This window comes from Bufo gargarizans, chromosome 11 (assembly GCF_014858855.1).
Source record: "Bufo gargarizans isolate SCDJY-AF-19 chromosome 11, ASM1485885v1, whole genome shotgun sequence".
NCBI classification, from domain to species: domain Eukaryota; kingdom Metazoa; phylum Chordata; class Amphibia; order Anura; family Bufonidae; genus Bufo; species Bufo gargarizans.
This window is the reverse complement of record NC_058090.1, coordinates 80,704,363-80,992,720: the sequence shown is the minus strand read 5'-3', so window position 1 is coordinate 80,992,720 and position 288,358 is coordinate 80,704,363. Positions and strand designations below refer to the sequence as shown.

General features: G+C 44.8%; 2 protein-coding genes and 1 pseudogene across 2 annotated transcripts; all 3 read right to left on the bottom strand.

Annotated features, from left to right (window-relative positions):
- Nucleotides 1-9,718, bottom strand: part of LOC122921353 — a 10,790-nt pseudogene extending 1,072 nt beyond the window's left edge.
- A 39,948-nt stretch (nt 9,719-49,666) lies between these two features.
- On the bottom strand, nt 49,667-182,612 carry LOC122921352 (scavenger receptor cysteine-rich type 1 protein M130-like). Its single transcript, XM_044271329.1, has 18 exons — nt 182,343-182,612; nt 181,953-182,267; nt 159,347-159,655; nt 112,224-112,532; nt 109,219-109,533; nt 99,463-99,783; nt 99,073-99,387; nt 97,173-97,484; nt 92,657-92,710; nt 90,632-90,946; nt 88,728-88,778; nt 88,256-88,393; nt 67,475-67,573; nt 66,409-66,471; nt 65,527-65,595; nt 61,757-61,861; nt 51,545-51,658; nt 49,667-49,990 (listed from the first exon to the last, which is right to left on the bottom strand). The coding sequence occupies exons 1-18, from the start codon at nt 182,554-182,556 to the stop codon at nt 49,914-49,916; spliced, it is 3,495 nt and encodes a 1,164-aa protein (XP_044127264.1). The 5' UTR covers nt 182,557-182,612; the 3' UTR covers nt 49,667-49,913.
- Nucleotides 182,613-279,130: 96,518 nt separating this feature from the next.
- On the bottom strand, nt 279,131-280,078 carry LOC122921351 (olfactory receptor 12D2-like). The gene has a single exon (XM_044271328.1). It carries the CDS (start codon nt 280,076-280,078, stop codon nt 279,131-279,133), a length of 948 nt encoding a protein of 315 aa, XP_044127263.1.
- Between the last annotated feature and the right edge of the window lie 8,280 nt (nt 280,079-288,358).

The window sequence follows — 288,358 nt, the reverse complement described above, 5'->3', positions numbered from 1 at the left end:
GTTAGAAATACAGTATAAGGGACTTTTTCCCCACATGTTGCCCTTTTCATTAGGCTTTGTACAATATTTGCATTGTATGACAGTAATTGTAAAGCTTTCCATGGTGGTATGACAGCATTTGAGGATCAGTCATTTTGGCCAAGACTGCATATCAGTGTTGTTTAACATGGTCTTCTAGCCATTTGGAGCCTCTAAAACCCTGGTAGATTAGTGGTTCCCTAGTCCTTAACAAAAAAAACGCCCTTGCCCACTTGGTCACTGTTCATTAAAGCAAGCATGCTCACTTGCATTTTACGATAACTTTTATTCTCTTTGATAGGGAGTGACCACATATGTGTAAATACTTTTACAACAGAGACGAGAATGGGTTGGTCCAAGGCTTTTATGGCATATTTACTTCTATAAATATCTATTTACATTTTTAATAAAAGTCTATGGTGGGATTACTCTTGTGGTGGAGAGAGATTGAGCCCCAGGATTTGTTAAAGTAGCTAGCTATGCCCCTAGAAACCCAGGCTTCTGTACATACCTGCACCACTTGTTATCTCCCCATCATTACACTGTACACAGTCAAAGCAGCATGCCAGATTACCAGTTTTAAGAGACTTTCTATATCCCAGAGAACAAGGATAACTGCACAAAGATTGTGGAGTCTAGAGGAAAAAAAGACAAGGAAAATGGTTCAATGCTTCATGGATGGTTTGTGTGATGTTAACAAGTAGTCCTAGGAAGGTGGACTTCTCATTGTATTTCAATACCTTGGATAGTGATGAGTAAAGTTCTAAAAAATTTGATTTGGCTCCTTTGTGGAATTTTACAAAAACATTTGTTTTGTGACTAATTAATTTGTCACAAAGCAAATTTCTTTGTAAGTAGAGATGGCCTTGCGGTTCGCCCGGCAGTCGTTTCTCGGCAAACTTTGCTCGTTCGCGGTTCGCCGAATGGGCGAACTTATGACGATGTCCGCCGGCGCCATATTCTTTTACATTGTGAAGAACTTTGACCCATGACACATCCATAAGGTGGTAAAGGACAGCCAATTGAGATGTTTCAGCACATGGACATACCCCCTACCTTATAAATAAACCTGATCTAGCCGGCATTTTACATTCAGTCTTTTGCCAGTGTAGGGAGAGGTTGCTGTGTGGAATAGGGACAGACTGTTAGGGACACCAAACGCTAGCTAATAGGGCCACAAAACTCCTTTTAAGGACTGGTATAGGTGTGCTATCGATAGGTGTGACTTACTGAGTGGTGTAATATACTTATAGTATACTTTCTAACATAGAACGTATATTATAGTGCATTTGTATTGTGCAGCAGTTGTGTGCGGTTCTGCTGCGATACTGCAGCTACACAGAGGGACAAACGCTATTGGAACAAATAATTTCTACTGAAATACCAGTTGCCTCCCAAAAAACTGATTGAAGCAGAAGTGTTATATACCAATAATATACTTTCTATATAGTGCATTTGGTTAGTGCAGCATTTGTTTGCGGTTTTACTGCGTTATCTCAGCTCACAGAGTGACAAACGCTATTGGAACAAATAATTTCAACTGGTGTGATATACCAGTTGCCCCTCAAAAAAACTGATTGAAGCCGGGTGTTATATACCAATTATATACTTTCTATATAGTGCATTTGGGTTGTGCAGCATTTGTTTGCGGTTTTGCTGCTGTAAAATTGATATCCAATGACCGTGTAATCTACCTCCAGCCACTTACTTGTTCTTTTCTGTACAGTGAATGCCTAATAGTTGGGTCCTCAGAGGAATTCAACACCAGTGACGACCACATGTTATTGTTAGGGTTTTTTATCCAATTTTAGATTTTTTAGTTCTTTGAAAAAAAAAGTATTTGACCTGTATTTGTACTGGTCTGCAGTAAAATTGATATCTATTGACCGTGTAATATATCTACGGCCACATAATCACTTGATCTTTTCTGTCTGGTGAAGGCCTAATGTTTGGGGCCTGTAGTCCAGTGGTCTACAATAACATTTTTATCCATTGACCGCATAATGTACCTCCAGCTACATAATCAGAATTATTATTTTTTTGTCAGGTGAATGCCTAATTTTTAAGGCCTGTACTCCTGTGGCCTAAAATAAAAAATTTCTAGGCTCCAACAGGGCACATTTCAGATAATTTCCCTTTTAAGACGCATAAAAATGTCCCTTGATTAAGACACATATTTTTAGTTGGAATTTGTGTCATTGATCCCCCTCTAGTATGTCACTGTCCATGTTGTGGGACTATTTGTTCACTTCTACTAAGTATTTGGTGGCTGCAAATGTGAGCTGAAGGTTTTTCAGGTACGCCTGCCATGAAAGTGAATGGGGCCCTCCGCGAACTTGCGGTTCGCAAACATTTGATCGCGTTTGCGAACTGTCCCGGCCGATGTTCGTCCATCACTATTTGTAAGTAACGGGTGCAATGATGGGGAACGGCGATTGTGTCGCCCTCCGTCATTGAACCTCTCAGATGCGGCATCTGAGATTAATATTAAAGCATTTCAGGGGTTGATCATTTTAAAAAAAACTATACTTAGGCTACTTTCACACTTGCGTTCAGAGCGGATCCGTCTGGGGTCTGCACAGACGGATCCGCTCCTATAATGCAGACGATGGAATCCGTTCAGAACGGATCCGTCTGCATTATATTTTAGAAAAAATTCTAAGTGTGAAAGTAGCTTCAGACGGATCCGTCCAGACTTTACATTGAAAGTCAACGGGGGACGGATCCATTTGAAAATTGAGCCATATTGTGTCAACTTCAAACGGATCTGTCCCCATTGACTTACATTGTAAGTCTGGACGGATCCGTTTGCCTCCGCACGGCCAGGCAGACAAACGGTGCCAGACTGATGCATTCTGAGCGGATCCGCATCCACTCAGAATGCATTAGGGCAGTACGGATGCGTTCGGGGCCGCTTGTGAGAGCCTTCAAACGGAAATCACAAGCGGAGCCCCGAACGCTAATGTGAAAGTAGCCTTACCTTATCAATTTGAGCACAGAGGCCACCACATCCATCCTGCTTAAAGATCCAGCTCAAAATCTTGCGTGGTGTGTGATGATGTCATCTTGCTGGCTGGTGTTGTGATATCATACATTACTGTGCACAAGATTATGTGCTGGATCTTCAAGCAAGATGGCCACAGCGGCCTCTTCACGATCAAATGCAGATAAGTATGATTTTTTTTTTTTTTTTTACCGCCATTTCAGGAAAAATCTATTTGTTACCACGAAGCATGAGGAAATTTGGCATTGCGGCAGATCAAATTTTTCTTGAAATTTGGATAGAAGTCCTATTCGGACGCCTTGATTTATTTAGCACTAACCTTGGACATTTCCAATTCGATAATGTTATTGCTTTATACATTTTGCTTCTGATATAGTCTTAAAGATGTCATCCCACAAAACCCTGTTTTTACAGTTATGAACTTATTAATAGATGGTATTTTGGGGATGAAAACTGCACCATTACCAAGAACAATGGGCTTATGTCTTATTGTCATGCTGTATATGCAGCCATTCTACATGGAAATTAATCGGAGCCACGGAAATAGCTGAACATGAGCCTTCTGCTTGTTCCTACCCACTTTCAGAGGAAAACGTTTCTAAGCTAGACATAGATTTGAGATACATATTAGTTGAAGTAACAACTTCAACGGTTTCTCCCAAATACCACACACAAACATCAAGAGACAAAAGACAAAAAGAGGGTCATACATATATGGCTCAGAACTAGACAGGCTATGCAGAACCAAACAAGAGACGGAGAATGGTCAGAAGACAAACCGAGATCAGAACCAGAAGGACCACACAGTACCAAACGAGAGACAGAGAGTGGTCAGAAGACAAGCCAAGATCAGAATCAGACAGACCACAAAGTGCTAAACAAGAGACAGAGATTGGTCAGAAGTATGAGCAATCTAAAAAGCACAGGAACCAGAAACACAGCTCGTGATTCGGAGACTATCACTGGCTCTGGTGTATGACCAGGAAGGAATTTAAATTGATCACAGAGTCCCAGGATCAGAACCTAATAGGTCATGACTCGGCACTCCATTAGTTATAACACAGCACATAGGAATAGAGCAGCTGAGCAATCAGTTTGCTGCTTATCTCCTCCAACACACTCCCGCTGCAGGGTGAAACAGAGCATTGCATCCTGTTGCTAAGGATGCTGTCGCATCACCAGGGAATGTGGCTTAGCAGAGTGTCTCTCCCAGAAGGGAGATCTCACCACTGGAGCCCAGACAGGTAAGTTTGTGACATTTTTTTTTGCGCACATGACAATTTGTTAAAAATGTTGCTACTTTTGGCTTCCAATGCCAAGAGTGAGAATTTGGTTTGTTTAGAAAATAAAGGTGCACTTATGATGTGTGACACTGGTAAATGTCCTGAACTGACCCATTGCTGATCATGGCATCTGAGATGACCATTGAGGGTTGTCAGGGGTAAATCTGTTAAAAAAATAAATAAATAAAAATACTCACCTCATCCATTTGATTGCGAAGAGACCGCAGTGGCCATCTTGATTGAAAATCCAGCATAAAATCTTCCGTGGTGCACGTCATCAAGCTGGCCGGCATGGTGACGTCAAACGCCACTGGGCACACAATTTTGTGCAAGATATTCAATCAAGATGGCCGCAGTGGACTCTTCAGCACAAATGGATGAGGTGAGTATGTTCAGGGAAAATTGATTTGCTACTATGAAGCATGAGGAAATTCGGCTTTGCAGCGAATGGAATTTTTCCTGAAATTCGGATAGAAGTCTACTAAATTAACTTTGATTTGCTCAACACTAATAGGGAACATCAATCAGGCTGAAGGAGTTCAGAGAAGAGCTACTAAACTGGTCCATGGATTGCAGGATAAAACTTACCAGGAAAGGTTAAAAGACCTTAATATGTATAGCTTGGAAGAAAGAAGAGACCGAGGGGATATGATAGAAACTTTTAAATACATAAAGGGAATCAACTCGGTAAAGGAGGAGAGCATATTTAAAAGAAGAAAAACTACCACAAGAGGACACAGTTTTAAATTAGAGGGGCAAAGGTTTAAAAGTAATATAAGGAAGTATTACTTTACTGAGAGAGTAGTGGATGCATGGAATAGCCTTCCTGCAGAAGTGGCAGCGGCAAATACAGTGAAGGAGTTTAAGCATGCATGGGATAGGCATAAGGCTATCCTTCATATAAGATAGGGCCAGGGACTATTCATAGGATTCAGATATATTGGGCAGACTAGATGGGCCAAATGGTTCTTATCTGCCGACACATTCTATGTTTCTATGTTTCTATGTTTCTATGTGGGAGAGCTTGACTTCGAGGAGGAAAGCTTCAGTCTCCTTGACATGTAACAAATACATTTTATTGGTTGGGAGAATGTATTGTAGATGATTTTCTGCATATTGACAAGTTAGAAGGAATACACAAGAGGCCCTTCTGGAGCAACATGACCAGATTATTATTGTACTATATGCAGACTGTGTCCCGAAATCGAGCTGGCAATTTCCCTTTAAATAAGAGCATAAAATACACATTGAATGCTTACTACCTCATTGAAGAATGTATTCCAGACTATGGCACTCTTGTTTATTTCAACTTGGTTAGAAGAAGATGACCAGATACCAACAATGGGTTTTGATATATTGCTATTTGAGTGTTCAACAAAGTTCAAAATCTCAAAATTCCCCTCAACAAATCCTTCCTCGTTGATAAAAATGTCTGCACCCGATGAAGCCTTTAGCCTTACATGTTTTAAGTAATAGTTAAGCTGAAGGAAATAAAAAAACTTATATTAGTAGAGGTAAAACACAAAGGGATCAGTGGCATACAATGTGCTAGATTTACTCATGAGTCGACCTAAAAAATCTGTCTGTAAAAATTATTCGCCGAATTATGACAAAGTAATCCACTTTTTTAGACAGATTTTTGATGGACACATTAGTAAATTTGGGCCAGTATATTTTTTTCTTTCTGTGGATCAATGGGGAAAAGAATTTTCGAGACTTACACTCCTTTTCTTTATCTGTTATCCAAGTTACATAGTTGCATAGTTATTAAAGTTCGGAAAAGACAAAAGTCCATCAAGTCCAACCTGTAATCCTGTTATATTGATCGACTGTCATGAGGGTGTCAAGAACCATGCCTGACTCCGTTATACCCGGGGTCAGGAAGTCGCAGCAGTTGGCTGCGCGCTCTATGTAAGATAGGGCTGTTTCTTAATGGTAGTTTTCTGGGTTTGCTTTGCAACCCTTTTTGGCTCACTCAGGGATCCGTAGCGCCTTCTCCTCAGCTGTTCCTTGTCCAGCACTCCCAACCTCCTTATATTCCCCTCTCACACTTCTCTGGTTGCCAGATATAGAGCTTCCTGCCTGGACTTCTATACTGACCCACTGGAGCTGTGTTGCTGCGTTCTCTGGTTGTTGGTCCAGAACATTTCCCTCCGGATCCCTGTTGGACCTTTGTGGTCTGCTGTGGTCGCCCACCTGGGTTTATGTGTTTGTCTGTATTGTCTGTCCTCTCCCTGGTGTTTCCCTCTTAGTGTCAGTGGTGCGGACTAGCGATCCCACCGGCCCGTTGACTATCTAGGGCTCATTTTAGGGAAAGCCAGGGTTTAGGCACGTGATCGCCGCACGGGTGAGGAACCTGTCTAGTGACGTCAGGGCAGTCAGGTGCCAGCCGCAAGGTGAGTCAGGGGTCACCACCTTTCCCTCTCCCTTGGGCAGGGCTTTCCCTTTTCCCTCCCTGTGCGTGACGCCGTTCATTACATCTACAAGTCAAATCCCTGGATGTCAATGTCCATCTTCCTTTTTAAAAGGGGTTGGGTCAAAGGGAAAGGGTGTGCAGGCCAAGAAAAAAATAAGTACAATAGTATAATAAAAAATAAAAATAAAAATACAGAAATAAAAAAAAATAGGATTTCTACCCAAATTCTTCTGCACTTGGACCCTCTTATGTGTCATGGAAACATTGCATCCACAGAATGTTACATAACATGGCTGATGAATCCTCTCCCATCTACTTTTATGCCTACAATAGAACTTTCTGTACATGGTTGCTTTTGTGCCGGTTTACAGAGCTTGGATAAAGATGTGTTTTACTTTACCTTTCCTCTTGGCCCAAGATATCCTAAAATGAGTGGCATTTTAGGATGCCACTCATGTGAGAAGGTTTGAAAAAACCTTCTCACATTCTCTAATGTGAGAAGGTTTGAAAAAATAGAAAATACCATTATGTTATTTGCAATGCCCTACTGAGAAATGCTAAAATTTTTGGGTCACTCATCGCAGGATGTCTTGATGGAAATACAGTGTGTATTTTTAACTGTACTAATTATGCAACTATTAGTGATGAGTGAATTTTTTTTAATGCAATTTGGATTTAAAATGGCCAAATCAATTAGGGATTAGATTTGTTTCAGAATATTTGCTCCGCATTCAATCCGCATTTTTTTGCGGATTGGGTGCAGACCCATTGACTTCAATAAAGCCGCGTAAAATACAGACAACACACAGTGCTGTTCTCATCATTATGTCCATTCTGCAGCCTCGTAAAAAGATAAAACATGTATAATGTAGAACACTATAATTTAGAACATGTAGAATATACAGAATAGTCATTGTTACAATGGGTCATCCAAAAAACAAAACAAAACAAAAAAAAATAAAATGATGCAACACAGATGTCACACGGCCCTTATCTACATTGTTTGAAGATCATGTGAATGCACAATAAATTTACCCCAAATTGAAAATTGCTCAAAAATTGCCCTTAAACGTTGTTGATGACATTCTGGGCTCTCCTTGGACAGTATGTACCGTAACTAATTTCAAGCTCTTTCACTCCAAGACATTAGTAATCTTAAAGCAACAGTGATACTGTATATATAACTCTGTGTAAGTGTATGGCTGCAGTACACCTTTGATTTTTTTTATGTTTAAAAAATTGATCTGAAAAAGTCTTGTTTTTCGGCTGCAGAGGCCTGCCAGTATGTATACCCCCACACCAACTAGGATTATGTGATCCTCCTTCATCTTTCCTGTCTTCTGATCTGAAAAGTGGCTAATGCCAATTTGAGAAATTTACCTGAATTAAAATCGCCAAATATTCAGATTTAGATTTGCCCCAAATTATTTTAAAATTCATGTTGAATTCTATTACCTTAGAATTCTATTTTAGTAACCATATATTTAGTATATTCATACACAGAAGACTGTGAGGAAAAGCAACCTGTCAACACTTCTATTCAGTCAAGATCAATGTTAGGCCCCCTGTGTGCTTCCCGTTGCCGTATTGCGGACCGCATTTGTAGATCCGCAATGCACAGGTGCCGTTCCGTGGGCATTCCTCATCACGGATGCGGACCCATTCACTTGAATGGGTCCGCAAATCCGGAGATGCGGAATGGTACAGAACGGAAGCACGAAACGGATCCCTACGGAAGCACTACGGAGTGCTTCCATGGGGTTTCGTCCCGTACTTCCGTTCCGCAAAAAGATAGAACATGTCCTATCTTTTTGCGGAACGGCCGGATCGCGGACCCATTCAAGTGAATGGGTCAGCGATCTGGTGTGGCTGTCCCACGGAACTGTGTTCGTGCATTGCGGCCCGCATTTTATGGGCCGCAGCACGACCACGGGGTGCACACGTTCATGTGGTAAGTGAATCAAAGTAAAAAAATTAACTTCAATACGAATTTCAGATTTTTTTTTTTATTTGCTGCAAAGCCAAATTTTCTCTTGGCTCGTGGTAAAGGAATCAAATTTCCCGTAAATGGCGGTAAAAACAAAAAATACATACTCGCCTCATGCTTTGCGCGCAAAGAGGCCATTGTGCCATTTTGATTGAAGATACTGCATGAAATCTATGACGCGGTTATGTACGACGTCACTAGGCTGGCATTGGCTTCAATCAAGATGGCCGCAATGACCTTTACGTGATCAAATGGATAAGGTATTTATTTTTTTACCCTGATGGATCGTGGCAGTGTTACACAGGCAGATCATCGGTTACGAGCATTCTTACGAACACTTGTTAGCGATTATCTGCGCGTCTAATATAATATATATTGGGGAGTGAATAGCCACAGACAGCTCGGAAGGAGTTTTGGGGAGTGAATAGCCACAGATGGCTAGGAAGGTGTATTGGAAATAGAACAGCTACAACTGGATAGGAAGGTGTATTGAATGGGGAGCTGAAACCAACAGCTCCATTATAGTATTCATGCCAGCAAACACTATCCTCCCGTTTTATCCTATTACTATGTGCACCTATGTGACATAAAATAAATCTATTTCTGCATATTAGAGTAAGTGTTGGTCTTCTCTTACACTGTGAAGTTCAGCTTCTAAAATAAATTAGAATTAGCTAATAACATTAAATTACAAGCAATAATACTTTTTCTCCTATTTCCAATTTTTGGGAACATAAAGCTTCAAGAGGTTTTCCCATCTCTTTCCATATCAACAGTACCTGATATACAGTAAATGCCTTGTAGACTCAGGTCCCTAGCGCACACATGGGGCCCCCATCCCATGGACACTAGGAATTAAGGCTCATGCATACTACCTTTGGATGATTTGTGGTCTGCAAAACACGGATCCTGGTACATTCCGCACTTTGGGGAACGGAACGGCCGGACAATAATAGGACGTGTTCTATTTTTGGCGGAAGGGCCATGTGGCTGCCCATAAGTCATTTTTTTTTACCCTAAAACATAAAATTACAGTCATAATTTATATTTTCATTGTGTTCAGAATAGTTGTACTAACCCTGTGTTTCAATGAAGGAACTAAGTTTTCAGCTTTTGGTTTTTTAAGATTTTTCTGTAGTTTCATGTGATTTAACGCCTCTGAGATTAAATTAACTGCGTTATAAATTGTGTATGGAAAGCGATAGACATTTTCCTTATCTTGTGACACAAGATTTCTCCACATTGTATTGCCTGCACATATTTTCTGAATATTTAGGTTGCCATAAATATCTGTACAACCAAAACTGAAATGCCAAAAATGAGTGACAAAACTATTATTGGGCATATTTCGTATATGTAGCCTGAAACAGGAAATTCTGAAATCCCGGAATTTCTCCTTTTTCGATTGTGACGACTAAGGATCCATGAAACTTGTTAGTAAAGTCAGAATGTTTATTCTCTGCAAAGCTATCCATTTCTACTGGTGCTATCCAGACTTTATCTGTAACCCCCAGTGACCTCTTTCCGAGAAAGCTAATAATGAAAACCTCCATACAGTATAAAATAATAACATTAACAGAGGACTTTTTGATTATTTGTGTAACCTTTAGGAGACTATCTGTAAGACCTTCTGGATCCACAGAAATAAATGTTAAGAAGTCAACACAAATTCCATGTTTCTCCATTTTTTTTTGAAGTCCCACACTTGCTGTTTGATTGCAGTCATCATCTGTTGTAATAATCCCGACCCATGTCCAACCAAAGTGAAGCAGGAGTTGAATAATGGCTTGAAACTGAGATAATTGAATCGGAACAGTTCGATGAAGTAATGGAAACTTTTCTCTGTCATTAAGGGCTAAATTAGAAGCTCCATAACTTATCTGCAAGATAGAAATATTCAAAATATTCATACATCTTGCTTCTACTTTACAGTACTTGATAAGATAAGATGTTGTCTTATTTGTCTCTGCACAGATTCCATAGGCTGATCAGCTCTATGTGGTCAGTGCTCAATTTCTTATCATGGCTACAGGACTTTATCCTGGAGAGATGAGTAAACCATTATACACCAGATTGGACATACTAAATCCTTCATTGTCCTGAATCACAGTCAGTCCTAGGAGCAACAACCCCAATGGACAGAACCTGTGTCTGTAGCACCACCATCCTCTCACTGTTGCCTAATTCCTGTATGTTTCCAGTTCTTACCGGACTAAAACTAGCTTGGTCCTGTGACCACTGAAGCCAATTACTGGCCACTAACTTTCTGGAGGGGACTGAAAGTGGCCTGGATTGAGGAAGTGTCCCAGGGATGGTGGAGATAAGGATAGGTGGGTGTTTTTTTTTTTACTTGGGCACTGGTTCTGTCCATTTGGGTTGTTGGCTCCTAGGCAATACAAATTCTCTAGCTTCTTATAAACTTTAACTCTCAGGGAACAAAACATTTATGTCTACTTTACCCTTGACCCAATGGTAAAGCATTAAATGCTTTACTATCCTAATCCATTAGGAAACAATACATTAAGTTCCTCATTACCCTTGACACCTAGACCACCCTAGAGGCTGACATGCACCCTTTGATCCTACCACACTTTCAGGGATTGTTCTATAAATCCTTCACTACCCTACACCACCAGGAAACCAGGCATTACATTCTTCCTTACCATTAGCCTTCAAACATATTGACTCTAACTCCAAATCACAAGCACTCTAAGTCCAAGTCACTCTAACTACTTTACTTTCCTAGAAAAAAAAAAAAAAAGATGTAATTTACCCTCCCAATACCCCACACCACAAGTTATGACAAATTAGATGGTGGATATGGCAGCTATCCTAACTGACAGTACCTAACAAGCATGCAGTGTCAGACTGGGGTGCCTAGGGCCCACCAGTAAAATTTATTTTGGGGGCCCACTGTACGTATAAATCCAAATATTACCTGCTCACACAGCAGCAAGATGCTACCAAATAATTGAATATGGGGGTCTCTGCAGAAACTTTGACAAGGTCGGTCCTGGGGAGAAGAGGATGATGGCTAGCTTTCATCTATACCTAGAAGTCATCTCAGCTCTGATTGTGTCCATAATAATAAACTGGGGAGTGTCTTTAATAATATATCACATTTTTTATATGAGCATAGGCTGGTTGAGGTGCTGTACATTGACTATATGTACAGTACAGACCAAAAGTTTGGACACACCTCATTCAAAGAGTTTTCTTTATTTTCATGACTATGAAAATTGTAGATTCACACTGAAGGCATCAAAACTATGAATTAACACATGTGGAATTATATACATAACAAAAAAGTGTGAAACAACTGAAAATATGTCATATTCTAGGTTCTTCAAAGTAGCCACCTTTTGCTTTGATTACTGCTTCGCACACTCTTGGCATTCTCTTGTTGAGCTTCAAGAGGTAGTCACCTAAAATGGTTTTCACTTCATAGGTGTGCCCTGTCAGGTTTAATAAGTGGGATTTCTTGCCTTATAAATGGGGTTGGGACCATCAGTTGCCTTGTGGAGAAGTCAGGTGGATACACAGCTGATAGTCCTACTGAATAGACTGTTAGAATTCGTATAATGGCAAGAAAAAAGCAGCTAAGTATAGAAAAACGAGTGGCCATCATTACTTTAAGAAATGAAGGTCAGTCAGTCCAAAAAATCTGGAAAACTTTGAAAGTGTCCCCAAGTGCTGTCACAAAAACCATCAAGCGCTACAAAGAAACTGGCTCACATGCGGAACGCCCCAGGAGAGGAAGACCAAGAGTCACCTCTGCTGTGGAGGATAAGTTCATCCGAGTCACCAGCCTCAGAAATCGCAGGTTAACAGCAGCTCAGATTAGAGACCAGGTCAATGCCACACAGAGTTCTAGCAGCAGACACATCTCTAGAACAACTGTTAAGAGGAGACTGTGTGAATCAGGGCTTCATGGTAGAATATCTGCTAGGAAACCACTGCTAAGGACAGGCAACAAGCAGAAGAGACTTGTTTGGGCTAAAGAACACAAGGAATGGACATTAGACCAGTGGAAATCTGTGTGTCTGATGAGTCCAAATTTTAGATCTTTGGTTCCAACCACCGTGTCTTTGTGCGACGCAGAAAAGGTGAACGGATAGACTCTACATGCCTGGTTCCCACCGTGAAGCATGGAGGAGGAGGTGTGATGATGTGGGGGTGCTTTGCTGGTGACACTGTTGGGGATTTATTAAAAATTTAAGGCATACTGAACCAGGATGGCTACCACAGCATCTTGCAGCGGCATGCTATTCCATCCGGTTTGCGTTTAGTTGGACCATCATTTGTTTTTCAACAGGACAATGACCCCAAACACACCTCCAGGCTGTTTGAGGGCTATTTGACCATGAAGGAGAGTGATGGGGTTCTGCGCCAGATGATATGGCCTCCACAGTCACCGGACCTGAACCCAATCGAGATGGTTTGGGGCGAGCTGGACCTCAGAGTGAAGGCAAAAGGGCCAACAAGTGCTAAGCATCTCTGGGAACTCCTTCAAGACTGTTGGAAGACCATTTCAGGTGACTACCTCTTGAAGCTCATCAAGAGAATGCCAAGAGTGTGCGAAGCAGTAATCAAAGCAAAAGGTGGCTACTTTGAAGAACCTAGAATATGACATATTTTCAGTTGTTTCACACTTTTTTGTTATGTATATAATTCCACATGTGTTAATTCATAGTTTTGATGCCTTCAGTCTGAATCTACAATTTTCATAGTCATGAAAATAAAGAAAACTCTTTGAATGAGAAGGTGTGTCCAAACTTTTGGTCTGTACTGTATGTAGTGCAGTAAGTCTACTGTGTTATGTGTCACTTGTGCAGGGGGTAGGAGACTAGGGGCCAAACCGCGGGGATTCACCTGTACCTCTGTGGGCCAGTCGAGCCTGCAAGCATGTATTGTATTTAAGTTAGATCTCCATTTATTTATTTGTTTTTAATTTTAAGACACACACACATTATCCTATCTAATTGAAAAGGTGCAGTTACTGGGGTCCAGGGTTTCAATCTGAGTTTGTATCTCCTCTCTGTGCTTGCAAGGGTTACCTCTGGATATTATGATTTCCTTCCACAATTGAAAACGGCTGTAAGGTCAATTTGGAATTTAGATCTAGGTAATTGATGACAATCTATGTACAGGGCTTTGGAATATGTTAGTACCATATAAAAAAGAAAAATACATAGATTCCTTCATGACAATCCTTCTGCTGTATTTAAGTATTTCAGCAATGTGTTGGTGACATAAAGCATTGCATATCTTATAATCTACATATTTTTAACTACTTACATTTTCTATATTTCAATTGATGTGTGTTAAAAAAAAAAAAGACCTACCTGTGGATATCCATAAAGATTAGTGAGCTTTGCTATGGTATAGGTAGAAGATGATAACAAGTGTCCAACCACAGCTATCGTCTTTTGACTCTTCTGACAGATATAGTTTGGAATTGGTTCCCGGGTCTCTGAAATAACATTCATAGCACTTTTTACGGCCAGATTTTCACTGGTACAAGAGTCATAGACCTGAAATCCTAATGTAATGTTAGGAAGAGTATCGGTGCTCTTGTTAATTTCCTCGATGGCGAAAATAAAGGCCAAGAAATGCTTCAGGTATTGGTATGATGTCCTGGAAGATATAGCTTAGGTTATGTTAATAAAAATTTTAACGTATACCTAAAACTTCAGGACACATTGCATTAATTAAAAGTATAGCATATGTACACAAGGAATAACACTATTTCTGGCCATTATATGACTGGCGATTTTAGCAATATTATCATCTGTGTGCTAGATCTTTAGTTTGCAGTTTTCCTAGACATGGTTGGATGAACACTAGCTCCCATCTCACTGCACACAGAAAGTAGAGGAAAATCTGCTTCCTAACTTTGCCTTACTTAGAAAAAGACCCAGGATTATGGAGGACATTACTGAGAAGTATTGACTCGTATTGATATAAATAAAACAATTGGGCTCGCCTAGAAACTGTCTATTTAGCTGCAGTAGTCTCTTTGGAGTCTCTTCTAGAGTCCTATATTACTCAGCTTTTGCTCACTCCTTCCCCTCTCCCTAGACTTGTACGGTATGTTGAAATTTGATCATTCAGTGAGCAGAAAGCTGTCCTGGTTTTATCAAGACAGATTTCTCGTGAATTTCAAGAAATAAAGTAATTTTAGAAAAACGGTGAGTAGAAGAAACAGCTGCTAATTTTCGAACAAAGCATTTTTTTCTGATAAGTTATAGTACAAAGTTACTTACAGCTACTTCTATTCATTTATGCAAAATTAAGGGGGAAAAAATCAGCAACCATTGAAGTTGCAATACCAAGCATTTAATTATAACAACATAAAACGAAATAATAAAAAGTCACCTTGATATGTTCACTAATTATGTAATGTCAAAGCTAAAAATGAGATAGTTGACTGTTAAATAGTGTTGAGCAAACTTGTGTTTTAAGTTCGAAGTCTAAAGTTCGGGTTCGGGTTATCAAAGAATCGTGTTATGGATTCCGCTACCACGGACCATAAGTTATGGTCCGTGGTAGCAGAATCCATAACGCGATTCTTCGATAACCCGAACCCGAACTTTAGACGCCGAACTTAAAACACAAGTTCACTCAACACTACTGTTAAACATACCAACATAATAGCTAATTTTTTTAAAATAAAATTATAAGCCCAAAAAACTAAATTTATACCATATTAGCTAGCTTTATAATCAATAAAACCACTATTTGAAATACAATACAACAAAGTGTGATTTCTATTTGTCTATAGAAAAGTTCTAGTAAAATGAAACCACCAGATGGTATGCTGAAATTGCTCAGTAAGTTCTCAGACACAACAATATAATATAATACAGTGCATATAGCAATCAATGGGGCCTTAATGGACTTTTAGGGTCCATTCACACGTCCGTTGTTTCTTTCCTGATCTGTTCCGTTTTTTGCGGAACAGATCTGGACCAGTTCTGTATCCATTCATTTTCAATGGGTCCTGAAAAAAAGTCAGACATTGAGCTGTCCGATTTTTTTCAGCACCCATTGAAAATGAATGGGTACAGAACTGGTCCAGATCTGTTCCGCAAAAAACGGAACAGATCAGGAAAGAAACAACGGACGTGTAATTGGACCCTTATGTATCAACTCAGATCCAAACTAAGGAATACAAAAAACATAAATTATGACATGCTCAATTTGACACCATATTATTGAAGAATTATTACCTAAAAGGTTTGTTTCTAGAAGGGAATGTTAATGTGTTGAATGGATACACCTTATGGAACCTACTAAGACATTGAAAGATATGCTATATGCATTACACTTAACACCTACAATCAAACAAATTGAAACTGGCTATATATTAAACCCCTTTTTGCATATACATGCCGACAGATGGGACTTTAAAGATGGTGTCCGCTTGCGAGTGCAGCAGGAGAAATAGCCGCCGGTTGCCTCCTGGAGCTACTGTATGCAATCGAGTATAAGATCGATCACACACATTTAACCCCTTAAATGTGACCATGGCGTCTGTACCGGCTCCCCCGAACGAAGATTGGGGGAGCCAGATGGTGTGTGCGGCAGCCTCGGTCCTCCTGAATGATCCAAATAAAGACTGTAAAATTCTCATAGACTCCAAGGGTAATGCATTGGAGTCTCTGAGAGAAGCAATCTAATGATTGCTTGTTCAAGTTCCCTTGGTGAACTATTAAAAAGTGTAAAAAAAAGAAAAAAGTATTTAAGAATATTTTTAAAAATTTAAATAAAAATACCTAAATAATTAAAAAATAAACATGATGGGCATTGCTGTTTGCAAAAATACCCATACTATTCAAAAAAATAAAAACATTTATCCCACATGGCAAACGTCGCTACGGAATAAAGTCAAAATGGCCAATTTGCCATTTTTGGTTGCTTCACCTCCAACCAAAAATGTTAGAAAATGTGATCAAAAGTCATACACACTCAAAAATCTATAAAACATACAGATCGTCCCGCAAATAATGAGCTCTAATATAGCTCTGTACACCTAAAAGTAAAAAAGTTATGGGAGACAGAATATGGCAATGCAAAGAATTTTTTATTTTTTTTTAATCTATAAAACACTAATAAAAAAAACTATACATCACATATGTGGCATTGTTGTAATCGTAGTGACCCACAGAATGAAAGTAACAGGTCAGTTTTACCACAGAAAACTCTGTAACAACATAACCGATAAAAAAAATGGAATTGTGAAGGTGGTTTCTCCCGGCTTCCCACTACATTGTATGCAACTGTAAGGCCGCTTTCACACGAGCTTGATGGATTAGGTCAGGGTGTGTTCAGGGAAACTCGCACCATTTTTCAAGCAAGTTCACTCAGTTTTGTCTGCAATTGCGTTCAGTTGTTCAGTTTGCTCCACGCAGGTGCAATGCTTTTTTATGCGTTTTTCACATGCGTGATAAAAAACTAAAGGTTCACAAACATCTCTTAGCAACCACCAGAGAAAAACGCACTGCATCCGCACTAGCTTGTGGATGCAGTGCATTTTTCACTGAAACCTCATTCACTTCTATGGGGCCAGGGCTGCGTGAAAAACGCAGAATGTAGAACATGCTGCGTTTTTCACGCAACGCAAAACTGATGTGTGTACACAGACCATATGAAAATAATGGGTCAGGATTCAGTGCATGTGCTGTGCGTTCACGTCACGCATTGCACCCGTGCGGAAAACTCGCTCGTGTGAAAAGGGGCCTAAATGGTGCCATTAGAAAGTACAACTTGTTCCCCAAAAATAGGTACTCATATGGCTATGTGAATGGAAAAATAAAAAAGTTATGGCTTCGGGAAGGCTAGAAATAAAAAATTTAAATGATTAAATGGAAAATCTCCTGGTCATTAAGAGGTTAAAGGTAATGTACCTTCAAAATATAATTTATTGTTTAAATCACATTTTTATGTTAAAGTTTTTTTTTTTACATTTTTGGTGAATTTTGTTTTAATTTTCCATGCACTATCCATATTTTAAAGAATCCTAAAACTGCACAGTTTTCACACTAGTCACCAAGCCTAAAACATGTTAAGACTTTTTGTCTTTCGAGAGGACAACATTGATATTGATGACCATCTCTGGTTATTTTGAGGACAACATTACATGGATAGGAGAGGACAACATTGACTTCGATATGGGTGTTTTCTGATGAGCAATTATATCATCTATTGTGAATGGTGTATCCTGTGTTATCTATATGAAGGTGTTACTTGTCATTGCAATTCTGCCTGTGGTGATAATGAGAACAGCTACTGAAAAGTTACATATACAGAGTGCAGGAGTACATATTTTTTTAATATAGATAGCAACATGGAAAATTAAAACAAAAGTAAATCTCACCAAAAATTCATTAAAAATATGTTTAACATAAAGACATAATGTTTACAACTGTTTCTCCGAAGTACTTACCCTATACAGTAGTTAGGAGAGGGCCTCTCTGAAAAGTCTGCCATATCTTTTGCATGTATAACAAGGATTTGAAAAATGCCAGCTATGATGACGTCACCATTTCTTGAATAACCCAGAGGTGATTCATTGTCAACGTTAAGGAGAGCACAACCAGAGTCATTCTTAGAGCATAATGAGGTTGAAAGGCAAAGATGAAGAATTACAGTGAGAGGCTTTAGAAGCCTGAGGAGAACAAAGAAAGGAATCGCTTTAGAATCGGTCGTTTCCATCTCAGGTTTCTTCCTGTCTTCTCTGTAGCCATCTATTGAATGGTTGGCATGGATTGTGATTTGGACGGCAAGTAGCTCGCCCTGAGATATGCAGAGCTGTGTGCAGTTTATCCTCAGTTTATAAACCTTTGATATTCCCTTGATGTTTTGCACGAGTGGAGCTTGAGTCACTATTTCTAGGTTTTCTGTTCATATCATATTTAGTATTTCCCTCTGCGCACCCAGATACACTTTTATGAGTTTCTTTGATCGCTCCCGTTATAATGCTGATTGTTTTGACTCCTAGAAATGAGTTTTTCTTGAGTTGGCTGTAGCACAGATGCATTTTAGAGTACATATTACTAACATAATCCATAGATCAATCTTATTAAACTAAACTTAGAACACATGAGAACTTGTGGTGATCTAAAGGAGCATTTACATATGAACCATTCCTTCCCAATAATTGCCTGCTAGTCAGTGGAAGTAATGGCTTCATTTACATGCAGCGATCACCTCAACATTCCTTCCTATAATATCTTCGGATGGAAAGGCACGCTTTGCCGCAACACCGCTAACCTCTGGTTGCTAGTGAGACAGCCAGGTCTCCCCGTGAAAGAGCGCTGGACAATCAAAGCCGGTGTTCTCACGTTAGGCAACCTGACGTGGCATGTTGTGTGACCAGGAGCATGGTCACAGGTTCCATGTGAATGGTTTTCTATAGTTAGATTATAGTTAGTTCCTAACTAGCCCTACCATATATTGCCTCATGGATTTCTGACCTTAGATTTGTACCCTGACTCTGCCTCCTGACTGACTCTTTGGATTTGACGAGATTTCCTGGTTTTGATCCCTGACTACTCTTGGTTTTTTAGATTCGGTTTGGACTCTCCTGGTATTGACCTCAGCTTGGTATGTTTCTGGTGATTTCTGTGCTATTCTGTCACTAGTCTTTTGTTATTTTTTCCATTCCTGATTTGGACCCTGCACTTATTTAGGAAGGGACTTCCGTCCAGTTGTGGGTCACCGTTAAGGGCTTATTGTACATGTGAAGAGCTGGCTTTGGACAAAAAATTACTGGACCAATGGACTTAGAGCAGACATCACGGCCCTAAGCAATTACAACTTTTTAAAGCACGAAACACCAGTTATATTGATTTTTATTGTTGTGTTTTATCAGATATTCCTTTTCTGGTGTTTTAGGGTGCATAATAAACTTTGAGAGTGAGTTGGGAGGGGCGCCGTGGGAGCCACAGTCCACACGTACCCACACTCCCCCAGAGCCATGAGATGAGTGCTATCTCGGCTCTCTGTGATGGTGCTCCTCCTTTCTCATCCTGGCACGGGCACTGGGCTTCTCACTCTCTGCTGTGCTAAGCCCCTTGCCCGTCTTCCTGCCCTCGGGCCAGCACGGGTGTTCTGCTCTGTCTTCTGGTTCCTACCAGATTGGTAATTAGAGTAAATCACCTATTCCATTAGCATCATTAGGATCTCTGGGGCCTTGATTAAGCCAAATTTATTCCAGCTACTACTCCCATCATGTGGATAGTGAGAAGTAGACCCAGTGGTGCTGTACCCACAGGGTGTCTCACATGTAGTCTAGGTAGGAGTGTTGTCAGGGAGACATGCTCAGACCTGGGTGTGGCGTTGGGGTACTTAGGATACTGACTAGGGTATGGGGGGGTTTCTGATTGGAGTTGGATCCATGTTATTCAGTCAAGGTGGATAAGCATTGGCTGTAACTACAAAATATACTGGTGCGTGATACTAAAGCTGTGGGCCAACCTAAAATGTTGGCAGATAGAGGGTAAAACATGATATGGAGCTGTAGAACTACAGGTTCCAGCTTGGGATATCGTGGACTGGGTCTCAGAGGGTGTCTGCCCAAGTGTCCAGGGGTGCAGGTTGTCCGGGCCATCTATCTCTATTTGCTGTATAACGGGATGAAATAATAAAGACAGTTTCATTGGTATCTTGCCTAGCTGATTTATACAACCCACAACCTCAGACCTTCCCAAGTGGTGGCAGCAGTGGAAACAACTATCTCCGGACCGCATAATGGTGAACGTTACCAAGTGGTGACTTGGCAGAAAGGTTGGCAGAGACCCACTATATGAGGCTCAAAAACAAGGAAAGGAGAGCCCATTGCTTCAGGAGAATGCTGGAGTAGTTGCAGGAGGAAAACCGGACGACCCTAATACAACGCTTGGTCGAGTGGGAACGGGAACATCCACAGGAAGAGGTCAGGTCGGACGAGATGGAGGGCATCTCCGTGGAGGAACCACAGCATAAGAATGCTACCCAGATGGCAGAGGATTGACTGACTGAGATGTTGGCTACACTAGGAGAGCATGCCATGGAGATCGAGCAGGCAGCAGTGGTAAGCAAACATCTTGGTGTGCATGTCGCAGTACCCCCGCCTGCCCCAGTACAGATGCCAATGGATAACAGGAGAGAAGAACCTGCACCCTTAAGTTACCAGGACATACCACAATTTAATGAAGGCACCTCTGATATTGATGACCATCTCTGGTTATTTGAAAAAATGTGCTTGCTCCATGAGGTGTTGGTGGGTGACTGGCTGAGATTCTTGAGTGTTAGCCTGGCCGGGAAAACAAGGGAAGCATTTAATAACTTCCAGGGATCAGAGATGTTACTGTAACATTGGCAGTGCATTATTAGAAAGGTATGCAGTCACACCTGAAACCTATCCAAGGAAGTTTCGGGAAACTGGCAAGCTCGGGGCACACACACTGAGAGTTTCCCAATACATGACAAACAGCATGCACTCGGTGGATAGAAGGCCTGGGAGTGCAGGAAATAGAACATATCTTGGATGTATTCATGCCGGAACAATTTATGTCCAAGCTCCCAGTTGACCTACAAGAGTGGGTGGTGGATAGAAAGCCACTCAGTCTGGATGAAGCTGCAAGACTGTCTGATTATTGTTCTACCAATCAACCAGGTCAACGGAGAAGTAAAGTTCTATCTAATCGGGAACAGGTGCTAGCATGGAGGCCAGTGAGACTCATAGACCAAAGAGAGTAGGCACTTCAGGGATTTTGGTGGCAGGTCTCAAGGCTCCCAAATATGACCCACAATAAGATTAAGGGAGTTAGCCTGCCATAATTGTGGACACATGGGACATTTTGCCAAGGAATACCGGGTACATTTGGGCTCAAGCCATCCTCGTCCACAACCTGTGAACACTGTGTTGCAATGAGGCTGTAATGTAAAGAGAGAGAGGATTCCAGTACATTGGCCGGAAGAGGATGAGGCATATGTGGTACAAGCACAACCTATAACACTATGTGCATACCCAGATCACCAAAGAAAAAGCGACCACATGTAAGCAAAAAATACAATAAAACACATATAATGAAGTCTTATATCATTGGATGGAGTAAAACAGGTATAAAAGAGGGAAACAGGGGGAAGGGGACCAATAAATGTGAATACCTATAGGGGAAGCAGCAAATGTAATTAAATTAATAAATACATAAGTGTAAACGCTAGGGATGAGCGAACCCGAACTGTATAGTTCGGGTTCGTACCGAATTTTGGGGTGTCCGTGACACGGACCCGAACCCGGACATTTTCGTAAAAGTCCGGGTTCGGGTTCGGTGTTCGTCGCTTTCTTGGCGCTTTTTGAAAGGCTGCAAAGCAGCCAATCAACAAGCGTCATACTACTTGCCCCAAGAGGCCGTCACAGCCATGCCTACTATTGGCATGGCTGTGATTGGCCAGTGCAGCATGTGACCCAGCCTCTATTTAAGCTGGAGTCACATAGCTCCGCCCGTCACTCTGCTCTGATCAGCATAGGGAGAGGTTGCAGCTGCGACGTTAGGGCGAGATTAGGCAGTGATTAACTCCTCCAAAAGACTTCATTCAGAGATCGATCTGCAGCTGTGGATGATTGAACTGCTGCTATTGAATTGCTCACTGTTTTTAGGCTGCCCAGAGTGTTTTTCAGTCACTTTTTTCTGGGGTGATCGGCGGCCATTTTGCGTCTTGTGGTGCGCCAGCACAAGCTGCCACCAAGTGCATTCAACCCTCAATGGTGTGGTTGTTTTTTGGCTAAATCCTACATCAGGGTCAAGCTGTCACACCAAGTGCATTTAACCAGCAATAGTGTGGTTATTTTTTGGCCATATACTACATCAGGGGCAAGCTGAGCCTGTCACCAAGTGCATTTAACCCTCAATGGTGTGGTTGTTTTTTGGCTATATCCTACATCAGGGTGAAGCTGTCACACCAAGTGCATTTAACCATCAATAGTGTGGTTATTTTTTGGCCATATACTACATCAGGGGCAAGCTGTCACCAAGTGCATTTAACCCTCAATAGTGTTGTTGTTTTTTGGCTATATCCTACATCAGGGTCAAGATGTCACACCAAGTGCATTTAACCATCAATAGTGTGGTTATTTTTTGGCCATATACTACATCAGGGGCAAGCTGCGCCCGTCACCAAGTGCATTTAACCCTCAATAGTGTGGTTGTTTTTTGGCTTTATCCTACATCAGGGTCAAGCTGTCACACCAAGTGCATTTAACCATCAATAGTGTGGTTATTTTTTGGCCATATCCCAGTCTAATTCTGACTGTAAACGTATACCTGTCACCCAGCGCCTAAATAATAGGCCTCAAATTTATAGTCAGCTAAATCTGTGGTTATTGCTGTGGCTGGGCAAGTTATTTAGTGTCCGTCAAAGCACAGTTTTTGTTCTGGGTTGAAATACAATTCCCAATTTTGCAATTTCCTAATTTAGTGGTTTCTGCTGTATCAGGCCTACTTTAAATACATCCCTAAAAGGGTATATCAGAATCAAGGTGCTGATAGGGTCATTCTCAATAACTTGACACACACACGCTACTGTGCATATCCAGTCTAATTCTGTCTGTAAACGTATACCTGTCACCCAGCGCCTAAATAAAAGGCCTCAAATTTATATTCATCCAAATCTGTCATTATTGCTGTAGCTTGTCAAGTTATTTAGTGTCCGTCAAAGCACAGTTTTTGTTCTGGGTTGAAATACAATTCCCAATTTTGCAATTTCCTAATTTAGTGGTTTCTGCTGTATCAGACCTACTTTAAATCTATCCCTAAAAGGGTATATAAGATTCAAGGTGCACATAGGGTCATTCTCAATAACTTCACACACACGCTACTGTGCATATCCCAGTCTAATTCTGTCTGTAAACGCATACCTGTCACCCAGCGCCTAAATACTAGGCCTCAAATTTATAGTCAGCTAAATCTGTCGTTACTGCTGTGCCTGTATTAGTGTAATACGGTACCTAAATAGATAGCCAGATAGTGTTAGGTGTCTGTAAAAAAAGGCCTGAATTTGAATTCAATACATTGGGCCAAATTATATTTTTGTTGTTGTGGTGAACGATAACAATGAGGAAAACATCTAGTAAAGGACGCGGACATGGTCGTGGTGGTGTTAGTGGACCCTCTGGTGCTGGGAGAGGACGTGGCCGTTCTGCCACAGCCACACGTCCTAGTGTACCAACTACCTCAGGTCCCAGTAGCCGCCATAATTTACAGCAATATTTGGTGGGGCCCAATGCCGTTCTAAGGATGGTAAGGCCTGAGCAGGTACAGGCATTAGTCAATTGGGTGGCCGACAGTGGATCCAGCACGTTCACATTATCTCCCACCCAGTCTTCTGCAGAAAGCGCACAGATGGCGCCTGAAAACCAACCCCATCAGTCTGTCACATCACCCCCATGCATATCAGGGAAACTGTCTGAGCCTCAAGTTATGCAGCAGTCTCTTATGCTGTTTGAAGACTCTGCTGGCAGGGTTTCCCAAGGGCATCCACCCAGCCCTTCCCCAGCGGTGGAAGACATAGAATGCACTGACGCACAACCACTTATGTTTCCTGATGATGAGGACATAGAAATACCACCTCAGCATGTCTCTGATGATGACGAAACACAGGTGCCAACTGCTGCGTCTTTCTGCAGTGTGCAGACTGAACAGGAGGTCAGGGATCAAGACTGGGTGGAAGACGATGCAGGGGACGATGAGGTCCTAGACCCCACATGGAATGAAGGTCGTGCCACTGAATTTCACAGTTCGGAGGAAGAGGCAGTGGTGAGACCGAGCCAACAGCGTAGCAAAAGAGGGAGCAGTGGGCAAAAGCCGCCGCCAAGAGACTCCGCCTGCTACTGACCGCCGCCATCTGGGACCGAGCACCCCAAAGGCAGCTTCAAGGAGTTCCCTGGCATGGCACTTCTTCAAACAATGTGCTGACGACAAGACCCGAGTGGTTTGCATGCTGTGCCATCAGAGCCTGAAGCGAGGCATTAACGTTCTGAACCTTAGCACAACCTGCATGACCAGACACCTGCATGAACTGAACTGCAGTGGAGTAAACACCTTAAAAACAAGGAAGTCACTCAGGCTCCCCCTGCTACCTCTTCTGCTGCTGCGCCTCGGCCTCTTCTGCTGCTGCCGCCGCCTCGGCCTCTTCCTCCGCCTCTGGAGGAATGTTGGCACCTGCTGCCCAGCAAACAGGGGATGTACCACCAACACCACCACCTCCGTCACCAAGCATCTCAACCATGTCACACGGCAGCGTTCAGCTCTCCATCTCACAAACATTTGAGAGAAAGCGTAAATTCCCACCTAGCCACCCTTGATCCCTGGCCCTGAATGCGAGCATTTCTAAACTACTGGCCTATGAAATGCTGTCATTTAGGCTGGTGGACACAGACAGCTTCAAACAGCTCATGTCGCTTGCTGTCCCACAGTATGTTGTTCCCAGCCGCCACTACTTCTCCAAGAGAGCCGTGCCTTCCCTGCACAACCAAGTATCCGATAAAATTAAGTGTGCACTGCACAACGCCATCTGTGGCAAGGTCCACCTAACCACAGATACGTGGACCAGTATGCACGGCCAGGGACGCTATATCTCCCTAACTGCACACTGGGTAAATGTAGTGGCAGCTGGGCCCCAGGCGGAGAGCTGTTTGGCGCACGTCCTTCCGCCGCCAAGGATCGCAGGGCAACATTCTTTGCCTCCTGTTGCCACCTCCTCCTACTCAGCTTCCTCCTCCTCTTCTTCCACCTGCTTATCCAGTCAGCCACACACCTTCACCACCAACTTCAGCACAGCCCAGGGTAAACGTCAGCAGGCCATTCTGAAACTCATATGTTTGGGGGACAGGCCCCACACCGCACAGAAGTTGTGGCGTGGTATAGAACAACAGACCGACGAGTGGTTGCTGCCGGTGAGCCTCAAGCCCGGCCTGGTGGTGTGCGATAATGGGCGAAATCTCGTTGCAGCTCTGGGACTAGCCGGTTTGACGCACATCCCTTGCTTGGCGCATGTGCTAAATTTGGTGGTGCAGAAGTTCATTCACAACTACCCCGACATGTCAGAGCTGCTGCATAAAGTGCGGGCCATCTGTTCGCGCTTCCTGCGTTCACATCCTGCCGCTGCTCGCCTGTCTGCACTACAGCGTAACTTCGGCCTTCCCGCTCACCGCCTCATATGCGACGTGCCCACCAGGTGGAACTCCACCTTGCACATGCTGGACAGACTGTGCGAGCAGCAGCAGGCCATAGTGGAGTTTCAGCTGCAGCACGCACGGGTCAGTCGCACTGCGGAACAGCACCACTTCACCACCAATGACTGGGCCTCCATGCGAGACCTGTGTGCCCTGTTGCGCTGTTTTGAGTACTCCACCAACATGGCCAGTGGCGATGACGCCGTTATCAGCGTTACAATACCACTTCTATGTCTCCTTGAGAAAACACTTAGGGCGATGATGGAAGAGGAGGTGGCCCAGGAGGAGGAGGAGGAGGAGGAGGAAGAGGGGTCATTTTTAGCACTTTCAGGCCAGTCTCTTAGAAGTGACTCATAGGGAGTTTTTTTGCAACAGCAGAGGCCAGGTACAAATGTGGCCAGCCAGGGCCCACTACTGGAGGACGAGGAGGACGAGGATGAGGATGAAGCATGGTCACAGCGGGGTGGCACCCAACGCAGCTCGGGCCCATCACTGGTGCGTGGCTGGGGGGAAACGCAGGACGATGACGATACGCCTCCCACAGAGGACAGCTTGTCCTTACCCCTGGGCAGCCTGGCACACATGAGCGACTACATGCTGCAGTGCCTGCGCAACGACAGCAGAGTTGCCCACATTTTTACGTGTGCGGACTACTGGGTTGCCACCCTGCTGGATCCACGGTACAAAGACAATGTGCCCACCGTACTTCCTGCACTGGAGCGTGATAGGAAGATGCGCGAGTACAAGCGCACGTTGGTAGACGCGCTACTGAGAGCATTCCCAAATGTCACAGGGAAACAAGTGGAAGCCCAAGGCCAAGGCAGAGGAGGAGCAAGAGGTCGCCAAGGCAGCTGTGTCACGGCCAGCTCCTCTGAGGGCAGGGTTAGCATGGCAGAGATGTGTAAAAGTTTTGTCAACACGCCACAGCTAACTGCACCACCACCTGATATGCAGCGTGTTAGCAGGAGGCAACATTTCACTAACATCGTGATACAGTACGTGTGCACACCCCTCCACGTACTGACTGATGGTTCGGCCCCATTCAACTTCTGGGTCTCTAAATTGTCCACGTGGCCAGAGCTAGCCTTTTATGCCTTGGAGGTGCTGGCCTGCCGGCGGCCAGCGTTTTGTCTAAACGTGTATTCAGCACGGCAGGGGGCGTCATTACAGACAAACGCAGCCGCCTGTCTACAGCCAATGTGGACAAGCTGACGTTCATAAAAATGAACCAGGCATGGATCCCACAGGACCTGTCCATCCCTTGTGCAGATTAGACATTAACTACCTCCCGTTAACCATATATTATTGTACTCCAGGGCACTTCCTCATTCAATCCTATATTTATTTTCATTTTACCATTATATTGCGAGGCAACCCAAAGTTCAATGAACTTCTCCTCTGTCTGGGTGCCGGGGCCTAAATATTGGCCAATGGACTGTTCCAATGTTGGGTGACGTGAAGCCTGATTCTCTGCTATGACATGCAGACTGATTCTCTGCTGACATGAAGCCAGATTCTCGGTTACGGGACCTCTCTCCTCTGCCTGGGTGCCTGGGCCTAAATATATGACAATGGACTGCTTTGCAGCAAGGAAAATATTATTGAGGACAGTCAGCAGCTACTACCCAGCGCAGATTTGAAGGAGAGTTCCACTTCTTCCTCCTTCCACTACTTGCCTGGTAGAAGGAGCAGCAAAGGAAATGGCACAGGATCAGAACAGCTCAGGACACAGAACTTGTTCATGGCCCATGCCAACTAAGTGTTGTCTTGGCTGTGGGTGTCTGATGTCAGTTGAAATGATGCAGAAGACCAAGTTAAACATTTAAGGACAGCGGGATTGGTCGTCAAAACATGACCGCTGGATGATAATGGCAGCTCTGGCCTGTTTCTGTGGCTGCTGCTGCCACCCCACCTTCTTCAGCTGCTACAGCAACAGTTTTGCCACTGCCCGTTCCTTTGGTGGGCCCTGGCAACTGTCTGCTAGACATACAGTACTGTAAAACTAACTGTATGTGTAAAATAAGTTATTCAATGTCTATGTGAACACCCCACTAATAGTAGAACAAGACAGGTTATTAACCCCAATCTGAGATTCAAGGCGTAATAGAATTGTTTGTCTTCTAAACAAGGTGGACACATCCCTATCTCCCACATCGAAATTTCTCTCTGCGGAGGAGAGTTTCTTCGAGAAAAAGGCACACGGTCGCTATTTGGCAGGAGAGGGACGCTGAGACAAGACCGCACCCACACCCACCTCAGAAGCATCAACCTCAACTATGAAGGGTAGAGAAATATCAGGTTGTACCAAGATGGGAGCGGAAGCAAAACTCTCCTTGATATTAGAAAAGGCCTAACGCGCCTCTACCGACCAGGAGGAAAAATCTACCCCCTTTCTAGTCATATCAGTGAGTGGTTTAACAACAGAGGAATAATTCAAAATAAGCTTCCTGTTGGCAAAACCCAAAAAAACGCATCAGCGCCTTTTGATTCTCAGGAAGCTCCCACTCAAGCACAGCGCGAACCTTCTCGGGGTCCATGCGAAAACCAGAAGCGGAGAGAAGAAACGCCAGAAATTGTATTTCTGGAACCGCAAACACACATTTTTCCAGTTTAGCGTACAATTTATTCTCCCGCAGGATGAGCAAGACCTGACGTAAGTGTTCCTTATGAGTTTTGAAATCAGGAGAAAAAATCTAAATGTCATCTAGATACACTAATACAAATTTCCCCATTAAATGATAAAAAATGCTGTTCACAAAATGCTGAAAGACGGCTGGAGCATTCATCAAACCAAAAGGCATAACCAAATTCTCAAAATGGCCCTCAGGGGTATTGAAGGCCGTCTTCCATTCGTCTCCTTCTCTAACCCTGACCAGGTTGTATGCCCCTCTTAGATCCAACTTGGAAAAAACTTTAGCCCCAACTGTGACAGACGCATCCGTATGGACTACAAAATGGTACCCAGATAGCTAATTTTATTGTATTCGTTTACTCTGAGTGCAATTCACCTAATGATATGCACTCAGACTTGAGCTATCTGGGGATATGTTAAATGTCTGTGTTGGCTGGGAGGGTGTGCCATTGTGTGTTTGGGTGGTGATTCCTGTCCTGTTGTTCCCACATGTGTATTGGTGATCTCCCTTTGTCCTGAAAGAAAATTGAATTACTCTTCGGGTGTCTCTGGGGCAGAGAGGAGGAAACCATGATGCATTGTGGGGATGTGTTGTGTCTGTGTATCCTGAGTGCTACGTATATGTCCTGTGTCACAGTCTGCCTTCTGGGCCCCTAGGGGCGTGTACACCAGATGGGGACCTGTATAAATACGGGCGGGTAGCCCTCAATAAAGTGTTCGTGTTTTACCCTCAAGGTGGAGCTTGGTCTCGTTAATGGGGGGTGTGCAGGTACCGTAACAACTGGTGGCAAGCGACGGGATGATCCTCAGCGCCCAAAGAGACCACTCCAACCAGGATCAAATGGAATTACAATACCAAAACCTGAGAAGAGCTACCCTAAAAGATTTATTAGAGCAAAGAGGCGGACAGGCCAGTAACCTCAGGAAGAGGGACATTATTGCGTTATTGCTGGAAATGGATGGAGTACCAGCGGCAGAGGGAACCAATGGACCCAGCACAGCTGACAGAACCCCAGAGGAGGCAAGCTTTGACCGGGCAGTAAGAATTAGGCTGGCCCATTATGGTCCCAACCCATCTGCAGAGATCATCACCCAGGTCATGGCCGCTGTGGAAGCCAACCTGCTACGCCAAAACGGGGCTACAGCAGCCCCAGTCACAGCACACCCGGGGGAAAGAAAGAAAGTGCCGTTTACCGCATTTAAAGCCTTCAGTGAGACAGAAGGAGAGATTGATGGGTACCTTGCTGATTTTGAGCGGCAATGTGCCCTACACAAGGTACCCCTGGAAGACTGGGTTACTATATTGTCTGGCAAGTTATCCGGCCGGGCCAGCGAGGCTTTTCGGGCCATCCCTGATGAGGAGATCGGGGATTATGTGGCCGTCAGGGAAGCTTTAGGGCCGCTTCACACGAGCGGATGCCGTGCGTGGCATCCGCTCCGTGAAAGAGTGCCAAGACCCGCTGCAGACTGCAGAGGCACGGAGCAGTAACATGACTGTTAATGCTCCGTGCCTCTCTGTGATCTCTTTACTACGAAATCACAGTTGTCACTGTGATTTCGTAGTAAAGAGATCACAGAGAGGCACGGAGCATTAACAGTCATGTTACTGCTCCGTGCCTCTGCAGTCTGCATCGGGTCTTGGCACTCTTTCACGGAGCGGATGCCACGCACGGCATCCGCTCGTGTGAAGCGGCCCTTACTCTCCCGGTATGCCGTTACACCCGAAGCATATCGGAGGAGGTTCCGTGACACTGTTAAAACAGCTGGGGACTCTTTCGTTGAATGGGCCTGTAAGGTGCACCGCACAGCCGCCCACTGGATGGCGGGGTGCCAGGCTGGGTCCGGAGAAGAGGTGCTACAGATGTTTCTATTGGAACATTGTTTTGAAAAATTACCAGCAGGGGTCAGAGAGTGGGTAAGGGACCGTAAACCCTCCACTCTACATGAAGCAGCTCGCCTGGCGGATGAGTATACAGATGCCCGCAAAATGGACAGTTCCATCAGCAAGGCTCCCGCCAGAGTGGAATACAGGCCAGCAGCTACCATCTATCAGCCTCCAATGAATCGGCCATCAGCACCCCCTCCGTCTGCCCAGTATCAACAGCCACCCCGGTTTAACTCACGGGAGTACTCCCAACCCATTCGGTGCTACCTATGCAAGCAGCTAGGGCACAAGCGACCAGAGTGCCCGATGAACAGTGCCAACCAGAACCAGTCCTGGAGGAGACCCGCAGGGGGCAATCCACGACCACCTCTCCCAGCAGCTCACTGTGTAGAGGAAGAGGAGTGCTGGGGCATCCTGCATGAGGCAGACCCCGTTCAGGCTGCCCACCGGGATAACAGACAGCACCACCGGCAATGTGTAAAGGTCAACGGGAAGGAGGTCAGTGGTCTACGGGATACCGGTGCAACCATGACTTTGCTCCAGAAGCACCTGGTATCCGAAGCCCAACATACCGGGGACAAGGTCGCAGTGCGAGTTGCCGGGGGTGCCGTGTTTCGTCTACCCGTTGCCCGGGTACATTTGGATTGGGGAGTGGGCGCTGGACATGTAAATGTGGGGGTCATGAAGGATTTACCCGCAGATGTCCTCCTTGGCAATGACTTGGCGCCCCTCATTTCAGCCTTCGCTCCCATGGGTCCCGCTGAAGTGGACGCGGTCACGACCCGTGCAGCCGAGGCCGGCCCACCTGCTGCTGAGACCCAGGTAAGACTCTCTACCCCGACTTGTACCTTAGATCAGGCCTCTTTAGGCTGGGATACCCCAGAGATGTACGGGAAGGAAACTAGGGAAGACCCGACGTTAGCGAAGTACAGGGCCAGGGCCGACTCTGGGGGAGAAGGAGTAGATGGGGAGCACTACGAGTGGGTGGGGGATAGGCTGTACAGGATCCCGAAACCGTCCCAGAAACCGAGTACCCCTCCGCAGAATCGACAGCTAGTGGTACCTGCAAAGTACCGGCAGGAGATTCTGCGGATTGGGCATGATGTGCCGTTAGCGGGCCATCCAGGTTCCCGCCGCACAGCTCATAGAATCACCCAAAACTTTTTCTGGCCCAATTTTAACCGAGATGTGCGGGTTTATTGTAGCACGTGTGACACCTGTCAACGGGTAGGTAAGCGGGGGGACCACCCAAAGGCTAGGCTTCAGTCGATGCCTATCATTGGAGAACCCTTTTCCCGCATAGCCGTTGACATTGTGGGTCCACTGGCCAAGGCTAGCCCATCAGGTAAGAAATACATTCTTACCATGGTGGACTATGCCACACGTTATCCAGAGGCAGTAGCGCTGTCTAATATAGAGGCAGAGATGGTTGCTGATGCCCTGGTTAAAATTTTCACTAGGGTCGGGTTCCCTCAGGAGATCCTCTCTGATCAGGGAACTCAGTTCACCGCTGTGCTTACCCAGCAGCTGTGGAAGGTGTGCGGCATTAAACCGCTGCTGAGCTCACCTTACCACCCACAGACGAACGGTCTCTGCGAACGATTTAACGGCACCCTCAAACAGATGCTGAGGACCTTTACTGACACTTGCAGAGACTGGGAGCGATTCCTGCCTCATCTGCTATTTGCATACAGAGAGGTGCCCCAGGAATCTACTGGGTTCTCCCCCTTTGAGTTACTCTATGGGAGAAGGGTCCGTGGACCCCTAGATCTCATTAGAGGACACTGGGAGGGGGAGACAGAGCAAGAAGGGACCCCCATAGTGCCATATGTCCTGGAACTCCGGAGAGACTATCCTTGATGGTAAGGGAGAATTTCCAGGCGGCCCAGGGGAGACAGAAGCGGTGGTACGATCGGGGTGCCCGACAGCGGGTCTTCCAGGTTGGGCAGAAGGTTCTAGTGCTCAAGCCTGTGAAGACAAACAAGATGCAAGCATCTTGGCAGGGCCCGTATAAAGTGTTAGCTCAGGTATGTGATACTACCTATCTTATAGCCAGCTGTGCAGATGAGAGGATTCAGCGATCCTTTCATGTGAACATGCTGAAGGAGTATCAGGAGAGACCAGAGGATGTTGCGGCAGTATGTGCCCCAGCTACTGACGACCCCGAGAACTTACCTTTACCTGACTTGTTAGAGAAGGATCCCCAGACTGACCTTACTAGTCTTGTGCAGCTAGGGGACCGGCTAAACCCGGCAGAGAAGGTACAGGCAAGACAGCTTCTGTGGGAGAAGCAGGCGACGTTCTCCCAAGAACCAGGGTACACCACCCTAGCTGTGCACAAGGTCGAGACACCCGGACAGAACCCCCTACGACAACCCCCGTACCGTATCCCTGAAGCAGTCCGAGAAGGAATGCGGAAGGAGATACAAGAGATGACCAGGCTGGGGGTTATCGAGCACTCAGACAGCCCTTGGGCCTCACCTGTAGTCCTGGTGCCTAAGAAAGATGGGACCACCCGGTTCTGTGTGGATTACAGGCGGCTCAACAAGCGGACCACCACTGACGCCTACCCGATGCCCCGGGTAGACGAGTTATTAGACCGCATTGCCAGGGGGCGCTATCTGACCACCATTGACCTGTGCAAAGGTTATTGGCAGATCCCCCTGGCCGAGGATGCTATCCCTAAGTCGGCATTCGTCACCCCATTTGGCCTGTACCAGTTTAAGGTTATGCCATTTGGGATGAAGAATGCTCCGGCTACCTTCCAGCGTATGGTGGATAGGCTCCTCGATGGCTTCCAGGAATTTGCATGTGCATACCTGGATGACATTGCGGTCTACAGTGAGTCCTGGGAAGACCATTTAGTACACGTGGGGGTGGTGCTGGACAAGATTCGGGCCGCGGGCCTGACCTTGAAGCCAGACAAGTGCCATTTAGGCATGGCAGAAGTGCAGTACTTGGGTCACAGGGTAGGATGTGGGAGCCAGCGACCAGAGCCAGCCAAGGTAGAGGCTGTAGCTAACTGGCCCACACCTATCACCAAGACCCAAGTGCTGGCCTTCCTGGGGACGGCAGGGTATTACAGACGTTTTGTCCCCGACTATAGTACGGTTGCCAAGCCCTTGACTGACCTGACTAAGAAGAATTTACCTAAGCAGGTCCTGTGGTCTCCAGCTTGTGAAGCCGCGTTTCAGGCCCTGAAGCAAGCTCTTGTGAATGCGCCTGTCCTGGCTGCCCCAGTCCCTAACAAACGTTTTCTTGTGCATACAGATGCTTCCATGTATGGACTGGGGGCTGTGCTGAGCCAGGTCGGGGAAGATGGAGGAGAGCACCCTGTCGCATATCTCAGCAGAAAGTTACTACCTCGGGAAGTGAGTTATGCGGCAGTGGAGAAAGAGTGGTTAGCCCTGGTCTGGGCACTGAAGAAGTTGAGCCCTTATTTATACGGACAAGAATTTTCCCTCATCACAGACCACAATCCCCTTGTCTGGCTTAACCGGGTCTCTGGAGACAATGGCAGACTGCTGAGATGGAGTCTGGCACTGCAGCCTTACAACTTCACTATCAGCTACCGACCCGGTAAGCAGAATGGGAATGCGGATGGGTTATCCCGGCAAACAGACGTCCCTACTCCGTCCCAGTCCGGTCATCCCCAAGTTGACCCGCCAAAGGGTCAAGCCGGGTCTGCCGGAGTGTTCCACAAGGGGGGAGCCGTGTGACAGACCCATCCGTATGGACTACAAAATGGTACCCAGATAGCTAATTTTATTGTATTTATTTACTCTGAGTGCAATTCACCTAATGATATGCACTCAGACTTGAGCTATCTGGGGATATGTTAAATGTCTGTGTTTGCTGTGGGGGTGTGCCATTGTGTGTTTGGGTGGTGATTCCTGTCCTGTTGTCCCCACATGTGTATTGGTGATCTCCCTTTGTCCTGAGAGATAATTGGATTACTCTTCGGGTGTCTCTGGGGCAGAGAGGAGGAAACCATGATGCATTGTGGGGATGTGTTGTGTCTGTGTATCCTGAGTGCTACGTATCTGCCCTGTGTCACAGTCTCCCTTCTGGGCCCCTAGGGGCGTGTACACCAGATAGGGACCTGTATAAATACGGGCGGGTAGCCCTCAATAAAGTGTTCGTGTTTTACCCTCAAGGTGGAGCTTGGTCTCGTTATTGGGGGGTGTGCAGGTACCGTAACACCAACAATCTGGTTAAACAGGTCCGGTATCAGAGGAAGCGGATAAGGGTCACAAATTGTGATACTGTTCAGCTCCCTGAAATCCAGACATGGTCTTAAAGAACCATCTTTTTTCTTAACAAAGAAAAAACCAGCGGCAACAAGTGACTTCGAGGGTCGTATGTGTCCCTTTCTCAGACTCTCAGAGATATAAGCACGCATAGCGACCCTTTCAGGTTGGGAGAGATTGTATAAACGAGATTTAGGCAGCTTGGCGCCTGGGGTGAGATTAATAGGGCAATCGTACTCCCTGTGAGGGGGCAAGTCCTGAACACCACTCTCAGAAAACACATCCGAAAATTCAGAGAGAAAAGATGGTACAGTCTTAGTAGAAACCTCAGAAACAGATGTCGTGAGGCAATTCTCTCTGCAAAAGTCACTCCAACCATTTATTTGCCTCGCTTGCCAATCAATGGTGGGGTTATGTTTAGTGAGCCAGGGTAGCCCCAACACTAGAGGAGTAGGCAACCCGCTTAGGACGAAACATGACACATCCTCAACATGAGTATCACTCACAATCAAACGGATATTGTGAACTATGCCCTTTAACGATTTCTGAGAAAGTGGAACGGAATCAATAGCAAAAACAGGTATATCGTTTCCCAAAGTGCATACCTGGAAACCATGAGTTATAGCAAATTGAATATCAATGAGATTGACAGCTGCTCCACTATCTACAAAAATCTCACCAAAAATGTTCTTGCTCTCTAGCGCCACCCTGGCAGGAAGGACAAAACGGGAACTACAAGCAAACGGAAAACCTTCAATTTCCGCATCAACCTTGCCAATAGTAACAGATGGAACGTTTTTAAAGGATTTTTTTCTTTTTGTTTCTTTATTACTCACAAAAAACTGCCTGAATCTCCTAGAGGGACAAACATTTGCCAAATGATTTATCCCTCCACAACAGAAACAAACCTTCCTATGAGAGCTGAATCCTCTATTGTCAGAGGCAAGCAAACCCAGCTGCATGGGCCCCTGCTCAGAAGGGATTGAGAGCAACTGAGACCCCTGTGCACTGAATGAGACCGCCACACTGTCCTTGGACTGAGTATGACAGGAAGGAGAGATCTCTCCTCTCTCTCTAAGACGCCTGTCAATGCGAATGGCCCGAGACATGGCAGAGTCCAAGGAGGTAGGTCTCTCATGAAAGGCAAATGCATCTTTCAATCCCTCTGAAAGACCATGGCAAAATTGGCTTCGGAGTGCAGCATCATTCCAACCAGTATCAGCTGCCCATCTCCGAAATTCTGAACAGTATATCTCTGCGGACTGTTTACCCTGGCATAAAAGACGTAGTCTAGACTCAGCCAGAGCAATACGATCCGGATCATCATATATCTGACCCAGGGCAAAAAAAAATTCATCCACTGAACAGAGGGGCCGTGCCCCCACCGGCAGCGGAAAGGCCCAGGACTGAACGTTATCCCTGAGCAGCGAGATGATGATCCCCAGCCTCTGCCCCTCATCACCAGAGGAATGGGGAAGTAGGCGAAAATTGAGTTTGCAGGCCTCTCTAAAACAAACATAATTCTCACTACCCCCGGAGAACGTATCCGGGGGCGAGATCTTAGGCTCAGAACAAACTCCATGAACGCAAGCTGAACCGGTCACCTCAAACTGAGAAACAGTTTTACGGAGATCTGCTACCTCCAATGAAAGACCCTGCATGTGTTAAGTCAAAAGTGAAACCGGATCCATGCTTGAGACGGTTTTGGGCAGTTTATAATGTCACGGAAGGTGTACAGAAAACTAGAAGGCACAAAATGAAGATCCGACTGACTGGATCCAAAAGTAAGGAACCAAAGGGAGAGCCCTGCAACAGACCTGGCTCACTCCCTAACTGCTCAGCCTATGCAAAAATCTCAATGGTAGATGATCGCATATCCTCGTACCTCGACTGTATAACACCCGAACACCCTATAATAGTGAGGGGACACGACCACCGGCTCCCTACACTTGATACGAAGGGAGTCAGGGTCACCTGGGATCCAGCAAACAGGAAAACACAAATGAATGAACAAAACTTATCTGTAGAAGACTCAGTAGTAGCATCCAGCATGCACACACTCCAGGAAGTTGTATAAACCACAAAGTGATGCAGTATGGGAAGGAATTCAAAGGGATGCAATCAGTGCAACTAAATGACAGCTGAGAGAGGCTAACGAGATGAGAAAACAAAAGCAAAACAAAAGGAACCTCAAGGAGGAGGTTCTGAAGAACGTCTGTCAGAGCTTCTCAGATGTCTGGTGGTGACAATAGCTGTTACTAGGTGGACATCTCCTTAGGAGAATATAAGGCAAGTACACCCAGCAGGTAAGTGCATCGATACATACACTAGGATGGAGGAGGCATCGCCTGTACCCATAGCTGTTACTAAGTGGCCGTCTCCTGAGAATATAAGGTAAGTACACAAAGCAGGTTAGTGCAGGGATAGGTACACTAGGATGGAGGAGGCATCGCCTGTACCCATAGCTGTTACTAAGTGGACATTTCCTGAGGAGAATATAAGGTAAGTACACCCAGCAGGTAAGTGCAGGGATACATACACTAGGATGGGGGAGGCATCACCTGTACCCATAGCTGTTACTAGGTAGACATCTCTTGAGGAGACTATAAGGTAAGTACACCCAGCAGGTAAGTGCAGGGATAGGTACACTAGGATGGAGGAGGCATCACCTGTGCCCATAGCTGTTACTAGGTGGACATCTCCTGAGGAGAATATAAGGTAAGTACACCCAGCAGGTTAGTGCAGGGATACATACACTAGGATGGAGGAGGTATCGCCTGTACCCATAGCTGTTACTAGGTGGACATCTCCTGAGGAGAATATAAGGTAAGTACACCCAGCAGGTTAGTGCAGGGATACATACACTAGGATAGGGGAGGCATCACCTGTACCCATAGCTGTTACTAGGTGGACATCTCCTGAGGAGACTATAAGGTAAGTACACCCAGCAGGTAAGTGCAGGGATAGGTACACTAGGATGGAGGAGGCATCACCTGTGCCCATAGCTGTTACTAGGTGGACATCTCCTGAGGAGAATATAAGGTAAGTACACCCAGCAGGTTAGTGCAGGGATACATACACTAGGATGGAGGAGGCATCGCCTGTACCCATAGCTGTTACTAGGTGGACATATCCTGAGGAGAATATAAGGTAAGTACACCCATCAGGTTAGTGCAGGGATACATACACTAGGATGGAGGAGGCATTGCCTGTACCCATAGCTGTTACTAGGTGGACATCTCCTGAGGAGAATATAAGGTAAGTACACCCAGCAGGTTAGTGTAGGGATACATACACTAGGATGGAAGAGGCATCGCCTGTACCCATAGCTGTTACTAGGTGGACATCTCCTGAGGAGAAAATAAGGTAAGTACACCCAGCAGGTTAGTGCAGGGATACATACACTAGGATGGGGGAGGCATCACCTGTACCCATAGCTGTTACTAGGTGGACATCTCCTGAGGAGACTATAAGGTAAGTACACCCAGCAGGTAAGTGCAGGGGTACATACACTAGGATGCAGGAGGCATCACCTGTACCCATAGCTGTTACTAAGTGGCCATCTCCTGAGGAGAATATAAGGTAAGTACACCCAGCAGGTAAGTGCAGGGATACATACACTAGGATGGAGGAGGCATCACCTGTGCCCATTGCTGTTACTAGGTGGACATCTCCTGAGGAGAATATAAGGTAAGTACACCCAGCAGATAGTTGCAGGGATACATACACTAGGATGGAGGAGGCATCACCTGTACCCATTGCTGTTACTTAGTGTCCGTCTCCTGAGGAGAATATAAGGTAAGTACACCCAGCAGGTAAGTGCAGGGATACATACACTAGGATGGAGGAGGCATCGCCTGTACCCATAGCTGTTACTAAGTGGCCGTCTCCTGAGGAGAATATAAGGTAAGTACACCCAGCAGGTAAGTGCAGGGATACATACACTAGGATGGAGGAGGCATCACCTGTACCCATAGCTGTTACTAGGTGGACATCTCCTGAGGAGACTATAAGGTAAGTACACCCAGCAGGTAAGTGCAGGGATACATACACTAGGATGGAGGAGGCATCACCTGTGCCCATTGCTGTTACTAGGTGGACATCTCCTGAGGAGAATATAAGGTAAGTACACCCAGCAGGTAAGTGCAGGGATACATACACTAGGATGGAGGAGGCATCACCTGTACCCATAGCTGTTACTAGTGTCCGTCTCCTGAGGAGAATATAAGGTAAGTACACCCAGCAGGTAAGTGCAGGGATACATACACTAGGATGGAGGAGGCATCACCTGTACCCATAGCTGTTACTAAGTGGCCGTCTCCTGAGGAGAATATAAGGTAAGTACACCCAGCAGGTAAGTGCAGGGATACATACACTAGGATGGAGGAGGCATCACCTGTGCCCATAGCTGTTACTAAGTGGCCGTCTCCTGAGGAGAATATAAGGTAAGTACACCCAGCAGGTAAGTGCAGGGATACATACACTAGGATGGAGGAGGCATTGCCTGTGCCCATAGCTGTTACTAAGTGGCCATCTCCTGAGGAGAATATTAGGTAAGTACACCCAGCAGCTAAGTGCAGGGATACATACACTAGGATGGAGGAGGCATCGCCTGTACCCATAGCTGTTACTAGTGGCCATCTCCTGAGGAGAATATAAGGTAAGTACACCCAGCAGGTAAGTGCAGGGATACATACACTAGGATGGAGGAGGCATCGCCTGTACCCATAGCTGTTACTAGGTGGACATCTCCTGAGGAGAATATAAGGTAAGTACACCCAGCAGCTAATTGCAGGGATACATACACTAGGATGGAGGAGGCATTGCCTGTGCCCATAGCTGTTACTAAGTGGCCATCTCCTGAGGAGAATATTAGGTAAGTACACCCAGCAGGTAAGTGCAGGGATACATACACTAGGATGGAGGAGGCATCGCCTGTACCTATAGCTGTTACTAAGTGGCCAGCTCCTGAGGAGAATATTAGGTAAGTACACCCAGCAGGTAAGTGCAGGGATAGGTACACTAGGATGCAGGAGGCATCACCTGTACCCATAGCTGTTACTAAGTGGCCAGCTCCTGAGGAGAATATAAGGTAAGTACACCCAGCAGGTAAGTGCAGGGATACATACACTAGGATGGAGGAGGCATCACCTGTACCCATAGCTGTTACTAGGTGGCCATCTCCTGAGGAGAATATAAGGTAAGTACACCCAGCAGGTAAGTGCAGGGATACATACACTAGGATGGAGGAGGCATCGCCTGTACCCATAGCTGTTACTAGGTGGACATCTCCTGAGGAGAATATAAGGTAAGTACACCCAGCAGCTAAGTGCAGGGATACATACACTAGGATGGAGGAGGCATTGCCTGTGCCCATAGCTGTTACTAAGTGGCCATCTCCTGAGGAGAATATTAGGTAAGTACACCCAGCAGGTAAGTGCAGGGATACATACACTAGGATGGAGGAGGCATCGCCTGTACCTATAGCTGTTACTAAGTGGCCAGCTCCTGAGGAGAATATTAGGTAAGTACACCCAGCAGGTAAGTGCAGGGATAGGTACACTAGGATGCAGGAGGCATCACCTGTACCCATAGCTGTTACTAAGTGGCCAGCTCCTGAGGAGAATATAAGGTAAGTACACCCAGCAGGTAAGTGCAGGGATACATACACTAGGATGGAGGAGGCATCACCTGTACCCATAGCTGTTACTAGGTGGCCATCTCCTGAGGAGAATATAAGGTAAGTACACCCAGCAGGTAAGTGCAGGGATACATACACTAGGATGGGGGAGGCATCGCCTGTACCCATAGCTGTTACTAGGTGGCCATCTCCTGAGGAGAATATAAGGTAAGTACACCCAGCAGGTAAGTGCAGGGATACATACACTAGCAGACATCCCAACCTGCAAAAACTCATTTCAGGGAGGTGCACTTCTCATTTCAGGGAGGTTTTTGTTTTGGTTTTTTTCACGAACTTTTTATTACATTTTCCAAACATATGAAGTATCTGCACACTTTTCTCTATGGTGTGGAGGACCGGGATCATTACCCTGCCCCAAATTATCATATTTATATATATGATTAAAGCATCCAGGGGGTGTGAATTTAACACTGGGGTAAATAATATAATTAAAATGGAGGGTTAAATGTGTAAATGTATTAAAAAAAAAAAATACATCTCTTTCAATAGTTATATAGCTACTGAATGAGACAGAAGGGATGCCTTTAACATATATATCTCCTTGAGAAGCCAATTTGACCCTAAAGGGTTAATTCAACCTGTAATCTAAACTCTGTCCTGTCACTTCTCTTATCTCTCTGCTCTGCTATCTGACTGAGATAAACCTTTCCGGGAGATATTGTTTCGCTATCTAATAGCGGGAGACTCCCTGAACCTCCGGGAGAGTTGAGATCCCTGCACTAGGATGGATGAGGCATCGCCTGTGCCCATAGCTGTTACTAGGTGGACATCTCCTGAGGAGAAAATAAGGTAAGTACACCCAGCAGGTAAGTGCAGGGATACATACACTAGGATGGGGGAGGCATCACCTGTACCCATAGCTGTTACTAGGTGGACATCTCCTGTGAAGACTATAAGGTAAGTACACCCAGCAGGTAAGTGCAGGGATACATACACTAGGATGGAGGAGGCATCACCTGTGCCCATAGCTGTTACTAAGTGGCCGTCTCCTGAGGAGAATATAAGGTAAGTACACCCAGCAGGTAAGTGCAGGGATACATACACTAGGATGGGGGAGGCATCGCCTGTGCCCATAGCTGTTACTAAGTGGCCGTCTCCTGAGGAGAATATAAGGTAAGTACACCCAGCAGGTTAGTGCAGGGATACATACACTAGGATGGAGGAGGCATCACCTGTGCCCATAGCTGTTACTAAGTGGTCGTCTCCTGAGGAGAATATAAGGTCACTAAGTGATATTGTCACGTTGTTAATAAAGTTTAGTCTAAATAAAAAAACAGCCCTCACAGAGATGAGCTTCTCCACAGACAGTGACAGACATGAGGCAGGTCGTGATACTGTATTCACATGTTCTGCGCTTCGGTGCACTGCTGTCACCTGTTATATACCCGCAGCCGGGTCACATGACTGACGCCATGTTTAGTCCAGCTCTCCTATGGATGCATTTTACAGACTAACATGGACGGCACCTTTTCTTTTGGGAAAGAAGGCACGGATATAAGAAAGGTCTGTGAGTAGAATTATAACTAGATGTAAATTAGAGAATTGTTCCACATCCTGTGCTTTATATAAATGTAGTCATTAAAACCGGAATCCCTCTTTAAAGAGACCCTGTCACCGCGGAGTATACCAGGTTATATTACAGTAGGGAGGAGGTACACAAAAGTTTCCTTTGGAAGCATAACAACAGTAAATTCAGTCTTTATGTTATGAGAGAAAACAGCTCATGGGGACGGCCATCTTGTGACTGGCAGCTCAGCCTGCAATGTGCATACAAGCCCCGCCCCCACACTCCAGGCCCGTGTGCTGTGTGCATACAATCCCCGCCCCCACACTCCAGGCCTATGTGCATACAAGCCCTGCCCCCACACGCCAGGCCTATGTGCATACAAGCCCCGCCCCCACACTCCAGGCCCATGTGCTGTGAGCATACAAGCCCCGCCCCCACACTCCAGGCCCATGTGCTGTGAGCATACAAGCCCCGTCCCCACACTCCAGGCCTGTGTGCTGTGGGCATACAATCCCCGCCCCCACACTCCAGGCCTGTGTGCTGTGTGCATACAAGCCCCGCCCCCACACTCCAGGCCCGTGTACTGTGTGCATACAATCCCCGCCCCCACACTCCAGGCCCATGTGCTGTGAGCATACAATCCCCGCCCCCACACTCCAGGCCCGTGTGCTGTGTGCATACAATCCCTGCCCCCACACTCCAGGCCTGTGTGCTGTGTGCATACAATCCCTACCCCCACACTCCAAGCCTGTGTGCTGTGAGCATACAATCCCTGCCCCCACACTCCAAGCCTGTGTGCTGTGTGCATACAATCCCTACCCCCACACTCCAAGCCTGTGTGCTGTGTGCATACAATCCCTGCCCTCACACTCCAGGCCTGTGTGCTGTGTGCATACAATCCCCGCCCCCACACTCCAGGCCCGTGTGCTGTGTGCATACAATCGCTGCACCCACACTCCAGGCCCGTGTGCTGTGTGCATACAATCCCTGCCCCCACACTCCAGGCCCATGTGCTGTGTGCATACAATCCCTGCCCCCACACCCCAGGCCCGTGTGCTGTGTGCATACAATCCCTGCCCCCACACTCCAGGCCTGTGTGCATACAAGCCCCGCCCCCACACCCCAGGCCTGTGTGCTGTGTGCATACAATCCCTGCCCCCACACTCCAGGCCCGTGTGCTGTGTGCATACAATCCCTGCCCCCACACTCCAGGCCCGTGTGCTGTGTGCATACAAGCCCCGCCCCCACACTCCAGGCCTGTGGGCATACAAGCCCTGCCCCCACACTCCAGGCCTGTGTGCTGTGTGCATACAATCCCTGCCCCCACACTCCAGGCCTGTGTGCATACAATCCCTGCCCCCACACTCCAGGCCTGTGTGCATACAAGCCCCGCCCCCACACTCCAGGCTCGTGTGCTGTGAGCATACAAGCCCTGCCCCCACACTCCAGGCCTGTGTGCTGTGTGCATACAATCCCTGCACCCACACTCCAGGCCTGTGTGCTGTGTGCATACAAGCCCCGCCCCCACACTCCAGGCCCGTGTGCTGTGTGCATACAAGCCCCGCCCCCACACTCCAGGCCTGTGTGCATACAAGCCCCGCCCCCACACTCCAGGCCCGTGTGCTGTGTGCATACAATCCCTGCCCCCACACTCCAGGCCCGTGTGCTGTGTGCATACAATCCTTGTGTGCATACAAGCCCCGCCCCCACACTCCAGGCCCGTGTGCTGTGTGCATACAATCCCTGCCCCCCACACTCCAGGCCTATGTACATACAAGCCCCGCCCCACACCCCAGGCCCGTGTGCTGTGAGCATACAATCCCCGCCCCCACACTCCAGGCTCGTGTGCTGTGAGCATACAAGCCCCGTCCCCACACTCCAGGCCTGTGTGCTGTGTGCTGTGTGCATACAATCCCCGCCCCCACACTCTAGGCCTGTGTGCTGTGTGCATACAATCCCTGCACCCACACTCCAGGCCTGTGTGCTGTGTGCATACAAGCCCCGCCCCCACACTCCAGGCCTGTGTGCATACAAGTTCCGCCCCCACACTCCAGGCCCGTGTGCTGTGTGCATACAATCCCCGCCCCCACACTCTAGGCCTGTGTGCTGTGTGCATACAAGCCCCGCCCCCACACTCCAGGCCTGTGTGCTGTGTGCATACAAGCCCCGCCCCCACACTCCAGGCCTGTGTGCATACAAGTTCCGCCCCCACACTCCAGGCCCGTGTGCTGTGTGCATACAATCCCTGCCCCCACACTCCAGGCCCGTGTGCTGTGTGCATACAATCCCTGTGTGCATACAAGCCCCGCCCCCACACTCCAGGCTCGTGTGCTGTGAGCATACAAGCCCCGTCCCCACACTCCAGGCCTGTGTGCTGTGTGCATACAATCCCCGCCCCCACACTCCAGGCCTGTGTGCTGTGTGCATACAATCCCCACCCCCACACTCCAGGCCCATGTGCTGTGTGCATACAAGCCCCACCCCCACACTCCAGGCCTGTGTGCATACAAGCCCCGTCCCCACACTCCAGACCCGTGTGCTGTGAGCATACAAGCCCCATCCCCACACTTCAGGCTCTTGTGCTGTGAGCATACAATCCCCGCCCCCACACCCCAGGCCCGTGTGCTGTGAGCATACAAGCCCCGTCCCCACACTTCAGGCTCATGTGCTGTGAGCATACAAGCCCCGTCCCCACACTTCAGGCTCATGTGCTGTGAGCATACAATCCCCGCCCCCACACCCCAGGCCCGTGTGCTGTGAGCATACAAGCCCCATCCCCACACTTCAGGCTCTTGTGCTGTGAGCATACAATCCCCGCCCCCACACCCCAGGCCCGTGTGCTGTGAGCATACAAGCCCCGTCCCCACACTTCAGGCTCATGTGCTGTGAGCATACAAGCCCCGTCCCCACACCCCAGGCTCATGTGCTGTGAGCATACAAGCCCCTTCCCCACAACCCAGGCCCGTGTGCTGTGTGCATACAAGCCCCGCCCCCACACTCCAGGCCTGTGTGCTGTGAGCATACAAGCCCCGTCCCCCACACTCCAGGCCTGTGTGCTGTGTGCATACAAGCCCCGCCCCCACACTCCAGGCCTGTGTGCTGTGTGCATACAATCCCCGCCCCCCACACTCCAGGCCTGTGTGCATACAATCCCCGCCCCCCACACTCCAGGCCCGTGTGCTATGTGCATACAAGCCCCACCCCCACACTTCAGGCCTGTGTGCTGTGAGCATACAAGCCCCGTCCCCACACTCCAGGCTCATGTGCTGTGAGCATACAAGCCCCGTCCCCACACCCCAGGCCTGTATGCATACAAGCCCCGCCCCCACACTCCAGGCCTGTGTGCTGTGAGCATACAAGCCCCGCCCCCACACTCCAGGCCTGTATGCTGTGTGCATGATAAGGTGGATAGTCTTAGATACACCGGATAAGTGGTTTTATCATGTGTGATACTGCGCTGTTAGACTCATGGATTTGAGGCAGTGCTATTTATTCGCTGTATCTAATCCTATAATGTATAATGCTATGCTGCCAAGGCAATGTATCTGCTACAGTATCGCTGTAGACAGGCTATTTTCCCATAACAGTTGAAAGAACAGACTGTAAACCCGAGTCCAGAGAGGTTATGGCAAGACACATACACTGGCCAAATAGATAAACAAAGGGAGAAGGTAAGTCTTGATCAGGTTCACTCTTTCACTTCGGGTCAAAGACCAACACTTCCACTGGTCAACCTTCTGAGCAGTAATTTGGAGCCTGCTGTCCCAATTTTGGGTGGTATAATCCCCATGGCCGAATTAAACGCCTAGGACTTTGGCTGACGACTGGGGCTCTGGGGCTCTGAGAGGGTGTCCGGGAGACCGAAAGATGGATCACCCCCTCCCAGCCAGAGACTCTCACACTTATCCCGGTTGATCACGGACCCGGAGACTTCCGAGTAGCGTTCTACCTCCAACATCACGTATTCCGCCTCCCCTCCCGAGGACACGAAAGCAGTGACATCATTGGCATACGCCACCACCCTCAGAGTGGCTTCTGGCTCCTCCAGACTCATCCTGACTCCCGCTAACGGTCCTCGATCAATCCTCCTAATAAAAGGATCAATCGCAAACACATATAAGAGCGGGCTCAATGGACAACCCTGGCGGACTCCAGACTCGTCCTAAAAAGGGCTGCCAGACCAACTGTTCACCAGCGGGAAACTCTCTGCCCCTGCAAAAAAGATCTTTAACCAATCGACAAACCCCCCTGGCAGGCCATATTTCAGAAGGACCGCCCAGAGGTTCTCGTGGTTAACCCGATCAAAAGCCTTTGCCTGATCTAAGGCCAGCATGTACCCCTTCCAGTTACCCGCCCTACTCTGTTCCTTTGCCTCTCGGACACCGAACACAGCACTAAACGTGCTTCGGCCTGGAACTGAGCCATGTTGGGTCTCCGAAAGGAGCCGGGGCGCAAACTTCACCAACCGATTAAACAGTATCTTGGCCAGGATCTTTCTGTCCGTATTGAGAAGTGCTATGGGACGCCAATTCTCAATACGGCTCGGATCTTTACCCTTTGATATAAGGATCAGAGCTGACCTCCTCATTGACTTTGGCAGAGCACCCGAGGATAGGCACTCATTAAATTCCTTAGTCAAGAGGGGAACCAAGGAGTCCCTAAAGGTCTTATAAAACTCGGATGTTAAGCCATCCGGTCCTGGTGACTTCTTTAGGGCAAGCCCTTCGATCGCCAGGCTGACTTCCTCTTCTCTGATTTCTTCTATCAAAACGCCAAGAGAATGGTCTACTCTTGACTCAGGGATGGTTTCAGCCAGGAAAGCTGAAATCCTGTCCCGATTCAGATCCTTCTTTCTCAAGAGGCATGAGTAGAAGTACTTGAAGATTTCCAAGATCCCTGATCTGGACCTATCCAGAGATCCCGTACCATGGACCAGTCCCGTCACCAACTTACTTTTCACTGACATCTTACAGTTTCTGTAAGGGTCAGGCGAGCGGTACTTCCTGAAATCCCTCTAAAAACCAAAGATGTGTGCCTATCGTACTGGCACCTCTTAAGCAAATATTTCACCCTGGAGATATCCTCTCGGCTACCTCCAGTCGAGACCAGTTGTTCGAGTTTCCTTCTCAGACACTGATACAAGCGGTACCTGTCCAGGGACCTAAGGCTCGAGAGCTGGCGGAAGAATTTTGCCATCCGATCTTTGAATATCTCCCACCACTCCGACTTAGTGTCACAAAGATCCAGCAACTCTACCTGACTCTGAAGGAAGTCCTCAAAGGATTGTCTCACCTCTGCTTCCTCCAGGAGGGCCGAATTTAGCTTCCAACAGCCTCTTCCCATTTGGGGGGATTCTGCAACATTCAAAGAGAACATAATCAGACAGTGATCAGAGAATTCCACCTCTACCACCTCTAAAGGTGCAGTGCACATTACACTCCCATCAGGACCGCCCCCTCCCTCTCTTCCTACAGACACACTGCTTTGAGCTCCTTTCTGAATATCCTAAGCCCCACCCCCTCCACCCTCGGCCACTCCCACTGCGCCTTCACTCCCCGCCGCCACAGTAACACCAGCAGAAGGGACTAAAGAGCGTATCGGCACAGGAGAGCAGACCGGGGCAGAGGAGACTGGAACCCAGGCAAGGACTTGGGCATACAAATTGGGAGGGGTGGAGGCAGCCACCTCGCACCCTCCCCCTGCAACTCCGGATCGGGACACCGCTGTACCCACGGCCCCACCCCCTCCACTCACAGCCACCCTCACCACCCCCGCCGCCATGCCAAACCCGGCAGGGGGGACTGCAGGGCGCACGGGAGCGGCGAAGCAGACCGGGGCAGAGGATGCAGACCCCAGGACAGGGATCCCGGCAACATCTGCAAGGGGGGCAGTGGCAGCCACACCGCCCCGCCGCACCTCCACCCGGCACTTGTCCAGTGCCCCAGCAGAGGCGGGCAGAGCCATCCGATCACCAACCATGTCCCCCTCGCTGCCCGCCCCGGGAGCCTTCCTGTCTGGCCCCTCCTGCTTCTCCTCACCGCCCCTGTTACCGCAAACAGGGACGGCGTCCTGCGCCATCTTTGCCATGTGTTTCTCCCCACTCCTACGCACCTGTCCCACAGTAGAGACTGGGCCAGGAAGGATGGTGGGGTTCGTGCCCTGAGCTGGCTTTTCAGCTGGCCCAGGGCACGCAGGGTGGGTCACATAGACATACCTCACCTCTGTCTTTAATGTATTTTCCTTTCTCCTCTTTCCTATTGGCTCATTTTCAGGTAATTCATTACCAAAACAGATGTCCTCACGAATTTTGGGGGACTCCAGGTGGCGTATTTCGGCCATAAGCTGCCCCCCAACTCCGCTGCTCTCACTGTAGTCTATTTCCTCATCAGAACTAGTGGAGGGCAGGCATACCTGCTCTGCAGGGATACCAGTTTCCGCAGGTTGCCCCCCCATGTCCGACTCTTCCTCCTCACTAGAGGAGTCATCTTCTTGCTGTTTTTGGTTTCCAGCCATTTCATTGAACCTTTCATCATTCATGAGCTTTTCCTTAAAGGGACCACTGTTTTCCAGAACGGCCGCCCTTCTTTCTTGCAGCTCTTTGATTATTTATTTTAAGCCTTTTATTTATTTTTTTATATTTCTGGCCTGTTTGTTCTTGCCGCTTTATCCACCTTCCCCCTCTCAAGCTTTAAGTTCTCCCTCAGCTTCTTGAGGGTCCGATTCACTTCCTCATACTCCCGGAGGTAGGCCATGATCCGAGAGCTGTAAACGACGATTAGTTCCTGGGGCTTCATGCTGCCCCAGTCAGCCTCAACCGAGCCCGGCCCACCCCCAGGAGCACTCTGCGTACCTCTTGGAGGGCTACTGTCTGCCCTCCTGGAACTGCCGGTAATGGACACGGCTTCACCTCCGGGGGCTCCAGGGGCCGCTGCACCACGACTCCTGGATCTTCTGACCCCTGGGCGGAAGATGGAACTGAGGCCGGTAGCTCACCTCCCCTACCTCCCGCCGGCCTACCCCGGGAAGTAGGATCCTGGGTCTTCAGTCGCTTCATGGCCCAGGACCCCACCACCTCCCTGGGGAGAGGCAGGGCCTGGGCTAGGAGAGATGGAAAAATCCTTGGAAGTCTGATTGCAATCAGCAGGAGCTCCTTCACACACAACCACACCCCTCCACTGGCTCCTGCACACTGAGGATTACACCCAGTATACAGGAGAAGTGGTACTGTGCAGTGTCCGTATATACAGAATAAAACACTTTGGCTAGTTTCACAAAAGCATTTGAGAGCTCTGGCAGGATGCTCAGGCAGGGAACAGCCTGTCCAAGCTCTTTGGATCTGGCATTGCCCAAAAAATCCTGAACTAACGCCAGCCCCATTAACTATAATGGTGACCAGTGGAGATCATGAACTAAAACCGGCGGGCATTTGGGCATCTTCCAGCCATGCCGTATCCAGAGTGCTCCAGCAGGCTGTTCCCTGCCAGAATAGCATGCTGGGGCAATCAAACGCTAGTGTGAAACTAGCTTTATGTATTTTTGTAGTTTTCAGGTTTTCCACTTATGTTCAGTTAAATCCTCTCCCATCGCTTAATTGACTGTGATGGACATATGTTTTTGTTCGCTATGCTACGTAAATATGTAACACGCATATATGGTACAAAAGTGCAAAAACACAGATTCTCATTGAAGAAATGATTTATTAGGGCACATTATGACTGAATTCAAAGGGTTAATAAGCAAAGCAATTGAATAGGTCTTTAGCCTGTGACCATACATGATGGAAGCATTGGAGAAATTCCGGACACAATAAGTCCTTTTCTGCATAGAATATGACCGCGCTGTTAGCAGTTCCACAAAGTAAAGCTGCGAGCATGGTCTCCTCACGGTGTTTAGAAGGAGTCTTAAGAGCGTCATGTATTCAGGTATAAGATGGGCTCTGTTGTCTACTATACGTCTAATATTACTTCAGTGATACATCTTCACCATGTAGACGTAGATTCATCATAATCTTAGTCAACAGGGAGAGGAACTTTGTCTTGATTGTCGGATATAAAAGCCTTTTGATCATCATGTTTGTCAGTGAAGTCTAGTGCAAAAAATACATGAATAACTTCCATTATACGCATGACAAAATCATTTCCATGTTTTCTCACTTTATGCAGTAGGTCCACCCTTAAAGGGGTTGTCTCACTTCAGCAAGTGGCATGTATCATGTAGAGAAAGTTAATACCAGGCACTTACTAATGTATGGTGATTGTCCATATTGCCTCCTTTGCTGGCTGGATTCATTTTTCCATCACATTTTACACTGCTTGTTTCCATGGTTATGACCACCCAGCAATTCATCAGCGGTGGCCGTGCTTGCCCACTATAAGAACAGTCATTGGCCTCTCTGGTGGCCAGGACCATGGGAGCTCACATAGACTGGTGTTTTTCAATACTGTACAAGCACGGCCATCGCTGATGGATTGCAAGGTGGTCGTAATCATGGGAACGCGCCGCGTATAATGTGATGGAGGAATGAATCCAGCCAGCAATGGAGGCAATATGGACAATCACAATACATTAGTAAGTGCCTTGTATTAACTTCCTCTACATGATAAATACCACTTACTGAAGTGACACAACCCCTTTAACCTTATTTATCATATTTTGTTAAAGGGGTTATCCCATGACTAATGTAAAAAATGAAAATCAGACATCATATAGTCCATGACCATCTCTTTCTAAGCTAGAACCAGCCGTGTACCTCACATGGATCCAGAGATCTCCCCATTCATTGCTCTACTAGATTTATACCAAGCTGACAGCTCGAGGGGAGCGTCTTTTCTGCCGCAGCTCCCGCAGCTCAGGAGGCATGTGCGGCCTTCTCAGTGAGCAGGACAAACAGCAGGTGGCGCTATACAGATATATTTTATTCAATAACTTTGTAACTATGCTAATTTTTAATTACAACCAATTACAAAAAAATAAAATCTGGCCTGGGTGCTGGTTTGAATTTTATTGGGTGGGTGAACCCCTTTAAGGACATTTTACCATAAATCAAGTTCGATACAATAGCATGACGATGTAGGAAAACACTTCAACAGATATATCATATACACCATCAAAAGAATTCTGTTTATTCTCACAGCTGGCATGGGCATGTTTCTCTCTAATTATTGAGCTTCCATCATAATTTTAGATTTCTGTACTGTATTTATCAGAAGACATTTAACGTAGCAGGGCCATTCATTCTATAGCTCTGCTCACCAAAATGTAAGTTTGAAAAGTGCTCTGTACACTATACAGTAGGTTCCTAACATCACCGGTGATAAAACATGCTGCATATTACTGAACTTGTGCAGTAAATGTAACAAAATAACATCCGCTGACATCACTTCCTGCTCTGTGGCCATTGGCTGAAGCTGCAACTCCTAGACTTCCTGTTCTGTCCACCCTCTGTATACAGTGAGACCAGCCTTCTTGGTAATAGGTACTATCCTTATGATGGAGGCCCCGAGTGGACCTTCCAACAAACATGTGAACAAGTGCTTACCAGTATTATATGTCGAGTGCACACCAGTGTTTGTGTGTTAAATATCCTACTGTGACTATTTCACTAATAGAACATCTTCACCATAAGTGTACAAGTACAAACCTTCCCAAGATGGTCCCAACTCGTCTTTGCTATCATGTGCTCCGAGTGTTTCTTCAGGGTTCAAAGGATGAGTCAAATCATTAAGATCCACATCGTCATATCCATGTTCTTCTCCTGGTTACAAAGTCACAGGAAGATGATATTATTCAAAGTGTTTGTGTTCCCCAAAAATAGTCTAGCCTCTGTCCAAAAGTACACATGCATGGAAAAAGTTGCGATATCAGACACAGCCCATGGAGGGAAGTGACCAGTGGCGTAGGGATCGCCATAGCAACTATAGCAGTGGCTATGGGGCCCTACGCCACTGGGGGCCCGTCTGGACCGCATTCATTTTATTTATTTTTTTAATATTTTTTTTTTATTAACGCACAGGCAGCCAGGCCCGACCAGTGTAGTGGGCGGGGCGCGGGCGGTCCGCGGTTCGGGCCTGGCTGGGGGGAAGCCAAGGAGTAGTCAGGACAGGACTGGAGCAGGCGGGCCCGGGGCGCACTGTCACACGAGAAGAAGATGAGGTAGGCGGTGGAGGGGGCCGGAACGGGGGTGTACCTGTGGGTTGGCCACTCTGTGAGGTCTGCTGTAGTGTGAAGGACCTGCGAGGATGTCACAGTCATGTGATCAATTACAAGAGGGGCAGAGTTTAGTGTGGAGGGGATACTGTCGGTCCCGGTCAGTTCAAGTGGCTGAGGGGAGGGCTGGCTGGGGAGTGGGACTGAGTCTGTCACTGTTGCGGTGTGTGTCCAACCGAGGCGGCACGCGGCAGCATCAGTCAGTGGAGACGTGGAGCAGTACTGTAAATGGAGACTAGTGTGATGTAGTGGACAAGTGGAGACTGTGGAGTTATTTCATCTGTGTGTGTGGTACAGCCGGATCTCAGTCAGCATCTTCCCTAATCCCTATTCACAGACACATAGACCTGCTCAAGCCTGGCAGGCGCAGCTGCATTATTTAATACTGTGGTGTAGTGTCCCACTAGGTAAAGGTGGGCACTACACAAGGGTTAATGTGTTTATTGCATTAATGTGATGTTTAATGTGCATTTCCCTGTATTATCTGGGTTTCAGGATGTAGTTTAGCCTCCCAGACGTTAGAGGGAGCTAGAGAGCCCTAAGTGTATATATATATATATATATATATATAGGTAGGCCCAGACAGGGGACTAGAAGTGCCACCTAGTCAGCCTGAAGCTCCTGAGGCTAAGCTTAGCTCAGTAGAGACACCCCAGTAGAAGGACAGCACCTCCTGGGAAAAGCCTGCAGCCACCTTCCAACCCAGCAGAGAAGTAAGCCAAGAGGCAGAGGTACTGTGATATATAGAGCAAGGGTCAATACTGGAGGAGGATTTTATACACCAAGGATTCAAGCCAGCAATTAGGCATCCAGGCCTTGGGATCCAGCCAGCTAGAATAGCTGAGGGGATAGAGCAGCATTGTACTGCAAAGCATTAACTGTTTACCCTCCAAGTATCTTGCAAGATTTAAACCTGCTGTATTGTAAAGTGAACCTGCTGTGCATTTGTGCTTTATGGGACTGCATCATCATCTGCTGTAACTGTCTGTACAAATTTGGACTGTTTTCCAAAGTAAAGCAACGTTTGGTTTACCATCTGTGTACTCCATTAATCCTCCTACAAATCAGTGTGCCACCGTCACAGGCACTGGCATCACGATCCTTAAAGGGACCTTACCTCAGGCACCTGCAACATCCAGGGCACCTCACACACCATCAGGCCTGGTCCCTATCTACAGAGTGTGCCCCAGAGGAACTAGTGTCCACCTCTCCTTCACTGTCGCATGCCTGCCCAGGGTTCCCCTCTAAAAAGTGAGTAACCCTCGATTGCCCATAACCGTGACCTCACTATCGCTATACCCTGCAGGTCTGGCGTGCTGCAGTGGTAATGGTTAATGGCATTGGTGAAGACACAGCCACCTAATCCTATCTGAGGGGTAGGATTAGGCTACTTTCACACTAGCGTTTTTCTTTTCCGGTATTGAGTTCCGTCACAGGGGCTCAAATCCGGAAAAGAACTGATCAGTTTTATCCCCATGCATTCTGAATGGAGGTCAATCCGTTCAGGATGCATCAGGATGTCTTCAGTTCAGTCATTTTGACTGATCAGGCAAAAGAGAAAACCGTAGCACGCTACGGTTTTATCTCCGGCGAAAAAAACTGAAGACTTACCTGAAGGACGGATCTGTCATTTTTCCCCATAGGAATGTATAAGTGCCGGATCCGGCATTCAAAATACCGGAATGCCATATCCGTCCTTCCGGCCTACGCATGCGCAGACCGGTAAAAATGTGAAAAAAAAAATACAAGACGGGTCCGCATGACAAGCGGAGAGACGGATACGTTCTTGCAATGCATTTGTGAGACGGATCCGCATCCGGATCCGTCTCACAAATGCTTTCAGTCACATCAAAATCGGCTGGTCCGGCGGGCAGTTCCGGCGACGGAACTGCCCGCCGGATCACACTGCCGCAAGTGTGAAAGTAGCCTAGGTGGCTGTTTCTTCGCCAAAATGGCATTAACCATTAGCACACCACACTATTAAATAATGCAGCTGCGCCTGCCAGGCTTGAGCATATATGTGTGAATAGGGAAGATGCTGAGACCCAGCGGTACCTCACAGTGAGGTACAGCCGGATCTCAGCATCTTCCCTAATCCATATTCACACATATACCTGCTCAAGCCTGGCAGGCGCAGCTGCATTCATTTAACCACCTCCCGACCGCCTAACGCACCGATGCGTCCGGGAGGTGGTTGATTTATTCCTCCTGGACGCATCGGCGCGTCATCTCGCGAGACGTGAGATTTCCTGTGAACGCGCGCACACAGGCGCGCGTGCTCACAGGAACGGAAGGTAAGCGAGTGGATCTCCAGCCTGCCAGCGGCGATCGTTCGCTGGCAGGCTGGAGATGTGATTTTTTTTAACCCCTAACAGGTATATTAGACGCTGTTTTGATAACAGCGTCTAATATACCTGCTACCTGGTCCTCTGGTGGTCCCTTTTGTTTGGATCGACCACCAGAGGACACAGCTCAGTAAAGTCGCACCAAACACCACACTACACTACACCCCCCCCCCCGTCACTTATTAACCCCTTATGAACCCCTGATCACCCATGATCACCCCATATAAACTCCCTGATCACCCCCCTGTCATTGATCACCCCCCTGTCATTGATCACCCCCCTGTCAGGCTCCGTTCAGACGTCCGTATGATTTTTACGGATCCACGGATACATGGATCGGATCCGCAATTACATGCGGACGTCTGAATGGAGCCTTACAGGGGGGTGATCAATGACAGGCGGGTGATCACCCATATACACTCCCTGATCACCCCCTGTCATTGATCACCCCCCTGTCATTGATCACCCCCCTGTAAGGCTCCATTCAGACGTCCGTATGATTTTTACGGATCCATGGATACATAGATCGGATCCGCAAAACACATGCGGACGTCTGAATGGAGCCTTACAGGGGGGTGATCAATGACAGGCGGGTGATCACCCATATACACTCCCTGATCACCCCCTGTCATTGATCACCCCCCTGTCATTGATCACCCCCTGTAGGGCTCCATTCAGACGTCCGCATGTGTTTTGGTATCCATGGATCCGTAAAAATCATGCGGACGTCTGAATGGAGCCTTACAGGGGGGTGATCAATGACAGAGGGGTGATCACCCATATACACTCCCTGATCACCCCCTGTCATTGATCACCCCCCTGTAAGGCTCTATTCAGACATCCGCATGTGTTTTGCGGATTCGATCCATGTATCCATGGATCCGTAAAAATCATGCGGACGTCTGAATGGAGCCTTACAGGGGGTGATCAATGACAGAGGGGTGATCACCCATACACACTCCCTGATCACCCCCTGTCATTGATCACCCCCCTGTAAGGCTCCATTCAGAAGTCCGCATGTGTTTTGCGGATCCGATCCATGTATCCATGGATCCGTAAAAATCATACGGACGTCTGAATGGAGCCTTACAGGGGGGTGATCAATGACAGGGGGGTGATCAGGGAGTCTATATGGGTGATCACCCCCCTGTCATTGATCACCCCCCTGTCATTGATCACCCCCCTGTCATTGATCACCCCCCTGTAAGGCTCCATTCAGACATTTTATTGGCCCAAGTTAGCGGAAATTTTTTGTTTGTTTTTTCTTACAGTGTCTCATATTCCACTAACTTGTGTCAAAAAATAAAATCTCACATGAACTCGCCATACCCCTCACGGAATCCAAATGCGTAAACATTTTTAGACATTTATATTCCAGACTTCTTCTCACGCTTTAGGGCCCCTAAAAAGCCAGGGCAGTATAAATACCCCACATGTGACCCCATTTCGGAAATAAGACACCCCAAGGTATTCCGTGAGGGGCATATTGAGTCCATGAAAGATTGAAATTTTTGTCCTAAGTTAGCGGAAAGTGAGACTTTGTGAGAAAAAAACAAATAAAATCAATTTCCGCTAACTTATGCAAAAAAAATAAAAATTCTATGAACTCGCCAGGCCCCTCATTGAATACCTTGGGGTGTCTTCTTTCCAAAGTGGGGTCACATGTGGGGTATTTATACTGCCCTGGCATTTTAGGGGCCCGAAAGTGTGAGAAGAAGTCTATGATCCAAATGTCTAAAAATGCCCTCCTAAAAGGAATTTGGGCCCCTTTGCGCATCTAGGCTGCAAAAAAGTGTCACACATGTGGTATCGCCGTACTCAGGAGAAGTTGGGGAATGTGTTTTGGGGTGTCATTTTACATATACCCATGCTGGGTGAGAAAAATATCTTGGTCAAATGCCAACTTTGTATAAAAAAATGGGAAAAGTTATCTTTTGCCAAGATATTTCTCTCACCCAGCATGGGTATATGTAAAATGACACCCCAAAACACATTCCCCAACTTCTCCTGAGTACGGCGATACCAGATGTGTCACACTTTTTTGCTGCCAAGGTGGGCAAAGGGGCACATATTCCAAAGAGCACCTTTCGGATTTCACAGGCCATTTTTTACAGATTTTGATTGCAAACTACTTCTCACACATTTGGGCCCCTAAATTGCCAGGGCAGTATAACTACGCCACAAGTGACCCCATTTTGGAAAGAAGACACCCCAAGGTATTCCGTGAGGGGCACGGCGAGTTCCTAGAATTTTTTCTTTTTTGTCACAAGTTAGCGGAAAATGATGATTTTTCTTTTTTTTTCTTTTTTCCTTACAAAGTCTCATATTCCACTAACTTGCGACAAAAAAAAAAATATTCTAGGAACTCGCCATGCCCCTCACGGAATACCTTGGGGTGTCTTCTTTCCAAAATGGGGTCACTTGTGGCGTAGTTATACTGCCCTGGCAATTTAGGGGCCAAAATGTGTGAGAAGAACTTTGCAATCAAAATGTGTAAAAAATGGCCTGCGAAATCCGAAAGGTGCACTTTGGAATATGTGCCCCTTTGCCCACCTTGGCTGCAAAAAAGTGTCACACATCTGGTATCGCCGTACTCAGGAGAAGTTGGGGAATGTGTTTTGGGGTGTCATTTTACATATACCCATGCTGGGTGAGAGAAATATCTTGGCAAAAAACAACTTTGTATAAAAAAATGGGAAAAGTTGTCTTTTGCCAAGATATTTCTCTCACCCAGCATGGGTATATGTAAAATGACACCCCAAAACACATTCCCCAACTTCTCCTGAGTACGGCGATACCAGATGTGTCACACTTTTTTGCAGCCTAGGTGGGCAAAGGGGCACATATTCCAAAGTGCACCTTTCGGATTTCGCAGACCATTTTTCACACATTTTGATTGCAAAGTTCTTCTCACACATTTGGGCCCCTAAATTGCCAGGGCAGTATAACTACCCCACAAGTGACCCCATTTTGGAAAGAAGACACCCCAAGGTATTCTGTGAGGGGCATGGCGAGTTCCTAGAATTTTTTATTTTTTGTCGCAAGTTAGTGGAATATGAGACTTTGTAAGAAAAAAATAAAAATAAAAAATCATCATCATTTTCCGCTAACTTGTAACAAAAAATAAAAAGTTCTATGAACTCACTATGCCCATCAGCGAATACCTTAGGGTGTCTACTTTCCGAAATGGGGTCATTTGTGGGGGTTTTCTATTGTTTGGGCATTGTAGAACCTCAGGAATCATGACAGGTGCTCAGAAAATCAGAGCTGTTTCAAAAAGCGGAAATTCACATTTTTGTACCATAGTTTGTAAACGCTATAACTTTTACCCAAACCATTTTTTTTTTGCCCAAACATTTTTTTTTATCAAAGACATGTATAACAATAAATTTAGCGAAAAATTTATATATGGATGTCGTTTTTTTTGCAAAATTTTACAGCTGAAAGTGAAAAATTTCATTTTTTTGCAAAAAAATCGTTACATTTCGATTAATAACAAAAAAAGTAAAAATTTCAGCAGCAATAGAATACCACCAAATGAAAGCTCTATTAGTGAGAAGAAAAGGAGGTAAAATTCATTTGGGTGGTAAGTTGCATGACCGAGCGATAAACGGTGAAAGTAGTGTAGTGCCGAAGTGTAAAAAGTGCTCTGGTCATGAAGGGGGTTTCAGCTAGCGGGGCTGAAGTGGTTAAAGGGGGGGCCCATAAATTTTTTTTTGCTATGGGGCCCAGTCATTTCTAGCTACGCCCCTGGAAGTGACATTGATTCTGGTGGGAAATCAAAGCTTTTTAAGCCATTAACCCCAGGTATTTTTCGTTTCTTCCTCCCCGCCTTCTAAGATACACAACATTTTACATTCTCAGTTCAAATATGTTTGCAGGACAAGTTGTATTTTTTGTGGTACCATTTAATTTACCATATCTTGCATTGGAAACCGGCAAAGTTTTTTTTTGTCAGGTGAAATTGGTAAAAAATAAAATAAAACAACACGATTCCACCAAGACATTTTAGATTTTGTTATTATGACTAGAGATGAGCGAAATTTTCTAAAATTTGATTTGGACGCTTTGCCAAATTTCCCCTCCAAATTTTTTATTTGATCCGAATTAATTTGTGATGGAGCGCGTTATAAATCAGCCATTTCCTGGCTGCAGAAAGCCTTTATAGTGGTGTAGAACACTGTGCCTTGCAGTAACACACATAGGGAGTCTACTGTGGGAGTGAAACTGCCAAATAACTCAAGTGTGAACTCAGCCTTAGGCCTCTTTCACACAACCGTTTTTTTTTCTGTTTACGGGCCGTTTTTTGCTTTCCGTATACGGTTCATATACGGAAAAATTCATTTTTTATGGTTCCGCAAAATGAACTTAATGTACTCTGTATGCATCCCGTTTCCGTATTTCCGTTTTTCCGTTCTGTTGAAAGATAGAACATGTCCTATTACCCGAAAATCACGTTCCGTAGCTCCATTTAAGTCAATGTGTACGCAAAACAATTGAACACATACGGAAAGGCATCCTATATCTTCCGTATCCGTTCAGTTTTTTGCGGAACCATCTATTGAAAATGTTATGCCCAGCCCAATTTTTTCTATGTAATTACTGTATACTGTATATGCCATATGGAAAAACGGAATGGAAAAACAGAACCGAAACGGAAACACGTGGAAACAAAAAACAAAACAATGGATCCGGAAAAAACAGCCCGCAAAACACTGAAAAAGGCATACGGTCTTGTGAACTCAGCCTTACTGGTGGATGTTAGCGCCAAGTATGGAGAACCGTGCAGAGGCCCAAGATCCTACTATAGAAACTGTTCACCCAAAATCAGTAGTATCAGGCCGCAATTTCACCCCAATTGCAGAATCAAGGATTAACATTTATTTATGTATAAAATAACGTGAACACCCCAAAATCAGTAGTATTAGAACACAATTTTACCCCAATTACAGAATCGTGGTTTACTGGAATTATGTATAAAAGACTGCAAACAACCTAAAATCAGTAGTATTAGAACACTTTGTAATCCCAATTCGCGCAGCAAGGTGTAATAGAATAGCTCCTCTATTATTATACACTCTTCTATTGGCCCCTGCATTCTCCCTATACTGTGGACACAGTCTCCCTATTATCTCTCTACATTATCTCACTGCTGTCTCTGAACTGCTGAAAACACATATTTGTCTAATAAAGTCCTATTCACTTTCCCTAGCACCGGGCAAGAGACTGTGCGGGATTCCACTTCATCAACTTTGATTCGCTCAACGCTAATTGAACTAAAAGTTACACAACATCCTTGCTCTATGGGTCCGTTTGATTATGGCGATACCAAACTTGTGTAGTTTTTATGGTTTTACTAACCTTTGAAAAAACAATGGGCCAGATTTATCATTCCTCTGACAGCTCACTCCACTTTCACATACGGCTAAGGTCAGTTTTAGCCAAGTCAGATTTATGATCGGCCCTTTAAGACTGTAATAAATGTGGTTTGACGGTAGCAGTTTATCCGTCAGTAAGCAGCTCTACAAAAGTCGCACGTTTTTATGAAAAAGTCGCATGTTCTAATAAAAAGTCTCATAAGATAAGCATGGTCCTCACTGGAGTGAAATTGCGACTTTTTTGCAACTTTTTTGCAACTTTTTAAATAGTCCCAATAGTAAATCTGTCTAGAGATTCATTTACATAAGAAAACACGCCCACTTTCAGAAAACTGGCGAGCATAGTGCAGAGCAGAAAAAAGTCGCAAATTTGTGCGCAGATTTAGCGTTTGGGACTTTTTGGGGGACTTTTTCACTCCATTATTCTGACCTGAGCTAATGATAAATCTGGCCCATTTACTTTACTTAACACTTCCCTTCCCTGCCCTATTTCCCTCGCTACTGTACTGAATTTGAAATGTCAAATGCCGGCTGCCATTTTGTGAGATTCCTCCAAAACTGAAAAAATTTGTATGCAAGTAGAATTTTTGGGGAAATTCATAATGAATCTGTATCATTTAGAATCAATTTGCTCATCTCTAGTAAAAGCCTCTCAAAGATGTCTTCTCTTTATCCAGTCCACTGAATTCTCCATCCGGTTTCAAAGACAGAGACAAGTCAACCACTATCCACATCATCATATCCATGTTCTTCTCCTGGGTACAAAACCACAGTAAAGTTTTTTTCTCCAGTATAAAAAAAAAGGTTTTCTTGTGCTTCCCTAAAAACCGTGCAGCATCTGTCCATGAATGGTGTTTGATATCGCTGTTTGGTCTTATTCATTTGAATGAGAAGGAGCCCGATACCAGACACAGTCCATGAAGTGATGTGAAGCCGTTTCTGTGGGGACAATTTTAGACATTACAAAGTTATTAAAAGGCCAGGTTCCCCTTTATGGGGTTTGGGGAGGGGACTACATGATATTTTTGTAATACAGTATATAGTAAATTGCACAGGCTTTGTACAAGATACCAGTTTATACCCCACTCAGTGCAGACAATGTGGTAGCGTTTAGTGGTTTGGTTGTTCAGAACACATTTTTTTCCACTTGATACCATTGTATATGCCTATGGAATGTGCCAGGTCTAACTGGCCGTTTTAGGTGGGACATGTCTATTTGGTGCCCTGGATGCCAACTAACATTTTGGGAACTTCTTGTAGATGCTGTAATGAAATGTGTTCTGTTAAAGATCAGCTCATTTCTTGCTTGTAGTATTACAATACGTTTCCAGTATTCTAAGTTCCTCCTTGTAAGTGTAGACTACTATAGCGCCTTTAACATTTTAATCTATTTTATTGTGATGAATCATTGAAAATAAAGAAAATTAAGCAATTTTACATCTTATAATAAAAATGTATTATTTTTTAAAATTTTCTTTCTTTCAACAGCTCCCATGCAGGTCTATGTCTATCTATAGTAACAGACTACAAACTAATCCAGTATAGTCTCTTCCTGAAGTAAAATATGGATAGGTAATATGATGGCAGGATCCGACTACACAGGGTTTGATTGTGGTCTGTTACCATGGAAACATATGTCTGCATAAGAGCTGTTGAAACTAACTAAAAGGGCAATTTTTAGCAAGGCCTGTAAAGTTGCTTCAGTTTTCATGTAGATGCACTGACACAATTAAAAGAAAATTGGTTCCAAGTTGAACTTACACTAAGTAGTACTAATCTTATTATACCCAGAATTTAACTTTTCTGCTTCTTATACAAATTGTCCCAATATACTTTTAAATCCATTCAAAGGGAAAAGGGTAAGAAAAGTAGGTTAAAGTGAATGAAATACAATGAAACTGAATGATTTTGGTAACTCTTTACCATGTCTCTCAGTTACAGTTGTTGGGTTGTCCTTGTCGAGGTTCTCATAGGATAATCCAGTGTCATCATAACCATATTCTGAAGTATTTTCCTCCAGAGGGAAACCTAAAATAATACACCGGTGATAGTACTCACTTGTTTTATTAATATTACTCTATTGGTATAAGCCGATGTGATTTTATTGGATTATCATTAAGATACAGTCGGCCATCAATATCAAAATCCTGGACAAACTGAAAACATAATTAAATATAACCTAACTGATTGCTGGGGTTTTTACTGCTGGGCCCCCACAGATCCTGATAATAGGGGTCTTATTCTCCCGATCTGATGGAGTGGTAGGTCGAGCATATGCTGTGATGTTCCATTGGTATATGTTACATCAGCATTACCAAAACTAGTATAAAGCTACTAATACATATATATATATATGATATGGATTTCTGCACAAATTGGTCATAAAATGTGATCTGATCTTCATCTAAGTCACAACAATAGACAATCACAGTCTGCTTAAACTAATAACACACACAGAATTAAATGTTACCATGTTTTTATTGAACACACCATGTAAACATTCACAGTGCAGGTGGAAAAAGTATGTGAACCCTTGGATTTAATAACTGGTTGAATCTCCTTTGGCAGCAATAACTTCAACCAAACGTTTCCTGTAATTGCAGATCAGACGTGCACAACTGTCAGGAGTAATTCTTGACCATTCCTCTTTACAGAACTGTTTCAGTTCAGCAATATTCTTGGGATTTCTGGTGTGAATCGCTTTCTTGAGGTCATTCCACAGCATCTCAATCAGGGTTGAGGTCAGGACTCTGACTGGGCCACTCCAGAAGGCGTATTTTCTTCTGTTTAAGCCATTCTGTTGTTGATTTACTTCTATGCTTTGGGTCGTTGTCCTGTTGCAACACCCATCTTCTGTTAAGCTTCAGCTGGTAGACAGATGGCCTTAAAGGGATTCTGTCACCTCGTTTTCGGTTATAGAGATGCGGACATGCACGGCTAGATCGCCGCTAGCATGTCAGCAATATACCGGTCCTATAGGGCTGTGTCCTTTAATTTTGTTAAAAAAAGGATTTTAGAGATATGTAAATGAGCCTTGTAAGGTTCCCAAGGGGCTGTACGAACCTTCCTGGAGCCCATCCATGCCCCCCTGTGAAGGAGCCCAGCACCGCCCATGTCCTCCGAATCTCCTCCTTTCGTCAAAGTTAGATTGCCGTAGTCTCGTGATGCGCAAGCTCGCGCATGCGCAGTGCCGGTATAGTGTTCCTTCCTTGTGCTGGCATTAGCCTCAGGGAAGGAACTGCGCTTTTGCGAGCTCGGCAATATAACTGTGATGAAAGGAGGAGGTTCGGAGGACATAGGCGGTGCTGGGCTCCTTCACAGAAGGGCATGGCTGGGCTCCAGGAAGGTTCGTACAGCCCCTTGGGCACCTTACAAGGCTTATTTACATATCTCTAAAATCATTTTTTTAACAAAATACAAGTACACAGCCCTATAGGACCGGAATATTGCGGACATGCTAGCGGCGATCTAGCCGTGAATGTCCGCATCTCTATAACCGAAAACGAGGTGACAGAATCCATTTAAGTTCTCCTACGAAATGTCTTGAAAACTTGGGAATTCATTTTTCCTTCGATTATAGCAATCCGTCCAGGCCCTGACACAGCAAAGCAGCCCCAAACCATGATGCCCCCACCACCATACTTCACAGTTGGGATGAGGTTTTGATGTTGGTGTGCTGTGCCTCTTTTTCTCCACAAATAGTGTTGTGTGTTTCTTCCAAACAACTCAACTTTGTTTTCATCTGTCCACAGAATATTTTGCCAGTACTGCTGTGGAACATCCAGGTGCTCTTGTGCAAACTGTAAACGTGCAGCAATGTTTTTTTTGGACAGCAGTGGCTTCCTCTGTGGTATCCTCCCATGAAATTCATTCTTGTTTAATGTTTTACTTTTCTTAGATTCGCTAACAGAGATTTTAGCATATGCCAGATACTTTTGTAAGTCTTTAGCTGACACTCTAGGATTCTTCTTCACCTCATTGAGCAGTCTGCGCTGTGCTCTTGCAGTCATCTTTACAGGACGGCCACTCCTAGGGAGAGTAGCAGAAGTGCTGAACTTTCTCCATTTATAGACCAGACAATTTATCTTACCGTGGACTGATGAACAGCAAGGCTTTTAATACTTTTATAACCCTTTCCAGCTTTATGCAAGTCAACAATTCTTTATTGTAGGTCTTCTGAGAGCTCTTTTGTGCAAGGCATCATTCACATCAGGCAATGCTTCTTGTGAAAAGCAAACCCAGAACTGGTGTGTGTTTTTTATAGTGCAGGGCAGCTGTAACCAACACCTTCAGTCTCATCTCATTGATTGGACTCCAGTTGGCTGACACCTCATTCCAATTAGCTTTTGGAGATGTCATTAGTCTAGGGGTTCACATACTTTTTCCACCTGCACTGTGAATGTTTACATGGTGTGTTCAATAAAAACATGGTAACATGTAATTCTTTGTGTGTTATTAGGTTAAGCAGACTGCGATTGTCTATTGTTGTGACTTAGATGAAGATCAGATCACATTTTATGACCAATTTGTGCAGAAATCCATATCATTCCAAAGGGTTCACATACTTTTTCTTGCAACTTTATATATTTTGTAGGAAGGCGCAAGAGTCCATCGTTGACGGTAAGTATGTGTAACCGAGATTCCAGGCCTCGGTGAGGTAAGAGACGTTAATTTTAAGTGTCAGCAGCAGTTAGTGCTGACTTAAAGGTAGAGCACCACACACCCTAGTTGCCAGTGCCAGCAAGGACTTGTCAGTCGTAGCAAGTCAAATAGAAAATTGCGGCACACGGCTCTTCATTTGCAATTTAAGGCATTTTATTCATATTGCATCACATAGAATTCATGATCCTGTAAAATTTCAGAAGCCCAATTAATACTGGGTACTAGATTATGTGACTGGACGTTTCGGCCTTTCAAGGCCTTCCTCAGCGGTCTATTATCTTTCTGTGCTTCAATGCGGTCTCTACGCTGGATCACAGTTAGTGCTGACTGACACTATTTTTTATTTAGTATGGATGTAGAGCCGATCCGGGCCGGCTCTTACTGGGCGCAGCTAAAGTGCAGGGTGGGTGGCTGCTCCCCACGCTCCAGGCCGGGTTTTGGCTGGGATATAAAAACCCATCCAGCAGTCTCAGCTGTGTGGATTATCCTCCATTTCACTGTGACGCTGTGGAAACTCTGTAGTTTTGGGATCTACATGTGGTGTGCCATGCTAAAGGGGTGAGAGCCGCATTGCTGGAAAACAGGCCCCCTAAAGCCTGCTGTGGATGGCTGATGAAAAACTGCTAACCAGGTGAACGTTTGCGTTCTGCGGACTTTCCATCGTGTGAACATACACCAATACTGCGAACTGTTATTTTGTTTTTTCTTTTGTGTGAATAAACACTGAACTATTTTAGTAAAAGACTTTGTGATTGCCTCTATACTGCGTCTGCTAAGCTGCCTACCAGAGAAAATCCCCACTATATATATATTAGTATAGAAGGTGTCTCTACACCATAGAAATCGCCACAAAACACAAATCTTATGGAACTATGTCAACCTAAAATTGCTAAATTTCTGACTGACAGAATACCAAGAGGAAATTCAAATATAAATTGACCTTAAGGCAAAATAACAAAGTCTTCATTGGGTGAACCTTGTAGATACAGGAATATGGAAGACACTTTGATTAATGTGATGACCAGACTTACCTGGTAAATGTTCTCCATCATGTATGACATCTACATCATCATATGAAGGAATCCTGTCACCGTCATCTCCTAGAAATGAAAGGTTCAGCACAAGAATCAGACTGATAAGCAGAAGAGACACGTGATGTTCTGTAGTCACAGAAAGTCTGGTAGTTATAGAAATGGGTCACAGAACATAGTTACTGTATGACTGCCATTATTCAGAGACTTTTCATTAGTATTACATACAAGACTATAAATGAGCCACCACTGAGGAAGGATCTGGTGTGGACAGTCCTCGCTTTTAGAATTTACATGGTGGATCTCTACTGACAGTGTTTGTAAAAATAGTTCTTATTCTAGAAAAGTAAAGCTTTACTATTAATGACCTATCCTTTGAATAATAGGACATTAATATCAGATCACTAGGGGGTTGAACTCCCCCTACTGATCATCACCACCAGTGATGTTATTCAGGAGCTTCTGGAAACAAGCACTGGATCTATGTAGCTCTTTAGACTTTGTAATGGCCGGGCCCATTTACTCTGGAGCTGCTCCCACTCACTGGCATAGAAGCTCCTGAAAGACTGACCAGCTGGTTAATAAAGTTACAGAAAGTAACTTTAAAGGGGTTGTCTCATGAAGATAACCCTTTTCTGAAATTTCAATATGACTTGATGATCATCTGGTTACCATAAGGTATATTTATTTCATGCTCTTTGTTCTACCTCACATTTTGAAAAATGATTTTAACATCATTACATAATCAGCTTCCTGCCTTGGGATGGAGTCTACATTCCTGTGAGGTAATTAGTGTATTATCATTACAGAATCTCCATCGTAAGTCATTACTGAAAATCTTCTAAGAAGATCATGTGATAGTGGCAAGCTTTGGTCTCTTACCTTGATGAAGCCTTTCTTCAGATGTATAGTATTCCAGCTTCTCTCCAAGATCACTGAGGTCAACTGCAGAAGACAAGGTACAAGCTCTTCATGTATAAGACTTCAGACCACAATGTAAGAGATAAATAACATAAATGTTTATTAGAGTACACATCACATTAAAAATATATCTGCGAAAAAGGTAAGGCAAGATGGAAAAAGCCCAGTATTACTGCTACGTACATGGAAACACCACCGAGTAAATGGAAAACTGGACCATAATTACTAGGTAAGACTGCTGGCCTGGGCTACTACAGATATTCCCCCCCAAACAGCTATAAACAATAACAAAATAATACAAAAACTATATAACAGGGCAAAAATGTATATATTTTTAATGTGATGTGTACTCTAAGAAACATTTTATATTATTATTTACCAGAGGTGGTTCTTCATTTGTGAGTTATCGGCATTATTGTATAGGTTTTTGAGTTCTCTCCAAATTGTATTGGTAACCTAAAATGTAAGAGATGACTTCTCCTGTCTTGTATGGATTGATGATGCTGCTGTAAATTCTACAATACCGCACATATCCCATCAACTAGAGTTGTGGTTTTATAACTTCAGTGCGATTTAGAGGTTGTAAAGACAAGAAAAACATGGCTGACATCTTCCAAAAACAGCAATGCACCTGCCCATAGGTTGTGAGGCATTGTAGCTTAGCCTCATTCACTTCAACGTATCGGAGCTACAAAAATAGGCACAACGTAAATCCTCCTGTGTCATGGTTTATGGAAGACAGTAGCCATGTTTTTCTAATTCTATAGGATACATTAAATGATTTTGTCCAGACATCTCATGTTACACTGATGAACCTGTGGAGAACAGTCATGTCTATTGGAAGGTACAATATGCTCCATGTTATAATAGTAATGTTCTCATCACACAGGAAGCCTCACTTTGTGTCATTCCGTCTAATAATAATTATTACTCTAAACCTCTAGTGGTAGATTTACTAACCAACACGGATGGCTAGCTTCTATCTTATTATAGATATTTCTAATTGTTTAGAATTCTTATAATTTACCTGATTTTTGGGACAAGTTCTGGTTTGTCTCCATTAACCTAAAATCAATTTCTTCATACACCGGATCATGGAAAGAACCCGAACTGATGTTTCTAAGAACTGAGAAAAAAATTGTTTTATATGAAGAGATAATAATACATTGGATCCACAGAGCTCCACATAGAATATAATACAACCAACATAGAATCATAAACTCCATCCTTGTGTATTTATACGCCATCATGGTGTCTACATACATGTCACCGCTAACAGTCAATTAGTGGCCTCAGTGGTGATATCTGCAGTAATGGATTGTCACAGCTGAGCCTCTGGAGAGCAGAAGCAATGGGGACAGGAGCAGAGACACTGGAACCAGAACACCCTGACCAGGTGAGTGGTGTTTTTTATTGATTGATAGATTTTTTTATTTTGTGATCATGTCCAACCTCTTCTAATCTCAGACAGTGCCTTTAATGTGAGGAGTATAATACTGGCACAATCTTTAAGGGGTTGTCCAAGTTATTTGTAACGATTACCTATTCTCGGGATACAGTAGGTCATCAATATCAGATTGTATAAATACCACGGCACTCCAGAAAGTACTGTATATTACTATTAGACATTAATTTTTTCCATTCAAGTAAATAAACAGACTTTGGCCAATGTTAAGGTCCAACCTGGACCTTGTTCACGGCCTCTCTCCCAGGTTGCAAGTTCAGGACAAGGATCCTCTTTGCAGGTTCCATTCACAGTGGTGACTTTAGGCACAGACCTAAGTTGGTCTATTTCATTAGCCCAACACATAGACACAGGTCTCTGCCTGACGGTGTGTTTTTCATTAGAGACTGCCAGGGAGAGAAGGAGGAGAGACCTGTGTCTATGTGTTGGGCTAAAGAAATAGACCAATTTAGGTCTGTGCCTAAAGTCACCTCTGTGAATGTAATCTGCAAAGTGAATCCTTGTACTGAACTTGTAACCTGGGAGAGAGGTTGTGAACCAGGTCCAGGTCGGACCGAAACATTGGCCAAAGTTCGCTTATTTACGTGGATGGATTAAATACATTTCTAATAGCAATATCTTTTCTGGAGTACTGTGGTATTTATACAATTTTGTATTGAGATGTTTTTTTACCACTGATCACCACCTTACTTACCTGGAATGCCAACCAGTCTTCACTTTATATCAATATCATGTTGGCAGGGGTCTGACACCCGGCATCCCCTCTGATTAGCTGGTTGAAGAGAAGGCGCACTTCTCTTTATTGTTTACCGTCTCAACCACAGCTGTGTTAAAAATACAGTCCTTTGTGATGTTCAGTCTGGGGTGCTCTGTACAGAAGTCATTATTGCCCGACAGTCTTAAAGAGAACCTTTAGCGGTTAACATGATGTCTGAGTTAAAGGCAGCATGTTATAGAGTAGGAGGAGCTGATCAGATTGAAATATGAGATATGTTTTATTTGAAAAGATTCAGTATAACATATAATTTATTCATTTATATCTGTGCTCATTCTGAGCTTTGAAGTAATAGAGGTGGTCCTATCAGTGATTGACAGCCTTACCTCTATGAGGAGGAGGTCCTATCAGTGACTGACACCCTTTATTCTATGAGGAGAAGGTCCTATCGGTGATTGACAGCCTATCTTCTAGGAGGAGGTTGAATAAATGACTGTCAGACTTACGTCTATGAGGAGGAGGTCCTATCAGTGATCGACAGCCTTACCTCTATGAGGAGGAGGTCCTATCAGTGACTGACACCCTTTATTCTATGAGGAGAAGGTCCTATCGGTGATTGACAGCCTATCTTCTAGGAGGAGGTTGAATAAATGACTGTCAGACTTACGTCTATGAGGAGGAGGTCCTATCAGTGATCGACAGCCTTACCTCTATGAGGAGGAGGTCCTATCAGTGACTGACACCCTTTATTCTATGAGGAGAAGGTCCTATCGGTGATTGACAGCCTATCTTCTAGGAGGAGGTTGAATAAATGACTGTCAGACTTACGTCTATGAGGAGGAGGTCCTATCAGTCATTAACAGCTTTACCTCTATTTGGAGGAAATCCTATCAGTGACTGACAGCCTTTATTCTATGAGGAGGCAGTCCTATCAGTGATTGATAGCCATCTCTTTATAAGGAGATGGTCTTATCTGATTGACAACCTTCCCCCTATGAGTGTGTACACAGAGAGATAGCTGTCAATCACTGATAGGACTGCCAACATGGCTACTGAGCTCAGAATGAGCAGCAGTTTTCCCATAAAACTATATATTAATCTGTAGCTCATCCTGCTTTATAACCTGTGAAAGAGTATTTCCTTCTCAATGCACCTTGATTCCTCCCTCTGTCCCCGAAGACAGGCCTGGAGAACGTGTCAGTGACAAATGCAGTATGATGTCAGTAACAGTTCTATTTATTCCATGTCATACAGGGCCTTATATACATTCATGCATACATAAGAGAATAGCTGGAGCTCTCATTACAATAATGCTGACTCAACCTGCTCTGTTTTTCACTAAGATGGTAGAGAGCTCCACCATCTTCATTTAATGATCTGTAGGTACCCCACTCATGTACTGTCAGAAGTAAGTGTATCTCACTACTGTCTGGAGCATATCCACATAAAAGTAAATAAAACTCCATAAAAGTTGGATTAAAAGGAGTTGTGCAGCAGTAAATATTGATAAACTATCCTCAGGTCTGACTCCTTGGACCACCACCAATCAGATATTGATTACCTATCCTGAAAGTAGGCCATCAATATGTACCCACTAGAGATGAGCGAATCAAAGCTGATGAAGTGGAATTCGATCCGAATTTCATGAAAAATTTGATCCGCCCCGAAGCCGAATTTCCTTAAGCTTCGTGGTAACGAATCACATTTTTTCCAAAAATGACTGCTACACATGTGAGGACATGGAGTAAGAAACTCCGGGAAGGCGGGATCACCCATAATGCTATGCATGCAGTCAATCAGCAGCCAGCCCTGTGATGTTACAGCCCTATAGATAGCCTCAGCCATCTTGGATTCTGCCATTTACCAGCGTACTTAGTGCAGGGAGAGACGTCAGCAGGCGCTAGGGACAGTGATAGGAAAGACTTGATTGTCGTAAAAAAAGGATTTATAAGTAGAGTTGAGCGAACACCTGGATGTTCGGGTTCGAGAAGTTCGGCCGAACATCCCGGAAATGTTCGGGTTCGGGATCCGAACCCGATCCGAACTTCGTCCCGAACCCGAACCCCATTGAAGTCAATGGGGACCCGAACTTTTCGGCACTAAAAAGGCTGTAAAACAGCCCAGGAAAGAGCTAGAGGGCTGCAAAAGGCAGCAACATGTAGGTAAATCCCCTGCAAACAAATGTGGATAGGGAAATGAATTAAAATAAAAATTAAATAAATAAAAATTAACCAAAATCAATTGGAGAGAGGTTCCATAGCAGAGAATCTGGCTTCCCGTCACCCACCACTGGAACAGTCCATTCTCAGATATTTAGGCCCCGGCACCCAGGCAGAGGAGAGAGGTCCCGTAACAGAGAATCTGTCTTCATGTCAGCAGAGAATTAGTCTGCATGTCATAGCAGAGAATGAGGCTTCACGTCAGCCACCACTGCAACAGTCCATTGGCATATATTTAGGCCCAGCACACACACAGGCAGAGGAGAGAGGTCCCGTAACAGAGAATCTGGCTTCATGTCAGCAGAGAATCAGTCTGCATGTCATAGCAGAGAATCAGGCTTCACGTCAGCCACCACTGCAACAGTCCATTGTCATAAATTTAGGCCCAGCACCCAGGCAGAGGAGAGAGGTCCCGTAACAGAGAATCTGGCTTCATGTCAGCAGAGAATCAGTCTTCATATCATAGCAGAGAATCAGGCTTCACGTCACCCACCACTGTAAGAGTCAATTTTCATAAATTTAGGCCCAGAACCCAGGCAGAGGAGAAAGGTCCCGTAACAGACAATCTGGCTTCATGTCAGCAGAGAATCAGTCTTCATATCATAGCAGAGAATCAGGCTTCACGTCACCCACCACTGTAAGAGTCAATTTTCATAAATTTAGGCCCAGAACCCAGGCAGAGGAGAAAGGTCCAGTAACAGACAATCTGGCTTCATGTCAGCAGAGAATCAGTCTTCATATCATAGCAGAGAATCAGGCTTCACGTCACCCACCACTGTAAGAGTCAATTTTCATAAATTTAGGCCCAGAACCCAGGCAGAGGAGAAAGGTCCCGTAACAGACAATCTGGCTTCATGTCAGCAGAGAATCAGTCTTCATATCATAGCAGAGAATCAGGCTTCACGTCACCCACCACTGTAAGAGTCAATTTTCATAAATTTAGGCCCAGAACCCAGGCAGAGGAGAAAGGTCCCGTAACAGACAATCTGGCTTCATGTCAGCAGAGAATCAGTCTTCATATCATAGCAGAGAATCAGGCTTCACGTCACCCACCACTGTAAGAGTCAATTTTCATAAATTTAGGCCCAGAACCCAGGTAGAGGAGAAAGGTCCCGTAACAGACAATCTGGCTTCATGACAGCAGAGAATCAGTCTGCATGTCATAGCAGAGAATCAGGCTTCACGTCAGCCACCACTGCAACAGTCCATTGTCATAAATTTAGGCCCAGCACCCAGGCAGAGGAGAGAGGTCCCGTAACAGAGGATCTGGCTTCATGTCAGCAGAGAATCAGTCTGCATGTCATAGCAGAGAATGAGGCTTCACGTCAGCCACCACTGCAACAGTCCATTGGCATATATTTAGGCCCAGCACACACACAGGCAGAGGAGAGAGGTCCCGTAACAGACAATCTGGCTTCATGTCAGCAGAGAATTAGTCTGCATGTCATAGCAGAGAATGAGGCTTCACGTCACCCACCACTGCAACAGTCCATTGGCATATATTCAGGCCCAGCACCCAGGCAGAGGAGAGAGGTCCCGTAACAGAGGATCTGGCTTCATGTCAGCAGAGAATCAGTCTGCATGTCATAGCAGAGAATCAGGCTTCACGTCAGCCACCACTGCAACAGTCCATTGTCATAAATTTAGGCCCAGCACCCAGGCAGAGGAGAGAGGTCCCGTAACAGAGGATCTGGCTTCATGTCAGCAGAGAATCAGTCTGCATGTCATAGCAGAGAATGAGGCTTCACGTCACCCACCACTGCAACAGTCCATTGGCATATATTCAGGCCCAGCACCCAGGCAGAGGAGAGAGGTCCCGTAACAGAGGATCTGGCTTCATGTCAGCAGAGAATCAGTCTGCATGTCATAGCAGAGAATCAGGCTTCACGTCAGCCACCACTGCAACAGTCCATTGTCATAAATTTAGGCCCAGCACCCAGGCAGAGGAGAGAGGTCCCGTAACAGAGGATCTGGCTTCATGTCAGCAGAGAATCAGTCTGCATGTCATAGCAGAGAATCAGGCTTCACGTCAGCCACCACTGCAACAGTCCATTGTCATAAATTTAGGCCCAGCACCCAGGCAGAGGAGAGAGGTCCCGTAACAGACAATCTGGCTTCATGTCAGCAGAGAATTAGTCTGCATGTCATAGCAGAGAATCAGGCTTCATGTCAGCCACCACTGCAACAGTCCATTGGCATATATTTAGGCCTAGCACACAGGCAGAGGAGAGGTTCATTCAACTTTGGGTAGCATCGCAATATAATGGTAAAATGAAAATAAAAATAGGATTGAATGAGGAAGTGCCCTGGAGTCCAATAATATATGGTTATGGGGAGGTAGTTAATGTCTAATCTGGACAAGGGACGGACAGGTCCTGTGGGATCCATGCCTGGTTCATTTTTATGAACGTCAGCTTGTCCACATTGGCTGTAGACAGGCGGCTGCGTTTGTCTGTAATGACGCCCCCTGCCGTGCTGAATACACGTTCAGACAAAACGCTGGCTGCCGGGCAGGCCAGCACCTCCAAGGCATAAAAGGCTAGCTCTGGCCACGTGGACAATTTAGAGACCCAGAAGTTGAATGGGGCCGAACCATCAGTCAGTACGTGGAGGGGTGTGCACACGTACTGTTCCACCATGTTAGTGAAATGTTGCCTCCTGCTAACACGTTGCGTATCAGGTGGTGGTGCAGTTAGCTGTGGCGTGTTGACAAAAGTTTTCCACATCTCTGCCATGCTAACCCTGCCCTCAGAGGAGCTGGCCGTGACACAGCTGCCTTGGCGACCTCTTGCTCCTCCTCTGCCTTGGCCTTGGGCTTCCACTTGTTCCCCTGTGACATTTGGGAATGCTCTCAGTAGCGCGTCTACCAACGTGCGCTTGTACTCGCGCATCTTCCTATCACGCTCCAGTGCAGGAAGTAAGGTGGGCACATTGTCTTTGTAGCGTGGATCCAGCAGGGTGGCAACCCAGTAGTCCGCACAGGTTAAAATGTGGGCAACTCTGCTGTCGTTGCGCAGGCACTGCAGCATGTAGTCGCTCATGTGTGCCAGGCTGCCCAGGGGTAAGGACAAGCTGTCCTCTGTGGGAGGCGTATCGTCATCGTCCTGCCTTTCCCCCCAGCCACGCACCAGTGATGGACCCGAGCTGCGTTGGGTGCCACCCCGCTGTGACCATGCTTCATCCTCATCCTCCTCCACCTCCTCCTCATCCTCGTCCTCCTCGTCCTCCAGTAGTGGGCCCTGGCTGGCCACATTTGTACCTGGCCTCTGCTGTTGCAAAAAACCTCCCTCTGAGTCACTTCGAAGAGACTGGCCTGAAAGTGCTAAAAATGACCCCTCTTCCTCATCCTCCTCCTCCTCCTCCTGGGCCACCTCCTGTTCCATCATCGCCCTAAGTGTTTTCTCAAGGAGACATAGAAGTGGTATTGTAACGCTGATAACGGTGTCATCGCCACTGGCCATGTTGGTGGAGTACTCGAAACAGCGCAACAGGGCACACAGGTCTCGCATGGAGGCCCAGTCATTGGTGGTGAAGTGGTGCTGTTCTGTAGTGCGACTGACCCGTGCGTGCTGCAGCTGAAACTCCACTATGGCCTGCTGCTGCTCGCACAGTCTGTCCAGCATGTGCAAGGTGGAGTTCCACCTGGTGGGCACGTCGCATATGAGGCGGTGAGCGGGAAGGCCGAAGTTACGCTGTAGCGCAGACAGGCGAGCAGCGGCAGGATGTGAACGCCGGAAGCGCGAACAGACGGCCCGCACTTTATGCAGCAGCTCTGACATGTCGGGGTAGTTGTGAATGAACTTCTGCACCACCAAATTCAGCACATGCGCCAAGCAAGGGATGTGCGTCAAATTGGCTAGTCCCAGAGCTGCAACGAGATTTCGCCCATTATCACACACCACCAGGCCGGGCTTGAGGCTCACCGGCAGCAACCACTCGTCGGTCTGTTGTTCAATACCCCGCCACAACTCCTGTGCGGTGTGGGGCCTGTCCCCCAAACATATGAGTTTCAGAATGGCCTGCTGACGTTTACCCCGGGCTGTGCTGAAGTTGGTGGTGAAGGTGTGTGGCTGACTGGATGAGCAGGTGGAAGAAGAGGAGGAGGAAGCCGAGAAGGAGGAGGTGGCAACAGGAGGCAAAGAATGTTGCCCTGCGATCCTTGGCGGCGGCAGGACGTGCGCCAAACAGCTCTCCGCCTGGGGCCCAGCTGCCACTACATTTACCCAGTGTGCAGTTAGGGAGATATAGCGTCCCTGGCCGTGCTTACTGGTCCACGTATCTGTGGTTAGGTGGACCTTGCTACAGATGGCGTTGCGCAGTGCACACTTGATTTTATCGGATACTTGGTTGTGCAGGGAAGGCACGGCTCTCTTGGAGAAGTAGTGCCGGCTGGGAACAACATACTGTGGGACAGCAAGCGACATGAGCTGTTTGAAGCTGTCTGTGTCCACCAGCCTAAATGACAGCATTTCATAGGCCAGTAGTTTAGAAATGCTGGCATTCAGGGCCAGGGATCGAGGGTGGCTAGGTGGGAATTTACGCTTTCTATCAAATGTTTGTGAGATGGAGAGCTGAACGCTGGCGTGTGACATGGTTGAGACGCTTGGTGACGGAGGTGGTGGTGGTGGTGTTGGTGGTACATCCCCTGTTTGCTGGGCGGCAGGTGCCAACGTTCCTCCAGAGGCGGAGGAAGAGGCCGAGGCGGCAGCAGCAGAATAGGCCGAGGCGGCAGCAGCAGAAGAGGTAGCAGGGGGAGCCTGAGTGACTTCCTTGGTTTTAAGGTGTTTACTCCACTGCAGTTCATGCTTTGCATGCAGGTGCCTGGTCATGCAGGTTGTGCTCAGGTTCAGAACGTTAATGCCTCGCTTCAGGCTCTGATGGCACAGCGTGCAAACCACTCGGGTCTTGTCGTCAGCACATTGTTTGAAGAAGTGCCATGCCAGGGAACTCCTTGAAGCTGCCTTTGGGGTGCTCGGTCCCAGATGGCGGCGGTCAGTAGCAGGCGGAGTCTCTTGGCGGCGGGTGTTCTGCTTTTGCCCACTGCTCCCTCTTTTGCTACGCTGTTGGCTCGGTCTCACCACTGCCTCTTCCTCCGAACTGTGAAAGTCAGTGGCACGACCTTCATTCCATGTGGGGTCTAGGACCTCATCGTCCCCTGCATCGTCTTCCACCCAGTCTTGATCCCTGACCTCCTGTTCGGTCTGCACACTGCAGAAAGACGCAGCAGTTGGCACCTGTGTTTCGTCATCATCAGAGACATGCTGAGGTGGTATTCCCATGTCCTCATCATCAGGAAACATAAGTGGTTGTGCGTCAGTGCATTCTATGTCTTTCACCGCTGGGGAAGGGCTAGGTGGATGCCCTTGGGAAACCCTGCCAGCGGAGTCTTCAAACAGCATAAGAGACTGCTGCATAACTTGAGGCTGAGACAGTTTCCCTGGTATGCATGGGGGTGATGTGACAGACTGATGGGGTTGGTTTTCAGGCGCCATCTGTGCGCTTTCTGCAGAAGACTGGGTGGGAGATAATGTGAACGTGCTGGATCCACTGTCGGCCACCCAATTGACTAATGCCTGTACCTGCTCAGGCCTTACCATCCTTAGAACGGCATTGGGCCCCACCATATATCGCTGTAAATTCTGGCGGCTACTGGGACCTGAGGTAGTTGGTACACTAGGACGTGTGGATGTGGCAGAACGGCCACGTCCTCTCCCAGCACCAGAGGGTCCACTAACACCACCACGACCATGTCCACGTCCGCGTCCCTTACTAGATGTTTTTCTCATTGTTATGGTTCACCACAACAACAAATATATTATTTGGCCCAATGTATTGTATTCAAATTCAGCGGGATATAAATTTGAGGCCTAGTATTTAGGCGCTGGGTGACCGGTATGGATTTAGTGACAGAATTAGACTTGGAAATGCACAGAAGCGTGTGTGTGAAGTTATTCTGAATGACCCAATGTGCACCTTGAATATTATATACCCTTTTTGGGATAGATTTCAAATAGCTCTGATATAGCAGGAACCACTAAATTATGAAATTGCTAAATTGGGAATTGTACTTCAACCCAGAACAAAAAATGTGCTTTGACGGGCACTAAATAACTTTCCCAGCTACAACAGGACAGCGGTAACGAGAGATTTAGAGGGATTTAAATTTGAGGCCTAGTATTTAGGCGCTGGGTGACAGGTATGGGTTTAGTGACAGAATTAGACTTGGAAATACACAGTAGCGGGTGTGTGTGAAGTTATTCTGAATGACCCTATGTGCACCTTCAATATTATATACCCTTTTAGGGATAGATTTCAAATAGCTCTGATATAGCAGAAACCACTAAATTATGAAATTGCTAAATTGGGAATTGTACTTCAACCCAGAACAAAAAATGTGCTTTGACGGACACTAAATATCTTGCCCAGCAACAACAGTACAGCGGTGGGTAACGAGAGATTTAGAGGGATTTAAATTTGAGGCCTAGTATTTAGGCGCTGGGTCACCGGTATGGATTTAGTGACAGAATTAGACTTGGAAATGCACAGAAGCGTGTGTGTGAAGTTATTCTGAATGACCCTATGTGCACCTTCAATATTATATACCCTTTTAGGGATAGATTTCAAATAGCTCTGATATAGCAGAAACCACTAAATTATGAAATTGCTAAATTGGGAATTGTACTTCAACCCAGAACAAAAAATGTGCTTTGACGGACACTAAATATCTTGCCCAGCAACAACAGTACAGCGGTGGGTAACGAGAGATTTAGAGGGATTTAAATTTGAGGCCTAGTATTTAGGCGCTGGGTCACCGGTATGGATTTAGTGACAGAATTAGACTTGGAAATGCACAGAAGCGTGTGTGTGAAGTTATTCTGAATGACCCTATGTGCACCTTCAATATTATATACCCTTTTAGGGATAGATTTCAAATAGCTCTGATATAGCAGAAACCACTAAATTATGAAATTGCTAAATTGGGAATTGTACTTCAACCCAGAACAAAAAATGTGCTTTGACGGACACTAAATATCTTGCCCAGCAACAACAGTACAGCGGTGGGTAACGAGAGATTTAGAGGGATTTAAATTTGAGGCCTAGTATTTAGGCGCTGGGTCACCGGTATGGATTTAGTGACAGAATTAGACTTGGAAATGCACAGAAGCGTGTGTGTGAAGTTATTCTGAATGACCCTATGTGCACCTTCAATATTATATACCCTTTTAGGGATAGATTTCAAATAGCTCTGATATAGCAGAAACCACTAAATTATGAAATTGCTAAATTGGGAATTGTACTTCAACCCAGAACAAAAAATGTGCTTTGACGGACACTAAATATCTTGCCCAGCAACAACAGTACAGCGGTGGGTAACGAGAGATTTAGAGGGATTTAAATTTGAGGCCTAGTATTTAGGCGCTGGGTCACCGGTATGGATTTAGTGACAGAATTAGACTTGGAAATGCACAGAAGCGTGTGTGTGAAGTTATTCTGAATGACCCTATGTGCACCTTCAATATTATATACCCTTTTAGGGATAGATTTCAAATAGCTCTGATATAGCAGAAACCACTAAATTATGAAATTGCTAAATTGGGAATTGTACTTCAACCCAGAACAAAAAATGTGCTTTGACGGACACTAAATATCTTGCCCAGCAACAACAGTACAGCGGTGGGTAACGAGAGATTTAGAGGGATTTAAATTTGAGGCCTAGTATTTAGGCGCTGGGTGACAGGTATGGGTTTAGTGACAGAATTAGACTTGGAAATACACAGTAGCGGGTGTGTGTGAAGTTATTCTGAATGACCCTATGTGCACCTTCAATATTATATACCCTTTTAGGGATAGATTTCAAATAGCTCTGATATAGCAGAAACCACTAAATTATGAAATTGCTAAATTGGGAATTGTACTTCAACCCAGAACAAAACATGTGCTTTGACGGACACTAAATATCTTGCCCAGCAACAACAGTACAGCGGTGGGTAACGAGAGATTTAGAGGGATTTAAATTTGAGGCCTAGTATTTAGGCGCTGGGTCACCGGTATGGATTTAGTGACAGAATTAGACTTGGAAATACACAGTAGCGGGTGTGTGTGAAGTTATTCTGAATGACCCAATGTGCACCTTCAATATTATATACCCTTTTTGGGATAGATTTCAAATAGCTCTGATATAGCAGGAACCACTAAATTATGAAATTGCTAAATTGGGAATTGTATTTCAACCCAGAACAAGAAATGTGCTTGAACGGACACTAAATAACTCGCCCAGCTACAGCACTAGGGACAGATTTAGCTGGATATAAATTTGAGGCCTAGTATTTAGGCGCTGGGTGACCGGTATGGATTTAGTGACAGAATTAGACTGGGATATGGCCAAAAAATAAACAGACTATTGCTGGTTAAATGCACTTGGTGTGACAGCTTCACCCTGATGTAGGCTTTAGCCAAAAAACAACCACACCATTGAGGGTTAAATGCACTTGGTGACAGGCGCAGCTTGCCCCTGATTTTGTATATGGCCAAAAAATGAACAGACTATTGCTGGTTAAATGCACTTGGTGTGACAGCTTCACCCTGATGTAGGCTTTAGCCAAAAAACAACCACACCATTGAGGGTTAAATGCACTTGGTGACAGGCGCAGCTTGCCCCTGATTTTGTATATGGCCAAAAAATGAACAGACTATTGCTGGTTAAATGCACTTGGTGTGACAGCTTCACCCTGATGTAGGCTTTAGCCAAAAAACAACCACACCATTGAGGGTTAAATGCACTTGGTCGCAGCTTGTGCTGGCGCACCACAAGACACAAAATGGCCGCCGATCACCCCAGAAAAATGAGACTGACAAACGGTCTGTGCAGCCTAAAAACAGTGAGCAATTGAGGATCAGCAGCTCAATGATCCACAGCTGCAGATCGATCAGTTAATCAAGTCCTTTGGAGGAGTTAATCTGCCTAATCTCGCCCTACTGTCGCAGCCGCAACCTCTCCCTACGCTAATCAGAGCAGAGTGACGGGCGGCGCTATGTGACTCCAGCTTAAATAGAGGCTGGGTCACATGGTGCTCTGGCCAATCACAGCCATGCCAATAGTAGGCATGGCTGTGATGGCCTCTTGGGGCAAGTAGTATGACGCTTGTTGATTGGCTGCTTTGCAGCCTTTCAAAAAGCGCCAAGAAAGCGTCACAAAAGCGCGAAGAAAGCGACGAACACCGAACCCGAACCCGGACTTTTACGAAAATGTCCGGGTTCGGGTCCGTGTCACGGACACCCCAAAATTCGGTACGAACCCGAACTATACAGTTCGAGTTCGCTCATCCCTATTTATAAGTGCAGGGAAGGGAAAGGATAGGGAGGAATCATTCCACAGCATTTATGTTGAACAGGGCTCAGTAGGGAAGGTTACAGCCTGGGTAATAGGAACAATCCTATTACACCTTGCTGCACTGACTGGGGATCCAAATTGCCATTATACAGTTGTGTCATTCCAGCAAAATGTCCTTGTTATTGGGGTGCAAGTGCTGTTTTTTACAGCCATTAACAGGGTTTATTACAAGGAAATATTTCTACAGTACGTCTTATTTGCCCTTGTGCGGTGCAGTTATATGTTAAAAATATTTTTTTTTGCCGTGTATTAGTGGCAAAAAAACAAACAAACCTTGTTCGGTGCAGTTATACATTCTAAAGCTCTGTTTGCCGTGTACTAGTGGCAAAATAAACATATATTTGCTGTTCAGCGTTGCACTTATGTTAAAAAAGCCTTTTGTGTAGTGTAAGAGCTCTTTCACACAAGTGGATGCCGTACATGAAATCAGCTGCGTAAAAGAGAGCCAAGCCCCGTTCTGCACAGCAGAGACACGGAGCATTAACATGATTGATAATGCTCCATGCCGCTCTGTGATCTTTTTATTACTAAATTACAGTGAGATAATATTGTCACTGTGATTTTGTAGAAAAAGGTCACAGAGAGGCAAATAGCATTATCAATCATGCTAATGCTCCGTGTCTCTGCTGTCCGAAATCGGGGCTTGGCTCTCTTTCACGCAACGGATTCCATGCACAGCATCCGCCCTTGTGAAAGAGCCCTAAAAGTGGAATAATATTAGGGCCTAATTGCCGTTCAGCGGTGCAGTTAAATATTCTATAGCCCTGTCGTCCTTGTATTATTGGCAAAAGAAAAATATATTCGCCGTCCAGCGTTGCACTTATAGGTTGAAAAGCCTATTGTGTAGTGGAAAAGTGGAAAAAAAATGAGGGCCTAATTGCCCTTCTGCGGTGCAGTTATATATTCTAAAGCCCTGTCTGCCATGTATTAGTGGCAAAAGAAAAATATATTCGCCATTCAGCATTGCACTTATATGTTGAAAAGTCTTGTGTAGTGTAAAAGTTGAGGGCCTATTTGCCATTCACCGATGAAGTTATATGTGGTAAAGCCCTTTTTGTGGTATGGACCGATTTACGTATTGGTGAATTTTTTTAATGTGAAACAGGCTTTTTTGGGGAAAATTGATAGGTGATTGTAGACTTTGTTCTGAACCATAGGAGCTGCATTCAGATAATAGACTGCCAGGGAAGGCCTTGACAGGCCGAAACGTCCGGTCACCAAATCTAATAGATGTGATCAATTTTTGCTTCTGAGATATAACTGGATCATGAATCCCATGTGATGTAACACACACAAAATGCCATAAACTGTAGACAAAAAAAAGCTGTGTGCCGTAATTTTCAATTAAATTATCCTTTTATTGGTGAATTTTTTTATGTGAAACAGGCTTTTTTGGGGAAAATTTGATGGGTGATTGTAGACTTTGTTCTGAACCATAGGAGTTGTATTCAGATAATAGACTGCCAGGGAAGGCCTTGACATAATATATGTGATCAATTTTTTCTTCTGAGATATAACTGGATCATGAATCCCATGTGATGTAACACAAATAAAATGCCATAAACTGCAGACAAAAAAAAGCTGTGTGCCGTAATTTTCGATTAAATTTCATTGGTGAAATTTTTTATGTGAAACAGGCTTTTTTGGGGAAAATTGATGGGTGATTGTACACTTTGTTCTGTGTGAACCGAATTCCACTATCCTTTCATTGGTGAAATTTGGATCAGGAATAGGAAACCAGACTAAGGACACCTGACTTTATTAAAAGTACAGACTAGAGCAGCGGATGTGACCCACTGTACCACTGACTAGCAATACTCCACAGGGGCGTGACTAAGAGACTACCCAGATTTCACTAGAGCCTCTGGTGGTGAGGATAGGCTTGACCGTCGGTAGTTGCCAGGGTCTACTCTGGAGCGTAAACTAGTCAGTGACAACTGATCCAGGCAGACCAGACGATACCTAGAAGGTACCAGAAGTACATGATACAGGACAGAATCACAAGAAGCAGTTACCTATGTCGAAGGCAGTAGAAGCGCAGCGACCCCAGGCAGAGCTGCACAGAAGCATGAACAGATGGGCATAGAGATACCAACAATGGTACCAGCAGTACCTAGACATTGGCATTCCCCCTCCGGGGAACACAGGGACCCCTTCCAGAGGTGGACAAGACAGACATGAACAGAAGCAGAGTAAACTGCCACAAACAAGAACAGAAACAGATAACAGAAGCAGTTACATACTCCTAGGCGTTCAGATGCAGTTACGACAGAACATGGCATACAAACAGGACAGATACAACACAGAAACAACAAAGCAAAACCAGGCGACACCACAAAAAGGGTAAATAGTAATACCCCCTGGTCAGCAGTAGGGCAGACACCTGGAAGACACAGGACAGAGACAGACAGAACCCCCTGGGTGAGCAAAGGTGCAACAGCCAGCAAGGCACAAGCAAAACTGACCCCAAGCACAGAAGCAAACAGACATAAATAACAGGCTAAAGAGGGCACCTGAGAAGCCACTCCCAGGTCCAGAACCAAAGGCATGGAACAGGGGAGTTAACCCCAACAGAACCAGACAGGAGTGGTTAATACTAAAAGCATGATGCAGGTCGTTGCCCCAGGCAACCAGCCAACAAAGGAACTAGAACACAGGAACAGAAATACAGATACAGTCAAAGGGGTACACACGTACACGGGCAGAGTTTACACTAGAATACCGCAGCAAGTACGCAGCCAATAGCAGCCAGCCTACGCGGAATCACCCGCAGCCCGTACACAAAAAGGCGTGCAGCCAGCCAGCCTGCACGTCAACACACATCACGGTGAACCGCACCGTGACAGTACACTTTGTTCTGTATGAACCGAATTCCATTATCCTTTCATTGGTGAAATTTTTTATATGAAAGTCTTCTTTTGGGGAAAATTGATGGGTGATTGTACACCTCCTTTTGCTGTATGGACTGAATTACGTAGTGTTGACATTTTTTATGTGAAACAGGCTTTTTTTTTTTAAATTGATGGCCGATTGTAGACCTCCTTTTTCTGTATGGACCGAATTACGTCGTCGTGGGTCCTGCAGTAAACATAATGAAGACGTTGATGACAACACACCAGCAGACTTTGCCTTTACCATCTATTCACAATTAAATCAAGCAGCTTCAGTAAGTTGAAAATAGTCATGTGTTTTTATCTGCTCTGTCTGCATTTGATCTTCACAGCACACAAGACATGACAGGAGAGGCTCCACTTTGGAGTCCAAGTGCAGTTTCTTAGGATCAGGAGTTCCATCAGAATTGTGCGTAACATTCTTGCTCCCTGTGCAAAGCCATAACAAAAGGACTCAGTAGGCATACATATCAGAGGAAGCTGAAGCTGGTTGCCCTAATTTTAATTCAGGAGAAGTAAACAGCGGGAAGCAAATAGAGGTGGCTGAACTCCGCTGTTCTGCATCTCTTGTGAAGTCAATGTCTCCAACTATGCCCTTTTCGCGATTTACAGCTAATACATTATTTTCATATAGAGATCCAAGAATTATGTTGGAGGCATTTAGTGTATGCAAGCCATGTGCGACCCCTCTCATCACTCTCACGCTGTTCTGCACCTGGTTTCCCTGGGCAAATGGAGTCACACAGGTGAGGAACTGCTCCATGTTCTTCAGCAAGAAATTGAATCCTGGATTTCTCTGTGACAACTCAAAATCAGAACCATGGTGACCGAGAATGGGAAGAACATGGTGTCGGTGCTGCGTCAAGGAGGGCTGAGCCATGAGCACTGCATAGCACACGTGTTCAATCCCCCAGAAGTTGGTCATCGGCACGGAGGAGCACTTATTTTCACTGCTCGAGGTATCCTTCCGGACAGGGGCGTAGCTAAATGCTTATGGGCCCTGGTGCAGGAGTTTAGCTTGGCCCCCCCTTTAATCAGCGCTGGTGCACCTAGCTTTTCTGCTGCCCGAGGACCCCCCCATGCCAAATTCTCAATCTAACCCCTTCCCTCCAGTCCTACTGTTAAAGGGGTTATCCTCTTTAATACTGATGACCTCATTATAGGTCATCAATATCGGATTGTCTGGGGTCCTCCGGCACCCCTGACGATCAGCTGTTTGAAGAGAGGGCAGCGGTCATATAAAAGCTACTTTCTCTGCTATTCACCTGCTCGCCATAGCATTTGCAGTGATGAGCAGGTGAACAGAGCAGAGAAAGCAGCGCTTGTACGAAAAAACAAAACAAAACGGACAAACCCTTTAAAGACATACTTGGAAAACATTACATACAGCGCTACAGAACATACAGGGTCATACAGAGCCACATATACCTCTTACATCCAGTGACTTCTCTTCTCTGATGTAGATATTCTCTTTCCTCTTCTTCTCCTGTCAGACCAGACCGCCATGGTGACTTTTTTCAGCCGCGCCTCGTCTCTGCAGAGTTTAACAAACAAACAAACTTTCCTATCATCCTCCCACCTTCTCAACACCTCATCCTGCCACCCCCAATACGGTGTCCACTGTGCTCCCCAATACTTTCCTGCAGAAACAGTCCCCCTGAAAATACTGGTACCACACAGATAGTGCGTCAGTACAAAACACCCCTTTATATTGTGTACTAGTACAAAAAAATACCCCCTTCTTTTCAGATCAGATCCCCATATAAAACCCTAAATGAGATCCCCCCCCCATCTCAGACCAAACCCTCTTTAGACCTCTATGTCAGACCCCATATAGGACCCCAGTTTTAGACCTCAGATCAGACCCCCATTAGACCTCCATGTAAGACCCCAACCCAATATCAGACCTCAGATAAGACCCCCATTAGACCTCCAGACGCCCATATCAGCTCAGATCAGACCTCAGACCAGACCCCCATTAGACCTCAAGACCCCCATATCTGACAGCCAGTCAGACCTAGAGACTCCCCAGTCAGATCTCCAGACCCCCCATTAGACCACCCCAAACCCCCCAGTAGACCACTTCAGACTCCCAGTCAGACCACTCCAGACCCCCCAGTCAGACCTCCAGACCCCCTAGTCAGTCCTTCAGACCCCCTAGTCAGTCCTCCAGACCTGCAGTGAGACCTCCAGACCCCCAGTGAGACCTCTCCATACCCCTAGTCAGATCACTCCATACCCCACAGTACGACCTCCAGACCGCTCATTAGACCTCCATATCAGACTGTAAAAAAATAAAGTAACTTACCTCTCCTGCCATCACTCTCCCTGTTCTGGCTGTCTCTTCTCAGGGTCCGCACTGCAGTCACCTGACCTCCTGCAGCGTCAGGTCAGAGTGCGCTCTGTACGTCCTGACGCTGCAGGAAGCCAGGACACAGCAGCGCAGGCCCTGAGAAGATCAATCAGGAGGAGTGGTAAGCTCACAGCGCTTCTCTCCCCCTCCTCCTGCAGACTATTAAGCGCTTCCATTATGGAAGCGGTCACTAGTATTCCCTTTATAAGATGCACTGCATCTTATAAAGGGAAAAGTACAGTACCACTGGCAAGTGGGGCCCTCTGGGCCTCCCTGGCTTAGGGGCCCGGTCGCAACTGCTACCGCCGCGACCCCTATAGTTACTCCAGTGCTTACGGAAGCTTGACCTCTGCACGTTGACGGTCTACATTGTGAAGCTTGTCTAAAAAAAAAAAATCCCGCAGTGCACCCCCTTGGAGGAAACTCTTGATCCGGCACAGGCTGCTTTGCTCCTTCAAAAACAATGGACTCTGTACAGCGTGACATCGATGTAAAATTTCTCATACACCAGACTGAAAGAGTATTCCAAGCACCTGTCTGACCACATAGCTGCCGAGAAGCAGAAGGGTCTTTCCATTGAAGTGGGCTCAGAGCTGAACCTAAAAGCCAAATTTTCTTGTTTACCTGGACTCAAAGGAAAGGACAGAGATCCACTGGCTGTGCTCATACAGATTTCATCCAAGCTTCCACTCACCAAGGCAAGCGCAAAGGACCGGATTGTGTGGACAGGTTAGTTCTGCGGGACGTACACAGAGGACGATCTATTGGAGGTGTTACCAGAGAAGTTTGCATCACTCCCACTCTTCCTGTATAACGGTTACGAGGCGTTCGCTGCTATCATAGGGACGTGGTTCCAAGAAACTTTGACTGTTGTTTCGGTAAGCTGGTGATCAGTTCTCAGGACCTTACGTGGCTAGCAGCGATGTTGACCGGGTATGACGTGTCTGGATCAGTGTCGGCCACAGAGCTTGTTTTTATCTCTGTGCCCGTCGAACCTTGCATGGACATTTCTTATGCCATCCACGCAGAGGACTTCAAGACTTTATGGAATGCTATTCATAAATCAGTGTGGACAATTAAGTGGAAGTGGACAATTTATTCCAATGTCTTTACTCGCATTTCTTCAGACACTTTAAAATACACTTATCAGCAACCCAGCTCATCAAGGTGACGGCATCTGTGGCATCAGCGCATTGTGAAGGAAAAGTGAAGTTCCTCAGTAACGACTACCTAATCAGAGTGCTGGGATTCATCACGGAGCTGGCCATCAATAACATCCAGTATTGAATACATGGACGACTCATCTCGGACTTGTCCACAATGTTCGGGACCCCCCAGGCGTCTAACATGTCTTAGACATGATCCCTGCAGTGCTTACTACATGTTATACTACTTCTTACCGTTCTGTTACAACAGCTGTGAGACCTGCACATACTAAGGCCGAATGCACACGGCCGTGAGCGGTCCGTGGTATGCCGGGCTGGATTACTGCTGAGAGCAGGAGCGCACGGCGTCATTGGTTGCTATGACGCCGTGCGCTTCCTGCTGCCGCCACAGTACAGTAATACACTGGTATAGATCATACCAGTGTATTACTGTATTGCGGCGGCGGCAGGAAGCGCACGCCGTCATAGTAAACAATGACGCCGTGCACTCCTGCTCTCAGCAGGAATCCAGCCCGTGGTTCCACGGACCGTGTGCATTTGGCCTTAGGCTTATTTTTAATAAGTGGGTACAAAACACAGAAGACCTGCAAATATTCCATTCACGTGTCATCTCTGTTTTGGATCCACTCCTGTTATTTTTGGCATTAGCAATACTGATGGATTACTGACCAAATGCTGACCGAGGGAAGGCGGATGCTCCACAGACAGGATCCGTTGGGGGTCATTGTTCTGCTGGATCAGAGAAAGGGCAAAATATTCAGGGACGTCAACACAAACTTACTGCTGACACCCTCTCCATTCTGTCGGGGGGCTCTACTTGTATAAGTGTTTAATAGAATAGGTTCTGTAGACATCTATGTGGAATCAGCTGACGACGGTGTAAAAGGACTGCGCTTCTTCTTGGAGCTAACATCGACAATTTGGCCCCATGACTGCCCAAATAAGTGAAGTGTGCAGTGATTCTAAGAGTGACGCCTGTCATCTGCATGTCATACGGACTCACAGTATTAATTCACTCCCACAGCAGACTCCCTATGCGTGTTACTGCAAGGCACAGTGTTCTACACCACTATAAAGGCTCTCTGCAGCCAGGAAATAGCTGTTTTTAACACGATTTGCAGCAAATAAATTCGGATCAAACCAAATTTTTTTCGAAACATTTGGCGAACCGGCCGAATCGAATATTTAAAAAATTTGCTCATCTCTAGTATCCACCTAACAACCCCTTTAAGGTAAAGTTTGGTGCTGGTGTTATCTTGTTAAACAGGGTGGTCCACGAAAAAGTAGCCTGCCTTCAATATCTCCAAATCAAACTGCCTACAAGTAAATCTGTCTTAGTTTTCCATAGCAGCCAATCAAACCTCAACTTTCAGTTCCTACAGGGCTCTGGAAAACAAAGCTGAGCTCTGATTGGTTCCTATGGACAACTAAGATTTACTATTGGGCATCTTGATTTGGAGATTTTGGAGGCGGGCTACTTGTTTGTGGGTCACTCTGTAATATTGATATTTATTTATATTGATTTAAGTCACGGCTCTGTCCATATAATTTACAATGTTTGTCATGGGTATGTTTGGATATGAATGTGTATTACAGTACTATACTCACCCTTCTTATACCACTTGGATTGTCTTAACAAGTATACTATTGTAATGACGGCAATACCGAGAAGGAGCAGAAAAATAATGGAGATGATAAGGAACACATTGGAGATAGGAGAGGTAGGTTGTGGTGTGGTAAGTTGGGCTGCAAGAAAATAGAAATAAAACATGTAATAAAATGACATCAATTATATACAGCAATCTAATAACTAATGGCAGAAGATCTATCCACGTATCCTGTGTATTATTCCAGTTCCAGTTAATCACTTCTAATTATCTGATTTCCGGTATCAGGTAATTGCATTTGTCGATAAGTATAAAATATCTATTACAGTCAATATAATATATGAATGAGGAAGGTTAATATCAGAAGTATTATACATGTAAAGAGTCATTAGTATATTATATGGAGGCATTTCTACGCTATAACATTTCTGTGTCACTTCTTATTGTATCTTAGTCTTATTCTAATATTTTACCTCTCTTTCTGGTCGGTACAGTCGGAGTAATACTCTTCAGGTCTTCATGACCTATGAATGACAAAATCATATGAATGACAAAATCAAAAGCCACTTTATTAAATGAAAGTGTCCCTGCACTTTGAAAAAAATACTTTTGCCATGTTGTAGAGATGAAGTGCCCTGGAGCCAGTACCCAGGGTACTTTGGACTACGGACGTTTGCCCTTATTGCTACTATGCAAAGTAATCAACTCCGTACTTTATTGCATTTTGAAGGGTTAACGTGCACTTTGATTTATGCTGTTGTCTGCACTTATATTGTTTTTTTGTTGTTGGACATGTATATATATTTTTTTATATATTCTGTTCATTTCAAATCATTTGTAATGTTATTGCACTATATCTGCATTGCGCTGTGGAAAGGGTTACTGCAGAGTCAGCTATTACTGAGAGACATTATGACTTTCTCCCTTTGCAAAGTTTTGGAGGGAAAATACACACACTCACCTTGACCCACTGGAATTTAGCTCATTTTATGTCTGAAGACTTGTTTATCTCTAAATAAACTGCTTAGGCATTTCAACTCTATACTAAAGTCTAATGGCAGGCTAAAATTGTAACATTATTTCTGTTCAGGCTGTGTTTCTCCGTTCCACCCTTCCCACTAGAAGGTTCTAGAATAGCTAGGAACAGTAAATAAGGAGAGCAGTTAAAGCCCTTAGTTGTCTGCATTAAGGGACCAGTGCTTACTAGGAGGGACTCTGCTAGGCTACATGAGTGATCAGAAGTGGATGCTGAGATGGGGATGCTGAGCCAAAGACCCCAGGTTATCAGCTCGTTCAGGGCTCCAGCTAGACAACTGAGCCACAGACCCTGGTCCACCAGTCTTTGGATATGATGCCACCATTCTGAGAGAGAGGTACAGCTAGCTCATGCCTTTCAGCATGAAAACAACTTCAAAACTTCAACCAGGGAGGATATTGGAGAAGCTAGCTCAGTGCTTTGCCTGTATTGTTAGAACATTAACCCCATGATCTGCATTATAGTCCCCATATTTGAATGCTACTTAACGTATAGCTGTCCGTCGCTTATTTTCGCTAAAAAACACTTTTATTCAATATGTAAATTAGGTTCTGAAGGTGCCCAGGGGCGGCATACAAGCGGCCAGTGCCCAGGCCCCTCGTCACTTTTGATATGAAACCCCTCCCCTTTCACCCCTCTGGCCCGCCCTTGTTTCTTCAGAAATCCAGCGCCATTCACAATATTAATCGCGCCTGCGCACTTCATTCCCCATTATGGGCAGAGGCACAAGGCCAGCTAGATGTACGGGCCGGCACATGCGCATTAAACGCTCTTGCGCCTCTGCCCATAATGGCAAATGAAGTGCGCAGCCGCAGCGAATCTTGTGAACGGTGCTGTATTTCTGAAGAACCTAGGGCGGGCCAGAGGGGTGAAAGGGGAGGGGTTTCATATGAAAAGCAACAAGGGGCCTGGGCCCCAGTCGCTTGCACGCTGCCCCTGGGCACCTTCAGAAACTAATTTACATATTGAATAAAAGTGTTTTTTAGCTAAAATAAGTGATGGACAGCTATATGGTAAGTAGTATTCAAATATGGGGACTATAATGCAGATTATGGGGTTAGTGTTCTATAATGGTCATTTTAGGTGAAAGACTCCCTTTAAACTTGAGTTCCTCCAGTAAAGAAGTGAGTGAATGAGCAATGATCACAATAACAGGCAAAAATATTTGTATGATGGAACATGTTTTGGATGTAAATGATTTACCAAGTCGTTGCTAGCCACTCAAAAAAATTAAAAAAAGACTACCCGTCCAATAAGATCCATATTCTCTGAAGAATAAAGCCAGGATTGTAAGACAACTACTTGATAAATTAGTAATGGGATAAATAAAAGCGCCCATACCATGACATATGACTCCAGCATCTTCCTTGTGGAGACAATCGCTTTTATTCCAGCGTTTAGACCAGCAATCCTCTAGATCTCGCTCATATCCTTTACATTGCACCTCACTTAGCCATATGGGACCGGTTCCTTTTCCAAACATGGCCTCTGTAGTAGCGTTAATAGCTGAGCCGCATCCTATCTGTCTACAGACGACTTCTGCATCCTTCATATCCCACCCATCATCACAGATTGTTCCCCACTGTTCCTGGAAACGCACTTCCACTCGTCCTGAGCAGTTGTTCTCTCCTCCGATGAGACAAATCATGGTATTATCTTGTATTACAAAGTAAGGACAATGATATAAAGGTAAACATGCTTTCTATACAAATATCCATATCACTATAATATACAATATGACTCTCAAGCCATGTATCAGCACTTGTCCAACATGAAGCACCTTGTAGACCTCACCGGCTCATAATTGCTCTAATTCTAAAGTATTTATGCTAAATAAAAATAAAAAAATGACTTCCTGGTCTTTGGCAAATAATTGATCAAATTCAGCCGACCATGTCATACATGTGTGTAAAAATTTGATTCGCCATGAAGGCAGATTTCCTTGTGCTTCATGTGAACAAATCACAAATAAAAAAAATTGTACTCATTGCTCATTCACTTGATTGCGGAGAGGTTGCCTGTTCCATCTTCATTGAAGAAAACCTACCAAAGGTCCTTTGGAGGATTTTCTTCAATCAAGACGGGAGTGGACATATAATTTATAATTTTTTTTAACACTGGATTAGTCCCTGAGGAGATAAATGTGAGTCTCTCATGCCGCGATCAGCGTTAAATGCGGAACCTTAAATGACAGAGGGGTGGCACGATCGCCGTTCCCAGTCATTGCATCTGCTCAATACAATGAAAAACGCTTTGCGACAAAGTCATTCGTAACGAGTCAAATTTCTAGCTGAAGTTAGGCAAAGCTGGCAAATTGAATTTTTTAAAACTTCACTCAACTCTAATGACCACTCAAATGAACAGAGGGTGGACATCGTCTAAAGTATATCTGTCATCGATCAGACTATGCTGCCTTATTGAAGAGTAACATTACTTTAGGACAGGTCTGTTCTCCTATCAGCCAAAACAGAACAAGACATTGGCCTTTTTGGTTCATAAGAGCAATCAAAAAATTCCATACTACAAATAGTTACGAGATTGGTGTATTCATAATGGGAGCCATCCTTACACCTACCCTTTCCCTCCTCACAGTAATGCAGATACATACCATCCAGCCATCAATTAGGGGTATAGACAGTGAATGGAAGGCTCCCTTTATAAATACTCTGGGCTCGTAACTGTCTAAGGTATTCTTTGAGTGCTCTTAAGGCACAACTTTATGTTTTGTTTTGGCCAATACTAGAGCATATTATTCTGTACTACCCTTATATTTGGATGCCTAGGCTGGTGACAGATACGATTTAAAGAAATACCATTCCCACACCAGACGCTTATCCACCTCCTCCACGTCCTCATCAATAGACATTCTCCTAACAGAAGCAGGGCAGAGCATTGCTTCCACTGCCCTCCCTCCTTTCATGTGTGTAACCTGAAGTGTTGCCATGTTGTCTTAGAACTGATGAGTCTGGGCCAGAAAAGCCACACAGCTGATTGGTCGCCGATGTGCAACAAGAAGCAAACATCTCACTGGCCGTCTCTCTGCCTACTACAACTGGGCAAAGTGGTCAAAGAAGGAACATTGTTGATGTGCTTCATTTGGGGGGTATAATACATGCTCCCTGCATGGCATAAGTGATAAATCTAGTCACACTTTTTGAAAAAGCACACTGGCCTGAAGAAGGTTCTGGCAATGTCCAGGAGACTGTCCTCACATTTCAACCATTTATTTTTAGGACTAAGAACACCCCCTGACTGATTTTATCTTCAAAAAGTTTCAGGCAGAAAAATGATCCGTAATAAATATTTTCTGCTCTGAAATATGACTGTATCCTGTGAATGATCAGTCGGTAAAGTACTGGTACTGACCTGGGCACGGCTGATATGTTGGGCTCCTCTGAGCTGGTTTTCTGATTTCCTCACCTAAATATCAGACAGAAGACATAATAGAAAGATCATATTTGTAGTCTTGAAATATCCAGAAATGTCAAGCACTTTCCATGTGCCTTCACATCTACATTGTAGCCTCTGTAGTAGATTCTGTCTAAAGGCAGAACAGTTGGAGCAGCATGTTGTGCTATATTATATAGAAGAGCCCTCACCGTGAGGGACAGTGCAATCTGTAGTCATAGAGCAGGAGAAGCTAACGTGTCATTTATTCATGAAATCTGTGCTGTGGGCTCATTTCTGTCAGTAGGTGGTTCTAAACAGCCTTCCCTGTATAAGTGTATACATAGATAGCTGTCCATCCCTGATAAGACCACCTACCTGGGCAACTGAGCTCAGAAACAGCAGAGGTTTAAAGGAATGAGCTACAAGTTTTACTGAATAATTTTCCACACAAAACTTGCTATCAATCTGCTCAGCTCCTGCTCTATAACATGTTGTCTGGAAATTGTATTATATTTCATGGTGAATTTGAAACTATGAAAGCCTTCAAGAATCAAGGACATCACTCCGGTCACATGATGACCAAGAGAGGGAGTGGGAGTTGTCATTCTGTGCTGGAACCATACGGCCAGTGCAGCAGAACCACAGTTCAGAGACCTCAGGGCAGCTATGGAGAAAAAAGTGTATTAATAAGTGCAATCAATTTTAATATCAAGCTCATTAAAACAACTTTTTTCTGGACAACCCCTTAAAATTTTGCCTTTCACAGATCAATTCATAATACATTCAAATAAATTCACTTATACATTGTGCACCTTTATTCACATAATACCTGCACAGCTCACTATGTAATAGTCCAATCCTCCTATTCAAGTTCATCCCCTCACTTCAGGATAAGGGTAACACTATGCACTATTAAGACATCGCTAAGAAATGTACATTAATGCCTTTCTTACATGAGTAAAGTCTAACATCTTCTATAAAGATGAGCAAATGGAAGTTAACTAAGTGGAATTCGATCCAAATTTCAGGAAAAATTTGATTTGCACCAAATCCAAATTTCCTCACGCTTCGTGGTAACGAATCACATTTTTTCCTAAAATGGCTGCTGCACATATTAGGACATGAAGCAAAAAACTCTGGGAACGAGGGATCACCCACAATGCCATGCATGCAGCCAATCAGCAGCCAGCCAGCCCTGTGATGTCACAGCCCTATAAATAGTTTCAGCCATCTTGGATTCTGCCATTTTCCAGTGCACTTAGTGCAGGGAGAGATGTCAGCAGGCGCTAAGGACAGTGCTAGGAAAGACTTGAAAACTTTTATTTTGCTGTATAGAAGTTCAGAGAAAGGATGGGGAGGAATCATTCCACAGCATTTATGTTGAACAGGGCTCAGTAGAGGAGGTCACAGCCTGGGTAATAGGAACAATCCTATTACACCTTGCTGCACTGACTGCGGATCCAAATTGCCATTATACAGCTCTGTAATTCCAGCAAACCGTTCTTGTTATTGGGGTGCAAGTGCTGTGTGATACAGCCATTAACAGGGTTTATTACAAGGACATATTTCTACGTCTTATTAGCCCTTGTGCAGTGCAGTTATATGTTCTAAAGCTTTTTTTGTGGTGTGTTACTGGGGGAAAAAAAGGTTTATTAGCTGTTGTGCGGTGAAGTGACAAAATTGCAGCCATTTTTTGGGTCTATTTATTTCCTTTTTATTTATTTATTTGATCTAACAGTATGTCAGACAGTATGTCAGCATTTCTTTGCTAAAGGGGCAGTACCTGCCCTGCACACGTACAGTACAGACCAAAAGTTTGGACACACCTTCTCATTCAAGGAGTTTTCTTTATTTTCATGACTATGAAAATGGTAGATTCACACTGAAGGCATGAAAACTATGAATTAACACATGTGGAATTATATACATAACATAAAAGTGTGAAACAACTGAAAATATGTCATATTCTAGGTTCTTCAAAGTAGCCACCTTTTGCTTATATTACTGCTTTGCACACTCTTGGCATCATCTTGATGAGCTTCAAGAGGTAGTCACCTGAAATGGTCTTCCAACAGTCTTGAAGGAGTTCCCAGAGATGCTTAGCACTTGTTGGCCCTTTTGCCTTCACTCTGCGGTCCAGCTCACTCCAAACCATCTCGATTGGGTTCAGGTCCGGTGACTGTGGAGGCCAGGTCATCTGGCGCAGCACCCCATCACTCTCCTTCATGATCAAATAGCCCTTACACAGCCTGGAGGTGTGTTTGGGGTCATTATCCTGTTGAAAAATAAATGATGGTCCAACTAAACGCAAACCGGATGGAATAGCATGCCGCTGCAAGATGCTGTGGTAGCCATGCTGGTTCAGTATGCCTTCAATTTTGAATAAATCCCCAACAGTGTCACCAGCAAAGCACCCCCACACCATCACACCTCCTCCTCCATGCTTCACGGTGGGAACCAGGCATGTAGAGTCCATCTGTTCCCCTTTTCTGCGTCGCACAAAGACATGGTGGTTGGAACAAAAGATCTCAAATTTGGACCAAAGCACAGATTTCCACTGGTCTAATGTCCATTCCTCGTGTTCTTTAGCCCAAACAAGTCTCTTCTGCTTGTTGCCTGTCCTTAGCAGTGGTTTCCTAGCAGATATTCTACCATGAAGGCCCGATTCAACAGTTGTTCTAGAGATGTGTCTGCTGCTAGAGCTCTGTGTGGCATTGACCTGGTCTCTAATCTGAGCTGCTGTTAACCTGCGATTTCTGAGGCTGGTGACTCGGATGAACTTATCCTCCGCAGCAGAGGTGACTCTTGGTCTTCCTTTCCTGGGGCGGTCCGCCTGTGAGCCAGTTTCTTTGTTCTTTGTAGCACTTGATGGTTTTTGTGACTGCACTTGGGGACACTTTCAAAGTTTTCCCAATTTTTCGGACTGACTGACCTTCATTTCTTAAAGTAATGATGGCCACTCGTTTTTTTTCTTTACTTAGCTGCTTTTTTCTTGCAATAATACAAATACTAACAGTCTATCCAGTAGGACTATCAGCTGTGTATCCATCTGACTTCTCCACAACCCAACTGATGGTCCCAACCCCATTTATAAGGCAAGAAATCCCACTTATTAAACCTGACAGGGCACACCTGTGAAGTGAAAACCATTTCAAGTGACTACCTCTTGAAGCTCATCAAGAGAATGCCAAGAGTGTGCAAAGCAGTAATCAAAGCAAAAGGTGGCTACTTTGAAGAACCTAGATTTTGACATATTTTCAGTTGTTTCACACTTTTTTGTTATGTATATAATTCCACATGTGTTAATTCATAGTTTTGATGCCTTCAGTGTGAATCTACAATTTTCATAGTCATAAAAATAAAGAAAACTCTTTGAATGAGAAGGTGTGTCCAAACGTTTGGTCTGTACTGTATATGTGATTGCTACATCAATATTAACATTTTTATACTCCTCCAGCTGATTCCGATGAATAGACCTCACCTTGCTCACAGTTCCCCATCTTGCCACTGTTACTGTCTGTCTGCCTACCACTACGTTCTGTACAGCTGTTGCTGCGCCCTGCATCATGCCACTAATGCCACTTTCTGTATGGCTGCTGCCTCTACCTCCATCATACCATCAATACCATCATGCCACTGCTGCGGCCTGCCGACCATCATCTTCCATATGGCTTCTACTGTTTCCATCATAATGCTGCCTTTCTGCCAACATGTACTATGTGGCTGCTGCTAAACACAAAGCATCTGTCACCACTATCACTACTACAACCCATAGACAGCCTTGTATGTTCCATGCTATACTGGTCCTGCTACTGCCACTATTGTGGCCTCATGCCACTATGTCTGTACTGTACCCTTTCCACATGCACCCTGCACTGCTACTGCTCCCAGTTAAAAGGGATATTATTTTTTTAGGCTCGTTCACAAGCCATTTTGATTCTGACAGTCAACACTTATGCATGTCATATGAGCAGACATTCTTAAAAGGCATAATTTTGGTTGCTTGGTCCCCCAAGCCACTTTTGTTTATCCAATAACACCTTGTGTGTTTACACATCATCTTCCCCGATAAGGGACAATTTTTGGAAGCTTTGGAATATGAAAAAGCATGACACGTGTCGGCACGGTGTATTTTTAAACATGTATGTTAACACCATGAAATGTTTTATCCCAGCTTTGTATGTCAGTGTGACTCAGACATAATTTACTATTGCTGTCATTGAGTTCCAGAGCTTGGGAAGGAGGGGGGAAATCATCCAAAAAAAATAAATTAAAAAAAGTTTTCCAAAAAATTATGTGTCCTAGGAGGCTAAATGGGGTTAAAGAGCCAACTTTCAGGGCAATTGGAGCAAGTTCTATTCGGCCCAAACCAATTCAGGTCCAAACTGAACTTTTTCTAAATTTTGGTTTACCGGAACCTAAATGAAACTTGACTGGTTCACTCATCTCAAATACACATGATAAAGTATAATAACATAATACAGATACTCACATATTATATAAGCAAGGTCTACATCACGGCAGGATCCTATATTCCATGGAGATGATGGACATTCCCATAACAGTTTACTATGCTTGGTGCAGTTAATATGATCCACCCAGAAGGGTCTTCTTCTAATACTTCTAATACCATATCTTGCATCCACTTGTCCTTTTGATCCACAGTTCAGATGTTTGCAGATAACAGAGACTGACAAAACTGGCATAACATTATTACACACTGAGGTCCAACTTCCATTGTAATAAACTTCCAGCCACCCTTCACATTCATGTTTTCCTTTAAGCAAGCGGATATCCAAGAATTCTGCAAGACATATACAGTATGTTTGCTTATACGAGAGAACACGGTATGTTCATTTTTTTTTATTCTGAACCCCTAGACATTCGTGCAAAGTAAGAGGTTTAAAAAATTCCCAACTTTTCTCCATAATATAGGCTCTGAACTGAGTACTACTGTGTATTATTATTGCATCAGCATTGTTGTCTAGTATGTCCCCTGGGCCAATCGGGTCCAAGTGTTCAGTAATGCCAAGTGGTGATGTAGCCTGAATTGTTTGTGTGCCACAGTGCTCCTACCTAGATACCATCGCTCCCCAGGGTTAGGCTCCATAGCATTCAAAGAAGAGAGTTGTAGTTGGTGGATAATAGGCCGAGTCCAGACTTGGTAAATTTCAACAGTTTTACTTGAATAAACCTGCATCCAAAAAACATTTGATCTGTCTCTGGCTCCAGCAGGTTTTGTGGTAGACTGGAAGGTAAACCTGAATACTTGGCTTTATATCTCTGCTGTGCTAATCTCTGGCTTCAGTCTAGTTACAGGACTTTACGAAAGTTCTGGTACCTTTTGAGTGGGGTGCCTTTTACTGTTGACCCCCTCGCATTAATCAGTCCTAGAACTGCACATTGCTGCTCCTGCCTGTTTACTAACTCCTGGCATAACACATGGGTACTCTGTACCCATGTGCTATGCTAGGATTAGCGGAGTGAGCACCTGTCTGTGCCTGCTCCGCTAAGCTAAGAGCTGACATGTAGTTCTCTTAGCTTAGTGGAGCAGGCACAGGCAGGAGCCCGCTCCGCTCAGCTAATCCTGGCATAGTACATGGTTACAGGAAACCCATGTACTATGCCAGGAAGTTGTAAACCTCCGTGGCGCATATTGCTGCTCGTGCCCGTAGGCATTGCTACTGCGACTCCATTCATAAAGTGTCCACAGCCCGTACTCCTTACACCGCTGAGAAGTCAGCGGTGTACAGAAATGTCAATTTTAAGCGCACAGGGTATGGTGCACTTTAATGGGTGGAAACTGTAATAAAAATACAAAATCCATTAGAAAAACTATTAATAGGGCATTAGGAACATCTTATTAAAATTTTACTTAAAAGTTTAGTTACTCTTTAAAGCAGGATCCTTTCTTGGGTTGATGATTAGTGTCATTACAAATTGCTGGCTTGGAAGTTCTATACATTTTGGCATCCCTTTCCGACTACTGCATGCTTATCTAGGCCTACTAGGAGGACAATAGATCTGTCATTCTGTCAGTCATTCCAATATTTCACCTCCAGTAGGTTTAGTCACTTCAGGTCACTACTACAGAAGGACAATATTTTGTATGTATATTTTTTTAATGGCAAAGTAATGATGAAATTTAATAGCAAAACAAATCTTAAAATATATTTTCTATACATATTTATTTTAAAAATGAATTCTTTCTGGTTGAAATGTTACATTAACCACACCATTTTACTAGCCTTTACTCACCGATTATAACTACACTTATTATTCTAAATCATAAACAGTCTCTTGAGCTGGGAATCCCCTTCTATGATGTCCATATGTCTTAATATGGGAAATGGAAGGAGTTGACATTACAACCCTTATAAAAATGTTCCTACCTGAACACATTACACCAGCGTCTTCTTTATGACCACAGTCATGGTCACCAAATGTCTTTGAAGGACACTTCCAGATGTGTGTTTCATTTCCTTCACATTCTACATCATCCAGCCAGATGTCCCCAGTTCCTCTCCCATAATAGGCTTCTCTTGTAGCTCTGACAGCAGAACCACAACCCAGTTGCTTACAAACCACATCTGCATCTGCTTCATCCCAGGAGTCATCACAGATCGTCCCCCATCTTCCATTATGATAAATCTCCACTCTACCAGCACATCGACCAGAGCCATTTACCAGTCTCAGCTGCTTACTTTCTGTATTAGAAGAACATATATGCATATATTTATTATAAAATAATCTGTATACATACTACATACAGTCTACTATACCTGAGCAGACAACTTCTATCTCCTTTTCTTGGCCAGTCCATGTCCTTATGTCAGAAGATCCAGTATCAGGACAATCCATCAGTTGGGTCTCATTTCCTTGACACTTTCCACTGACATACACATGACCATTGGTTGCTGTTAGGGCTGTGATATTAAATGTACCGACTGCATCCCCACAATGTAATTCTCTGCACACAACCTGAGCCTCATTCATGCCCCATTGGTCAGTGAACGCTCTGCTCCATATATTATTAGTGAGGATCTCCAGTCTTCCTGCACAGTGGTCCTCTCCACCCATCAGCCTGATCATCTCCTTTTCTCCTGTGGTTATATAATTACATAACAGACTTTATTTTCAATGTTTTATACAAACAGTTGCAGAAACAAGTGACGATACAGAGAATGACTGTATTGATGGTCTCTGTGACCCCCCCCCCCTCAGCCATATAATGGTTCATTGTACATTTCCTGAGTATTAAAAGGAACCAGGAAGCAGAAACTAGTGACCAGGGGGTAGTAGAAAGAGATATTGAAAATTAAAATAAAGCCCTCAAAAGAGGAAAGTTCCATCCACATTCAAACACAAGTTGTGAGGAACTTATAGCTATTAAGACTCTAAAATCATCCGACAAGGGCGGTGCCATTGTGATTATGACTACCTCCTATTACATTAAAGAGACTCAATGCCAGTTATCAGATAATACTACGTATGAACAGATCAATTCAAATCCAGCCTATACGACTCAACAAGAAATCAATAAGTCCTGGACCAAAATCTATCCATCGGTACTATTGATAAAGTCGCATATGATTCTCTTCATAAACAAGATCTGATAATTCCAGTATTTTACCTTTTACCCAAGATTCACAAAAATTTTGAAGAACCACCAGGTAGGCCTATAGTGGCTTCTACTGAATCCATACTGTCTCCATTATAAATATATCTAGAAAAATCCTTACCCCATTAACATGTAGAACTAAATCATATTTGCTTGACACATCAGCCTTCCTACAGCTAATATCAGAACTACACACACTTCCTCCAGAAAGTATACTTATTACACAATATGTGAACAGTTTACACACATCAATAGGACACTAGAAAGGGATATTACCTGTAAGTACCTTACTCACCAACTTATCTCCAGTACAGCAAGCCTTCTGTATACAACTATTAAAATTAGTGTTACAATTTATTTTCATGTTTGGTGATTTTTTCTTATGCAAAAACGGGGTTCCGCGATGGAATCTAACATGGCCCCACCCAACCAAAATAGTTTCATGGCCAACTTTGAGGACCAATGGGTCTATACTAATCTTCTTTATCAAACACATGCCTTAATATGGTGTTGTTATAGCAACAATATTTTTGGTACTTGGTATAGCGATATAGAATCTTTTCATATATTTCACCACCAGCTTAACAATATAGATCAAGACTTACAATTTACAGCTCATAGAGACTGTCAACACATCAATCTTTGGGGCATGGTAGTAATCAAAGACAATGAAGGGATGCTATCATCAGATCTATACACAAAACTACTGATCACAATACTTTACTGCACTATATGAGTAACCATCCACGGAACACAAAAAACTCATTGCCAAGATTCAAAAGAATCTCACATATCGTAACTAATCCTATAATCCGCGAAAAATGGAAATGTCAAATTAATTTGAAGATTGAGGCTATCCGAAACCATTATTGGCCAAAGAAAAAATAAGAACACAACATGAACCTACACCAAAACTAGAACCATCTAAGAGATTGCCATTAGTAGTCACATAACATCAATTTATACCAAAGCTTAAACAAACCATACAGAGACACTGGCCCATGCTGCTTAAATCATATCCTCAAGTAGCATAATTTAACAACCCTCTTATGATGTGTTATAAACATCCTCAAAATTTGAAGGATCACGTGATTAAAGCTGATATGAGTCATCAAAACAACCCATAAGGGTTGAGACCTCCCAATGCTTGCGAGACCTCCCAATGTGTGCGAGACTGCATCTCAAAACATAAATCTACGATCCACCTCAATAAGACAGAACTCCAATTTGTTATCATTTTGACCACATCAAACACGACGTTAATCAATTAAAATATCAAGTATTGGAACACATTTCTGTTTACCAAAGGGGAGGAAATTGGGTACGATTAATTAAAAAACAAGAATCCTTTTGGGTTCATGAACTCAAAACTCTTCACCCTTTATGGTCTCAATCAAGAATTTGATGTTTGCTCTTAAAAAATCATGTGTCATTTTCCTAATCTGTGTAATTTTTTTGCAGACCAGATAGAGACTAAATAAGGTATAGTCCTGTATACATACTTTTAATAATCTTGATACTAACAGTTATACCGTATGATAGATATAAGATAGCCCTTTCAGAGGTCCTCGTAGACGGACAAAAAAAATGTATATCATCAATACATCACATTAAGTTACTAACTCAAATTAAAAATCTGTGATTTATGTGCACTATGATCTAACATGGAGCTGGATATATATTTTCTATACTATTTTATTCTGTGCACATTTGAGGCTATAACTCAAGTTTTCTTTATGTCCGTTAAACCTTGCCTGATTATTAGTGTGTCCATCATCCCGACTACCTTTGTAGATACCCTTGTCCAAGCTCTAAAATATCCCATACCCTTACTCACACCACTATTTGGTTGTGTTCCGGGTCATATGACCGCTCAGCATGTAGCACGCAGCGACTGGTAAACCAAAGAAGGGGCGGTTATAAGTCCCTTACTATCACGCCTACTTCAACATGACATGCACTCTTACTACCATGCCTATTTAAACAAGACATGTGCGCTTAACAGATTGGAATGCCGCCATCCTTTACCGATACTCTGCTGTTTCTGGTTCAAAATATATCTGGTACTCAGTTTGTCATCAAACTACAATTGAAGTGACTATACTTAATATGCTAACACTCGGCATTTTGAGACACAGTATCAAGGGGTCTTTGACTCTAATAACAAGTTATAGATAGGGTTGAGCGAACTGTAAAGTTTGGGTTCATACCGAACTTTAGTTTTTTTGTACCCGGACCCGAACATTTTTCGTAAAAGTTTGGGTTCGAGTTCGGTGTTCAGCGATTTAATGGCGCTTGTTGAAAGGCTGCAGGGCAGCCAATCAACAAGCGTTTAACTTGTTTGCCCTTAGAAGCCATGCCTACTAATGGCATGGCTGCGATTGGCCAAGTGCAGCATGTGACCCAGCCTCTATATAAGCTGGAGTCACGTAGCTCCGCACGTCACTCTGCTCTTACTAGTTGTAGAGATAAGATGCTGCTGCTGTGAGGGAGAGAATAGGAAAGACTCTGATATCTGCACTTGGTGTGAAGTCTGCGATCTACAGCATTTTTTGTTTGGGGGTGCAATGCAACATTTTTGTACCCTGCCAAAAAAAGTTTTAATCCGTCTGTTAGATGGGCATCAGCAGACATTTTGTGCAACAGCAGTGCACCAGCATTTCATATGTGCCAGGGACAATCATTTAATCCGGTTCTTGTAGTTCAGTGGCCGACATATACCCATTTTTATATTGCACCTGCACTGCAAATTTGCCAGGGGAAGGGAAAATAATACCGTCTGAGTTCAAGGACCCAGGGGGTGACATATACCCTTTTTTTTTTTCTGTAAAGTACCCCTGTGCTGCATTTCTGAGAGCAAAATATAATCAGTTAAATCCATCTGTTCTATTGTGGGGTGACATATTTACATTTTTTGTTGTAAAGTACCTCTGAGGCCTGCACTGCATATGTGACAGGCAGGTACATAAATTCAGCAAATCCATATGTTCCATTGTAGGGGTGACATAGCCACCATTTTTTATGTAAAAAAAAAACCCTGTGCTTCATTTGTGAGAGTGAAATATTATCTCAGTTAAATCCATCTGTTCCATTTAGGGTTAAAAATTCCCTTTTTTTTATAGGCAATAAAATACCCTTTTGCCCTGTGCTGCATTTCTGACAGTCCAATAAAACTGCCAAATACTGCAGTTAAATTTTTGGGCAAAATTGTGGACATTTCACACAATTTTTTATAAAAAAAACCCTGTGCTTCATTTGTGAGAGTGGAATATAATCTCAGTTAAACCTATCTGTTTCATTTATGGTTAAAATACCCTTTTTGGGCAATAAAGAACCTTTTTTTTCCCTGCGTTGCATTTCTGGTAGTTAAAGAAATACAGTTAAATCCATCTGTTCCATTGTAGGGGTGACATATCCACAATTTTTCATAAAAAAAAACCCTGTGCTTTATTTGTGAGAGTGCAATATAATCTGCCCAAAAAAATACCCTTTTTTGGGCAATAAAGTACCTTTTTGCCCTGTGTTGCATTTCTGGTAGTTATAGAAATACAGTTAAATCCATCCGTTTCATTGTGTGTGAGAAAAAAAACTTTTTTTTTGCAATAAAGTACCTTTGCTGCCTGCACTGCATAGCATACCGGGGAATAAGTTAAAAAAAAATTGTCTGTTCCATTGTTGGGTGACATTAACCCATTTTGGCAGTCAAAAAAACCCTGCTCTGCATTGTTCATAAGGAACTTAATTTAGTAAAAACGTCTGTTACTTCAGTGGGTGACTGCAAAAAATTAGGAAAGCGTCAAACAAGGAATGTGGCCCTGGTCGTGGTGCTGCTGGTGTTGGTGGAGCTCTTGTTGCAGGGAGAGGACGTGGTCGATCTGTGCCAGCTACACGGCCAGGTAAAATACCTTCCTCAGGTGGGAGTAGGTGTGGCAAAACCAACCTCGCCACTGGGTTTTGGAGGGGGCTGTTTAAAAGCCTCTTGCCTCAGGATTATGGCCCTGTGGCAAACCCATCCACTATATACGGTAATTCCTGTACGTATGATGTTAGGGCATATGGGTATACCACTTTAAAGAACCAAGCGTATATATGTTTGTGTAACTTGTCAGCTTGGGAGACAGTTGGGTGGATAGACAGAGGGGAGGAAAATGCTGGGTGTGTTCCATTGTGCCATTGTCCCATTGTGTGTTTAAATGGTGATGTCTGTCCTGTTGTCTCCACATGTGTATTGGCGATTTCCCTTTGTCCTGAGAGATAATTGGATTGCTCTTCGGTTGTCTCCAGGACAGAGAGGAGGAAACCATGATGCATTGTGGGGATGTGTTGTATCTGTCCTGTGTCGCAGTCTCCCTTCTGGTCCTCTGGGGGGCGTGAACGATTGGTTACTGTACTTACATTGTATGTGTTGTAAGATATTGATTGGTTGGATTTCAAAACCCTGTGGGCGGACCTGTATTTGTTTTTTATGAATAAAAGAGGCTGTACTTGAAGTACAGTCAGACCACTGCTTGACCCTCAACACGGAGCCTTGTCTCGTTATTGGGGGGATTCCCTATATGCTGTTAGAGACTGATTGCCAGGAGTGTAAGCTGATTGTATGCTTTTCCTGTTCGTCTGCTAGCAGCTATTTGTGAGGTTCCAGTTTGGAGTGCTATTTTGTATCCAGTTCGGGAGTTCTGGAGTGTTCTGCAGTAGCTGTGCCTGTCTCTCAGAAAGGGGCATATCGCCTAAACCCCTTGTCTGCTGAAACGGTCCGTTACAGTAGGCGACAGAACCTTCAGCATTATTTGGTAGGGCCGGATGCGGCTCTACGAATGGTGAGGCCAGAACAAGTACAGGCGATAGTAGATTGGGTGGCCGACAGTGCCTCCAGTTCCTTCATATTGTCTCCCACACAGTCCCCTGCTGAAAGATCAGAGTTGGCACCTGCAGCCCATGGCCGTCTTTCACCTCACCCCCTTGCAAATCAGCCAAGCAGTCTGAGCCCCAAGTCATGCAGCAGTCTTTTATGCTTTTTTATGACTCTGCTGGCAGGGTTTCCCAGGGCCATCCACATAGCCCTGCCCCAGAAGTGGAAGAGATTGAGTGCACCGATGCCCAACCACTTATGTTTCAGGATGAGTACATGGGAGGGCCATCGCAGCACGTCTATGATGATGATGAAACACAGGTGCCAACTGCTGTGGCTTTCTGCAGACCGAAAAAGAGGGCAGGAGTGAAGACTGGGTGGAAGATGATGTGGAGGGCGATAAGGTCCTGGACCCCACATGGAATCAAGGTCATGCGAGTGACCTGTGTAGTTCAGAGGAAGAGGCGTTGCACAGATCCACCAGCACAGCAAAAGAGGGAGCAGGGTGTAAAAGCGGAGCAGCCATCCCCTAGACAGTATGCCTGCTACTGCCCACCGCACCAAGGGACCGAGCACACCAAAGCCAGCTCCAAGGAGTTCCCTGGCGTGGCAGTTCATCTGTGCAATCAAAGTCTGAAGCGAGGCATAAACGTTTCTAACCTGAGCACAAACTGCATGACCAGGCATCTACTGTAAGTGCAAAGCACGAGCTGCAGTGGAGTAGACACCTCAAAAACCTCCCGCTTTCTCTTCTGCTGCAGTCTCGGCCTCTTCATCCCCCTCTGGAGTGACAGTGGCACCTGCTACCCCGCAAACAGAGGATGTGGCAGCAACGCCACCACCTCTGTCACCAAGCATCTCCACAATGTCCCATGGAAGCGTTCAGCTGTCTATATCCCAAACACTGGAGCGAAAGAGGAAGTACCCTCCTCCTAGATCAAGATTATATTTTTTTTTTTGTATTTTATGTTATTTGAAGTCATTTATCTATCCACACTTGTTTGCAGAGCGCTTGCCATGCTCTTAACCACATTTTGCTGCCTTTTGCAGCCCTCTAGCCCTTTTCATGACTTTTTTAGAGCCATTTTAGTGCTCCAAAGTTCGGGTCCCCATTGACTTCAATGGGGTTCGGCGTCAAGTTCGGGTCCTGAACTCGAACTTTTTTGCGAAGTTCGGCCGAACCCGTCGAACCCGAACTTCCAGGTGTCCGCTCAACTCTAGTTATAGAACAACGCCATTTCTCAGTGAAGGGGAACTATTAGTCCCCAAAACGTGTTGTTTACATGGCTATGCACTTTCTTTAAATAAAAAAAGGAATATACAGATCGAAGTTTCATGTCCGTTTCCACCAGTGGATTTGCACCATCTTTTCTTCTCGACAAGCACTCTCTGGAGGATTCGACCCCCTTTCCAGGAGAGATATTACCTGCGGTTGCAGCCCTGTGGAATTGGATTTTACTCCATTCATATCTACAATAGAGTTGTGCCTATTGGTAGCACAACTCAATAAGGTGAGCCTTGCTCTTTCTTTTCAATAATATAATTTATTTGAACGTACTATCCTATTGTCCACCCCTTTCTCTCTCTCTCCCACCACCCCACTTGTGGTTCGAGTGGAGGTTAGAGACGTCCCCTTCTACAACTACCAATTTCTCAGTGAGTGATACACCTCTAGCCTTAGACTTTACATGTATATGTTGGTCTGCATTTAATTATGTGAACTGTAATGTACTTACCAGTCGACAACTTCGTATTGGATGATATTATTCTATCTTGTATCCTCACGTTAGACATTACATATATTCTCGACATATATATATATATATATTAATTTTGATGGTGACAATATTTTGTTATTAACCTATTTTTATGATGTGGAGATCACATATTTTCTTTTTTACTTTAGACTTATACTTACCACCATTTAGTACATATAGTTAATTAACAACAGCTAATCACTGTCTTTGTACTTACTGTCATTAGGCCGTGAACAAGGTTCCGGGAAGGAACCAAAACTTTGGCCATATGTTGTCTATGCTAATTTGGATGAAAATAATAAATTAACTAATTGCAACTAACCCCACGCTTGAGTGCCGTAGTTCCTTGATTATAAGTATATTTGGAAGATTTCCCTACCACTCAGCACCAACAACACTATTCTCAAAGTGCCCACCGTTTTCTAAATAATCGTTATTTTGACCCTGTCTGACCTGAGAGCTCACGAAAAAGCTCTAAGCGACTTGTATATTTTGGACAAATCTACCTATATAAACTAAACACTACTAAATCTCAAGCTATGCCTTTGTTCATCCCTCAAGTGCCCTTACACTTGTTTTGTACTAAATATCTTCTAGACTGGAAGACTGACAGAATAGGATACCTGGGTACTGTCATCACACCCTTATTCAGCCAACTATTGGATTGAATTCCATAGAAAATCACCACATGTGTCTAAATATTCCTAGTCCTCTGTCCCAATACAGCATGTATCTGCTTGCATTCTAAACTATGTCAATATGGATGGCTAGAGGTATTCATTCTCTGTCTCGGCTATATAATTGGGAATGTTTTTGCTCTTTCAGGTACCTGTCTGATATCTATGCTTTATTGAAAACTGTATTTTACAAATACCTCCAAGTTAGGTGTAGAAATCTCCTCCGGGAGAAAAACAATATAAAGCGGCCATAAAAACATTCCTTAGATGGTATTTTACTCCAGAAAAACTACATAGGATATATCCGACATCTTTTCCGTATTGTTGGAGAAATTGCGGCCTGAACAGAACACTGCTACATACTCTTTGGGCAGCCCTACAATTCATTCTTATTGGGGCAAGGTATTTAACTTACTTTCCATTATTTTAAAAATCTTGGTCCCAAAATCCCCTCAGATGGCTGTGTTATTTCTAGACACAAGTTTCCTTCTTCCTAGCAGCAGGATACTTTGCTGTGAGATACTAATCATAGCTAGGGATGAGCAAAACTTGTGATGTCTTTATGAGAATGCTTTGGTGTCCTCCACTAGCTCCTTCAAGTCTTTCAACAAGATGTGAAATCTATGGAATAACAGCAAATATGGTTCTACCAGAGACACTTCTGAACCTGATCTCTTCTGATTATTTAGGTACAAATGATAGATATTTCTCACAATGTCTGTTGTAGGATACGACTCAAACCTGAGCTCAATCTGAACTTCTAGCTGCCTTCTGTTTTATTTTGTTTCAATTTTGTTTTTGCTATGTTTGTTGCTTGTTTTTTGCTTTTAGCTATAATACAATGAAATTATATATCTGAAAGATATGATACATTGAAATGATACATACAGTGGGATGCGAAAGTTTGGGCAACCTTGTTAATCGTCATGATTTTCCTGTATAAATCGTTGGTTGTTACGATAACAAATGTCAGTTAAATATATCATTATCCCACCAATTATGAGAAATACTCTTTCTCATAATTGGATTCACCTGTGTCTGTAGGTCAGGGATCACTGAGCTTACCAAGCCAATGTGAGCTCCAATAATTAGTTCTAAAGGTTTGGGAATCAATAAAATGACAACAACAGCGCCCAAATTTATGCACCTGCCTAATTTTGTTTAAACAATTATAGCACACTTTCTGCAAATCCAATAAACTTCATTTCACTTCTCAAATATCACTGTGTGTGTCTCCTATATGATATATTTAACTGACATTTTTTATCGTAACAACCAACGATTTATACAGGAAAATCATGACTATTAACAAGGTTGCCCAAACTTTCGCATCCCACTGTATTGTAATGGTTTACAAAAAACTATAAAAATTTAATGAAAAAAAAAATAATCATCATCAAGTAGTACAAACAGTTGCTCATTTTTATTTTACATGCATTGGAGCAGTAAAAATGTTTTTGTGAAGGCTGATATTTTAAGGATATCAACGACTCAAACCATGTAGAGCCTGAAATGAAACAATTCAAAAGCAGACTGTAATGTACCTCTTGTGTACTTCTGGACCTTTGTATTCTTTTTAAATCCTAGTAAGGGTATGGTTACACGGTTAAAGGTCGATATTCAGTGACTCTTACCTGTGCATGTAACTCCAGCAGTATCCCAGGATGGACATTTACTATTTCCAAGTGCAGTTATATCACAGTCCTCCAGGTGGTATTCTATACCAGTACAATGGAATCTATATGTGGTAGTAACATTATATTCCCCAAAATATCCTCCACCTGGAATAGAGACAGCAGTTCCACATTTCATTTGCCTGCAGAGAACATTAGCCTCTCGTAGACTCCAGTGAGAGCTGCACACCGCCATCCATTGTCCTTCATATATCACCTCCACTCTCCCAGAACAGTTGTCACCACTGTCCACAAGTCTGTAGCTGGTAAATAAGCCTAAAACCATCAAAAGAATGAAGACGTGATGTGAAATAGTCTGCAAAGTGTGATAAATGTGTCTGTTAGAGATGGGAAAATTGATTCTAAACAATTCAAATTAAGAAAAAAAAAATTCAGTTAAAATCAGAAGACAGGAAAGATGAAGAAGGACCATATGATCCCAGCCGATTGTTTTTACCCATAGCCACCATTGTCACTGTTACTTTGACATTACTAATGCTGGCTTAGCTTTAAAGAGCTTATTATGAGTTACATACAGTCATAGAAGACCCCACAATGCCATTCACAGATTTTCAGGGAAAAGGCTGAATTGTATCACTTTTGAATTTCAAGAAATTTGCTCATCATTAATTTCTGTAATGTATTCATGAACACTGCAGCGTCTTAAGGCTGTCAAATACACCACTGGTCAATAAGACCAAAGAAAGTCCCTGTAGGGGTCTACTGATTTGGAAAATTTAAGACGAATACTTTATTAAGTTCATTTAAAAAGGGAGTTTATAGATGCCCAAAAATACCACACATTTTAAAACTGTCAGACGGCGATGCAAATTTGTGTAAAGACTTGCTTTTCTCTCATTTGATAAGAGAGATATATTTGTGCAGGTGGGTGGTTGGTAACAGTTAACCACAAATTGGGTATATCCCTATTAATTGGTGTCCTGGGACCTGGGCCCAAGTTCCGGCCACCAATCCGTTGGGTTCCTTTGCACTGTCGGAGCATGAACTATTCCGATGCTCTTGTCGGGGGGCTGCCTGGGTGAAAATGCCTCATCATTGCTTCCTGCACTACTGCTACACTGCAGAGTGTTGACATCAAGGTATAACGGTATACTAGGACCCCACCTTGCATCTCAAAACTACGCAAACCAAAAGCACCCCAACCATCATTAGGCAAGAGAACCCCAGAACTGGAGTGTGCCTTGGAGGGAAGAAAACCATGACAACTACTACTACACCCATCCACTACACTCCCGCACGCCCCTGCAGCCTACTTGCTGGAAATGCAGCAGAAAACTGGCATAAGTAATGCTAAATGTGTTGGCTCACGTAGGTCATATCCTCTCCAGCCTACAGTCTGCCCTCTTGTTATGAAAGTTCTAAGCGTGGAAGAAAGGGACAAATATTTTTGCACAAAGCAGGGCGTACGCAAAGATGTGTAACTATTTGGCGCCATATTTCTGGGATGCAATGCTTTCTAAATCTCCTCTGTTACAGGAAAATATGATTCCCACCAAGCCCCTCAGTCCGATGACCACACAAATATGGCTAATAATTGGATAAAGTATATACTGATATTCACCTATTAAATTATCAGTATGCTCAGAAGCCATTTGGTCATTGTGTCCCTTGGAAATTCGGGGGCTCTGGCTCTTTTTTCCTGCAACCCCTGGACGAACAGTGGTGTATGTATATAAATATAATATCCTTGTAGACTTTATATGTGTACATATAGATATTTGTAGTCTGTAGTTCCATGTAAATGGGGGACTGTGGATCCTGTGGCCTGTACATGTTTATGGATGTGGAGATACATATGTTGTTTATGCAGGAGTCTCAATATGTACATGTACTAATGGTCAAGTACTGCATGTGAGTTGGTTAGAAATGTAGATCCAGTAGACAGTATATGTTGGGATCTGGATATACTGTATGTACATACGTGTTACTGGCCACATTTGCTTAGTATCCAGGGAGAGCAGGACATGAAGCAGCTGTGTGTGGTGGTCTCTACGTAATGTCTAGTATTTGTATCTTCATGTAATGTCTATTGCTTTGTCACCACTAGCGTATCAGTAAAGTATTTATATATATACAGATGCCGCCGAGCTAAACTTGATGGTTAATGCGTTATGTAAAGCATGGCAAGAAAAAGTTAACTAAGTTTTCAATGTATTTAAATGGCTTTTGTCACAAGATAACATTGTGACAAATTATCAGAGTCAAGTTTAGCTTGGCTACATCTGTAAGTATTTGTGAGTGTTGTATGTTACTCCTGGGGTGTATGAAGGACTGCAGGGTGTGTATGTAATACACAGAATAAGTGGGTTATATATGAAACAAAGACGAAAAGTCTTGGAACTTAATAAAAGGGACGGAATACGAAGAAAGAGAGAAATCTCTAAGTCCCAAGAGACAAACAATCCCCTTCTTCATCCTCCAATTTTTTAATGTTGGGACTATTAATTGTAATAACTTTCCATGAGAAATTCCATGACAGTGGTCCCCAAGGCTTACTGTCTAGTGAACAATGTTGTGCTTACATATGGCAGATATGGAGTCTGTACAAACAGTGTATCAGGGTGTGTGCAGTTACAGCTACAATAATTAGTCGTCAATTGGCAGCTCGCTCTAGTGGTCAACTAAAGACTGAAGAATTTTGAAAGATAACACTTTAATTAAGTTTTTATTCAAAGCATTATTTTCTGACTCTATATTTTCTTTAATATAATTCCTGTATATATATATTTTAGTATAAATCTTTATTGTATTTTTTACAAACATCTTACAACAAATCTTCAACAATCTTTAATTACATGACATTGTATCAATTCCCCACCCAACCTCCCTTTATCCACTGCCTACTTACTCCCTCTCGGGAGAAGGGGGAAAAAAACAAAAACAAAAAAAAACAATATTAAACAACATGATTACCATCCCACCATAACATGACATGTGTTACTTACCTTTGCAGTCGATAGAGGGAGGACTTGGTTTGGTGCAGTTTCCTTCTACCCCAGGTTCTCTTAAACAGTCATACAGTCTGGACTCATTACCAACACAATGGATTTGTTCTGTCCATATCGGTCCAGGTCTTCTTGTATAGGTGACTAATGATGGCACTGCTTCTCCACATCCAAGTTCTTTACAAAGTACATTGGCCGATTTAAGGTCCTGGTCAATCTCACAAACAGATCCCCAAGTATCAACATGGAGGGCTTCTAAATGTCCTGAGCAATGACTGGGACCATCGGTTAGTCTGTATTTTCTCTGACCTGATGATAAGAAATCATTGTAGACATTACTGTACAGACCTCTTTACATATTACACATGATGAATATGAACCCAATGAACACTTGTCCCTTCCCCATCTCGGTGTCATTATAAAACGCGAAGGTGGTGGCCCGCCACTGAAACGCGTAGCTAGCCTTTTATAGTATTTTATGTTTGTTGTTAATAAATCATTTTATAGATAGCAGAGCCAGCGCGCTTTTGTTTTTCTTTTTCTGCTCCATGTTGAGCGAACGTGTTCCTAATATAAAACATATAGAACAACACATAGTGCAACAGCAACTAATTAAAATCAGCCTGTGAGGCAAAACAGGCTGATTTTAATTAGGAGGCTGGTATCTGTAGTCCATGGATTCAATGGAGGCCATTTTGGCACCATAGAGATATAAACCAAAAGGGGCCCAGCATGCATGTGGGACCTACACTTCCTGAATTTCATGGTCGCTGTCATGGCACATAACAGGTGAGTTTAGTGTTAGGACACGTCTTATAGAGATCGCCTTGACGTGCGGCAGACAGGCTCAAATAATTTTGTACAAAATGTATTTGCCAAGCATCTCTTATTTATTAGCATAGCATTTGCAATATAATATACCTTTGTACTATATTTGGTTTGTAGAGTGTTGTTGCACCATGTGTTTTTAGCCATAGCGACGTGCACCTACGCATTGGGATGCACTGACTGACCCCCCTTTTTCCTAAATATAAAACATGACACATCAGTCCTACATAGTGCGGCAGTGATAGAAGTGATCTAGTATCGAGATCTATTAGTAACCCAGTAACAACATCTGCAGGACATGAACAGCAGAGGTTGGCACTTTAAACATGACACCCACTCGGGAGCTGATTGTTCACATGAGTTACTGTGGCAGTTGGAAGTCTTGTGAAGTTTCATAGTAGACATTTTCAAAAATTCGATTTCCACGGTTCACCAAAATTCCCCCCCAATTTTTTTTTTCGTGACAAATGGTGTTAAAAAACAGCTATTTCCTGGCTGCAGAGAGCCTGTATAGTGGTGTAGAACACTGTGCATTGCATAAACATGCATAGGGAGTCTACTGTGGCAGTGAAACAGTTACTTTGCATCTGAATGACAGGCAGTTGGCAGCCATCATTCTTAGAATCACTGTTACACGCGGATACAAGTAGCATCCCCCTGACAGAGTGGAGAGGGTGTCAGCAGTAAGTTTGTGTTGACATCACAGATTATTTTTTTGCTTATTTTGATCCATCGCAGGACGAACCCCCAAAAATGGATCCTGTCTTTGGAGCATCCACCTTCACACAGTCAGCATTTGGTCAGTAATCCATCAGTATTGTAAGGCCAAAAAAACAGGAGAAGATACAACACTGGGATGACACATTATTGGAATAGTTGCTTGTCTTTTGTGTTTTGTACCCACCCCTGCTTTAGGCTTCCAAATAATGAGTATATCCCGATACAAAATAGGGACTGTGTGATAAAGGTCTTACGGATGCTCCAAGGACAGGATCTCTTGTGTTTTTCATTTTTCCATTCTTCTGACAGATCACTAAAAGGTTAAAATAAATGGTGATGTAAACAAGGTCAAACAGAACATATAACTGCACCGCACAAGGGCTGATAAGACGTGGAAATATTTCCTTGTAATAAACCCTGTTAATGGCTGCATCACACAGCACTTGTACCCCAATAACAATTGCTGTGGAATGATTCCTCCCTATTAGAGTTGAGCGAACACCTGGATGTTCGGGTTCGAGAAGTTCGGCCGAACATCCCGGAAATGTTCGGGTTCGGGATCCGAACCCGATCCGAACTTCGTCCCGAACCCGAACCCCATTGAAGTCAATGGGGACCCGAACTTTTCGGCACTAAAAAGGCTGTAAAACAGCCCAGGAAAGAGCTAGAGGGCTGCAAAAGGCAGCAACATGTAGGTAAATCCCCTGCAAACAAATGTGGATAGGGAAATGAATTAAAATAAAAATTAAATAAATAAAAATTAACCAAAATCAATTGGAGAGAGGTCCCATAGCAGAGAATCTGGCTTCACGTCACACACCACTGTAAGAGTCCATTTTCATAAATTTAGGCCCAGCACCCAGGCAGAGGACAGAGGTCCTGTAACAGAGAATCTGGCTTTATGTCAGCAGAGAATTAGTCTGCATGTCATAGCAGAGAATGAGGCTTCACGTCAGCCACCACTGCAACAGTCCATTGGCATATATTTAGGCCCAGCACCCAGGCAGAGGAGGGAGGTCCCGTAACAGAGAATCTGTCTTCATGTCAGCAGAGAATCAGTCTGCATGTCATAGCAGAGAATGTGCCTTCACATCAGCCACCACTGCAACAGTCCATTGGCATATATTTAGGCCCAGCACACACACAGGCAGAGGAGAGAGGTCCCGTAACAGAGAATCTGTCTTCATGTCAGCAGAGAATTAGTCTGCATGTCATAGCAGAGAATGAGGCTTCACGTCAGCCACCACTGCAACAGTCCATTGGCATATATTTAGGCCCAGCACCCAGGCAGAGGAGGGAGGTCCCGTAACAGAGAATCTGGCTTCATGTCAGCAGAGAATCAGTCTGCATGTCATAGCAGAGAATGAGGCTTCACGTCAGCCACCACTGCAACAGTCCATTGGCATATATTTAGGCCCAGCACACAGGCAGAGGAGAGAGGTCCCGTAACAGAGAATCTGTCTTCATGTCAGCAGAGAATTAGTCTGCATGTCATAGCAGAGAATGAGGCTTCACGTCAGCCACCACTGCAACAGTCCATTGGCATATATTTAGGCCCAGCACACACACAGGCAGAGGAGAGAGGTCCCGTAACAGAGAATCTGTCTTCATGTCAGCAGAGAATTAGTCTGCATGTCATAGCAGAGAATGAGGCTTCACGTCAGCCACCACTGCAACAGTCCATTGGCATATATTTAGGCCCAGCACACAGGCAGAGGAGAGAGGTCCTGTAACAGAGAATCTGTCTTCATGTCAGCAGAGAATCAGTCTGCATGTCATAGCAGAGAATGAGGCTTCACGTCAGCCACCACTGCAACAGTCCATTGGCATATATTTAGGCCCAGCACCCAGGCAGAGGAGGGAGGTCCCGTAACAGAGAATCTGTCTTCATGTCAGCAGAGAATCAGTCTGCATGTCATAGCAGAGAATGTGCCTTCACATCAGCCACCACTGCAACAGTCCATTGGCATATATTTAGGCCCAGCACACACACAGGCAGAGGAGAGAGGTCCCGTAACAGAGAATCTGTCTTCATGTCAGCAGAGAATTAGTCTGCATGTCATAGCAGAGAATGAGGCTTCACGTCAGCCACCACTGCAACAGTCCATTGGCATATATTTAGGCCCAGCACCCAGGCAGAGGAGGGAGGTCCCGTAACAGAGAATCTGGCTTCATGTCAGCAGAGAATCAGTCTGCATGTCATAGCAGAGAATGAGGCTTCACGTCAGCCACCACTGCAACAGTCCATTGGCATATATTTAGGCCCAGCACACAGGCAGAGGAGAGAGGTCCCGTAACAGAGAATCTGTCTTCATGTCAGCAGAGAATTAGTCTGCATGTCATAGCAGAGAATGAGGCTTCACGTCAGCCACCACTGCAACAGTCCATTGGCATATATTTAGGCCCAGCACACACACAGGCAGAGGAGAGAGGTCCCGTAACAGAGAATCTGTCTTCATGTCAGCAGAGAATTAGTCTGCATGTCATAGCAGAGAATGAGGCTTCACGTCAGCCACCACTGCAACAGTCCATTGGCATATATTTAGGCCCAGCACACAGGCAGAGGAGAGAGGTCCCGTAACAGAGAATCTGTCTTCATGTCAGCAGAGAATCAGTCTGCATGTCATAGCAGAGAATGAGGCTTCACGTCAGCCACCACTGCAACAGTCCATTGGCATATATTTAGGCCCAGCACCCAGGCAGAGGAGGGAGGTCCCGTAACAGAGAATCTGGCTTCATGTCAGCAGAGAATCAGTCTGCATGTCATAGCAGAGAATGAGGCTTCACGTCAGCCACCACTGCAACAGTCCATTGGCATATATTTAGACCCAGCACACACACAGGCAGAGGAGAGAGGTCCCGTAACAGAGAATCTGGCTTCCTGTCAGCAGAGAATCAGTCTGCATGTCATAGCAGAGAATGAGGCTTCACGTCAGCCACCACTGCAACAGTCCATTGGCATATATTTAGGCCCAGCACACACACAGGCAGAGGAGAGAGGTCCCGTAACAGAGAATCTGTCTTCATGTCAGCAGAGAATTAGTCTGCATGTCATAGCAGAGAATGAGGCTTCACGTCAGCCACCACTGCAACAGTCCATTGGCATATATTTAGGCCCAGCACACACACAGGCAGAGGAGAGAGGTCCCGTAACAGAGAATCTGTCTTCATGTCAGCAGAGAATTAGTCTGCATGTCATAGCAGAGAATGAGGCTTCACGTCAGCCACCACTGCAACAGTCCATTGGCATATATTTAGGCCCAGCACACACACTGGCAGAGGAGAGAGGTCCCGTAACAGAGAATCTGGCTTCATGTCAGCAGAGAATTAGTCTGCATGTCATAGCAGAGAATGAGGCTTCAGCGTCAGCCACCACTGCAACAGTCCATTGGCATATATTTAGGCCCAGCACACACACAGGCAGAGGAGAGAGGTCCCGTAACAGAGAATCTGGCTTCATGTCAGCAGAGAATCAGTCTGCATGTCATAGCAGAGAATGAGGCTTCACGTCAGCCACCACTGCAACAGTCCATTGGCATATATTTAGGCCCAGCACACACACAGGCAGAGGAGAGAGGTCCCGTAACAGAGAATCTGTCTTCATGTCAGCAGAGAATTAGTCTGCATGTCATAGCAGAGAATAAGGCTTCACGTCAGCCACCACAGCAACAGTCCATTGGCATATATTTAGGCCCAGCACCCAGGCAGAGGAGGGAGGTCCCGTAACAGAGAATCTGGCTTCATGTCAGCAGAGAATCAGTCTGCATGTCATAGCAGAGAATAAGGCTTCACGTCAGCCACCACTGCAACAGTCCATTGGCATATATTTAGGCCCAGCACACACACAGGCAGAGGAGAGAGGTCCCGTAACAGAGAATCTGTCTTCATGTCAGCAGAGAATTAGTCTGCATGTCATAGCAGAGAATGAGGCTTCACGTCAGCCACCACTGCAACAGTCCATTGGCATATATTTAGGCCCAGCACCCAGGCAGAGGAGGGAGGTCCCGTAACAGAGAATCTGGCTTCATGTCAGCAGAGAATCAGTCTGCATGTCATAGCAGAGAATGAGGCTTCACGTCAGCCACCACTGCAACAGTCCATTGGCATATATTTAGGCCCAGCACACACACAGGCAGAGGAGAGAGGTCCCGTAACAGAGAATCTGTCTTCATGTCAGCAGAGAATTAGTCTGCATGTCATAGCAGAGAATGAGGCTTCACGTCAGCCACCACTGCAACAGTCCATTGGCATATATTTAGGCCCAGCACACACACAGGCAGAGGAGAGAGGTCCCGTAACAGAGAATCTGTCTTCATGTCAGCAGAGAATCAGTCTGCATGTCATAGCAGAGAATCAGGCTTCACGTCAGCCACCACTGCAACAGTCCATTGGCATATATTTAGGCCCAGCACACACACAGGCAGAGGAGAGAGGTCCCGTAACAGAGAATCTGGCTTCATGTCAGCAGAGAATCAGTCTGCATGTCATAGCAGAGAATGAGGCTTCACGTCAGCCACCACTGCAACAGTCCATTGGCATATATTTAGGCCCAGCACACAGGCAGAGGAGAGAGGTCCCGTAACAGACAATCTGGCTTCATGTCAGCAGAGAATTAGTCTGCATGTCATAGCAGAGAATGAGGCTTCACGTCAGCCACCACTGCAACAGTCCATTGGCATATATTTAGGCCCAGCACACAGGCAGAGGAGAGAGGTCCCGTAACAGACAATCTGGCTTCATGTCAGCAGAGAATCATTCTGCATGTCATAGCAGAGAATCAGGCTTCACGTCACCCAACATTGGAACAGTCCATTGGCATATATTTAGGCCCCGGCACCCAGACACAGGAGAGGTTCATTCAACTTTGGGTAGCCTCGCAATATAATGGTAAAATGAAAATAAAAATAGGATTGAATGAGGAAGTGCCCTGGAGTCCAATAATATATGGTTAAGGGGAGGTAGTTAATGTCTAATCTGGACAAGGGACGGACAGATCCTGTGGGATCCATGCCTGGTTCATTTTTATGAACGTCAGCTTGTCCACATTGGCTGTAGACAGGCGGCTGCGTTTGTCTGTAATGACGCCCCCTGCCGTGCTGAATACACGTTCAGACAAAACGCTGGCCGCCGGGCAGGCCAGCACCTCCAAGGCATAAAAGGCTAGCTCTGGCCACGTGGACAATTTAGAGACCCAGAAGTTGAATGGGGCCGAACCATCAGTCAGTACGTGGAGGGGTGTGCACACGTACTGTTCCACCATGTTAGTGAAATGTTGCCTCCTGCTAACACGTTGCGTATCAGGTGGTGGTGCAGTTAGCTGTGGCGTGTTGACAAAAGTTTTCCACATCTCTGCCATGCTAACCCTGCCCTCAAAGGAGCTGGCATTGACACAGCTGCCTTGGCGACCTCTTGCTCCTCCTCTGCCTTGGCCTTGGGCTTCCACTTGTTCCCCTGTGACATTTGGGAATGCTCTCAGTAGCGCGTCTACCAACGTGCGCTTGTACTCGCGCATCTTCCTATCACGCTCCAGTGCAGGAAGTAAGGTGGGCACATTGTCTTTGTAGCGTGGATCCAGCAGGGTGGCAACCCAGTAGTCCGCACAGGTTAAAATGTGGGCAACTCTGCTGTCGTTGCGCAGGCACTGCAGCATGTAGTCGCTCATGTGTGCCAGGCTGCCCAGGGGTAAGGACAAGCTGTCCTCTGTGGGAGGCGTATCGTCATCGTCCTGCCTTTCCCCCCAGCCACGCACCAGTGATGGACCCGAGCTGCGTTGGGTGCCACCCCGCTGTGACCATGCTTCATCCTCATCCTCCTCCACCTCCTCCTCATCCTCGTCCTCCTCGTCCTCCAGTAGTGGGCCCTGTCTGGCCACATTTGTACCTGGCCTCTGCTGTTGCCAAAAACCTCCCTCTGAGTCACTTCGAAGAGACTGGCCTGAAAGTGCTAAAAATGACCCCTCTTCCTCCTCCTCCTCCTCCTCCTCCTGGGCCACCTCCTCTTGCATCATCGCCCTAAGTGTTTTCTCAAGGAGACATAGAAGTGGTATTGTAACGCTGATAACGGCGTCATCGCCACTGGCCATGTTGGTGGAGTACTCGAAACAGCGCAACAGGGCACACAGGTCTCGCATGGAGGCCCAGTCATTGGTGGTGAAGTGGTGCTGTTCTGTAGTGCGACTGACCCGTGCGTGCTGCAGCTGAAACTCCACTATGGCCTGCTGCTGCTCGCACAGTCTGTCCAGCATGTGCAAGGTGGAGTTCCACCTGGTGGGCACGTCGCATATGAGGCGGTGAGCGGGAAGGCCGAAGTTACGCTGTAGCGCAGACAGGCGAGCAGCAGCAGGATGTGAACGCCGGAAGCGCGAACAGACGGCCCGCACTTTATGCAGCAGCTCTGACATGTCGGGGTAGTTGTGAATGAACTTCTGCACCACCAAATTCAGCACATGCGCCAAGCAAGGGATGTGCGTCAAATTGGCTAGTCCCAGAGCTGCAACGAGATTTCGCCCATTATCGCACACCACCAGGCCGGGCTTGAGGCTCACCGGCAGCAACCACTCGTCGGTCTGTTGTTCTATACCCCGCCACAACTCCTGTGCGGTGTGGGGCCTGTCCCCCAAACATATGAGTTTCAGAATGGCCTGCTGACGTTTACCCCGGGCTGTGCTGAAGTTGGTGGTGAAGGTGTGTGGCTGACTGGATGAGCAGGTGGAAGAAGAGGAGGAGGAAGCCGAGAAGGAGGAGGTGGCAACAGGAGGCAAAGAATGTTGCCCTGCGATCCTTGGCGGCGGAAGGACGTGCGCCAAACAGCTCTCCGCCTGGGGCCCAGCTGCCACTACATTTACCCAGTGTGCAGTTAGGGAGATATAGCGTCCCTGGCCGTGCTTACTGGTCCACGTATCTGTGGTTAGGTGGACCTTGCCACAGATGGCGTTGCGCAGTGCACACTTGATTTTATCGGATACTTGGTTGTGCAGGGAAGGCACGGCTCTCTTGGAGAAGTAGTGGCGGCTGGGAACAACATACTGTGGGACAGCAAGCGACATGAGCTGTTTGAAGCTGTCTGTGTCCACCAGCCTAAATGACAGCATTTCATAGGCCAGTAGTTTAGAAATGCTGGCATTCAGGGCCAGGGATCGAGGGTGGCTAGGTGGGAATTTACGCTTTCTCTCAAATGTTTGTGAGATGGAGAGCTGAACGCTGCCGTGTGACATGGTTGAGACGCTTGGTGACGGAGGTGGTGGTGGTGGTGTTGGTGGTACATCCCCTGTTTGCTGGGCGGCAGGTGCCAACGTTCCTCCAGAGGCGGAGGAAGAGGCCGAGGCGGCAGCAGCAGAAGAGGCCGAGGCGGCAGCAGCAGAAGAGGTAGCAGGGGGAGCCTGAGTGACTTCCTTGGTTTTAAGGTGTTTACTCCACTGCAGTTCATGCTTTGCATGCAGGTGCCTGGTCATGCAGGTTGTGCTCAGGTTCAGAACGTTAATGCCTCGCTTAAGGCTCTGATGGCACAGCGTGCAAACCACTCGGGTCTTGTCGTCAGCACATTGTTTGAAGAAGTGCCATGCCAGGGAACTCCTTGAAGCTGCCTTTGGGGTGCTCGGTCCCAGATGGCGGCGGGCAGTAGCAGGCGGAGTCTCTTGGCGGCGGGTGTTCTGCTTTTGCCCACTGCTCCCTCTTTTGCTACGCTGTTGGCTCGGTCTCACCACTGCCTCTTCCTCCGAACTGTGAAAGTCAGTGGCACGACCTTCATTCCATGTGGGGTCTAGGACCTCATCATCCCCTGCATCGTCTTCCACCCAGTCTTGATCCCTGACCTCCTGTTCAGTCTGCACACTGCAGAAAGACGCAGCAGTTGGCACCTGTGTTTCGTCATCATCAGAGACATGCTGAGGTGGTATTCCCATGTCCTCATCATCAGGAAACATAAGTGGTTGTGCGTCAGTGCATTCTATATCTTTCACCGCTGGGGAAGGGCTAGGTGGATGCCCTTGGGAAACCCTGCCAGCGGAGTCTTCAAACAGCATAAGAGACTGCTGCATAACTTGAGGCTGAGACAGTTTCCCTGGTATGCATGGGGGTGATGTGACAGACTGATGGGGTTGGTTTTCAGGCGCCATCTGTGCGCTTTCTGCAGAAGACTGGGTGGGAGATAATGTGAACGTGCTGGATCCACTGTCGGCCACCCAATTGACTAATGCCTGTACCTGCTCAGGCCTTACCATCCTTAGAACGGCATTGGGCCCCACCATATATCGCTGTAAATTCTGGCGGCTACTGGGACCTGAGGTAGTTGGTACACTAGGACGTGTGGATGTGGCAGAACGGCCACGTCCTCTCCCAGCACCAGAGGGTCCACTAACACCACCACGACCATGTCCACGTCCGCGTCCCTTACTAGATGTTTTTCCTCATTGTTATGGTTCACCACAACAACAAAAATATTATTTGGCCCAATGTATTGTATTCAAATTCAGCGGGATATAAATTTGAGGCCTAGTATTTAGGCGCTGGGTGACCGGTATGGATTTAGTGACAGAATTAGACTTGGAAATGCACAGTAGCGTGTGTGTGAAGTTATTCTGAATGACCCTATGTGCACCTTGAATATTATATACCCTTTTAGGGATAGATTTCAAATAGCTCTGATATAGCAGAAACCACTAAATTATTAAATTGCTAAATTGGGAATTGTATTTCAACCCAGAACAAAAAATGTGCTTTGACGGACACTAAATAACTTTCCCAGCCACAACAGGACAGCGGTAACGAGAGATTTAGCGGGATATAAATTTGAGGCCTAGTATTTAGGCGCTGGGTGACAGGTATGGGTTTAGTGACAGAATTAGACTTGGAAATGCACAGTAGCGGGTGTGTGTGAAGTTATTCTGAATGACCCTATGTGCACCTTGAATATTATATACCCTTTTAGGGATAGATTTCAAATAGCTCTGATATAGCAGAAACCACTAAATTATGAAATTGCTAAATTGGGAATTGTATTTCAACCCAGAACAAAAAATGTGCTTTGACGGACACTAAATAACTTTCCCAGCCACAACAGGACAGCGGTAACGAGAGATTTAGCGGGATATAAATTTGAGGCCTAGTATTTAGGCGCTGGGTGACCGGTATGGATTTAGTGACAGAATTAGACTGGGATATGGCCAAAAAATAACCACACTATTGCTGGTTAAATGCACTTGGTGACGGGCGCAGCTTGCCCCTGATGTAGTATATGGCCAAAAAATGAACAGACTATTGCTGGTTAAATGCACTTGGTGTCACAGCTTGACGAACCACACTACTGAGGGTTAAATGCACTTGGTGACGGGCGCAGCTTGCCCCTGATGTAGTATATGGCCAAAAAATGAACAGACTATTGCTGGTTAAATGCACTTGGTGACGGGCGCAGCTTGCCCCTGATTTAGTATATGGCCAAAAAATGAACAGACTATTGCTGGTTAAATGCACTTGGTGTGATAGCTTGACCAACCACACTACTGAGGGTTAAATGCACTTGGTGACGGGCGCAGCTTGCCCCTGATGTAGTATATGGCCAAAAAATGAACAGACTATTGCTGGTTAAATGCACTTTGTGTCACAGCTTGACCAACCACACTACTGAGGGTTAAATGCACTTGGTGACGGGCGCAGCTTGCCCCTGATGTAGTATATGGCCAAAAAATAAACAGACTATTGCTGGTTAAATGCACTTGGTGTGACAGCTTCACCCTGATGTAGGCTTTAGCCAAAAAACAACCACACCATTGAGGGTTAAATGCACTTGGTGACAGGCGCAGCTTGCCCCTGATTTAGTATATGGCCAAAAAATGAACAGACTATTGCTGGTTAAATGCACTTGGTGTGACAGCTTCACCCTGATGTAGGCTTTAGCCAAAAAACAACCACACCATTGAGGGTTAAATGCACTTGGTCGCAGCTTGGATGCACTTGGTCGCAGCACCGCACAAGACACAAAATGGCCGCCGATCACCCCAGAAAAAAGTGACTGACAAACGGTCTGGGCAGCCTAAAAACAGTGAGTGAGCATTTGAATTTCAGCAGCTCAATGATGCACAGCTGCAGATCGATCGATTAATGAAGTGAAGTCCTTTGGAGGAGTTAATCTGCCTAATCTCGCCCTACTGTCGCAGCCGCAACCTCTCCCTACGCTAATCAGAGCAGAGTGACGGGCGGCGCTATGTGACTCCAGCTTAAATAGAGGCTGGGTCACATGGTGCTCTGGCCAATCACAGCCATGCCAATAGTAGGCATGGCTGTGACGGCCTCTTGGGGCAAGTAGTATGACGCTTGTTGATTGGCTGCTTTGCAGCCTTTCAAAAAGCGCCAAGAAAGCGTCACAAAAGCGCCAAGAAAGCGACGAACACCGAACCCGAACCCGGACTTTTACGAAAATGTCCGGGTTCGGGTCCGTGTCACGGACACCCCAAAATTCGGTACGAACCCGAACTATACAGTTCGAGTTCGCTCATCCCTAGACATCTACTCTGTTAATTTAGTTGGTACAATGGTAGCCAAGTAGTGTGTATTTGTACATCTTGTACATTGCTGATTGATGTGTCAATACTTGTACTACTGTTTTATTATCCAATAAAATGTTGAAAAAAAAAAAGATATTCTGGAAGGCAGGGACGTCAACCTGGCTTCCCTGTTCATTGCTACTCGGGATTTCTCTGACAGCAAAGTCATCGCGTGCGGCGATGTCTCAGTAGTACTCAGGGGCCGCGATCTCAGGCTAAACAGGAAGCTTACCATCCCGGAGTTCCTTTTAGCTTTCAGCCTGTATAGAGACGTAATTTGTTCCGTACGGCCTGATCGCAGGGAAGAGCAAGATCTTTATTTGTTTAGAGTGACCGAATTGGGGTACAAATATGCTGGTAGCTCATTTTACGATTATCACTGCTCCTTTTCAGCTAAAGCCGCGGCGGCCCTCAGTCAATTTCAGTTTCTCACAAACTGGGCTAATATCGACACTAAGATATTTTGCAGACACTTTGCTGGTCTTAGGGCTCCTGCTTGTTCTCTGTGTCAATCCATCTACCACACAGCAGAATGGTGTCACAAAGCCGCCTCTAGTGCCGATATTAGCCCTCCCGCACAGCCGTCTAGGCACCCTGATCCTCTGCATGCCCCTGGTTTAGTCGACAAGTTGGGAAGGCCCATTCAATATCTCGGCAGGTCACAGATCTGCAATAATTTTAACTTTTCCTCCTGCAATTATAGCCAGTGTAGGCTGTTACATGTGTGTGTGAATTGTTTTAGAGCCCATCCCAAGTTAGTCTGTACATTAAAAGCGGATAAGTCGTACCTCAGTGTCCGTAACGTTGATTGTCTGCTGCACTTCCTACGCAACCACCACGACCCTAGCTTCGTTCAGTTCCTCATTTCAGGGTTTAGATCAGGTTTCCAAACTGGCCTAGTCGCCTTGCCTGAATCGTCTTATGAGTGCAGGAATTTATTGTCGGCCCCCTAAAAAGGTGGAAGGCCCGTCCCCAGTTATTACTTTCTTAGGTATCGTTCTGGACACAGTAAACATGGTCGCTAAATTACCGGAAAACAAACTGGACAGGATTAGGTTCACCCTCCACAATGTCACACAGACCAGAACCGTTAAAAAAAAAATAATAAAAAAAAATTGTAATTACAGTCTCTTTTAGGCATGTTAAATTTTGCCATGCGAGTCATACCCCAAGGTAGGCCGTTCGTGTCACGACTGCTTGCTCTCCTTCCTTCAGCTCCCTTCCAAGACAGCCTCGTATGCCTTGACGACCAAATAGTTGCCGACTTAGCCATGTGGGATTGTTTTCTTATAACTGGAATGGTATTTCTTTCCTTATCTCGGTGGTGTCCAATAGTTCCCCTATAGTCTTTTCTTATGCAGCTCCCAGTTCTGGATTCGCAGCCACTTTTGGCACACATTGGCTAGCGGACGTATGGCCTGACGAAGTCAAGATACTGCCAGGGTTTCTTCAGTCTTCAGCTTCCTGTGAGATTTACCCCTTAGTCGCAGCCGCTCATGTGTGGGCTCGCGAGTGGACCGGTCACACAGTGTTGTTCATTTCCGACAATGCAGCAGTTGTGGATATCCTAAATAACGGATTATCTAAATCCCCGCAGGTGTTGCCATTCCTCAGACGGCTAGTGCTTCTTTCATTTCAATACCAGTTTCGTTACACATGCTCACATATATCAGGACAGGAAAATGTCGCAGCTGATGTGCTGTCTAGAGCTAATTTTGGCCTTTTCTCGCAGGTATTTCCCGACGCAGACGCCAGCGGAGCCACAGTCCCTCCGTTCCCTTCACTGGTTTGGACATAAACTCTCACTTGGCCAGTAGCGAACGAGCTGTAGCTAAGTCCCTGTCACCCAACACGGCCAGGGCTTATCAAACAGGATGGAGGGCATTTCTTAAATTTCAAGACAAATTTCCCCAAGGCGTCCTCGATTTTACCAACTACATCCTGGCCTTCATTGGTTATTGTCACTCTGAGTTGAATTTGTCGTACTGCACAGTCAAGTCTTACTTAGCCGGTGTACAGCATTTCCGAGCCTCTAGTCAACCGCAAGCTCCCTCACTGTTCTCCATTCACGTAGTCAAGGCTACACTTAGGGGACTTGAGAAATGTAATCCTAACACGCGGCCGGGCCGCCAGGCCATCACCGGGCAAATATTTTGTCAGCTGTCCGACATGTTAGACCATAGCCCTTTCGGAGCCCAGCAAAGTCTAGTGATAAAAGCAGCCATATACCTGGCTTTCTACGGCTTCGTGAGACCAGGAGAGTTTACATCAGCCCGTAGCAGCCGCAGGTATCTGACTGTCGGACAACTGAAGACTGACACAGATAATTTCATTCTCTCGCTCATGTACACCAAAACTTCACAGACAGGCCCTCCTACCCAGGTCACGTACTACCCAACCACTCACCGCTGGTGCCCCGTTCAAGTATTTCATCAGTTGTTAAGTAGTATTGACAGTTCGTCACCTCAGAGGCCACTGTTGCCTTTCAATGCCGCACACCTCACAAGCTCCCAATTTGATTCACATGTTCGCTCCCTGATGGCCAACCTAGGCTTAGACCCGGCATCTGTCTCCGGCCACTCCTTCCGGATTGGCGCCGCTTCTGCAGCTTCCAAGAACAGAGTTCCTGCTCACGTCATCAGGAAATTAGGGCGCTGGCACTCCTCCTGTTATTCACGATACATACCTCACCCGAACATTGAAATGTCTCACGCCTGTCAGAATCTTGTACTATAAATGCGGTTCGTAAATAAAGTTTCTGGTGGCTTGCTCTTTTGGCCTCCTTCAGTCATCCCTACGACGTTGCAGTTACGGCACAAATCAAACCGTTTAGTTAACTACTGGTTAGGGTCCCAGTTCAGGGGTAGCCCCGACCACAATTTTAAATGAATTTTTTCTTCAGAGTGCGCGTTTCTCCAAAACCTAATTTTAAAATAAATAATTTATAAAGAAATCATTTTAACATTAGTTAGGGGCTCCTACAGGGATTCTAGGTCTCAATAGACCAACGTTGCATTAATATTAATATCCCGAGGATCCCTAAAAGGGATTTTGATCAATTATATATATATATATATATATATATGTATATAGGACCTGTTTCACATGCAAAAAAGTTCTCCACATATATCACAGATATTCACAATTTATGCTGATGTATACACCTGTATCTCCACTGCCAGTGCATCAAATTAGGACATACATGTGTATAGTGCACAGACCCAGACCCACATGGGAAAAGGGGAGTAGTGCCTTCAACTCAGCAAAACAGCGCATGTGTGCATGTTATCATCTATTATAAAAAGTAGAAACAGAGTCCTATAAGGATGCATGAACGTGCATGTTGCCTCAGGGGCAGATGAAAATATCTACTGGTGCCCAAGTGGAGCAATGCAAAGACACGCACATACCAATAAATGCACCCTAGAAATCAAACAATTGAGTGACCATGTCTAAATAGATACAATCAAGATCAGTTTATCCTTTGTTCGTGTATGCTTCTGTATACTGAGTGGGTATCTCACTATATAGGGTACTTCCCATCACATAGGATCACTAAATAGTGAACGCAAATCTATGTGTTTTCTGTGACTGTTGTTTTCTAATTATCCTGATACTAAGTGGAATCCATGTGTCTCTCAACTTTGACAAGATTCCCAGTCCCTGCACTGGCCACACAGCCCCACAGAATGATGGAACCACCATCATATTTTACTGTAGGTAGCAGGTGTTTTTCCTTGAATGCTGTGTTCTTTTTCCTCCATGCATAATGCTCCTTGTTATGGCCAAATAACTAAATTTTAGTTTCATCAGTCCACAGCACCTTATTTGAAAATGAAGCTGGCTTGTCCAAATGTGCTTTAGCCCACCTCAAGCGGCACTTTTTGTGCTGTGGGTGGAGAAAAGGCTTCCTCTGCATCACTCTTGCATACAGCATCTCCTTGTGTAACGTGCGCCGAATGTTTGAACGATGCACAGTGACTCCATCTGCAGCAAGATGATGTTGTAGGTCTTTGGTGCTGGTCTGTGGGTTGACTCTGAATGTTCTCACCATTCGTCGCTTCTGTCTATCCGAGATTTTTCTTGGTCTGCCACTTCGAGTCTTAACTTGAACTGAGCCTGTGGTCTTCCATTTCCTCAATATGTTTCTAACTGTGGAAACAGCGGAAATCTCTGAGACAGCTTTCTGTATCCTTCCCCTAAACCATGATGGTGAACAATCTTTGTCTTCAGGTCATTTGAGAGTTGTTTTGAGACCCCCATGTTGCTACTCTTCAGAGAAAATTAAAAGAGGAGGGAAACTTACAATTGACCCCCTTAAATACTCTTTCTCATCATTGGATTCACCTGTGTATGTAGGTCAGGGGTCACTGAGCTTACCAAGCCAATTTGAGTTCCAATAATTAGTTCTAAAGGTTTTGGAATCAATAAAATGACAACAGTGCCCAAATTTATGCACCTGCCTAATTTTGTTTAAACAATTATAGCACACTTTCTGTAAATCCAATAAACTTCATTTCACTTCTCAAATATCACTGTGTGTGTCTCCTATATGATAGATTTAACTGACATTTTTTATCGTAACAACCAACGATTTATACAGGAAATCATGACGATTAATAAGTGTGGCGAAACCAACCTCGCCACGGTGTTTTGGAGGGGGCTGTTTGCCAGCCTCCTGCCCTGGGATTATGGTCCCTTAAGTTATTGGGTCTTAAGGCACTTGGGACTGAGCCCTCTGTCCCTGGATTGCATCATTTGCCTTACTTGCTTGGATTTTACTATTCCCATGGTGAGAACAATGGATGAAGCACATGGTGAGAACAATAGATACCGGCCATTTTAACTCACAGACCACTGCTTGACCCTCAACACGGAGCCTTGTCTCGTTATTGGGAGGATTCCCTGTATGCTGTTAGAGACTGATTGCCAGGAGTGTAAGCTGATTGTATGCTTTTCCTGTTCATCTGCTAGCAGCTATTCGCGAGGTTCCAGTTTGGAATGCCATTTTTTATCCAGTTCGGGAGTTTGGTGTTCTGCAGTAGCTGTGCCTGTCTCTCAGAAAGGGGCATATCGCCTAAAAGGATTTTAACCCCTTGTCTGCTGAAACGGTCCGTTACAATAAGGTTGCCCAAACTTTCGCATCCCACTGTATACTCAGGAATTGGCTACTTCAGGCAGTCCCCTTAATTGGGGAAATCATCATCCAAGTAAAATGGTACCTAAACAGGGATATCTTTGCAGTGTACGGAAAAAGCACTACAAAAGGTTATTGAACAGGTGGAGAGGGTTTATCAGTAACGTACTAGAACAATTAGAGATAAAAACACTTATGGAGCCTTTGAAGCAAACGTCCTGGTATCTACTAGAGCAGATAAAGGGCACATTAGGTAAACTGGAACAGCAAGGTCCCGAATAACAAGAACACTAATAATGAACCGTTGATTAGGGAGGATTAGGGGATAATGATAATGATAAAGAGAGCACTGGCGTGAGAAACTTTTTGGTCTACTTTAAGCTACGGGGGAAGGGTGGGAGGGCATGTTTGTGGTTATGGTTGTTTACCATGAAAAGTGTGTAACATTTTGGTTTGTCTCTATGATGTGATGAGCTCTGATACATTATTGTAACATCTATCAATGTATTTATGATATTGTGAAAATTGGATGAATGTATCTTGTAATCATGTCAGATGAAGGAGGAACTAAATAAATAAAATTTGGTTAAAAAAAAAAAAAGAAGTAAGAAGAGATTGGCAACTACGCGATCAAGAGGAGGAGGTGAGTTACAGATGTACCAGGGTTAGCACTCCCGCTGTTAACTTAATTTATTTCATTATCTTGAGACAAAAGCCATTGAAAAGCAATTGAAGGGTTTTGCTTAGATTAGATAACCAAACTCAGAAATCTCAGAAAAAAGGAGAGCTAACCATGTTACATCGGTAATTGTTTTTTTTATTTTTTTTAACCCTCAATTGACCTTCTACTAAGCATTCTGTATTAAAGAATGCTAATATTTTCCCTTATAACCAACCATGTTATAAGGGAAAATAATACAGTGAATAGACTGTCATCTTAGCAACCATGCGTGAAAATCGCACCGCTTCAGCACTTGCTTGCGGATACAATGCGATTTTTCACGCAACCCCATTCACTTCTATGGGGCCTGCGTAGCATGATAAACGCACAACATAGAGCATGCTGCGATTTTCACACAACGCACAAGTGATGCGTGAAAATCACCGCTCATGTGCACAGCCCCATAGAAGTGAAGGGGTCCAGGCTCAGTGCGGATGCAATGCGTTCATCTCACCCGTGTGAACCCAGCCTAACAGTTCAGGCACTTTCATCCTATAGGAACTTCTGCTGCCTGTACAAATTAAGCTTCACCAATCCGACGGTGATCAGCCTCCCTATACCGTGGGTGATGCTAGGGAGGCTGGTCAATGGCGCAGCCTGCTATTGGCTGCTCCTGTCATCGGCAGATATTTTGCTCTGTGCTAAAGGGAGATGCAGCGACGACCATGCAGGGAGTAGGTAAGTATGTTCTAGAGGAGGGGCCCGGGCATTCTGGGGGTCATTATAGGAATTTGATAACCCCTTTAAGGAGAAGTTGTGTGTCTCAGGCTCTGTTTAGGTAAGACCTTTAGGAAGACTTCACACTGTGTTTTCACCCTCTCCTGGACTTTTCATAGAGTGGTATATGTCTGTATACCTGAAATCAGGATTTAAACATATGGTGAGAATAATACATTCATCTTTGGACCCTGTTTCACATGCTTTCTATTGATGTCACTCTTTTATTCAGCGCGAAAGACACAAATAAATGTCATGAAAGACCCTTTAGACTCCATTTGCTTCACTGAAAAGAATGGATCCATGTGGTGTCATTCTGTCAGTAGCTGGAGGTGCAGACATTGTACGTGGTGTCAGGTATAATGCTGGGTCCAGTCCAGTGTGTGATGTGTGGAGAGGAAGAAGAGAAGACATTCCTCTTACCTGAACATCTCACTCCTATCATATATACAGGATTATATACATCATTGTGGTGTCATCCTGTCAGTAGCTGGAGGTGCAGGTATTGTACGTGGTGTCAGGTATAATGCTGGGTTCAGTCCAGTGTGTGATGTGTGGAGAGGAAGAAGAGAAGACATTCCTCTTACCTGAACATCTCACTCCCATCATATATACAGTACAGGATTATATACATCATTGTGGTGTCATCCTGTCAGTAGCTGGAGGTGCAGGTATTGTACGTGGTGTCAGGTATAATGCTGGGTCCAGTGTGTGATGTGTGGAGAGGAAGAAGAGAGGACATTCCTCTTACCTGAACATCTCACTCCTATCATATATACATGCTTATATACATCATTGTGGTGTCATCCTGTCAGTAGCTGGAGGTGCAGGCATTGTACGTGGTGTCAGGTATAATACTGAGTCCAGTCCAGTGTGTAATGTGTGGAGAGGAAGAAGAGAGGACATTCCTCTTACCTGAACATCTCTCTCCTATCATATATACATGATTATATACATCATTGTGGTGTCATTCTGTCAGTATCTGGAGATGCAGGTATTGTACATGGTGTCAGGTATAATCCTGGGTCCAGTCCAGTGTGTGAAGTGTGGAGAGGAAGAAGAGAAGACATTCCTCTTACCTGAACATCTCACTCCCATCATATATACAGGATTATATACTTCATTGTGGTGTCATCCTGTCAGTAGCTGGAGGTGCAGGTATTGTACGTGGTGTCAGGTATAATGGAGGGTCCAGTCCAGTGTGTGCTGTGTGGTGAGGAAGAAGAGAAGACATTCCTCTTACCTGAACATCTCACTCCCATCATATATACAGGATTATATACTTCATTGTGGTGTCATCCTGTCAGTAGCTGGAGGTGCAGGTATTGTATGTGGTGTCAGGTATAATGGAGGGTCCAGTCCAGTGTGTGATGTGTGGTGAGGAAGAAGAGAAGACATTCCTCTTACCTGAACATCTCACTCCTATCATATATACAGGATTATATACATCATTGTGGTGTCATCCTGTCAGTAGCTGGAGGTGCAGGCATTGTACGTGGTGTCAGGTATAATACTGAGTCCAGTCCAGTGTGTAATGTGTGGAGAGGAAGAAGAGAGGACATTCCTCTTACCTGAACATCTCACTCCTATCATATATACATGATTATATACATCATTGTGGTGTCATCCTGTCAGTAGCTGGAGGTGCAGGCATTGTACGTGGTGTCAGGTATAATACTGAGTCCAGTCCAGTGTGTAATGTGTGGAGAGGAAGAAGAGAGGACATTCCTCTTACCTGAACATCTCTCTCCTATCATATATACATGATTATATACATCATTGTGGTGTCATTCTGTCAGTATCTGGAGATGCAGGTATTGTACATGGTGTCAGGTATAATCCTGGGTCCAGTCCAGTGTGTGAAGTGTGGTGAGGAAGAAGAGAAGACATTCCTCTTACCTGAACATCTCACTCCCATCATATATACAGGAATTTATACTTCATTGTGGTGTCATCCTGTCAGTAGCTGGAGGTGCGGGTATTGTATGTGGTGTCAGGTATAATGCTGGGTCCAGTCCAGTGTGTGATGTGTGGTGAGGAAGAAGAGAAGACGTTCCTCTTACCTGAACATCTCACTCCTATCATATATACAGGATTATATACATCATTGTGGTGTCATCCTGTCAGTAGCTGGAGGTGCAGGTACTGTACATGGTGTCAGGTATAATGCTGGGTCCAGTCCAGTGTGTGATGTGTGGAGAGGAAGAAGAGAGGACATTCCTCTTACCTGAACATCTCACTCCCATCATATATACAGGATTATATACATCATTGTGGTGTCATCCTGTCAGTAGCTGGAGGTGCAGGTATTGTACGTGGTGTCAGGTATAATGCTGGGTCCGGTCCAGTGTGTGATGTGTGGTGAGGAAGAAGAGAAGACATTCCTCTTACCTGAACATCTCACTCCCATCATATATACAGGATTATATAAACCATCGTGTGGATATTCTGTACATTGTGACACAGATGTTTCTTCTCCTGTACATTGTAGAATCACCATCCTCTTGACATCATTCACAAATATATTTCCTCGGGTCACATAATGTGGTACATTTGGGGTGACACATCGCAGCTCTCTACAAACCACAGCGGTAATGTCTTTGTTGTAGATAGATATATAAAACACTCCTCTCCATTCTCCTTGATGTAACACTTCTATTAACCCTTCACATTCAGTGTCTCCACCAGAAAGTCTCACTGGAGCTGAGAAAAGAGACATAAAGACAGAAATACATAAATATAAGACAAGTTATATTCAATGACCCACAGATACCGGTAAGTCAATATATGAGGTCTCATTATTATTTTTTTTTGCAGGACAAGATGTTTTTTTAATGACATTTTAGGGTACATAGAATATCAAATAAACACTATTACCTTTTTTGGGTGTGGGGACAGGGGCGCACTCCAAAACTTGCTATAGACACCCCAGTCCCATCCAGCTTATAAGTGTGCATTGAACAATCTCTCGCAGGCAACTCAAAGCACAAAGCCCTAGATTTATGGGAAATTCACATTCTTTTAACCAAGTGGAAAAGTTTTAATGTAAAATAATTTAAAATAATAAAAAAAAGGTTGCTTTCCATCTCACCCACTTCTGACTGGTGCCACGTGAATATGGCAATCATTGCATAAAGCTCCCCCTAGTGGCGTCTACATTAAAGTAAAGTGTCAGGAAAAGAAGAAAGGATTTAGCGCTGCCCCGCTCCACCTCCCCCGAACTCCATAGCAGTCACATGACCTGCCTCCATTGAAGGTATACCGCTAGGTGCGGAACAGATCCCATCGCTGATTTCTGGGTTCCTTTTTTATGGCGTTCATCGAGTGGATAATAGTATAATGTGAGGTATTACTGTTATAGCAATGCCTGGGTTTTTCAGAATAGAAATTCCACTTGTATAAATCCACATGTAGCGGATTCTCATTTGTAGAAAATCAGCAGCAATTTACAGACCAGAAAAATACAGTAGGTTGCTGAAAGAAAGTCCACAGCGCCAATTGTGTTTGTGGATCCTGGGTGGAAATACTACAGAACCTCCCACAGAGTTACACAGGGGCCCGAAATTCTGCAGAAAAGATTGTTGTAAATTTCACCGCAGATCCGCACATTGTCCACATTAACATCTGCCGCTAATCCACCGGTTCAAGCGGAAATAACGTTTTCATCAATTAAAGGTCAAAGAGCCGACAGGAAGAAGAAGTTACTGAGGTAAGGGAGGGCGACATGCGCTATGTCGGGGGGTGAATCACTGGTGCAGTCCATCTATAGAGACGTCGCACGGTGATTCTATAGAACTGACCCCCCTATGCAGTCTCCAGCAGCATAGATTAGGTGTGTGCGGTACACTACCTTTACTTTATGATAAGTTATCTGTGAAGGTTCTCATTTATCCAGGTCATGGTATATCTGTAAAGAATAAATCAAGGCAACTGGACGTACTGTAGATTTCTTGAAAACTTTTCACTCGTTCTTCCAACGAGCTTTCTCAATTCTGAGTGACTGTACAAAAATTCTGGGAATAAATATGGAACTGAATCCACATCTGGTAATTATACCCAGCATTGGGTCAAAGGTGTTGATTCCATTATCCTAATTGGAGTCAGTAGGTGATAAAGACTTCCCAGAAAAAGGTGTCAAGACAGCATTGTATGTGGCAGATAATAGATGTCTAACCCCCCCACCTCTATTCAAGAGGTGGGGGGCTCTCTTCTCTTTGTCTGCCACATACAATGCTGTCTTGACACCTTTTTCTGGGAAATCTTTATCACCTACTGACTCCAATTAGGATAATGGAATCAACACCTTTGACCCAATGCTGGGTATAATTACCAGATGTGGATTCAGTTCCATATTTATTCCCAGAATTTTTGTACAGTCACTCAGAATTGAGAAAGCTCGTTGGAAGAACGAGTGAAACGGTTTCAAGAAATCTACAGTACGTCCAGTTGCCTTGATTTATTTTTTACAGATATTTATGATAAGTTCCACTGATTGACAATGTTGTATGTACAAATAATGATATCTTATATATAATATTGTATGAATATGGATGGCACATGTTGCACTACAGAGAGGTGGGACTGTTGTGCATTTTCATAAATGTACAATGTATCTGATGATACTATATTCAATATGGTAGATCATTGCCTTTAACAGCATGTGATCAGCATGAACCTGAAAAAAACCAAGATGGGTTCATGGCAAGTTTAATGTGTTGAAAGTGAATATATAGAGAACATTGTACTTTTAATTATTGTTTAGAGACATGGATTTATCTATAGGGAATGTACTGGTTTCTCTAAACAAGTATGTCTGAGGAACAATGGGTGTTTCATGGCTGAGCGATGATCTGATAAGAAGAGATGTCCATAAAACACATCTGGTGTGGAATAGATATCTATTCATATATTCACATATATATATATATATATATATATATATATATATATATATATATTCCATGTATGCATTTATTTAACATTTGAACTTGTTAATGATTCATATATATACTATGCAATATTGATATATTATAACCAAATATTGTTAATGTATATTTTATACCGTGTGTATCTCACTAAGTGAATATATAATCTTAGGAGATGTAGAAGAGCATATTAGTTGAATTTTCCTAGTAGGATCCATTCAGAGGAGCTGATGTTATTTCAAACATCATTACTCAATAGCTGAGACAGTTAGGGTACACAAACCAGGGAAAAAGTTAAAAGATTATTCTTCTCTTTTCTGACCATATATAAGATGGTATGTTAACTGTCAAGCTGGATCCGTGATGTCTGGGAAAGTGATTCTAAAGTGTCATAGAAGGATCCCTCCTAATTGATATAAGGTGGGAGAGGTTAAAGTTTAAGTTGTATAATGAAGCCATTTATGTGCGTTAATTCTTAAAATGTCTGAAATTGTTATGTGGTGTCAACAGTGCCATCTGGAGGTAGATGGATAATAGTATGTCATTTTCACCAGTGTTTCAAGGGTTAAAATGACATAATTGCTATCTGCATACGAATACGCCCACCTTGTCCGATTGGAAATCCCTAATCTAGAAGGGGATGAGTTCTTAGATAACATGGGGTATAAAGTATGCATGTAAGAAGTACTCAGAACTTCAACAACTAAGATACAACTACAACACAAGAAAATCTTGCTACAAAGATACATTGGCACAGGGGGGCGGAGCCAGCGCTTGATCCGGATGGACGTGTAGAGCGCGGCTCTCCTGCCTGCATATCCCTCACAGCACCTTATCATAAGCCTGCCAAAGCCAGAAATGGTTAAAATCGGGGGCCAAAAGCCCACTGACCAGCCAGGAGGCAATCGCTCGCAAAATCAAGCGGGAGAAATCGAGAGATTTATGAAGAAAGCTGCCGCTGCGGCTGGAAGCCGTGAATCTAAGATGGCGCCCGGCACCCCACGCTCCGGTCATAAACAACAAGCCGCCTGCAGTGGTGACCAGGTAGGAGACGACCCTGGTGAAGCGGAATGCCTTCCAATCTCTAGAGCCTTTCTGAAGGAGGCGCTAGCAGAAGCCCTGGGCCCCATAAGTGTGGACATTTCTTCGATTAAAGAAGACGTCAGGCACATAGGTAGGAGAGTGGAGGCCCTAGAAGAAACGCAGGCCTCAATCCTCCAACACCATGGGGAAGTGTCATCTAGCTTGTCGCTAGCGCAGAGCCACTTGAACGCCCTATATACAGCCATGGAAGACCAAGAGAACCGAAGCAGGCGTAACAACCTGCGTTTCAGGGGGATACCTGAGACTGTTACGACAGTAGATATTCCAGAAATGATTAATCATATATAGGGATGAGCGAACTCGAACTGTATAGTTCGGGTTCGTACCGAATTTTGGGGTGTCCGTGACACAGACCCGAACCCGGACATTTTCGTAAAAGTCCGGGTTCGGGTTCGGTGTTCGTCGCTTTCTTGGCGCTTTTGTGACGCTTTCTTGGCGCTTTTTGAAAGGCTGCAAAGCAGCCAATCAACAAGCGTCATACTACTTGCCCCAAGAGGCCGTCACAGCCATGCCTACTATTGGCATGGCTGTGATTGGCCAGAGCACCATGTGACCCAGCCTCTATTTAAGCTGGAGTCACATAGCGCCGCCCGTCACTCTGCTCTGATTAGCGTAGGGAGAGGTTGCGGCTGCGACAGTAGGGCGAGATTAGGCAGATTAACTCCTCCAAAGGACTTGATTATTGATCGATCTGCAGCTGTGGATCATTGAGCTGCTGATCCTCAATTGCTCACTGTTTTTAGGCTGCCCAGACCGTTTGTCAGTCACATTTTTCTGGGGTGATCGGCGGCCATTTTGTGTCTTGTGGTGCGCCAGCACAAGCTGCGACCAAGTGCATTTAACCCTCAATGGTGTGGTTGTTTTTTGGCTAAAGCCTACATCAGGGTGAAGCTGTCACAACAAGTGCATTTAACCAGCAATAGTCTGTTTATTTTTTGGCCATATACTACATCAGGGGCAAGCTGCGCCTGTCACCAAGTGCATTTAACCCTCAATGGTGTGGTTGTTTTTTGGCTAAAGCCTACATCAGGGTGAAGCTGTCACACCAAGTGCATTTAACCAGCAATAGTCTGTTCATTTTTTGGCCATATACTACATCAGGGGCAAGCTGCGCCCGTCACCAAGTGCATTTAACCCTCAGTAGTGTGGTTGGTCAAGCTGTCACACCAAGTGCATTTAACCAGCAATAGTCTGTTCATTTTTTGGCCATATACTAAATCAGGGGCAAGCTGCGCCCGTCACCAAGTGCATTTAACCAGCAATAGTCTGTTCATTTTTTGGCCATATACTACATCAGGGGCAAGCTGCGCCCGTCACCAAGTGCATTTAACCCTCAGTAGTGTAGTTGGTCAAGCTATCACACCAAGTGCATTTAACCAGCAATAGTCTGTTCATTTTTTGGCCATATACTAAATCAGGGGCAAGCTGCACCCGTCACCAAGTGCATTTAACCAGCAATAGTCTGTTCATTTTTTGGCCATATACTACATCAGGGGCAAGCTGCGCCCGTCACCAAGTGCATTTAACCCTCAGTAGTGTGGTTGGTCAAGCTGTGACACCAAGTGCATTTAACCAGCAATAGTCTGTTCATTTTTTGGCCATATACTACATCAGGGGCAAGCTGCGCCCGTCACCAAGTGCATTTAACCAGCAATAGTGTGGTTATTTTTTGGCCATATCCCAGTCTAATTCTGTCACTAAATCCATACCGGTCACCCAGCACCTAAATACTAGGCCTCAAATTTATATCCCGCTAAATCTCTCGTTACCGCTGTGCTGTTGTGGATGGGCAAGTTATTTAGTGTCCGTTAAAGCACATTTTTTGTTCTGGGTTGAAATACAATTCCCAATTTCGCAATTTCATAATTTAGTGGTTTCTGCTATATCAGAGCTATTTGAAATCTATCCCTAAAAGGGTATATAATATTCAAGGTGCACATAGGGTCATTCAGAATAACTTCACACACACGCTACTGTGCATTTCCAAGTCTAATTCTGTTAGTAAATCCATACCGGTCACCCAGCGCCTAAATACTAGGCCTCAAATTTATATCCCGCTGAATTTGAATACAATACATTGGGCCAAATAATATTTTTGTTGTTGTGGTGAACCATAACAATAAGGAAAACATCTAGTAAGGGACGCGGACGTGGACATGGTCGTGGTGGTGTTAGTGGACCCTCTGGTGCTGGGAGAGGACGTGGCCGTTCTGCCACATCCACACGTCCTAGTGTACCAACTACCTCAGGTCCCAGTACCCGCCAGAATTTACAGCGATATATGGTGGGGCCCAATGCCGTTCTAAGGATGGTAAGGCCTGAGCAGGTACAGGCATTAGTCAATTGGGTGGCCGACAGTGGATCCAGCACGTTCACATTATCTCCCACCCAGTCTTCTGCAGAAAGCGCACAGATGGCGCCTGAAAACCAACCCCATCAGTCTGTCACATCACCCCCATGCATACCAGGGAAACTGTCTCAGCCTCAAGTTATGCAGCAGTCTCTTATGCTGTTTGAAGACTCCGCTGGCAGGGTTTCCCAAGGGCATCCACCTAGCCCTTCCCCAGCGGTGAAAGACATAGAATGCACTGACGCACAACCACTTATGTTTCCTGATGATGAGGACATGGGAATACCACCTCAGCATGTCTCTGATGATGACGAAACACAGGTGCCAACTGCTGCGTCTTTCTGCAGTGTGCAGACTGAACAGGAGGTCAGGGATCAAGACTGGGTGGAAGACGATGCAGGGGACGATGAGGTCCTAGACCCCACATGGAATGAAGGTCGTGCCACTGACTTTCACAGTTCGGAGGAAGAGGCAGTGGTGAGACCGAGCCAACAGCGTAGCAAAAGAGGGAGCAGTGGGCAAAAGCAGAACACCCGCCGCCAAGAGACTCCGCCTGCTACTGACCGCCGCCATCTGGGACCGAGCACCCCAAAGGCAGCTTCAAGGAGTTCCCTGGCATGGCACTTCTTCAAACAATGTGCTGACGACAAGACCCGAGTGGTTTGCACGCTGTGCCATCAGAGCCTGAAGCGAGGCATTAACGTTCTGAACCTGAGCACAACCTGCATGACCAGGCACCTGCATGCAAAGCATGAACTGCAGTGGAGTAAACACCTTAAAACCAAGGAAGTCACTCAGGCTCCCCCTGCTACCTCTTCTGCTGCTGCCGCCTCGGCCTCTTCTGCTGCTGCCGCCTCGGCCTCTTCCTCTGCCTCTGGAGGAACGTTGGCACCTGCCGCCCAGCAAACAGGGGATGTACCACCAACACCACCACCACCACCTCCGTCACCAAGCGTCTCAACCATGTCACACGGCAGCGTTCAGCTCTCCATCTCACAAACATTTGAGAGAAAGCGTAAATTTCCACCTAGCCACCCTCGATCCCTGGCCCTGAATGCCAGCATTTCTAAACTACTGGCCTATGAAATGCTGTCATTTAGGCTGTTGGACACAGACAGCTTCAAACAGCTCATGTCGCTTGCTGTCCCACAGTATGTTGTTCCCAGCCGCCACTACTTCTCCAAGAGAGCCGTGCCTTCCCTGCACAACCAAGTATCCGATAAAATCAAGTGTGCACTGCGCAACGCCATCTGTAGCAAGGTCCACCTAACCACAGATACGTGGACCAGTAAGCACGGCCAGGGACGCTATATCTCCCTAACTGCACACTGGGTAAATGTAGTGGCAGCTGGGCCCCAGGCGGAGAGCTGTTTGGCGCACGTCCTTCCGCCGCCAAGGATCGCAGGGCAACATTCTTTGCCTCCTGTTGCCACCTCCTCCTTCTCGGCTTCCTCCTCCTCTTCTTCCACCTGCTCATCCAGTCAGCCACACACCTTCACCACCAACTTCAGCACAGCCCGGGGTAAACGTCAGCAGGCCATTCTGAAACTCATATGTTTGGGGGACACAGGAGGCCCTACACCGGACAGGAGTTGTGGCGGGGTATAGAACAACAGACCGACGAGTGGTTGCTGCCGGTGAGCCTCAAGCCCGGCCTGGTGGTGTGTGATAATGGGCGAAATCTCGTTGCAGCTCTGGGACTAGCCAATTTTACGCACATCCCTTGCTTGGCGCATGTGCTGAATTTGGTGGTGCAGAAGTTTATACACAACTACCCTGACATGTCAGAGCTGCTGCATAAAGTGCGGGCCGTCTGTTCGCGCTTCCGGCGTTCACATCCTGCTGCTGCTCGCCTGTCTGCGCTACAGCGTAACTTCGGCCTTCCCGCTCACCGCCTCATATGCGACGTGCCCACCAGGTGGAACTCCACCTTGCACATGCTGGACAGACTGTGCGAGCAGCAGCAGGCCATAGTGGAGTTTCAGCTGCAGCACGCACGGGTCAGTCGCACTACAGAACAGCACCACTTCACCACCAATGACTGGGCCTCCATGCGAGACCTGTGTGCCCTGTTGCGCTGTTTCGAGTACTCCACCAACATGGCCAGTGGCGATGACGCCGTTATCAGCGTTACAATACCACTTCTATGTCTCCTTGAGAAAACACTTAGGGCGATGATGCAAGAGGAGGTGGCCCAGGAGGAGGAGGAAGAGGGGTCATTTTTAGCACTTTCAGGCCAGTCTCTTCGAAGTGACTCAGAGGGAGGTTTTTGGCAACAGCAGAGGCCAGGTACAAATGTGGCCAGCCAGGGCCCACTACTGGAGGACGAGGAGGACGAGGATGAGGAGGAGGTGGAGGAGGATGAGGATGAAGCATGGTCACAGCGGGGTAACACCCAACGCAGCTCGGGTCCATCACTGGTGCGTGGCTGGGGGGAAAGGCAGGACGATGACGATACGCCTCCCACAGAGGACAGCTTGTCCTTACCCCTGGGCAGCCTGACACACATGAGCGACTACATGCTGCAGTGCCTGCGCAACGACAGCAGAGTTGCCCACATTTTAACCTGTGCGGACTACTGGGTTGCCACCCTGCTGGATCCACGCTACAAAGACAATGTGCCCACCTTACTTCCTGCACTGGAGCGTGATAGGAAGATGCGCGAGTACAAGCGCACGTTGGTAGACGCGCTACTGAGAGCATTCCCAAATGTCACAGGGGAACAAGTGGAAGCCCAAGGCAAAGGCAGAGGAGGAGCAAGAGGTCGCCAAGGCAGCTGTGTCAATGCCAGCTCCTTTGAGGGCAGGGTTAGCATGGCAGAGATGTGGAAAACTTTTGTCAACACGCCACAGCTAACTGCACCACCACCTGATACGCAACGTGTTAGCAGGAGGCAACATTTCACTAACATGGTGGAACAGTACATGTGCACACCCCTCCACGTACTGACTGATGGTTCGGCCCCATTCAACTTCTGGGTCTCTAAATTGTCCACGTGGCCAGAGCTAGCCTTTTATGCCTTGGAGGTGCTGGCCTGCCCGGCGGCCAGCGTTTTGTCTGAACGTGTATTCAGCACGGCAGGGGGCGTCATTACAGACAAACGCAGCCGCCTGTCTACAGCCAATGTGGACAAGTTGACGTTCATAAAAATGAACCAGGCATGGATCCCACAGGATCTGTCCGTCCCTTGTCCAGATTAGACATTAACTACCTCCCCTTAACTATATATTATTGGACTCCAGGGCACTTCCTCATTCAATCCTATTTTTATTTTCATTTTACCATTATATTGCGAGGCTACCCAAAGTTGAATGAACCTCTCCTCTGTCTGGGTGCCGGGGCCTAAATATATGCCAATGGACTTTTCCAATGTTGGGTGACGTGAAGCCTGATTCTCTGCTATGACATGCAGAATGATTCTCTGCTGACATGAAGCCAGATCCTCTGTTACGGGACCTCTCTCCTCTGCCTGGGTGCTGGGCCTAAATTTATGAAAATGGACTCTTACAGTGGTGGGTGACGTGAAGCCTGATTCTCTGCTATGATATGAAGACTGATTCTCTGCTGACATGAAGCCAGATTGTCTGTTACGGGACCTCTCTCCTCTGCCTGGGTGCTGGGCCTAAATATATGCCAATGGACTGTTGCAGTGGTGGCTGATGTGAAGCCTCATTCTCTGCTATGACATGCAGACTAATTCTCTGCTGACATGAAGTCAGATCCTCTGTTACGGGACCTCTCTCCTCTGCCTGGGTGCTGGGCCTAAACTTATGAAAATGGACTCTTACAGTGGTGGGTGACGTGAAGCCTCATTCTCTGCTATGACATGCAGACTAATTCTCTGCTGACATGAAGCCAGATTGTCTGTTACGGGACCTCTCTCCTCTGCCTGGGTGCTGGGCCTAAATTTATGACAATGGACTGTTGCAGTGGTGGGTGACGTGAAGCCTGATTCTCTGCTATGACGTGCAGACTGATTCTCTACTGACATGAAGCCAGATTGTCTGTTACGGGACCTCTCTCCTCTGCCTGTGTGCTGGGCCTAAATATATGCCAATGGACTGTTGCAGTGGTGGCTGACGTGAAGCCTCATTCTCTGCTATGACATGCAGACTAATTCTCTGCTGACATGAAGCCAGATTGTCTGTTACGGGACCTCTCTCCTCTGCCTGGGTGCTGGGCCTAAACTTATGAAAATGGACTCTTACAGTGGTGGCTGACGTGAAGCCTGATTCTCTGCTATGACATGAAGACTGATTCTCTGCTGACATGAAGCCAGATCTTCTGTTACGGGACCTCTCTCCTCTGCCTGGGTGCTGGGCCTAAACTTATGAAAATGGACTCTTACAGTGGTGGGTGACGTGAAGCCTCATTCTCTGCTATGACATGCAGACTAATTCTCTGCTGACATGAAGCCAGATTGTCTGTTACGGGACCTCTCTGCTCTGCCTGGGTGCTGGGCCTAAACTTATGAAAATGGACTCTTACAGTGGTGGCTGACGTGAAGCCTGATTCTCTGCTATGACATGAAGACTGATTCTCTGCTGACATGAAGCCAGATCTTCTGTTACGGGACCTCTCTCCTCTGCCTGGGTGCTGGGCCTAAACTTATGAAAATGGACTCTTACAGTGGTGGGTGACGTGAAGCCTCATTCTCTGCTATGACATGCAGACTAATTCTCTGCTGACATGAAGCCAGATTGTCTGTTACGGGACCTCTCTCCTCTGCCTGGGTGCTGGGCCTAAATTTATGACAATGGACTGTTGCAGTGGTGGGTGACGTGAAGCCTGATTCTCTGCTATGACATGCAGACTGATTCTCTGCTGACATGAAGCCAGATTGTCTGTTACGGGACCTCTCTCCTCTGCCTGTGTGCTGGGCCTAAATATATGCCAATGGACTGTTGCAGTGGTGGCTGACGTGAAGCCTCATTCTCTGCTATGACATGCAGACTGATTCTCTGCTGACATGAAGCCAGATTGTCTGTTACGGGACCTCTCTCCTCTGCCTGGGTGCTGGGCCTAAATATATGCCAATGGACTGTTGCAGTGGTGGCTGACGTGAAGCCTGATTCTCTGCTATGACATGCAGACTAATTCTCTGCTGACATGAAGCCAGATTCTTTGTTACGGGACCTCTCTCCTCTGCCTGGGTTCCAGGGCCTAAATATCTGAGAATGGACTTTTCCAGTGGTGGGTGACGGGAAGCCAGATTCTCTGCTATGGGACCTCTCTCCAATTGATTTTGGTTAATTTTTATTTATTTAATTTTTATTTTAATTCATTTCCCTATCCACATTTGTTTGCAGGGGATTTACCTACATGTTGCTGCCTTTTGCAGCCCTCTAGCCCTTTCCTGGGCTGTTTTACAGCCTTTTTAGTGCCGAAAAGTTCGGGTCCCCATTGACTTCAATGGGGTTCGGGACGAAGTTCGGATCGGGTTCGGATCCCGAACCCGAACATTTTCGGGAAGTTCGGCCGAACTTCTCGAACCCGAACATCCAGGTGTTCGCTCAACTCTACTCATATATGCCTCAAGATACTGGGCCCTGACTCGGCACATGAGGTCCTGCTTGAACGGGCGCACAGAGCCCTTAGACCAAAGCCGAGGGAAAACGAGCCACCCAGAGATATCATATGCAGATTTTTACACTTTCCGGTGAAGGAAGCCATTCTGGCCGGCGCGAGGAACTCTAACTCCATAGAATGGGAGAATAACAACATCTCCATTTACCAGGACCTGTCGCAATCAACCCTCAGAAAGCGCAAAGCTCTGAAACCTCTTACAGATTGGCTGAGACAGAAAAGAATTATCTATAGATGGACATTTCCTTTTGGCTTATCCTTCCTCCATGACGGTCGTCGCATCCATGTCTCCTCATTTGCAGATCTGGACAAGACTTACGATCTCCTCCAGCTGCCTCCATTGCCTATTGCTAACTGGGACATGGTACAGAGTCTGGACTCTCTTCCGGAATTACCCAGGACCATCCCCTGGGAGCCCCAACGCACCCCAAGACCACAAAGGAGCAGCAGAAGAAGAGGTTCCCTCTCCACCCCGAGGCGTCTCTCTATGGCGGACAGCTAATTAACCCTCTTTTCCTCCTCTCTTTCTCTTTTTGCACTTTAGGTGACCGAGGCAAGCGCCAACTGGGACTTAACGTAGCTGAGTCTTTTATTTTATTTTAATTTTGATTTCTTGACTGCACGCTGTACGCTTGGTGTGGAGCTGGGCCTGCTCTATTTTCGGGCCCTGCTCTCCACTGAGTAGTAGACGTAGAGACAGTGGGGATTTCTCTTTTGAGTTCTCCCATCTGTTTGAACGCCAGGCTAGTCATGCTATAATTTATTTTACTCTGTTTTTTCTGCACTAATGATTTTCGGTTTACACAAGTTCACCTGCATGGAGAGGATCGAATGTGCTGTCTTACCCGCATATTTTCCGTTTCTCTCCCCCCTTTACATACTCTAGGCTGCCTTCCTCTTGGTCGCTTCCCTGTAGTTACAACCCGAGAGTTGTAGCAACTTCAAAAAAGGTTCTCCAGCCTCCCCCCATTATTAATACCTAATATTGCATAAGCTCATTCAGTTTTGGTCTTCTTACTACTTTAGAGGGATAGGGCTTCTGGGTATACTGCCCTTCCCCCCCTTTACTGGTTCTGTTTTCTCTGAACAAACAGAGTATGTACACACCTTTTCCTGTCTGGAGGATACTCATCCTCCCATTGTTTTTATTTAAGTTTTTTGGTTCTAGTTCTATTTGTTCTCACCCTGACAGGTTCTTAAGACACAATTCTACATCCTTTTCAGTATGGGAACAGAGACACCCACCGGGAGGGAGGGATTGTGGAGAGAAAAATCTTTGGAGGTGGATGCTTTGCGGGTCCTCTCGTGGCTGTACTCCCCGCCTCACGATATATCTGATTGGTCATTTACTCAATTATTTGTCACCTGCAGCTTACAGTCGACCCACCCCACTGTACGTGTATGGCGGACTTTAAACTAGCCTCCTATAATGTAAAAGGGCTGAGATCCCTCTCAAAGAGGTGCCAGATCCTATCCCTCCTACACAAAGAAAAATGCTCAGTGATATTTCTCCAAGAGACACATTTCAAGCATATAAACTATCCTAACCTTTCTTTTTCCAGATTCCCCAGCTGGTATCATTGTGGGGCTGGGGGTGCAGCTTCGAGGGGAGTCAGCATAGGTTTCCGCAGAGGCCTTCCATTTCAATACAAGTCCCACATCCAGGACCCAGAAGGTCGATATTTAATCCTTAAAGGTCTGGTAGGACAGTCTATGTTCACATTTGTAAATATTTACGCCCCCAATACTGACCAATTTGATTGGCTTAAAAACACTTTTTCCTTAGTAGAGCAACATAGAGAGGGATTCCTGCTGGTCGCCGGCGATTTTAACATTGCTTTTAACCCTTTATTAGACACATCATCTAAAAAATCCCCTATCTCCGCAAAAACTCTCAGGCAGCTACATACTGCGCTACATAAACTGGGAATTATAGATGTATGGCGTTGCCACAACCCAGATTTAATAGCTTACTCCTTCTACTCGTCCCCTAATAACTCCTATAGCAGGATTGATTACATCCTAGTCCCACAGGAGAAACTGCAATATTGTACTATGCCCAAGATAGGAGACATCACGCTATCGGACCACTTCCCAATTTTCTGTACTATATCCCCGGATATAAGAAGTGCTAGACAACCTAATTGGAGGTTCAATGAGTCCCTCTTGAGTAACGCGAAGCATACTGCCCAAATCTCCTCCTACCTAGAAGAATACTTTCTTATTAATAGCACCCCTGAGGTAGCCCCTCAAGTTGTCTGGGACGCTCATAAAGCATACATATGGGGGAGATTGATCAGCCTTTGCTCCTTCTTAAAGAAAGAGTCTGAGAAGAAACTTAACACCCTGCTTTTACAAATCCATCAGGTAGAAAAAGCTCACAAACAAAGTTTGATGGCACAGAAACTTGCAGAACTCTCTTCTCTTAGATCCCAGCTGAAAAACCTTCTGAATGAGCGTTCAGCCAAATTTTTTCTGTCCGCTCAGCAGAAGATTTATGCTCATGGAAATAAGGCTTCAAAATATGTTATGAGCCGTATCAAGCAGAGGAGAGACTCCCGTTACGTTCAGTCCATTAAATCTCCCCAGGGTGCTCAATTGTTTAAAGCTGAAGAAATAGCTGAACAATTTAGACTTTTCTACAAATCTCTATATAACCTCCCGCCCTCTAATCTCCCTAACCCCTCCTTGAGCAGAGAGAACAATGTTAACTTGTTTTTGGAGACCCTTAACCTCCCAACATTAACTCCGGCACAACAAAACTCCCTGACTAAACCATTCACTATCCCAGAACTCATCATTGCAATTAAAGCTACCCCTAGGGGCAAATGCCCTGGCCCCGATGGACTCCCCATAACTTATTATTCCTCCTTCCAAAATATTCTACTACCCCACTTGCTTCATATATGTAACCTCTCCTTGGCCAATAAACCGCTCTCCCCTGATATGACCAAAGCAGTCATTACGATAATCCCCAAAGAAGGTAAGGACCCCTCGAGCTGCTCCAATTACCGCCCTATCTCCTTACTTAACGTGGATCTTAAACTCTTAGCTAAAATGCTGGCCACTAGGCTCCAAAGCTTACTCCCTGACCTTATTCGGCCTGATCAGGTGGGATTTGTTAAGGGTAGGGAAGGCAAAGATAACACCACAAAAATTTTAGATGCCCTGTTCTACGCCTTACATAAATCCTGCCCCCTGGTCTTGCTGGGCACGGACGCCGAGAAAGCATTTGATAGAGTGGACTGGACTTATATCAGATTGGTCCTGGCAAAATTCCAAATTCCTGAGCAATATATTGACTCTATATTCTCCATGTACACTTGCTCCTCGGCGTCCGTGTCGGCAAACGGACTGCTTTCCTCCCTTTTCCCCATTAGAAACGGAACGAGGCAGGGGTGCCCCCTCTCTCCACTCATCTTTGTTCTTGTAATGGAATCCCTCCTCCAAGCCCTTAGACAAGATGGTGAAATTCAGGGCCTTAGAGTAGAGAAGCAAGAGTTTAAATTGGCGGCTTTCGCCGACGATCTGTTGATCATCACCACTAACCCACAGAGATCCATGCCCAGGATTCTCTCGATACTTGACCTATTTGGCTCTCTCTCCAACTTTAAGGTCAACCCTTCTAAATCCCAGATCTTACATATAGGCCTATCCCCCACCAGTCTTGCCTCCCTCCAAATTAACTCCCCTTTCAATTGGCAAACCCAACAACTAACTTACCTAGGGATTAAACTGTCCTCTCATTTGCCTGACCTCTTTCAATTGAACTATAAACCCCTTCTAGCCTCTATGATAGCTCAAATGGAATCCTTGGACTCTCCCTATCTCTCATGGTTTGGGAGGAAGAATATCTTTATGTCATTGATTATGCCAAAGCTTACATATATGATGCAAGTCCTCCCTATCAATATCCCTAATTCGTATTTCGCTTCCTTAAACAAGCATATCCGTAAATTTATTTGGCAAGGAAAAAGCCCCCGTATCTCCTTCGATACCTTAACTAAACCCAGAACTAGAGGAGGTATTGGCCTCCCAGATCCTAAATCTTATATGCAAGCTATACAGCTTTCCAGAGCTATTGACTGGATTAGGGAACCCGCACATAAATCCTGGCTCCAGTTAGAGACTGCTCTTCTCCCCTCCTCTCCCAGAGCCCTGTTGCTGGCTGACAGACTACCCCCGTCCCAGGCCTCAATACCTAACCCTATTGTTCGCAGCACTTTAAGGGTCTGGGGTGGTCTCTCGTCCATCAGCGGAGCCCCAATACCTCTCACCTCGCTTATGCTCATAAAGGACATAGTTAATTTGGCCCCCAAAGAATTGAGGGAAAGCTGCCCGCTGCTCATTAGGTCCTCATTGATCCCCATAACTCAATTTCTGGATATAGAAGGATGTATTGTTCCTGACTTGGAAATATGCAAACTTTTGGGGACGCAGATTCATAATCCCACTCTATTACGCTTCCTTAAGACTGAATTACTTAGTGGGGCTAAAAACTCCCATGTGTCGGAGGAAACAAAATGGTTGGTGGACATGCTAAGCAATAAGCGATACCCTCCTAAATCTATCTCTACAATCTATAAACACTTGAAATCCCCTACCTCCTTTGTTAAACCGGCAATAGTAGGCAAGTGGGAAAAAGATCTACAAAGATCACTGACTCCTCAGGAAACTTCAAGAATTTTAATCCTACCACACAAATTATCTAGATGCATACGTGTCCAAGAAAACGGCTACAAGATTCTTATGCAATGGTATAAAACTCCTGATAAAACTTGTAGGTACAGTACTTCAGCCTCTGATCTGTGTTGGAGATGCCACAATATTAAAGGGACTTTCTTACATGTTTGGTGGACATGCGAGAAGATCAATCCATGGTGGCACACTATCACCAAATTATGTAACCAGATATGTGAGACGTCTCTTCCTTGCTCCCCTGAATTGGCACTGTTATCGCTAGGGATGGAAAACCTAGACAGACATAGAAAATCCCTTTTTACTCTCCTTTTAGCAGCGGCTAGATTACTTTTACCTACCCACTGGTTATCCTCTGAAATTCCCAGTATTGAACACTGGACGAATAAAGTTGACCAGATATATAGATTAGAGGAGATTTCACATTGGGAGGCACAATCTAGACCTCTCTTCCTAAAAACTTGGACGCCCTGGAAGCGTTACAGGAACTTCCCCTAGGTGTACATTATTTGAGGATTTGTATTTTTTGCACGTCTCTCTCTATTACATCCCATCAGATAACAAATTACTATCGTTTTTCACCACTTCCTCCCCCTTCCTTCTCTTTCCCCCCATCTACGAACCTATGCCATAGAATTGTGTACTTTATTTCTGTGCTTTTGTGATAGACCTGACTTTGCTGTCGGGCTTATACTTTTTGCTGATACCTGTCATGTTTTTGGCTTAACCGCCTTCTGTTTTCTTGTTTTTATTTGTGACCCCTTACACTAGGTGACCTTTGCTTGTGATTCTGTCACTTATAATGTTGTATGCCTTGCTTATTGGACATTGTAAAAATTTTCAATATAAAAAAAAAAAAGATACATTGGCACAGAGAAAATTGCCCATAAGAAGGATTTATCACAAACTTTTTTGTCTACGGGAAAAGTTTTTGAGAACTGATCACACCCGAAACTCTGTTCATCCTTGACCCGGTAACGTATATTTGTATTTACTGATTGTGGTATTAATAAGATATTCCTCTCGGCATATAGTCAAGAGTTTCCATGGGAACATATAGTGTTAAACACCTCCCTAATGCTAGTTGTCCTCTTAGCAAAGATGCATATTGCTAATGGGAGATTAGACATTATCTGAGTAGAGGAAAAAACCTTGGGAAATTATATTTCCATAGTATGATTGCAGAGTGGGGTATAATATCATATTCATATCATGTATATTTTTGATTGGTCATAAGGAAACAGTGGATCAGTTATTCTTCCCGTATTAATCCGTGTTTATCCTTTTTATCTTCAATTTTATATGATATATATTTCATTGATTTTTAGATAATTTTGTGCTGGTGAGAAAGCAATAGTGGGTTACACCACCATCCAGTGGTGGTTTGTTGGTAGTGCGTCAATTTGTCTATCCATTCATCTTATGTCTGCTTTGTATTGGATTATACTCATTTATAAATAAATTATTACATATATTTTTACATAAATATCTGTCCTTGTTTCACTGATTGCACAAAACCAATTAAGATTCCTTATCAAAGAACTTAGAGGAGATATGTCAGCCTAGAGGATCCGATCATTTTATATGTTATTTTTCTAGGAGCCTCCCTTTTATATGAAGATTAATTTTATATAGAAGATAATTCGACAGGACTGACCCCCAAGGGGTGGACCCTGACCCCCATGATATGTTAGAGTTAGGGATATATATGTTACACACTGATGTATTTCACTATGCTTGAAAAAGACTCGCAGGAATCGAAACGTCGCACAGTTGATGAATAAGTATTGAAGACATTGAGTGCCGCGGTCTTCTCTACATCTCCCATGGTAACTAGGGGCCCCGAAGGCTAGGGCCTAACACTGCCGGCACCGCCACCTTTTGGACTAATCGAGTAGCGTTTGTGAGTAGGGCTGCCTTATCCTTGGATTTAATGTCTGACTAGTGAGAAGGTGTTTTATCCCATGTAAGGTCTACATTGCAGTTACTATTGTATTTTATAGATGTTACATTCAGGTAGTGATGGTTTTTGTGCTGTATGTTATAGGTGGTGTCATGTCCTGTCCTGGATTCCGGTGGCAGAGGGTACAACTATGAGGACAAGAGGCAGATACTTGATTGGAATGAGGCCACAGAACCAGAAATTAGTGAGGGGTTCTATAGAAAATATACTCTTCACCCTGTAGTGTAATGAACGTGTTCACTTTCTGATGGTTGATACAATCTCATTTATACCTAATATTTATCGTTTTGCTTTTGTGTCATATTCATAGCTATTTTTTTAACTTAGTAACACTGTGTGAGAGCTGGTTCTTATTTGTACCATCAGGTACTACGTATTACTTTTTAACCCCTTTCCAACCGCCTAACTTGCAGTTAATGCACATCAGCAGTCGAGTACTTAAAGATGGCGCCTGCTTGCCAGCGCAGCAGATGCCATAGCCGCTGGGTGCCTGCTGTTTTAAACAGAAGACAACCTGGCTAAGGTATGTGATCAACGATAATGTTGATTGCACACATTTAATCCTTCTGATGAGATAGTGAAATGGGACCACGGCATCTGGGAGCTAAAAAAACAGCAGTGCGCACTCCCCGCTATGCATCAGCTTCCCCTAATGAGTAATTGGAGGAGCCTGTATGGTGAGTGCGGCAGTCTAGGTCAGGCATGTCCAAAGTGCGGCCCTCCAGCTGTTGTAAAACTACAACTCCCAGCATGCCCTAATAGCTGTAGGCTGTCCAGGCATGCTGGGAGTTGTAGTTTTGCAACAGCTGGAGGGCCGCACTTTGAACATGCCTGGTCTGAGGCTGCTGCACATACGTAGGTTCCATAGGAAAGCAGTCAAAATCTCATAGACACCAATGCTAATGCTTAAGAGAAGCAATATAACAATTTCCAGTTTAAGTTTCCTAGGGGAACTATTAAAAAGTGGAAAAAAACAAACAAACTGTTTTTAAAAATATAAAAAAATAAAAATAGCAATTAAATTCACACATTTTGCCAAAAGTTCAAATAAAAATATATAAAAAATGTTTAAAAAATCATGGGCATTGCTGCTTATGAAAATGCCCCTACTATTAAAATATAAAAATATTTATCCCATACAGCAATTGGCTAAATAAAAAAAATAAAAAATTGCCAATTTGCCATTCTTAGGTCTATTCACCTCCCACAAACAATTGAATAAAATGTGATCAAAAAGTTGCAAAAAAATATAGATCATCCCACAAAAAACTAGCCCTCATACGGTTATGTGAATGGAAGTAAGGCAGGAAGTAAAATACAAAAATGAAACAATAGAAAATGGCCTGGTCCTAAGGCGGTTATTCCCTTTTTATTCTGTTATTTTTTCCTGTAAGAGGGATGAAAAAAACAGCAATTCTGGATTGTTGTTATGCTGTTCACAATTTGATATAATTGTCCTGCTTAGTTTAGGCCTCATGCACACAATAATATTTGGGATCCGTGTCAGATACAGATTTTTTTAGCGGTTGCGGGTGGGACACCCTACCCATTAATTTTTATCGGGGTCTACAAAAAAAAAAAATTATCGGACAGGGCACGTATGTGCTATGTCTGTTTTGAGGACCAGATTAGCCCTTTTGTATTAATGGGAGTGAGAATATTCCGGCGTGCACATGAACGCTATCCGTATTCAGTGGATCTGCGGTTTGCGGGCCGCACTATGGATACAGTCTCGTGTATGAGGCCTTATTCTGCAGATAAATATGATTATAGAGATAACAACTTAATAAAACTTTTATGTGTTTCCACATTGCTACTAAAAACTCACTTTTTTACAAAAAGATTTTTTTTTTAATCTTTTCATAACTTTTTAACTTTTCAGTCGACGGGGCTGTATAAGGGTAGTACTATTTGGGGTACATTTTTTTTTCATCACCTTTTATTACATTATTTTACAGCATTCACCAAGCTAGTTAAGTGACAGGATAGCTTTATGGGATGGGAAGCAGCGATACCAAGCCTGTATATATATATATATATATATACTGTATAGTCATTAGTTATCAGCACAGAAAGTTGCAGCAATAACTGGGAACGTTCCCTGTGATGCACAGCTTAATTAATGTGTTCAGTGTGTTGTCCCTGCTGCTGAACGCAGAAATTTGCACTTTGATGTTTTAAACTTTCCATAACTGACCCTACATGATCCTCTACCTATTGGAAAAATGTACCCTTGATCCAATATGGCGGCTGTCAAGATGGCGGCCCTGTTCCAGATTTAGCTTAAAAGATAGACACCCCCACCCATTACTTGCTGAGGTATTCAGATATTTAATTTTCCCTTTCGTTTCTGAAATTTATAGATTTACAGATTTTTTAAAACTATATTTTTACTTTCTTTATCAGTCTCATAAGAGCACTGGTACCTTTGATGATTTATTCGCTTACATAATACACTGCATTATGTCTGTTAGAATACTACTGATAGGTAGCCTCTTAGGCCCCCAACTCCCATAGCTATTAGCACCCCTATTGACCACAGGATCTAAGGAGTTAAAGGGCTGAGAATGGGCTCTGGTATTGGCTGTTGTAGCAGGAGCCCAGATGTATATTACTGCCAGCCTCCCGGTCCCCATGGTGTGGGCACAACTGCTGTACATCCAGGTGCAGAAACGAAGGCTTCACCAGGACCTACAGATACATCGAGGTGCAGGAATGGGTAGTCAGGGAGATTTCTCTAGATATCAAGTGTATGGGAGGTGATGCCTTTACAGGGTTTTTTAGTTGTTAGAAGTTATCCCCTAACATGTGGATATAAGATCAGTGGGGGTCCTACTGCTGGAACCCGCATCATTCATCAGAACGGGGGCACTGTAACTTCTGCAGCCCCCCTGAAATAAATGGAGCAGCCAGTCGGCCATTCCATTAATGTCTATGGGAATTCCGTAGATGGAAGCGCTGTACTTATCTCTGGAATTCGCACAGAAATTATTAGAGCGGCCAGTGGGGGTCCCAGTGGTATCTCTCCCTGGGGTGAGAGAGTACCCCCCCAAATCCTGACTTGGGCCTCACACCCAGTTAAGCCAGTCCTCACTGCTCTGCACTGATGAGGGGCAATTATCCTGAAACAGCTGTCTGCAGATGAGATGCTGGCTTATTTAAAATCTGAGTCATGTCTCAAGGCTTAGTTAAAGGGGTTGTCTTATCATGGACAATGGGAGCATATTGCTAGGATATGCCCCCATTGTCTTATAGGTGTCGGTCCCAAATAGCCCTTACACAGCCTGGAGGTGTGTTTGGGGTCATTGTCCTGTTGAAAAATAAATGATGGTCTAACTAAACGCAAACCGGATTGAATAACATGCCGCTGCAAGATGCTGTGGTAGCCATGCTGGTTCAGTATGCCTTCAATTTTGAATAAATCCCCAACAGTGTCATCAGCAAAGTACCCCCACACCATCACACCTCCTCCTCTATGCTTCACGGTGGGAACCAGGCATGTAGAGTCCATCCGTTCACCTTTTCTGCGTCTTAGCTGCTTTTTTCTTGCCATAATACAAATTCTAACAGTCTATTCAGTAGGACTATCAGCTGTGTATCCACCTGACTTCTCCTCAACGCAACTGATGGTCCCAACCCCATTTATAAGGCAAGAAATCCCACTTATTAAACCTGACAGGGCACACCTGTGAAGTGAAAACCATTTCAGCTCTTGAAGCTCATCAAGAGAATGCCAAGAGTGTGCAAAGCAGTAATCAAAGCAAAAGGTGGCTACTTTGAAGAACCTAGAATATGACATATTTTCAGTTGTTTCACACTTTTTTTGTTATGTATATAATTCCACATGTGTTAATTCATAGTTTTGATGCCTACAGTGTGAATCTACAATTTTCATAGTCATGAAAATAAAGAAAACTCTTTGAATGAGAAGGTGTGTCCAAACTTTTGGTCTGTACTGTATATTGATTTTCACTATATCCCAATATATGGCCCTGAAGTGCACAGACGGTATTCTAATGCAGATCACTGAGATTAATGGGTTAAACAGCAATTTAAAAAATTGTATTTACCTAAGACAGGGAACAATATTTGTTCTGGGTGGTGTCGGATATTTGTGGGCTGGCATGAGGAAATTCTATTAAAAATGGTCATTGCAGGTGTTGAACTCCTCCGAGATCCATGCCTCATTCATTTTTAGAAATGTGAGGTAGTCCACACTGTTGTGAGCTAGGCGAGTGCGCTTATCGGTCACAAACCCCCTGCTGCGCTGAATATCACTGCCGCAAAAAAAAAGATTATTCAAAAAGACTTGAAGAAAAATGTTCCACAATAGAGTCTACCACAATATGGAAGTCTCTACATCAAATTACCAACTACAGAAGGAAAGCCCCACAATCGTGAGATAACCTGCAGATTGCAAATGATCTGAACACATTCTACTGTAGGTTTGATACAACCAAGAATAGCCATCCTCTTCAAGTCAATTCGCATTATTTGCATCTCAGTTCCAACAGGCAAAGCGAGCACTCCAGCCAGTCAACGTCTCCATCCCCTGCGGTGCTTCAGCATCTAAACAACACAGGATGTCAGCCACAATCTGCTGACCTGTCTCCAAAATGGCATCCACTATCATTATGCCAATTAGATGTAAACAATCTTTTCAAAATACAAAATATTAAGAAAGCAGCCGGCCCAGACTCACTCAGATTCATCACAGATCCTCTGCTGGACTCTCTGCAATTTGCCTACAGGTCTAATAGATCTGCAGATGATGTTGTAAACATGTGTAAGCATTTTGTACTAGAACATCTAGACTCCCCGGTAACCTATGCCAGAATTTTATTTGTGGATTTCAGCTCTGCATTTAATACCATAATACCATCACTGCTACACAGCAAGCTCTCCCACCTACGCATACCTGAATCAATCTGCAAATAACCAATTTCTTAACCAACAGGAGACAGCAGGTAAACACACCTCAAGCTCTTTGACAGTCAGTACTGGAGCACCCCACTGCTCTACTTACTGTACACCAATGACTGCATCTCCACAAACTCATCTGTTAAGGTTCTGAAGTTTATTGATGACACAACAGTAGTTGGTCTCAAACAAAATGGGAATGAGTCTGCATATAGGCATGAAGTGGGACAGCTTTCCTCCTGGTGCAGCAACAACAACTTGGAACTTAATGCTCTTAGGACCATGGACATGATAATAGACTTTAGGAGATCTCCACCCAGCACCTACCCCTAATCATAAATGGATCTACAGTAACCCGAGTAGAGTCATTCAAGTTTCTTGGGACCACAATTTCCAACAACCTAAAATGGAACAACAATAATGTCACTATCATCAAGAAAGTGCAACAGAGGATGTACCACCTACGGCAGCTGAAAAAGTTTGGCCTACCACAAAAATTAATGGTGCAGTTCTACACCGCGATCATGGAATACATCATGACATCATCTATGACTGTATGGTTCGGTTCCTGCTCAGTATTAGAAAAGGTGAGACTGCAGGTGTGGAAAGAGAGAGGCTAAGATTGCCTCAGACCCCTCTCGCCCCGCACACTCCATCTTCCAGACTATGCCTTCAGGAATGAGACACCGTTCAGTGGCTACTAAAACTTCCAGGCACAGGAACAGCTTTTTTCCTCAGGCAGTTGCCTTGCTTAATGCAGAACCACGCTAAAGCTGCTTTGACTTGAAAGCATTACAGCATAGAACTGAAAATAAATACTTCTTCATGTTTATTGCCACTAAAACTTACATACTGTCCTTGCCCTGCACTATCCATACTGTCTGTCCTTTTTTGTTTGTGTCTGTCAAGCAACTGCCAAGTCAAATTCCTTGTAAGTGCAAACTTATCGGCCAAATAAATTGATTCTGATTCTGATATAACTGCACCGCTGAACAGCAAATATATTTTTATTTTGCCACAAATACACAACAAAAAGGGCTTTAGAACATATAACTGCACCGCTGAACGGCAAATATATTTTTCTTTGCCACTAATACACGACAAAAAGGGGTATAATTTTCACACGTAACCACACAACGGCTAATAAGCACTTTTTTCCCCAACTAATACAAGCCCAAAAATGCTTTAGAACAAATAACTGCACCGCACAAAGGCAAATAAGACGTAGAAATATTTCCTTGTAATAAACCCTGTTAATGGCTGTATCAAACAGCACTTGCACCCCAATAACAAGACTAGTTTTCTGGAATTACAGAGCTGTATAATGGCAATTTGGATCCCCAGTCAGTGCAGCAAGGTGTAATAGGATTGTTCCTATTCCCCGGGCTGTAACCACCCCTACTGAACCCTGTCAACATAAATGCTGTGGATGATTCCTCCCCATCCTTTCCCTACAACTTGAATAATCTTTCCCTGAACTTGCAAATCATTTTTTTGCACAATGACATTTTTCCTAGCACTGTCCATAGCGCCTGCTGACATCTCTCCCTGCACTAAGTACACTGGAAAATGGCTGAATCCAAGATGGCTGAGGGTATTTATAGGGCTGTGACATCACAGGGCTGGCTGCTGATTGGCTGCATGCATTGCATTATGTGTGATCTTGCCTTCCCAGAGTTCTTTGCTCCATGTCCTCACACGTGCAGCAGCCATTTTAGGAAAAAATGTGATTCGTTACCACGAAGCGTGAGGAAATTCGGATCAAATTTTTCCTGAAATTCGTAACTAATTCCACTTCATCAACTTCTATTCTCTCATCTCTATTCTCTACGTAATGTCTTGTATTTGTATCTTCATGTAATGTCTATTGCTTTGTCACCTCTATCGTATCAGTAAAGTATTTTTATGTATACAGATGCAGCCGAGCTAAACTTGATGGTTAATGCGTTAAGTAAAGAATGGCAAGAAAAAGTTAAGTACGTTTTCAACATATTTCAATAGCTTTTGTCACAAGATAACACTGTGACATGTGTTATCAGAGTCAAGTTTAGCTTGGCTACATCTGTAAGTATTTGTGAGGGTTGTATGTTACTCCTGGGGTGTATGAAGGACTGCAGGGTGTGTATGTAATACACAGAATAAGTGGATAATATATAAAACAAAGACAGCAGTCTAGGAACTGAGTAAAAGGGACAGAATACGAAGAAAGAGAGAAATATTTAAGTCTCAAGAGACAAAAATTCCCCTTCTTCATCCTCCAATTTTTTAATGTTGGCCGGAGGAAGCGGGTTCTTGCGCGAAACGGCCATCACCACTATGTGTAGACGGAATGTTTTCCGCCCCGTCACCTCTACTGATATCTTGATTGCACCCTGGATGAAATAAAGGATTACTTTTACTGAACTGAATGGGTGAGTACCGCCTTCTTTACCTTCTACTACAGTGGTCTCTTGTTCCTTGATCGGCTTGTGCACCACTGCTGTGTAGTGGAGACTGAAAAGGTGCGCCTATTCCGGTTTGAGGTTTTGGTGGTATATTTATTGACCAAGCTTGGGCGGTGCCGCCTCTGCAATATCTTTCTTATTTTTGCCTATTAATTTTAATAACTTTCCTTGAGAAATGCCATGACAGTGGTCCCCAAGACTAACTGCCTAGTGAGCAAAAGTTGTACATACATATTGCAGATATGGAGTCTGTACAAACAGTGTAGCAGGGTGTGTGTGCTCTATGACAGCTACAATAATTGGTAGTCAATTGGCAGGTCGCTCTTATGGTCAACTGAAGACTGAAGTATTTTGAAAGATACTACTTTGACTAAAAACTTGATTAAAGTATTATTTTCTGATTCTATATTTCCTTTAAACAATATTAAACAACATGATTACCATCCCACCATAACATTACATGTATTACTTACCTTTGCACTGGATAGAGGGAGGACTTGGTTTGGTGCAGTTTCTTTCTACCCCAGGTTCTCTTAAACAGTTGAACAGTCTAGACTCATTACCAACACAATGGATTTGTTCTGTCCATATAGGTCCAGGTCTTCTTGTATAGGTGACTAATGATGGCACTGCTTCTCCACATCCAAGTTCTTTACAAAGTACATTGGCCGCTCTAAGGTCCTGGTCAATCTCACAAACCGATCCCCAAGTATCACTATGGAGGGCTTCTAAATGTCCAGAGCAAGAAGTAGGACCATCCGCTAGTCTGTATTCTCTGTGACCTGATGATAAGAAATCATTGAAGACATTACTGTACAGACTTCTTTACATATTACACATGATGAATATGAACCCAATGAACACTTGTCCCTTCCCCCACTCAGTGTCATTATATAACATGAAGGTGGCGGCCCGCCACTGAAAGATGTAGCTAGCATTTTATGTCTGTTGTTAATAAATAATTTTATAGATAGAGCCAGTGTGCATTTGTTTTTCTTTTTCTGCTCCATGTTGAGCAAACTTGTTCCTAAATATAAAACATGACACATCAGTCATACATAGTGCGGCAGTGATAGATGTGATCTAGTATCAAGATTAGTGTTTATCGAGCACCATAGTGCTCGGGTGCTCGAGTAGAACACTTTGGGATGCTCAGGTGCTCTACTGAGCCCCCTATCACAATGGAAGTCAATGGGAGAACCCAAGCATTAAACCAGGAAAAAGGTCAGAAATTTATGGAAACACCACTGAAATGGTTCGGGAACAGCATGGGGAGGATGTCTGGATGCATCTTGGACTCCCAGGTCGCCTCTGGAAATAATGTTGTCCGAGTAGTACGACACTTTTACAGACTGACAATAATATGCACAAAACCGAAGATAAAATAGATTTTAGAGGAAAAATTGTTAGGAAACATTCTTTCCAGTATATTGTATATAAAGCTTAAGTGCTGCCAAAAATTACAAGGAAGAGGCACTCCGATACAACCTGTATATCACACAAAGGAGGGCCTCATTCACATTGTGGTACAATTGTTCAGGTAGTAGGACACCTACACTCATAAAGCCTATGCACTAAGTGAAAGGGCTGCTAAAAATTACAAGGAACCGGCACTCCAATACACCCTTTATTACACATAAAGGAGGGCATCATACACACCCTTGAAAACTTATTATTGATGGCCTGCTGGTGACCCTCAAAAACATTAACGGTGAAGGCCTACTGCTGATCTAACCATCTAAAAAATTAGGGGTAATGGTCTGCTGCTGAGTTGACCCTCTAAAACATTAAGGGCAAGGGCCTGATGCTGATCTGACCATCTAAAAGATTTGGGGTGAGGGTCTGCTGCTGAGATAACAATCTAAAACATTAGGGGCGAGGGACTGCTGCTGATCTGACCCTCTAAAAAATTAGGGGCTTGTGTCTGCTGCTGATCTGACCCTCTAAAAAATTAGGGGCTTGTGTCTGCTGCTGATCTGACCATCTAAAACATTAGTGGTGAGGGTCTGATACTGATCTGACCATCTAAAACATTAGGAGTGAGGGTCTGCTGCTGAGCTGACCCTCTAAAACATTAGTAGCGAGGGCAGCCTAATAAGCATGTTGATATGATGGAGGAGGATGAGAAAAGGAAGATTGAACCATATACCCTTTTTGTGGTGGAAGGGGTGCAAGTTAAAACAGTGTGTTCAATACACCCATAAAAGCCACATTTAAAGTGCCTTTATGTTCAGCTACTTTCCTCTCGTGGAGTAAAAAAGTCAGGGGCAATCCAGGCCTTGTTCACTTTGAGAAGAGTCAACCTGTCAGCATTTTCAGTTGACAGTCGGATGCGTTTATCAGTTATTATGCCCCCAGCAGCACTAAATACCCGCTCTGACAAAATGCTGGCAGCAGGGCAGGCCAGCACCTCCAAGGCGTAGAGCGCCAGTTCATGCCACGTGTCCAGCTTGGACACCCAATAGTTGTAAGGCACTGAGGGATCATTGAGGACGCTGACACTGTCTGCTACGTACACCTTCACCATCTTCCAAAACTTTTCTCTTCTTGTGACACTAGGCCGCTCATCAGGGTGAGGTTGCTGGCGGGATGTCATGAAACTGTCCAGGCCTTGGAGAGTGTTGCCCTGCCTGTGTTGGAACTCCTGTGTGTTCCCCTCGTCTCCACCCCTCGGTTGCCCAAGGTACTACGTACTCAGAGTTGTCAGCTGGAAATTTTTTGAGCAATTTTTCCACAAGAACCTTCTGGTATTGCACCATTTGGATAGTCCTCCTACACCACAGGAATGAGAGATGAGAAGTTCTCTTTGTAGCGGGGGTCGAGAAGGGTGAGCAACCAGTAATCGGTGTTGGCCAAAATTTGTATAACGCGAGTGCCATGGGAAAGGCAGCATAACAAAGTCAGCCATGTGTGCCAGAGTCCCAAATGACAAGACTTCGCTGTCTTCATCAGGAGGATGACTCTCAATCTCCTCATCCTCTTCCTCCTCTTTAGCCCATCCACACTGAACAGATGGAATAAACCTGCTGTGGGTACTACCCTCTGTAGCGGAGGCAACTGTCTCTTGCTCCTTGTTCTTCTTCTCCTCCTCCTCCTCCTCATCATCCAATTTGCGCTGAGAAGACGAACTGAGGGTGGTCTGGCTTTCACCCTGTATAATTTCCTCCCCCATTTCTACCTCTTCCACATGCAAAGCGCCGGCCTTAATTGTGAGCAGCGAGCGTTTGAGTAGACACAGTAGTGGGATGGTGACGCTGATAATAGCGTTATTGCAGCTTACAATCTTTGTTGATTCCTCAAAGTTTCTTAAAACCTTACAGAGGTCAGACATCCATGCCCACTCCTCGCTTGTGAAGAGTGGAAGCTGACTGGAAAGGCGACAACCATGTTACAGCCGGTTTTCCACTACTGCCCTCTGCTGCTCACAAAGCCTGGCCAACATGTGGAACGTGGAGTTCCAGTGCATTCTCACATCGCACAACAGTCGGTGAGCTGGCAATTGCAAGCACTGCTGCAGCGCTGCCAGACCGGTGGCAGCTTTAGATGACTTTAAGAAATGGGCACACATGCAGCTCACCTTCACCAGTAGATTAGGCAAATTGGGGTAGGATTTGAGAAACCACTGAACCACCAAGTTGAACATGTGGGCTAGGCATGGTATGTGTGTGAGCTTGCCAAGCTCCAAAGCCGCCACCAAGTCACGGCCATTATCAGACACAACCTTGCCTGGCTGTAGGTTGAGTGGCGAGAGCCAAAGCTCAGTCTGGTCCATTATACCCTGCCACATCTACATCTCCAGTTTAAATCCTGAGGACAGTCAGGCCAACTGTCAGGAAATACATTGGAATAGAAGTTTCAGGATTCAGAAAAGCACCTTTTTATTCAAGGATTATAATCAGGCCGGAGTTGTTACCAGTGTAAGACTTTCATTATTACCAGCCTAGTCTGAGCAGAAGTTTTCTTATGTATTACAAGAGCCTGTACTTCATTGAGGATTTGCATTTCCCTTTCCCCATATGCATGGGAGATTGTGCTTAATGTCGGATTGTATCAAGAGACTGTTTAATGCCTATGAATGTATTGTAATCAAGGGTCATCATCAGTAAAGAGCCATTTGAAGTTTCACCCTGCTTGCCTCAGACTCAATTCCTCTATTAACACTCTAGTAAATGGTTGTACCTCCATACAAAAGGTACTGGCGTCACAATTACAAGGGACCTTGCCACTGACACATTAATACAGACCACCAAGGGCACCTCAAACCAACATCTGGCCAGTGTCCCTTACACCAGAGCGTGCCCTAGAGAATCCTTGTGCCATTCTCCTTTTCACTTATGCGAGCCTGCCCAGGGACGACCTAACCATGAGTAACCAGATTTGTATTTACCTCGGCCCACCTATTGCTCACACCGTGACCTCACACATAATTCCCCTGCAAGGTCTGGCATACCTCACCTTTTCAAGCGGGCTTGGCAAGAGGCCCAAATCAAGAAATGGCGATGAAAAGAGCTCCTCGGAATATCCGAGTGTGGGATCACTTGTTTGGCAAGACTCTCCACGGTGGGAGGAAGGAGGATCAGGGTGAGGATTCTGCTGACCAGACTTTTGGCTACTGAGACTGGATTTTGTGGAAGACAGGGTTGTGCTTCACCGACTGGAAGCACAACCGACCACCTGGTCGCACTGGTCTGACTTCGAGAGTGGTGTCCTGTGCCACCCTACAAACTGGGACATGAAGCTAGGTATCGTAAAGGAGTGTGTTTCTTGTGCTCTGGGGGCAGGCACAGTTTCACCGCGCCCAGGGCCATGGCCTCTGTGTGCACCATCAGCAGCACGGCCGCTTCCTGTCACGGCCTCTGTGTTGTACGCTGTGATACCTTTGCCATATATGCTGGTTGCCAGGGGCAATGCGTGGTTGTCTGCATGTGTGTTCTTTGCTCCCCTTCTCCTGGTTCCTCCTCTGTCTGATGCTGGAAGGGTTAACTCTCTGGCTGGGTGTTGTCACTTGGGTTTTATTACCTGTGGCTCCCTGGCTGGAGTCAGTGGTACTCCAGCCGTCGTTGGTGCTGGAGCTCTGCTCCAGTCCAGGGTGTTCTGTCTGCCCAGTCCTTGAGGGCAACCTAGTGGGACATACTGTCACGGTGGGGAGTGGGGGAAACCCCCCACCGTACAATTCTAGGTATAAAGGGGAAGCAGCTAGGCCAGGATCCTGGGATCAGGTCACCTCCTAAAGCGTCCCTAATCCTCACCCTAACTCCTCACCGTATGAGAGGACCTGGATGGTAGGACGGCTCATACCCAGGATACCTTTGGCCCTGAGTCGCCCTGATAATCCCTTTCATAGGAGCAGGGGAGAGACGACCTGTACTTCAAGACAAGGAAGAACAGGAGTCTCAAATGGCCTAGTTGCAAGGAAAAGTAGGAGACTGAATGCAGTAACTAAATCTGCCAGAAGTTCCATAACTGGAACCCGTGCATAAGTACAGGAGCCCATACACCAAACAGGACACTGTGCCAACAATACCCACACACAGTAATCAAAAATGTAAAAATCAGCGGCTCACCCCAATACTGAATGGACAGGGTGCACACCTCTCGGTCCACCCAGACCGCACAGGAAAAGAGTATATGGTAAAAGAATGAGGGGCACTCCGTATAAGGGAACAGGAGACAGTGGTTCACAATAAAAATTTATTATACTACCACATATATTCACTGTATATAAAAACAATAAAATGAATGATATAGCAAATTAGATCAGGATCCTTATCAATAATAAAATGTCCAGAAAGTCCATAGGACAACACACATCCGGTGTTAAATCGCCACAGATGGTATGGGCAGACTATCGTATCAAGGAATCTTTTTCAAATATATCACTTGAGGATATCAAGCTTCCACAAAGTCCCATATACAACGTCCGATTACGGACAGATCAGGTCAGGCATAAAACACAAGAGTTCTCTTTTCTGATGAGACAGCCAGAATATCTTACCCTCTGTATGTCCGCACCACCGGTATGGGGACTCGAGGTAATGGCTGGATGATGTAAACGCAGCGTCCCACGTGGTACGAGTCTGACGTGACGTCTCACGTGACTCACCAACTTGGATCGGAATAGCGTATGCCTGTAGCGTCACCGGCTCTGTGTTAGAAGCTTGCTGTATAGATGACCCCGACCGAAGCTGTCGCTCAACGGTTCACTTATAGTGTTCAGGGGAGAAGGAAGGCTCACTGTCTTGACTTGCCCAAACGCGTTTCGAGGTATACACCTCTTCCTCAGTGGTGAAGACAGTGAGCTCTGAGCAGCTTTTTATATCCTCCCAGGAAACCAGCTCAGGTGGCGCTGCTTTGATTGTAACATCCAAACCACGGTATCGGAACCTGATCAGATTCCATATTGGATCCTGCTTATTTCATAATATAAACATCAAATATCGCAACATCCTATCGTCTGTATCAAACCAGAGGATAGCAAGATGGTAACATCACATAATCAATTCAATATTTGACATGTGCAATATCCAATAGAAAATCACAGCTGTATAGAGGATATTTCCATGGACTAACTCATCACATTGACATAATCATATTTCATTCCAATAAAATGACATAACACTAACAAAATAATAAAATTCTGGCCTGATGGCATTATTAATGACGCTACCATATCCTTTTCAAATAAAACGCACCAAAAACGCATATGCGTCTTCAGAGCGTTTTTGATGCGTTTTTTATAAAAAATCAAATAAAACTTAAAATGATATTAAAATACCTAAACGCAATAAAATAGGCTGCGTGCAACATATATGAAGCATCATACAGTTAATTTTTTTCTCAAAGATGGAGACCTGGGGAAACTCCCCTCAAAAAGACATAATATCTATACCAGAGTATATGAAAATATATTTTTATCCCCTCTTCTGGTATAGATATTATGTCTTTTTGAGGGGAGTTTCCCCAGGTCTCCATCTTTGAGAAAAAAATTAACTGTATGATGCTTCATATATGTTGCACGCAGCCTATTTTATTGCGTTTAGGTATTTTAATATCATTTTAAGTTTTATTTGATTTTTTATAAAAAACGCATCAAAAACGCTCTGAAGACGCATATGCGTTTTTGGTGCGTTTTATTTGAAAAGGATATGGTAGCGTCATTAATAATGCCATCAGGCCAGAATTTTATTATTTTGTTTAGTGTTATGTCATTTTATTGGAATGAAATATGATTATGTCAATGTGATGAGTTAGTCCATGGAAATATCCTCTATACAGCTGTGATTTTCTATTGGATATTGCACATGTCAAATATTGAATTGATTATGTGATGTTACCATCTTGCTATCCTCTGGTTTGATACAGACGATAGGATGTTGCGATATTTGATGTTTATATTATGAAATAAGCAGGATCCAATATGGAATCTGATCAGGTTCCGATACCGTGGTTTGGATGTTACAATCAAAGCAGCGCCACCTGAGCTGGTTTCCTGGGAGGATATAAAAAGCTGCTCAGAGCTCACTGTCTTCACCACTGAGGAAGAGGTGTATACCTCGAAACGCGTTTGGGCAAGTCAAGACAGTGAGCCTTCCTTCTCCCCTGAACACTATAAGTGAACCGTTGAGCGACAGCTTCGGTCGGGGTCATCTATACAGCAAGCTTCTAACACAGAGCCGGTGACGCTACAGGCATACGCTATTCCGATCCAAGTTGGTGAGTCACGTGAGACGTCACGTCAGACTCGTACCACGTGGGACGCTGCGTTTACATCATCCAGCCATTACCTCGAGTCCCCATACCGGTGGTGCGGACATACAGAGGGTAAGATATTCTGGCTGTCTCATCAGAAAAGAGAACTCTTGTGTTTTATGCCTGACCTGATCTGTCCGTAATCGGACGTTGTATATGGGACTTTGTGGAAGCTTGATATCCTCAAGTGATATATTTGAAAAAGATTCCTTGATACGATAGTCTGCCCATACCATCTGTGGCGATTTAACACCGGATGTGTGTTGTCCTATGGACTTTCTGGACATTTTATTATTGATAAGGATCCTGATCTAATTTGCTATATCATTCATTTTATTGTTTTTATATACAGTGAATATATGTGGTAGTATAATAAATTTTTATTGTGAACCACTGTCTCCTGTTCCCTTATACGGAGTGCCCCTCATTCTTTTACCAAATACCCACACACAGGTATACCCATGCTGGTCAGATGTAATTTGTTCTGCCGCTCGTTCCGTGCACCTAGCTCTGGAGCAGCATACGGGTTTCACATTTTTGTCTAGATGTCCGGTGTTTTATGTTCCACAGGTCTGTTCACCCCAAAAAAAAAAAAAAATTATAATTTTTCCACAGGTAACCCCGCCGCAAGCACTTGAATGTCATCACCGTTAATTTCATGACGTACATGTCCGCCGGTCGCACATGATGTTGCAATGTCCAGGTGTACTGTTCATATGTTCACTACTTTATCCCCTTCTGCTAAATTCTGTGGTGTAAGTGCATTTGGTAGATGGTACTGTCAAGGTCATTGCTGTCTTTCATCCCAAAACAGATGTCTCAGGGGTTTAGACGGTCATACTATCAAACTCTCACAAATCTTTGCGCAGTCACAGTAACCACGAACAATCATCCGTCAGGACCGGTAGGAGGAACAAAAAAAAAAAAAAAAAAACGCCTGGCCAATGGCAGAAGGTGCCAGGCGAGGACTGGCATTCACGGTAGGATCAGACGTGGTTCCACGGCCCGTGACTTATATCGCTCCGGGGTCAAGGGGGTTGGGCACTTATGGTCGAATGATGGTGGTTAGGATTGTTACCTTTAAAGCACGTCTGTTGTCTGCATTTACATTCTTGTTCCTTGCGCCTTTCACTGCTGAGCTGCGTTCATGCGTCCGCGGTCGCATTCCTTCAGTATTCTGCTCACTTCAGATTGCATTCATACGGCTGCTTTATACCATGCTCTTCGTGCTCATACTCAGAGTTGTGCCCATACCATGTTTTAGGCACCACTCACATCCACTGCTGCATTTACCCACTTGTTCTTACATCATGCGTTATACCCTGCTTCCACTAAAATTGCATTTCTTTTCATTTCTAGGCCTATAAGAGTGTGTTCCTACTATGTTCACAAGTTGGTCATTCGTTTGTCACGACAAGGGTCTTCTCTTAGCGAGCTGCAATGCCTCTGGCTCTTGTTTTCTCCCATCAGTTCAATTTCACGGTTCGCGGTTGATTAATGTTTCGGTTGTGCACGTGGTTCGGATCACTACTGTCCATGCATTTTTTCCATCAGGTCTGGCTCATGTTCAACTACTTATCATCACCGTGAGGTCATCCAGTTCAGTCCCTTGGCTTCGGGGGCCCGGTGACCGTTCTTCGTGTTGTCCATTAGGGGTACTATATGGTTGTAGGCTGGTTAGTGTCTCAAGTTCATTGTCGGAGATGGTCATGGTTATGCGATTCCTATTGGTGCCGCATAAGTGTAAAAAAAAAATAATAAATAAATAAATAATCGGCCATTAGTCGCCCACGCATGGCTTCTCCGTTTTAGTTTTACACACAGAACTCCGCCATTGGTCTCCCATGCGTGGCTTCTCCGGTTTAGTACGCACATATGACTCCACCATTAGTCTCTCACGCATGGCTTCTTAGTTTCAGTTGTATACATATGACTCCGCTATTTGAGTCTCTCACGCATGGCTCCGCCATTAGAGTCTCTCACGCATGGCTTTCTCTGTTTTAGTGTTTCACATATAACTTCGCCATTAGAGTCTCTCTCGCGTTACTTCGCCGTTTTAGTTTCACACACATAACTCCGCCATTAGAGTTTCTCACGCATTACTTCGCCGTTTCAGTTACACACATGACTCCGCCATTAGTCTCACGCATGGCTACTCCATTTAGTTTTACACATATGACTTCGCCATTAGAGCCTCTCATGCATGGCTTCTCCGTTCTAGTTTTACACATTTGACTCCACTTTTAGAGTCTCTCACGCATGGCTTCTCCATTTTAGTGTTACACATATAACTCCGCCATTAGTCTCACGCATGGCATCTCCATTAGTGTCACACATATGACTTCGCCAGTAGAATCTCTCACGCATGGCTTCTCCGTTCTAGTTTTACACATATGACTCCGCCATTAGAGCCTCTCACGCATGGCTTCTCCGTTTTAGGCTACTTTCACACTAGCGTTCGAGCGGATCCGTTCTGAACAGATCCGCTCATATTAATGCAGACGGTGGCTCCGTTCAGAACTGATCCGTCTGCATTATATTGTCAAAAAATGTCTAAGTGTGAAATTAGCCTGAACGGATCCGTCCAGACTTTTACATTGAAAGTCAATGGGGGACGGATCCGCTTGAAGATTGAGCCATATTGTGTCATCTTCAAACGGATCCGTCCCCATTGACTTACATTGTAAGTCTGGACGGATCCGCACACCTCCGCACGGCCAGGCGGACACCCGAACGCTGCAAGCAGCGTTCAGGTGTCCGCCTGCTGAGCGGAGCGGAGGCTGAACGCCGCCAGACTCATGCATTCTGAGTGGATCCGCGTCCACTCAGAATGCATTGGGGCTGGACGCAAGCGTTCGGGTCCGCTTGTGAGCCCCATCAAATGGAGCTCACAAGCGGACAGCCGAACGCTAGTGTGAAAGTAGCCTTAGTGTTACACATATAACTCCGCCATTAGAGTCTCTCACGCATTACATTGCTGTGTTAGTTTTACACATATGACTCCGCCATAAGTCTCACGCATGGCTTCTCCGTTTAGTGTCACAAATATGACTTCGCCAGTAGAATCTCTCACACACGGCCCTGCCATTAGAGCCTCTCACGCATGGCTTCTCCGTTCTAGTTTTACACACATGACTCCGCCATTAGAGTCTCTCACGCATGGCTCCGCCATTAGAGCCTCTCACGCATGGCTTCTCCGTGTTAATTTTACACATATGGCTCCGCCATTAGAGTCTCTCACGCATGGCTTCTCAGTGTTAATTTTACACATATGGCTCCGCCATTAGAGTCTCTCACGTGTGGCTCCGCCATTAGAGTCTCTCACGCATGGCTTCTCCGTGTTAATTTTACACATATGGCTCCGCTATTAGAGTCTCTCACGTATCGCTTCCCCATTTAAATTTTACACACATAACTCCGCCAGTCGAGGCCGGCTGCGTGGTCCCACAACCAGTAGGTTCCCTGTCTTTTCTGTCTTCAGACCCACTCGCATGGCTCTGTCATCTGTGGCTTGCAATACAATTATCTTGTGGTGACTCGCACGCGTGGCTTGCGCCATTAGAGTCTCTCTCACGTTATTGTTTTCTGACTTTTATTTTCTAGGTTGTCGGGTCTTTATTGTTTTCCCTATAAGCAGTCATCCCAAGCCTGCCTTGGCGGACATCTTTTCCCAGGCATGCTTATTTCATCTACAGGCTTGGGCTGAGGGTTGGTGTCCAGCCAAAGTCCTGGGTATCGGTCCATCTTCCCGTAGGAGGTACAGTAATAAGGCAGAAGTCATTATCCAAGAATACGGCAAATCTTAAACATTCCCACGGAACGATCAAGTTATATTTAGCCGGGATACAATACTATTGGCATTTCCTATCCAGACAAGTCATCTTCATTCTTAGCACACCCTATTAGGGCAATCCTGTAAGGAATACTTAATGCGTCAACCGTGAGTAAGAGTTCCAGGAAACCATCCTCAGGTGAAATGGTGATATCCATGTTGATTATGTTAAGTGCAAACCCCTTTAGTTAAAGGCTTGCGCTTTGATCAAACAACCCTGTATTTATGTTTCCAGGGGTTCCTGTGACCTGGGAAATTCACGTGCCCCATCACTAGCAGTACCTCCGTGCTAAAACAACAACTAAATTACTAGGTTCCTCCATGTCCTACACTTGATCATACAAAACCACACGATCAGGCAAAACCGCTAAGTTGTAGTTCTTCCTTACGGGTAACAAGTGGTGTCCAGTGGCAGTCTTTAACGTACGGTCGGAATTCATCAAATGCGCTCCACCTATTAGCATACAACTCGGGCCCCCAAGCATTCATATATCCCTTAAGCACATACGTGTCTTATTGCCTTAATTAGATATCGATCCGTTAAGAATAACCGGCCACTCATCCAGGATAGGAGCCGCCTCAGCAGCATCAAGTACAATGTACCTGTTCATATTATTTAGTACCGGGTCATTGGAAATCGCCATGGTTCACTCGTTACATACCCTACCCTAAACGAGACATGTCTTTGGCTTTCAGAATTTGCTGTCATGATGTTATTGTGATACAGTTCCCTGTTTTCTCTACTACTGAGTCTTTTTGGCCCCATTAGGCTACCCTTTACAGCAGTTCCGCCACTACTCTACTGCATGTTTAGGTTACCGTCATTCTGATAGTCGATCTGAGCACAGGTGTAGGCAACGCGTTGCCGTATTAGTGGGAGGGGAGGCTCCCGCACATCGTATATTAAGCACTGCTGTGCCCTCCCCCCTGTCAGCTACGTTCGCATCACGTTCACGTTCTTAAAACAATGTACCGGGTCACATCATAAAGAGACTGGGGCGTTGGAAATCACTGTGTTACACTCGCTACATCCCCAACCCTAAACAAGATGTCATTAGCTTTCCAGAACTTGATGCTGTGATATGTGTCAATACAGTTCTTTGCTTCACCCTACTGTGTCTTGTATTTTTGGCCCCTTTAGGCTACCCTTTACAGCAGTTCCACCACAACTCTACTGCTATGCTAGGTTACGGTCATTCTGATAGTCGATCCGAGCACAACTTTATTTTATACAAATGTAATTACATAAAAAGTGATCAAAAAGTCATACCCACCCTAGAATGGTATCGAAGAAAAGTTCAGATTGCCAGCAAAATATGAGCCCCCATACAGCTCCATACACATAATTAGAAAAAGTTATAGGGTTAAAAAAAAATAAAAAATCCCCCACTTTTTTATTATTTTATCACTAACTGAAAACGCAAGAAAACCTATACATATAAGGAATCTCCGGATTCATACCGACCTGTAGAATGAAAGTAACTGGTCAGTTTTATCGTACATCGAACGTCGTAAATAAAAAAACTTGTAAAACTGTGTCAGAATTGCTTTTTTTTTGCAATTTCACCCCATTTGCATTTTTTTTCCGCTTCCCAGTACATCATATGCAATATTAAATGGTGGCAGGGAGTGCAAAACAAAAATGCAAAAAAAAAAAAACCTCTGGGGTAGAAAGAGTAAATCATCAGATTGCTTATGTACCTTATCCTTAAAATCCAGCAATCACATATATAGCTTGCCATCAACTCTTTACTTTGTTTCAATTTAAAGGATTAACTTGCACTGATTTACACTGTTTAATACTGTGTAACTGCATTTTATGTGTTTGTTGGAAAATATATTGCGTTTGTTTCCACTATATTTGCATGGTCCTATGGAAAGGGTTAATGAATGCTCAGAGACTTTTGGGACTTTCTAGCTAATAATTTTCCGCAGTTACCATAAGGGTTAACAAAGATTATGTTTTGTGGAGAAAAAGACAGACTTGTTTTTTACTACTAAAACCAGACAGACTGACTTGTTGGACGTCTGGTTTGCTATGTTATTATGTCTGAAGACTTGTTTTTGTCTGGAAAAAAACTGCTTTGTCATTGTATCTGTTGGGGCTGTGTTTCTCCCCTTTACCGCCTCCAATAAAAGATTCTAGTTCACCTAAAAAACGTATATAAGGATAGCAGTCAGTGCCCCTAGTGTTCTGTATTTAGGAATTAGGGTTTAGATAGAGACTCTGTCAGAATACTGGAGTGACCAGAAGAAGACTCCCCAGGTAGGTAAGTATTATTGTTGAGCAAATCAAAGTTTATGAAGTGGACTTTGATCTGAATTTCAGAAAAATTTCAAATTTGCCACGATGTTGAATTTCATTATGCTTCGTGGTAACAAATCGATTTTCGGTGAAATGGCGGTAAAAAAATAAATAAAAATCATACTTAGCTCATCCATTTGAGCGCAAAGAGGCCTCCAAGGCCATCTTGCTTGATGATCCCCTTTGAAATCTTGTGTGCAGTGAAGTATGATGTCACCATCCTGGCTGCCGTGATCTTCAAGCAATATGGCCGTGGCAGCCTCTGCACACTCAAATAGATGAGGTAAGTAGAATTTCATTTTTATTTTGAGCAACTCCTAAAATGCTTTAATTTTGATCTCAGATGCTGCGATCAGTGATGAATGCGGCATCTGAAGGTTTCAATGATGGGGAGTGGTGCAATTGCTGTTCCCTGTCATTGCACCCTCTACCTACAAGATAATACGCTTTGTGACAAAGTAATTCGTCAAGAAGCTAATTGTTTTGTAAAATTTGGCGAAGCAGACAAATCAAATTTTAAAGAACTTTGCTTATCTGTAGTAAGTATGGTATAATGAATGTATTTATTTGGCAATATGTTTCAAGGGCGAACGTCCCTCTTCCTCAGGCACTTGCTACAGAAGGGTAAAATATTAGCGGTTTTAAAAGTCACAGAATTGGTGTGCGATATCAATAGGTGGGGAGAGAATGGGGAGGGGGGAGAAGATAATGGAATGGGAGGAGAAGGGAAGAGGAAAATGAGCATGCATGTTAAAAAAATATTCCATGCGAATTGCAGGTAATATAGAAAAAGGTTCACAATATTAAACAAAAAAAAAGGTTAAAAGAGCATTAATGCAAGGTAAAAAAAATATTGTTATAAAAAGTGCAGTCGGGCAAAGTTGTTGTAAAGGTATATAAACAATAAGTTAAATGGCTGGCATATAGTTACAGAATAAGAGTTATAACATTGTAAGGCTACTTTCACACCTGCGCTTAGGTCCGGATCTGTCTGGTATCTGCACAGATGGATCCGCACCTATAATGCAAACGCATTTTTTTTGTTCATGATAATGCAAACGGATCCGTTTTGACTTACATTGAAAGTCAATGGGAGGCGGATCTGTTTTCAATTGCACCATATTGTGTCAGTAAAAACGGATCCGTCACCATTGACTTACATTGCAAGCCAGGACGAATCCGTTTGGCTCAGTTTCGTCAGACGGACATCAAAACGCTGCAAGCACCGTTTTGGTGTCCGCCTCCAGAGCAGAATGGAGGCTGAACAGAGGCAAACTGATGCATTCTGAACGGATCCTTATTCACTCAGAATGCATTGGGGCTGAACTGATCCGTTTTGGGCCGTTTGTGAGAGCCTTGAAACGGATCTCACAGGCGGACCCTGAAACAGCAGTGTGAAAGTAGCCTAAGATAGTAAGTTGCAGTAATTTGACACTAGGGCAGAAGCTTAGTATTTATATGGTCAATGGAACTACAATGAGATACTTAGTATTCTTAGGTGGTATAAAGAATATGGTGTTCCTGGATAAAATATTTTTAGATATGGATCACACTATAAGATATGCCAATATTTTTTAGAATAGCTATTATCGTGTTATTGTGCGTATTACACTGTGTGATGAATCTGGCACCAATTGGTGCATCGGGTTGCTCTTTTTGGGTACTAGACATTCACTCTATGGGCTCATGCACACAAACGTATTTGGCATCCATGTCCTACCTTTTGCAGTGCAGAGGCATGGAACCAGAAGCCCACGGAAGGGCTTTCCAGTGTTTCCGTGGCCTCCGGGTCCATGCCTCCACTCTGCAAAAGATAGGACATGTACTATCTTTTACCATAGGTTGTGGATCATGTACCCATTGACATCACAGCTGGAACCCGTGTATTGTAGATCCGCTGTTTGTGGTCGGCAACACGAGCACGGAGGTCATACGTTCGACTGAATGGGATATAAGGATGATCAACATTTGTTGCCTACCAGAAGCAAGGAAGAAATGTGCCCTATTGCATCTAGTATTGTTGAGCAAAGCGAAGCATTTGCAGCAGAATTTGGTCCGAAGTTTAGGAAAACTTTGATTTGCAACTAATCCAAATTTACTTCCGCTTCGTGGTAACAAATCTTTTTTTTTTCTAAAATGGCATCTACATGTGTTACAAAGTGAAAGTAAGACACCCGGGAACATGATATGACCCATAATGCTATGTATTTAGCCAATCAGCAGTAGTGTTGAGCGCGAATATTTGAATTATTATAATATTTATCGTGAATTTCGGAACTTCGAGAATTTGCAAATATTTTGAATATAGTGCTATATAATCGTTTTTCGAATATTCGTAATTAGATTTTTACTTGAAAAATCGGCAATTTAATGATAGCAAAATATGCGAATATTATGCGATCAATACAGGCGTGGGTCAAAAAGGAATGTATAGCACTATATGTATTTGATATAGTGCTATATATTTGTTTTTTAGAATATTTGTAATTTTTTTCCCCATCTGAAGTCATGATTCCTCCCTGCTTAAATTGCTTGACAAGCAGTGATGAGCAGCAGGGGCAATATTCAAATTTGTGATATTTCACAAATATTTGGGCGAATACTCGCCATATATTTGCGAAGTCGAGAATTGCGCATTACAAACATTTGCATAAAGTAATTCGTCCACTGGCTCCTGGTATTGCCCATACGGCACAGGTAGGTTTAGCGTTAGGTCCCAAGCTACTTGAGAAACCTTGGCGCAGTGCTCAGGCTCAGACATGTCCTCCAAGCAGGATATGGTGGCTAATCTCTCAATTTTACACCAGTATGAGGGTTAGTAAGACCGCAGAGTGCACCTGTCTTTGTTATATTATCTTTACTGTTCATCACATCCAAACATTTACTATCCTGTGTAGGATGTCCATTGTGGTACTTGTGGTTCGCTAAAAGCATCCTCCATTGTATGCATTTTTGCTGGGGATTGCCATTAGCAGAGGACCACAACTGCAGAGGACCACAACTGCCCCCCTGTATAGATGCACCACTGCATATGGGGTTGAGCACTTCCTGCTTTTTAATACCACGCCAATCTGTAGTTTGTATATTAACTGTATGAGACCTTGAATATTGCTAGATGAGTTGTCATTTTTTTGGAACCATTTTGGTGTATATATGGTGTTAAATAACGTAAATTTTTTATTTTTATGGTTGAAGGGAAAAAAAATGAAGATTAACATATTTTGTGTGATTTAATGTTACGGTGTTAACTGTGTGTTATAACAAATACAACTTTATTCTGTGGCTCAGTACAACTATGATGGTAAATGTATATTGTTTTTATTACATAATAATCTGATTTGTGGTCATGGCTACGGCCAAGAGATATCCGAAGAACCCTAGGAAGAGAAACAACGGAAGCAACCTAACCCAGCTAGGCGTGTCTTAGCTGACCTGACTAAATGGCTTGTTGTGTGCCCTAAGCCATGATCGTGGGTAGGCCTATAAGTGGGCAAAAAAACCAAGCCAAGTAGGGTAGAAAAGGAATTTGAATGGCATGTGCAAACTAATCCCCAAGCCAACTGCAAGGCGTCCGGGATCTAGAGCGAAAATTCGGGGTATATGAGGCAAGACCAGTAGGATACCTACAACCCATATTGTGGATGACAAGGCCAGAGACATGATGCTCAATATTGCAGATACTGCCCCAAAGCAGAATGGAGGACCGGGAATACGTTGTGAAATGGATCATAAAACCAACTGAAACTTGTATAGTTTGGTTCTAGTGCGAGTACTGGCAATGCCCTAGCTTCAGGAGATCGTGGGGCCGAAACCTGCCTGCCTAGACTATGCAGGAATGAGGGCCAAAAAGAACCATGTAGATTGGAAGAGAATCCTTGAATAGTTCCCCAGACAACAGCTATCCGCGCATTGTTCTACTGTGCGCCCCTGAGAATTGTTTTTACGCTTGAGACGTGAAGACCGACCTACTATCCGAATCTTCTACCATGAGGAAATGCTGGACCTTGTCCAAAATCCGATTCAACGTGGTTGTAGGGAGTCGGAGGTTAGTGCGGCAAGAAGCTATGAAGCCATAATATACAAAATTCTGTCTATGCCCTCCCATGAGTGAGGGAATGCAATGCAATGAAGCTACTGGCAAAAATGAATTCCTGGTCGTGGTAAAAAGGCAAAGACTTTGCGCGGGGACCCAGTTGACAAGATATGATCGCCTACGATCAGAGACTGAAATGCTAGAGGGAATTGCCCTACTTGTTCTTCCTCTGGCAGAACCTGAACGAAAGCATGAACAAATAAAGAAAGACAAAATATCTGCGTAAGACATGACAATGATGCTGTAGGGTGAACCGGACCAGTTTGCGGTCAAAACATAAAGTGAGCGATCAACATGGATTATTAGGAAATGATGGAAGCAGGTATAAATGCGATACATAGGGGCCAAATCAGCCTAGATGCACAGATGGACAACCAACCAGGCAATCAGCCCAGCAGGACTAAAAACAGTCGTCGGGCCCCCGAAGCCATGGGGCCGAAGCAGTCATCGGGCCCCCAAAGCCATGGGGCCGAAGCAGTCGTCGGGCCCCCAAAGCCATGGGGCCGAAGCAGTCGTCGGGCCCCCAAAGCCATGGGGCCGAAGCAGTCGTCGGGCCCCCAAAGCCATGGGGCCGAAGCAGTCGTCGGGCCCCCAAAGCCATGGGGCCGAAGCAGTCGTCGGGCCACCAAAGCCATGGGGCCGAAGCAGTTGTCGGGCCACCGAAGCCATGGGGCCGAAGCAGTCGTCGGGCCACCGAAGCCATGGGGCCGAAGCAGTCGTCGGGCCACCGAAGCCATGGGGCCGAAGCAGTCGTCGGGCCACCGAAGCCATGGGGCAGAGTTTTTATATATTTTTTGAATTATAACTATAAAAAGTGACCTGAATAAGGTGCAGGTGAAATTAAACCATGAGCCTGACCGATGTGGCAGGCGATACCCAAGATAAACTACGTGGCCTGAATAACATGCAAGGCAAAATATAGTTAGGAACGAGACCTGAACGACGTGGAAGGTGACCCCAATATGAGTTCAACTGCATGACCTGAAAAGACGAAGGGAAACGTGACAGAAAAATGGAGATTGTAACGGACATTAACTAAAATTAATAACATAAGGTGGCAAGCAGGTAAAGATATAAGTCATTCAAAAGCATAGCTGCACAGGTAGACAGACCACCATTGGTCGGACCCCTGGAGCCATGGGGCCGAAGCAACCACCAGGGGCCCTATGGGGCCGGGCAGCCGCCGGGTTGCGAACCTTAGAATTAAGGGCGGCTGGGGAAAAGATTGGGGCTTAACCCGAGGGGTTTAGTAAGCAACCGGGACTCGATAACCTAGAAAGACAAAGACATGGGGTAAAGCTTCTTAATGAAATGAGGCTGAAATGAACCGCAAGTACTAATCTGTAAAATATAAATGAACAAAAGAAAACTTCTGAAAGGTGTGCCATGGAAAATAGTATCAGATGGCCGTATGACCTACCAATGTCGATGACAATTGTGAAATCCTCTAAGCCAAGAGCCGCCCCAGCGAGCCTCTTATGGCGGGAGCCCCTTATGGCGGGACAAGTATCAGATGACCGTGCAAACTACGAATGACAATGTCGTGAGGTCCTATAAGTGAAGAGCCACTCGTGCGAGCCTCTTATGATTTTTTTTTTTAGGCCGGATCAATCATAGGGCCCCCGAAGCCAAAAGGGATGACGTTGCGGTGACGATAAGTAATTAATTAAAATGTAAGCCGGACCTGATGGTATATGAAGCGACTTGAATGATTGGATTGGCTAGAAGGTGGCCTAAGGAACATGACTGGCTACAGGCGTTAAAAATATAGACATTAGTAATCCGAAGCACGTGCATACATAAAACATTAACCAACGCAAACCATAAACGTAAGCATGAAATGCCTGGGGCTATGCAAGTTCGCTAAGAGAAGTCTCTTATCGTGACAAACAAACAAACAGCTTGTGAAAACTTAGCAGGACACTTACTGGCCTACTGACCGCTGAGGAGCTGTTTGGTGAACTGGGGCAGGAGACCAATCTGAGTGAATACGAACCAGAAGTAAAAGGAGACCAGTCTGAGTGTTTACGAACCAGGATTAAACAAAAAATAGGTCTATGGAATGTAACAGACCACCGAGGAAGAGAAAACAAGCCTGAAAAGAACGCAGTTATGTTTGTCAGGAGAGAGGTACCAGAGCGGTGGGTTCAGACTGCCCCAGTGAGATTGAGCAAAACCATGATGTAGCAATAAACAGGAGAATGCAGCTTTGAGTGGGAGCAGAGTACAACACATGATGTAACAACAAATGGGTGAATGCAGCTTTGGATGTGAGTGGTACCTAAAAAACATGGTATAGGCGCAGCTCTGAGCATGGGTAGCGCATGAAAAGCACAGTATAAAGCAGACGTATAAATGCAAACTGAAAGTGAGCAGAGTATTGATGTAATGCGAAAGCAGACATGTGGACACAGCTCTAGTAGTGAAAGGAGTATAGGACAAGATGTGAAAAGCAGACAAGCGGACGCAGCTTTGGATGTGAACGGAATATTAACTTGTTGTGACAGCAGACATGGAAAGCGGCTTTGGTGAGTTGGTATACGACCTGGTGTAGCAGTAGAAGTGTGAACACAACTTTGGGTATAAGCAGAGCATGAAATTTGGTATAAACGCAGCTCTGGTTGTGAGTGGAGCAAGGTGGGAACACCAGGGTGGTGCGTCCAGAGCATGAAAACGGAGTAACAGTAGCAGCTATGGTTGTAAGCCAAGTATACAACATGTAATAACAGGCATGTAATACGGATCCGGCTGTCGGCTGGGGACGGAATGAGATGTAACAGCCAGCTTGAATGTGAGACCAATCTGAGTGAATACGAACCAAGAGTAGAAAAGTGCAGGACAGTAAGGACATGCGGAAGCATAGGACATGAAATAAAAGCCGAAAGTGTAAATGCCGCTCAGGATAACAGCAAAGTGTGAGATTGTGAATAAGCTCTGCCTGTATATTTATGTTTATATTGTATTGTAGCTGTAATTTGGCATTCCGGGCACTAGAGGCCACTGTTTTGCAGCACAGTCAGCAAGCTTCTGGGAGAACCAGGAAGTGATGATCTGACATGGTGGAAGGATTGTGCTGTGAGGGACTGAATCCGATTCATCTTGGCTTGCAGATGTCCGGCAGTGAATGGACACTCAAAGGAAGGAGAGTATCTGCTGTCCCCTGTCTGGATCCAGCTCTTTGAAAGAGAGGTTGTCCCAGGAAGACCAGTTCCCGTGTATAGACAGAAAACCTTAGCATCAAGCAAGTCCGCACGGTTGCTGAGAGCTTGGTGGCCATCCCGGGTAAGCGGCATCCTAGGGCCCAGAACGGACGCAGGTCAGTACACCTGATTACCAATTGTACTTTACTGTTTGGCGCCTAAAGTAACAGAGACTAGCCTAGGCCTTGTATTAGCTAGTTAGATAGGGTTATAGCTTTGTTAGGCCTCACTGTACTGGACTGCAGCGCAGTAATTGATTTGCAGGCTCTGCTGCATCTGCCACCGGTTAGGTGTGTCCTCTATAGCGACACAGTACGACTTGTAGGCTCTGCTGTGTACGCCAACGGGCTAGGCCTGTCCCTCGGACAGGGACGGTGACTGTGGGCCTGGGGTATTACTTACACTGTTTGTACTTGTGTTAATACTGTTTCTAAAGTAAAGTTTATATTCTTGCATATAAAGCTGGTGTCAGTGTCGCTTACCTTGTCTGTGACTTTGCTGTATCCTGGGGAGCCCACCCCAGTACACAACTTACAAAAGTGAAATACATGAAGTCTAAAGATGGTGGTAGAGGGGGGGGGGAGACACATGGCAAGGAACAGCTACAGCAAGAGGCCTGAACAATAAACGCTGCGTCTGATCTCCAAACATGACGTCACGTGCAGCCCAGGTAACTCTTTCTTTACAGCAAACCAGCTGAAGTAACTTTTCATACGAGACGAACGAAGCAAATTAAAACTTGTAAGATTTATAGGAACTAACTCCTATTACCAACAAACAAAATTGAAAAGAAAATGGAAGTATTTAGCCCCAATGAGCAAACCTGAGGTAGCAGATTCTGAGGCAAAGCCTCCCGTTCGCTAGCGAAGTCGGTTCCGACCGGCCAGGAGAGACGGCCCCGGCCCAACCTACTTACGTAGTATGGAGCGTGCATGCTACGGTAGCAGAGAGCAAAGAAAGACTCCTACCACCTAGTCTGCTAATGACACCCAGCGGCAGCTGTGCACCTGAAAACACACCTGAGTGAGGCTGTGGCTCGTATATCAAGAGCCTCTGCCCCTCCCACAAATGCAGGCTGACTAATCAGCCTTACCAACTTGTGTTGCCGCATTCCAAGATCTCAACATTTTTATTTTTTTGACAACATGAGGGCAAATACAGTGTATTAGATTTCTCTCTGGTGATAATGATTATTGCTATTACTGCATCATGTATCAGGTATTGCTAGAGAAGCAATCCACAAATTGTGTGATAAAGATAGAATCTGGACAGGACGAGCAGTGTTAAATGGAAACTTTATTGATGCCTGTGTATGTGGTTTACCAGCGTTTGATGTTTCTGACACCGTGATCTAGACAATGGTAAATATCAGGGTCACGGCCTAAATTGGTGGTGAAGGGAGAGTCTCCCACTTCTTTCCTGGAAAAAATTTGTTGTCCTCCCCCTGTGGTTATAAGAGGATGCTTATTTTCTCCTTCCTGCAAACTGTCAGCTCCTCCACTGCCTCCTCCCCCTCCTCCTCCAGGCTGGCTGAGATCACAGCCAGCTAAAGGGTGGGTGCTTTAACCCTTCATATCTCATGCTGTCTAGCAGCTACAAATGTGAATTTGAATCACAGCAATATCTCTTTTACATCTGGAGATAAAGCCATTAGAAATTGGGTCGAAGTAAAAGCAGCTTTCAAACAAGACCAGACCCGTATCTCTAGCTTTTACAGAGCCTGAGATGCAAAGGGTTAAAGCAGCCGTCCCCTCTCACCCTGATACCTCAGCTCTGCTCGGGCTGAACTGTTAGGATCTTTACTTAAAGCTTGAGCAGAGGGGGTTAATAAGGTATGTACTGTATAAATATTTTGAAATAGACAATAATCTAAACTATGCAACAGCTGTGAAATTCTTACCTGAGCATAGTACACCGGCATCTTTATCATGACTACAGTAATGGATACCAAACCGCCGAGAAGGACATTTCCAGATGTGTGTTTCATTTCCTTCACATTCTACATCATCCAGCCAGATGTCCCCAGTTCCTCTCCCATAATAGGCTTCTCTTGTAGCTCTGACAGCAGAACCACAACCCAGCTGCTTACAAACCACATCTGCATCTGCTTCATCCCAGAAGTCATCACAGATGGTCCCCCATCTTCCATTATGATAAATCTCCACTCTTCCAGCACATCGGCCAGGACCATTAATCAATCGTAAGCGTTTACGGTCTGCATTAGAAGAAGCTCACAATTATAATATGCATAATATACATGTTTTGTAAACTATTATATACAATACTATACCTGAGCAGACGACTTCTATCTCCTCTTCCTGGCCAGTCCATGTCTTTATATCAGATGATCCACTATCAGGACAATCCATCAGTTGGGTCTCATTTCCTTGACACTTTCCACTGACATACACATGACCATTGGTTGTTGTTGGGGCTGTGATATTAAATGAATCGACTGCATCCCCACAATGTAATTCTCTGCACACAACCTGAGCCTCATCCATGCCCCATTGGTCAGTGAGAGCTCTGCTCCATGTATTATTAGTGAGGATCTCCAGTCTTCCTGTACAGTGGTCCTCTTCACCGTCAGCCTCACCGATCCGTCTTTACCTGTAATCATGTAATGCACAGCAGTTATTTTCACACATTTCAGTTTACAAATTTGATTAAATTAACTCACCCTAAAAGTTTTTTATAATGTAGTGAAGCGCTGTGGAGTTTTGCTATAGCAGCAGTGATGTAGTAGAGTTGAATTTGGCATTTGTAGCATGCTTCATTCTTACTAAGCAAAAGGATGAAATGTATTTTTATGCCTATTTTTTTTATATCAATTTATTATAGCATATTTTTACAAACTCCTGCCCACCTGACATAGCAAAACTACTACTTAAAGAGGTTGTCCAGGTTTTCCTCATTGATGACCTATCCTTAGAATACATCATCAATATCAGATTAATTGGAATAACAACAACTTTACAACATAAACAACCATTCCGGTCTCCTCCACATTTTATACATTTTCTAAAAAAATATATAATTGCTGTACAATTCTCGCATTAATGCAGTAGTCGGAAATTTGGAGAATACTCGAGTACAAACAGGACATAGATTTAAGAATTGAGTTTTTATTGAAAAAACGCATAAAAAAATTAAAAAAAATCGGTATCATAATTCATAAGAAAAAAACACATAAAAATCGCACAATAATTGGATTAAGATAGAAATTCATATCTGTTACCTTAATTTCTATGAAATAGACACCATTTCTTCAGAAGAAAGACAGATCACCTTATTGACATATTTACCTGGTACCTATGCAAATTTATATTCAATACCTTTTATTATGATGACTCTATAATGAGAAGTATATTAAGAAGAAAATATGTCTGACAAGTTTCCACAAATTCGATGGAAAGGATTTTTTTATTCAACTTATTTGAATGTATAAGCTTATTCAAATATGATTATAATAGCAAAGCAATATGAACAACGGAAAATAAACTACAGAGCATTCTATATAGCTCACATAGATACTAAGGAACAAAAAACACAGAAGTACCGAAAAAAAACGCATGAAAAACGCAAGTGAATCGCAATGAAGTGAGAATCACAATTTTCACTGGGAATTCCAGTCCATCTTTTCCAGATATTCTGGATGACACAAGTATAAAATCCGGCTGATCATGCATATCAAATGTAGCCACTGATAGAGGAGAAAGTTTAATCTCCGAAATGCGTTTGATGTAGAGCATACATTTTATCACTTTGCCATTACAGCCGGTAAAAGTATGCCAAATACTGACTAATGGAAATCGAATGAAGCGCTTCACTGAAATATCGAGAAAAAGTCAAAGTCTTGAGCGGACTTAACATACAGGAACTAATCAGCAAAGCCGACTCCTACTACCGATGCCTGTGAAGTCTGAGACACATGGGACGCCGAACACACGAAGCCCATACTCCAACCAGCAGAGACACCGAGATCGATATAGCCGAACACAAGTTGGCATTACAAACACGTCCAGTGAAATCATCCACTATATCGAATATTCAAGTAAGGAAACACCAACTTTTCCTTTGAACTTGGCTTCATGTACCTATTGAGGTAAGCGCACTTCATGTGGGACGCCACGAACGCCGTTTCCTCAACAGTGAGAACAACCAACATTACTGTTGGAATATTCAGTTATATTAACAAATGACTTTTAGAAAAACATTTGAATAACTCTCAAGATTTCGATAGGATAAGAATTAACCTTTATGTATGAACTAGAGTTGAGCGGACACCTGGATGTTCGGGTTCGGCCGAACTTGAAAAAAAAGTTCGGGATCCGAACTTGACCCCGAACCCCATTGAAGTCAATGGGGACCCGAACTTTTGGGCACTAAAATGGCTCTAAAATAGTCCTGGAAAGGGCCAGAGGGCTGCAAAAGGCATCAAAATGTGCTTAAGAGCATGACAACTGTTTTGCAAACAAACGTGGATAGGGATATAAAATACAGAAAAATTTAAAATAACAATCTGGATCTAGGAGTAGGAGGTTGAGTGGATGGGTGGATGTGGCGGTGTAGGTTGACGTGGCGGTGTAGGTGGAAGCGGTGGTGAAGGAGGAATAGGTAGCCAACACTGATTTGTGTTATTTTTTATTTTTAAATTGGGGCATCCCCCAAAATATTGGGACATATAACAAAATAAAACAAAGAATAAGTGCACTTGAGTACAAGAATGGATGGTTGAGGCTGGTATAAATGTCTATTCTGCACAAGGTACTGTAGGGATTTGCTCTGGTAGGCAGGGTAAGCGGACGCAGTACAGAGGCAAGAACACGGTAGTAAAGCAATAAGTTCAGTGTTTATTCACACCCCAGGAAAAACATAACACAAACACTTTGCAGAGTCCTGGTGTTAATTCACACCACAGAAATTCCTTGTGTTATTTCACACGACCAAAGTCCACAGAACTTAAAATAAACACGTCACCTGGATATCCACAGCAGGCTTTAGGGCACCTGGCTTCCAGCTGGTGGCTCTCATGCAGCTTTAAGAGACACAGAGCCTTCACAGCTCCACTTTCACTTGGAGGAACATATCACACCCAGCTGAGATGCTGGCTGGGTTTTTAAACCCAGCCAAAAACCTGGCCTGGACGTGGGGAACAGCCACCCACCCTGCTCTTTGGCTGCTCCCAATAAGAACCGGCCCGGATCGGCTTTTCAGCCACACTAAGAATAAACAGTGTCAGCGAGCACTAGCTGCGGCTGACACATAAAATAACTGGTTCTTATCTGACCGAGGCCAGGAACCTCGGTGACACGTACCTTCAGTCTATGACGGACCCTTGCGCCTTCCTACAGTACAGACAAGTCCTGTGGGATCCATGCCTGGTTCATTTTAATAAACGTAGTCTTGTCCACATTGGCTGTGGCCTGTGATAATGCTCTCTGCCGTGCTAAACACACGTTCACACTATACACTGGCTGCAGGGCACGTCAGCACCTCCAAGGCTGACAAAGCTTTTCCACAGCTTTTCCAAAGCTTTTCCAAAGCTAACCCTGCCTTCTCAGGTTCTGGTGGTGCCCCAGCTGTGTTGGTGACCTCTTCCTCCTCCTCTGCCTTCGCCTTGTGCTTCCACTGTGCCCCCGCTTGTAGTCGCGCATCTTCCGATCAGTAACAGATGTTTTCACAAAATTTAGTTCCCTGTCAGCAATACAGAGCAGGGGTTCATTCACGGCAAAAGCGGGATCAAGTCATCCAGCAATAGAACAGAGGATTTTGAGAAATTTAGGCCCCTGTCACCCAGGCACAGCAGGGGTTCATTCACAGCAAAAAGGGTTCATGTCACCCAGCAACAGAACAGAGGATTTTGAGAGATTTAGGCCCCTGTCACCCAGGCACAGCAGGGGTTCATTCATGCAAAAGGGGGTTCATGTCACCCAGCAATACAACAGAGGATTTGGAGAGATTTAGGTACAGCAAGGGTTTGTATACGCCAATAATGGTAAAATACCCCCCGAAAATTGAAAATAAGAATTTTTTTCAATTTAGGGCACTAAAATTTGAGCTTTTTTTTTATTAAAATGGCTCTAAAATAGTCCTTGAAAAGGCTAGAGGGATGTAAAAGGCAGTAAAATGTAGAGATGTCACGAACATAAAATTTTCTGTTCGCGAACGGTGAACGCGGATTTACGCAAGTGTTTGCGAACGGGTGAACCGCCATAGACTTCAATAGGCAGGCGAACTTTAAAAACCACAGGGACTCTTTCTGGCCACAATAGTGAATGAAAAGTTGTTTCAAGGGGACTAACACCTGGACTGTGGCATGCCGGAGGGGGATCTATGGCAAAACTCCCATGGAAAATTACGTAGTTGACGCAGAGTCGGGTTTTAATCCATAAAGGGCATAAATCACCTAACAATCCTAAATTGTTTGGAATAACGTGCTTTAAAACATCCAGTGTGTGTATACGATCAGGTATGATGTTGTATCGATCAGGTAGTGTAAGGGTTACGCCCGCTTCACAGTGACAGACCAAACTCTGACAGACCAAACTCCCCGTTTAACGCACCGCAAACAACCGCAAAGAGTTGTCAATAGTTGACACACTCATGACATAAATTGTATTCCTCTATGCGTCAATCTTGGTGTAGTGATGACTGTGCTCGTGCGCATGTTCGGGAGATTGCAGGCGATGGCGGATTTTCAAAGCCTATGGTTATGCTGAGGTAGTTCAGTGACAGTTAAATGACCCAGAAAACAATGATTCTGCAATGTGGGCCCATTGTTGGCCTAGTAGGCTTTAATGATCACCTTAGATGATCACAAAGAAAACTAATGTTTTTTCTATGAAAAAATATCCAGCCAATCGCTTTTGGTCTGTTCACAATGAAGCAACGACCTTATCATTTGGGGTGTTCCAACATTGCCAACACACTCATAGAGGTGATCACTTCATTGTGATACGCAAGCCCCTTCACCACAACAAGGAAACGATCACAAAGGGGAATTGACACATGTATGTGCCTTTTTTTTTGTTTTGTTTTTACAGCCACAGTGCAGCACCAGAGGCCAGAAATATTAGGCATGTACACATGCCTGAAAAATAAGGGTATTGTTGCAGCCGCTGCTGTAGCAGCGTCCGGAAAAATTTATGTTTTCCAGGCAGAAAGTGTACTAAAACATTGCGGCTTCAACCCTAGCCCAATTTTTAGCCCAAGGCATCTCATTAGGCCTTTTTTAGTCAAATGCATCCCCTACTGTCAGTCCCTTCAGGATCCATGCCTCATTCATCTTAATAAAGGTGAGGTAATCTAGACTTTTTTGACCTAGGCGACTTATCTTCTCAGTGATAATACCTCCTACTGCGCTGAAGGTTCTTTCTGACAGGACACTTAAAGCGGGGCAGACCAGAAGTTCTATCGCAAATTGGGATAGCTCAGGCCACAGGTCAAGCCTGCACACCCAGTAGTCAAGGGGTTCATCGCTCCTCAGAGTGTCGATATCTGCAGTTAAGGCGAGGTAGTTTACTACCTGTCGGTCGAGTCGTTCTCTGAGTGTGGACCCCGAAGAGCTGTGGCGATGCGTAGGACTTAAAAAGCTCTGCATGTCCTCCATCAACCACACGTCTGTAAAGCGTCCTGTCCTTGCCGGCGTGGTCGTGGTAGGAGGAGGATTACTTTCACCTCTTCCCCTGTTAGATTCCCGTTGTGCTTTGACATATCCCTTATACGCTGTGTAAAGCATATTTTTAACTTGTTTTGAAACTGCTGCATCCTTTCCGACTTCAGGTAATTCGGCAACATTTCAGCTACTTTCTGCTTATAACGGGGGTCTAGTAGCGTGGCCACCCAGTACAGGTCGTTCTCCTTCAGCCTTTTTATACAAGGGTCCCTGAACAGGCATGACATCATGAAAGACCCCATTTGCACAAGGTTGGATGCCGAGCTACTCATGTCCCGTTCCTCGTCCTCACTGATCTCATTGAAGGTCTGTTCTTCCCCCCAGCCACGTACAACACCACGGGTCCCAGATAGGTGACAACGAGCACCCTGGGATGCCTGCTGTGGTTCGTCTTCCTCCTCCTCAAAGCCACATTCCTCCTCTGACTCCTCTTCCTCAGACTCCTCTTCCAGCATTGCCGCAGGTCCAGCAAGCGATGATGATAAGGCTGTTTCAGGTGGTGATGGTGTCCACAACTCTTCCTCTTCCTCTTCATGCTCATCTACGGCCTGATCCAGCACTCTTTGCAGGGCACGCTCCAGGAAGAAAACAAATGGGATGAGGTCGCTGATGGTGCCTTTGGTGATACTGACTAGGTTTGTCACCTCCTCAAAAGGATGCATGAGCCTACAGGCATTGCGCTATGAGCGTCCAGTAACGTGGCAAAAAATTCCCAGCTCCGCAGAGGCTGTCCTAGCACCCCGGTCATACAAATACTCGTTGACGGATTTTTCTAGTTGAAGCAGGCAGTCGAACATTAGGAGTGTTGAATTCCAACGTGTCGGGCTGTCGCAAATCAATCACCTCACTGGCATGTTGTTTCGCCGCCGAATATCGGAAAAGTGTGCCATGGCCGTGTAGGAACGCCTGAAATGGCCACACACCTTCCTGGCCTGCTTGAGGACGTCCGGTAAGCCTGGGTACTTATACACAAAGCGTTGTACGATCAGATTCAACACATGTGCCATGCACGGCTCATGTGTCAACTTGCCCAAATTCAATGCCACCAACAGATTGCTTCCGTTGTCACACACCACTTTGCCGATCTCCAGTTGGTGCGGAGTCAGCCACCGATCCACCTGTGCGTTCAGGGCGGACAGGAGTGCTGGTCCGGTGTGACTCTCTGCTTTCAGGCAAGTCAACCCCCAGACGGCTTGACACTGTCGTATCCGGGATGTGGAATAGCCCCTGGGGAGATGGGGGGGTGCAGTTGATGTAGAGCAAAACTCCACAGCAGAAAAGGACTCAGTCGAGGAGGTTAGCGAAGGGGATGGAGTAGGAGGAGTAGAGGAGGTGGCAGCAGGCCTGCCTGCAAGTCGTAGCGGTGTCACCAACTCCGCTGCAGAGCCACGCATTCCATGCTTGGCAGCCATCAGCAGGTTTACCCAATGCACAGTGTACATGATATACCTGCCCTGACCGTGCTTTGCAGAACAGGTATCAGTGGTCATATGGACCCTTGCCCCAACACTGTGTGCCAGACATGCCATGACTTCCTTTTCCACAATAGAGTACAGGTTGGGGATTGCCTTTTGTGAAAAAAATGTTTGGCCGGGTACCTTCCACTGCGGTGTCCCAATAGGTACAAATTTTTTGAAGGCCTCAGACTCCACCAGCTTGTATGGTAAAAGCTGGCGGGCTAAGAGTTCCGACAAGCCAGCTGTCAGATGCCAGGCAAGTGGGTGACTCTGTGACATTGGCTTCTTACGCTCAAACATTTCCTTGACAGACACCTGACTGTGGGCAGATGTGCACGAACTTCTGAAGGTGAGAGGCGGAGTGGCGGGTGGTTGAGAGGGGGCAAGGAGGACAGCAGTGGTTGACGTGGCTGAAGATGCTGGACCAGGAGGAGGATGGTGGCTTTGAGTTTGTGTGCTGCTTGTACTCATGTGTTGATCCCATAGGCATTTGTGATGTGAGATCGCGTGCCTTCGCAAAGCAGTTGTACCTAGGTGGGTGTTGGACTTCCCACAACTCAGTTTCTTTTGGCACAGGTTGCAAATGGCATCGCTGTTATCAGAGGCAGACACACAAAAAAAAATGCCACAATGCTGAGCTTTGCAATGACGGCATTCTGGTGGTGGCAACAGCATGCCTTGATTGGCGTGCTGTCTGGCTGACCCCAGGGTGCCGATACATGCTGTCTGACTGTGCCAATAGCGCCTTGCGACGACCTCCCCCTGCTTCCAACTCGTCTCCTCCTCCTCTCTGTCTCACCATCTGAACTTAACCCTGTTTTCTTCTCTTCGAGCGGGCACCCACGTGACATCCACGAACACATCATCATCATCAACCGCTTCACTTGTATCTGATAACTCAGCAAAGGAAGCAGCAGCGGGTACAACATCATCATCATCACACCGTACGTCCATGTGTGTAATGCTGCCTGACTGAGACATATCCCTGTTATCTATATCCCCTGGCAATAATGGTTGTGCATCACTCATTTCTTCCAACTGATGTGTAAATAACTCCTCAGACAGATCAAGTGAAGCGGCTGTGGTGCTAATGTTGGTGGTGGCGGCAGGCGGGCGAGTGGTAACTTGAGAGGTGCCCGAAGCTGAGCTGGAGGAGGATGGTGCGTTAAGATTCCGAGCAGAAGCTGTAGAAGATTGGGTGTCCTGTGTCAACTATGTCCTCAGAATTTTTCGAGTTCAGGGTACTTGGCCTCTGAACACTGGGCATTATTCGAGGGCCATAGGGAATCACAGCACAACAACCACGTTAGCCCCTGCGGGGTGGCCTACCTCAGCCTGTCATTTTTTTTTTTATTAGTGGTACTACAGGGAGTGCAGAATTATTAGGCAAGTTGTATTTTTGAGGATTAATTTTATTATTGAACAACAACCATGTTCTCAATGAACCCAAAAAACTCATTAATATCAAAGCTGAATATTTTTGGAAGTAGTTTTTAGTTTGTTTTTAGTTTTAGCTATTTTAGGGGGATATCTGTGTGTGCAGGTGACTATTACTGTGCATAATTATTAGGCAACTTAACAAAAAACAAATATATACCCATTTCAATTATTTATTTTTACCAGTGAAACCAATATAACATCTCAACATTCACAAATATACATTTCTGACATTCAAAAACAAAACAAAAACAAATCAGTGACCAATATAGCCACCTTTCTTTGCAAGGACACTCAAAAGCCTGCCATCCATGGATTCTGTCAGTGTTTTGATCTGTTCACCATCAACATTGCGTGCAGCAGCAACCACAGCCTCCCAGACACTGTTCAGAGAGGTGTACTGTTTTCCCTCCTTGTAAATCTCACATTTGATGATGGACCACCAGTTCTCAATGGGGTTCAGATCAGGTGAACAAGGAGGCCATGTCATTAGATTTTCTTCTTTTATACCCTTTCTTGCCAGCCACGCTGTGGAGTACTTGGACGCGTGTGATGGAGCATTGTCCTGCATGAAAATCATGTTTTTCTTGAAGGATGCAGTCTTCTTCCTGTACCACTGCTTGAAGAAGGTGTCTTCCAGAAACTGGCAGTAGGACTGGGAGTTGAGCTTGACTCCATCCTCAACCCGAAAAGGCCCCACAAGCTCATCTTTGATGATACCAGCCCAAACCAGTACTCCACCTACACCTTGCTGGCGTCTGAGTCGGACTGGAGCTCTCTGGCAACTGCTCTTGAAGCTCATCAAGAGAATGCCAAGAGTGTGCAAAGCAGTAATCAAAGCAAAAGGTGGCTACTTTGAAGAACCTAGAATATGACATATTTTCAGTTGTTTCACACTTTTTTGTTATGTATATAATTCCACATGTGTTAATTCATAGTTTTGATGCCTTCAGTGTGAATCTACATTTTTCATATTCATGAAAATAAAGAAAACTCTTTGAATGAGAAGGTGTGTCCAAACTTTTGGTCTGTACTGTATGTCATTTCCCGTAAAAAAATTACTTGCTGGTTGAATAAAAGTAACTTTAAGTCAAAATTTGCCAGGGGTATGAATAAATATGGGCAGCACTGTAAGTATGCTCTAGAGGATGGGCCTGGCCATTCTGGGGGTCATTATAGGGATTTGATAACCCCTTTAAGGAGAAGTTGTGTGTCTCAGGCTCTCTTTAGGTAAGACCTTTAGGAAGACTTCACACTGTGTTTTCTCCCTCTGCTGGACTCTTCATAGAGTGGTATATGTCTGTATACCTGAAATCAGGATTTAAACATATGGTGAGAATAATACATTCATCTTTGGACCCTGCTTCACATGCTTTCTATTGTTTTCACTCTTTTATTCAGCCAGAAAGACACAAATAAATGTCATGAAAGACCCTTTAGACTCCATTTGCTTCACTGAAATGAATGGATCCTTGTGGTGTCATTCTGTCAGTAGCTGGAGGTGCAGGTATTGTACGTGGTGTCAGGTATAATGGAGGGTCCAGTCCAGTGTGTGATGTGTGGTGAGGAAGAAGAGAAGACATTCCTCTTACCTGAACATCTCACTCCCATCATATATACAGGATTATATACATCATTGTGGTGTCATCCTGTCAGTAGCTGGAGGTGCAGGTATTGTACGTGGTGTCAGGTATAATGCTGGGTCCAGTCCAGTGTGTGATGTGTGGTGAGGAAGAAGAGAAGACATTCCTCTTACCTGAACATCTCTCTCCTATCATATGTACAGGATTATATACACCATTGTGGTGTCATCCTGTCAGTATCTGGAGGTGCAGGTATTGTACGTGGTGTCAGGTATAATGCTGGGTCCAGTCCAGTGTGTGATGTGTGGTGAGGAAGAAGAGAAGACATTCCTCTTACCTGAACATCTCACTCCCATCATATATACAGGATTATATACATCATTGTGGTGTCATCCTGTCAGTAGCTGGAGATGCAGGTATTGTACATGGTGTCAGGTATAATGCTGGGTCCAGTCCAGTGTGTGATGTGTAGTGAGGAAGAAGAGAAGACATTCCTCTTACCTGAACATCTCACTCCTATCATATATACAGGATTATATACATCATTGTGGTGTCATCCTGTCAGTAGCTGGAGGTGCAGGTATTGTACGTGGTGTCAGGTATAATGCTGGGTCCCGTCCAGTGTGTGATGTGTGGTGAGGAAGAAGAGAAGACATTCCTCTTACCTGAACATCTCACACCTATCATATATACAGGATTATATACATCATTGTGGTGTCATCCTGTCAGTAGCTGGAGGTGCAGGTATTGTACGTGGTGTCAGGTATAATGGAGGGTCCAGTCCAGTGTGTGATGTGTGGAGAGGAAGAAGAGAAGACATTCCTCTTACCTGAACATCTCACTCCTATCATATACAGTCATGTGAAAAAATTAGGACACCCTTTGAAAGCATGTGTTTTTTTGTAACATTTTTAATAAAAGGTTATTTCATCTCCGTTTCAACAATACAGAGAGATTAAAGTAATCCAACTAAACAAAGAAAACTGAAGAAAAGTCTTTTCAAGATCTTCTGTAAATGTCATTCTACAAAAATGCCTATTCTAACTGAGGAAAAAGATAGGACACCCTCACATGTATTCCCTCTTAAATTGGCTCAGATCTCACACAGGTATATCACACCAGGTGCACATAATTAGTAGATCGTTACTCTGCATGTTGAATGAGGCTTGCCCTATTTAAACCTCAGACATTTAGTTTGGTGTGCTCCTGACTGTTGAAGTGAGAGTGAGCACCATGGTGAGAGCAAAAGAGCTGTCAGAGGACTTCAGAAAAAAGATTGTAGCAGCCTATGAGTCTGGGAAGGGATTTAAAAAGATCTCAAAAGATTTTGAAATCAGCCATTCCACTGTCCGGAAGATAGTCTACAAGTGGAGGGCTTTCAAAACAACTGCCAACATGCCCAGGACTGGTCGCCCCAGCAAGTTCACCCCAAGAGCAGACCGCAAGATGCTAAAAGAGGTCTCCAAAAACCCTAAAGTGTCATCTCGAGAACTACAGCAGGCTCTGGCTACTGTTGATGTAGAAGTACATGCCTCTACAATCAGAAAGAGACTGTACAAGTTTAACTTGCATGGGAGGTGTGCAAGGAGGAAACCTTTGCTTTCCAAGAGAAACATCGAGGCCAGACTGACATGTGCCAGAGATAAAGTTGACAAAGACCAGGACTTCTGGAATAATGTTCTTTGGACAGATGAGTCCAAAATTGAATTATTTGGACACAACAGCAGAGGACATGTTTGGCGTAAACCAAACACAGCATTCCAAGAAAAGAACCTCATACCAACTGTGAAGCATGGAGGTGGAAGTGTCATGGTTTGGGGCTGCTTTGCTGCAGCAGGACCTGGTCAGCTCACCATCATAGAATCCACGATGAATTCTACTGTGTATCAGAAGGTGCTTGAAGAACATGTGAGACCATCAGTTAGAAAATTAAAGCTGAAGCGGAACTGGACCATGCAACATGACAATGACCCAAAACATACTAGTAAATCAACCAAAGATTGGCTGAAAAAGAAGAAATGGAGAGTCCTGGAATGGCCAAGTCAAAGTCCAGATTTGAATCCCATTGAGATGCTGTGGGGTGACTTGAAAAGGGCTGTACGTGCAAGAAACCCCTCAAACATCTCACAGCTGAAAAAGTTCTGCATTGAGGAGTGGGGTAAAATTTCCTCAGACCGATGTCGAAGACTGGTAGATGGCTACAAGAACCGTCTCACTGCAGTTATTTCAGCCAAAGGAGGTAACACTCGCTATTAGGGGCAAGGGTGTCCTATCTTTTTCCTCAGTTAGAATAGGCATTTTTGTAGAATGACATTTACAGAAGATCTTGAAAAGACTTTTCTTCAGTTTTCTTTGTTTAGTCGGATTACTTTAATCTCTCTGTATTGTTGAAACGGAGATGAAATAACCTTTTATTAAAAATGTTACAAAAAACCACATGCTTTCAAAGGGTGTCCTAATTTTTTCACATGACTGTATACAGGATTATATACATCATTGTGGTGTCATCCTGTCAGTAGCTGGAGGTGCAGGTATTGTACGTGGTGTCAGGTATAATGGAGGGTCCAGTCCAGTGTGTGATGTGTGGTGAGGAAGAAGAGAAGACATTCCTCTTACCTGAACATCTCACTCCCATCATATATACAGTATTATAAACATAATTATCTGGGTATTCTGTACATTGTGACACAGATGTTTCTCCTCCTGTACATCCTAAATCCACAATCCTCTTGTCATCATTCACAAATACATTTCCTCGGGTCACATAATGTGGTACATTTGGGGTGACACATCGCAGCTCTCTACAAACCACAGCGGTAATGTTTATGTTGTCGTTATCTATATAATACACTCCTTTCCATTCTCCTTGATGTAACACTTCTATTAACCCTTCACATTCAGTGTCTCCACCAGAAAGTCTCACTGGAGCTGAGAGAAGAGACATAAAGACAGAAATACATGAATATAAGAAAAGTAACATTCAATGACCCACAGCCAAGTCAATATATGAGGTCTTTTTTTTTTTTTGCAGGACAAGATGTTTTAATGACATTTTAGGGTACATAAAATATAAAAAAAAACATTATTACCTTTTTTGGGGGGTGGGGACAGGGGCGTACTCCAATCTCATAAGGCCACATACCAAACCTTGCTATAGACCCCCCTGTCCCATCCAGCTTACCAGTGTGCATTGAACAATCTCTCGCAGGCAACTCAAAGCACAAAGCCCTAGATTTATGGGAAATTCATATTTTTTTTAAAAAAAAGTGGGAAGGTTGTCATGTAAAATAATTTAAAATAATAAAAAAAAGGTTGCTTTCCACTTCTGGTGCCACGTGAATATGACAATCATTGCATGAAGCTCCCCCTAGTGGCGTCTACATTAAAGTAACGCTTAGCTCTGCCCCCCGCTCCACCTCCCCGGAACTCCATAGCAGTCCCATGACCTGCCTCCATTGAAGGTATACCGCTAGGTGCGGAACAGATCCCATCGCTGATTTCTGGGCTCCCTTTTTATGGCGTTCATCGAGTGGATAATAGTATAATGTGAGGTATCACTGTTAGAGCAATGCCTGGGTTTTTCAGAATAGAAATTCCTCTCGTACAAATCCACATGTAGCGGATTCTCATTTGTAGAAAATCAGCATCAATTTACAGACCAGAAAAATACAGTCGATTGCTGAAAGAAAATCCACAGCGCCAATTGTGTGTGGATCCTGGGTGGAAATGCTGCAGAACCCCCCACAGAGTTACACAGGGGCCCGAAATTCTGGAGAAAAGATTGTTGTGAATTTCACCGCAGATCCGCACATTGTCCACATTAACATCTGCCGCTAATCCACCGGTTCAAGCAGAAATAACGTTTTCATCAATCAAAGGTCAAAGAGCCGAGAGGAAGAAGAAGTTACTGACACAGAGGTGGGACTGACCCCCAAGGGGTGGACCCTGACCCCCATGATATGTTAGATTTAGGGATATATATGTTACACACTGATGTATTTCACTATGCTTGAAGAAGACTCGCAGGAGTCGAAACGTCGCACGGTTTGTGAATAAATATTTCCCATGTTACTAGGGGCCCCGAAGGCTAGGGCCTAACACTGCCGGCACCGCCACCTTTTGGACTAATCGAGTAGCGTTTGTGAGTAGGGCTGCCTTATCTTTGGATTTAATGTCTGACTAGTGAGAAGGTGTTTTATCCCATGTAAGGTCTACATTGCAGTTACTATTGTATGTTATAGATGTTACATTCAGGTAGTGATGGTTTTTGTGCTGTGTGTTATAGGTGGTGTCATGTCCTGTCCTGGATTCCGGTGGCAGAGGGTACAACTATGAGGACAAGAGGCAGATACTTGATTGGAATGAGGCCAATATATACAAAATATACTCTTCACCCTGTAGTGTAATTAACGTGTTCACTTTCTGATGGTTGATACAATCTCATTGATACCAAATTTATATAGTTTTGCTTTTGTGCAAAGTATTTTTATTATTTTTTTATGCCATATTCAGGGAGTGTTAGCTATTTTTTTTAACTTAGTGACACTGTGTGAGAGCTGGTTCTTATTTGTACCATCAGGTACTACGTATTACTTTTTAACCCCTTTCCAGCCGCCTAACTTGCAGTAAATGTACATCAGCAGTCGAGAATTTAAAGATGGCGCCTGCTTGCCAGCGCAGCAGGTGCCATTTTAAACAGAAGACAACCTGGCTAAGGTATGTGATCCACGATAATGTTGATCGCACACATTTAACCCTTCAGATGCCATAGTCAAATGGGACCACGGCATCTGGGAGCTGAAAAACCGGGAGCGCGCACTCCCCGCTATGCATCAGCTCCTCCTAATGAGTAATTGGAGGGGCCTGTATGGTAAGTGCAGCAGTCTAGGTCCTCCTGAGGCTGGGTTCAGACCTTAGCGTTCGGGATGGAGCGCTCTTTATGCGCGATTGTATGCGCGTTTACAATCGCGGCTCCGGAACAAGCGAACGCCCATTGTCGCGCGTTCCCGCTGAAGTCTATGTACGGGAACGCGCGACAAGATGCCCCAAAGAAGCTCCTGTACTTCTTGGGGCGTCGGGCATTTTACAGCGTGATCGTACGCGCTGTAAAACGCTCAGGTGAGAACCATGCCCATAGGGAATCATTGGTTCTTGCCTGTTGAGCGTTTTACAGCGCGTAGGAACGCGCTGTAAAATGCTCAGGTCTGAACCCAGCCTGAATCTCAGGCTGCTGCACATATATAGGTTCCATAGGAAAGCAGTCAAATTCTCATAGACACCAATGCTAATGCATGATAGAAGCAATATAACAATTTCCAGTTCAAGTTTCCTAGGGGAACTATAAAAAAGTGAAAAAAACAAACTGTTTTTAAGAATATAAAAAAAATAGCAATTAAATTCACCCCTTTTGCCAAAACTTTAAATAAAAATATATAAACAATTTAAAAAAAATCATGGGCATTGCTGCGTATGTAAATGCCCCTGCTATTAAAATATAAAAATATTTATCCCATACAGCAATTGGCTAAATGGGAAAAAAAAAAAGTCCAAATGGCCAATTTGCTTAGGTCTCTTCACCTCCCACAAACAATTGAATGAAACATGATAAAAAAGTTGCAAAAAATTATAGATCATCCCGCAAAAAACGAGCCCTCATACGGCTATGTGAATGGAAAAATGTAAAGGTTATGGCTCTGGTAAGGAAGGAAGTAAAAAAACTAAAATCCAAAAATAGAAAATGGCCTGCTCCTGAAGCAGTTATTCCCTTTTTATTATTTTTTTTTCCCCGGAAGAGGGATGAAAAAAACTGCAATTCTGGATTTTTTAAAGCAGTTCACAATTTGATATAATTGTCCTGCTTAGTTTAGGCCTAATGCACATAATCATATTTGAGATCCGTGTCAGATACAGATTTTTTTGCGGTTGCGGGTGGGACACCCTACCCATTAATTTTTATAGGGTCCACAAAAATAAACTGGACAGGGCACGTATGTGCTATGTCTGTTTTGAGGACCAGATTAGCCCTTTCTATTAATGGGAGTGAGAATATTCAGGCGTGCACATGAACGCTATCCGTATTCAGTGGATCTGAGGTTTGCGGGCCGCACTATGGATACAGTCTCGTGTATGAGGCCTTATTCTGCAGATAAATATGATTATAGAGATAACAACTTAATAAAACTTTTATGTGTTTCCACATTGCTACCAAAAATCACTTTTACAAAAAGATTTTTTTTAAATCTTTTCATAACTTTTTAACTTTTCAGTCGACGGGGCTGTATAAGGGTAGTACTATTTGGGGTACATTTTTTTTTCATCACCTTTTATTACATTATTTTACAGCATTCACCAAGCTAGTTATGTGACAGGATAGCTTTATGGGATGGGAAGCAGCGATACCAAGCCTGTATATACAGTATATACTGTATAGTCAAAAGTTATCAGCACAGAAAGTTGCAGCAACAACTGGGAACGTTCCCTATGATTTTCAGCTTACCGTAATTGATGTGTTCAGTGTGTTGTCCCTGGTGCTAAACACAGAACTTTTCACTTTGATGTTTTAAACTTTCCATAACTTGACCCTACATGACCCTTTACCTATTGAAAAAATGTACCCTTGATCCAATATGGCGGCTATCAAGATGGTGGCCCTGTTCCAGACATAGCCGAAAAGATAAACACCCCCACCCAATACTTGCTGAGGTATTCAGATATTTCATTTTTCCTTTTGTTTCTGAAATGTATAAAATTACAGATTTTTTTTAAACTATATTTTTACTTTCTTTATCAGTCCCATAAGAGCACTGGTATCTTTGATCATTTAATCGCTTACATAATACACTGCATTATGTCTGTTAGTCAGAATACTACTGACAGGCAGCCACTTAGGCCCCCGACTCCCATAACTATTAGCACCCCTATTGACCACAGGATATAAGGGGTGTAGGAAGGAACAAGGGGTCGTCATTGATGGACGGTATGTGTCACCGAGGTTCCTGGCCTCGGTGAGGTAAGAGCCTTTTTTCCCCTGAAATGTCATTATTGCTGTCGGACATTTCAGCTGGTTAGTATCTCTGTAAAACTGATCCGGGACAGCTCTTACTGGGAGTCGCCAAAGTGCTGGGTGGGTGGCTACTCCCCACGTTCCAGGCCGGGTCTTGGGAGGCTTATAAAAAGCAGTCAGCACTGTTAGGTGTGGTGGATTATCCTTCATCTCACAGTGAAGCTGTGGAGTCTGTGTGTTTTGGGATCTGAAGATGTGTGCCGTGCTAAAGTGCTGAGAGCCGCATGCTGGAAAACAGGCCCCTAAAGCCTGCTGGGGACCGCTGATGAAAAACCGCTGACAATGCAAATGTTTTGTTCTGTGGACTTTTTATGGTGTGAACGAACACCAAGACTGTGTGAACTGTCATTTTGTTTTGCCTGCTGTGTGAATAAACACTGAACTGTTTAAGTTAAAGACTTTGTGGTTGCCTCTATACTGTGTCCGCTAACCTGCCTACCAGAGCGAATCCCCTCAGGGTTTAAAGGGCTGAGAATGGAGTTTGCTCTGGTATTGGCTTTTGTAGCAGGAGCCCAGCTGTATATTACTGCCAGCCTCCCGGTCCCGATGGTGTGGGCACAACTGCTGTGCATCCAGGTGTAGAAACTAAGGCTTCTCCTGGACCTACAGATACATCGAGGTGCAGGAATGGGTAGTCAGTAAGATTTCTCTAGAAATCAAGTGTATGGGAGGTGATGCCTTTACAGGGTTTTTTTAGTTGTTGGAAGTTATCCCCTAACATGTGTATACAAGATCAGTGGGTCCTTCTGCTGGGACCCCCACCATTTATCAGAACTGGGGCCCTGTAACTCCTGCAGCCTCCCTAAAATGAACGGAGTGGCCAGTCGGCCATGTTTGCGGCCATGCCATTAATGTCTATGGGAATTCTGTAGATAGAAGCACTGTACTTGCTTATCTCTGGAATTCCCTCAGAAATTATTAGAGCGGCTACACGTGATTGGTGGGGGACCCAGGGGTATCTCTCCCTGAGGTGAGATACTGTAGAATCCCCCACCAAATCCGGACTTAGGCATCTCACCCAGTTAAGCCAGTCCTCACTGCTCTGCACTAATGAGGGGCAATCACCCTGAAACAGCTGTCTGCAGATGAGGTGCTGGCTTATTTAATATCTGAGACATGTCTCAAGGCTTAGTTAAAGTGTCGAACAATGACTTGTAGGATAGCTGCCTCACGTCTGGTGGCATTATAGACAGAGCTTGTTAAGCGCTCATTTGCATCCCTTTCTTCCCATATTTTTAATAAAAAACAATTAAAGAAAAAGATTTTTAGCTCAAAATAAGTACAATACAATAATATTGCACCCAAAGCTGTACTGTCACGGGGCGCCAATGGCGCACTCGGTCTCCCATCAGCCGCAGACCTGCTGCTTAGCTTCGGGAGCAAGGATCTGTGTTTGGCCTCGTTCCCAGGGCGGCTTTGCTAGCTGGGAGGCTCCCTGCTCCTTGGTCTGCCTTGAGCGCCGAGCTGATCACTCGGTGTTTGACTTGTCTGTCTGTCGGTCATGTGACGCTGGCCACGTCACATGACCCTCAGACCCCACTATAAATACAGGCAGCCTGCTGTCCACAGGTTGCTTGTTAATTCTAGGTTCCTGACAATTTGTTGGACTACTGATTACTCACCTGATCCTGTTCCCTGACGATCCTTTGCCTGCTCCTCCTGTACTGCGCATCATTCCTGGTTTTGTGACCTCGGCTCCCACCTGACTACTCTTTGCGGACTCCTCTGGTACTTCTCTTCACTCGTGGTATTTGATCCTGGCTTCTCCTGACCATTCTTTGCCTAACCCTTTGTACTGCGTAGCTCTCTTGGTTCTGACCCGGTCCTCACATTCCGCTATTTGTCTTGTCTGTCTTCCCAGCACATATCCTAAGTTAGGGACTGTCGTCCAGTTGTCCCCTGTCATTGGGACTTGCAAGGCAAGTAGGCAGGGCCAGGGGTGAGGGTGGAGCGCAGTGGTCACTATCCTCCCCCCTGTGTGTAGTGTACGTGACCGTCACATGTACATAGCCTTTAAGGTGAAATAACTTGGTGTTGAAGGGGATAATACTTTGGTGATTAATGTGTTTAGATGTTAATATATGACCAAGATGACCAATCTTTCACATTTGTGCAAGTGATTTCTGTAGAAGTTTTGGATACGACACACAGTAACGGATATTCTCTCCACCAGATGATCCCCCTTCTCACACTGGTCTGTTTAGTTTTCATCAGGAAGTCTCCCATTTTACAGGACAAAAATGTTCTGCATGCCCGAACTGAGCCTCCAACGGAGATATGGATTTAGTCTGGAGTTAGGGCTGTTTCAAACTTTATCTCGCTGTGATTTCATAGTAAAGCGGTCACAGAGGCACGGAGCATTATCAATCAAGTTAATGCTCCACGCTTCTGCTGTCTGCATCGGGTCTTGGCTGTCATTCACGCAGCGGATGTCACGCACGGCATCCGCTCGTGTGGAACAGCTGTTTTCCATCTATCTTAGGCCATGGTTTTTATATTAACCAAAAATTAGATGAGTTAAAGTCAAATTTAAGGGAATACAATTTAAGTGAATTGAAATATTTTTGACATTGTTATATTTTTTCCCTTTTGGAGCTCAGATACACAACCAAAATCATGTACTCTGTGACTTTTGAATGTTAACTTATCTTGGTTACCTTGAATACCCTACATATACCTGCTCAAGGGGTGATCTTAAATGTTTCATTTATTTCACTTTGTGGCGAAACCAACCTCGCCACGGTGTTTTGGAGGGGGCTGTTTACCAGCCTCCTGCCCTGGGATTATGGTCCCTTAAGTTATTGGGTCTTAAGGCACTTGGGACGGAGCCCTCTGTCCCTGGATTGCATCATTTGCCTTACTTGCTTGGATGGAGCACATGGTGAGAACAATAGATAGCGGCCATTTTAACTCACAGACACTGTTCTGACTTTTCAACACGGTGCTATCTTGCCTGTATTTGGTGCACAGAGACATCATTCAGTAGTTTGAAACTACCAAACAGGGGACACATTTATTAGTGACTATTTTCTGTATAACTTGTATATTTTCAGTGTAACTGGCATAAAACTATCTTCCAAACTACTGAACGGATGTGGGTGAATTTTGGACATGTGGTTCACCCAGATCCCCCGGTTCCGAGGATATATTGGTTATGGGGTTATTGCATGTTTTGGGGTTCCTGTGATATGTTTTATAAAACTGTATTTCTCTGCCTTTGATAATTATATTCGCCCTTGTGTTCAATAATCATCATCGGCAGAGGGGAGGATTTTGTGTGGGTGTGTTTCTATTGTCCCATTGTGTGTTTAAATGGTGATGTCTGTCCTGTTGTCTCCACATGTGTATTGGCGATCTCCCCTTTGTCCTGAGAGATAATTGGATTATTCCTCGGTTGTCTCCCAGGCAGAGAGGAGGAAACCATGATGCATTGTGGGGATGTGTTGTATCTCTTCTGTATTTGCAAAACTGTAATAAAAACCAGGCTGGGTGTGCCAGCACATCAGACCACTGTTTGACCCTCAAGACGGAGCCTTGTCTCGTTATTGGGGGGATTCCCTGTATGCTGTTGGAGACTGATTGCCAGGAGTGTAAGCTGACTGAATGCTTTTCCTGTTCGTCTGCTGACAGCTATTTGCGAGGTTCCAGTTTGGAGTGCTATTTTGTATCCAGTTCGGGAGGTTGGTGTTCTGCAGTAGCTGTGCCTGTCTCTCAGAAAGGGGCATATCGCCTAAACGGATTTTAACCCCTTGTCTGCTGAAACGGTGCCGTTACACACTTCATTTGTAGTAATTACATGATTCACAGGGGAACATACAAATCACTGACCCAAAAATCATCTTCAATTTAATTCTATTTCCTGTCTCCCAGTTGTCTACCACATCTACTATTTTGCCTGACCTTTTTTTTTCTTCGAGTGTCAAGGATCGTAAATTCACAAATCTCGGTCAAATTTAAATTCTACCGTAATTATGAAAAATCTAATAAGAGCATCTGTTGCATTATTTAATTGGGTCTTGCAACTACATGGGCCCTGATGTAACAGTCCAGCTTGGGCCCCCGTCCCTCAGTGCTTGTTGACAAGGGGTAGGGGAGCACATATCCTTCCTGCTGCCTGAGGCAAACATTGAAAGGGCACCCCGTCATGACAAATTCCTAACCTAACCCCTTCCCTCCAGCCAGAGGTGTAAATTGACCAGCATGCACTTTCTATAATGCCAGTGTCTTATGTGGCACAAGGGTCTTTGGGCCCCGTTAGACTCCTGGGCCCGGTAGCGACTGCTACCTCTGCACCCCCTATAGCTACACCCCTGCATAGAAGACAGTCTTGTTCTTCTTGTGTAACCTTACATTTCGATGATACTATACACAAGAGATGGAGAATTAGGAATCAATATTTTATCATATTCAATGAGGTTTATGCTGCTGTAACCAATACCTTTGATGTGTTACTATAGCTCATGCTCAGGCTGCAGCTTGTTCTTCTGACCTGCCTCCTACATTATCAGATTTCTTCCCTCTATAAAGGAGGAATTATTAATGGCGAGTTCATTTATATACAGATGTAACGATTGCTACATCTTGTTAGTGATGATCTGCCGGTGTAAATGTGCTGCCGATTACCCAATAAAGGAGTGAAACGCTCATTCATCGGGTAATAGGATCGTTCATGTGGACACCTAAATTATTGTTCGCCAACAGCAGCTCGTGGTGTCTAAACAGGGGACAATTAGTGATCGCTCCTCTCCATACTGTAGAGAAGAGCTCTGTATGTAAATGCAGCAGTCTCCTTCACTGATAGGCAGGTGATTGTTGGAAAGCAGTGTAATGGATCCTTTACATTGACACTTATTACAATAAAAGCCATTCAGAAAGTCAGGATAAGGTCTGCGTCCAATGTGTATTTATCTCAGTTATCACGTTAATGTGTAACTGCTGTTTCGGTTTAAAGTCTTCTATCTAAGCTGTAACTGAGCTCAACTAAGGAGAGTCTGTCCTTAAGCTAGATTTACAGGACCCAATATTAGGGGCGATTCTCGGGCATGGATGTTCCTATGAATGCTCATTCCCAATAATCAGCCCATGTAAAGGTGCCGCAGATCATGAAACCCTCGTTCATCGGGTGAAATGATCGGAGGAGTGGGCAGCTCACCTATCATTCCCGGGCAGCAGATTGTGCGGTCTAAACAGGCTCTGCTGCCCAGGAACACTGATTGTGTATGGGGACGGACCATAACAATAGGAATCTCTCGTCATCATCCTGTGGAGGTGATCGCTACATGTAAATGCAGAGCTTCACCTCCACTGAGCGAGCAGCTGACTGTCAGAAAGGAACGCTTACTTCCTAACAATCTGCTGCTCCTTGAAGCTGTAAATGCATCTTTAGTCTTCAGCATTTTACCGAGCACTAAAGACCCCTGTGTGTAACAAGTCAGAGAGGTAGATGAGGGGCAGTGATCGGGCACATGTCCATAGTCAGGGACCAAGGTGGTGACAGGAGGCAGGTGGAAGACTCTGCATGTTACACACCGGAATCTTCTGCTGACCGAAGAAGTAAAAAGAAGCATCTTTCCCAAATAAAGTACATTACAAAAATGTTTAACATCTGTGTCCCTGCACTATCCTAAAAGTAAACTGAAACGAGAGTGACACTTTACATCTGTAATAAGTGGTCACTGCAGGACACTAACTTTAGAGATAACAGGATTTTCTTCATAAAACTGAATATAATAAGTAATATTAATATACTTAAAGAGGACCTTTCACTGATTATGACAATCTGAACTAAGAATACAGACATGAAGAGCGGCGCCCGGGGATCTCACTGCACTTACTATTATCCCTGGGCGCCGCTCCGTTCTCCTGTTATGCCCTCCGGTATCTCCGGTCACAAAGTTATGGTAGGCGGAGTCTGCCCTTGTTCTGCTCTAGCGCTGGCCAATCGCAGCGCAGAACTCACAGCCTGGGAGGTTATTTTCTCCCAGGCTGTGAACTCTGCAATGCGATTGGCCAGCGCTACAGAAGAACAAGGGCAGACTCCGCCTACCATAACTTTGTGACCGGAGATACCGGAGGGCATAACAGGAGAACGGAGCGGCGCCCAGGGATAATAGTAAGTGCAGTGAGATCCCCGGGCGCCGCTCTCCATGTCTGTATTCTTAGTTCACATTGTCATAATCGGTGAAAGGTCCTCTTTAAAGCTAGAAATCTAGCAAGAATGATCATAATCATAAGAAATTCGTATGTGACATCACTGATAACATGTAGATGATTGTCCTCTTCTGTGTTACTACTACAATCAGAGAAATAGAGTACAACTCATTATTCTAATTCTTCTGGTTAGCTCAGAAAGCTTTCATACTTCTAGTACTTTAATAGTCACATAAATTCCTGACATCTCAGATTCCAGATCTCATACATAGAGACATTGATGCTCATTTCGGTTGTCACCTTCTTGCTCTGCTATGTAGACAACTTGTGGGCAGCAAGAAAATAAACTCCAAGACTGGATGTACTGCCAATGGGATCTACTTGCTGAATATGAGCTGATGATTGTCTCTAGTGAGTCAAAAGCGTCCTTCACCGGACATTATGCATGAGTCAACAAGGATAACATGGAGAGGTCTTCTTCTATACAACACAATCTAACTTTTTACTTGCAAAAAGTGCAATAATGTGTGACAAGGATTGATTCCATGTAGATGATCTGTACTTTGCTACCAGCACAAGTCCTGTGTGTGCTCTTCCCATAGGAATTCTCACTTTACCCTACAAAGTCCTATCCATGTCCTCTCCATTCTATGCCTGTTGTCACATTCACATATCTCCCCCTACATTCTGAGAACCTCCTCTCTACTACTCCTCTATATCCACTCCAGCACACTAACATACAGCATTCCTCTCCTCTTGCTTCTAGAACTGCTTTTCTCATTTGGTGTGACACAGGACAACCCTCCGAACCTTCATATATTCATGGAGAACTTACTGTATGTCTTCTGACAAATATCTTGTAAATCTCTATTCTCTCCCCCGTGTTACCCCAGTGCTGTGTAATGTAATATAGAAAATGATGGCACTGTATAAATACTAATAGTAATAATGTAATATAGTAATCCTTTATATGTATATAGTAAATCTCTCTGTTTTCTTCCATGTGTTACCCCAGTACTGTGCTGTGTAATGAGATACAGTATAAAAAATAATGGTGCTGTATAAATACTAATAGTAATAATGTAATATAGTAATCCTTTATATGTATATAGTAAATCTCTGTTCTCTTCCATGTGTTACCCCAGTACTGTTTCATTTTTCACCTTAACCGCCTCCGGACCGCCTAACGCAGGATTGCGGTCCGGAGGTGGTCGATTTCTTCCTCCTTGACGCGTCGGAGCGCGCGTTCACAGGAACAGGAAGTAAACTAGTGCATCTACAGCCTGCCAGCGGCGATCATTCGCTGGCAGGCTGTAGATGAGATTTTTTAACCCTTGAAAGGTATATCAGATGCTGTTTTGATAACAGCGTCTAATATACCTGCTACCTGGTCCTCTGGTGGTCCCTTTTGCTTGGATCGACCACCAGAGGACACAGGTAGCTCTGTAAGTAGCACCAAACACCACACTACACTACACCCCCACCCCCTGTCACTTATTAACCCCATATAGACTCCCTGATCACCCCCCTGTCATTGATCACCCCCCTGTAAGGCTCCATTCAGACGTCCGTATGTGTTTTGCGGATCCATGGATCCGCGGATCTGCAAAACACATACGGACGTCTGAATGGAGCCTTACAGGGGGGTGATCAATGACAGAGGGGTGATCACCCCATATAGACTCCCTGATCACCCCCCTGTCATTGATAACCCCCCTGTAAGGCTCCATTCAGACGTCCGTATGTGTTTTGAGGATCCACGGATCCGCAAAACACGGACACCGCGGATCTGCAAAACACGGACACCGGCAATGTGCTTTCCGCACATAGCCAGAACTATAAAGAAAATGCCTTTTCTTGCGGACAAGAATAGGACATGTTCTATAGGCTCTACAAAAAACGCAGTGTTCGCCCGATCAGGCCTGATCTTGTGCGCACACTTGCGTTCAGTCCGCCCCACCGCAGTGACAGAATTTTTTTTTCTGATCACTGCAAAAACACCGTAAAATCATAGCGACGCTATAAAAAGATCACTTTTGAGGGGCATGGCGAGTTCATAGAAGAATTTTATTTATTTTTTTGCACAAGTTAGCGGACATTTTTTATATTTTTTTTAGTTTTTTTCTTACAAAGTCTCATATTCCACTAACTTGTGACAAAAAATAAAATCTCACATGAACTCACCATACCGCTCACGGAATCCAAATGCGTAAAAATTTTTTGACATTTATATTCCAGACTTCTTCTCACGCTTTAGGGCCCCTAAAATGCCAGGGCAGTATAAATACCCCACAAGTGACCCCATTTTGGAAAGAAGACACCCAAGGTATTCCGTGAGGGGCATGGCGAGTTCCTAGAATATTTTTTTTTGGCACAAGTTAGCGGAAAATTATATATTTTTTTCTCTTCCAAATTCATTTTCCGCTAACTTGTGCCAAAAAAAAAATATTTTAGGAACTCGCCATGCCCCTCAGCGAATACCTTGGGGTGTCTACTTTCCAAAATGGGGTCACGTGTGGGGTATTTATACTGCCCTGGCATTTTAGGGGCCCTAAAGCGTGAGAAGAAGTCTGGAATCCAAATGCCTAAAAATGCCCTCCTAAAAGGTACTCATTGGAATTTGGGCCCCTTTGCCCACCTAGGCTGCAAAAAAGTGTCACACATGTGGTATCGCCGTACTCAGGAGAAGTAGGGCAATGTGCTTTGTGGTGTCTTTTTACATATACCCATTCTGGGTGAGAGAAATATCTCTGTCAAATGACAACTTTGTATAAAAAAAAAATGGGTAAAGTTGTCTTAGAGAGATATTTATCTCACCCAGCATGGGTATATGTAAAAATACACCCCAAAACACATTGCCCTACTCCTTCTGAGTATGGCGATACCACATGTGTGACACTTTTTGCAGCCTAGGTGCGCAAAGGGGCCCAAATTCTAAAGAGCACCTTTAGGATTTCACAGGGCATTTTTTACACATTTGGATTTCAAACTACTTCTCACGCATTAGGGCCCCTAAAATGCCAGGGCAGTATAAATGCCCCACAAGTGACCCCATTTTGGAAAGAAGACACCTCAAGGTATTTCGTGAGGGGCATGGAGAGTTCATGTAAAAAAAAAAAATTTGTCTAAAGTTAGTGGAATATGAGACTTTGTAAGAAAAGAAAAAATATCATTTTCCGCTAACTTGTGACAAAAAATAAAAACTTCCGTGAACTCACTATGCCCATTAGCAAATACCTTAAGGTGTCTACTTTCCGAAATGGGGTCATTTGTGGGGTGTTTCTAGTGTCTGGGCATTGTAGAACCTCAGGAAACATCACAGGTGCTCAGAAAGTCAAAATGCGTAAATTCACATTTTTACACCATAGTTTGTAAACGCTATAACTTTTACCCAAACCAATAAATATACACTTATTGCATTTTTTTTTATCAAAGACATGTAGAAAAAGAAATTTAGAGAAAAATTTATATAGAAATGTAGTTTTAATTGAAACATTTTACAACCGAAAGTGAAAAATTTCATTTAAAAAAAGAAATTGGGGTAAATTTCGATTAATATAAAAAAAAGTTAAAATGTTAGCAGCAATGAAATACCACCAAATGAAAGCTCTATTAGTGAGAAGAAAAGGAGGTAAAATTCATTTGGGTGGTAAGTTGTATGACCGAGCAATAAACCGTGAAAGTAGTGTAGTGCAGAATTGTGAAAAGTGGTCTGGTCATTAAGGGGGTTTAAGCTAGGGGAGCTGAGGTGGTTAAGAACCAGGCCATTTTTTGCAAATCTGAAGTGTCACATATTGTACTTTATGACAGTGGTAAATTTGAGTCAAAATATTTCATTTTTAATTATAAAAAAATACTGAATTTACCAAAAATATGGAAAAATGCGCAATTTTCAAAATCTCAATTTCTCTGCTTTTAAAACTGATAGTTATACCTCCTAAAATAGTTATTACTTGACATTTCACATATGTCTACTTCATGTTTTGATCATTTAGTAAATTACATTTTCTTTTTTTGGAACGTTACAAGGCTTAGAAGTTTAGAAGCAAATCTTGATTTTTTTTTTGAACATTTCCAAAACCCACTTTTTAAGGACCAGTTCCGGTCTGAAGTCACTTTGTGAGGCTTACATAATAGAAACCACCCAAAAATTGCCCCATTTTAGAAACTACACCCCTCAAGGTATTCAAAACTGATTTTACAAACGTATTTAACCCTTTAGGTGTTCCACAAGAATTAAAGGAAAATGTAGATGAAATTTCAGAATTACACTTTTTTGGCAGGTTTGACATTTTAATATTTTTTTTTTTCCTGCTAACAAAGCAAGGGTTAACAGCCAAACAAAACTCAATATTTATTACCCTGATTCTGTAGTTTACAGAAACACCCCATCTGTGGTTGTAAACTGCTGTACGGGCACACGGCAGGGCGCAGAAAGAAAGGAATGCCATATGGTTTTTGGAAGGCAGATTTCACTGAGATAATTTTAAGTTGCCGTCACATTTGAAGACCCTGCACCCCTAGAGTAGAAACTCCAAAAAAGTGACCCCATTTTGGAAACTACGGGATAAGGTGTCAGTTTTGCTGGTACTATTTTAGGGTACAGAGAAGGTTGTTACAGATGTGACAATACCAAATAGGACAACTTTTTTTAGTTGCTTGTTTCAGTTTTACATAATAAAGCATTTTTTAAAAAAAATATTTTTTAGTGTCTCCATATTTTTTGGGCGACTCTGCATGTAGGGGTTAATTTTTTACGGGATGAGATGATGTTTGATTGATACTATTTTAGGATGTAGACAGAAAAAGGGGGGGTGACCCTAGGGGCGTCCAAATGGGGACAGAAAGGTCCAGGGGGGCCGGTGCTCCCCCAATATACCCAAAATGACACCCCTAATGAGAATGACTCGGCTAAAGCTCCCGAGCATAAATAAGAACAAAGAGAAAATGGAGCTCAAAACGCCAGAAATAGAAATTATTATAAATATTTATTTATGTCGTAAAAAAACACATCAGGGTTACATATAACAGAATGCAGTGATACAGGGACAAGAAGAAAACAGGGAGAAATGGCTAACAGCACCACCCTGGATGGGAGGCTCTGGTCATAAATGTAGAAAAACACAATCAGCGGAATAGATACACAATGGTACTAGTGCATAGTAATGGCATAATAGCGCCGCAGATGTCAATAAATACAATAATAGGGGTGAGTCCACAGGTATAAATAGAAGAAATGGGTCAAGATAGAAAAACCCATACCCCAAGGGGCAAGAGCATCCAGTTTACAAATCAATGCCAGACGGCACAATAGAAAACCATGTAAGACAAACCGGAATGCACATAATAAAAAGGGACTCACCACAGTAATAGACCAAGAGAGAACCAGCCAGGATGGCGCCATCATGGCTGGTTCTCTCTTGGTCTATTACTGTGGTGAGTCCCTTTTTATTATGTGCATTCCGGTTTGTCTTACATGGTTTTCTATTGTGCCGTCTGGCATTGATTTGTAAACTGGATGCTCTTGCCCCTTGGGGTATGGGTTTTTCTATCTTGACCCATTTCTTCTATTTATACCTGTGGACTCACCCCTATTATTGTATTTATTGACATCTGCGGCGCTATTATGCCATTACTATGCACTAGTACCATTGTGTATCTATTCCGCTGATTGTGTTTTTCTACATTTATGACCAGAGCCTCCCATCCAGGGTGGTGCTGTTAGCCATTTCTCCCTGTTTTCTTCTTGTCCCTGTATCACTGCATTCTGTTATATGTAACCCTGATGTGTTTTTTTACGACATAAATAAATATTTATAATAATTTCTATTTCTGGCGTTTTGAGCTCCATTTTCTCTTTGTTCTTATTTTAGGATGTATATGACGTTTTGATTGCTTGGTATTACACTTTTTGTGATGTAAGGTGACACAAAAAATGGCTTTTTTGACACTATTTTTATTTTAGTTTTTTACTGTGTTCCCCTGAGGGGTTAGGTAATGTGATCTTTTTATAGAGCCAGTCGATACGGACGTGGCGATACCTAATATGTCTACTTTTCTTTTTTCCCCCCTATTTTTTACATTTCTTTTTTTACTTTATTTTGGGAAAAGGCAGTTTTTGGGTGTTTTTTTTTTACTCAAAACATTTAATTTTTAGTAAAAATTTATTTTTCAACTTCTTTATTTACTTTATTTCTTGTCCTCTCTGGGACTTTAACTTTTGGGGGTCTGATCCCCTTTACCGTTAATACTTCTGTATTGGAATGCATTGGCTGTAAGTGTATTACACACTGTAATACACTTACAGCTTCTCGCCTGTGAGATCCCGGGGACTGGATCTCACAGGCTGTCACTGAAGGCAGCCACAATGCCTAAGGAAGGCATCAGGCTGCCTTTCCTGCCATCGGGTCCCTGTCATGGCAGAGCGGGGACCCTATCGCAGCTCCCTCCCCATACATAGCATGTGCTGTGGTCAGCACTGAACGCGGCACATATAGGTTTAATGCACCAGCATTGGTGTTTTCACTGATGCCTGCGCAAACAGCAGGGGTGGCTATCAGTGACTGCCGGACTCCAGCCGCTGATCGAGTGGGCGCAGCTCCTGCACCCGCCCGATCAGCCCGCCGTACATGTACGGCACTGGTTATTAAGTCACGTCCACCAGCGCCGTACATGTACGGCGCGGGTCCTTATAGGGTTAATGTTAGGGCTCTATGGTGAGATGGTGTACATGGAAAAATTGTCCACAACTTGCAAGTGACTGCAATGTTTCCTTATGTGAAAAAAAATTGCCAGAAATTCTAACTGCTTCTGTGGTCTACATGATCACTTGTAACTTTCTTTCTCATTGGGAAGCCCAGAGGTCAGCTAAGAGTAATGGGTAACAATACCAAAGGTAATAATGTTACTCTGATGGAAATCAAGAGTGACTCTGTTTTTCTGCTTTCAGATAACCGCAATATACAGGTGAAACTCGAAAAATTAGAATATCGTGCAAAGTTAATTTATTTCAGTAATGTAACTTAAAAGGTGAAACTAACATATGAGACTCATTACATGGAAAGCGAGATATTTCAAGCCTTTATTTGTTATAATTTAGGATGCTTATGGCTTACAGCTTATGAAACCCCAAAGTGTCAATTTTGAGGAACCCTTTGCTCAGGGGGTATGGATTAATTAGCTGACTAGAGTGTGACACTGAGCCTAGAATATTTAACCTTTTCACAAAATTCGAATTTTAAGCTGCATTAATGCAATTCCTTTTGATTTGCATTACTGAAATAAATGGACTTTTGTACGATATTCAAATTTTTCGAGTTTCACCTGTAGATGTTTTTTAGCACCCAAATTAAAGACAAAACACCGGGACCTCCTGAAGTTCATCAGAACCAGTTAGAACCTAGAAGCCAATTGTGCTCTCAGTCCGATCCTGAAGATGGAGGTCCACCTGTATGACCGGTATCTGAAAGCAGCCTAAATAATAAAACCAGGATTCATTTATACAATATAACAATATAAAGTCACTCTAAGGAAACTGGTGATAATTCTGCATATACAGAACTTAGAACTATTACAAAAGAGAGGAGTAATGTCATCTAACGTAAAGACATATTTTAGTTTTTACATTTTTTTTTTCCTCCATACATTGCACTAGCCATAACTTTTTTATTTTTCTCTTCACATTATTTGCAGAAAAAGATGTATTTTGTAATGGCACCATTTAACTTAGTATGTCCCATATTGGAAAAAGGGAAAAAAATTCTTGGGGGGGTAAAATTGAAAAAAAAAACAACAAAAAAAAACGCACAATTCTACCAAGGTTTTTGGGGTTATGACATCATAGCGTTCACTGTGCACTAAAATTGACATGATGTCCTTATTCTGCAGCTCTTTAAAATTACGATGATACCAAACTTTTATTGTTTTTCTTTTGTTTTATTACTTAAAAAAAAAACTTTGAACAAATCTGAGGGTTAAGTGACAGGTTTCGGCGCGATCACCCTTCCCCAACATTGCGGCCGGGGGCTGGCTGGATTATACAGCCTGCACCCACTGTGTATGGATCGGGTTCACCACAGCAGCCCGCGCCATACAATAGTGGGTGCATAATGCTGTACATGTACGTCATTATGCGTTAAAGGGCTATAGACGATAGCTATACGTATTATGTAGTATCTAAATATCAAAAGTGGTAAAATCTTACACAATCCAGTCTCCTGTACAGTTCAATGTATCATATCAAAGAAATGTTAAATCTCAAGATTCCAGGTAACAGGTAATTCTTAATACTTTACTATCAGGATATCATTGAAGGGAACCTACCTTCTCCGTCAGCTTTGGCAGTGATTTGAGAATGAACGCTCAGAAGTGAGAGTCGTAAAGCGGTAAATATCAGAAATAGTGTAAAGTCCATGTCCTCATGAGTAATCCTCTGACCGCTCTATACTATGGGGCCTTCAATGATGATGATGAGCTGCACCAGACACAACAGGAGAACATTCACCACTCGTATTAGCTTATATACGGCTCAGTGGGATGGGCAAGTACAGGAGGTCTCTACCAGCAGTGTTACCCTATGTAGAGGATGCGGGGGGGCGCTTCTCACGAAGGATAAAATAATAAGCTGAACACTTCGATTTCTGCTTATTTTTTTCCTATTCCCATTTTCTGCATGTAAGCATCTTCTACACAACCGCAGTTCATGTATTTATCTAGGGAAGATGTCTCTGATGTGAACACAGCTGCCAATATCTAATGTAGAAGAGCGGCTAATGTGTAACCTCAAAATCTGATATCCTCACATAAGCGTTCAGATCTTCTCCACAGTGAACAGATGTATAAGCCACCTGTACAGGAGACATCTGTAATTGCCAGGAGTGAGAAGCCATATTTACTGATGATGGGAGATAAGCAATTTATTTACATTTGCAGCATCTAACACTGTAATTCGCCAACTTCTGCTCAGTATGCTCCGCACTAGGGAGCAATGCGAAATCCGATTCTTATAAAAACTATGATAAGAATATCGGCTTCGGCCTACTGTAAAATGTATTGGCTCCACAGAGGACTTTCTGAAGTCTAAGCAAATATCGCGAGACTTACTGTGTCTGGCCTCTATCACGTGTCGCTTTGTTTATTCACATAAATGACTATATCAAAGTACAGAGGGGAACTCGGCTTAGTTAATGAGGCACTACGTTTTTTAAATAAATCAGATCTGGATACAGAAATCCAAACCCGATTCGCTCAACCCTACTCCACACTATTGGCTTCAGAGGAGATTTCCAGGATCCAATTTTTGTCGGAATACTGGGAATATTTTAAAATAAATAAAATAAATAATCTTATTCACCTTCTCAGTCACCCACTATTTAATCACTTACTTTTCATCTGTGTTCACCAGTGAGCTGCCAGTACAAGATGTCTTAAGGGGGCAGAAAACCAGGATCTCCGTCAAATATCATTATCTTAACACAAGAAGAAGTCCAGCTACATCTGAGCAAATACCATATTGATAAAGCTCCCGTTACTGATGATATACATCCATGGGTATTAAGGGAACTGAGCTCAGTAATCGATAGACCATTCATATCTATCTCATCTTCTTAGACTCTCTTACTGGGTCAGTGCCACAGGACCAAAGGACTTCTGATGTGGTACCAATTTTAAGAAAGGTAAATTGGTGTAACCGTGTAACTACCGACCGGTAAGTACTCTAAAGGCCCCTTTACACTGCTCAATAAAGCAAACTATTGTCGGAAGGAAACATTCCTTCTGGACAATTGCATGCTCATCAGTGAAGGAAACATTTCTATGAAGTGATCTCATCCACAGTATGATGAGGAGCGATTGCTAATGGCTCACCGTTTAGACAGCACAATCGGTTGTCAGCCAGCAATGATTTAGGTGTCCACATGAACGATCAAATTACCCAACGAGCAAGCGTTTTGCTTGTCCATTGGGAAACAGCTGCACCTTTATACCAGCAGATTATTGCTAATGAGTATCCTACAGATTATTAGTGATAATCAGCCCAATGTTCAGGCAGTGTAAAGGGGCCTTTAGAGATGAGCCTCAAAAGTAAATTGTGACGAATAAACTAATAAACCAGCATGGATTCATGTCTAACCAATATGCTTGGTTCAAAAGAGGAGGTAAGTGTAAGGGTAATTTCACACTTGCGGCAGGACGGATCCGACAGGCTGTTCACCCTGTCGGATCCGTCCTTCTGCTATTTTGCCGTGCCGCCGGACTGCCGCTCCGTCCCCGTTGACTATAATGGGGATGGGGGTGGAGCTCCGGTGAAGCACGGCAGTGCACGACTAAAAGTCCTGCATGTCCGACTTTTTAGTCCGGCGGCCTCTCACCGCGAACGGCCTTACTGCACCGGAGCTCCGCTCCATCCCCATTATATTCAATGGGGACAGAGCGGCAGTCCGGCGGCACGGCAAAATAGCGGAAGGACGGATCCAACAGGGTGAACAGCCTGTCGGATCAGTCCTGCCGCAAGTGTGAAAGTAGCCTAAATCTGGGAGTTTGTCATTCATCAGATTAAATAAGATTTGATACATTTTGAAAGCCAGCATATACGTATTTTACTGTACAATACGCAGGGTAGCAAACTAAAATATAGTGATAACGTAGGGCAAAAATCTGTGTTTTTCTATCTCCGCACAGTTTAAATTTAATTCATATTTGATAGAATTTTTGAAAACCAGCTTATACACTTCTCACTAAAAGTTTGGGATATTTGGCTTTCGGGTTAAATCTATGGAAAATGTAAAGTTCATGCTACAGTAATATAATGTCATGAAAGTAGGTAAGTTACAGCTTGACAACGACGTCTCCTGCTGTTATTATTATTTATTATTAAAGCGCCATTCATTCCATAGCGCTGTACATATGATATGGGGTGCACATACATAATACAGACAATTGCACTAATCATAAATAAATCGAGTTGCAAACTGGTACAGAAGGAGAGAGGGCCCTGCCCGTGAGGGCTTACAATCTACATGGTATGGGAGAAGGACACAGCAGGTACGGGTGAAGTTGGTCATGGCGGTATAGAGGCAGCAGGGTCACCGGTTGTAGTCTTGTCTGAAGAGGTGGGTTTTCAGGTTTCTTTTGAAGGATTCCACTGTAGGTGAGAGTCTGATATGTTGGGATAGCGAGTTCCAGAGTATGGGGGATGCGCGGGAGAAATCTTGGAGGCGATTGTGGGAAGAGGTGATAATAAGATTAGAGGAGAGAAGAGGTCTTGTGAGGATCGGAGAGTGCGTGTGGGGGTGTATCGGGAAAGTAGCTCAGAGATGTAGGGAGGGGACAGGTTATGGACGGCCTTGTATGTATTTGTTAGTACTTTAAAGTGAATTCGCTGGGCAATGGGGAGCCAGTGAAGGGATTGGCAGAGAGGAGAGGCAGAGGAGTAATAGGGTGAGAGGGGAATTAGTCGGGCAGCAGAGTTGAGGATAGATTGGAGGGGTGCGAGAGTGCTAGATGGAAGGCCACAGAGGAGAATGTTGCAGTAGTCTAGGCGGGAGATGATGAGGGCATGTACAAGCATTTTCATAGATTCAAAGTTAAGGAAAGTGCGGATGCGGGAGATATTCACAAGTTAACTTATTGTCTGCTGAGGCATGGCATCCCACTCTTCTTGAAGGGCGGCCCTCAGATCATTGAGGTTCTGGGGTAAAGAGTTATGCGCCTCTACGCAGCAACTCAGCTAATCCCATAGATTTTCAATAGGATTCAGGTCTGGAGAAAGTGCAGGCTATTCCATTTGAGGTACCCCAGTCTCCAGTCTTCATTGTCATCCATGAAGATGAAATTAGACCTGTGTTGTTCATGCAGAGGCAAAATGACTGGATTAATGATGTTATTCAAGTAGTATGGACTTGTCACTGTACCATTCACAAAGTGTGGAGCAGTTCTGTATTGACTAGACATACCTGCCCACACTGCAACACCACCACCACCAAAGGCTCATCTGGTGACAATATTGGCTGATGCATAGCGCTCTCCTTGACGTCTCCAACATGTTTGGCGGCCATCATTTTTGCACAGCGTTAATGGACTTTCATCAGTGAACAGCACTGAGTCCCACTGGTCCCTCATCTAGCGTAGATGCTCCCTGGCCCATGCAAAACGACTGTGCCTGGTGGTGTGGTCAGGTACCCTTACAGGTCATCTAACACACAGACCACGCTCATGTAAATGGTCTTTAAATGGTCTGACATGACACTTGGGTGCCTGGAGTTTTGTGGCATTATCCGGTTCCGCAGGGCATTGTTCACAATGAAATGGTCATCAATGTGGGATGTGGCTAAAGGACGTCCACTTCTATGCCTTTCTGTGACTCGTCCAGTTTCTTTGTATCTCTGTTGCAACCTGCTGATGAAAGTCTGTGACGCTCTGTCTAAGAACATCCTCCTTGAAGCTTAGCAATGGCGAGGTACTGTTGATCAATCGTTATGCTTCATTCACATGTCAGTGTTTTGGTCAGTGATTGCCATCAGTGCTTTTGAGCCAAAACCAGGAGCGGCTCTAAACACAGAACAGGTGCAGATCTTTCCCTTATACCTTATGTCTGTGGAGGCTCCAATCCTGGTTTTGGCTCACAATCACTGATGGAAATCACTGACCAAAACACTGACGTGTGAATGAGGCTTAAAGTGTCGTTTTGGTCTTTATAATGTCAAAATGTGAACAACATGATGAGGAGGACTGTTTAAATACCAGTTCTAATTAAATCAGGAAATTTATTGGGCGATTCATGGAATAAACACCTGTTGTAATTTTTGCTGTTAAGCTCCTTGTTAGAGAACAGCAAGTTGCGCAAAAGTACTGAAATATTGAACAGTTGGACATGTTCATTCAAAAGTTTACAGAAGGTCACATTAAGTTCACCTGTAAAGGCTAGAGTGCTTTATAGGTTCATCCGGAAATTTTACCCACAAGCCAAATATCCCTATTTTTGGGTGAGTAGTGTACGTGTCTTACAATTTGCAGAGAAATGGACAAAATTATCTGTGAGTGATAGTGCAACATATTAGGCATTTAATTTGTATTTCTCCATCTCCACACAATTCAAATTTAATTTATTTTGGGTTCACTTTGTCATCGTCCCTTCCTAGATTCTCTCACTCAGACTCCTCCTCCTCCACTCTGTCGTCAGCCATCTATAATGGAATGCATGGTCAGGAAACAACTCTACATGCCCAGTGAACTGATGGTGTGCAAGGTAAATTCCCACCTGGCCAAGTTGATGGTGGTGCAATTGCTCCCATACATTTAGTTAAGTCTGCTGTCTTTAAGAAGTTGATGGTGAGCCTCGCTGGAAGATACTTAGCTGCCATTATTACTCCCTGCTGTCTCAGACCCATAACTTTTCTTTTTTTTTTTTCCAGTTCACTTAGGCTGAGTACTCATTTCAGTTATTTGTTCACTTATTTCCATCAGTTAGGGACCATGAACACAAACGTATGCCCTTCTGATACATACGTGCAGTGACCAGGTTTGGGGTGGCCCCAATGCTACACTGGGTCCCCTGCCACCAACGTGGTGACACCACGTTGGTGGCAGGGGACCCAGCGTAGCATTGGGGCCACCCCAAACCTGGTCACTGCACGTATTGCTCTCCGGAAGGGATGGTAAGGTGTGGTGCACCCCAATGGGAAATAAGTCCAGAGAGTCAGGGTCTGCCGTAAACCAGTGTGCTTCTTTACTGGAGGAATTCAGGTACAAAATAATATAGACGAGGCTTAGGGCTGGCCTCTCCAGTCTCTTCCCTGGCAGAAGAAGGGTTTGATGCTGAGGAAAAGCCTAAGCTAGCTGGTACCCTGCCCAAAAGCTGGATGCCCACAGTCTGTAGCTCAGTAATCTGGGTGGCTCCTTGATCACAGAGCTGGTGACCCATGATCTGTGTCTCAGCATACCTATTCCAGCATTTTCTTGTGGTCACTTATGCAGACTGGCATGAGTCCTCCACTCCAAGCATTGTTCCCTAACTGCAGAACACTAGGGGCTCTGACTGCTCTCCTTATATACCATTTCTATCTAGATTGGAACCTTCTAGTGGGAGAGTTAGAGTGGAGAAACTCAGCACAAACAATTACAAAGTTACCACTCCTGTCTGGTATAGACTTACATTAGAGCTTCAATGATACTCAAAAGCAATGACACAGCAGTTTTTCCAGACAAAAACAAGTTTCCAGACATAACAATAATAACTAAAGCCAAACATTAAAAAAAATCAGTCTGTCTGGTTGTGGTGGTAAACAAGTCTGTCTTTTTCCCTCTAACACATGCTCTTCTTTAAACCCTATAGCAGCTGTGAAAAATTTGCAGCTTCTTATTCAAAGTCCCAGAAAACATTAGCATGGCCAAAACAACTGTTTGGAACATTCTTAAAAACAAGGAACGCACCGGTGAGCTAAACAAGACCGATAGACCCGGAAGTCCATGGAAAACGACTGTGGTGGATGACCGAAGTATTATATCCCTGGTGAAGAAAACAACCTTCACAACAGTTGGCCAGATCAAAAACATTCTCCAGGAGGTAGGTATATGTGTGTCAAAGTCAACAATCAAGAGAAGACTTCAACAGAGTGAATACAGAGGGTTCACCACAACATGTAAACCATTGGTGAGCCTCAAAAACAGGAAGGCCAGATTAGAGTTTGCCAAACGACATCTAATAAAGCGTTCACAGTTCTGGAACAACATCCTATGGACAGATGTGACCAAGATCAACTTGTACCAGAGTGATGGGAAGTGAAGAGTATTGAGAAGGAAAGGAACTGCTCATGATCCTAAGCATAGCACCTCATCAGTAAAGCATGGTAGTGGTAGTGGCATGGCGTGGGCATGTATGGCTGCCAATGGAACTGGTTCTCTTGTATTTATTGATGATGTGACTGCTGAAAAAAGCAGCAGGATGAATTCTGAAGTGTTTCGGGCAATATTATCTGCTCATATTCAGCCAAATGCTTCAGAACTCATTGGATGGCGCTTCACAGTGCAGATTGACAATGACCCAAAGCATACTGCAAAAGCAACCAAAGAGTTTTTAAAGGGAAAGAAGTGGAATGTTATGCAATGGCCAAGTCAATCACCTGAGCTGAATCCGATTTGAGCATGCATTTCACTTGCTGAAGACAAAACTGAAGTGAAAATGCCCCAAGAACAAGCAGGAACTGAAGACAGTTGCAGTAGAGGCCTGGCAGAGCATCACCAGGGATGAAACCCAGCGTCTGGTGATGTCTATGCGTTCCAGACTTCAGGCTGTTATTGACTGCAAAGGATTTGCAACCAAGTATTAAAAAGTGAAAGTTTGATTTATGATTAATATTCTGTCCCATTACTTTTGATTCCTTAACAAGTGGAAGGCACATATGCAAACTATTGTAATTCCTACACCGTTCACCTGATTTGGATGTAAATACCCTCAAATTAAAGCTGACAGTCTGCAGTTAAAGCACATCTTGCTCATTTCATTTCAAATCCATTGTGGTGGTGTATATAGCCAAAAATGTTAGAATTGTGTCGATGTCCAAATATTTATGGACCTGACTGTATGTGTGTGGGTGTGTGTATAATATGTATGTATGTGTGTTTGTGCTTTAGAGTGCACACCCTAATGCAATAGGCTGCGCACGCCAATGCTGGTGGGATTTTTATTTTATTAGGCTATTCCTAGCCGTCTGGGCAATCCCACAGATCATCCTCCAACCCCCATTGTACTTGTTCCGCTACTTGCAGGCTGCGCGGGCAGAAGTTCTGAACTCCAGAAGTTCTGAACTCATGCCCGCGCAGCCTGCAAGTAGTGGAACAAGTTAAGGGGGGTTGATGTGTTCTAACTTCTGTGATTAGTTTATAATTGGTGGGTTTGCTTTATTTTAAATTTGGCTGACCATAGGTTAATATGATCTGTAGGGTTGCCCAGACGGCTAGGCCCTTCACTGTAGTTATTAACCCCTTTCAGCAGTCCCCCATTCAATGAAGGGGTGACTGCTGAAAGGGGTTAATAACTACTGTGAAGGCCCCCGATGTCGATGAGGGCGTGGCTTCATGGGGTGGGGGCATGGCTTTATGTGGGCTCATGCCCCAGATGTCTTCAGACCCTAGCAATGCCCCTGATATTGACTCTGCCTCTGCTTTACTCCAGGTACCACCTTGACCTCCTGGTTTTGACCTTTGCTAGTTTGACCTCTCTGTGTTTGTCTGTGTTGTTTGTCCTCCTGCACTTACTCAGGTTAGGGATCACAGCCCAGTTGCGCTCCGTTGCCTAGGACGGGCAAGTGCAAGTAGGCAGGGACAGGGGCGTCGGTGGAATCAGTTTGCATCTTCCCATGCCCCTTCTCGTGACAGTATCACAGGCCTATACCATATCATGGATCTGTTGCAAACTCTCACGGATCATGTCCAAAACCTGGCCCAGATTGTCCAGGAGTAAGGCTACTTTCACACTAGCGCTTGATCGGATCCGTTCTGAACGGATCCGATCATATTAATGCAGACGGAGGCTCCGTTCAGTACGGATCCGTCTGCATTAATAACTTAGAAAAATTTCTAAGTGCGCAAGATGCCTGAGCGGATCCGTTCAGACTTTCAATGTAAAGTCAATGGGGGACGGATCCGCTTGAAGATTGAGCCATATGGTGTCATCTTCAAGCGGATCCGTTCCCATTGACTTACATTGTAAGTCTGAACGGATCCGCTCGCCTCCGCACGGCCAGGCAGACAGCTGAACGCTGCAAGCAGCGTTCAGCTGTCCGCCTGGCCGTGCGGAGGCGAGCGGAGCGGAGGCTGAACGCCGCCAGACTGATGCAGTCTGAGCGGATCCGCTCCATTCAGACTGCATCAGGGCTGGACGGAGGCGTTCGGGTCCGCTCGTGAGCTCCTTCAAACGGAGCTCACGAGCGGACCGACGAACGCTAGTGTGAAAGTAGCCTTAGGTGAAAGGTTCCAAGTACAAGAAGCAGCATGTAACCTGTCTGTTTCTTCTTTATCCGCGTGTCACAGCCAGCTCTGTGAGAAGATATGGCGGACGTTCTTCTCTACCTGTTGTATAATGTTCTTTGTTTTGGTTTCACTTTCTCATCCCTTTTCCTTCTCCCAGCTGTCACCTATTTGCACTGATTGTCTCCCTTTATATTCCCTCCCATACTGCCTCACTTTGCAGTTTATACTTCTTCCTGGATTGTGTTCACTGCAGGAGGCTGCTTCCCCTGATTCCTCAGATAAGTCTGTTTCCTTTATTTGGGTTTCCTTCCTGGCTTGATTGTAGGTGACCCTGACTCTGTCCGTATTAAGTGCAGGGAGCCGGTGGTCGTGTCCCCTCACTATTATAGGGTTTTCAGGTGTCACATAGTATAAAGTATGAGGGCATGCAATCGTCTATCATTAAGACCTTTACATGGGCATAGCAGTCAGGGAGAGCTCTAGGGGTTATATAGGGCTCACCCATATGCTTCTTAGTTTGGGATCAAGCCAGTCGGTTGTTTATTTATAAGTTCCAGCTTTCTGCAACACCATCCGTGACACCACGCTACAAGCGGAACCACATGTTAAGCTTCCAGATCTGTTCTCAGGGGATCGTAATAGTTTTTTAGCCTTTAAGGAAAGCTGTAAACTGTATTTCCGTTTGCACCTTCACTCTTCTGGTTCTGCTCAACAAAGAGTGGGAATTGTTATGTCCCTATACAAGGCGACCCCCAGAACTGGGCATTTTCGTTACATCCCGACTCTCAGTGTCTTAGATCTGTTGATGCATTTTTTCAAGCCCTTGGGCTTTTATATGATGAACCTGAAAGAGCATCTGTAGCAAAAAGTCAGTTAAAATCTTTTGTGAAGGGTGACCGACCAGTAGAAGTATACTGTACCCAATTTCATAAATAGTGCATTCCCTCTGGTTGGAATGAACCTGCTCTTAAAAGTCAGTTCAGGTCTGGCCTATCTGAGACTCTCAAAGACATACTAGTAAGTTATCCTCCTGGGACCTTGGAACAAACCAAGACTCTTGTTGTGAGACTGGACAGATGCATTAGGGAGAGACAGCAGAAACATTTGTTTTTTTCACAGTTTATGTCCAAACCTGAGACCAATCCTGTGGGAACCAAGTCTGAGCCTTGTACTGACGAACTTATGTAGCTTGGTTTGAGAAGAATAGACCAACGCCGTTGCCATGATATATGTTTCTACTGTGGTGACTCCGATCCCTCACCTAAACCTGAGGGATCTAAAGACAAGGTACTCCCTGGGGTGGTAAAGCAAAAATTATTGGCACCTATTACTATTTCATTTGGATTAAACAAGGGGTCAGGTAGTGCCTTTGTTGATTCTGGGTCGGCCTCTAACTTCATTGATCTTAAATTTGCTTGTCAGGTGGGGATACCTATTTTAGCCTTATTTACATTGTAGCCATTGACTCTACCCCCTTACTGGGAGGCACTGTTAAGTTTTGAACACCTAAAATAACCCTGACTGTAGGGGTAACCCACACTGAGAATTGTTCCTTGTTGATCTTAGAAAATTTGCCTGCTGAAATGGTGTTAGGTATGCCCTGGCTCCAATTACACAACCCTGTCATTAATTGGACCAGAGGTGAAGTCGAAAAATGGGGTCCTAAATGTAACTCTTGTTTACCCATTTTACAGGCAGTTATCTCTGCAGATTCTAAGATGTTACCTTTATATATAAAGGAATTTGCTGATGTGCTCTCCTCATCTGACCTGGAGACTCTGCCCCCATAGATCTTATGACTGTGCTATTGATTTAGTGATGGGTTCCAGGTTCCTGAAGGGTCGCACATATAATTTATCTGGTCCAGAGTGCAATTCTATGAGGGAGTATATTAAGGAGAGTCTAAATAATGGACACATCAGACCCTCTGTGTCTCCTATGGGGGGGGTTCTTTTTTGTCAAAAAGAAGGATGGAGGCCTCAGACAGTGTATTGATTATCGTGAATTGAACAAAATCACCATTAAAAATCAATACTCTCTTCCATTGATCCCCGATTTGTTCAATCAGGTTCTAGGGGCATCATGGTTTTCCAAACTTGATTTGAGGGGCATATAATTTGATTCGTATTAAAGAAGGGGACGAATGAAAGACTGCTTTTAATACTTCTGAGGGATACTTTGAATACACTGTCCTGCCTTTTAGGCTCAGTAATACCCCTGCAGTGTTTAAAAATTTAATGAATGACATATTCAGAGAATGTATTGGTAAAATTATGATGATATTTAGATTTTTTTCTCTGACTTGGCATTCCCATGTTATTCATATCAAACAAGTGCTTAAAATTCTAAGAAAAAATCAATAATCTGCCAAATTAGAAAAATGTATTTTTGGGGTACAAGAGATTTTGTATCTAGGTTGCATCCTTACTCCACACTCGTTTAATATGGATCCTGGTAAGGTACAGGCTATTCAAGACTGGGTGAGGCCCTCTTCCCTTCAAGCATTGGAGTGCTTCCTTGGGTTCTCTGATTATTATCTTAAATGAATTTAAAAAATAACCAAGAAGGGGCGGATCTTGGTAACTGGCCTGGAGAGACCATTGAACCCCCAGTCTTGATTCAGCTGCATCAGGAGAAACCTTTTGTGGTGGAGGTCGATGCTTCTGAGGATAGGGTGGGGGCTATTCTTTCTCAGGGACCCTCTAACCTCACTAATCTAAGACCTTGTGCTTTTTTTTTTTCACAAAAATTCTCTCCTACTGAGAGGAATTACGATATTGGTAATCGTGAATTGTTAACCATTAAATGGGCATTTGAGGAGTGGAGACATTTTTTGGAGGGGGCCAAACATTGCATCACTGTTCTTACTGATCATAAAAATGTATTATTTCTCGAATCCGCCAAATGCCCGAATCCTCGCCAGGCCAGATGGGCATTGTTCTTCAAGCGTTTTAACTTCTTTAACTTCTTTCAGGCCACAAAGTAAGAATGTGAAAGCTGATGCTTTGTCTCAAAGATTTTGTGCGTTTCAACCTCCTGACACTCCTCCTGAACCTATCTTGCCGGCTAACATAATTGTGGCATCTTTATCCATGGATCTTGCTTCTGATATTGAGGCGGCACAACAACATCTAGCTCCGGAGAAGACACCCACATATAAGTTATTTCTTCCTGGCCATTTCCATCTCCGGCTGCTGGGTGAGTGCCATGATTCTGTTTTATGTGGTCATCCTGGTATTGAGGCCACCAGGAAACTGGTGTCCAGGTCTTATTGGTAGCCCACGTTATCTAGGGATGTCAGTTCTTTTGTGCCAGGTCCAAGGCTCCTAGAGCATGTCCTGCTGGTGAATTATGACCATTACCCATTCCTTGTAAAGCCTGGTCACATATTTCTATGGATTTCATTACTGACTTGCCACCCTCTGAGGGTAAATCTGTGGTTTGGGCTAGTGGTCGATAGGTTTAGTTCCGTCTCAGGCAGTCCCTTCCCCGGTACTGGTGAATGGTCAAAATTAATTAATTATTTGTAAAATCATTGATGTTAGGGAAGTTCGTAATTTCTTTCAGTACCTTGTGCATTGGAAGGGTTATGGGTGCCAGTAAATAAGATACATGCTTCTAGGTTAATTAGAAAATGTCATCTCGTTCATCCAGAAAAACAGTTTCCAGCGACTTTGGGTCCGGTGGCCCCTCGTAGAAGGGGGTTACTGTCACAGGGCACCTGCTTGGCACTCTGTCCATTAAGTGCCACCACATGCCTCCTTAGAGTGGCCAGCGTCCTCTGCTCTCATAGTAACTGCGAAGTGTCTGAACGCTGAACTGGGCACTCGGCGCTCAACTGTATGCAGGGGGATGAGTCATGTGACGCTGGCCACGTCACATGACTCCTGCTTTTACCTATTTAACAGGCAGCCTGCTGGCCACAGGTTGCCTGTGATTAAGGTCCTATACCTCGTGTATATTACATTTGTCATTTGACTTGGTATTAGTATTTCGGCTTGTTTTTTGACATCGTCTCTTGCTTGTTCCTTTTGTACTGTGCTTCATTCTGGTATTTGACTTCTGCTTGACTTAGACTTGTCCTCGCCTGCTCCCTTTGTCCGACTGCTTCTCCTGGTATTGACTATCATTTGTATATTGATGTTGCCTCTGCTTTACCCCAGGTACCGCCCTGACCTCCTGGTTTTGACCTTTGCTAGTTCGACCTCTCTGTGTTTGTCTGTGTTGTTTGTAATCCCGCCCTTACTCAGGTTAGGGATCGTCGCCCAGTTGTGCTTCGTTGCCTTAGACGGGTAAGTGCAAGTAGGCAGAGACAGAGGCGTGGATGGAGTCAGTTTTCACCTTCCCATTCCCCTTCTCGTGACAGTTCTTTTTTAATTTTTTTTATTCATTTTTTTTTTGCATTTTCAAGCAATGTAGTTTCCTGGTCATCATCAGCTGCTTCTTCTCCTGCTCAGACTCCTCCTCCTTGTTCTCCATTCCAGCATGAGATTACCATAATAAAATGTTTGTCCATGAAAAAAACTTTTCTTGAGGCCAGCAATTAGATTATGTGCAGGCTGAACTCCCACCTGGTCAAGTTGCTCGCAGTTCAGTTGCTGCCACTTAGTTGTGGTAAATGTAGTGCACTTAGGACCAAAATGTTATTCTTCTGGGCAATGTTGAAGTGGGACTTCTCATCAAGCAAGCAAAGGTACTGCTGCTATATGGAAAATGTAACTCTCATTGGTTCGCTAACGTGGCGTACTTCTACGCCTACATGTAATTCTTTTGGCCTCTGTCCTGGGAAGTGTCTGTGTAGAACTTCTCATAACGCACACAGGGGTTCCTTGCAATATGAAAAATGTGACTATTGTCAGTCCACAAACATGATGCACTTATGTGCCTTCACCATTTTTTCTGGCCTGGGTGGTGTAGTGGGAACCAAATGGGCAAGCATTTTGACCTCGTTACGGCATAATTTTGGGATGCTTGGTTTCCCAACAAGCCACTGTATTTTTTTATTTTATTCCGTAACACCTTGTGTGTTTAACCATCATCTGCCCTGATAAGGGACAATTTTCAGAAGCTTTGAACTATGAAAAATCATAACACACAAGACGGCACTGTGTGTTCGTTAAGACCTTGAAACATGTCTTTACCTATAGCTGTCATAGTATGTCAGTGTCACTCAGACATGATTTCCAATTGCTGTCATTGAGTTCAAGAGCTTAGGGAAGGGGGGAGAAAAAGCCAAAATTGATTAAAAAAATAATGAAAAGAGATAACACATTTAGAGACACAGACTAGAGTAAGTTGTATACTAATTTCCAGGGCCATTGGAGCCACTTTGGTTCGGGTAGAATAAATTTAGGTTCAAACCAAACATTTTAAAAAATGTGTGTTGTAAACTAACATTGAGATTATTCCCCTGGCCACGTCACATGACCCTCTCCCCCCACTATAAATACAGGCAACCTGCTGGCCACAGGTTGCATGTGATACTGGTCCATTGGTGCTTCCTTGTTTCTAGTCTCGACTTCGTCTCATTCTTTGTACGTATTTCTCTCCTGGATTGACCTCAGCTCTGTCAGGTGACCTTACATTTTCTCGCTCCATTTGTACTCCCGCTTCTCCTGGTTCTGACCCTTGGCTTGTTGACCTTCCATATCTTTCCTCTGTGAACTTACATAAGTAAGGGACCGTCGCCCAGTTGTGCCCCATCGTCTAGGGAGGGTGGTGTAAGTAGGCAGGGACAGAGGTTGAGGGTGGAGTCAGAGTGCACCCTCTTTCCGTCCTCTCTGATCCCTGACACTAAGATTGTTTTTTGTCAGACACCACATAGACCCATACACCCTCAGTAACAGCCCAACACAGAATGAACCTAGTCATTCTGCAAGGGCACCTCCATGCCTGCTGCTGCACCGATTGGCTTACACGACAACAGACAGCCTGGATGAGCCAATCAGGTTAAGCCCCCCTCCCACGTCCTCTCAGGGTCATGTGAGCACCCATCTTATTCCTACCTTGTGCTTTTTCACAATGACCCAAAATATTGGGCAGACATTTTCACAATGACCCAAAATATTGGGCAGACTAGATGGGCCAAATGGTTCTTATCTGCCGACACATTCTATGTTTCTATGTTTCTATGACCTGTGCAGTAAAATGGCTTTGTGAGCCATTGTACTCATTTCATGTGAAGTGAAGCTGAAGAGCTTTATTTTGTCTTGTGGATACATTTTTGAGAAGATCATAACGAACCCAGTTTGCTCATATCTAGTGGACATCCAAGGAGTTGCTATGTATCCATAATAATGTCTTGAGTTGCTCCAATTATACAGAAGTTTCGTTAGATACTGTGTACAGACACACTCATATAGGTTATTGTCAAACCTTCACATAATCACAAAACTCTTATATATCTTCTATTGGCTCTGTCTCTCTGTCTCCACCTCTTTAAGAGGTGGACATACAGTAAGTTGCTTAAAGGGAATCTGTCAGCATGATCAACCCTAGTAAACTAGGCTCTTATAGCAATCTAATATGATTGCGGCATTAGGCCTGAAGCCTATTAGAGGGAAAAGTGGGGCAGGGAGGCATCACTCTTGTGCCACATCTCAACTAGGGGCCTGGGAGCTCTATAGGTATGTGACTGCCAGTGGCATACCTTCAATGGAGGCAGACCACAAGACTGCCAGAACGTTCCGCTGCGGAGCACTTGTAGAACTCTTTCCAAAGTAAAAACACTGCATTTTCATGCAATCACCTCTAATGGAAGCTCAGCGCAAACAGATTATTAAAGCCTCCATTTCAGTCAATGGCAACTGCATACATTTTTATGCACTGAACTCCCCCAAGTGGTGTCTGCAGGCCGTCAGCTTTGTAATAGATGGGAAGCAGGAGATTTATCAATGTATATATATACCTGTTGTCTGGTGTAAGTACACTGAGATATATGGTGGTTATAAACTGTAAATTCATCAGAAACTTGGAGTGCTGCGCTTGCCATTCTTTATTGCCTGAGAGTGATTGTCCACCGCATATTGGGGAATTGGATGGAGCGGGGGATCCATACTAAACTTTGCTGTGGGGCCCTATGAGTTATTTGAGTGTATTACTGTATTTACTGTAAATTACATGTAGGTGGATGATTTCTAAATGTCAAAACCTCAGGCTCAGCCTTTTTTATCTATTAATCTCAACTGTATTTTATGGTCTAAAAGGAAATAATGTGGTTTTCTAACATTAACAGGAGTTTGTGGAGGAAATGTATTTCACATTCTAGGCTTATATTATATATATACACATTCTGTTCCCGGATGTTTGGACTGTGAGACACATTATGGGTAATCAGTGAATACAGATGGCATTATGCTTGATGAATCTCACTTTGTGCAGCAAGGTTTGGACGTGTAACTTGATATGTACTATGTGTTGTCCCATATTTCAACCCCTATTGCATATGCAGCGAGACCATGAGGAGCTGGTGCAGAGGATGGGAGTAGTAGTGGCTCCAATGAGGTTTTGTGTCAAAATGTACTCCCTCAAACCTTTGCTCCCTCGTGAACTGTGCAGTGAAGATGTAGTTTGAAAATTGAGTCCAAATATTCGCAAATTCTTGAAGTGGGCATATTCGCGTTTAAAATGTGAGATTCGGGCCCAACACTAATGCTTACCTGGGAGAAGATATAATAACCATGTGTAAATATATCAGGGGTCAGAAGTTGAATAGGGCAGACTCATCAGTCAGTACGTGTAGGCGTGTGCACACATACTGTTCCACCATGTTGCTGAAATGCTGCCTCCTGCTAAGACATTCCGTATCAGCTGGTGGTGCTGGTTGTTGTGGTGTGCTGACAAAGCTTTTCCACATTTCGGCCATGCTAACCCTTCCTTCTGAGGTGCTGGCGGCTTCTTTCTCCTCCTCCTATGCCTTCGCCTTGTTCTTCCACTGAGCTCCCACTGTCAGGTGTGAATGCCATCAGCAGTGCGTCTACCAGCGTGTATTTGTACTCGCGCATCTTCCGTTCACGTTCCAGTGACGGAATTAAGGACAGCACGTTGTCATTGTAGCGGGGATCCAGTAGCGGGGATCCAGTAATCAGCACTGGTTAGAATGGTGGCAACTCGGCGGTTGTTGCGCAGGCACTTCAGCATGTAATCGCTCATGTGTGCCAGGCTGCCCAGAGGCAATGAAAAGCTGTCCTGTGTGGGAGGTGAATCGTCTGTGTCCTCTATATCCCTTGTATCCCTCCAGCCACGCTTCATTGATGCCAACAAGCTGCTTTTGGTGCCACCCTGCTGTGAACATGGTTCCTCCTCCTCCTCTTCATCCTGCAGAACTGTGCCCTGGCTGGACAGTTGTGTACCTGGCCCTTGTTGGTGCAGGAACCCACCCTTCAAGCCACTTGTGAATGACTGGCCTGATAACCATGGAAATGATCCATCTTCCTCCTCCTCTTCCTCCTGTGCCAGATCCTCTTCCATCATCGCCTGAAGAGTTTTTTTCAAGGGGACATAGAAGTGGAATAGTAACGCTGAGGACTGTGTAATCGGCACTGGCCATGTTGGTGGAGTACTCTAAACAGCACAACACGGCACACAAGTCTTGCATTGAGGCCCACTTGTTGGTGGTGAATAATGTTGATCGCGAATATTCTAATTGCTAATTTTTATCGCGAATATCGGCAGTTCGAGAATTCACAAAGATGTAGAATATAGTGCTATATATTCTTAATCGCGAATATTCAAGATTTTTATTTATACTAATAAGGTGTTGGACCCCCTTTTGCCTTCAGAACTGCCTTAATTCTACGTGGCACTGATTCAACAAGGTGCTGATAGCATTCTTTAGAAATGTTGGCCCATATTGATAGGATAGCATCTTGCAGTTGATGGAGATTTGAGGGATGCACATCCAAGGCACGAAGCTCCCGTTCCACCACATCCCAAATATGCTCTATTGGGTTGAGATCTGGTGACTGTGGGGGCCATTTTAGTACAGTGAACTCATTGTCATGTTCAAGAAACCAATTTGAAATGATTCGAGCTTTGTGACATGTTGCATTATCCTGCTGGAAGTAGCCATCAGAGGATGGGTACATTGTGGTCATGAAGGGATGGACATGGTCAGAAACAATGCTCAGGTAGCCCATGGCATTTAAATAACGGCCAATTGGCACTAAGGGGCCTAAAGTGTGCCAGAAAAGATCCCCCACACCATTACACCACCACCAGCCTGCACAGTGGTAACAAGGCATGATGGATACATGTTCTTATTCTGTTTACGCCAAATTCAGACTCTACCATTTGAATGTCTCAACCGAAATCGAGACTCATCAGACCAGGCAACATTTTTCCAGTCTTCAACAGTCCAATTTTGGTGAGCTTGTGCAAATTGTAGCCTCTTTTTCCTATTTGTAGTGGAGATGAGTGGTACCCGGTGGGGTCTTCTGCTGTTGTAGCCCATCCGCCTCAAGGTTGTGCGTGTTGTGGCTTCACAAATTCTTTGCTGCATACCTCGGTTGTAAAGAGTGGTTATTTCAGTCAACGTTGCTCTTCTATCAGCTTGAATCAGTCGGCCCATTCTCCTCTGACCTCTAGCATCAACAAGGCATTTTCGCCCACAGAACTGCCGCATACTGGATGTTTTTCCCTTTTCACACCATTCTTTGTAAACCCTAGAAATGGTTGTGAGTGAAAATCCCAGTAACTGAGCAGATTGTGAAATACTCAGACCGGCCCGTCTGGCACCAACAACCATGCCACGCTCAAAATTGCTTAAATTACCTTTCTTTCCCATTCTGACATTCAGTTTGGAGTTCAGAAGATTGTCTTGACCAGGACCACAACCCTACATGCATTCAAGCAACTGCCATGTGATTGGTTGACTAGATAATCGCATTAATGAGAAATAGAACAGGTGTTCCTAATAATTCTTTAGGTGAGTGTGTGTGTATATATATATGGAAGCAAAAGAATCCGGAATGCACTCCAAAGTAGACGTGAAATAAGTGGTTTATTCACCCATAAAATGGCACAACTTGCGACGTTTCGGCTCACAAGAGCCTTCCTCAAGCATGGAAGCAGTGAAAGTGCGGGTATATAAAAGACATTTCATTAATGTGAAACCAATCAAATAGAAGTTGCAATTAACATCCAATTACATACATCTGTTATAGACATCCAAAGTGCATGTGCATCAAATGACATGTGTCGTATAATCTATGTTCTCGGAATAAGAATCCTTTTATATAAAAATAATGCCAGTGAAGATCATAATAAAAACAGTGATATGAGGAGGGATGCGGATCACAGAAATAGCACCAGATGAAGCAATAGCGCCCACATAGACCGTAATGTTGGTTTGGCGTCTCTGTCTCTTCAATGCGCATGTCCAGCAGAGCGTCATCTTGTGAGTCATGTTGCGAATTCTCACTTAAAAAAGTGGGTCTAACTAATAAAAGTGCGTTCTACCCCAATGTGGATGAGCCTGCGATAGAGGCCTACATCTCTGCAGTCAAGAGAGACATTAGAGAACTCAAATCCCGACTTGGGGATATTGACAGATTCAATCACCCGAATCTGACAACTGCAGAGATCGAGGCACTATCTCAACTCCGAAATAATCCCCATTTAACGATTAAACCGGCCGATAAGGGCGGATTTTAAAATTCAGTACATATTGGGAAAACCTCAGACTTAATTTATAAGTCTGGCTTAAAAAAGCGGGGTATTGTTTCCAGTTCCCTAAGGGGTGGTAGTACTTGATACATCTAAATATATTAATGAAATTGTACGCCAATTGAGTGATACTAATGTATATGGCATATTACATGGTGTCATGGAACCATGAACCAGACGTACAACAAGAGATAAGTGGAAATAAGAAGGCTTTATTGAAAATCAAGCTGTAAGGCCTCATGCACACGACCGTTGTGTGCATCCGTGGCCGTTGTGCCGTTTTCCGTTTTTTTTCGCGGACCCATTGACTTTCAATGGGTCCGTGGAAAAATCGGAAAATGCACCGTTTTGCAGCCGAGGCCGTGATCCGTGTATCCTGTCCGTCAAAAAAATATGACCTGTCCTATTTTTTTGACGGACAACGGTTCACGGACCCATTCAAGTCAATGGGTCCGTGAAAGAACACGGATGCACACAAGATTGGCATCCGTGTCCGTGATCCGTGGCCGTAGGTTGCTTTCATACAGACGGATCCGAAGATCCGTCTGCATAAAAGCTTTTTCAGAGGTGAGTTTTCACTTCGCGAAAACTCAGATCCGACAGTATATTCTAACACAGAGGCGTTCCCATGGTGATGGGGACGCTTCAGGTTAGAATATACTGAAAAACTGTGTACATGACTGCCCCCTGCTGCCTGGCAGGTGCTGCCAGGCAGCAGGGGGCAGACCCCCCCCCCCCCTGTTTTTAACTCATTTGTGGCCAGTGCGGCCCCCCCCCCCCCTCCCTCCCCTGTAGTTAACTTCTTGGTAGCCAGCCCCCCCTCCCTCCCCTGTAGTTAACTAATTGGTGTCCAGTGGGCCCCCCCTCCGTCCGCTATAGATAACTCATTGGTGGCCAGTGGGCCCTCTCCCCTCCCACCCCCTCCTAATTAGGGAGGGGGGGGGCGGCCGCACAGGGGAGGGAGGGGGGGGGGGGGCGGCCGCACAGGGGAGGGAGGGGGGGGGGCGGCCGCACAGGGGAGGGAGGGGGGGGGCGGCCGCACTGGCCACCAATGAGTTAAAAACAGGGGGGGGGGGTCTGCCCCCTGCTGCCTGGCAGCACCTGCCAGGCAGCAGGGGGCAGTCATGTACACAGTTTTTCAGTATATTCTAACCTGAAGCGTCCCCATCACCATGGGAACGCCTCTGTGTTAGAATATACTGTCGGATCTGATTTTCACGATGTAGCTCATATCCGACAGTATATTCTAACATAGAGGCGTTCCCATGGTGATGGGGACGCTTCAAGTTAAAATATACCATCGGATTGGAGAAAACTCCAATCCGATGGTATAAAAGAACTCCAGACTTTACATTGAAAGTCAATGGGGACGGATCAGTTTGAAATGGCACCATATTGTGTCAACTTCAAACGGATCCGTCCCTATTGACTTGCATTGTAATTCAGGACGGATCCGTTTGGCTCCGCACGGCCAGGCGGACGCCAAAACGACTTTTTTTTCATGTCCGTGGATCCTCCAAAAATCAAGGAAGACCCACGGACGAAAAAACGGTCACGGATCACGGACCCACGGACCCCGTTTTTTCGGACCGTGAAAAAAAACTGTCGTGTGCATGAGGCCTAAGGCAAAAGTCCAAACGGATGGCTAAACCGAAGCAGGGTCTTGCGAAGCCAGAGGTCAGGAACCAGAAGGGTAGTCAGACGAAGCCTGGATCAGGAACCAGCAGGGTAGTCAGACGAAGCCAGGATCAGGAACCAGAAGCAGCAGCAGTCTTAGAAGCATGTGAACACAGGGGGACCAAGCAAGGAACTGAAGCCACAGACCTCCTATATATAAGAGCTAGGCATCCAGCTCCTCCCAGTGGGAAGGAGAAGCCGCAGGGTGGGAGGCTACAAGAAACCCAGAAACCAAGATGGCCGCCAGCACATGTCAAACGAAGGAGAACAGCAAGAAGGTAAGACCATGACAGTACCTCCCCCTCAAGGGCCCCTCCTCCGCGGAGTAAAGAACGGTTTCTGAGGGAAGCGTGCGTGGAAGGCTCGGAGCAAGGCAGGAGCATGGACATCTGCGGAGGGAACCCAGGAACGCTCCTCTGGACCATAACCACGCCAATGGACCAAAAACTGCACCCGACCGCGGACCAGGCGTGAGTCCAGGATATTGCTCACCTCATACTCCTCACGATTGCCCACTTGGACCGGACGAGGCCGAGGAACCGAGGAAGTGAAACGATTACACACCAGTGGCTTCAACAGGGAGACATGAAACACGTTGGAGATCCGCATGCCAGGAGGAAGCGCAAGGGCATAGGCTACCGGGTTTACCCTGCGAAGCACTCGGAAGGGACCAACAAAGCGAGGAGCCAGCTTGGGAGTGGGCACTCGAAGGTTGAGGTTGCGGGTGGACAACCATACGCGGTCTCCGACCTGGTAGGAAGGAGCGGGCGCTCGTCTGCGATCAGCCTGGAGTCTCTGGCGCTGCGCAGAGACCTCAAGGGACCTCTGGATCTGTACCCAAGAAGCACGTAGGACGGAAAGGTGATCCTCCACAGCCGGAATATCCTGGGGAGAGAATACCTCCGGTAACACGGCAGGTTGGAACCCATAATTGGCCATGAAGGGAGACGTCCCAGAGGAAGAGTTCACCGCCGTGTTCCTGGCAAACTCAGCCCAAGGCAGGAGATCAACCCAATTGTCTTGGTGATCGGAGACATAGCAACGAAGGAATTGCTCCAAGGCCTGATTGGATCGTTCTGCGGCCCCATTGGACTGAGGGTGGTAGGCCGAGGAGAAAGAGAGATGAATCCCCAACTGGGAGCAAAAGGAGCGCCAGAACCTGGACACAAACTGACTCCCCCGATCCGACACAATCTCCTTGGGCAAACCGTGCAACCGGAAGACCTCCCTGGCAAAAATCGTGGCCAACTCTTGTGCAGAGGGTAACTTCTTGAGAGGAACACAGTGGCACATTTTGGAAAACCGATCCACAATCATGACAATGACCGTATGGCCTCGGGATGCAGGGAGGTCCACAATGAAATCCATCCCCAGGTGTGACCATGGACGCTCCCCGGTGGCTATGGGTTGCAAAAGGCCCAACGGACGGTGCCGAGGGGATTTACTCTGGGCACAAACGGAGCATGCCGCTACATATGCGGCGATGTCGGAACGTAGAGAAGGCCACCAGAACAGACGTGAAACAGCCCAGGACAGCTGATTCTTTCCAGGATGCCCCGCGGCCTTGGAGTTATGGTAGGTTCGCAACAACCGAGTGCGCAACTCCTCAGGCACAAAACATCTGCCGTTGGGTCTCCCAGAGGGAGCACCAGATTGAGCCGCCAAAATCTGCTCACCCAGGGGAGAGGTCAGGCTGATGCGAATGGCGGCCAGGATCTGATTCGGAGGTATGACCGAAGTCGGAATCGACTCCTCCCCGGACAGCTCGGAGTACTGCCATGATAAGGCATCCGCTCTGATGTTCTTGGAACTGGGTAGGTAGGAGACCACGTAATTAAAACGTGACAAGAACAGAGCCCATCTGGCCTGACGTGGTGTCAATCTCTTGGCCTCAGAGAGGTAGGTCAGATTCTTGTGGTCCGTCAGGATGAGAACCGGAACCACCGAGCCCTCGAGCAAGTGCCTCCATTCTTTAAGGGCCTGCACGATGGCCAATAACTCCCTGTCACCAATCTGATAGTTGCACTCCGCGGAAGACAGTTTCCGGGAGTAAAACCCACAAGGAAGCAGAGGACCCTCTGGTGTTCTACGCTGAGACAGAAGGGCGCCTACTCCCGTCTCAGACGCGTCCACCTCGAGGACAAAAGGCAACCCAGGGTTGGGATGCGACAGAATCGGAGCCGACACAAAGGCGGACTTTAGAGCCTCAAAAGCTCGGATGGCCTTGAGCGGCCAGACCTGGGGATTACTGCCCTTCCTGGTCAGATCCGTGAGAGGCTTGGCTAGCATGGAAAAGTCCCTGATGAACTTCCGATAATAATTGGCGAAGCCCAAAAAGCGCTGCAGGGCACGAAGACCACTGGGCTGGGGCCACTGTAAGACAGCCGAAACCTTCTCAGGATCCATGGAGAACCCCTCAGCGGAAATGATGTAACCTAAGAAGGTTACCTGGGATCGGTGAAATTCGCATTTCTCAAGCTTACCGAACAGCTTGTTCTCTCGTAACCGTTGCAACACTCGTCTGACATCCAGAATGTGGGCCTCCATGGATTCAGAATATACCAAGATGTCATCCAAATAGACCACCACACACTGCTGCAACAGGTCACGGAAAACATCGTTGATAAATTCCTGGAAGACTGTGGGCGCATTGCACAACCCAAAGGGCATAACCAAGGATTTATAATGACCGGTCCTGGTGTTAAACGCGGTCTTCCACTCATCGCCCGCCTTGATCCTTACCAGGTTATATGCCGCCCTCAGGTCAAGTTTGGTAAAGACCGTGGCCCCTTTGAGGCGATCGAACAGCTCGGAAATCAAGGGTATCGGGTAAGCGTTCTTGATCGTGATGCGATTGAGACCCCTGTAATCGATGCAAGGCCTCAACTCACCGCCCTTCTTTTTCACAAAGAAAAATCCAGCCCCTGCCGGGGACGAGGATTTGCGAATGTGTCCGCGTGAAAGCGCCTCCCTCACGTACTCCTCCATGGCCTCATTCTCCGCTACCGACAGTGGATAGACTTTGCCACGAGGAGGAACGGCACCAGATTGTAACTCTATGGCACAATCGTATGGGCGGTGCGGAGGTAGGGCAACCGCACGCACCTTATCGAATACATCCCGGTACTCCTCGTATTCAGGAGGCAACAGAGAGTCCGAGGAAGTACACAGCAACTTGACAGACCCATGGATGCAACTAGCCCCACACTGCGGTGACCACGAGAGGATCTCGGCCGATCTCCAATCGAAAGTCGGATTATGCTTCTGGAGCCAGGGGTACCCCAAGACCACCGAGTAGTGTGGAGATGAAATAACCTGGAGACAGACCGACTCTCTGTGAACGGCACCAATGGCCATCCCCACTGGAAAGGTCTCATGAGTCACGTGTGGCGGCAGAAGGGGTCTGCCGTCTATCGCCTCAAGAGCCAGTGGGGAACCTCGAGGCTGCAGAGGAATGGAATTGGCGGCAGCGAACACACTATCAATGAACAAACCACCAGCACCAGAGTCCACCAACGCCTGGGTCGTCACCGAGCCCCCGACCCAGGAGAGGACAACAGTAATCAGTGGTTTGTCAACACGGGAAACCGGGGACGAGGAGACTCCACCCAAGATCTGCCCCCGACAGGATCTCAGGTGCGAGCGTTTCCCGGACGGTTCGGGCATGCCAACCGAAAATGCCCACCGAGACCACAGTACATGCATCGGCCCTCGCGTCTCCGGAGTGCCCTCTCCCCCTCGGACAGGCGAGCAAACCCCAGCTGCATGGGTTCACCCCCAGACAAGTCATCCCCAGGAGGCGTGGGAGGAGAGGGAGGCACGGGTGGGACAGCAAACGTAGGCGCCAATCTGTTAGAAGACCTCCGCAGGCTCTCCTTAAAGGAAGGTCTCTCCCTGAGTCTGGTGTCAATCAAAATCAGGAAAGAAATAAGAGACTCGAGCTCCACTGGTAGGTCCTTAGCTGCAACCTCATCCTTCAAGGCATCCGAGAGACCATGAGAGAAAGCAGCGACCAGAGCCTCATTATTCCAGCCCACCTCTGCTGCCAGGGTACGAAACTCAATGGCGTATTCAGCTACGGATCGTGAACCCTGTCTGATGGACATAAGGAGCTTCGCAGCAGAGGCAGCACGAGCCGGCACATCGAATACCTTCCGAAGAGAAGCAACAAAACCGGAAAACTCGGCAACCACCGGATTGTTGTTCTCCCATAAAGGGCTGGCCCAGGCCAAGGCCTTGTCCGAGAGCAGCGAGATCAAGAAGCCCACCTTTGATCTCTCAGTAGGAAAGGCATGTGGCAGCAACTCGAAATAAATGCCCACCTGGTTAAGGAAACCTCGGCACTGAGTTGGCTCTCCCCCAAAGCGCTGTGGAAGGGGGGCAGAACCGGTCATACCCCGAAACACCGCAGGCGCAGCAACAGGTGTCGGGGTAGACTCTGGCGCAACAACCGGAGCGGCAGTAGGAGCGGGCCCAGGAGCGACAACCGACCCATCGGCAACGGAAGCTAAATGAGCCGTGCGTTCAAGCAGGGTTTGCAAACCCACAGCGAACCGACCCAACAGGTGATCCTGCTGATCAAGTCTGGCAACCAGCGTAGGTAGCGAGGATGGCCCTGTACCGTCAGAATTCATGGCTTGGTCCTAATGTCATGGAACCATGAACCAGACGTACAACAAGAGATAAGTGGAAATAAGAAGGCTTTATTGAAAATCAAGCTGTAAGGCAAAAGTCCAAACGGATGGCTAAACCGAAGCAGGGTCTTGCGAAGCCAGAGGTCAGGAACCAGAAGGGTAGTCAGACGAAGCCTGGATCAGGAACCAGCAGGGTAGTCAGACGAAGCCTGGATCAGGAACCAGCAGGGTAGTCAGACGAAGCCAGGATCAGGAACCAGAAGCAGCAGCAGTCTTAGAAGCATGTGAACACAGGGGGACCAAGCAAGGAACTGAAGCCACAGACCTCCTATATATAAGAGCTAGGCATCCAGCTCCTCCCAGTGGGAAGGAGAAGCCGCAGGGTGGGAGGCTACAAGAAACCCAGAAACCAAGATGGCCGCCAGCACATGTCAAACGAAGGAGAACAGCAAGAAGGTAAGACCATGACACATGGTGACCCTAAATTCAACATTTTGAATATTATCCGTCAGACCCTATCCGATGCGGTGGCCGGGGGCATTATAGATGAAGGGTTGAAGGAGTACCTGATGGTCTCCTTTCCCATTACTCCGGTTATATATATATATATATTGTCGAAAGTCCACAAAACTCTTGTGGATCCCCCCGGCCGCCCCATCGTATCGGGATCTGATTCGGTGTTCAGCAGAATAGCCATTTTTTTGGACAAACTGTTAAGGGAGTTCTCGACCGCTGGTCGATCATACATTAAAGACACAGGTGAATTTTTACAACAGCTGAGAAGTATTGATGTTAACAATATACAAAATTTAACTCTCGTGTCCTTTGATGTTGTATCATTATACACATCAATAGGACATGAAAAGGGTATTGCTGCAGTCAATAAATTTTTGGACAATTCGCCCCTCACACTAAACGCCAAGTACTTCATTAATAACATGTTGAGATTGATCTTGGAGAAAAATTATTTTTTGTTCCAAGATACTTTTTATAATCAGAAGCGTGGCGTTGCGATGGGGTCAAATGTGGCCCCAACGTACGCCAATATATACATGCGGCATATGGAGGAGGACTTTATCTATGTATCCCGACACTTTCAGCACGTTCTGAGGTGGTGGAGATACATAGATGACGTCTTCCTCCTGTGGACTGGCACAGAGTCTCAATTGATTGATTTTCACTCCTATCTAAATAGCATCGATGTGGATTTGCAATATACTATATCTTTCTCCAAAACACAATTGTCTTTTTTGGACACTAATGTCCGATTGATCGATGGTTCCATCCACACGGGTCTGTATGTCAAGACAACTGACAGAAATACACTTTTGCGGTTTGAAAGCAACCATCCGCGCAGTTTAGTCAAGCATTTACCTTATTCACAGTTTTTACGCACAAAGCGTATTGTATCAGACCCGACTGAATTTGTTGCCACTTTGGAGATGATGGCGGATAAATTCAAGGAACGGGGCTATCCCTGCCGACTGTTGAATAAACATAAAAATAAAATTTTACACACTAATACTGAGACTGCCCCCATTGCCACTCAGAAAATACGTAGGATACCCTTTATGTCCACATTTTGCAATCATAGTGTGGCGATAGGACGTATTTTTAAGGACAATTGGGGCATTTTGAGTAGATCCATTCAGGATGTACCTGAGTTTAGACTCCCTGCACTTATGTCTTACCGCAAAAAACAAAAACATCAAAGACCATCTAGAGAGGGCAGATGTTGGCCCCAAGAAGGTCAGTATACAGCGGACATTGGCACCTTTGGGTCTTGGATGCTTTCCTTGCCTCAACTGTGTAAATTGCCGTTACATTTGCAAATCCAGATCCTTTATACATCCAGTTACACATCAAGAATTCCCTATTAAATTTCATTTAACATGTTCATCATCATATGTAATTTACGTATTGTCCTGTCCATGCAATTTAATCTACGTTGGGGAAACAACAACATAATTAAAATTGAGACTAAACAATCATAGAAATTCTATCAGAAAAAAACGCACCGATTTACCTGTGGCCAGACACTTTGGATCCCTCCAACATAGTGAGCGTGATCTGAGGTGCTGGATCGTTGACCAGATCACGCTCCCTAGGAGAGGAGGTGATCGCTCAGCAATACTTAAGAAAAGAGAATTGCGTTGGATCTATGATCTAGATAGCTTATACCCGAGAGGCCTCAATGTTGAGTTCAGGTGAGAGTCCTGAGATTCAGGGTTCGCTCCCCCTTCTCCCCGTGTGCAATCTGCCCTTCTCTGAAAAGTATAACTGTGCAAGAGAACTGTGAAAGATTAATATATAATTGTAATATAGTTTATACGAACAATAACATATGCATTCTTCTTTCTCTTTGCCTTTTAGAACATTTTAATACACCTGGTGATGGATGCGGATCCATGAATTGTGCCCGTTGGAGACAATGGATATCAGAGTGCACGTCCTGGGTCTCTTCTATATGCGCTAATCCAGATTTATAATTTCTACCTGTAGACGTAGAACTTTTACTATTGTTCAATTGTGATGCTGTCCCTTATTCAGGGATGATCTCCCTGTAGCTGGTCTTTTGTCAGTGGTTTGGCCATTGATGTCGATATGGTCCATGGAAGTGTCCCCTGTCGACACCTCTGGCCCTCTGGTTCGGTATCCCTCTCGGCAGGGTGGGATCCCCATCCATCCACTGACATATGTAGGAGATCCCTACTACAGCTACTTACCTAATGTGGATGATATCAGGTACAGCATACACTAGTAATGTGCAGGGCAACTTGCCCTCAACCAAGATGGCGACTTCTGGGCGATACCATAGAACGCATGCGTCTGCAACATGACTCACAAGATGACGCTCTGCTGGACATGCGCATTGAAGAGACAGAGACGCCAAACCAACATTACGGTCTATGTGGGCGCTATTGCTTCATCTGGTGCTATTTCTGTGATCCGCATCCCTCCTCATATCACTGTTTTTATTATGATCTTCACTGGCATTATTTTTATATAAAAGGATTCTTATTCCGAGAACATAGATTATACGACACATGTCATTTGATGCACATGCACTTTGGATGTCTATAACAGATGTATGTAATTGGATGTTAATTGCAACTTCTATTTGATTGGTTTCACATTAATGAAATGTCTTTTATATACCCGCACTTTCACTGCTTCCATGCTTGAGGAAGGCTCAAGTTGTGCCATTTTATGGGTGAATAAACCACTTATTTCACGTCTACTTTGGAGTGCATTCCGGATTCTTTTGCTTCTACAATACTTGGGGTATTGCCGCTACCCTGTGCTGGACAGTGCACCCACACCTAGGTTGATGCTCCCGCTGGATTTCTTCGTTTTTTATATATATATATATATATATATTTGTGGTCATGGCTATGGCCAAGAGATATCCGAAGAACCCTAGGGAGAGAAACCACGGGAACAACCTAACCCAGCTAGGCGTGTCTTAGCTAACTTGACTAAATGGCTTGTTGTGTGCCCTAAGCCATGATCGTGGGTAGGCCTATAAGTGGGCAAAAACCAAGCCAAGTAGTGTAGAAAAGGAACTCGAATGGCATGTGCAAACTAATCCCCAAGCCAATTGCAAGGCGTCAGGGTTCTAGAGCGAAAATTTGGGGTGTATGAGGCAAGATCAGAAGGAGACCTACAACCCATCTTGTGGAGGACGAGGCCAGAGACATAATGCTCGATTTTGCGGATACTGCCCGAAGCAGAATGGAGGACTGGGAATACGTTGTGAAATGGATCATGAAAACCAACTGAACCTTGTAAAGTTTTGGTTCTAGTGCGAGTACTGGCAATGCCCTAGCCTCAGAAGATCGTGGGACTGAAACCTAACTGCCTAGACCAGGCAGGAATGAGGGCCAAAAAGAACTATGTAGATAGGAAGAAAATCCTTGAATAGTTCCCCAGACAACAGCTATCTGCTAGCCGTGGTCCGCGCGTTGTTCTACTGTGTGCCCCTTCAGAATTGTTTTAACACTTGAGACGTGAAGACCGACCTACTTTCTGAATCTTAGTGCGGCAAGAAGCTACGAAGCCATAATATACAAAATGTTGTCTATGCCCTCCCATGAGTGAGGGAATGCAATTGCAATAAAACTACCTGCGAAAATGAATTCCTGGTCGTGGTAAAAAGGCAAAGACTTTGCGCGGGGACCTGGTTGACAAGATATGATCGACTACGGTCAGAGGCTGAAATGCTAGAGGGAATTGACCTACTTATTCCTCCTCTGGCAGGACCTGAACGAAGCATGAACAATTAAAGCAAGACGAAATATCTGCGTAAGACATGACAATGATGCTGTAGGGCGAACCAGACCAGTTTGTGGTCAAAACATAAAGTGAGTGATCAACATGGATTATTAGGAATTTAGGGAAGCAGATATGTATATGATACATAGGGGCCAAATCAGCCCAGATGCACAGATTGACAACCAACCAGGCAATCAGCCCAACAGGACTGAAAACAGTCATCGGGCCCCCGAAGCGGTCATCGGGCCCCCAAAGCCATGGGGCAGAAGCGGTCATCGGGCCGCCAAAGCGTTCATCGGGCCCCCGAAGCCTTGGGGCCGAAGCGGTCATCGGGCCCCCAAAGCCATGGGGCCGAAGCAGTCATCAGGCCCCCAAAGCCATGGGTCCGAGTAAAAAAAAAAAAAAAGAAATTATAACTATAATAAGTGATCTGAATAAGGTGCAGGTGAAATTAAACCATGAGCCTGACCGATGTGGCAGTCGATACCCAAGATAAACTACGTTGCCTGAACAACATGCAAAGCGAAATATCATTAGAAACGCGACCTGACCGACATGGAAGGTGACCTCAAACTGCATGACCTGAAAAGATGAAGGGAAATGTGACAGAAAATGGAGATAATAGCGGACATTATTAAAATGAAACCTAAAATAACATGAGCTGGCAAGCAGGTAAAGATGTGAGCCATTCAAAACCAAAAGCATAGCTGCACAGGTGGACAGACAACCAATGGTCGGACCCCTGAAGCCATGGGGCCGAAGCAACCACCAGGCTGCGAACCTTAAGAATTGAGGACAGCAGGGGAAAAGATTGGGGCTTGACCCGACAGGTTTAGTAATCAACCGGGACTCGATAACCTAGAAAGACATAGACATGGGGTAAAGCTTCTTAATGAAATGAGGCTGAAATGAACCGCAAGTACTAATCTGGAAAATATAAATGACCAAAAGAAAACTTCTGAAAGGTGCGCCATGGAAAATAGTATCAGATGGCCGTATGACCTACTAATGTCGATGACAATTGTGAAATCCTCTAAGCCAGGAGCCATGCGTGCGAGTCTCTTATGGCGGGAGCCATGCGTGCGAGTCTCTTATGGTGGAAAAAAGTATCAGATGGCCGGGCGAACTACAAGTGTCGGTGCCAAACGTGAGGTCCTATAAGCGAAGAGCCACTCGTGCGAGCCTCTTATGATTTTTTTTATTTTTTTTTATAAACCACTTATGCAGCACCAGAATGCCTTGGGGACTCGCATAACCATGACCCCCTCCAACAGCAAACCTGGGACACTAACCAGCCTACAACCATGTTGTACCCCTAACAAACAAAGCATGAAAAGCGGTCATGGGGCCCCTGGAGCCATGAGGCCGGATCAGTCATAGGGGCCCCCGAAGCCAGAGGGATGACGTTGCGGTGACGATAAGTAATTAAAACGTAAGCCGGACCTGATGGGATATGCAGCGACTTGAATGATTGAATTGGCTAGAAGGTGGCCTAAGGAACATAACTGCCAACAGGCGTTGAAAATATAGACATTAGTAATCCGAAGCACGTGCATACATAACACTAACCACCGCGAACCATAAAACGTAAACATGAAATTGAAACAGAGATGGGAGAAAAACATCTTAGCAAGTTCGCTAAGAGAAGTCTCTTATCGTGACAAACAAATGAACAGCTTGTGAAAACATAGCAGGAAACTTACTTCTATTGGCCCACTGACCTCCGCTGAGGAGCTGTTTGGTGAACTGGGGCAGGAGACCAATCTGAGTGAATACGAACCAGAAGTAACAGGAGACCAGTCTGAGTGATCATGAACCAGGATTAAACAGAAAGTAGGCCTATGGAATGTAACAGACCACCGAGGAAGGGTACGTAAGCCTGAAAAGAACGCAGTTATGTTTGTCAGGAGAGAGGTACCAGAGCGGTGGGTGCAGATTGCCCCGGTGAGATTGAGCAAAACCATGATGTAGCAATAAACAGGAGAATGCAGCTTTGAGTGGGAGCAGAGTACATCACATAATGTAACAACAAATGGGTGAATGCAGCTTTGGATGTGAGTGGTACCTAAAAAACATGGTATGGGCGCAGCTCTGAGTATGGGTAGCGCATGAAAAGCACGGTATAAAGCAGATGTATAAATGCAACCTGAAAGTGAGCAGAGTATTGGTGTGATGCGAAAGCAGACACATGAACGCAGCTCTAGTAGTGAAAGGAGTATAAGACAAGATGTGAAAAGCAGACATGCAGACGCAACTTTGGATGTGAACGGAATATTAACTTGATGTGACAGCAGACATGGAAAGCGGCTTTGGTGAGTGGGGTATACAACCTGGTGTAGCAGTAGAAGTGTGAACACAACTTTGGGTATAAGCAGAGCATGAAATTTGGTATAAACGCAGCTCTGGTTGTGAGTGGAGCAAGGTTGGGACACCAGGGTGGTGCATCCAGAGCATGAAAACGGAGTAACAGTAGCAGCTATGGCTGTAAGCCGAGTATACAACATGTAATAACAGGCATGTAATACGGATCCGGCTGTCAGCTGGGGACGGAATGAGATGTAACAGCCAACAGGTGAACGCAGCTTGAATGTGAGACCAATCTGAGTGAATACGAACCAAGAGTAGAAAAGTGCAGGACAGTAAGGACGTGCGGATGCAGCAAAGGACGTGAAATAAAAGCCGGAAGTGTAAATGCCGCTCAGGATAACAGCAGAGCATGAAAGTGTGAGATTGTGGATAAACTCTGCCTGTATATTTATGTTTACATTGTATTGGAGCTGTCATTTGGCATTCCGGGCACTAGAGGCCGCTGTTTTGCAGCACAGTCAGCATGCTTCTGGGTGAACCAGGAAGTCTTGATCTGACATGGTGGAAGGATTGTGCTGTGAGGGACTGAATCCGATTCCATCCTGGCTTGCGGATGTCCGGCAGTGAATGGACACTTAAGGGAAGGAGAGTATCTGCTGTCCCCTGTCTGGATCCAGCACTTTGAAAGAGAGGTTGTCCCAGGAAGACCAGTTCCAGTGTATGGACAGAAAACCTTAGCATCAAGCAAGGTTGCAGAGAACTTGGTGGCCATCCCGGGTAAGCGGCATCCTAGGGCCCAGAACGGACGCAGGTCAGTACACCTGATTACCAATTGTACTTTAATGTTTAATGTAACAGAGACTAGCCTAGGCCTTGTATTGGCTAGTTAGATAGGGTTATAGCTTTGTTAGGCCTTACTGTACTCGACTTCAGCGCAGTAATTGACTTGCAGGCTCTGCTGCCTCTGCCACCGGTTAGGTGGGCCCTCTATAGCAGCACAGTACGACTTGTAGGCTCTGCTGTGTAGGCCAACGGGCTAGGCCTGTCCCTCGGACAGGGACGGTGACCGTGGGCCTGGGGTATTACTTATACTGTTTGTACTTGTGTTAATACTGTTTCCAAAGTAAAGTTTATGTTCTTGCATATAAAGCTGGTGTCAGTGTCGCTTTCCTTGTCTGTGACTTTTCTGTATCCTGGGGAGCCCACCCCGGTACACGGCTTACAAAAGTGAAATACATAAAGTCTAAAGATGGTGGTAGCGGGGAAGGGGGGGGACACGTGGCAAGGAACAGCTACAGCAAGAGGCCTGAACAATAAGTGCTGCGTCCGATCTCCAAACATGACGTCACGTGCGGCCCGGGTAACTCTTTCCTTACAGCAAACCGGCTGAAGTAACTTTTCATACGAGACAAACGAAGCAAAGTGAAACTTGAAAGATTTATAGGAACCAACTCCTATTACCGACAAACAAAATTGAAAAGAAAATGGAAGTATTTAGGCCCAACGAGCAAACCTGAGGTAGCAGAATCTGATTCCGTTCGTTAGCAAAGTCGGTTCCGACCGGCCAGGAGAGATGGCCCCGGCCCAACCTACTTGCGTAGTATGGCGCGTGCATGCTACGGTAGCAGAGAGCAAAATAACAAGCTCTATGCTGCAAAGAAAGACTCCTACCACCAGAGAAGCTAGTCTGCTAATGACACCCAGCGGCAGTTGTGCACCTGAGAAGACACGCCTGAGTGAGGCTGTGGCTCGTATATGAAAAGCCTCCGCCCCTCCCACAAATGCAGGCTGACTAATCAACCTTACCAACATATATATATATATATATATATACACAAGTTATTACAGATAGTTAGTGGGAGATAGTCAATGTAGCTGATGGATTCCAGTGCAGGGGGTTAGGTAGTGTGATAGGGATTACTGTTTCTTTGCTGTCCATACATACATGCTACAGACATAGCGCTGTGATGTCACAACAATACTTAGTGCACCAATCAGTAATATCTACTCAGACCTGATAAAATGGGAAGTAGCATGTATTGCACAAAAAAAAGCGCATCATTTATGCCTATTAGCACAATCGCGAAAATAATGACGAGATAACGAATTCTAAAATTTGTGAATTTATTGCGAATATTAAGCGAAATATTTGAGAACTATCGGGAAAACTAATATTGCCTATGCCTCTCATCACTAGTGGTGAAGTGGTGCTCTTCCGCAGAGCGACTCGCCCATGAGTGCTGCAGCTGACACTCCACTATCGCCTGCTTCTGCTCGCACAGTCTCTCCAGCATGTGCATGGTGCATTTGAAAAGCTGGAAGTTAGGGCCAGGGATCGTGGGTGGGTAGGGAGGTACTTCCTCTTACTCTCCAGTGTTTGGGAGATGGACAGTTGAACGCTTCCATGGGACAGTGTGGACATGCTGGGTGATGGTGGTGGAGGTAGTGGTGTTGCTGCCACATCCTCTGTTTGCGGGGTGGCAGGTGCCGCTGTCACTCCAGGGGAAGAGGCCGAGACTGCAGCAGAAGAGAAAGTAGGAGGAGCCTGATATCTTTTGTGGTGTTTCAGTTGTCTACTCCACTGCGGCTCGTGCTTTGCACTTAGATGCCTGGTCATGCAGGTTGTGCTCAGGTTGAGAACGTTTATGCCTCGCTTCAGGCTCTAATTGCACAGCGTGCAAACCACTCGCACCTTGTCGTCAGTACATTGTCTGAAGAACTGCCATGCCAGGGAACTCCTTGGAGTTGGCTTTGGTGTGCTCAGTCCTTGGGTGCGGTGGGCAGTAGCAGGCATACTGGCTAGGGGACGGCCGCTCCGCTTTTGCACCCTGTTTCCTCTTTTGCTGTGCGGCTGGCGCTGTGTGACCACCACCTCTTTCTCTAAACTGCACACGTCACTCACATGACCTTGATTCCATGTGGGGTCTCATACCTCATCATCCTCAACATCATCTTCCACCCAGTCTTCACCCCTGCCCTCCTTGTCGGTCTGCACATGGCAGAAAGCCGCAGCATTTGGCACCTGTGTTTCGTCATCATCATCAGAGACGTGCTGCGGTGGTCCTCCCATGTCCACATCCTGAAACATAAGTGGTTGGGCATCAGTGCACTCAATCTTTTCCACTTATGGGGCAGGGATAGGTGGATGGCCCTGGCAAACCCTGCTAGTCATCAAAAAGCAGAAGAGACTGCTGCATGACTTGGGGCTCAGACTGCTTGGTTGATTTGCAAGGGGGCTGCAGGTGCCAACTCTGCGGTTTCAGCAGGGGACCGGGTGGGAGACAATGTGAATGAACTGGAGGCACTGTCATCCACCCAATCTACTACCGCCTCTACTTGTTCTGGTCTCATAATTCGTACACCGGTATTCGGGCCTACAAAATGACGCTGAACGTTCTGTCACCTTCGTGCACCTGAGGAAGGTGTTTCATTTGGACATGTAGCTGGCACAAATCGATCAAGTCCTCTCCCTGTAACAGCAGCTCCACCAATAGCACCACGACCGGGGCCACGTCCCTTATTTGATGCTTTCCTCATTCTTTGAGGTCACCCACCGAACTAACAGACGGATTAAAGGGGTTGTCCGGGTTCAGAGCTGAACCCGGACATACCCTTATTTTCACCCCGGCAGCCCCCCTGAGCCTAGCATCGGAGCATCTCATGCTCCGATGCGCTCCAGTGCCCTGCGCTTTTTTGTTTCCAATAACACACTGCCGGGCGGTAACTTCCGCCCAGCGGTGTGTTCGGTGATGTCACCGGCTCTGAGGGGCGGGCTTTAGCTCTGCCCTAGCCGTTTTACTGGCTAGGGCAGAGCCAAATCCCGCCCATCAGTGCCGGTGATGTCACCGGGATTCCTGTCAGCCCCATGGAGAGCCCCGGTACGTCACCGGAACTCTGAAAAATGCCTTTGCCCTGTGCAATTTAGCGCAGGGCAAAGGAGAGCATCGGAGCATGAACTGCTCCGATGCTCATGTCAGGGGGGCTGCCGGGGTGAAAATGGAGGGATGTCCGGGTTCAGCTCTGAACCCGGACAACCCCTTTAACTATATTAATTTCCCTGTCACGGATGCAGTGCAGGTGTATCTCACACCAAAAATGTGTATATGTCACCCACCGAGCTAACAGACAGATTAACTATTATATTTTTGTGTCAGGGGTACAAAGATGGTGCATTGCAACGACAAAAACTTGCTATAGGTCACCCACAGAATTAACAGGCAGATTTATTATTATATTTCTGTGTCAGGGGTGCAAAGCTGGTGTATTGTACCCATAAAAAAATCATTATAGGTCACCCACAAAATAAATAGCCAGATTCCTAAGGCCTCTTTCACATGGGCGTTGCGGGGAAATGTGCGGGTGCGTTACGGGAACACCCGTGATTTTTCTGCGCAAGTGCAAAACATTGTAATGCGTTTTGCACTCGCGTGAAAAAAATTGCGCATGTTTGGGATCAGTGTTCTGTAGATTGTATTATTTTCCCTTATAACATGGTTATAAGGGAAAATAATAGCATTCTTAATACAGAATGCATAGTACAATAGCGCTGGAGGGGTTAAAAAAATAAAAAAATATTTAACTCGCCTTAGTCCACTTGTTCGCGTAGCCTGGCATCTCCTTCTGTCTCCTTTGCTGAACAGGACCTGGGGTAAGCATTAATTACAGGTAAAGGACCTTTGGTGACGTCACTCCGGTAGAGTTGAGCGAACACCTGGATGTTCGGGTTCGAGAAGTTCGGCCGAACTTCCCGGAAATGTTCGGGTTCGGGATCCGAACCCGATCCGAACTTCGTCCCGAACCCGAACCCCATTGAAGTCAATGGGGACCCGAACTTTTCGGCACTAAAACGGCTGTAAAACAGCCCAGGAAAGGGCTAGAGGGCTGCAAAAGGCAGCAACATGTAGGTAAATCCCCTGCAAACAAATGTGGATAGGGAAATGAATTAAAATAAAAATTAAATAAATAAAAATTAACCAAAATCAATTGGAGAGAGGTCCCATAGCAGAGAATCTGGCTTCCCGTCACCCACCACTGGAACAGTCCATTCTCAGATATTTAGGCCCCGGAACCCAGGCAGAGGAGAGAGGTCCCGTAACAGAGAATCTGGCTTCATGTCAGCAGAGAATTAGTCTGCATGTCATAGCAGAGAATGAGGCTTCACGTCAGCCACCACTGCAACAGTCCATTGGCATATATTTAGGCCCAGCACACACACAGGCAGAGGAGGGAGGTCCCATAACAGAGGATCTGGCTTCATGTCAGCAGAGAATTAGTCTGCATGTCATAGCAGAGAATGAGGCTTCACGTCAGCCACCACTGCAACAGTCCATTGGCATATATTTAGGCCCAGCACACAGGCAGAGGAGAGAGGTCCCGTAACAGACAATCTGGCTTCATGTCAGCAGAGAATTAGTCTGCATGTCATAGCAGAGAATGAGGCTTCACGTCAGCCACCACTGCAACAGTCCATTGGCATATATTTAGGCCCAGCACACAGGCAGAGGAGAGAGGTCCCGTAACAGACAATCTGGCTTCATGTCAGTAGAGAATCAGTCTGCATGTCATAGCAGAGAATCAGGCTTCACGTCACCCACCACTGCAACAGTCCATTGTCATAAATTTAGGCCCAGCACCCAGGCAGAGGAGAGAGGTCCCGTAACAGACAATCTGGCTTCATGTCAGCAGAGAATTAGTCTGCATGTCATAGCAGAGAATGAGGCTTCACGTCACCCACCACTGTAAGAGTCCATTTTCATAAGTTTAGGCCCAGCACCCAGGCAGAGGAGAGAGGTCCCGTAACAGAGGATCTGACTTCATGTCAGCAGAGAATTAGTCTGCATGTCATAGCAGAGAATGAGGCTTCACGTCAGCCACCACTGCAACAGTCCATTGGCATATATTTAGGCCCAGCACACAGGCAGAGGAGAGAGGTCCCGTAACAGACAATCTGGCTTCATGTCAGTAGAGAATCAGTCTGCATGTCATAGCAGAGAATCAGGCTTCACGTCACCCACCACTGCAACAGTCCATTGTCATAAATTTAGGCCCAGCACCCAGGCAGAGGACAGAGGTCCCGTAACAGACAATCTGGCTTCATGTCAGCAGAGAATCAGTCTGCATGTCATAGCAGAGAATCAAGCTTCACGTCACCCACCACTGCAACAGTCCATTGTCATAAATTTAGGCCCAGCACACAGGCAGAGGAGAGAGGTCCCGTAACAGACAATCTGGCTTCATGTCAGCAGAGAATCAGTCTGCATGTCATAGCAGAGAATGAGGCTTCACGTCAGCCACCACTGCAACAGTCCATTGGCATATATTTAGGCCCAGCACACAGGCAGAGGAGAGAGGTCCCGTAACAGACAATCTGGCTTCATGTCAGCAGAGAATTAGTCTGCATGTCATAGCAGAGAATGAGGCTTCACGTCAGCCACCACTGCAACAGTCCATTGGCATATATTTAGGCCCAGCACACAGGCAGAGGAGAGAGGTCCCGTAACAGACAATCTGGCTTCATGTCAGCAGAGAATTAGTCTGCATGTCATAGCAGAGAATCAGGCTTCACGTCAGCCACCACTGCAACAGTCCATTGGCATATATTTAGGCCCAGCACACAGGCAGAGGAGAGAGGTCCCGTAACAGACAATCTGGCTTCATGTCAGTAGAGAATCAGTCTGCATGTCATAGCAGAGAATCAGGCTTCACGTCACCCACCACTGCAACAGTCCATTGTCATAAATTTAGGCCCAGCACCCAGGCAGAGGAGAGAGGTCCCGTAACAGACAATCTGGCTTCATGTCAGCAGAGAATCAGTCTTCATGTCATAGCAGAGAATCAGGCTTCACGTCACCCACCACTGTAAGAGTCCATTTTCATAAATTTAGGCCCAGCACCCAGGCAGAGGAGAGAGGTCCTGTAACAGAGGATCTGGCTTCATGTCAGCAGAGAATCATTCTGCATGTCATAGCAGAGAATCAGGCTTCACGTCACCCAACATTGGAACAGTCCATTGGCATATATTTAGGCCCCGGCACCCAGACAGAGGAGAGGTTCATTCAACTTTGGGTAGCCTCGCAATATAATGGTAAAATGAAAATAAAAATAGGATTGAATGAGGAAGTGCCCTGGAGTCCAATAATATATGGTTAAGGGGAGGTAGTTAATGTCTAATCTGGACAAGGGACGGACAGATCCTGTGGGATCCATGCCTGGTTCATTTTTATGAACGTCAGCTTGTCCACATTGGCTGTAGACAGGCGGCTGCGTTTGTCTGTAATGACGCCCCCTGCCGTGCTGAATACACGTTCAGACAAAACGCTGGCCGCCGGGCAGGCCAGCACCTCCAAGGCATAAAAGGCTAGCTCTGGCCACGTGGACAATTTAGAGACCCAGAAGTTGAATGGGGCCGAACCATCAGTCAGTACGTGGAGGGGTGTGCACATGTACTGTTCCACCATGTTAGTGAAATGTTGCCTCCTGCTAACACATTGCGTATCAAGTGGTGGTGCAGTTAGCTGTGGCGTGTTGACAAAAGTTTTCCACATCTCTGCCATGCTAACCCTGCCCTCAAAGGAGCTGGCATTGACACAGCTGCCTTGGCGACCTCTTGCTCCTCCTCTGCCTTGGCCTTGGGCTTCCACTTGTTCCCCTGTGACATTTGGGAATGCTCTCAGTAGCGCGTCTACCAACGTGCGCTTGTACTCGCGCATCTTCCTATCACGCTCCAGTGCAGGAAGTAAGGTGGGCACATTGTCTTTGTAGCGTGGATCCAGCAGGGTGGCAACCCAGTAGTCCGCACAGGTTAAAATGTGGGCAACTCTGCTGTCGTTGCGCAGGCACTGCAGCATGTAGTCGCTCATGTGTGCCAGGCTGCCCAGGGGTAAGGACAAGCTGTCCTCTGTGGGAGGCGTATCGTCATCGTCCTGCCTTTCCCCCCAGCCACGCACCAGTGATGGACCCGAGCTGCGTTGGGTGCCACCCCGCTGTGACCATGCTTCATCCTCATCCTCCTCCACCTCCTCCTCATCCTCGTCCTCCTCGTCCTCCAGTAGTGGGCCCTGGCTGGCCACATTTGTACCTGGCCTCTGCTGTTGCCAAAAACCTCCCTCTGAGTCACTTCGAAGAGACTGGCCTGAAAGTGCTAAAAATGACCCCTCTTCCTCCTCCTCCTCCTCCTCCTCCTGGGCCACCTCCTCTTGCATCATCGCCCTAAGTGTTTTCTCAAGGAGACATAGAAGTGGTATTGTAACGCTGATAACGGCGTCATCGCCACTGGCCATGTTGGTGGAGTACTCGAAACAGCGCAACAGGGCACACAGGTCTCGCATGGAGGCCCAGTCATTGGTGGTGAAGTGGTGCTGTTCTGTAGTGCGACTGACCCGTGCGTGCTGCAGCTGAAACTCCACTATGGCCTGCTGCTGCTCGCACAGTCTGTCCAGCATGTGCAAGGTGGAGTTCCACCTGGTGGGCACGTCGCATATGAGGCGGTGAGCGGGAAGGCCGAAGTTACGCTGTAGCGCAGACAGGCGAGCAGCAGCAGGATGTGAACGCCGGAAGCGCGAACAGACGGCCCGCACTTTATGCAGCAGCTCTGACATGTCGGGGTAGTTGTGTATGAACTTCTGCACCACCAAATTCAGCACATGCGCCAAGCAAGGGATGTGCGTCAAATTGGCTAGTCCCAGAGCTGCAACGAGATTTCGCCCATTATCACACACCACCAGGCCGGGCTTGAGGCTCACCGGCAGCAACCACTCGTCGGTCTGTTGTTCTATACCCCGCCACAACTCCTGTGCGGTGTGGGGCCTGTCCCCCAAACATATGAGTTTCAGAATGGCCTGCTGACGTTTACCCCGGGCTGTGCTGAAGTTGGTGGTGAAGGTGTGTGGCTGACTGGATGAGCAGGTGGAAGAAGAGGAGGAGGAAGCCGAGAAGGAGGAGGTGGCAACAGGAGGCAAAGAATGTTGCCCTGCGATCCTTGGCGGCGGAAGGACGTGCGCCAAACAGCTCTCCGCCTGGGGCCCAGCTGCCACTACATTTACCCAGTGTGCAGTTAGGGAGATATAGCGTCCCTGGCCGTGCTTACTGGTCCACGTATCTGTGGTTAGGTGGACCTTGCTACAGATGGCGTTGCGCAGTGCACACTTGATTTTATCGGATACTTGGTTGTGCAGGGAAGGCACGGCTCTCTTGGAGAAGTAGTGGCGGCTGGGAACAACATACTGTGGGACAGCAAGCGACATGAGCTGTTTGAAGCTGTCTGTGTCCACCAGCCTAAATGACAGCATTTCATAGGCCAGTAGTTTAGAAATGCTGGCATTCAGGGCCAGGGATCGAGGGTGGCTAGGTGGGAATTTACGCTTTCTCTCAAATGTTTGTGAGATGGAGAGCTGAACGCTGGTGTGTGACATGGTTGAGACGCTTGGTGACGTAGGTGGTGGTGGTGGTGTTGGTGGTACATCCCCTGTTTGCTGGGCGGCAGGTGCCAACGTTCCTCCAGAGGCGGAGGAAGAGGCCGAGGCGGCAGCAGCAGAAGAGGCCGAGGCGGCAGCAGCAGAAGAGGTAGCAGGGGGAGCCTGAGTGACTTCCTTCGTTTTAAGGTGTTTACTCCACTGCAGTTCATGCTTTGCATGCAGGTGCCTGGTCATGCAGGTTGTGCTCAGGTTCAGAACGTTAATGCCTCGCTTCAGGCTCTGATGGCACAGCGTGCAAACCACTCGGGTCTTGTCGTCAGCACATTGTTTGAAGAAGTGCCATGCCAGGGAACTCCTTGAAGCTGCCTTTGGGGTGCTCGGTCCCAGATGGCGGCGGTCAGTAGCAGGCGGAGTCTCTTGGCGGCGGGTGTTCTGCTTTTGCCCACTGCTCCCTCTTTTGCTACGCTGTTGGCTCGGTCTCACCACTGCCTCTTCCTCCGAACTGTGAAAGTCAGTGGCACGACCTTCATTCCATGTGGGGTCTAGGACCTCATCGTCCCCTGCATCGTCTTCCACCCGGTCTTGATCCCTGACCTCCTGTTCAGTCTGCACACTGCAGAAAGACGCAGCAGTTGGCACCTGTGTTTCGTCATCATCAGAGACATGCTGAGGTGGTATTCCCATGTCCTCATCATCAGGAAACATAAGTGGCTGTGCGTCAGTACATTCTATGTCTTTCACCGCTGGGGAAGGGCTAGGTGGATGCCCTTGGGAAACCCTGCCAGCGGAGTCTTCAAACAGCATAAGAGACTGCTGCATAACTTGAGGCTGAGACAGTTTCCCTGGTATGCATGGGGGTGATGTGACAGACTGATGGGGTTGGTTTTCAGGCGCCATCTGTGCGCTTTCTGCAGAAGACTGGGTGGGAGATAATGTGAACGTGCTGGATCCACTGTCGGCCACCCAATTGACTATTGCCTGTACCTGCTCAGGCCTTACCATCCTTAGAACGGCATTGGGCCCCACCATATATCGCTGTAAATTCTGGCGGCTACTGGGACCTGAGGTAGTTGGTACACTAGGACGTGTGGATGTGGCAGAACGGCCACGTCCTCTCCCAGCACCAGAGGGTCCACTAACACCACCACGACCATGTCCACGTCCGCGTCCCTTACTAGATGTTTTCCTCATTGTTATGGTTCACCACAACAACAAAAATATTATTTGGCCCAATGTATTGTATTCAAATTCAGCGGGATATAAATTTGAGGCCTAGTATTTAGGCGCTGGGTGACCGGTATGGATTTACTGACAGAATTAGACTTGGAAATGCACAGTAGCGTGTGTGTGAAGTTATTCTGAATGACCCTATGTGCACCTTGAATATTATATACCCTTTTAGGGATAGATTTCAAATAGCTCTGATATAGCAGAAACCACTAAATTATGAAATTGCTAAATTGGGAATTGTATTTCAACCCAGAACAAAAAATGTGCTTTGACAGACACTAAATAATTTTCCCAGCCACAACAGGACAGCGGTAACGAGAGATTTAGCGGGATATAAATTTGAGGCCTAGTATTTAGGCGCTGGGTGACCGGTATGGATTTAGTGACAGAATTAGACTGGGATATGGCCAAAAAATAACCACACTATTGCTGGTTAAATGCACTTGGTGTGACAGCTTGACCAACCACACTACTGAGGGTTAAATGCACTTGGTGACGGGCGCAGCTTGCCCCTGATGTAGTATATGGCCAAAAAATGAACAGACTATTGCTGGTTAAATGCACTTGGTGTGACAGCTTGACCAACCACACTACTGAGGGTTAAATGCACTTGGTGACGGGCGCAGCTTGCCCCTGATGTAGTATATGGCCAAAAAATGAACAGACTATTGCTGGTTAAATGCACTTGGTGTGACAGCTTCACCCTGATGTAGGCTTTAGCCAAAAAACAACCACACCATTGAGGGTTAAATGCACTTGGTGACGGGCGCAGCTTGCCCCTGATGTAGTATATGGCCAAAAAATAAACAGACTATTGCTGGTTAAATGCACTTGGTGTGACAGCTTCACCCTGATGTAGGCTTTAGCCAAAAAACAACCACACCATTGAGGGTTAAATGCACTTGGTCGCAGCTTGTGCTGGCGCACCACAAGACACAAAATGGCCGCCGATCACCCCAGAAAAATGTTACTGACAAACGGTCTGGGCAGCCTAAAAACAGTGAGCAATTGAGTATCAGCAGCTCAATGACCCACAGCTGCAGATCGATCAATAATCAAGTCCTTTGGAGGAGTTAATCACTGCCTAATCTCGCCCTACTGTCGCAGCCGCAACCTCTCCCTACGCTAATCAGAGCAGAGTGACGGGCGGCGCTATGTGACTCCAGCTTAAATAGAGGCTGGGTCACATGGTGCTCTGGCCAATCACAGCCATGCCAATAGTAGGCATGGCTGTGATGGCCTCTTGGGGCAAGTAGTATGACGCTTGTTGATTGGCTGCTTTGCAGCCTTTCAAAAAGCGCCAAGAAAGCGTCACAAAAGCGCCAAGAAAGCGACGAACACCGAACCCGAACCCGGACTTTTACGAAAATGTCCGGGTTCGGGTCCGTGTCACGGACACCCCAAAATTCGGTACGAACCCGAACTATACAGTTCGAGTTCGCTCATCCCTACACTCCGGTCATCACATGATCCATCACATGATCTTTTACCATGGTGATGGAACATGTGATGACCGGAGTGACGTCATCACAGGTCCTGTTCAGCAAAGGAGACAGAAGAGATGCCGAGCTTCGCGAACAAGTGGATTAAGGTGAGTTAAATAATTTTTTATTTTTTTTAACCCCTCCAGCACTATTTGACTTTGCATTCTGTATTCAGAATGCTATAATTTTCCCTTATAACCATGTTATAAGGGAAAATAATGATAATCGGGTCTCTATCCCGATCGTCTCCTAGCAACCCTGCGTGAAAATCGCACCGCATCCGCACTTGCTTGCGATTTTCACGCAACACCATTCATTTCTATGGGGCCTGCGTTACGTGAAAATCGCACAATATAGAGCATGCTGCGATTTTAGTGATGCGTGAAAATCACCGATCATGTGAACAGCCACATACAAAATAAATAGGTCGGTATTCAGTGCGGGTGCAATGCGTTCAACTCGCGCATCGCATCCGCGCGGAATACTTGGAAGGGGCCTAACACTGTCCCTCACTCCAGCTGGCTGCTTCCTGTCTCTGCACTACTCAGAGCTGATGGGCGGCGCTACGTGATCCAGCTTGTATAGAGGCTGGGTCACATGCTGCACCAGCCAATAACACCCATGCCATTACTAGGCAAGGCTATGATGGCTTCTAAGTGCCCACAGCTTAAAAGTGTGTTGATTGGCTAACCTGTTAAAAAGCTTTATTAAATGCCCGAACACCGAACTCAAACTTTTCCAGCAAAGTTCGGGTTCGCTCAACACTATTCTTTACTGTAAGAGCAGTGAGACTATGGAGTTCTCTGCCTCGGGAGGTGGTGATGGTGAACTCACTGTCTGGTGTGTAACAAAATTGGAAGTTTGCACAGATAAGTCGTTGATCCAGGGAGTTATTTTGATTGCCATATTGGAGTCAGGAAGGAATTTCTTTCACCATAGAGGTGGAAAATTGGCTTCTACCTCATATTATTATTTTTTTCCTTTCTCTGGGTCAACTTTGCAGGAAGTCAGGCTGAACTGGATGGGCCTAAGTCTTATAGTCAGCCTCCAAACTAAGTTACTAGTATTATGGCCTAAGGAAGGCACTGGTTCATTACTGAAACGCGTAGCCAATATACTGCCAATAATTACACTTTTGGTCTCCTGGATGTTTCTTGTCAGCAGTATCCACATCCAGCTTCTTATCCTACTGGGTGGATTACAGGTGATGGTGGAGTCCAGTGTCCAGTTTCTACAGCTCTACTCAGCGTACCTGCACCATTGCCCAGTGTATGGCTTACTGCGCTGTCAGGCACCATGTCGTTATATTGTAATCAAACTTAATATTCCTGTAGATCAGGTTCAGTTAACCCCTTCATGGCAGTAGACAAGGGTATAAAACTAGTATGATGGACGGATCGCTGCTATATAATTTACTATGCAGGTAGTTTTTATCTGTTTTGCTGATCTTTTATTAGTACAGGGCCTAGTGATGTTGTGAGCACAGCTGCTCTCAAGCGGGAAAAACAGGAAGCCGATCTGAGAGATAAGTCTGTGGCTGCATCGTCTAAACCGGAAGAAAAAACGTCTCTATATTTAAAGTCAGATGGCAGGCCTTGGTACAGGATAGTAGGATAGTGATATCATTTGTAATGTTAAAAAACGCAAAAGTTCAATGTGCAATCAAATGGTATCGAGTATCGCAATACTTTATTATGGGATTGAAATCGAATCAAAATGATGGTATCGTGACAACCCTACTGCAAGCTACATAGTGATGAATGGAGCATCATCTTCCACTCCAAGCATTTCAGGGGCTCCATGGGATGTGGGATCCACGTTCTAGTTATAATGGTCGGACCCCCAACCGTTTTAATGGATATCTCTATCCTGTGTATAGGGAATACCTTGTTACAGCCGGAATACCCCGTTAATGCCAGCAGCTGACACGATATAACATAGAAGATGATAAATGAATGACCTGTGACACGAATGTTGTATATTATGTGGATGTACATTGCTGAGCAGTAACTTTATCATCTGAATCCGTTTCCATCACAGATAACAAGCAGACGTCATCAAGATGGAGCTGATACTTATTTCCACTTTGCTCTTCAGCATTGGATTTCCTGCGCTTTGAAGTCACAGACAAATTTGCTAAAATGCTAAAGTAAAGTACAAAAAAAAATAAAAAAAAATTCAATACCGTAGTTCATATCATGAACTACAAGTCCTAGTAAGGGCGACCACATGGTGAAATAAAGCAATAATCCAAAATTTCTAGCCATTCTTGTCAACTGTAAAGAAACGTAAACCTTAAGCTTTGTCCAATATGGAATAAGTAGGAAGCAAAAGACTGAAAAATAAATTATCAATAGCGATGAACGAATCGAATCCCACGAAGTGAAATTCAATCCGAACTTCAGGATAAAATCGATTCATCTAGAAGCCGAATTTCCTTGTGCTTCGTGTCAGCGAATCGATTTAAAAATGCTATAAAAAAACTAAAAAATTCAAACTGACCTCCTCCATTTGCTTGCGACGGGCCACCGCGGGATTTCGGCCGAGATCTTCCAGCGAGCCAGGAGTGAAGGAAGAAGAGAAACCTGAAGAACGTTCATCGTAGACCTCCATTTATAGTCTCCCTCATTATCCCCATGTAAGGGTACTTTCACACTTGTGACAAAAAAAATAAAAATGTATTCTTAATTTTACACTCACATCCCACGATCATGTATGAACATGGCATCTGAGGGTTACATTGATGGGGGCAGCGCTATCACAGCTCCTTGGCATTGCACCCGTAATTCGTCACAAAGTGAATTTTTTCGTGAAATTTGGCGAATCAGCCGAATCAAACTTTTAAGAAATTCGCTCATCTCTAATTATAAATTATTTGTTTGTATCGCCTTTCATAATGCACTATAAACTTTAAAGTTATATCTAAATGCAGATGACAACAGGAGAGACAGATCCGGTATTGCAATGCAATTGTGAGACGGATCCACATCCGGATCAGTCTGCAAATGCTGTCCGTTTGCATACAAATTGCCGGAACTGCCTGCCGGGATCCAGCAACGCAAGTGTGAAAGTACCCTTACATGGGGATAATGAGGGAGACTATAAATGGAGGTCTACGATGGACGTTATTCAGGTTTCTCTTCTTCCTTCACTCCTGGCTCGCTGGAAGCTTGTAGCCCTATTTACTATTAGTCTAAACCCTCTAATATCAGCAGTAATTGCTGGTACATGTGATTATTCATAGTTACAAATGGCCTTGCGGTTCGACGGGCGGTCGTTTCGTGGAGAATTTTGCTCGTTTGCAGTTCGCCGAACAGGCGAACGATGTGGATGCTCTGATATCCATCTATCTATATCTATCTGTCTATATTGAGAAAGGTCATGTGATGGGACTGAATTATAACATTTTGTCTATGGAAGTATAAGTCACTTTTTTTTTTTTTATTGGGCTTTTTGCTGTGACTGTTTTCCCCTGTGTATCTATCTACTATCTATCTTTTATGTGCTCATGTCCACCACTGTCCAACTACCTCAGTCAAGTACGAGTGTTGCTCCATCAATCATTTGCGGTGTTCTTCAATGGCTTGGACTCACTGATCTCCTGTAGCTACCGGGATCTTCTGCTTCTTCTGTCCCTGCTGCGCTTTCCAGGTAGGCCTCCCCAGTTTGACTGGAGGACATGTGCATGCACCCTAGCTCTTAAAAGGCCACCATGTGCATTCAAATTTTCTCCAGTCAATGGCTGGGCACCTCAGGGTACTTAAGGCATCGTCTCCTGTGGAAAGATGACTGAACAATAGGTTTACTAGCTATTTCTGCTTGTCTGTCCATGTACTGACCACTTCCTGATTCCAGTCATTCACTGCAGCAGCCATCTGACCAGATGTAGATGCTGAGAGAGCAGAGGTAACTCCTTTAAACCAAAATACGTGCCTTTATGCTAATTTATGCCATGCTCTCTGTAGCTGGCCAGCTAAGACCTGTCCTAGGTTGCTAATATAGCTTATATGTTTATACAGCTAGACCTGTCAATAACCTTAATACAGTTCCTTTATATTATATGTTTATAGGTTATAGACAAAGGCAGAGTTATTTACTGTGACTTCATGTTTTCGGATGTCATATATTGTGTTCACAGAAGCCGAAAAGATAATATGCCTTTGAGATTCATTATATGAATGTAAGGTAAACTCAATGACACAGCAGACACAACAGAAAGCATAGAGTTAAACTGTTGTTACTGAGCAGGAGGTAAGACCAATCACAGCCAGCCTCACACTAAGCAGGAGTCTTGGCCAATCACAGACAATCTTACACTCAGCCTGTTTGGGAAATCCCCTAGCTGGAATCATTTCACCAGAGGAGAGGCGCTGAACAGACTATTGGTTAACCTCAGATATACCTCTCAGAGAGATCATAAAGTGCTTAAATAACTTAAAGTGAGAGTACAGATACTGAAGAGAGAAATATATTCACCAATTTAAGTTGAATGGCTAGATTGAACATTTGAACCACCATCTTATGCATACTGCCATTTTGTGAATCTTTATGCAACACGTGTTTGTACATGGACTATCTGCTGCGGAGGCGGAAGTGCTATATATGAAGAACAGTTGAAGTTAATAAAGAAGTTATTTTAAGCATTTGATGTTCTCTTTAAACCTACTGTTTCCATAGAACGGTGCTAGAAGAATTACAGAGTAACAAACAATCTGGTTGGACTAAAAAGGTTAGAGATATCAAAAATCTTCTAATGCCACAGCGCAAAAAGGCCCTTCATAGTGCTGCGCCTGCCACACTCAGAGCTTTTCTAAAAAATAGGTGGGACAAGAGGCCTATGCAACCATAATTTATACCATAACTTTATTTGTACATAAATTACATCTGAAATCTATGCCATATTTCTGGTGTGACAGATTTCATTTTCTAGTGTACAGCCGTCCCCAGGTTTGCAAAAATAATTAGTTGGTCCATGTTTATTAATACATTAGGTGCATCTTACAAGCAGTAGACCAGTCTTAATAAATTGACCCCAAGGTGTGCAGTACATGGACGATGGTGCAAAGTGTCATCTACCGTTCTCTTGAGGCCTACCCTGGAGGTCTCATCGTCCATTCTCACCTTTATGTTTTCTTCTGTAACTCTCCCATTCCTCAGAATCCTCTAAATCTTCAAAATGTTATTGACTACATTTTTCTAGGAAACTCTTGAAAACATTTGACTTGAGGCAAGGATATGACCTGACATCTCTACAGTAACTACTGTTAAGGCCTGTACATTCACCAGTCTATTACATTTCCCTTAAAGGGGTTTTCTGGGAATAAGCAGTTTTTACCTAATGTCGGCAGCCTGACTAAGTGTCACGGCCTTGGTGTTGTGCGCGTGACACATAGCCGCGCATGCCGGTTGCCAGGGCAACACATTTATGTTGACTTGTATGTGCCTTTCTCCCCTTCTCCTAGTTCCTCCCCTGTTTGGTGCTGGAGGGGTTAACTACCTTGCTGGGTGTAGTCACTAGGTGCTTATTTTACCAGTGGCTTAGGCCTAGTTCACACGAACGTATGGCTTTTATAGTTTTTTGCGGTCCGTTTTTCACGGATCCGTTGTTCCGTTTTTGAGTTCCGTTGTGTTTCCGTTTCCGTTCCGTTGTTCCGTTCCGTTTTTCCGTATGCCATGTACAGTTTACAGTAATTACATAGGAAAAATTGGGCTGGCCATAACATTTTCAATAGATGGTTCAGAAAAAACGGAACGGAAACGGAAGACATACGGATGCATTTCCGTATGTGTTCCGTTTTTTTTGCGGATCCATTGACTTGAATGGAGCCACGACCCGTGATTTACGGCCAAATATAGGACAAGCTCTATCTTTCAACGGAACGGAAAAACGGAAAAACGGAAACGGAAGGCATACGGAACACATTCCGTTTTTTTTGCGGAACCATTGAAATGAATGGTTCCGTATACGGACCGTATACGGAACACAAAAAAACGGCCCGTACACCCGCAAAAAAAACGTTCGTGTGAACTAGGCCTTAAGGTCAGGAGTCAGTGGTTCTTCAGCCTTAGTGTGTGCTGGAGTTATGCTCCTTGTCTAGTTGTTCCATCTTCCAGTGTGAGGGCCACCTAGTGGGACATACTGTCACGGTGGGGAGTGGGGGAAACCCCCTATTGTACAATGTCGGGGATAAATAGGATGCCACCAGGCCATAAACCACGGATAAGGGAGCAGGTCACCTCCTAAAGCATCCCTAATCTTCGTCCTAACTTCTGGGTATTAGCTGTCCTACCATCCAGGTCCACTCATACGTTGAGGAGTTAGGGCGAGGATTAGGGACTCTTTAGGAGGTGACCTGCTCCCTTATCTGTGGTTTCTGGCCTGGTGGCATCCTATTTATCCCTGACATTGTACGGTGGGGGGTTTACCCCACTCCCCACCGTGACAGTATGTCCCACTAGGTGGCCCTCACACCGGAAGATGGAACAACCAGACAAGGAGCATAACTCCAGCACACACCAAGGCTGGAGAACCACTGACTCCTGACCTTAAGCCACAAGTAAAAGAAACACCTAGTGACCACACCCAGCAAGGTAGTTAACCCCTCCAGTACCAAACAGGGGAGGAACCTGGAGAAGGGGAGAAGGGCACATAAATGCGCTGTCCCTGGCAAGCGGCATGCACGGCTATGTGTCACGCGCACAACACCGAGGTCGTGACACTAAGAAAGCGAAAGCTTCATTTTTACCTGCTCCCTGCCAGTTCATGTCCTTCACATTGGCTCCTGAACATCCATCTTCTGGTCCCAGGCTTGTTTTCTTCTTCATGGTCACATGCTCTGGCTCTGCAGCAGCCAATTACTTGTTTCAATAGTGAGGTGCTGCTCGTGGACATGTCACTGCTGAAGCCAGTCATCAGCTGCAGAGAGTAAGCGACCATGTCCTGGCGCAAGGAGAGCAGGTCAGTGGTTTGGCCTGCTATTGTCTGAATCCTCCTGTCGACAGATGTTGTGATCTGCACATCTGCAGCAACAACCATGGAGGGAACTGAAATAACACAGACAACGTGGACCAGGTAAGTACTGTCTGTTTGAGGAGCCTGGGTATTGTGGGTGGGTTTTTCAGGTTTGGATAACCCCTTTAAAGCCAATCTCGGCCATTAAAGCGATGTGCAAAGATGTGTATCACATGTAGTGATGGTGTGGGAATCACTCCTGAGCCTGCGTCATCGCATTGCCATAATAGTATATCGCTGAGCGTTAACTGCCTTCCCGCTGCAATATACTGTTATGGCTTCCAGAAAACCCTGAAGATCATAGGCGTGTGCCGGGTGTGCCTGGGCACACTGTAATAGGTTCGTCACCTCCGTGCGCACTGCCCCCCAGCTGGTTCCCCTGCCTGTTTTTCTGGCTGCCACCGCCCACCACACTGTCAGATCATTTACAATACCTGGCTATGGGCTTTCGGCGGGCGGTGGCTAGTATTCAAAAAGGGGTGCGGAGTCCCGGACCCGCCGGAGGCAGAGAGGGAGTGCGTGCTGTGCGGCGCAGGCTGAGTTGATGTCCCGTCACGCTGCATCTGAGTACGCTGTGTGCCTGCTAGCTGGTTAGGGGTGAGGGCATATAAAAAAAGAAGTATGTACCCCCCCTGTCCCACCGTGCTACGAACCCTCTGTTGTCGCCTGTATTACCCTGATAACCCTAAGTTATATAATATATCTGAAGGGTATGAGTGTAAATTATACATGGGGTAATATAACTAGGGGTATCAGGGTGCATGAAGGGTAATATAACTGAGGAAGGCTAGGCTACTATCAGACATTATGCAGGGGTAATATAACTTATCTTATCCCTCACCCCTGTATTATGTCCCTGATAGCCCTCCTTACTTATTTTACCCCTGTATAATGTACCCTGATAGATACCCCTTAAATATATTACCCCCTGTATAATGTACCCTGATACCCCTCAGTCATATAATATAACTGAGGGGTATCAGGTTAAATTATACAGGGCGGGGTAATATAACTAAGGGGTATCAGTGTACATTATTATACTGGGGTAATATAACTAAGGGGTATCAGGGGACATTATACAAAGGTAATATAACTTATCTTACCCCTCACCCCTGTATTATGTCCCTGATAGCCCTCCTCACTTATATTACCCCTGTATAATGTACCCTGATAGATACCCCTTAGTTATATTACCCCTGTATAATGTACCCTGATAGATACCCCTTAAATATATTACCCCCTGTATAAAGTACCCTGATACCGCTCTGTTATATAATATAACTGAGGGGTATCAGGTTAAATTATACAGGGCGGGGTAATATAACTAAGGGGTATCAGTGTACATTATTATACAGGGGTAATATAACTAAGGGGTATCAGTGTACATTATTATACAGGGGTAATATAACTAAGGGTTATCAGGGGACATTATACAGAGGTAATATAACTGAGGGGTATCAGGGGACAATATTATACAGGGGTAATATAACTTAGAAGGGCTATCAGGGGACATTATACAGAGGTAATATAACTTATATTACCCCTGTATAATGTCCTTGATAGCCCTCCTCAGTTATATTACCCCTGCATAGTTTACCCTGATACCCCTCAGTTATATTACCTCTGTATAATGTCCCCTAATAGCCCTCCTAAGTTATATTACCCCTGTATAATAATGTCCCCTGATACCCCTTAGTTATATTATAGTCATATGTCATCCACAGATCCCCCATAACAACGTGTCATCCACAGGTCCACCATAACACTGTGTCATCCACAGATCCCCCATAACACTGTGTCATCCACAGATCCCCCATAACACTGTGTCATCCACAGATCCCCCATAACACTGTGTCATCCACAGATCCCCCATAACACTGTGTCATCCACAGATCCCCCATAACACTGTGTCATCCACAGATCCCCCATAACACTGTGTCATCCACAGATCCCCCATAACACTGTGTCATCCACAGATCCCCCCATAACACTGTCATCCACAGATCCCCCATAACACTGTGTCATCCACAGATCCCCCATAACACTGTGTCATCCACAGATCCCCCATAACACTGTGTCATCCACAGGTCCCCCATAACAGTGTGTCATCCACAGGTCCCCCATAACACTGTGTCATCCACAGATCCCCCATAACACTGTGTCATCCACAGATCCCCCCATAACAGTGTGTCATCCACAGATCCCCCATAACACTGTGTCATCCACAGATCCCCCATAACACTGTGTCATCCACAGATCCCCCCATAACACTGTGTCATCCACAGATCCCCCCATAACACTGTCATCCACAGGTCCCCCATAACACTGTGTCATCCACAGATCCCCCATAACAGTGTGTCATCCACAGATCCCCCATAACAGTGTGTCATCCACAGATTCCCCCATAACACTGTGTCATCCACAGATCCCCCATAACACTGTGTCATCCACAGATCCCCCATAACACTGTGTCATCCACAGATCCCCCATGGACGGCACAGCAGACGACTGAATAGCTTCTTTTGTAAGTAATTTATTTTATTATAGCGCTCAAACTGCTCTAAACGCAAAAGAAACGTTTTGGAGAGTGTTTCTCTCTTTCTCAGGTCTGAAGCAATACCGAGGAAGAAAGGAAAACTCTTGAAAGCTTGTCTTTTAAGTATTAGGATAGTACAATAAAAAGGTATCCCTGCAGACCGCAATACTCTCCTATTTTGTAATCTTATTTATATATACTTATTTAGTTTTTTTCAGTAGTATGATTATATGGTGAAAATTATTAGTGCCCCCCCCCCATTTTTGACTGTGGTATATAGGTGCCTTCCCCCCTATATATTGTTCCTAGGCGCAGAGGCGGAGTCACGGCAATGCTAGGGTGAGGCCCAGCCTGTGTGTGTGTGTATATGTATATATATATATATATATATATATATATACATACATATACAAATACACACGTGCGCAGGGCGTGTGTGTTTGTGCTTTAGCGTGCACACCCTAATGCAATAGGCTGTAGCAGATGCTACAGATCTTTATCTGCTTACTTTTCATTCACTTATTTTCATATTTCTGCTGCGCTGTACGGAGTCTTTCAATGTTATGACTCCAGATAAATAATAAGTGAAGCTACGAGCTGTTTTATTATATCGTATGCATAGATCAGTAATGTTCATGTAAAAGCAAAGAGAAAAGGTCCTCATCAATGTGAAGTTAAAGTTATCTGGCGACATCTTGTGAGCTATTATACTAATAGCATGTCACTAGAAAAATAATTCCAACAAGGGTTTATAACAAGGGGCCAACCATAGAGATGAGGAGATCTACTGGACATTATGGAAATAATTCCAACAAGGGTTTATAACAAGGGGCAACCATAGAGATGAGGAGATCTACTGGACAGTATGGAAATTATTCCAACAAGGGTTTGTAACAAGGGGCAACCATGGAGATGAGGAGATCTACTGAACAGTATGGAAATTATTCCAACAAGGGTTTATAACAAGGGGCAACCATGGAGATGAGGAGATCTACTAGGCAGTTTGGAAATTATTCCAACAAGGGTTTATGACAAGGGGCAACCATGGAGATGAGGAGATCTACTGAACAGTATGGAAATTATTCCAACAAGGGTTTATGACAAGGGGCAACCAAGGAGATGAGGAGATCTACTGGACAGTGTGGAAGGCAGTAAAGATCTACTCAAATCAATAAGAAATATTTTTATTTAACCCCCCCCCCAACCCAAAACAGCAGAGAGTCCCCGGTATCTCTAAAGGAAAAACACATATCCACTGTGCCAAGTTCTCTTCTATTCACACTATAAGGGATGACTAACGGATTGCCGGGCCCACCACTGATTCAGAGAATGAGGGTCATTTTCGTCTGATCTGATGGATAGTGATGAATGGCATAGGCAATATTCGAATTTGCGATATTTAGCAAATATTTGGCCGAATATTCACCATCAATTAGCAAATTCGAGAATTCGGGATCTCCAGTTATTGTTTACTTGATCGTGAAAATCGGCAATGTAATATGTTTGCGATAAATTTGCAATAAATTTGCGATTAGAATATTCAACACTATTTGCAAATACGAATATATAGCACTATATTCTAAATATTCGCGAATTCTTGAGGTAACCATATTCGCAATTCGAATATTCACGCTCAACACAACTGATGGAGCAGCAGCATTCATTCTCTATGGGACCCCACAGAGAATTATTGTATCAGCAGGGAGCACACTTGACCTGCCGCTCCATCAGTTTGGGAAAATAGACTCCTGTTCTAAGGATTGATGGGGGCCCAAGCTGTCAGACCCCTAGAAATCACTTAGTTATCCCCTATCTTATGGATAGGGAATAACTTGCAAACTTGGTGACACCCCTTAAAGCTAAGGCAGAAGCAGGCTGGATGAGAATGATGAGGCATACATCTAGTCACAGGTTTTAAAAAAACTGTAACAAACAAATTAACAACAATGAGATTTAATTTCTAAATCTAGAGTGAGACTCAGAGGTGTAAAGCACTGACCTGGTGCACTGAAATCTGTGCATTTTAAATCAGTCCTAAATTTTAGGCTATAGGGTTTGTTCAGCACTACTGCCGGGTGGAAACATTATCTCCCAAATTAATCTTAGGAACTTTTACTGTATATACCAGTTTGATACTTTCCACCCCTGGGGTCTCAGTCTGGATTTAGAAATGAATCCCCATATTTGTGAATATTCTTATTATTGTTATTATTTTTTTATTGTACCTAGCTTCATACAGGGCCGCCACTGCCATGAGGTAAGATGAGCGTCTCGCCTCAGGCAGTAGCCGATAGGCCTCTGAAGGAGCAAAGGTTTATGGTGGTGCATGGGAGCCTATCGCTCCTAACCCCACCATCCAGCCTTATAGGCTGCAGTCCCCTATGCTTGAAGCCTGTGAAGAAGTAGGAGTGTAAGAAGTTGTGATGACATCACCATGACTTCCTCTGCTGGTTCTCAGGTGGCGCAATGACGTGGTCACAAATGTTTGATGCAGATTTTAGTGATCACATTATCACGCCACCTAAAATTTGGTGCATGAGGTCACATTATGGGTATTATAAAGCAGGGAGAACTACAGGGAGCATTAAAATACAGGGGACACTATAGGGGGCTTTATAAATACTGAAGGCCACTATAGAGGGCATTAGAACTACTGGAGACACTAAAGGGGCTTTATAAATACTGAAGGCCACTATAGAGGGCATTAGAACTACTGGAGACACTAAAGGGGCATTAGAACTACTGGGGGCACTAAAGGGGCATTAGAACTACTGGAGACACAAAAGGGGCATTAGAACTACTGGAGACACTAAAGGGGCATTAGAACTACTGGAGACACTAAAGGGGCATTAGAACTACTGGAGACACAAAAGGGGCATTAGAACTACTGGAGACACTAAAGGGGCATTAGAACTATTGGAGACACTAAAGGGGCATTATAACTACTGGAGACACTAAAGGTGCATTAGAACTACTGGAGACACTAAAGGTGCATTAGAACTACTGGAGACACTAAAGGGGCATTAAAACTACTGGAGACACTAAAGGGGCATTAGAACTACTGGAGACACTAAAGGGGCATTAGAACTACTGGAGACACTAAAGGGGCATTAGAACTACTGGAGACACTAAAGGGGCATTAGAACTACTGGAGACACTAAAGGGGCATTAGAACTATTGGAGACACTAAAGGGGCATTATAACTACTGGAGACACTAAAGGTGCATTAGAACTACTGGAGACACTAAAGGTGCATTAGAACTACTGGAGACACTAAAGGGGCATTAAAACTACTGGAGACACTAAAGGGGCATTAGAACTACTGGAGACACTAAAGGGGCATTAGAACTACTGGAGACACTAAAGGGGCATTAGAGCTATTGGAGACACTAAAAGTGCATTAGAACTACTGGAGACACTAAAGGTGCATTAGAACTACTGGGGGCACTAACGGGGCATTAGAACTACTGGAGACACTAAAGGTGCATTAGAACTACTGGAGACACTAAAGGGGCATTAGAACTACTGGGGGCACTAAAGGGGTCTTATTATTACCATGGGCTCTAAAGAACTAATTACAAACAACTGTGTGAGCAGAAACACGAAGCCTAATGGTGTACTAACATAGTAAATGGATATCAATAGTCATTACTCACAGTGCTTGAGGAGGGGGGATACAAGAAAAACTCAAAACATTTGCTCTCCACACCTCTCACACCAAGATAGCCTGTCTAGTTGAAATATCCCCAGTGTCTGACGAATTGACACTACAGAATCGAATCAATCAATCAAAAGGGGTGCTTTATCGAGGCACCTTTTTATTGCTGGGGGCCCTTTAGAGGGGTCTTATTTCTGTTGGAGTTACGGATCACCAAAATTAATTCTTAAGACTTAGTTCTTCTTGGGAAGAAATCTCACACATACAGTAGTTATTGAGATAAAACGATACACTCGATACAGCTGCATACAAGGTAGGTTAAGAAGGCAACAGACTGCAGAAAGCTGGGTGAGGAGTGAGAGGGTAGAATGGTAATGGTCTTTGTCAAACGATAGACCTTTATACCATTGATGACAAAAACATAGCATTATCATAACCTAAAAGGTCGCAGTCTGACCTACAGTATAGACATCAATGGTCACATTCATGACATGATTGTAACATTATTATTCATTTACTGTGACAATCAAAATCTTAATATGCAGATACGTGAGAACATTAAACATCAAAATGCATAAGAACAGTTACACCTTTTATACCTTGGTAAATTTTGATTTGTTAAAAGTTGTCTACCACGTTCTCTCACATATGAATAACTAATACATTCCCTTAGGTCCTATCCGTTACTGAACTTTAATCCCACTTCCTTTCAGCTTATCTTCTCTAAAAGTATCATAAAAATATAAGGACTAACAACTGGGCAGTAATGGACATAACCATCAATAACATCTTCAGACAAGAAAACGTTCAGTAGAAGACATTCATCTGCCATTAAAAGTTCTACAACCCTTTATCTCCACTAACACCACATATCTTATCCCATTTGAAGACATCTTATAATTACCTCACGTTATACTTCACCCCAAGAACACAGTATACTTTAATAACCAAGCTTTCTTCTCTACTTAGAAGACAACTGCCACAGAAGAAGGAGAAGGACTGGGAATTTCTGGTGGCACTTCCAAAAGACAGGAGTATTCCAAAGAAGTGTAAGAAGAAGGCTTTATTGGTGCAGTAGACTACACATTTCAGGTTTGTACTGATCCCTTTATTAGGTAAGATACACCTCTACTTAACTCTTTGAGGAAGAAACTGAAAAATATTTAAGACAATTTTTACTGTGGCATTAATACTACTGGAAATACTGCGGCGGTATTATTATTGGGCACAATATGGAGGGTGTTTCTATAAATGAGGGCACTCTTGGGGAACATAATTGCTAGCAGGGGTTCTGTAGAGGGGATCATTCCTATTGAGGGCATTCTTGGAGTATTATTACTATGGGAGGACTATCTGGCACTATTATTTTTTTCAACATAGTATCTTGGGGCATAGGGGAGCACAGTAGGCACAGTATTGGAGGTAGCAGGAGGATATCAATGTTGGGACACCTAGAGGGGGAGGATGATGGAAAAGTGAGGAACCTTAAGAATTGGGAATGGGTAGGGTGCACCATTTCAATTTCCGCCTCAGGCAGCAGAAAGGCTAGGTGAATTCCTTTGTTTCATATCCACGTTGTTGGATGTAATCATACTGGTTGGCTTCATCTTTTTTCTCTTTTCTTGGTGCAATCTGTTGGTATACTTCAGTGAGCACAGTGGTCTGGACGCCGATAAGGCTACTTTCACACTAGCGTTCGATCGGATCCGTTCTGAACGGATCCGATCATAATAATGCAGACGGAGGCTCCGTTCAGAACGGATCCGTCTGCATTATTTTGGCATATAAAAGCCTGTAAAATAAAAGTGTGAAAATAGCCGCGGACGGATCCGTCTGCATTATTTTGGCATATAAAAGCCTGTAAAATAAAAGTGTGAAAATAGCCTCGGACGGATCCGTCCAGACTTTCAATGTAAAGTCAATGGGGGACGGATCCGCTTGAAGATTGAGCCATATTGTGGCATCTTCAAACGGATCCGTCCCCATTGACTTACATTGTAAGTCTGTGCGGAGGCGAGCGGAGCGGAGGCTGAACGCCGCCAGACTGATGCAGTCTGAGCAGATGCGCATCCATTCAGACTGCATCAGGGCTGGACGGAAGCGTTCGGGTCCGCTCGTGAGCCCCTTCAAACGGAGCTCACGAGCGGACAGCCGAACGCTAGTGTGAAAGTAGCCTAAGCCTGGTGTATGAATTTGTTTTCTTCTTTTTTGGGAAAAAAATGCATCTGTGATATTTCCAGGCCATCTTCAATAAACATGAATATTATATTAGTGTATTTATATATTTTTTTCAATGTAATTTTAATAATATTTTTTATGAAAATTATATATATATATATATATATATATATATATATATACACACATTTCTGTAGATTAGCCTCAGCCATCCTCATCCAGCCTGTTCCTGTCTCATCTTCTAAGCTAAGAAAGCTTGGGCTTGGTTAAAAGTGAGTGTCACGGCTGAGGATGGGGGAAACCCTCAGCCGTGTGATGCCAGATGATGTTGTGGCTACTCGGCCATGAGAGCAGGATAGGGAGCAGGTCACCTCCTCAAGCATCCCTAACCTGACCCTAACTCCTAACCTGCATGGGCCGACCTCAAAGGTAGGAGGACCCATGCGCAGGAACCTCGGAGCCCTGACTTACCTTTGCAGATCCCTGAGCTAGGAGCTGGGTAAGACGACCTACTCCTCCTAGGCACGGAGGAGCAGGAGTCTCAATGGCCAAGCTGTTAGGAAAAGGGGAACTCATACAGCCTTACGGGTATGGCAGGCGAACACGTAGTTTTACCAACCTGCCACAGCCTTGCTGACTGGATCCCTGTGCAAACAGGAATCCAGAACCGTAAGCTGCACCAAAACACATAGCAAGATCAACATAACATACAACAACAACACACAGCAAGACATAAACATAAGGACAATATCTTTATGACCACAGGGGTTGCTCTCACTGGCAGGTAATATGCACAGGAGGCTGCTCCAGCCAATCATGACTGAAGCAACCTACTGAGCCATGCCAAACACCAAGGCTATATAGGCCAAGAAGCCACACCCCACAGACGGACACACCCAGTGACATCACACACACACTGGGAAGGGAGTTAACCCTTCGAGCACCACAGAAGGGAAACACACATTAAAGGGGAAGTGACCAAACTAAGATCACACTGTGGCTGTTGCCGCAGGCAACGACATGGGTGGCAGCTGTCCTGGGAGACAGCCCGAAGGCCGGGACACTGCCACCACATGTACAACATACCAAACGTTGCCACAGGCAGCCACAGAGAAAGGAAGATGTCAAAGTGCACACCAGACATACAAACGTGCATACACACAAGCACACAACTCCCAGGGAACCGCACACATCACTGTTGTCCGCGGCAACCGCACTTGAGGCAAACAACAACGTGCCTCAAGCTGCGGTTGAAACAACTACCCAAACCGCGGGCAACTGTATGCGGCTCCCAAGGAGTCACGGCCATAACCGTGGCCGTGACAGTGAGATAAGAGATGTATGAAGAACATGAGGTGATATGTGTGTGTTTTATATGGCCTGTGATTTATTTTATTTTTTTCAATAATTTGGCTGAATTGCTCATGTTAGTAACTAAGGCTACTTTGACACTTGCGCTTGATCGGATCCGTTCTGACGGATCCGATCATATTAATGCAGACGGAGGCTCCGTTCAGTACGGATCCGTCTGCATTAATAACTTAGAAAAATTTCTAAGTGCGCAAGATGCCTGAGCGGATCCGTTCAGACTTTCAATGTAAAGTCAATGGGGGACGGATCCGCTTGAAGATTGAGCCATATGGTGTCATCTTCAAGCGGATCCGTTCCAATTGACTTACATTGTAAGTCTGAACGGATACGCTCGCCTCCGCACGGCCAGGCATTCAGCTGTCCGCCTGGCCGTGCGGAGGCGAGCGGAGCGGAGGCTGAACGCCGCCAGACTGATGCAGTCTGAGCGGATCCGCTCCATTCAGACTGCATCAGGGCTGGACGGAGGCGTTCGGGTCCGCTCGTGAGCCCCTTCAAACGGAGCTCACGAGCGGACCGACGAACGCAAGTGTGAAAGTAGCCTCAATGGGTGTGATCTGGTCTTGCTATTCAAACTCTAGATAAAGGCTTGGAGATGATTCTACTTAGAAAACGTTATCCCCTATCCGAACGCTTCTACCTCCACCATTTAAGAGAAGGGGGGACGCAAACCCCATGGAGCTCCCACTGAAATGGACGGAGTGGCTGGTCAGAACGTGGGCCGATGCTCCATTTATTTCTATGGGAGCGCCAGAGATAGCTGAGCACCTGTAGCCATACATGTTGTTGTCACTTTATCAATTTTAATGCTGTCTTGGAGTTAAAGAGCTTGAAAGAGGCTGGATACAGTCCTAGGAGACCTTAGTGTCGTACATGACTTTTCAGGGCCATCTGACCACTTTTCATTTCGGTTAAATTTATTCTTGCCCTATCGTCTTACCAATTTGTACGAATCGGACCGGAAACAAATTTCAAGAAGTTTGCTCATCTCTAGATAGTTGTCTTCCTTACCCACTTAAATAGGGGATCTCACCTGGTCAATACTTCAGTCTGGGGTCGCTTTCACACGGTCTGTGTTTCATCAGTGATTGTGAGTCAGAACCAGGTGTGGGGGCTACACAGAGATAAGGTATAAAGGGAAGATTTGCATCTCTTCTGTGTTTATAACCCGTACCTGGTTGTGACTGATGGAATTAGGCTTAGTGTATTCAGTCCGGGAAAATTGCTTCCTGTGACAGTTATATTTACTGACTGAATGCTGCTCCTGTGACGTGAACTCAGTTTCATAAGGACTTCTGATGCTCCGTGATCCTGCCTAGCTGAGGGTCTACTGAACTGTACTCGCTTAATGCCTTTAGTACAGTTCAGTAGACCCAAGGTCAGTCAAGAACACACAGCTTCATAAGGCGTTATGCGAACTGAGGAAGGTGGGAATTTTGTGGGAATTTAACACTTTTGCTATGGCAAAATATGGCAGACATATCACAGATAGAGAGATAGATCTAATCTATTTGACATACTGTATATCTATCATCTATTCCATAGCTATGCATCCATGATCCACTCATCCACCTCTAGTTAGCTATAGCCTGACTTCTCTCAAACATGCTAGCAGTTTTGCTGTGTAGTACTCTAGGATGTCCACAAGATGGCGGTGTGTCCCTACGTAACAGCATGTAACATGCGCTTACAACGACTCCGGTATCACCTTCCTGTGGTATCTACTTCTTCACTGCGGGTGACGTCTGTTTTCTCTGTAACCTCTTTCTATAAAACACTGGGCCAGATTTATCACGACTCTGACAGCTCACTCCACTTTCACATACGGCTAAAGTCAGTTTTAGCCAAGTCAGATTTATGATCGGCCCTTTAAGACTGTAATAAATGTGGTTTGACGGTAGCAGTTTATCCGTCAGTAAGCAGCTTTACAAAAGTCGCACATCTTTACGAAAAAGTCGCACGTCTTTACGAAAAAGTTGCATGTTCTGTTAAAAAGTCTCATAAGATAAGCAAGGTCCTTACTGGAGTGAAATTGCGCAATTTTTTGCGACTTTTTAAATAGTCTCAATAGTAAATCTGTCTAGAGATTAATTTACATAATAAAACACGCCCACTTTCAGAAAACTGTGCAGAGCAGAAAAAAGTCGCAAATTTTTGCGCAGTTTTAGTGATTGCGCAAAAATTTGCAACTTTTCCACTCCATTATTCTAACTTGAGCTAATGATAAATCTGGCCCTATGTTCTACACTTTTTTTTTTTTGTTTCTAACTGTAACTAGTGCTGAACAAGGTTTTCAAAAACGTGTTTTGTCTTCTTCACCGAAACTTTGACAAGAAATTTGATTTGTTACAAAGTACTTTATCACTAATCACATTCCATTGTATGTAGTAGGCGCAATGACTGGGAACGCTGATTGCGTTGCCCTCATCCTCCGTCATTGAACCTCTCAGATGTGGAGATCAACCCTGATCAAGGCATATGAGAATCACATTCAGGCCTTTCATGGTTTAATCAGGGGTTAAGAAAAAAGTACACTTGCACCTTATGCATTTGATCACGGAGAGGCCGTTGAGGACATCTTGATTGAAGAAAATGCGCCAAATCTCTCACGCACTGGTGTGATGCCATCATCGCTCTGGGTGGACACAGTGACATCATAACTGATGACATCACCCCTCCCAGTCAGCATGACGACGTGGTGATATCACACATCAGCGCACGCAAGATTTTAGCTTTTTTTTTAATCAATATGACCACGATGTCCACTCCACGCTCAAATGGATGAGGTGTGTCTGTCCCTTTTTTTTTTTTTTTTTGTTTACCGCCATATCAGTAAAAATTGATTCGTTACCACAAATTTTTCCTGAAATTCAGATCAAAGTCCAGTTTGGATGCTTCTATTTGCTCAACACTAATTGGAATCATTTCCAGAAATAACGAGCAGTGTATGTAAATATGTAACGGGTCTTGGTGAATGTTGAGGGATTTCTTCTACTTGTAGAGTACAATAAATGCAGACAGATCAGAAAATATCTGAATATTTTGGTTTGGTTTCTTAATTTCCTGGAGGATTTTTTTAATTCATATGTTCTAAGTATGTTCTTGCCATGTATCTCTGGGGGAGTGTTTGAAGGAGCCGATTTTGCTCTAGGAATATGATGTGCTGTATCATTTATGGAATCACATTGTTTTTGATTTTGTAGAAGTGATTTGAACATTTGATGAATTAGAGATGAGCAAATCAGTTCATAACAAACTAGGTCTGTTACGAACTTTCCCCAAATTTTCCACCAAACAAACCTTAATCTTTTCAGGTTTGCAATCCAATAAAATGGAAGACAGCCTGAAGTGCTGCAGCAAGAAGGGAGGTGCCCTTGTGGAATGAGTTGGGCTATGAATGCGGGTGGATAGGTCTATGAAGTCTTTGACAGAAAATGATCTTAGGGACAGTGTACAGTGACAATGAAGCTTCTATTCTAGTGTCAGGGACAGTGATGGGAAAGCCTAGAATGAAAAAGAATTCTGTAGAATAGGGAAAGGCAGGGAAAGCTTTCAGCTGGGAAATTAGGAGTGAGGAGCTGAGGCTAGGTGTGCCTGCCACAGACAGTTCCTTGTTGTTACAGTTACTGCCTTATAACGCAGCTGCAGCTACTGCAGAACCTCAAATGGAGCTACCTGCAAGAACAACATACAACTTTTTTTTCCAAACCTGAGTTCATCTGTAACATTTTAAATCTCAGTGAAAACATTGAAAATAGTAGTCCAAAATCTGAGACAGGCCATCTCCAGACAGTGTTTTTTTTCAGTGTTTATTCAAATGGCTAAAATTTTGGATTGAATGTTGATCCAGTCTGATGATCACTCTGTTGAGTCAGGAAGCATTGCATTTTTTAGGTAGACTACAATAGATTGACATCTACCTGTAGCTTTCTGAAAAAGTCCTCAGTAGATCATTAAAGGCTTAGGTCAACATTTAGGATGCTGCAGTTCACAGTAGGGAAAACATACAATATACAACTTTACCCTACAGACATTTTGTCACAGTAGATCTTAAAGGCTATGTACACCTTTGGAGGCCATTTTTAATGATAGTATTTTACTAAGGTAAGCCCATATGCTGTAAGGCATCTCAAAATGTTTGCAAGTTCATTTGCCCTGGAAAAAATGTTTTAGTAATTCCATCTCTAATATTGCATTTGTCTCACCTGTACCTCTTCTCAGATTTCATAGCTTTCTTCTAGTGTAATAATCGGCATTAAGTTTGGACAACATCCAAAAATGGCTGGGGAAGGCAATGTCTGAGCAATGTCAATCGCATACACTCTTAATCCACTTTATGAAATACCTTCTCCTAAACCCCTTTTTCACCTCCTTATTTCTCAGAGCATAGATGATGGGATTTAACGCTGGTGTGATAACCGTGAACAAGATTGCAGTTATCCTGTCTTGCTCCAGGGAATCCTTAGTAACTGGACTTAAATATGTACAGAAAGCAGTGCCAAAAAATAAAAGGACCACAGTAAGGTGAGAAGAGCAGGTGGAGAAGGCTTTACTTCTACCTTCCTCTGAGCGGATATTCTGGAGATGAATTCCAATAAAGGCATAGGAGATGATAATCATTACAAATGTGATGAAACCTAGAGAACCTGTAACTATGTTGACCAAGCTCTCGTTGATATATGTGTCAGCACATGCCAACTTTAAGAGAGGTTTAAAGTCACAGATGAAATGAGTTATTTTGTTCATTTTGCAAAAAGGAAGCCTGAAAGTCATAATGGTATGAGACAATGAGTATAGGGAACCAATGAGCCATGATGTGAATGCTAGTTGAAGACACACTGCCCTTGCCATAAGGATCTGGTATCTCAAAGGGTTACAAATGGCAACATACCTGTCATAAGACATTGATGCAAGGAGCATGGCTTCAGTGCATCCCATAAAATGAAACATGTAGAGCTGGGCTATGCAGCCTTGGAAAGATATTTTCTTGTCTTCAATAATTAAACCAGACAACATTTTGGGGACTGTTGTGGTGGCATAGAAGAAATCCAGGAATGAAAGGTTTGCCATTAGAAAGTACATTGGAGTGTGAAGAACATGGTCAGTAATAACCACTGTCACAATGCTTAAATTGCCAACGAAGCTGCAGAGGTAGAAGATAAGAAATGTCACAAAGAGGACAACCTGTAGCCACAGCACATCGGTAATACCTAGAAGTATGAATTCTGTTACATTGGTCTCATTTAACTCTTCCATTTTAATCTGTAAGCAAAGTATGCAAAACTCATCAAAACCTATCTTCAGCCAAAACACTAAATTTTACAATTAATTTATTTGTTCTAATTTCCATTTTAACCCAAAAGAGATTTACTGAACTCAAATCAAATCTTGACCTGTACTGATAAATCATCATTACCAGATCCATGGTGGACCAACTCTAGGCACTTCATTGATGAGCTCTCAACTATATATAGTTTTGTGGAAAAAGATTCACTATCATTTGTAATTTATACATTTAAAGTCCAGCTTATTCTTGGCTTTGATGTCAAGGAGGTGTTCCTATAAGTGACTGACAGCCATCTCTGCATTCAGAATAATAGAAGGAGGTTGTCAATCACTGATAGGAACACCTCCTTGACTTCAGTGCCCAAAATGAGCAGCAAAGTAAATCAATGAAATACACATTTTACTGAACCTTTTCCCATAAAACTATATATTAATCTTCTCAGTACTTCCTGCTCTATGACATGATGCCTGGAGACTACACTGCATTTTTATGGTGACACGTTCCCTTTAAATCAATGTTCACATTAATATGACCTAAAAACCTATTATGACACAGACAAATGGTTAACTGAAGCCAGTGTTGTATTCTCCTTAGAGTAAGGTTAATTTACAGAAAACCAAGTCTCCCACCATAAAAGAGGCTTTCGGAGATCTGTATAATATTCATAAGAGTATCTTAAAACTAGCCATTCTACTCTAGTGTATACCAAGGGGAGGAGTGGTAGCAGTGCAGAAGAAGTGTAATCAAACACTGCAGTCTAATTATTTCATAATGAGGTTGGGAACCACCTGTTTGTCCCTCCCCTTCTGATAGTCGGCATTGGCTGATAATGCATAACCCTAATTAGTTTAATTATATATTTAACGTGTAGCCAAAACTTGTTGAGCAACCTAAGAGACAGTGGTCCATATGAGAGGAGGTTATTGATATGCCCAATGACGATTCTGTCTTGTCCTGTATGTAGAATCACAGTTGTTCCTGTATCTGTAAAGAATAAATCAAGGCAACTGGACGTACTGTAGAATTCTTGAAAACGTTTCATTCGTTCTTCCAAAGAGCTTTCTCAATTCTGAGTGACTGTACAAAAATTCTGGGAATAAATATGTAACTGAATCCACATCTTGTAATTATACCCAGCATTGGGTCAAAGGTGTTGATTCCATTATCCTAATTGTAGTCAGTAGGTGATAAAGACTTCCAAGAAAAAGGTGTCAAGACAGCATTGTATGTGGCAGACAATAGATGTCTAACCCCCCCCCCCCACCTCTATTCAAGCTTGGCTTCTCCATTTTTACGTAGATGGCCTCCTTCACGCCTCGTTTGTATCAATCGGCCTCCTTATCCAAAACACGTACTTGACTGTCTTCATCTATTGTCTGCCACATACAAGGCTGTCTTGACACCTTTTTCTGGGAAGTCTTTATCACCTACTGACTCCAGTTAGGATAATGGAATCAACACCTTTGACCCAATGCTGGGTATAATTACCAGATGTGGATTCAGTTACATATTTATTCCCAGAATTTTTGTACAATCACTCAGAATTGAGAAAGCTTGTTGGAAGAACGAGTGAAACGTTTTCAAGAAATCTGTTGCCTTGATTTATTCTTTACAGATATATACCATGACCTGGATAAATGAGAACCTTCACAGACACAGTTGTTCCTGGTTGTGTGTTCCACCATGTGTTCCGTTAAGCGTTCCACCGCAAGTCGCATCTTCCGGTTTTAGAGTGTGCGGATATTTAGTGGAACGCCGAGCTCATGCAGGAATGGACAGGCACCAGACTATCCATCATGGAGGCAGCCACTGCACCACCAATGCCAATACCTAAGATCTAACTACTGATGGAGCAAGTATATTCTAGAGCTTGACATATATTGTTACTGACACGCAAATATGCTTTTTGATTACCCTATATGAGCAGCATGTAAGTGTCTTCAGGTGGTCATCTACTGATTTAGTTCCTCAAAAGTATTTGCTATATGTACAATCTGCGTCTCAAGTGGATCTATTGGCTCCATGCTCCAGCATTAGATAGGAGTTATTTATTATGGTAAATTAACTATTGCTACAGTGGTTCTTTCTGGTCAATATATATGTGATCAATGATTTGATGGGCAATTATTCACTAAAATAATATCCAACTATATATAAAAGGATTTTTTTTCTTTTCTTTAAATTTAATCGAAAACGATAAAAATTTATGGTTAGTCCACTGATGAACTGATACCTGTAAAATGTATCAGGGAAACGCGTCGGGACATAGGCCGTTACATCATGGATACAGTATTATATATATATACTAACTTACTGGGAAGACTGATAAATATGGAGTTTGTGTGAAATTTATCATTTATTGATGAAATATCGTTAATCTTTTTTGTTTTTGATGTATATTTAGACAACTGACAGTTGTATAGTGGGTCTCTGTATGTGGTGATATCTATCCCTTGTCAGGGCCATACAGGGTGATTACGAGGTTCCTGACATGTTCCGTTTTTGTAGGCAGGGTTAATAGATTATAGGGCAAGCTGGAAGGTCAGATATTTTTCCTTGCCCAGCCAAAGTAGATAGAGATTTAAGCCACAAAATGGGGTATTTTTAACAAATACCATTAAAGGTTACGTTTCATACTGGTGAAGGTGCTCTGTGACTTCTTTGAATAAAACGACACTAGTGACGAATTTGGACTTCTGATGTCCATATTGATCAGAACTGTGATTCAGATTAACATGAAGTCATATTTCTTAAAATGATTATCATCATTTCATCTATTTGTAATGACAGTAGCTTCATGTTAGCTTCATCTTTGAGTAAAATCTGGACCAGACAAGACAGTAAATATGGGTGCGGCTGTTTAGGGGTGATGGAAACGGCAGTAGGAATAATGGAAGTGGCAGTTGAGGATTAGCAGCAGGGAATAGCAGCCACAGTAGTGGTGGCAGCATCAGCCATACGGTATAGAACATGATGGTAGGTAGGTGGTGGCAGGAGCAGCCATACGGTGGTAGGCAGGCAGACAGTGGTGTGATGAGGCACCATCAGCAAGGGCAGATATATTTATTGGCCTCAGCCGGATGAGTGTGAAAATCCTCATGGATCAATGCCTCCTTTATTTTGACAAAACTGAGGTTTTGTACACTGGTAGGGGACAACTTGTTCAGTGTAAAAACACCACCTGCCATGCTGAAAACTCTCTTTGAGATGACACTGGAGGCTGAACAAGAGAGTATGGAGAGGGCATACTGGGCCATTTCGGGCCAATGTTCCAGTCTGTCTGCCCAGATGTCCATGGGATCAAGGACCCAGATAAAGGTCAGGTAAATAGGCCTGAACCTGATTGCTAAGATGGTACTTCTCTGTTTGCTGATTTGCCTCAGCCTGGTCCAGCACATGGAAACAGTTCCTCATTATGTTGATGATACTGAACTAGCTTCTGCTGCTTGTGTTAGCGGAGATGATGGGTGGCTGTGTATACAGTGTTTCCTGATAATGAAGTAATTTGGCCTCACTTGCAGAGGGAGGAAAACATACCTCCATTTTGCTTTGAGCGTCTAAAAGCATGGCTATCCAGTAATCATCAGACTGCGTCATGTAAATAATACGCCTGTCAGTACGTAAGTAAGCAAGCATACGGCTTGCCATTCTGGCTAGTGTGCTGGAGGACCAGTTCTTTTTGGCTCTGCCCTTTACTGAGATGATCATCATTATCATCCTCCTGATCTTCCTCACAGTATCAAGTGACCATACTTCTTCCTTCCTCGTGGTTTTCCCCCACCAATTTGTGTTGTTTTTATGTTATTCATCCAAAGTGAATCAGAAAAGCTTTGGGTCTGTTTAACGGGCAAACTCTTGTGAAAATCGTAACAAATCTAATTTGTTACAAATTAATTTGCTCATCCTTAATTTTAACCTTTCCAAAAAATATAAAGTGGATATATGGTAAATATGAATTAACTACTCTGTGAGCTTTGACTGTCTTAAGAGCAGAGAAATTCAAATTTAGGAAAATTGGAAATTTAGTAAAATTTTCATAAAATTTTGGATCTTTTATGAATTATCACCATCCTTAAGTGCAGTGGGTCATCAAAAAATAATCTGAGACTCGCTTGGAAAAGTGAAAGCATTCCAAAGATATAACCACACAAAGTGATACGTATCAGATTTGAAATAAAATGGGGTTGTGTCCTGAAAGCTAAAAAAGGCTTGATTCCTAAATGTCACGGAAGGTGTACAGGAAACAAGACAACACAAAATGAATATACAACTCACTGGATCCAAAACTAAGGAACAAAAAAGGAGACCCCCTGCATCAGACCTGGCACTCTCTCTGACTGCTCAGCCTATGCGAAAATCCCAATGGTAGATGATCGCATATCCTCGTACCTCGACTGTATAACACCTGAACACCCTATAATAGTGAGGGGACACGACCACCGGCTCCCTACACTAGATACGGAGGGAGTCAGGGTCACCTGGGATCCAGCAAACAGAAAAACACAAATGAATGCACAACACTTATCTTGTAGAAGACTGAGAAGTAGGATCTGCATGCACACACACTCCAGGAAGTAATATAAACCGCAAACTGACGCACTATGGGGAGGAATTTAAAGGGATGCAATCAGTACAACTACATGACAGCTGAGAGAGGCTAACGAGATGAGGAACTGAAAGCAAAACAAAGGAAGCTCAAGGAGGAGGTTCTGAAAGGCATCTGTCAGAGCTTCTCAGATGTCTGGTGGTGACAGTACCCCTCCTTCTACGAGTGGACTCCGGACACTCAGAGCCCACCTTCTCAGGATGGGACCTATGGAAGGCCCTGATGAGACGAGTGGCCTTAATGTCCGTCACTGGGACCCACATCCTCTCCTCAGGACCATAACCCTCCCAATGAACGAGGTACTGGAGAGAACCGCGGACAACACGAGAATCCACAATCCTAGAGACCTGAAATTCAAGATTCCCATCAACCATAATCGGAGGAGGAGGCAAAGATGAGGGTACAATGGGTTGGACATAAGGTTTTAATAAGGACTTATGAAAAACATTATGGATCTTCCAAGTCTGAGGAAGATCAAGACGGTAGGCAACAGGATTGATGACAGACAAGATTTTGTAAGGCCCAATAAACTTAGGACCCAACTTCCAGGAGGGAACCTTCAATTTGATATTCTTAGTAGACAACCACACCAGATCACCAACCTTCAGGTCCGGACCAGGCACACGTCTCTTATCTGCCACACGCTTATATCTCTCACTCATGCTCTTTAGATTATCCTGAATCTTTTGCCAAATAGATGACAAAGACGAGGAGAATCTGTCCTCATCAGGTAAACCAGAAGACCCCTCTCCCGAGAATGTCCCAAACTGCGGATGAAACCCATATGCACCAAAAAATGGTGACTTATCAGAGGACTCCTGATGACGGTTATTTAAAGCAAACTCAGCAAGGGACAAAAAAGAACACCAATCCTCCTGATTCTCCGCCACAAAACAGCGCAGATATGTCTCCAGATTCTGATTGACGCGCTCCGTCTGGCCATTCGACTGCGGGTGGAAAGCAGAAGAGAATGACAATCGAACCCCCAAGCGAGAACAGAAAGCCTTCCAGAATCTGGAAACAAACTGCGTGCCCCTATCAGAGACTATGTCTGAAGGAATACCATGCAATTTGACAATGTGATCAATAAATGCCTGCGCCAGCGTCTTAGCATTGGGCAAGCCAGGAAAAGGGATGAAATGTACCATTTTGCTAAAACGGTCCACCACCACCAGAATCACAGTCTTCCCCGAGGAACGAGGCAGGTCCGTAATGAAGTCCATGGACAGATGGGTCCAAGGATGGGAAGGAATGGGTAAGAGAAGGAGAGGACCTGATGGCCGTGAATGAGGGACTTTGGCACGAGCGCAGGTCTCGCAGGCTGCCACAAAACCCTCAACCGACTTATGAAGCGCCGGCCACCAGAATCTCCGAGCGATGAGATCCACTGTGGCTCTTGCCATATCGTATCGTGGTGTTCCTTAAAAATCTTGTGTCTTAAAGCGAGAGGCACAAACAACCTCCCAGGAGGTCAAAGATCTGGAGCCTCTGACTTGGCTGCCTGCACCTCTGCCTCCAATTCAGGAAAAAGAGCAGAGACCACCACACCTTCAACCAAAATGGGACCCGGGTCTTCAAAATTCCCACCTCCCGGAAAAAAACGTGACAGGGCATCTGCCTTCACATTCTTAACCCCAGGGCGGAACGTGACAACAAAATTAAACCTAGAAAAGAACAAAGACCATCTGGCCTGTCTCGGGTTCAGACGCTTGGCTGACTCCAAGTAGGCCAGATTTTTATGGTCAGTAAATACGGTAATAGGGTGTCTGGCTCCCTCTAGCCAATGGCGCCATTCCTCAAAAACCAACTTGATGGCCAACAACTCCCTATCTCCCACATCGTAATTTCTCTCTGCGGAGGAGAGTTTCTTCGAGAAAAAGGCACATGGTCGCCATTTGGCAGGAGAGGAACCTTGAGACAAGACCGCACCCACACCTACCTCAGAAGCATCAACCTCAACTATGAAGGGTAGAGAAATATCAGGTTGTACCAAGATGGGAGCGGAAGCAAAACTCTCCTTGATATCAGAAAAGACCTTACGCGCCTCTACCGACCAGGAAGAAAAATCTACCCCCTTTCTAGTCATATCAGTGAGTGGTTTAACAACAGAGGAATAATTCTAAATAAACTTCCTGTAATAATTGGCAAAGCCCAAAAAACGCATCAGCGCCTTCTGATTTTCAGGAAGCTCCCACTCAAGCACAGCGCGGACCTTCTCTGGGTCCATGCGAAAACCAGAAGCAGAGAGAAGAAACCCCAGAAATTGAATTTCTGGAACCGCAAACACACATTTTTCCAGTTTCGCGTACAATTTATTCTCCCGCAGGATGAGTAAGACCTGACGTAAGTGTTCCTTATGAGTTTTGAAATCAGGAGAAAAAATCAAAATGTCATCCAAATACACTAATACAAATTTCCCCATTAAATGATAAAAAATGCTGTTCACAAAATGCTGAAAAACGGCTGGGGCATTCATCAAACCAAAAGGCATAACCAAATTCTCAAAATGGCCCTCAGGGGTATTGAAGGCCGTCTTCCATTCGTCTCCTTCTCTGACCCTGACCAGGTTGTATGCCCCTCTTAGATCTAATTTGGAAATAACTTTAGCCCCAACAATCTGGTTAAACAGGTCCGGGATCAGAGGAAGCGGATAAGGGTCACGAATTGTGATACTCTTCAGCTCCCTGAAATCCAGACAAGGTCTTAAAGAACCATCTTTTTTCTTAACAAAACAAAAAACAGCAGCAACAGGTGACTTTGAGGGTCGTATGTGTCCTTTTCTCAGACTCTCAGAGATATAAGCATGCATAGCGACCCTTTCAGGTTGGGAGAGATTGTATAAACGAGATTTAGGCAGCTTGGCGCCTGGGATGAGATTAATAGGCAATCGTACTCCCTGTGCGGGGGCAAATCCTGAACTCCGCTCTCAGAGAAGACATCCGAAAATTCAGAGAGAAAAGAAGGTACAGTCTTAGTAGAAACCTCAGAAACAGATGTCGTGAGGCTATTCTCTCTGCAAAAGTCACTCCAACCATTTATTTGCCTCGCTTGCCAATCAATGGTGGGATTATGTTTAGTGAGCCAGGGTAGCCCCAACACTAGAGGAGTAGGCAATCCGCTAAGGACGAAACATGACACATCCTCAACATGAGCATCACTCACAATTAAACGGATATTGTGAACTATGCCCTTTAATGATTTCTGAGAAAGTGGAGCTGAATCAATAGCAAAAACAGGAATATCCTTTCCCAAAGTGCATACCTGGAAACCATGAGTTATCGCAAATTGATTATCAATGAGATTGACAGCTGCTCCACTATCTACAAAAATCTCACAAAAAATGTTCTTGCTCTCTAGCGCCACCCTGGCAGGCAGGACAAAACGGGAACTACAAGCAAACTGAAAATATTCAATTTCCGCCTCAACCCTGCCAATGTTAACAGATGGAACATTTTTAAAAGATTTTTTCCTTTTTGTTTCTTTATTATTCTCAAAAGACTGTCTTAATCTCCTAGAGGGACAAACATTTGCCAAATGATTTATACCTCCACAACAAAGACAAACCTTCCCATGCGGGCTGAATCTTCTATTGTCAGAGGCAATCAACCCCAGCTGCATGGGCTCCTGCTCAGATGGGGTTGAC

What these genes read in the sequence shown, in the direction of transcription:
- LOC122921351 (XM_044271328.1), bottom strand. Translation starts at nt 280,078, where the DNA reads ATGGAAGAGTTAAATGAGACCAATGTAACAGAATTCATACTTCTAGGT.
- LOC122921352 (XM_044271329.1), bottom strand. Translation starts at nt 182,556, where the DNA reads ATGGATGAGGCTCAGGTTGTGTGCAGAGAATTACATTGTGGGGATGCA. An exon ending in CGCTGGTGTAATGTGTTCAG is followed by an intron (nt 97,485 to 99,072) that starts GTAGGAACATTT and finishes TATGTCTTGCAG; the next exon opens with AATTCTTGGATATCCGCTTG. An exon ending in TGAAGAAAGGCTTCATCAAG is followed by an intron (nt 65,596 to 66,408) that starts GTAAGAGACCAA and finishes TTTCATTTCTAG; the next exon opens with GAGATGACGGTGACAGGATT.